Source organism: Geotrypetes seraphini, chromosome 1, assembly GCF_902459505.1.
Source record: "Geotrypetes seraphini chromosome 1, aGeoSer1.1, whole genome shotgun sequence".
Lineage (NCBI taxonomy): Eukaryota > Metazoa > Chordata > Amphibia > Gymnophiona > Dermophiidae > Geotrypetes > Geotrypetes seraphini.
The window spans coordinates 163,564,385-163,837,245 of NC_047084.1; the positions used below are offsets into that span (position 1 = coordinate 163,564,385).

Here is a 272,861-nt window from a genome sequence, read left to right on the forward strand (position 1 = left end):
AAATTCAAAACAAACAACCAAATTACCATACCAGTGCCAGTGTACAGTGTTTCTTCTATGAAACTCCCAAACATCTCCGAACAAATCCCCCCTTCCTTCCTAGAGGAAGAGAACTTCAGTTGGCAGGGTTTGGGTAGCCTACCAATTTATATTTTCAAGTTCAAGTTTCAAGTTTTATTAGGATTTTATATACCGCTTATCAAGGTTATCTAAGCGGTTTTTTACAATCAGGTACTCAAGCATTTTCCCTCTCTGTCCCGGTGGGCTCACAATCTATCTAACGTACCTGGGGCTATGGAGGATTAAGTGACTTGCCCAGGGTCACAAGAGCAGTGCATTTGCATTGCATTTTGGATTTGGGTAGGAGGCATGTGGGCATGGCGGGAACAAAATTTAGTGCCCGCCATTTTATTTGACTAATACAGGCATGGGCAACTCCAGTCCTCGAGGGCCAGAATCCATCAGGTTTTCCCCAATGAATACGCATTGAAAGCAGTGCATGCAAATAGATCTCATGCATATTCACTGGGGAAATCCTGAAAACCCAATTAGATTCCGGCCCTCAAGGACCAGAGTTGCCCTTGTCTGGACTAATACATTTCTCAATTAGTTTTCAGAGGTTAAAACCTCTTTCTTCAGGTCAGTAAACTATGCTGCTGTTACAGAATCCCTGTCCTGACCTGAGGAAGGAAGTTTTCGTCTCTGAATTAGTAAAAAATGTATTAAAATTAGTCCAATAAAAAGGATCACCTATTTCCATTTTCTATTTATAAACATTTATCAATACAGCTACAATAATATGTTATTCGTAAGCTAAAAAAATAAAAAAATTCTGCCTTTGTTGTCTGGTTTCTGCTTGCCTCTTCTTCTCATCATTCTCTTCCTTCCATCCACTATCTGCCTTCCTTCTGCCTCTTCCATATGGAATCTGTTCTCTTTCTATGCCTCTCCCCTCCCCATTGGTCTGACATCCATCTATTTCCTTCTGCTCCCCTCCCCCTCCCCTCCGTGGTTTAGCATCTGTCTTCTTCCTTCCATCTCTCCCTTCATCCCAGCAGATTTTAGCATCCTTTACTCTCCTCCTTTCCTCCCCCCAGATCTGGTATCTGTTCCTCCCCTTCTCCCCATGCTTTGACATCTCTCTCTCTCCTCTCCCTTCCTCCTTTTCTATCCTGGTCTTCCTTCTCAATTTATTTTCAGCCTCGGTCTAAATTCTTTCTTACTATTGTCACACCCGCGCTCTTGAGCTGCGTTGCAAGCCCCCGGGATCGTGACAAAGTTCTCAGGCCTGGCATGTCCCTTACCACCAAGGGACCCTTCAGGACTTTGCCTGGCTTCTTATCAGCCTAATAAGGGCATGCAAGGGAAGAGTCCAAGTCAGAATGCATTATATCTTAGCTTTATTATGGTTACTGGTTTTACCACGCAAAAAGATAAGCTTCAGCTCAGCAGTGTCAAAACAAACAATCATTCACCTTTGGCAAACATAAGCTTCTCACTCTGAGGCAAAGCCCTCAAATCCAGTGTCCAGGTTTTGTAAGTAAAGCCTTATCATTCAGTCCCCTGCCTTTGGACTTTCTCAGTATTCTGTTACACAGTCCTCTTCACCAGAGCAGGTAGTTTAAGAACATTTTATTAAGCTGCTTATACTCCAGCAGCTGTGCCAGTTCCTGGGCATGTAAAGCCCAGCAAAGAAAAAAAAAAACTCCAAACCAAAAGTAAGCAACAAAACAGGCAGCATGTCACATAGTTTATTTCCAGATCAATGTTTCCCCAAACAAACTATTGTTCTGTCAGCAGGCATAACACTCACATGCACAGGTTTTATAAGGAAAAACTTAGCACAACCAAGTCTGTAGAGAAGTTTTCTTTTGGATAGCCTTGGCTCTGGGAACGTGCAGAGCTCTCAGAAAGTTTCCCTGCTGAGACCTTACTGTGATCAATTATGCACAGCTGTAGTGGAGGAACGTACCCGGCTCAGCCTAGCAGCTAACAGGAAAATACCTCTCAACATTTGTTAGGCTCAAAATTAAAGCTCTCAGGCACAAACTTAATGTTCAATATAAAGGAGAGAAATACAAATCCCCTTCAAAAGCAAACACTGTCTTCTCTGGAGGCTCAGAGATTGTAGGCAAAGCCACAACACATATCTCTCACTGCATTTCAATATTCATGGGAAAAGCCTCAGGTCCTTCCAGATTTTCCTGCATGTCCATTGCTTCCCCTGGGTTTTCTTCCCAACTCTCAGAGGCAGGTGCAAGCTCCTCTGCATCCATCATCTGGTAGTCAGTTTCCCTAGCCTCCTTAGGCTGGCGAGAGAAATCTCCATTTCTCCCAGGGTCCTGCCAGCTTCAGTTTTCCACAACTCAGCCAGGTTCTCCCCTGCTTGTCTCCACTCTGCTTGCCCCCTAGTGTTCTGCACTGCCTCATTTAAGCTGTGGAGAGACACTCCCCCTCAGCCTAGGTGGGGGAAGGGCCTTCCACACACAGGCTTGTTCCATCTGGCTAAGTGCAGGTTCCTTTCCAGCCTTGACTCTTACATGGTAGGCTGCTGGAAAGGTAGTAATCTCCTGGCAGGCTTAGGGACAGGTTTAAACTTGTGTGCAGATTTCACGCTTAACTTTTTCCTGCCCTGCCTCTTCTGACTCCACTTCAATGTCTGAGCAGTAGTCAGCTAGCTCTGTAGTCTGTGATTCTACTTGGTCAGCTCTCCTTGCATGGGATATAGTGCATTTCTTCCTTATCCCTGTGGCATAATCCGGACCGGACTTGGGTTTGTCACAGGCAAAACCCAAAATGGACGTGGGTTTGTCACACTATTCAGTCCTCAATTTCCCTCTTTCATTGTGTCTACCTACAACTTGCCACCTCTTTCCCTCACCCCTTCCAGTATCTAACTCTATCCTCTTCCACCAATCCAGCATGTGCCCTTTTTTCTCTCTCTTCCCCATTTCCTTCCAGTGTTTGCTCCCTCTCACCCCCTCCATTCAGTATCTGTCCCCCTTTTACCCCCCACATTCCATTCAGCATCTATCCCCCTCTCTCACCCATCCCTACTTCCATTCAGCGCCTGTCCTCTCTCTCACCCATCGCTCACTTTGATTCAGCATCTGTCCCCCTTCACCCCCACTTCCATTCAGCATCTGTCCCCCTCTCTCATCCCCACTTCCATTCAGTGTCCATCCCCCTCTCAACCCCCCCACCTTCCAATTCATTATCATCCCCCTCTTTCTCCACACAATAAGCCTAAAGCATCACTCAACCCCTTCCCCTTATTGGGCCATCTCATTCCCTTCCCCTCACCTTCGTGGACACTTTCCAAAACCAAAGTTGTCTCTCAGACAGGCCATTCTCACTAGTTGCACACGGCTGCCCCAAAGTTTCTTCTCTGATGCAACTTCCGATTTCTGCCGATCACGTCAGAGGACAAGCTTTGGGGCAGCTGAATGCGTGCAACTAGTGAGAATGACTGCCGCATCAAGGCCCCTCTGAGAGAGAAAAACTGTTTTGAAAAAGTGCTGTGAAGGTGAGGGAAGGGAGGGAGATGGCCCGACAAGGGGAAGAAATGCCTGTACAACTGAGCCCAGGGCAGCTGCCCTGTTTGCCCACCCTTAATATACGACAATAAAGGGAAACACACAATCTATTTCAAATAACTAACAAAAGGAGCTCAAACCATTGAAGGTATGGAGATCACAAACGGGGACAAGCCCTCAATCGTAGTTTCAGATGATCTATCATTGCTCCTTTTTAGAGTTAGTTTAGAAGTTTGTTTCTTATAGTGTTGAAACAATGTATTAAACAAGTTCGAATGTCCATTGAAAGGTGTTGTAAAAACTTCAAGTGAATAAATAATTGAATAAATGTACTTATGTTTCAAAAAACTTGAATACGTGCAGTATTCAAAGTTGCTTCCCTGCGGTGGGTTCTGACACGTTTCGCCCAATAGGCTTCCTCAGAGAACCCACTCAAGCTGGATACAGAGCAGGAAAAGTAACTTCAACCCTGAAATCGCTCTCTTGATTCTCCGTCTCCGGTTTGAATGCGGAGAATCAAGAGAGCAGACAGTGTATAAGATGAAGGCTACTAATGTCACCCTTTTACAAACCAGGGACCTGACATGGTCCGTGTTTCGGAAAACACGCCATTCCTCAGGGCTCCATTGTTGATAAGGTTTAAAACGACCGGCATCCATTTTTGCATTGCACTATCGGCTCGTGATCATTGTGTATACACAGGCGTTCATTACCAATTTTAATTGCAGGTTGTTTTAAACCTTATCAACTATGGATCCCCGAGGAAGGCCTGTATCTTATACACTGTCTGCAGTTTTTTTTCTTGTTGGTTTTTTTTTCCATATATCAAATCCACACATTAAAACTCTGTTTTTAAATATTGGTCTTCAACTACTGTATGATAGAAAAGCACAATCAATTATAAATGTTTGAATGCAGAGAAGAATTTACAGCTACTGACTGGTTCATATTTGTTACTACCAACTCAAACATTGTTTCTGAAAACCATGAGGATCTTATAACAATGAATGCTGGGTTGGTATTTCATTTTTTTTTTCTTACTTGATTGAATGACACTACACACTGAAAAATGAGCAGAGCAGGTCGAGGGTTGAATGTCTATTATTGATCTTGCAAAAGTAAATTTGTCTCGGAAAAAGTATCTTCCAGCTTGCCACTTGCCAGTGTTTTTCATTTCAAAATAACAGTTATTTTAAAAAGTGAAAAATAAACATTGCCAAATACATAATATATAATTTACATCATCTGTTTGTATGTTGCTTCTAAATGCCAGTATCCACGGATCTTCTAAGTGGTTTAGCATGTTTCCTTGGCTGTTTCAACACATAAAATAAATGATGTTTTGAGTATACTCTTAACGACCTGGAATAATTGCATGCAATGGGAGTATTTCATTTTCTGTGCTTGAAATATGAAGTAATAAAACCACCCTAAAATAAACATTTGTCAATGCAAAACACAAGTGTCAGCTTCTATATTTACAAAGCAGCATTTTTTTGCACCGAATATGTCTTGATTCCAAGTCATATATGCCAGCAAAAAAAAAAAAAAAAGAAAAATCTCCATATTCAACAGCCCCTCCTACTGAAAGAAATCAAAATATCCAAGTTTCCAAGTTTATTATAAGATTTGATTAATCACCTATTCCAGATTCTAAGCGATGTACAGCTAAAAATTACAAAGTTAGAGGAAACATACATGACTAACAAAATTATTACTAAACATATTAAAATATCGTAAAATACATAACATAAAATAACATGACTAAACATAACTAACAAGACTGTTTTACATACATGATCAAATAAAGGGAAAGTTATAGGAAGAAATACAATTAAATATAAAAGAAACAATTAAGGGCATTCCAAGCTAAGGGAGCCGTAACTGAGAAAATAGAATGACGTCGTGTACTAATAACTTTTAAAGAAGGAACAACCAATAGAAGTTGTTCTGTTGACCGTAATACTCTCGAAGTGTTATAAGGAATTAGAACTTTATAAATAAATGCTGGGGTTTTGAATATTATGGATTTGAGAGTGAGCAAACATAATTTATACATTATTCGATAGGCAACCGGTAACCAATGAGCTTTCTCAAGTAAAGGCGTAACATGATCGAATTTCTTAGCGTTTTCGATAAGTTTGATCGAGGCATTTTGTATAATTTGTAAACTTTTAATTTCTTTTTGAGCTATTCCTTTAAATAAGGCATTACAGTAATCGATCTTGGAAATAACTAAAGAGTGTACCAATATATTCAAGGATTTTGGGCATAAAAATTTTGTCATTGAACGAATTTGACGGAGCCTGTAAAAAGTAGATTTCACGACATGACTAACATGATCATGGTAAGTTAGTTTTTCATCAAAAATAACTCCGAGAATCATGATCTTCTGAATTAGTTTCAAAGAAATGCCTTTAATGGTGATTGGACAGGAAAAAGTACAACTGTCTTTCCAAGGAAAGAGCATAACGTTTGTTTCAGAGAATATCTGAAAGCAATCATTGGTAGAGCAATATTCATGAAAAGCAGTGACTACATTTCAGAGGTACAAGTGTGTCCAGGTACAAGTTTGTATCTGGACACACAAAAGGCAAAATGCAGCACATTTTAGATTATTCACATAGGCCTAGATTCACTAAACTCACCGATCTTGTCCCAACCCATTTGCGATCATTCCCCAACCCGATTCACTAAACTGCCGCACGATCAATCTCCGACCCAATCCGATCTGCCCATGCAAATGTATAAGTAGGAAGCCATCGATTCACTAAGCAGAAGAAGAAACACCGATTGGGTTTGCCGATCCGAAATGAAGCGACTGCTGAGGCCCAGTTACTTACTGTCCTTGCTGACTCTCCTGTTCTCTGCCGCCCAGAAATCCCAGTATCGAGGTTACAATCCCAACCATCAAATAAAAAAATATAAAACTGCAAAATTGTAAAATATCTCTACATATGCATACGAACTCCCTTATTTTCTACAAAAAGCGCAGTGGTAGCCCGTGGTTTTAACCTGCGGGTTTAAAGCGTGTTCTGTTCCATAATCTGGCTGCACTAATCATTCCTTTTAAAATGTCCACTTGTAGGGCCAGCAAGTAAACTGCAGCCACCCCTCCCCCTTCATTTTGAACTCGCTTGTGCGAAGAGCAAGCGCATGCGCAAATGGCATCTACAACCAACAAGGATAATCTGCGTATGCATCTCAACCGCTCTACAGTGATCCGTGGGATCGCTAGAAGGTATGTGTCCAATCAGATCATTTGCATGCTGAATCTGTAGAAAATCGGTCGCTCGGCAAAACTCGACCACGAATCGCCTAACAACGATCCAGATCGATGAGTTTAGTGAATCTAGGCCTTAAAGACGATGTGCATTGGCAATGACGTCCTCCTTTTACACTTGGAGGGGGGGGGGGGGGTTAATTCTATGCATAATCAAGCAAATGTGTTTTCCACACATGGTCCTGCTAATCCAGCCTCACCTTTCAGCTTCTACTGACTTAGGGTTTATGTAAACGAGCTCCCCCACCCCCAATTAATCTTTGCCGAGGCACCCTGTGCTAACTGACAAATCGGCACATGCTAACCATGCACTTGTAGCCCTATTAAATAACCCCATTTTCTATGCACAGATAATGTAATCTGTCACCGACGGTGCTTCATCGCGATCGACCAGTAGCTCAGGAAGGCAACTCGAGTCGATCGCACTCGTGTTGCCGTCCTGATCTACGGGCCGATCAGCCTTCCTCTCCAGTGTTCTCCCTAGGGCCTTTTAGCTGGGCGGTCCGCCCAGCTGTCATCTGCCGCTGCTAAACATTAAAAAAAAACCCCAAAAAACCAGCTTGGAGATTTCAGCCCCTAGCGAACTTATGCTCTGGGCTCTAACGTGTGCGTGCAGACTTCTCTTCTCTTCCCTCCGAAACCGGAAGTTATGTCTGGGGAGGGGGGGGGAGAAGGGAAGCCTGCACGCACATGTTGAGAGCCCTGAAGCAAGCGTTCGCTACGGGCTAATGCGGGAGACAGGTTAGTGAAGCATTTGTTCTTGTTCCTGCCGGGTCCTGCCTACTTTCTGTTTCCGCGAAGGCAGGACCCGGCAGCATTTCCCCCAATAGGTTGATCACGATCTTGGGCTGATCAGCCTTCCTCTTCCCGACGGCAGAATTGACGTCGGGGAGAGGAATGCTGGTTGGCCGAAGCAGGAAGAGCTTGGGGCCTGTTATTGGTGGCGTTTGGGTCCTGGTCCCCAATGGTAATGGCAGTGGCAGTGGCTTGGGGGAGGGCAGGGAGAAAGAAAGAAAAAGGGCAGGCAGGGAGACAGAAGGAAAGAAGAGAAACAGAAAAAAATGAAAAGGAGGCAGAGAGAAAGAAAGGGCAGGGAAGAGGAAGGAAAAGTTGGGGGGAAGGAATGAGGTCTGGAGGAGAAGAAGCATACAGGCTAAAAGAAGGGAAGAAAGATTGTATGCATAGTCAGAAGAAGAAAGTGCAACCAGAGACTCATGAAATCACCAGACAAGGTAGGGAAAATGATTTTATTTTAAATTTAGTGATCAAAATGTGTCTGAATTTATATCTGCTGTCTATATTTTACACTAAGGTCCCCTTTTACTAAACCGCAATAGAGGTTTTTAGCGCAGGGAGCCTATGAGTGTCGAGAGCAGCGCTGGGCATTCAGCGCAGCTTCCTGCGCTTAAAAACTGCTATCGTGGTTTAGTAAAAAGGGAGGGGGTATATTTGTCTATTTTTGTATGGTTGTTACTGAGGTGATAGTGCTTAGAGTCATCTGCTTTGACCTCTTTGAAAAACCCTGGAATAGGAATGATGATTAACATTTTCTATGCATACAGTGTGCTTTGTGTTTTTTTTTAATTTTATTGTTGGTAGATCATTTTGACTTGGTCATTTAAAAAGTAGCTCGCAAGCCCAAAAAGTGTGGGCACCCCTGCAGTACACAAACAATAAGCAGCCCACCTTCATGCAAACAGGACAATTGAAGGATTAGGGAATTATTTATTGTGGTAATGATTAAAATAAACGTGGGTACTGAACAGGAGCAAGAAGCTAAAAGTGGTTTTAAAAAGGTGAGCTTTTAGATTAGAGTTGGACACAGCAAGATACAGAGCTTGATGTACCGACTCAGGAAGTCTATTCCAGGAATATGCTACAGCAAGATAGAAGGAATGGGGCCTGGAGTTGGTAGTGCAGGAGAAGGGCAGTGGCATAGTAAGAGGGGGAAGGTCCGCCACGGACGCAAGCACCCGTCCTCCTCTTTACTCCAACACTGTTAGCCTCTCTTTCCAAAACCTGCATTCCATGGAGGACTAGATCTTTTTTGTCACCGGAGCAAAGTTGTTGAGGGTGCACTCTTTTGAAATAGGGTGTACTATCCATACGTGCATGCATGCATACAATATTCATAAAAGTTGAGATATGATTTTTAAGTGCTCTGAATTGTAACAATTTGCTCTTTCAGTTTAGGAGAATTACTAGCAAGTGCCTGTACTACTGTTTGAGTAAGTTTTGCCACTGTAAGATCAGCAGAAGTGCTCATCCTGTTCGGCCATCTTGTCTTCAGAGGTATGTACTTTCTTCTTGTCTTTCTTCTCTGTTTTAGATGCCATTACATTTAGAGATTTAAATACAAATCTTTCCATGCATCTTACGATAAAGACTCATGCAAGTTGTAGAGTCAAGGAAACTAACCCCCCCCCCTTTTTTACAAAACTGCACAAGAGGTTTTTAGTGAATGCTCTGCGCTACTCCGACCGATGCTCATAAGAAGTCTATAAGCATCAGAGCAGTGCAGAGCATTCACTAAAAACCTCTTGTGCAGTTTTGTAAAAGGGGGAATGGATCAAAAAGCACCTTCATCTTGTATTAGGTTAGCCACATATTATTAAGAATATTCATCTTTTTTGTAACTAATAGACTTTCTTGTTATTCTTCAACTTTTGTTAACCGAGTCGAGCTCCTTTTAGTGATGACCCGGTATATAAACTCAAGTCTTAGATTAGATAAGTGTTTCTCAAATCGGTCCTGGAGTACCCCCTTGCCAGTTGGGTTTTCAGGATAACCACAATGAATATGCATGAAAGAAATTTGCATATAATGGAGGCAGTACATGCAAATCAAGTTTATGCATATTCAGTGTGGATATCCTGAAAACCTGACTGACAAGGGGGTACTCCAGGACTGACTTGAGAAACACTGAATTAGACCACATCATGAGGTCTGCTCGTTTTGACCAGGGCTTAAGACAAGAGGAGAGGGGTTATATTCTTTAATTCCCCATTTTTTCTTCTTATCTTCTAAACAAAAAAATAAAACTAGGGTGGTTTTTATGCTTAATTGGCTCCACTTTTATGTAAAATTTTCTGACAGGGTCACTTTTGCCATCAACAAATCAAAAATCACTACTTCCACAGTCTGTACCAGTAAATACATGTGTGTTCTCCAATGTTCTTACATGTACAGGTTCTGTAAAAATGGCTCAGCATCTGGCAATCTTTTGTAAAATATAGAGAATATGTGAACATTACAACCTATATGTCCCATTTCTCACATATGGCCTCTATACTAAATTGGTCTTCTTGTGTGATTAACTTACTACTTAGAATCCTTAGGAGCTGGTTGTAAATTATTTGCAGATGGTTGGAGATAGATGAAAAAAATATAGAGAGGTGTTTCTCATTCTAGTATGGTCCCCAGACTATCAAGCAATGTGCTGATGTGTGGATGCTTACTTTACTATATCATCTGACGTATGGCATCTGTGTGTCAAACTTTCTCTTAAAGCCAAGGAAATGTCAAATAGCCAGCACAAAGAAACAACACAGCCAACTGCACAAGTCGATCAAGTGTTTGGAGATTACCATGTTTTACCCTACACCGAGCATCATGTAACCCAGCTTGTCTTCCAGCACAATAAAATTCCTGTAGCATGTTCTGCTGATATTTCAATACTCACTTTATCATTAAGATAATAATATAATAAAATAAATTATTTTACTTTGAGTGCATTATTCAAGATAACTCATTGGCCCATATCCAAAACCACTGGAGCCAGATTTAATTTACTGCTTTTATGTATGGCGGATTTCAGGATGCCCAATGCACTCAATCCACAGTAACAATCATAAGAAATCATAAATATTTGTTGGCAGGAAGGTTTTATTAACTGTCTCTGAATCTGTAAAGTGCCTATTTTGCAAGCAGCATTTAAAATTATTTATGAATTTAAATGTTCTTTTATCCTGCACTATCTCCAAATTTAGGTAACATAAATGCTGCTAACAAAGTTTTCCTAAGGGTCTTTATGATTTTAGCTTCCCATTTTAGGGAATTTTTAAATATATGTACGAAGGCTGATTGAAAAGTAATGAGACTGCCTCTGTTTTTCTTTCCAAGAAGTAGATGTGGCAACGCTCTGCTGGTTCTTGTGAAGCTCAACGATAAAATACAGCTGAACAAAAATTTGGAGGGGTCAAAAACTAGTGTAATGCCAAAAAGACATGCTCCAATATCTCAAGAGATTTTTTACACTCTTCACCCTAGACACACCGTGCTCTGAACAAATAAATACATAAATTGTTGTTTTGCTCAGGTAGCTAGTCAGCCTGTGGGAATCTCCATTAATATTTAGGAGATCTACCTGGGGTTGTCCACAATATATGTGCACCCTGCAATGCACTGCCGGGTCTCCCCACAAACATCATTCAATGCTAACCCGAGTGTGATTTTTTAATCCAATTTTTTGTGTAAATATATAATTTAAATCTAAGTGTGAAGAGTGTAAATCTAAACTAAACCTTAAGTTTATATACCGCATCATCTCCATAAGCTTGGCACTGTTTACAAGAATTTAATAAAGGAAGGAGTAGCATAGAGGGGTTGGATGTTGAGTCCAGGGGGGGAGAGAACGTTACCATTTTGTGAAGAGCCCAGTTTTCAGGTGCTTACAGAATAATTGGAAGGAGTCCAGATTCTGTAGTGAGGCAATAAGATTATTCCAGAGCTCTGTGATTCTGAAAAAGAGAGATTTGCCCAATTTTCCCGCATTGAGGATACATTTTAGCGCGGGAAAGGATAGTTTAAGTTTTTGGGTGGGTCTGGTGGTGTCAGGGCTCGAGGAGTTCCAAGAAAGAGGGATTAGTGGAGGAAGGATGCTGTGTAGGATCTTAAAAGCTAGTCAGGTGCATTTGAAATGAATCCTGGAAATTATTGGTAGCCAGCGAAGTTTGGACAGAAGTGGGGAAACATGATCGAATTTGCATTTTCGAAGATCAGCTTGGCCGCAGTGTTATGAATTAGCTGAAGTCTTTGAAGAGATATATATCACAAATTCCTATGGAACCCTATCAATCACTGACACCCGTATTTAATAGTAAGCAAGAGATAAGTTCCCAACTGTGCATAATAATCAGTCAATTTAAAATGAAACTTATCTCAAAAAGTCCGCAAATTCCAGCATATCCTTCGAGGGGTGCTTTGCCAAGGTTCAGAAACACTGATGTATAAGCTTCTCAAAACTCAGCACAGGTCATTGCCACATCTATTTCTTGGAAAGAAAACCAGAGGCAGTCTCATTAGACTCTTCAATCAGTCCTCATATATCCCTAAACATTAAATCCCCAGTGTAAGAGTATTATTACTTAATACAATATCAAATGGCTCACATCCTTTATTATGAATAAGGAAGATAATAGCTTTTAGAAAACGACTAGTTAATTGTGTTGTTTTCTCCAGGAACAAAAGGTAGCATTCTACAAAGTAAGATAGATCATTTCAAATTAGAGAATTAGTAGATTTACTAACTAGAGTGAAAACGGTAAATAAGCCCACCTTGTTTGAGCTCACTCAAAAGTCATGAAAGGACAATGATCTAACTCTCTTGATGTCACTGAGAAATGTGAGCCACCTTATTGTTCATTTAATATCAGAAATGTGGGGTTTGAACCCACAATCTCAGGGTGCCGAGGCTGAAGCTCTAACCACTAGGCCATTCCTTCCTCCACACCTTATGGCTAGGTCTTCCCGTTATTCTCACCCGCTGCCCTAAGAATATTTATCTATTGTTAGCTGTGCACATTTTACCACCTGTAGGAACTTTGTGCCTTTTCCATATTGTCCATAGCTGGGAAATTATGTTGCCTAGGATTCTTGTCTCCTACTCCAATTATATTTGATGATGTCATTGTTTCATTTGTGTCAGGTCAAAAGCGCGCCAGGACAAAGGCGCGCCAGACAATTGAGCGCAGCGCGGAGGTGCGCGCTGCTCTAAATTTACTGTTTTTAGGGCTCCGACGGGGGGGGCGTGGGGGCGAACCCCCCACTTTACTTAATAGACAATCGCGCCGCGGTATGGGGGCGTTGTGGGGGGTGTGTGGGGTTGTAACCCCCCACATTTACTGAAAACTTAACTTTTTCCCTGTTTTAGGGAAAAGTTCAGTTTACAGTAAAATGTGGAGGGTTACAACCCCCCAAACCCCCATAACGCCGGCGCGATGTCTATTAAGTAAACTGGGGGGGGGGTTCCCCAACAAAACCCCCCGTCAGAGCCCCTAAAAACTGTAATTTTTGTGCGGCACGCGCCTCCGCGCTGCGCTCAATTGTCGGCGCACGCTTTTGTCTTTCGCATCGTTGTCTGTGAACCGTTTCATTTGGCTGACCTTGCCTTGAGAGCCTAATGCAGTTAAATCTGCCATTCTATGATGCTCTCTCTCTTTTTTTTTTTTCCTTCATTGCATTACCTTACCCATTTATCTATTTTGTCAACACTACAATTAGTTTGAGGTATATCACATAATAAAGAGCTAAATGCAGTTCTCTATAAACATAGAACATGACGGCAGAAAGGGCCACAGCTCATCAAGTCTTGCCCTCTCAATTGACCCTCCCCCTTACTGTCCTCTTGGAGATCCACTCTGATGACCCCTCCCCTTAACTCTACCCTCTAGGAATTACAAAATTCGTAATACTGCAGTTTGGTCTTAACGTAAAATAATCTACTCCAGATATTTAGTAAGTACATATTTCTTAAATAAATGGTCTTAACATCAGTGCAGAAAGCGCGTAATTGGCCATATGGAGTACACATAGAGAAAGTGCATTCCACAGCTTTGCTGCTTGATAAGAGAACTTTTGTCTCATTATTTGAATTTTAATTAATCAAAATATGTAAGGGGGGAGCAGTTCCTCTTTCCCTATTATTTTTCCTAAATTGTTTTGAACACTATCACCCTAATTCATTCCTTGGTTATTTCCAGCTGGATTACTGCAATACATTATACCATGGCATAACTCAGAAAGAAATAAGAAGGTTACAAATTGTACAAAATACTCCAATAAAAATTATTACTAACTCCAAAAAATACGATCAATGTCACTCCTCTTTACAAAAAGCACACTGGCTACCAATTTCACATAGAATAATTTATAAAATTGCACTATTAACCTTCAAAATTCAAAAAAACCAACACACCAATATTTTTACATCGTTATTTGATACCATATTCCCCAGCCAGGTCTTTAAGATTCATAGATCAGCATTTGCTGACCATCCCCGTCTCTGAAATAATAGGCACCAGAAGAGCTACAACTTTTTCAATCATAGCACCCCAGCTATGGAACAGTTAACAATTTATCTGCGTGGTGAAACTTCTTTAGAAAAATTTAAAAGCACATTAAAAAGAGTTAAAGATCCAAATATCCACACCCTGGAGGAAAAGAGAGAGTAGAGATATGATAGAAATATTTAAGTGCCTCTAGTCTAAGGTATAAATGCACAGAAAGTGGGTCTCTTAAAGAAAAGTAGGATCTGGAATGAAAGGTCATAAAATAAAGGTGAAAGGGAGTAGACTCAGGAGTAATTTAAGGAAATATTTCTCTACAGAAAGAGTAGTTGATGCTTGAAGTAGCCTCACAGTAGTAGGGAGGAAGACAATAACTGAATTCAAAACATGAGACAAGTACAGAGAAGCTCTGAAAGAGAAGAAGGAATTGTAGAATTGAGCACTTGGTATGGATGGGGCTTACTGAATAGCTACCGGTATATTATCTTTTTTTGTTTTGCCATTATGTTCTGTTGCTAGGTTTCTGATTTGTCATATTTCCTCTGAGCCTTCCGACCTCCCTCATTGTGCCATAATTCATTGTTCTTAAATTTCTTTTCTTATGAAAAATACTTCCTTCTAATTTGTTAAAGCCTTCTTGTAGGAATATGAATTCATGTTAAAACTAAAGGTAAAACAAAAGCATATGCAGTAGATGTGCCTTTAAATTAATTGAATGATTGGGAGCCAGAGTGAACCTTTCATTTTCGACATCATGGTCCATGGTGCCAAACATAGCGAAACCAGTTTGGGAGATAGAAGCAAAAGACACTTCACCAATCAAATTGAAATGTTTTGGCATAGAAACAGAGAATATGATGACAGAGAAGACCATATGGCCTATTGCTTTCTCTCCCTTAGAGCTTGTGGCCACCGGGCCCTGGACTAGGCGGATAGTGCCCCAAGTGGACCACAGGAAAACTGCGCTGATGTGCTGCTCGATAAAGAAACAGTCCCCATAGGCAAAATATCAAATAAAACAGTCAAAAGGAAACCAGGTAATTAGTCAAAATCCTATCCAGGGTTCTTTATTCTATAAAACAAAATCAGAATGGCAAACAAGAAACAAAAAGGAAAAACTCAAAGTGAAAATCCTGGTCAGCAAATCAAGATATACAAAGTCTTAGCAAGTTTGGCACAGCTTTCTGAAGCTAGGCCTCGCCTGGGCATAGTTCTGGCCCTAAAACTGGGCCCTTCTCAAAAGAGAGTTAAGTCCAGCTATCACAGCATCACTTCCACAAAACACCAAAGCAAAAAGTAAATGTTCAGGAGGCCCTCAGCTCTGCTCCTGAGCTGGGGCGGGAGAACTGCCAAGTTTGTCTTCAATAATGTTCAAATATTCCCACCCGAGGTGTTGACAAACTTCTCCCCATTAGTACAGTTCTCAGTTCCTGGGCTTTACTGCACTCAAACAAAAACCATGCAGTTCAAAATAAGACAAACATTTCCCCAGCAAAACAAACTGGGAAAGCACCAGTAACAATCCTTTAAACATTAGAGCTAAAGAGTCCTGCCCCCGCCTGGGGCCTGGTAATGGGCCACAGTAGTGCGGTGGGCCAAGGTAGCACAAAGGAGAAAGTAAAAAAAAAAAACAACAAAACTCTTTCTCCCTAAGTTGCAGGCTGCAACACAAGCCCTAGTAATTGTTCATACAAAACCCCCCGAACAAAACAGCATTCAAATAGTTCAGTTCTGAGCAATAGTGAGCTATAAAAACTTCTTACAAAACAAACACAGTTTTAGAGCTCAGTGGGCCTTACAGGAAACTCCTATTTCCATAGCTTCCTGGTCAACAATGTCCATTTCTTCTTCCTGAGGCATGGCCTCAGCTCTCTTGTCTGGAGCTAAATTATCCACTTCCATGGGTTCTAGGCTGTTCTGTTGCTCTGGACTGGCTGGCTGCTGAGCACCGGAGAGAGGACCCTTTCCCTTCCTTGTCCTCTCTAACTCTGAAGGGAAAGCAGCTAGCTTTTCAGAGGGAGAGCCAGGCCCTGCTCTCAGTGTACCTGCACTGCTCTGAGACTCTCTTGTGCTCCCCCTGTGGATGGTCAGATAAATGCAGGGTTTTCTCACAGGGGCATTTTGCCTAAACCTAATGTTCACAGGTTTGGGAGCAAACCTAGCAGAAATGGGCTGAGTTTCCATGTCCTCAGCTTCTGAATAGTCAGATAGGACCGCATCTTTAGCGGAGTTCTCCCTAATTTACTCAGGGAACCTAGGCTGCTAGGCTCTGCGGGGCTTGGGAACTGCTTTCCTAGCCCTGTCTCTGCCTCTCCTGGGGTTTCTAGCTGGGAACACGTCAGGCACAGAGTCTGACTGGTCACAAGCTCCAGTGTGCTTTTCCCACGCATCCTTATATTAGTTTTGAGTCTGTTCCCTTTCATTTTCATACCTTGCCCCCTCATTCCAGAGCGTCTTGTCAACTGAAAAAGCACCCCGTGTGCATTTAACTCCTGGCAAAATTCAGCACCAAAATTTGGAAAATTCTTCAGGCACTGTTCACATGGAGTGGTCTCATTTTTCAAATTGGAGTGTTTTCTCAGGCAGAATTTGAAAATAATCTGCAGTTACTGACGAAGAGGTGGTCCCGAAACCGAGCTCAGTAGAACCGGTTTGGAATGCTGAAAATTGAATGATCTTAGAGCTAAGTATGCACAACGATCTCTTCTCCTTAGGGAGAAAAATATAGAGCCTCCAGATGAAAAGCTAATAATGGTACTTCCATATACATCTTTAAGTACTGCTTTCTTTGCTATAATTAAAAACCATTGGGGAACGCTTCAACTCAGTCCTTTATTTCAAGAGTATCCTATTGCTTCTTATAAGCGAGGAAGGACAGTGGGAGAATTTCTATCTATGCATCGGTATGAAATAAAAAGAAGAGATGACATGACTTTATTTAATCATCAAGCTTGTTCACAGTGTCAATGGTGTGACTTAACACTGGAAGGCCCCACTTGGAAAGATCCGGGGACTAATATTATATATCGAGCTCGCTCAAATACATCCTGTCAGAGTTCTTCTGTCATCTATATGATTCAATGTCCATGCCAACTGTTGTATATTGGACGAACAAGTAGGAAAATTAACATCCGTCTAAATGAACATAAATCAAGAATAAATACAGGAAACTTAGAGGCCCCCCTAGTTCAGCATTGGAGGGAGAAAAAACATAAAATAATGGATATGAAATGGAGGGTCATAGATCAGGTGTTATGTAGGTGGGAGGGTGGAAATATTAAAGAGAAATTGAATTTCAAAGAACAGAAATGGATCTATGGATTAAACACTGTAATACCGTTGGGACTTAATGCCGAAATCGAATGGTTTTCTTTAATTTAATATGACTGAGATGGTGTTCCTTTAATAAGATATAGTGAGGAAATTAGACGGGAGGTGTGTCTGCCGCTGAAGCCACGTCATTACGCTAGAGTATAGCTATTTATAGCTACAAACGCCGCGGCCATGTTTTCCTGATACAAAACTCTATAGCGGGAAGCATGAGTCGCTTGACTTAAGGTACTGTAGAATATCTTGTTTATAATATAGTTTTATACTAAAATGAATGTAATGTTTAATGATTTCAATGAAATGTTATTATTGCAGGGGGATTCCTTGATAAAGCCCGTATGGGCGAAACATAGTCTATGTCGGAGTGCCCACCCCCACCCGCGTAGATGAAAGCAAAACTAACAGATGAGTACTTTCTAATACTTTAAATATATATAAACTATTTACTTAATATTATAATTGACCTATGACGATTATGGGTGCCAATTTGGGTCTATATGTTCTCTAAAGACTAACGAACATATCCCCAGGCATTGCTGAGGTCAGTGAGTCATGAGATACTAAAGCCTCTCTGATTACTCTACTATACTATTTGACTTTGAGAGAGGTTATAAATATAAGAGCCAGATAGAATAAATTTGTATTGAGAAAATTGAATGAGACACCACCATTAGAAAATGTTAAAAAATTTAACTCTGTGCCTATATTGACTATATATAAAGTAATTCTCTTGATAGGAATCAAATAAACACAAAGAAAGTATTTTATAATGCTGCCACCGCCAACAACACCGTTGGTGGCGGTGGCACTCAAGTGGCTAAAGAGCCGCAGTTTGCCGGCCTAGGGACAACACTGGAGGGTGGCCAGCTGTGCACCCCCTTGGGACGTAAACCCGGGGTGGGGCAGACCGCCCCCCCCCACCCTGGTATGCCACTATCTGTACCTCACTCCCTCCCTAATGACCAAAAATTCTCCTTTCTTCTATTCCCCGTGTACACAACCATCTCTTTCCCTCCCTTCCTCTCTCCAAAGTCCATGCCTTCTGTGTCCAAACACTCATTCCCTCCCCCACCTCAGCATCTCTTTCCCTCCCTTCCTCTCTCCAAAGTCCATGCCTTCTGTGTCCAAACACTCATTCCCTCCCCCACCTCAGCATCTCTTTCCCTCCCTTCCTCTCTCCCAAGTCCATTTCTTCTGTGTCCAAAAACGCATTCCCTCCCCCACCTCAGCATCTCTTTCCCTCCCTTCCTCTCTCCCAAGTCCATTTCTTCTGTGTCCAAAAACGCATTCCCTCCCCCACCTCAGCATCTCTTTCCCTCCCTTCCTCTCTCCCAAGTCCATTTCTTCTGTGTCCAAAAACGCATTCCCTCCCCCACCTCAGCATCTCTTTCCCTCCCTTCCTCTCTCCCAAGTCCATGCCTTCTGTGTCCAAAAACGCATTCCCTCCCCCACCTCAGCATCTCTTTCCCTCCCTTCCTCTCTCCCAAGTTCATGCCTTGTGTCCAAAACGCACTCCCTCCCCCCTTTTGTGTTCCGTGTTTGCCTCCCAGCCCATCTTTGCAACTTTCTCAGCAAAACGAAGCTCAAGCAGCGAGGCTTGTCTTCTGCTTCCTGCCTGCCCTGCCGCGCACTAATAGCCGAACGGAAGTATTCTCCGACGTCAGCGCTGACGTCGGAGGGCAGGCTTTGCTTAAGCCCTCCCTCCGACGTCAGCGCTGACATCGGGGAACGCTTGCGATCGGCTATATGTTAGCTGCAGGGCAGGCAGGAACAGAAGACGAGCCTCGCGGCTCGAGATGTGTTGAACTCCGCGGGTCCCCCGTCCAGCTCTCTTCTGTCCACGTGGGGCGGACCGCCCCTCTCCCTAGACTGGTGGCACTGCCCTGATGGCGGCCCTGACCGTACGGCACACCAGGCAAAACACTGACATAGGGTAAGATAAGGGTTAGAAATACAATTGATAAAGAAAAGTAAAACAAAGGAAAAATACATTAGGGGAATCAATTAACACATAGCATAACACAGTAAAATAACATCACCAAATTAAGAACTATTTAATTAAATATTAAAAGCATCTTTAAAAAGAAATGTTTTCAAATTGCTTTTAAATTTTCCTAAATCCTGCTCATTCCGCAGGTAAATGGGAAAATCGTTCCAAGTTTGAGGAGCAGTTACAGAAAAAATAAATTGACGTCTAGTGTTAATAATTTTAAGTGATGGAATGGTTAATAGGTTTTGCTCATTAGACCTCAAAGTTCTATTTGCATGATAAGGAATTAAATGTAAATGATAAGGAATTAGTGCAGTAAAGATAAGTTTTTTCAGCTTGAACTTCTATGCAGTGCAATTTTAAAGTGATTTGAGTGACTGGCTAATTACTTTGCTTTATACTTATTATTTATATAAATACTTTCACGTATTATCAAGTTTCAAGTTTATTGTATATTTGATTAATTGCTTACTCAAATTTCTAAGCGTTGAACATATTAAAATTACATACAATTAAGGGGGCAGCAAAACAAGCAAAAACTAAACATATGTAATTTGTGTAAAAGACTAATATTGCAAACATGTAAAAATGAGAGGAAAGGATGGGTAGATAAATACAAATTGCTGATAGAAAAGAAGACAATTATGGTAAAAAACAATAGGGAGGGAATAAACAATGAACCTTAACAAGGTTATGGAAATGAAATGAAACTCTTAGTCAAGCTTTTTAAGTATCAAAAGCATCCTTGAAAAGAAAGCATTTTAGTTTGCTCTTAAATTTATCTAAATTGTTTTCTCCTCTTAAGTAAATGGGAAGGGCGTTCCATGTTTGAGGAGCCGTAACAGAAAAAATAGAATACCGCCGTGTATTAATAATTTTACGTGAGGGAATAACTAATAAATGTTGCGCAGATTGCACATTTATTTTGAACACACTAGGATAGTCCGATGATGGTGTGAAGCATTGGGCGTATAAGCCGATGCCGAAGTTAAGTATTGAACGCTTTGCGCTTTTCTGACTTATGCTTTCACACTGAGGACTCTCCTTTCAAAAAAAAAAAAAATTATAATTGGTTCTACAGAGTGATAAATACATTGAGTATTGGCCAGTTCTCTCATTTCATTCTCTTCTTTTTTGGAGAACTTATAAGTTGGTTATGAACTGATTGTGGCATTGTAAGATGTAGTATACACAGCTTTCCAGATGTTGCCCTTTTTCCTCACTTCCATAGAGGTATTTAATGTTTTACTTACCTGAGGGCTTACTCACCCATCCTGTGGGTTGCCCTGAAGGTATGATTAGGTGGTAAATCATGTTTTTAATAACAGAGATAGAGGTTAAGTACCCACATTTTCCTGCAAATTTAAATAATGGTAAACAAATTGTTTGATAACATTGGCAAGATTGACATTATGATAGTGATCTATGTAAATGAGAGGACACGGAGCTGAGTTTAGCTTAATATTTTACAAGTAAGCTCTTTGGTGTAGGAACCTGATACAGAATAGGGATTGTGAACCATTCTTATGTGCTAGTAGAAAGTTTAATTGAGTGTTTTAGATAGTGGGTCTGCATTTTAAATTTTCCTGGGGCCATATTTGGTATTACAGGACTCTGTAAAAGGTTTATTCAACCTGTGTTTTGCTTTTCAACAATACAGATCAGGAGCTGTAATTCTCGGCTGCAGCCCTGCTAGTCCTCTCTGCAGGGGGGGGGGGTGAAACACCACCCCTTTTGTTCTCTTGTTAATGAGCATGTGCTTCCTTTGTAGTGCCCCATGCCTCCGTCTGAGGAAAAAGAATGGTGCCATTAAGAGCATATACTTGCACAGACTCATACTAATCCATAAGATAGGCAGTGCCCAAGGTAAACCCCACCCTGAGAGCCAGAAGACCATGAGCATCCTATGTGTGAATATCATGCTAGTAAACTTACGTGATATTTAAGAGGGGATTGTATAATGGCACTGGCAGTAGCCAGGTGGGCATGCTAAGATATGCTGCACTGGAATGGATAATGTGCAAGATATAAAATTGTTGAATATGTTGTAGATTTTTTTTCTACATATGACACCTGCCTTTTCATATGGTTCTGGGTAAATCTAGTTAGATGCATATGTGATAGTTAAGGCCACACCCAATAGAAACTTATGAAAGTTGGTACACAAATATAAATAAATTGAATATGGATTGCGGCAAAGGCCAGAAAAATAACATTAGAGAATAACAGAAAAACACTAGGGGTTACTTAAGGAGGGAAAAATTATATGTATTTTGCTGGATTAAGCCAGATCATAGGGGAAATCAGGTAGATATACATAACACATATAGAGGTATTAAGCTGACTCCATTTTTCATCTTTCTTTCTTTGCCTAAAATACTGAAGGTTTCCCACTTAGAAAAGGCCTGGGCTTCTAGTGTTCTTTGTCTGGATTGTCATACCCAGGGGGATAGGAGAAACCTCATAGCTTAAGTAGTAACAGATGGTCCTGGCATTCCAATGCTGGGTATAGAAGAAAATGAATATGTTCTAAAGTATTGAATATGAATGAAATATGTTGTGTGGTTTATGAATGTTTTGGGGCCCAAATGTATGTGAGAATGTGTTTGATTATGTGTGTGAATGCATGTTTAAACATGAGAATTGGTTTTGAAAATTGTATTTTAAACCTGAAGAAATCCTGAAAGACATCTGCAGTTTGACCTATCTGACTTTTCAGCTAGCCTACCATAGAAACTCTCTTAAGTCTGTAGCTGTAAAGGTAGGGCTCTTTTGGCCCACTTAGGAATGTGTTTCAGTGAAACTTGAAGCTGTTAGTTTTCCAAAGCATGGGTTCTCCAAACACAGAAGGGCTGGTTGATTTAAACTTTTTGAGAATTAAAAAGTGTTCATTGGGTATGTTAAAATGTGTTGCACATCCAGAAATTAATGTAAACAAAGATATGATTTGTAAAACTTTTCTTAAGCTTGGTAACTATGTTAAAAGGAATTTTCTTTGTTCATCCCTAAGAACGGCCTCTCTCTTGGTTGATTGGTTGACAGATGTGATGTCATACTAGGCACCGCAAAAGTATATAAGTGAACCTCGTGGGAGTGGTTCTTTGAGTTCATATTTGTCAGGAGAGATGCACTTTGACATGCCTAACTATATATGACTCCATGGCACAAATTGCCTTTTGAAAGTTGAGTTCTGTTAAAGCTAATAAAAAATGACCGATTGGAAAGATTTGTGCAATTATCATTATTCACGAATACTTAAGAGCGAGGTTGGCGTAGTGCGCTGCTCAATCCTTAAGCAGAAAGCAAGTCTACTCCTACTTCACTTTCCAAATCTCATAGCTAATGATGTCAGAAACTCAGCAGGAAACAAAAAGCAAACACCAGCAATCCAGAACAACTCAGAGAGAGAAGGTAACAGAAAACTAGTGCTTCCAAAGTTACTTTGCTAAAGCCAAAAATAGAGAGGTAAATTTTTATCTAACCATCTAAAGACAGTTTCTTAAGGATTGGCTTGACAACAGTTTTCTTCTAGGGATTAGGGATGTGATCAGTGAGCAAGCTCTGGAAGGCCATTTGTAAACACAGTGGCAAAAGATCACACGGCAAAACAAAACCATAAAGAAAGGAGTCCAGTGAACATGTAGTAGTAACATTCATAGAATAAAAAAGACCTGTCATTGTAGACAATACGATGAAACCCAATGATGCTAGGAATTATTTAAAAAGGGATGGTTAATAAGACTAAGAATGTTATAACGCCTCTGTATCGCTCCATGGTGCGACCTCACCTGGAGTATTGCGTTCAATTCTGGTCTCCTATCTCAAGAAAGATAAAGCGGCATTAGAAAAGGTTCAAAGAAAAGTGACCAAGATGATAAAGAGGATGGAACTCCTCTTGTATGAGGGAAGACTAAAAAGGTTAGGGCTCTTCAGCTTGGGAAAGAGACAGCTGAGGGGAGATATGATTGAAGTCTATAAAATCCTGAGTGCAGTAGAACAGGTACAAGTGGATCGATTTTTCACTCCGTCAAAAATTACAAAGACTAGGGGACACTCAATGAAGTTACAGGGAAATACTTTTAAAACCAATGGGAGGAAATATTTTTTCACTCAAGAGAATAGTAAAGCTCTGGAACACATTGCCAGAGATTGTGGTAAGAGCAGATAGTGTAGCTCGTTTTAAGAAGGGTTTGGACAGTTTCTTGTCTGTTATTGAGAAAGACATGGGTTAAGCCACTGCTTGCCCTGGATCGGTAGCATGTTGCTACTCTTTGGGTTTTGGCCAGGTACTAGTGACCTGGATTGGCCACCGTAAGAAAGGGCTACTGGGCTTGATGGACCTTTGACCTGACTCAGTAAAGCTATTCTTATGTTCAATTATTTAATGTTGAGAGAGAAATAATTCCTGGTAGATGAAGCAGCTATATGACAATAAATCAGGTACTATCTCTTTACTAGCAGGAGTGCTGGGCAGTGATTTTTGTAATAAGCTGACCCTTGTCAAAGAAATAGGATGCCAATAGAGGGGCAGGTAGAAATTTGTGATGTATGAAAGCATCTTTGTGAGATGACCTACTATAGAAAATAATTGATTATATGTAATATGTTCATTGTTTATGAACATGCTCAAAGATTTAAGAGCTACTGACAATAACTCGAGGTACATTGGAAAAAATTACCAGGGCAATTGATTCCTAAGAATATAGAAATGTGTTTCCTGGATTTGGATGATGGTAGAAGCAAATGAGCAAAGTTAATTTGCTCATTTGTTAATTAGAATATGAATGGATAAACTTTCACAGAGGAGATGGTTTAGGTATGCTGGAGTGAGCTTCAATGGCAGTTCCTAAAGTTGGATCCTAAGGACAGTACCAAGTGGACTTCTAAGATCTATTGCCCAGAAATAACAAAGAAAAAAAGACATTTTAATTTAATCATAAAATTCTAATGCACGTAATTACAGTGCAGACTGAATGGACCATTCAGGTTTTTATCTGTTATTATTTACTGTTACTATGAGGGTCTTTTACTAAGGCGCGCTAGCTGATTTAGTGCGCGCTAAATGTTAATGTGTCCATAGAATATAATGGGCATGTTAGCATTTAGCATGCACTAAATCAGCTAGCACGCCATAGTAAAAGACCCCTTATGTTATTTGTTTGGAAAGCCTGCTTGAAAATGAAAGCATGTATTTTAGTGCAATGGATATAATCAAATCCTCTCACATTGGCCTTAAGGCAAAATCAAATGCATATCTTATTATGTATGGAATGTTTGTGCTATGAGCTTGGAAGAGAGTGATAAATCAATGTCTATTTATTGTGGAAGCCTTTTCTCGCATCAATAATAACAACATTAGAACATAATAATTGCCATACTGGGACAGATCGAAGGTCCATAAAGTCCAGTATCCTGTTTCCAACAGTGGCCAACCCAGGTCCCAAGTACCTAGTTAGATCAAAATAAAACAGATTTTATGCGGATTATTCTAAGAATAAACTGTGGATTTCCCCAAGCCATCTCAATAATGGCCTATGGACTTCCTTTTTTATCCAAACCTTTTTTTAAAACCTGCTAAGCTGATTTCACCACATTCTCTAGCAACAAATTCAAGCATTTAATTACACGCTGTATGAAGAAATATTTTCTCTGGTTTGTTTTAAATCTACTACCTAGTAGCTTCATCGCATGCCCCCTTGTCCTAGTATTTTTGGAGAGTAAACAAGCAACTTACATCTACCCTTTCCACTCCACTGAATATGTTATAGATCTCTATCATATCACCCCTGAGCCGCCTCTTCTCCAAGCTGAAGAGCCCTAGCCACTTAAGCCTTTCCTCACAGAGAAGGCAACCCATCCCTTTTATTATTTTTGTCACTCTTCTCTGTACCTTTTCTAATTCCGCTATACAGGCAGTCCCCCAAGTTACAGCCTCTCGACTTAAGTACGACTCATACTTAAGAACACAGTTGCGGCTTAATTTGATTTCACTGAGCCATATTTCCACTGGCATAGATGCCTACACTTCTCCTGTAGCAGATTCAGGAATGATGCCATTCAGAGAGCAGTACAGGACCGGGTGGGCATTGGAAAAGCTCGCTTCTGTGTGCTGGCCGCTTGCCGCGGGAGGGGCTCAGTGTGGGGCAGGAGCGCAGAAAGCTCAATCCTACCAGGGATGTGAAAAAGGTATGCAGGGGAGGGAGGTAGAAAAATTATAGGACTCAGCCATGACGGGAGGGATCCCTCCTGTCCCGGCCCTACCAGGTCATAAAGCAGGCCAGCAGAGGCCTGCAGCAAGTCTGGCAGGGGGTCAGGTGGTCACTGGGTGATGACCCAAATATAGGACGAGACCTATATTGTCCCAAAAATCTCATCCTATATTTGCGTATATACGGTAATCATGATTCCTTCATGTCTTCTTGAAGCCCAGTAGAATCTTTCTAAGTTGCTTGACATCTTCAGTTTGACACAAAAGCCTGTTGAACCCTCAGTCCAGGTGCTGTGAGAGGACTTCCAGAGACAGAGAGATCTTCACTGGTAAGAATTTGCTGAAAAGTAGACTTAAATTTAAACAGGTAAGCTCAGGGACTTTAAGTACTCTGCTCACTTAGCAAGGGAATTTACAAGATAGTTTTTTCTTAGCATAGAAAGTCTCTGTTACAGCTCATAGGCTAACATTTAAAGGGGCTATTTTAAATTGCTATAGTATCAGTATAAAGTACAGCTACAAGACACTGGAAGCATCAGTTTAGACTTTAATTTCCTCTCTCCCACTCCGAATTCCACCCACCCCTAACCTGATCTCTGATTTAGAGGCCCTTGAACCAATTAGAAGGTTACAAAAGTAATTAAGAGTCTCTCTATTAGCAAATAATTAGCTCTTAGACATTACAGTCTACTAGATCCTTAGACAGGAACCTACTAACATTATAAAATAATAACAAAAACTAAATATTACCATAACCTAATATATCTAGCAATCTTAGGGGACCTTAGTATATATATTCCCACTTATTTAGCAATTTAACAAGGAAATCACCAATATTAAGATACAGGTAGCAGTCCAGCAGCGAGATGGGGGGCTATCCAGTCCTTTGCACTGTTACATGTTTGATTATCATTCAGTTGGCAAGAGATCATATGTGTGTACTCCATGCAAAGAGCTACTAGTACTCAGGGAAAGGGTCTAATCTCTTGAAGCTAGAGTAGCAAACTTGGAGGTGTTAAGGGAGACAGAGAAGTAAGTAGAGAAGACTTACAGAGATGTTGTATAGAAGTCCTACTTCTAGTTTGGTAGTCCCTGTGCCACCTTAGAGGCAAAGGGAATCCCACTATTGACCATTTAACCCTATTCTCTCTTTTCTATCTATTATTCAAAAGTTTATTCACCCCTTCAAAACTTCCAAGAAATATAGTAGATTGGTGAGGCAAGATTTCCCTTGACTAAATCCATGTTGGATGTGTTTCATTAATCTAGGCTTATGTGTATGCTTTGCAATTTTGTTCTTTATAATAATTTTTACCATTTTGCCCAGCACCAATGTCACTCTCACTGGTCTATAATTTCCTGGCTCAACTCTGGCCACCCTCCAGTCTTCCATAACCATACTGGATTTTAAAGATAAATTACAAATGATCTAGAAATGGGAATAACTAATGAGATAATTATGTTATATTATGTGGAACATTATATCCCACCAAATCCTCATTAGTAAGAGTTCTAGGTGAGTTACAGGCAGCATATTTCTACATAGAATTCTATATAAACATTAACCCCCCCCCCCTTTTACAAAATCATAACGCGGTTTTTAGTGTCAGCCACAGTGGTAACAACTCTGACGTTCACTATGAACATCGGAGCTGTTACTTCCGTGGCCAGTGCCAAAAACCGTGCTATCGTTTTGTAAAGGGGGGGGGGTAAATTTGCTGATGACACAAAGGGCTCCTTTTACTAAGGTGCATTAGGGCATTAACTCACAGAATAGCGTGCGCTGAATTGCCACATGCGTTAGTTCTAGCCACGTAGCGCTCGGTAATATCCTGCATGCATTAAAAACGCTAGCGTACCTTAGTAAAAGGAGCCCAAAGTTGTTCAAAATTGTTAAATCTTAATAGGATTGTGATAAATGGCAAGACTAGGAGACTGGGCAGCAAAATGGCAGATGATGTCTAATGTGAGCAAAATGATAGAGGTCTATAAAATACTGAGTAGAATGGAACAAGTAGATGTGAATTGCTAGTTTACTCTTTCCAAAAATACTAGGACTAGGGGGCATGCAATAAAATTACTATGTAGTAGATTTAAAACAAACTGGAGAAAATATTTCTTCACTCAATAGGTAATTAAACTCTGGAATTTGTTGCCGGAGAATGTAGTGAAAGCAGTTAGCTTAGCAGAGTTTAAAAAGATGTGGATAATTTCCTAAAAGAGAAGTCCATAAGCTATTATTAAGATGGCTTAGGGAAAGCCACTATTTATTTTTAGAATAAGCCGTATAAAATCTGCTTTTCTCCTTGGGATCTTGTCAGGTACTTGTGACCTGGGTTGGCCACTGTTGGAAACATGAATCTCCAAAGAGATTAGGAGGCATACCAACTGCTGACAATCTTTCAGAACTGAAGGGTCATTAGGTATTCCCAGAGCCAAGATTAAAATCAAGAATGAATAGATCAAGAATTAATTGAATTCTGATGAATCCTTCTGGTACATCAAGTGCATGGACTGGGAAGGTTCCCCTGTTCCTGGAGTTGGACTAAATGTATTTGGTTTCAAAATATGCATGCAGCTGGCTAGAAACTACTGAGTTTATTTCAAAATATTTGGCTATGAGAAAAAATATTCTCTAAACCAGATCACATATCAAGTTTTTATTATGAGAAACATATTAGCGGCCACATGTCTTCAAATATGAGAATTTATGTCTCAGGAATTTTGGTGAATCTAGCTCTCAGTTTATTCAAATACTAATGAGATACAGATCTTTCATAGGCCATTTAATTCTTAATTCTTGGTCAGATTTCCAGTCTTATACAAACTGGACTGTTTCATCTAACTGTTTTACTCTATCTAGATAATATTTGGTGAAAACATTTATAATACACTTTCATCATGATTAAACAGCAGTGTTCCTTTTAGAATAGCTACTGTGTATGGGCATATTTACATGTATAAATAATGGCATTTACATGTGTACCTGGTCTATGTATGCTTGTAGTGAAGGTATTAAATAGAACATGCAGCATTTAGCATACATTGATGTCCATTAGTGCAGAGTTTTTCAACCTTTTTACACCCGTGGACCGGCAGAAATAAAAGAATTATTTTGTGGACCGGCAAACTACTAGGACTAAAATTTAAAACCCCCGTTTCTGCCCCATCTCCGCGAGCTCGGTCACCTCAGTAACTATAGAAAAATAGACAAATATAGTGCAAAATATAGACAGCAGATATAAATTCTCAAAACTGACACATTTTGATCACTAAATTGAAAATAAAATCATTTTTCCTACCTTTGCTGTCTGGTGATTTCATGAGTCTCTGGTTGCGTTTCCTTCTGTCTGTGTATCATTTCTTTCTTTCTGCACTCAGGCCCAAGAATTGTCCCTTTCTATTCCCTCCCTCTTTCCTTCCTATGTCCTTAATGTCCCCGGTGCCTCCTTCCCATGTCTTTAGTGCCCCCAGTGCCTCCTTCCCATGTCCTTAGTGCCCCTTCCTGTCTTTAGTGCCCCCAGTGCCTCCTTCCTATGTCCCTCTCACTGCGTTCCACACTTTGTCCCACCCCCATCCCCGAAGCCAGCCTTCCTGCCTGTCTACCTCTCCCTCCCTGGCCAAAGCTAGCCTGCCTACCTCCTTCCCTCCCTGCCCCGCAAAAAAAAAAAAAGCCTCCCTCCTTCCTTTCCCCTGCTCTTACTGCCATGCCTGCTGCTAAAGCCGACAGGAAGTCTTTTCGACGTCAATTCTGACGTCAGAGAGGACGTTCCGGGCCAGCCAGGCAGAATTGACGTCAGAAAGAAGACTTCCTGTCGGCTTTAGCAGTGGCAGGGCGGTAAGAGAAGGGGACCTGGGGAAAGGAAGGAGGGAGGGACAGGAAATGATCGCCTGTCCCGTTGTCCCTGAGCACAGCTTCGGGACGCTGTCCGAAGCTGTGTGTGGGGACAACGGGACAGGAGGTCTGAAAACGGACCTATGGTCACTTTAATCTTGCCGGCCCTGTACGGACCAGCAGAAATTTCCTGCGGACTGACAAAAATTTCCGCAGACCGGTGGTTGAAGAACAGTGCATTAGTGCATGATAAGTTTAAGTAGAAGGGATCCTTAAATTGTACGCTCTCTTGAGGACAAGGAAATACCCAGTATACCTGAATGTAATTCAACTTGAGCTACTACTGAAAGAGTAAATCCAAATATATAAAGGGTAAAATGTACTGGGAATTGATATGCTGCCTTTCTGTGGTACAAAGTAGTTTACATTTATTATATGCAGATACTTTTTCTGTCTCTAGTAGGTTCATAATCTAAGTTTTTGTACCTTGGGCAATGGAAGGTTAAGTGGCTTGTCCAGTCATATAGAGCTGATTTTGTAGGAGGTATTCAGTGTGTTCCATGGTACTACTCAAAAGGGTCCAGAGAAGGGCGACTAAGATGGTTAAGGGGCTGGAGGAGTTGCCATATAGTGAAAGATTAGAGAAACTGGGCATTTTCTCCTTCGAACTGAGGAGATTGAGAGGGGACATGATCGAAACATTCAAGGTACTGAAGGGAATAGACTTAGTAGATAAGGACAGGCTGTTCAACTTCTCCAAGGTAGAGAGAACGAGAAGGCACTCTATAAAATTGAAAGGGGATAGATTCCGTACAAATGTAAGGAAGTTCTTCTTCACCCAGAAAGTGGTAGAAAACTGGAACGCTCTTCCGGAGTCTGTCATAGGGGAAAACACCCTCCAGGGATTCAAGACAAAGTTAGACAAGTTCCTGCTGAACCAGAACGTACGCAGGTAAGGCTAATCTCAGTTAGAGTGCTGGTCTTTGACCAGAGGGCCGCCGTGTGAGCGGACTGCTGGGCAAGATGGACAACTGGTCTGACCCAGCAGCGGCAGTTCTTATGTTAGAGGGAGCTACTTTTTATTCCAACCAGACAGGAAAAGCATATGCTCTGAAGGGAGAATCTTAACTTAAGCCTAAAGAAGTGGTGTATTTAATTCAGTGTCAATGTAAGTTGTGTTAAATTTGGCAGACATCAAGAGCATTGAAAACAAGACAGCTTGAGCACCGCTCCTGTTTGAAGGTCGGTAAAGTAGAACACCTGTTCGTGATGCACTGTCTTCAGCATTCCCATACATTTGAATCCCTTCGTTGTACTGTATTAGAACAAATTTGTTTGTCTAAATGTCGAGGTGATTTGAAGAAGATTCTAAGACAGTGGGAGCAGAAATGGGTATTTTTGCACTGTCAAGCCTCTCGGGTTGAATAGTCAAATTGAGTGGTCAGCATTTTTCTAGTGATGTGGTTGGTGGAAAGCACTAAGATAGTTGATTAGGAATAAAGAAGCACACTGACTGGTCACTGAAAAAGAGGCATGTGTTTTGGCTTGTTTACAATAAAGTTGATGTCTTTTTTACAGAGAAGGTGGTAGATACATAGAACAGTCTTCTGGAAGAGGTGGTGGAGACACAGATTGTCTGAATTCAAGAAAGCCTGGGATAGGCATGTGGGATCTCTTAGAGAGAGGAAGAGATAATGGTTACTGTGGATGGGCAGACTGGATGGGCCATTTGGCCTTTATCTGCCATCAAGTTTCTATGTTTTGCGTTCCATGCGCCATTTTCTCTAAAGTGGGGTTGCTGAGCAGGAGTCTTCCCCTGATGCAGCAGAAATGAAACAGGGATTCCCTGTTGGGATGTTAAAATAATTTTGGATGTCTGCAGATTGAAGAAAGAAGTTTATAAATGGTGATCTATTATTGTGAAACTCATTCAACTCTTTACTACCTGCCCCTCCCTCACCTCTCTTGCCACCTTCTTTTGGGTCTAAGAATCTATCTACACTGGTATTCAAAAGCTGTTCACCTATTTGAGTTCTTCATATATTACCATACCATAATTGTATTTACTTTGACCTTATGATCTTATGTTATTTGTACTTGTATCCTGACCTCTCATGTAGTCTACTTAATTTCTGTTAACCGCATCAAACTTCATGGTGTATTGCAGTATACAAATAACATTTTATGTTACAAATTGAGATGGATAACCTGGCCATACAGATGGATAAACTGGACATACTGGCCTCACTTGTGTATGCTGGATACTACAGACATTTTTAACATATATTTTCCCATAGCCTTGCCCAGCCTGTACCTTGCAGTCTGTGAACACATGTATCCTTTGAAATGCTAACCCAGCTGGCCTTTGTGCTGCAAAGTTCCTGTCTCCATTCCCTGCTGGGAGGATACTTCTCCAAGGTTTTGCTGAACTGTTATCAGTGCTGTATGACTTCACATATGCCAGGCACCCTGGAAAGCCATACAACATTTATAACAAGCAACATTCCCTGCAGGATGAAAGAGGAGTAAGAGACGTAGGAGCCTGATACCAAGACAGAACTCTTACCCAGGCTGGCCTGTCTCTGAAGCAAGTTATGGGAACCAAGCACAGCTGGGGTGCTGGAGGTCACCCTTGCCAACTTTCTGCATAAGACTATCTACAAGGACGCCATCCTGAAGATGCACAGAATTGTAAAACCACAAATTAGCATCTGCAAGGTGATAAGGATCTCAGAGCTGGAGGAAGAAAGTTCAAGAAGAATTCTCTGTTTCTGCTCGGGCCCCCCTCCTGGGGGGGGGGGGGAAGTGAGAGAGGCGTGGACTGGGGGGAGGAATATTTAGGTATACATTTTTGTACCAATAGGGAAGTACATGACCAGAGTTCGGGGATGTGCTTTTTGGAACAAAGGAAGAATTTCTCTATATAACAATCCATGCATCACAGGTAAAACCAGAGATAGATTCACTTGGGTATGCCATCAGGGACATGCTATCCCCCTGCTCGGCATATGGGTGTAAGTTCTACTCTCCATTGTATATTCTGAACTGACAATATATTTATTTCTGCTATGCCTTTGCTGCTGTAATTTTGTAAGCTTTTATACTAACAATAAACTAATATTGTCTGTTTTTGAAACATACAATGCCGTCTCGTAAAACAAAGCATTTACTTCAAAGTGTACAGCATTTTAATTAAATGTTCCCGTTTTATTGAGTATGGTACTTTTCCATGACTGGAAACTGTAGTCAAGTGGAGTTTTTTTCTGACTTATAATGGTGTTTTGGGTCCCTCTATGAATTGCTGAAGTGATAGGAGGATGCCGATACGTATGAGGTCTTTTTTCTCCACTTATTGAAGGATAAGTGGTTCCAGTCCCAGAAGCGCTATTGTTCTCAAATTAAAGTATATAGTGGTTTTGGGAATTATTGTGCTGATTTTGCAATACCATTGTTTATACTGTATATGTAGATACAATGGGATATTTAGATTATAAGGCAGCATGCTCTAGGCATGGGTTTGGCAGCCTAAAAAACTATGCATGTATTTCCTATTTTACAATGCAATACACTTTCGCCATTGGCATTTAAACCCAGTGGCGCACCTGGGGCCAATCATTTTTCATACTCTATATGATTTTTAGTAATCCACAAGTTGCACAACAAGAATGTACCTAGGAAAAGAATGTACATAGGAAAAGGCAGCATCTTACATACATCTTACACCCATAAAACTAAACAAGTCAGATTAGTACAGATCGATCCTGCACAGTCAATGCTAAGAAGAAAACCATGTCTTTCATAGACACAGAACACAGAAACACCCTCGTCCAAAATGGACTAAGTAATCACAAACTAAAAACAGAAATATGTAGACAAATATTAAACTGAACCACCAAGAAGCCAGACTCTGCATACAGTGCAACACCACAGAACAGTGATACTCCAGCTTCGGTCGCTATGTGATCAATCACATTTTGTAGTGCTGATACAGTATATAATATCTCAATTGGATTATTGCAATTTATTATATGCTGGTATTATAATTTCATTACAATGTAGACTGCAAATGGTTCAAAATACTACTTAGCTGATATTTAGGAAAAACAGCGGTGATCATGTTTCTCCATTATTTAGAGAGCTTCATTGGCTAAAGGTTCAGAATAGGATTTGCTTTAAAATTCCTTGTTTTGCCTTTAAAGTTCTTCATGCGTCTGCCCCAGTCATGCTAGTTTCTCATGTTAATTTATTTTTCCAATGTGCTACATCCCAATGACAGCAACTTACTTTAATGTTTCCTTCCTTTTGGTCTGTTTGCAATAAGCAAACTCTTCAACAATCTTTTTCTTTTTAAATAGTTCAAATTTAGAATGTCATCCCAGTGGAAATTTGTATTTTGACCTCATATAGTTTATTTTGCCAAACTCTCAAATCTATTTTAATAATCTTATGTCAGATATCTACAAATAATAACAAATTATTACTTATAATGACTGGGGTTGCCATTCAACAAATTACATATACAGTGGTACCTTGGGTTACGAGTGCACCAGTTTGCGAGTGTTTTGCAAGACGAGCAAAACATTGGCAAACTTGGTGCCTCGTAAACCGAGCTTGCCTCGCAGTACAAGTGCCCCCCCCCGCGATCCGGCATCCCCCCCCCCCCGCTCGCGTTGCCCCCCTCCACTGTGATCCTACTTCCCCCCCTCCCCCCCCGAGCAGTCAATGACACCCTTTACCTGACTTGGCACCAGTGCCGGTGGCCGAAGATCCTCCCTCTTCTGGCGCGGCCTGGGCTGGGCGGTGCATTGGAGATCCTCCTTCTTCTGGTCTGGGCTGGCTTTGAGCATGCACAAATGCTCAAAGCCAGTCCAGCCCAGCCCAGCCCAGAAGGAGGATCTCCGACGCACCGCCCAGCCGCGCCAGAAGAGGGAAAATCTTCGGGCACCGGCACTAGTGCCAAGTCGGGTAATGGGTGTCATTGACTGCTCGGGAGGGGGGAAAGTAGGATCGCGGTGGAGGGGGGGCAACGCGAGCGGGGGGAAGCCGGTTCGTGGGGGGAGAAGCTGGATCGCGGGGAGGGGTTTGGAACAGCTTCGGATTCCTCAAGGGGGGGGAGAATGGAGCAGCGCTGGTAGCCTCGTGGGGGGGGGGGGAGGAGGTGGAACCAATCAAAGCAATTTCCCTTACTTCCTATGGGGAAACTTGCTTTGATATATGAGCAATTTGGTTTACGAGCATGCTTCTGGAACTAATTATGCTCGTAAACCAAGGTTCCACTGTAATTGGAAAAATTGGAATAGATTAAATTATAATTTTTGGTGGAACTCCTTATGTCATATTTATAAAATGGAGAGACTTATTGCAATACAACAGGGTTGTTTCAGGAAATTTCAAGATATTTGGGAACCATTAACAAAGTATAGTAATGATTAGAAAATCTTGTTTCCTTTAAATTTACAAGTTCAATTTTGGGGTGGGAGGGTATTTTTATTGTTACATGTTGTATAAGTATTGATTATATGATAGATAAGGGTGGGGAGGGGGGAGATAAGAGAATATTATATGTATCATTGCTGATTATTAAGTGATATATTTATGGTTATTTGTATGGATATGTTATCACACTTATTATAAGTTTAAAAATGAATAAAGATAAAAAAAAAAATCTTATGTGCAGATTTTTGTCAATCTATTCATTGTTATTGTAAACCACTTTGAGACTCTTGCAAGGTTAGAGGTGGTATAGAAATCCATGGAATAAAATTGAAACAGTAAGAAGGGCTTGACAGCCCCAATCTATAAGCTCCCACTGAAAGATAACATGATGGAGACACTGAGCTGTTTCTCTGGGAGAGGAGATGGAGTCACTGAGCTCCTTTTGTTGCTCTCAGATGATATGTTGGGACTACTGTCTCTGGGGGGTGGGATCCTCCCAGCTTCAGAGAAATAGCAAGAGGAGATTGACAAGAGGAAAGCAGATACCAAGAGACTGGGACCAACATGATTAGAAAAATAACCAGTCAAAGATAGAAAAGTAATTTTATTTTCTCTGTTGTGATTAGAATATGCCAGTTTTTGGAATGTACATCTGCCAGAGCTGCTGTTAGACATAAGCATGAAAATATAACAAATCATGCTGTGTTAATTTTCCAATTTTCTAAGGATAGAATGCTACAAAAGGTAACAAGCCATCTTAAATGACTGTGGTTGCATTCCTCATATATTCTAAAGACAATTTACATAGTAACATAGTAGATGACGGCAGATAAAGACCCGAATGGTCCTTCCAGTCTGCCCAACCTGATTAAATTTAAATTTTTTTTTCTTCTTAGCTATTTCTGGGCAAGAATCCAAAGCTTTACCCAGTACTGTGCTTGGGTTCCAACTACCGAAATCTCTGTTAAGACTTACTCCAGCCCATCTACACCCTCCCAGCCATTGAAGCCCTCCCCTGCCCATCTACCACCAAACGGCCATACACAGACACAGACCGTGCAAGTCTGCCCAGTAACTGGCCTAGTTCAATATTTAATATTATTTTCTGATTCTAAATCTTCTGTGTTCATCCCATGCTTCTTTGAACTCAGTCACAGTTTTACTCTCCACCACCTCTCTCGGGAGTGCATTCCAGGCATCCACTACCCTCTCCGTAAAGTAGAATTTCCTAACATTGCCCCTGAATCTACCACCCCTCAACCTCAAATTATGTCCTCTGGTTTTACCATTTTCCTTTCTCTGGAAAATATTTTGTTCTACGTTAATACCCTTCAAGTATTTGAACGTCTGAATCATATCTCCCCTGTCTCTCCTTTCCTCTAGGGCACAGGTGTCGAAGTCGGTCCTCGAGGGCCACAATCCAGTCGGGTTTTCAGAATTTCCCCAATGAATATGCATTGAAAGCAGTGCATGCACATAGATCTCATGCATATTCATTGGGGAAATCTTGAAAACCCGACTGGATTGCGGCCCTCGAGGACCGACTTCGACACCCCTGCTCTAGGGTATACATATTCAGGGCTTCCAGTCTCTCCTCATACGTCTTCTGGCGCAAGCCTCCTATCATTTGTACTCCTCTGTGTCATTACTATGTATTATTTATTTTTAATTTGATATATGCATAGAAAGGTGCTTTGGTTCACTGAGGCCTATTTATTAAAAAAAAAAACAACCCAAAAAACCCCTAATTTTTTTATTTAAAAGTTCTTCACAAAAGTAGAGAAGCCACCCATAGTTTCATCTTTTATTGGCTGGGAAAATGAACCAATGAATCTGATTTGTGGAGAACTTTCTCTTCTCCTGTTTATATTTAACAGGCCCCATTTGTAAATTTCAGTGTTCATAAGTTCTTTCCTCCCCTCAATACCACATAAGATCAAAGATGAAAGAGAACCGCTTTTAAGAAGCGACCCCCTTTGTCTCCTCCTTCCCCGCTCTTCCCTCCCTTTAAAATATTTTTTTTACTTCAATGTATTTTTGACTTTCCTAACCCTAGTTCCTCCTGTATCAAGTCTGTCTGTGTGGGGGGAGGGCTATAGATTGATTTGTTTCTTGAAAGAATATTAAGTGATGTCTTAAATATAAAATGTATTTAATTTGTATTGCACTTATTGAAAATATTGAAAATTAATAAAGAATTTATTTTAAAAAAAAGCCTGTTTGTGCCTCATCTTCTACTCATGTCTTAATTAATAATGCCCCCATTCTTTTAGAACTGTCCCCTAATTTTAATATGTTATTTATAATATTGTAAACCGACCAGATACTTGTTGATGGTCAGTATATCAAATAATGAATAAACTTGGATCATACTATGTCTTGGTCGGTATGCCATTTCCAAATGACATAAATTTGTCATGTTTGTTGCCAAGTTAGTTAACTGTTTAATAACAAAATGTCCATTTCCAAATTTCTACTGATCACAGGTTGGGGTGCTTGGTTGAAATTTATTCAGTTTAAGGGGTACTTGGTTTGAAGAAATTGGGAAACACTAATCTAAGATTATGAGTAATAGGTGAGTAAGGATATTGTAGGAATGCTTGTTCTGAAGCGACAGCAGGCAGGCATGGGAGAACTGCTTTGATGCCTGTTTGTGCTACCGATGTTATTAAGGGAGGAGGAGGGAAAATGAATGCTGTTTTCTCCTTGGGTAAACTGTGCCTTAAATTTTCATCTTTCAATTTTGCAATCTCACCAAATACTGAGGACAGAGGATGAAATTTAGGCTCCCAGCTGAGTAGGTAATCCCAATTAAAGCTATCTCTCAAACCCTCATTAGAGGCTACTAGGTATATAATGGATCTATAATTTGTATCTTGACCATTAGGTGTAAAGATGCCTTCTATTACAGCTGTCTCTTTTATTTCTATCTTGTGAGATGCATACGGCATTGTATTGTCACAAATGAAGCTGATATTACAGTGTTCTCTTCTACCCTTATTGCTGAAGTTGTTTGTGGTGATTACTAAATCTCTTTCCTCAGACTGGCATGACAGTTGCTCTGAGTCCCTTGGAATACCTGAGTCTGGCATGCATGAGGCTCGGTTACTCAAAGATGAATATGAGTTTTTTCTGCAATAATGTTCATTAATCATTTTAATTTCCTCATCTTCAGCAGTTCCACTTTCTGCTGAACTATGACCACTTGAGTCTGAGTTCCTGCAGTGGTTATCCATTTCTTTCTTCTTTTGAACTCCTACCAGACTCAACCATGCATCATTCTGGAACTTCTGGCAGCTGGGGTCTTTGGAACTATTATCTTTCAGGTTTGCTTTAATGCTTGGGGAAATATGTGTTTCTTTATCTCCATAAGCATTGCGCAGATCTTTTCGTTTATATCTAAGAATAAGTCCAATAAGACTAATAGCTAGTAGTAAAAACAGAAGAAAGGAAACACTGAGACTAATAGAAAAACTGTCTGCTGACACGTCAACATAAGTATCATGAGAATTTGACATATTAATTATGACTAAACAGGTTGTAGACTTGGAGTCAAGTTTTGGACTGTGAGCTTTCACCCAAAACTGAATAGTGTCAACTTTTGTCTTCCCATTGCTTTTCTTTCTAGGAAGAATTCCAGTAAGATACACTTCTCCACTTGTTTCATTCACTGAAAAAAACTGAGAATGGTTTTCCATTCTGTAATGGACAACTCCATCAAGTCCACCATCATTATCTGAAGTAGCAAGTCTCCCAACTACCTGTCCTAGTTCATTCTTCTCAGGGAGTTCAAAGAGATACTGATTCTGTGTAAAGACAGGATCAAATTCATCTGCTCCTTCAACATCTACATAAACTCTAACAGTGGCTGATGTATTACTTTTATCATTTGCCTGAACTATGAAACAGTACTTTTTCTGTTTTTCATAATCAAGTATTTGCTTTGTTTTGATATCCCCACTCAATGGGTCTATGACAAACTTTTCATGGTCATGAGGAGTCCCATGATTGGTTATACATGATGAGTGGACAGAATAAGTGAGAAAACCATAAGAGCCTGCATCAAAGTCTAGTGCATTAATGGAACACACCAGTGAGAAGGCTGGTAGATTTTCACGTACAAGGCAACTGAAGCTAGGAAACAGGAACAATGGGGTATAGTCATTAGCATCCAAAACACTGATGAAAAGGAGAGAGAAGGCAGTATTTTTTTTAGTAGCCCCACCATCAATAGCTTGAATAGTCAAGGAGAACTTTATCATTTCTTCATAATCCAGACTTTTAATTAACTCTATTGTGCCAGTGTTCTCATCTAGTCTGAAATGTCCTCTATCATTTCCAGAAACAATACTATACGTGATATATGCATTATCTCCCTCATCACAGTCATTTGCTGAAATGACAGTGATAGGACTTCCTACTGGGGTGCTCTCCTTGATTTGGATATGATATTCTGTGCTACTGAATACTGGAGGGTTGTCATTGGTATCAAGTATCGTAATCATTACTGTTGCTGTGGAATTTAATGGTGGTGTTCCATGATCAATGGCGAGAATGAACAGTTTATAGGTTGATATGGTTTCCCTGTCAAGGGTACTGCACAGCACAAGATTGCCAACAAGATTATAAGCATATTCTAAATGAAGAATACTAGTAACTATCTGGAACTTGTTATCTGTATTGCCACTTTCAATGGCATAGACTATATATGTATTTTCATGAGTCCAGTCATGGTCAATAGCAGAGAAGGATATCGCAGTCACTCCAACTGACGCATCTTCATTCATGCTAAGGTTATAGAATTTCTTTGTGAACTGAGGGGAATAGTTGTTAATATCTTGTATCTGTATCTCCACATATGTAATGGCAGTCAAAGCAGGAATACCATGGTCTTTGGCTTCTATAAGAAGCTGAATTCTTGAACTATTCTCCTGGTATGTTACGAATCTATCAGAGAATATGGAACCTAAAAAATATAAATTAAATAGTGCACATTTTATTATTTGGTCAAAAAATCTATAAAGATGAAATGATTTTAAAAAACCAAAACAAGTTAAAGACAATTTAAGATTTTACACATTATCAAGAATATCTCAACAGATTACCAGCATGATCAACTAAAGATTTTCTAGTTTAATTAGAGGGGTGGACCAGATCAGGAAACCAATCATAATCAATGTAACCCTTGATGCAGCCCTTATTTGGGTGAAACATGGCCCACATCAGGTGATTTTTAACTGCTTGAAATAAAGATCATCTTCAATCAGATTTGGGATCTGTTCATCTTTTCTATCATATACTGTATTTAACCTCAGACACACTAGGCGATATGTCATCCATAGCACCAACATGGACCAGCTTTCTTAGGGACTGATGCAGAAACCTACCACGAGTAGCAATATTCGTTAATGAGAAGTTTACATGAACATTAGCAAGTGAATGATGCAGAAACAGGTTTGGCATGGGAGTCAGCAACGCACAGCATATTAAAATACATGATAAGTAGATTATTAGCTATTCTGCCCTGATGCAGATAAGTGAAAAAGGAAGCAGAAAACTAATGACCCACCCCCTCCCCCCAAATTCCTGATCCTTCCCCCTGAGACGACTACCTCTGATCACCAACCCCCTCAATGCCCCCAAAAACATCCCTAGTATCTAGTAGAACCCTCCTATTCATCTCCCAACATGACCCTCCCCTCTAACTTAAAAAAAATTCCTGATGTCTAGTGGCACTCTTCCCTTACCCCTCCCTCACCCTCCTCTACTTAAAAAATGATCTAGTTTCCAGCAATATGCCATTAACCCCTCAGATTCCCCTCTTTCCTAGGATGTACCTTAAAGAGGCAGAAGCAATGCCTACTTGCTCTTGCCTTCTAGCCATCATTTAAGAAAATGGTGGTGCCTGCCCCCATGCGGTGCATCTTGTGATGCACCGCATGGGTCAGTCTGCCAAATTATTTGGTACCCTTTGCCCAGACTAACAAAGAAGGAAAAGGAACCAAAAGAATGGACTGGAATTTTCATGCAGTCCCTACTCCACTAGAGTCCCCAGTCTATTTACTGAGCTTAGAAGTCAAACTCCCTGGGAAGGCAGGAAAATTTGAGGGTCTGATATATCCTATTATCTACAGAGAACTCACACTACAGGTAAGGTCTTCAACACTGACAAACATGATGAAATCAGTCATGCTAGTGGAAATTGCATGAGGCATGACTGGGTCTGGATTATATAGGTTAGCCCAAGTAAAATTATGGGGGATTTGATTGTCAATTGAATATGTTTTGTTGAACTGTTTGTCCTAATGTGTTGTCTACTCAGGACATGTTGCCTAAACAGTCTTAGGGTGTAAAGGTATGAATGTAAATTAAGTGCAACACAAAGAAAGGGATCCACAAATCCACAATAAAGCCAATAACACCCAAAATGAAGTGCACAAGTCAGCAGAACTGGGACCTAAAATTCTTTATTCAATGAAAAACCTGACACTGCCAGTGTTTTGGCCTTCAGCCTGCTTCAGGGGTCTTTATGATTATCTGTTGTTCGGTTTCTTTTTTTTATTATACATAATTGTCCCAATATCAAATAAAACCACTATTCGCTATCATCTTCAAAGTATGTTATCTGTATTCCTTCCAGGCTATAGCAGTGTCCACTATAAAGTTTGATAAGATTCTTTTGGCAAGTATAATTCCTAATCTGTTGGTATAACAGGATATGAAAAACATTGGTTTAGAAACATGGCTGCATTCTCTCTAAGGAAGAAGGCAGTGCTCTTTTGTAATCTAGAATGTGTAGGGCTTATTTGTCTTTCTAAGCATGAGGCTTCAGGAAAACTACTCGTATTACTAATCATTTCTATTGTGCTGCTAGATGAACCACAGCACTAAACACAAACACATAAGAGATAGTCATTGCTTGAAAGAGCTTACAATCTGTTCAGTACATACTAACAGGATAAATAAGAAAAAAGTAGGAAGCACAGTATATATGGGGGCACCTCAGGGGCCTGGGCTCCCTCCATTTGGATTCAGGTTCCTTCCAAAATTGAAGCATCAAATGCATGGCTGGTGGGGATGCTCAAACCCCATCAGTTGAAGAAATTCACCATTAAAGAGTCCTCTTTCATACTGTCTGAGCATGCACAGAAGAGCTGGCATCAGAGGCTGGAGCAGCCTGCTTGCTTCCTTGTTTCTCAGGCAGCATGGCCCCAAGCTCCAGCAGAAAATGTCTTTGGCTGGTGTGGCTTGAACATCCACATCAGCAAAGGTATGAAGGGTTGCAGCAGTGGGTGGGGTGGGATGGGAGGAAGACAGAGGAAATGCTTGACCCCAAAAATCAGCTGGCTGCGATGTTTTGTATCAATTGCAATCTTTGCAGTTGCCTTTAGTCAAGCTTAGGTAAATAGCGTTGCAGTAATCCAACCGTATAACAATGGCCAATCCAGGTCACAAGTACCTGGCAAAATTCCAAAAGAATAAATCAGATTTTATACTGCTTATTCCAGGATAAGCAGTGGATTTTCCCAAGTCAAACATAATGGATTATGGACTTTTCTTATAGGAACGTGTTCAAACCTTTTTTAAATGCTGCTAAGTTAACTGCTTTTTACCACACTCTCTGGTAAAGAATTAATTACACACAGAGTGAAGAAAAATTGTCTCTAATTTTTTTAAAAATTTACTACTTAGTAGCTTCGATTCGTGCCCCCTAATCCTTATATTTTTGGAAAGGGTAAACAAGTGATTTATATCTAACCATTTCACTTCACTCAGTATTTTATAGACATAAGAACATAAGAAGTGCCATCTCCGGATCAGACCTTCAGTCCATCCAGTCCGGCGATCCGCACATGCGGAGGCCCTGCCAGGTGTACACCTGGCATAATTTTTAGTCACCCATATCCTTCTATGCCTCTCGTAAGGAGATGTGCATCTAGTTTGCTTTTGAATCCCAGGATGGTCGATTCCGCAATAACCTCCTCTGGGAGAGCATTCCTGGTGTCAACCACTCTCTGCATGAAGCAGAACTTCCTGATACTTGTCCTGAACTTGTCCCCCCTTAGCTTCATTCCGTGTCCTCTTGTTCGTGTCAAATTGGACAATGTAAATAATTTTTTCTGCTCTATTTTGTCGATTCCTTTCAGTATTTTGAAGGTCTTGATCATATCCCCTCGCAGTCTCCTTTCCTCAAGGGAGAACAATCCCAGTCTCTTAAGTCAATCCTCGTATTCCAGTTTCTCCATACCTTTTACTAGTTTCATTGCTTGTCTCTGCACCCTCTATCATATTTCTCCTCAGCCTCAGCCCTTTGATGCTGATCCTCATAAATGACTGGGAAGGAAGCTTGACAGTTTAAAAGGAGGAACAAAAGTTATAAAACAAGAAGGAAGTTGGTTAACAAAGACTCAGCTAATGGTAGTCAAACGATGAACTCTGGTAAAGGGGTAAGTGGCCTGTATAAGAACATAAGAGGTACCATACTGGGACAAGCCGAAGGTCCATAAAGTCCAGTATCCTGTTTCCAGCAGTGGCCAACCCATGTCACAAGTACATGGAAAAATTCCAAGGAGAAAAACAGATTTCATGCTGCTTATCCTAGGAATAAGCAGTGTTTTTCCCCAAGTTTCTGGACTTTTGTTTTAGGAAATTATCCAAAACTTTTTAAAACCCTACTAAGCTAACTACTTTCACCATATTCTCCAGCAACGAATTCCAGAGTTTAATTATTTGTTGAGTGAAGAAACATTTTCTCCGGTTTGTTTTAAATCTACTACTAAGTAGCTTCAACACGTGCCCCCTAGTCTTAGTATGTTTGGAAATAATAAACAAGCGAATCACATCAATCTGTTCTACTCTACTCAGTATTTTATAGACCTCTTATCATATCTCCCCCAAGACGTCTCTTCTTCAGGCTGAAGAGCTCTAGCTGCTTTAGCCTTTCCTCATAGGGAAGTTGTTCCATCCCTTTTATCATTCTTGGCACCCTTCTCTGTGTCTTTTCTAATTCCCCTATATCTTTTTTCGGATGCGGCAACCAGAACTGTACACACTGTTTGAGGTGCGGCCACACCATGGAGCAATGGAAGGGTATTACAATATTCTTGTCTTTGTTTTCCATTCCTTTCCTGATACTAACTAACATTCCATTTAACTTCTTAGTTGCCACCACACACTGACCTGAGGTTTATTCAATATATCCTCAATAATGACACCTAGATCCTTTTCCTGGGTTGCGATTCCTAACATGAAACCCTGCATCACATAGCAATAGTTTGGGTTCCTCTTTCCCTCATGCATTACATTGCACTTGCTCACATTAAGTTTCAAATTTCAAGTTTTATTAGGATTTTATATACCGCCTATCAAGGTTATCTAAGCAATTTACAATCATTAAAACATCATCTGCCATTTTGATGCCCAATCTCCTAGTCTCGTAAGGTCCTCAAGGAGTGCAACACAGATCAATGCATGGCTCAGATCTCTTCAATGTCACTATAAGTGATACTGAGGAAAGATTAGAAGACAAAAAGTGTATCTTTGCAAATGATTTGAAAATTTGCAACAAAGGAAAATGCCTAAAAGGAGAAAACATGACTTTAAAATTAAAAAAAAAAAAAAAAAAAAAGCTAAATTTAAGGAAATAAAACTTTAAACCTAAAAATGGAAATCATGTATTTGAGTTACAGAAATCTAAAAGTTAAATATATTTTTGGAGATAAAGATTAGTGTTTACCATACATGAGGATGTCCTGAGGGAGCCATCATTTATAAAGTCCTGAACATAGCCAGTGTATGTAAAAGTTAACAGTATACAGTGGAACCTTGGTTTATGAGCATAATGCGTTCCAGAAGTATGCTCGTAAACCAAATTGCTCGTATATCAAAGGGAGTTTCCCCATAGGAAGTATGGGAAACTCGCTTTGATTCGTTCCACCTCCTCCCCCCCCCCGAGGTTACTGGCGCTGCTCCATTCCCCCCCCTTGAGGCCACAGGTGCTCGTCTTGCAAAACACTCGCAAACTGGTGCACTCGTAAACCGAGGTTTGACTGTATTTTGATACATAAAGAGACATATTAATAAAGAGATTTACATAAAACTCAGTCTCTACAGGCCATCATAATGAAGCATGTTCTGCACTATAAGTCATACATACAGAGGCTGAAGGTGCAACACATGTATTTATTTATTTATTCAGGACTTGCTATACTGCCTTTAACTGAACTGGACAGAACCAAGGTGATATACAATCTAAAACACTGGAAATAGGACAAAGAACTATAATGTTTTGGATAGGAAAGAAACATCCATTACAAGGTCATTTTCAAAACAATCCAGACGTAGTAACAAAAGGGGGAGGGGAGAGAGAGGAAAGGGGAGGGCTGGGACACAGACACCAACTGATATCACCAAGGACTACATGTTTACTCAGAAAATGCTTGTTCAAAGAGAGAAGCTTTAATGGCGATTTTGAAGTTTTTGAAGTTGGGTTCTTCATGAATGTTAAGAGGAAGAGAATTGCAGAGTGCTAGAGCAGTAAAGAAAAAAACAGGCTGTCTTGTGAATTTCGAATGAGCATATCAGGGGAAGGGGAGAACTAATCAATGGTCATTTAGTGAACAGAGGATAATACGGGAAGATGTGTATGGGATAGTCAGACAATGGAGGTAGTCCAGAGACTTAAAATGTAAGGCTTTAAAGACCAAAAAGAGAATTTTAAATTTAATTGCAGATTGAACCGAAAGCCAGTGGTATTTCTTAAGTAGCAGAGAGATAAGATGGTATCTATTTACCCAACAAAGAAAATTAATTGTGCAGTTTTGGAGGGTTTGAAGTTTGTATAAAAGTCTTTGAGTAACCCGGAGTAAATGATATTACAGAAATCCAGTTTTGTCATAAAAAGAGTGAGCATGAGTATAGAGAATGTTGTCTAAGAGTAAAAAAGCAGGATTTGCTTAGGGCTGAGATTTAGGGGCAAATGACAGCTGAGAATTAAAGAGTATACCATGATAGCAGAAATATTAATTGGAACAATTTTTGTACCTAGAAGGGAAAGTTGATCTGTAGGGTGAGGTAAGTGGCCAGAAAACCCACAGGCTACTGTTTTTTATTGGGATTGAAAACAAAGTGATCATTAGAGAGTCAGTTAGCTATTTTTGTACTCTTCAGTCAGAATGGGATGATTCAGCATGGCTGTTTCATTGCAGCCATGCTGAAACGGCCACACTGAATCATCCCATGGGACACTGTGGGAGAAAGATCTGTCACGGACTCCCTGGCCTAAAGATACGCAAAACATTATCAGGATTGAGAACTAAAGATCTGCAAAACATTGCCCCCCCTTCCCCCAAATAAGGCAACTGAGGCCCATCTGCAAAATAGAAGGACAGAGGCAATTAAAGACACATTGTTCCAAGTAGGGAGCTCCGTGTGGGAGTTGTGGGGTGGCATCATCCTCTCCAAACGAGGTGACAGAGGCCCTATCTGCAAAACGGGAGCACCGTGTGGGGGTATAGTTTGGTGGAGTGTGGGGGACGGTAAAGCCCCCAACCCCCACAGCTTTCCTTACCCGGTGCCCTTCAATTCTACATTTCATGGCTTATTTAGCACTGAAATGGCCACAATGATATGGCTACACTGAACTAGCAGTGCCGAAACAGCCGCAATGAATCATCCTAGATCCCCTGTTGCAGGTTTTCGGATCTCGCTGTGTCTTGTCAGGTAGAAAACACATGTTCACGTTTCAGCCACAATGCTATGGCTTTCTTCAGGGTATGCTGTGAGGTCTTTAAACCCACCAGAGACTTTTCCATTCTATGGAAAAAGAGACCAACTCGCTTTTACAACAAAATTCAAATTTCTGACCAACTGACTTCCCCGCCAAAATTCAAATTGGTGGACTGCCCTGTTCCCTATCAGGTCAATGAACCCACTATTTACAAAGACACACTGCAGACCTCACAGTATACCCTGAAGAAAGCCACAGCATGGTGGCTGAAACGTCGGTTTTCTACCTGACAAGATGAAGCAAGACCTGGAAACCTGCAACAAGCATAATGCCAGCTGGGGAAACCCTGAGAGAACATCCTAGACCCCTCTTCAGTAAAGAGCTGCACTGGAACAGGGATTGTGGGAATCCCGCTGGTATAGAAGAAGTTGCCATAGGATTCCCATGGAAGTGTAGTCAAATCTCTGGTGACTGCAGAATAAGGTTTGGCATGAACTGAGAGAGGCAACTGGAGAACAAGAATGAAGCTTAGAACGTTTGCAGAGAGACAGTCAAAACATCAGACTGAGGAACTGCTTGGCTGAATTGTGAAAAATATTCAAAAAACTACAACAGGCTATTGGGGATGAGAGGAAACAGAGGGCTGCAAGCAGTAAATAATAGTGGATATGGGTAAGATTCCATTGGAGATGGGCGAGGATGAGTTAAATTTTTGTCCCCGTGCAACTCTCTGCTCTCCAGACAAAAAAGAGATGAAAGGGGAGAAATGATATAAACATTCAAATATCTAGCAGGTTTCAATAAAGTACCAGAAGATAGCATTTTCCATTGAACAAAGCTCAAGTACAAGGGATCATTACCTGAAACAAAACAGAGAGAAGCATAAAGGAATATCAGAAAATAATTTTTCATTGAGAAGTTTGTAAATAATTGGAATGGACTACCAGCAGAAGTCACAGGAACCAAAACAGTGGCAGAATTCAAACTTGGATAAGATAGATATTAAGAAATTATAGTAGTAGAAGAAGGGAGAATAGCCCAGACCAAATAAGATTTGTGACAGCACAGAAAGCAGAAACAAATGGACAGAATGGGCAGGTCAAATAATTTGTTTATATTAACATCTTTCTATACTTCTGCAGCATCTTGGAATTGGGTGTGATAGTATGTGCGGGTGGCCAAATGGGTTGAAAAGGTGATGGCGAAAGCTTGAAGGATGCTAGAATGCATACGGAGAGGTATGGCCAGTAGGAAAATGGAGGTATTTATGCCCCTGTAAAAAAGACTCTGGTGAGACCTCATTTAGAATATCGTGCACAATTCTAGAGACCACACCTTCAAAAAGATATAAACAGCAGGATGGAGTCGGTCCAGAGGAAGACTACTAAAATGGTTGGTAGTCTTAATTATAATATGTATGGGGCCAGACTTAAAGATCTCAATATATATACTTTGGAGGGAAGGTGGGAGAGGGGAGATATGATAGAAACATTTAAATACCTACGTGGCATTAATGCGCACAAGGCAAATCTCTTTCATTTGAAAGGAAGTTCTGGAATACGAGGGCATAGGATGAAATTAAGAGATGATAGGCTCAGGAGTAATCTAAGGAAATACTTTTTTTTTTTTTTTACAGAAAGGGTGGTAGATGTGTGAAATAGTCTCCCAGTAGAGGTGGTGGAGACAAAGACTGTGTCTGAGTTCAAGAAAGTGTGAGACAGGCATATGCCCTCTGTCCTCTCCCCTCCCAGCAGTATACTGTATATGCACGATTAACCATGTACCTCTAAAATGTTATGATTGCATTGTTTCTATCTTACAATATAAAATGTACTACTACTTCTGTACCCCAAACACTGTGAATGTTCTGAGCTCCTGGGTAAAATGGGATATAAAACTGAAATAAAATAAAATCCAAGTTTCCAAGTTTATTACATATTTGATATATCGTCTATCAAAGGTTACCTAGATGGTTTACAATACTAAAGTTTAAAAGGGGGGAAAAAAAGGGTAGGCATTCATAGTTAAAATATCAACGACAGATCAGACAAAGACATAGGGTAACAAAGGAGTCCATAGGTAAGGATAAGTAAAGTACATTGAGATAAAATAAATTAAAAGGGAGGTAAAAAGGGGTGGAGATAATAATGGGGAGGGGATAGCGCTTCATAAAAGCGGTTTGTGGTTAATACTCTGGCCAGGAGTGTTGATAAGACATCCCTAAGGAAGAGGAGGAGATAGTGAATGCTGTGGATACATTCCTATCCATGGTGCCTGGAAGGGCCATTTAGCCTTTATCTGTCTTCATGTTTCTATGCTTAAATCTAGCTCTTAACCCTGAAAAGCTGAATGGAGAAAAATCATTTAAACTGCTGCCCAAGCTTAGCTTTGTATGTGAATACCATTTTATATTATAGATGGTGCATTAATGACTTAAAGATAACTTACCATTGTTTGGATCAATCCAAAATCCCTTTGATAAAGAAAGAATTTTGTAGGAAATGATTCCATTTAACTTTGAGTCTTGGTCTTTGGCTGACACTGTCAATATAAAGGTATTGGAAGGAGTCAGCTCAGGTACTGCAATCTGCAAATATAAATACATGATAATGAGTAATAACATAAAGCTACTCAAACATAATGCACAGATTAGTTCACAAAGCTGGAAGTCTAAACATTCTCTTTCAGTTCTAATATCCACTCTAATTTGTTTTATGCTGAGGTCTATCATCTGCCCCCTCAGGAAGAAACAAAATTTGGACACTATTTCAAACTTCTTTCTCAATTACTAGAGGTTACTAGAGGTAGTTCTAGTAGTGGAAAAATAAGGCCCAGTTCCAAAGGTTTCATGAGATCACTAAAACCTTTCATCCAAGGTAGGCTAGTTTTATACTAGTAAATAGCACTGAGGTTCTCCTGTTAACTATGAAAGCAGATATAACCTTGATGATGGAAGACTGGTTTATATTGTTTCCTTGGATATTAGTGCTGATTTTATGATCTAATTCTAATTGATCATTAGTCATTTATTTTTGAATAGCATGATTAAGAAATGGAGGCAGCATATTGGAATGGTTTACTTCCTATTTTACCAACACTGGAAGGTCATCTGTATGACAACTGAAAATGGTCAGTGTCATATAGGGCTCAATATTAGTGACTGTTTTGCTTAATCTACTTTTGGCACCCTTTACTGCAATTATTTGGAGCCTGGGATTTGGAGGGTTCTTTCATGCTGCTGATATCTAGGTTATTGCATATTTAAGATCCTCCAAAACTGAATTTTCTCTTTTTAATGTTTGGATATCATCTTCAAATTGCTATTGACATACTTTTTGTCTGACTCTTTCTAAGTGTAAGATTATGGGATTCAATAAACTAGATTGGAGGGTTTGGAAATTATTTGTATTGTTCTTACTTGGTTCTCTTCCTTCTTATCTGATGAGTCCAACAAGTGTTTTGGGGTAATGCTTTTTCATCTAGGTAACCTCCAAAAGCTGGTCTCCATTATCAGTAGTATTTTTCAATTTGTATTTGACCCCTATTGCTAATCTTTTAACACAACTACATGTCCATTATAGAATATATGTGATGACAATAAATCTTAATTTCCTATCATATCATCAGCTGATGATGCTTTTTTGCTAGTGAATAAATGTCTAGATGCTATCAATGACTGTATGAGATTGCCTAGGACTACGATTTGTTTATGGATTACGGATAGGTTGCTTATAATGGTTAGCAGTTCATCGAGCGCAGACATAGGAGAAGAGGGTGCTCTGTAGACTAGTATGATTGTAATTTTTTTGTCATGGCCTATTGAGAAAACGAGGCATTCTAGGTCTGGTAGTGTTATGGAGTGTATTTGGCGTGGGTTTAACTTGGATTTGACGATCGCTGCCACCCCTCCTCCTCTCTTGTTGGGACGGGAGCATGCCAGTGCTTGGTAGCCTTGAGGGCATTACGCACCCAAGGTGGCTCCATCGTTATCTTTGAGCCATGTTTCCGTCAGTAGTAGGAGGTCCCAGTTGTACTCTGTGATGGCATCTGTGAGAATGAGGTTTTTGTCGTTTACGGATCTGGCATTCACTAGGGCTGCTGCAATATTGTGTGCAATGGGGGCATATGTGTCAGTTTTGATCTTTATGAGGTTGTGGATATTGATTTTCTTGGGCTTTGCGTGGTAGCAGCTTCTTAGGTCTCCATATCGACCCTGGCCAGTGATGGTGGGTATGTGGTATGCCATCGCGGGGAGTATGAGTGTGATGGCTAGAAGGGGGCACGGTGTATTGGCTTGGTTGTGTGTTGAAGAAGTTGACTGCATGCTATAATAGGAGCCCCTAAGGGCGGAAGAGAAATGAGCTGTGAGCTCTGGGGAACAGGGGTGGGGCTTCCCACCAAGGAGGATCAGCAGAGAGATGGAGCCTAACTGTGCTGAAGTGAGAAGTTGAACTAATGGAGTCCCAGGCCCTTTAAAGGACTGAAATGAAGCAGGGTAGGCTCTGTGGAGGAAGGGGCGGAGCTTCCCGCCAAAGAGAGCTGGTCAGAGGTGGAGAATCGGTGCAGTGAGGGGGACGATTTGGTCTCCCTTCCCCTCACTGTGCTGAGATTCAAAAATGAGCCGTTGGAGCTCTGAGCCCTGTACAAGGCTGAATTGAAGCAGGGCAAGCTCTGGTGAAGAAGGGGGCAGGGCTTCCTGCCGAAGAGAGCTGGTCAGAGGTGGAGAATCGGTGCAGTGAGGGGGACGATTTGGTCTCCCTTCCCCTCACTGTGCTGAGATTGGAGCTCTGAGCCCTGTACAAGGCTGAATTGAAGCAGGGCAAGCTCTGGTGAAGAAGGGGGCAGGGCTTGGGATAAAAACCAAAAACATAAAAGAAAAAAAATAATACCTTTTTTATTGGACTAAATATAGTTTATGATTAGTTTTCGAAGGTAAACCCCTGTTGAGTCAGCCCTTAGACCCCCCTTAGGGGACACTACCTTCTTCCTCTTGAGCTCCATGATGTCTATGCCCTTTCATTTTGCCAAGCTGCACACCTAGGGTTCAGAGAAGGGTTCTCTCCCTGCAGCCAAGACCCCTGGTGGCTCTCCAGCCCTAGATACCTCAGGGGAACTAAGCCCAAGGCTCCCATACCCTTCATATGTTCTGTGAGACATGATGCATGGACGCTCCTACATGCCTATTTGGCATCTCCTACATGCAAATCTGCCCCGCTACGGAACCTAGGCTCATTCCAATTATTCTGAAAGCATCTGAAAACCTGGCTTTTCTCCAAAATGTAAAGCTATCTATTTAAAATGTAAAGCTAGCTATCCTCTTCATAACCTCTAATTTCTTATTATGTCCTTCCCTCATTTATTGAATTACCTGTAAACCGTGCCGAGCTCTATCTTTATGGAGATGATGCGTTTATACAAACTTAAGGTTTAGTTTAGTTTAGTAAAAGGATCTGAGGAGTCCATTACTATCGATTTTTGAGCTGAATCAATGATTTTGAAGCAGATGGATTTTGAAGCAGATGGAGAAAATTTGAAATAAAACTGTGAAATCTAAGATGGCCACCGCGGCAGCATTTTGGTGTCAAAAAATGGCCAAACTAAAACCCACATTTTACTGAAAGAGGGTTTATGCAGGATGAGAACCCTCTGGGCAGCCTTACAAACCTCAAAAAATTCGTTTTAGGTTCTCCCCACCCCCATGATTTTCCCATAGGTTGAAACAGTGTGTGGACTCACTATGCAATGCTGTGCTGTGTAAAGGTGCTGCAGCCTGCTTCAGCTAAGAAGGGGAGCTGGTTCCTGGAGAATAATACTGTTTTAACAGAATGTTCAGTTAAAAAAAACAAAACATCCCTTTCCTCAGAGCTATCTCCATTGACTACTACCCTCTGTCCACTTAACCAGTTCCTGACCCAGCCAGTCACTTTGGAGCCCATCCCAAGAGCATTCAGTTTATTTATTAGTCTTCTGTGTGATACACTGTCAAAGGCTTTGCTAAAATCTAAATATTCCACATCTAGGGCACTACCTTTGAAACCTCTATCCAATTCTCTGGTCACCTTGTCAAAGAAATTAATCAGATTTGTCTTACAAGACCTACCTCTAGTGAATCCATGTTGCCTCTGGTCCTGTAATCCACTGGCTCCAGAAACTTTACAATTCTCTGTTTTAAAAGCGTTTCCACTAATTTGCTTACCACAGAAGTCAGACTTACTGGCCTGTAATTTCCTACTTCTTCCTTACTTCCACTTTTGTGCAGAGGCCCCACTTCTGCCCTTCTCCAGTCCTCCTGTACCACTCCCGACTCTAAAGAAGCATTGAAATGATCAGCCAGCGGAGCCACCAGAACTTCCCTAAGTTCCTTCAGCACCCTCAGATGTACACCATCTGGCCCCATCACTTTGTCTACCTTTAATTTAGCTAGCTCCTCACGAACACAACCCTCTGAAAATCGATCAGGGTTTAGTACCTAGTCACATTTGTTTTTTGTGGTCCCACTTCCGGATCTTCAGCCATGAACACAGAACAGAAATATATGTTAAGCAATTCAGCCTTTTCTTTATCAGCTTCTACATATTCCTCCCCTTTTGAGTCTCACAATGCCATTTTCGTACTTCTTCCTATACATTTAAAAAATGTTTTGTCTCCCCGTTTTACCATGTCAGCTATTTTTTCTTCCATTTGTATCTTTGCTTTCCTGACTTGGTATCATTGTAGACAATATGATGAAACTTTCTACCCAATATGTGGTGGCGGCGACCAAAAAAGCAAACAAGATGCTAGGAATTATTTTAAAAGGGTTAGTTAACAAGACTAAGAATATTATAATGCCTCTGTATCGTTCTATGATGTGGCCTCACCTGGAGTAGCTGGTTGAGAAGGCAGTTAAAAAAAAAAAGGTGAATTCCTTGGGTTGCCAACCGGATTGAGACCAGGTTGGACCTCTACCCCTACCTAACCGCGCATGCAAAGGGGGGACGTGACACATAGCTGGCACCCTGAATGTCTTCCATAAGGATCACAACAGGTGCCAAATCAACCTGCACTCAAGCTCTTAAAAAAATCAGGGGATGAGCTAGCTTCGAGGGAAATGATCCCCGAGCTCCTAAAATGTTAAGCAGGCTAGCTAACAGGTACCACAGAGGGCTTGGCCTGCCAGTTGCAGACCCCAAGTCTGCTTCTTCTCCCAGGCAGAGTTACCCCAGAAATACTGGGAACTCTGGAGCACTGAAAGCCTCCAAAATTTGAAGAAAAAAAATGAAAAATAAAAAAAAGCTTTAAAAAGAGCAGATCAGATACACACCTTATACTACAAGCGTGCAGAAGGGGCCAACACACTCCACTGAAGAAGAAAGAGGAGTTGAAAACTGTGATTGATACCTTCTGTAAAGTATGTGGGTACTTGTCAGGCTGTGCACCCACTTGTGCAGAATGATACACCGATTGCACTAGAAAATACTGTTACGTCACACTTTTAACTACAATTAAAGGCACAGCAATCTGTCCAAAACGCTGTGGCCAGGATGGTTTGCAATACCCCATAATATGAACATATAACAACAACATTAATGTCCTTACACTGGCTGCCAATATAGCATCACATCTGATATAAAACCATGATTTTGGCAGCATTGACAGGCATGTTGTCTCCGGTACTGGCTTCAACACCACATAGCCATCAATCTACCTGACAACTATGGTCCGCAAAGTCTAACCTCAAAAAATCCACCTTGAAGAGCGAAGGAACTCTATCTTTTACATCAGAGGACCTCAATGGTGGAACCTTCTCCCAGAGCAAATTTGATTGATAACTGACCTCAAGGCATTCAAATCCTTACTAAAAACACATCTGTACAAAGATGCTTATCTCATATGTTAACCCATAAAAGAATCTCACTAAGCTGTAATGAATGAAGAATCTGAAGAACTAGAACCTGAACGTTAAAAATGAAGGTCACCTTACTATATGTATAAATGCACTGTGTCCTGTTTTCTAATAACCTACAACCCACCCTTTAACTGTAATCCCTGAAAGTTATGTTGAGTCACATTTTAAAATATGTATTTATATCTGTAATCTACCTAGAAACCGACTGATAGTGTGGAATATAAATATGTTAAACAAACATGCATGCACATATATAAGGATTAGGAATAATTTCTGGTTATTTCATTCTTGAATCAAAATATATTCTCTTTTAGAAAAGGTTCAAACCCCTAAACTGAAATAATCTTTCCAAAATTAAAATACTAAAAAGATGTTTGCAACAGCTCCAGGATTCAGACTGAACTTTGTGTTTTATTAACAAAAGCCATTTCAGATTTGAACACTACTCATTCCAGAGCAGTTCATCAAGTTAGATGATATTCAGTGTTTCCCAAAGTAACACAATACTAATAGAAGCAAGATTTTACAAAATATTCCTGCCAGCATTAGCTTTCCCCTGAGCTTCAGCTGACATTTCCAATTCTACAACATACAATGATGTTCCAGGGTCCTTGCTAACATATTTGACTCTGTATGTGTTTGCTTTGCTCTGACTGCTTGAAAGCTTCTTATAGACTCCAAAAATATTTATGCCATGCATTTCAATATTCAACTTAAACATCAATAGTTTTATAAAATATATATTTTATGATAGGTTATTTGATAACAGTTATTTTGGTACTCAAGTACTCAGTTTTGTAGCATCAGTGTTTATCTAGTACTGGCCCACCCACAACATACATTACATGCCGTTTACTTCCTCCACACTCTGAAGATAATTTTATAAAGATTTTTCCTTATGCAAAGCCTGAAAGATCTTTTACAAAACTGCAAGAATTTGTGTTCCCTTTACAAAACAGATACCTTTCTGGATTTCTTACATAGATCTCCTATTCTCTAAAAGCAAGCCCTATGGGGCCGATTCTATAAACGGAACCTAATTCGGCATGCGCCTAAAAGAATGGTGCCAACCGCATGTCAATCACACTTGGGCACCATTTACAGAATCGTGGCTAGCAGCGCCTATGTAAAAACTTAGGTGCCTGAAATGTAGGTGAGTTTTAAAGGCCTACATTTCAGGCCCCTAAGTTTTTTGGAGAATTGCGCTTAGTGGCGCCTAACTCACGCTCTCTGCCCACTTAGCCATTAAGCACCACTAAGAGTATTACAATAGGTGTCTATCTTGTATAGAATTGGATAGGCGCCTATTGCCCAATTAAAATTTTTTAAAACCAATTATTGAGGCTGTTGTGTTTTGCCTATTACATCTCTTGACGCCTAACTTTAGCTACCTTTTATAGAATCAGGCCCTATGTGCCTAAACTATCAAGATTTTCCCTCACTTCTCTCTCAAAAACAGCTGCAGAACATAGAAGCTAGCTGTCATGTCTCTCCGGCCAATAATGCTCAGAAACAATAGAAATAAAATGAAAATGACATTAAAAGTATGCAAAGTGCCCTAAATCCATACTAATGAAATAAATATTGCTATTGATCCTACAGAAATCAACAGTGAATGATTAAAAATTGTCAGATTCAATGTAAAGCAGACTTTGTAGATTCTATTTAACACAGGAATTGAGAATGTCTTTGGGTTACAGCTGGAAAGGGTGTTCTACAGGAAACAACCAGACTTTTATCTTCTTGCACAAAAATTATGCTGTTACACATTACAAATTATGCTGTGTTACACATTCTTTTGCAAATTATAAATTTTGCCTAATTGCTCAAAAGACCTCACTCACAGGCCTCTTTTCTCCTGCTCAACTGCCTCAATTTACCTGATATGAGTCCTGCATGAAAACTGGTGGGTTATCATTAACATCTAAAACCTGGATGGTTAGGTTTGTCTCTTCTTTATGTACTGAATCAGAAGCTCTGATCCACAGTTGATAGCTTGTTGTTTCTTCAAAATCCAGTGGCTTCACCAAGATAATGAGGCCACTATACCAGTCAATAGCAAATTTCATTCCTGGATTGCCATCTTCAGTAAAGCTGTATGAGAGCGTTGAGCTCAAGTCCACATCATTTGCTGATATACAAGTCACAATGTGACCAAGTGGAACATCTGAAATGGTGATATTAAAAGGAAGCAATACAGATTAGAATATTTCATGCATCCTGCTAATCCTTCAAATAATGTATCATAATATATAACCACTCACAAACGGCAAACTACTATAGTTCTGAATTAATGCTTCAGTAGCAAAACTGATAAAAATAGCAAAATATATGAGCACAGGCCGCTACAATACATATGAACTATATGGTTGCAATATACATATTGTGTGTGTGTGTTCCTTCAACATGCTATATGTATATCTATTAGTCTGAAACAATACATATCTCCATTCATTGAATTCTCTCCATACAGATCATTCTTTTCCTATTACCAATAGCATTAAATATAATGATATTCATAAAACATTTTTTTACTAAAATGCAACTGAATCATATTCTTACTTTCAGCTATATCTATTGCTTCCAGCAATGGAAAAATAGGTCCATTATCATTGACGTCCATGACTTGTATCTCTATTGTGCTTGTAGAAGAAAGCCTAGGATGCCCTCTGTCTGTTGCTTGGAGTACCAACCTGTTAATAAGAAGTCTCTTAACGTCATTTGCCAGAAGCCAGAGCAAGTGATTATCAAAAGAAGCATAATAACTGTTTTCCTTAGAGTACTGCTAGTTCTTTGGCTCTCTGGCTTTTTAAAGTTGAATTACAATTTTATTACACTTTTTGATACAGGATTGCATTAAAAACAGATTATCAAATTAATAGATAGGTTTTAAGGATAACATTTATAAGCGGATGACTAATATAGTCAAAATCAAAGTACATTAGATAGAATGTGAGCCCACCAGGACAGATAGGGAAAAATACTTGAGCACCTGAATGTAAACTACTTAGGCTATAAGTGGTATATAAATACATGAATATATAAATATTTTGTTTAATATGTGTACACTTTCTCCTTTTCCATCATATTTAAGTGCTCTAGGAGTAACCAGTACATTCTTGAAGTGTTTTACCAGATTCCTAAAAGTAAAAGGGAAATGGATTTGACATATCATCTTTCATACATGCATATACAGGTACTTTTAAAAAATGTCACTACAGATTAGCTGGCAAAGGAGATTTGGCCAATGGCCCAAGGGGTAACACATGGTCTTCCCTTTATCAATGAATTTAATTTATATCTAAGCTTTTTTTTTTTACAATTTGAAATATCTTTATTAATTTTAAACAGTACAGATGTCACCCAATAACATCCACACCTCCCTCCCAACAAAAGTACAATTGATGAATTAGGAGTTCAAGATTAAAAAGGAAAAAAAAAATAATCATACAGCATGTAATCTACAATAATCATCTAAAAGAGCCCAAACCCTCTTAAAATGTTCAACCCTACACCGTCTGACAGCAGTCACTTCCTCAAATCTATGTATTAGACAAATCCCAGCCCACCATGCAGGAAAAGAAAGAAAAGTGCTATCTTTCCATTCTGATAGAACCTGCTGAATTGCTAAACCCATAAGAGTATCAAACCATTTAGCCTTACACTTTAGAACCAAGTGAGGCAAAACAGCTGAATGCAAAATAACAATTTTATATGTCAGCTTTATATGAAATTCCCCAAACATCTTGTACTCATTGCCAAACTACATCTCAGAATGTCTTGACAACAGTACATCCAAACAACATATGGTAAAAGGTACCTACATCAGATTTACAACACAAACTAGAGCCATATGCAGACAATCTAGAAACCTTATAAAAGATCCAGTATGCCTGGTGCGCAACATAGAATAGTGACCGAGCTGATAATGCAGGCCTGCAAACTAGTGCTGCCCAATTCATGGTTCAAATCGATTCACCGATTCACTTCAGGTGAATCGATTCAAATCGATTAAAAAAAAAAAATAAATAAATCGGTCTCCCAATTCGGTGACTGACCTTCTCCCTCCTAAAGCAGGAGCGACAGAGCTACCTCTTGCTGGCTGGCCGCTGATGCTCCTGCTTTAGAGAGCGAGGGGGGAGGGTCAGTCGGGAAGTGCTGCGATGTCCAGCTTCCCCCCTGGCCTCCTATGCATCCATTTATCTAATTCCAGCAGCCAAAATGTACATTGTTATAGATGAACAAAGTAACGAGTTTCTTGAGAGGTCAGAATTCTTTGGCCTGTTCGGAATACACAGAAACTATTCCTCATACAGTCTCAAAACTTGCACAGGAGTCACACAGGTGACCAGAAGAGTAGCAAATGGCTACATGATGGAGGCACTGGATGGCAGCAACAAGTCAAATCTACCTACGCAAGTTAAATTCAAACAGATACCAAATGACAAGGATGAAATTCCCACACTGGATGCTATTTGGTATCACCCTCATCTGAAGCCCACTGCCAACCTACTCACCTCGCTTGATCCAGATGCCAAGATCCTACTTCTACTAGGAAGAGATATACCAGCCTTGTTCAGAATTCTTGAAGCAAGAGAAGGTCCAGCTGATGCTCCACATGCCTACCCACTTGCCCTGGGATTGGTGATAATAGGCGATGTCTGCCCCGACAGCACTAGAAAGCCAAGTGCCAATGCATTCGCCACCAGTGTCCTAGAAAGCAGACACACCACCATGGTTGAGCCATGCTCCAACCATGTAAGCTACCAAAGAGGCTCATAGTCAAAGGGAAGAAAGCTTTGACCCACCACTCTGCACAAGTTTCCTCAGCAGATGCAGGAGAAAGCCTGAGGAGCTCAGTGCTTCAGATCCCAAGACGAATGTAGCATCACCTGGGAACCTAGATATTAGACCCCCATGGAAGACAACAACATGCTTCTTCATTCAACCAGTCACCGAAGCGATGCTTCTCTTGCATCGTGAAGATTACAAGAAGGATGCTCACTCCAGAGACTTCTTTTTTCTTCTATGTATTGTTTTCTGTGTTGTCAGTCTCTAGTTCCAGCTCCTGTTACACTGCAAGAGAAAAGTTGTCTATACATCAGAGATGTCGAGAGAGAGCCAGAAACGAGACAGCATTTTATGACCTGCAAAAGGGGGGGGGGGGCATGATTATAAATGGCCTCAGATATGTCTCCTGAAGACTCTTCTCAAGTCAAGGTTTGGACAAGCAGATTCACTCCAATTGTGGACTCAACTCCGCGGACGCCTGCAGGGAACAGCAAAGAACCTCTATTGATTTATCACTGACATCGTGCTCCTCATACCACATAAAGAAGCATAATCACTATGGACCATACCCACCTTTGAGGATAAAAAGATTAAAAAACACTTTCTGTCTATGTTGTCTAGCTTTGTGTGCCAGCATGCGAACCTCCCGGCTCAAGGGACCGCTTCTTGTGCACCCTTCTTGATTTACGTATGCCACTACTGTGGCATTATCGGAGAATACTCGCATTGCTTTCCCTTCCAGAAGAGTCTGGAGAGTGAGAAGCGCCAGCCAAGTTGCCCAAAGCTCCAGACGACTGATCGACCAACATTTCAGATGGAGTCCACTGCCCCTGAATGGAGATATCCTCCCCGCAATGAGCACCACAACCCAACAAGCTGGCATCTGTCATAAGAGTCAACCACTCAGAAATTTGAAAAAGCCAACCCTGCCAAAGGGCCCTCCTCCCTGAAGCCACCAGCTCAAGCCGCTGCGAGCTGGCACTGTCCAGGGGAGTGGCATCCGAAGGGGATGACACTGCAGAGACCACCAAGAGAGGAGGGACTCCTATAAAGGGCACATGTGCACTCTGTCCCAGGGGACCGCCTCCAAGGCTGCCATTGACCCCAGAACCTGCAGATAATGCCAGGTCATGGGAGCTGGACAGTCCAGGAGATCTCTGATCTGTTGTTGAAGTTTCTGTCCGAGTGCCTTGGGAAGAAACACACAACCCTGCCTGGTGTTGGAAGAGAAGGCCCAGATACTCCAGGGACTAGGAGAGCGTCAAGTGGCACTTCCTGAAGTTAACAGCACCTGCAGCAGAGACCCCGTCTCTACCGCACTTTCCCACTCCTGATGAGACAGATCCCGAATCAACCAGTTGTCCAAGAAAGGATGGACCTGGACCCCCCTGCCAGTGGACAAAAGCCGCCACAACTACCATCACCTTAGTGAAAGTGCAGGGTGCCACCGCGACGCCAAAGGGCAAAGTTGTAAACTGGAAATGCTGTTGTAGAACATGGAAAACGCAGAAACCTGCGATGCTCCGGGTAGATCGGAATATGGAGGTAAACCTCTGTGAGATCCAAGGATGCCAGAAACTCTCCTGAAGAGAAAGCAGCTATCACTATGCGCTCTGTTTCCATGTGTAAATGAGGAATCCGCAAGAAGTGATTGACCGACTTTAGATCCAGAATGGGTCTCTAATCTTCTGAGCCTTTCTGTGGCATGATGTTGATTCGTATTTTGGAACAGATTCCATCACTCCGATGTCTAAGAAGCAGAGTATTGTGGACCCTGGACTCCTTTTCTGGCTGACCTGCCGAGTCCAGAAACAAATCTGAAGGCTGGCAAAAGAGGTCTAACTTGTTCCCCTCCTGAATGATAGCCAGCACCCACTGATCCGATGAAAGTCAAGTCTACTCCTGATAAAACTGAGAAGTCGGCCTCTGATATGAGGAAGCCCCACCTGACCCCTGGTGTCATCAGGGCTTTTTAGGTACAGCCACTGCAAGGGAACCTGAGGCCTGAGAACGCCTGGAATTGTAACTGTTGTAACAGGGGCGTAGCCCTGGGAATATCTCTGGGAGGAAGAACCTGCGGATCCCTGATGACACCTGCGGGAAGAACGAAAAAGTACTACAATCCCTTCCTGATGTCTGGCGAAACTTATTCACAGGGAGAGACATAGGGTGGCACTTAGCAACACCGGTGATGAGGTCATCTAGATCATTACCAAAAAGATGCTAGTCCTTGAAAGGAAGTTAGCTTAAAGTGATCTTTGAGGCAGAATCCCCAGCCCAAAGATGGATCCAAAGAGACTGGCGTGCAGACACTGCAAAAGCAGAGACTTTACTAAAAACTTGAATGAGATCATAAAGGGCATCCGTCACATAATCCACACCATCCATCACCAGCGGAGGATAGGCATGCATCTCCACAGAGGACGCACTGCACAGTCTGGCCTGACAGGCTCATGCCATAAAGCAGCCCTGCCGCTTTGATATCTAAAGACACCACCACAGAAAGCTTTTTTTTTTCTTTTCAACATAATATCCATCCTGTGATCCTGAGAGTCCTCATCACTCCCCCCAGCACTATTCCTTAATCGCCTTCTCATACCTTACACTTTATCGAGAACACTAACGGCCTCTTTTACAAAGCCGCACTAACGGCTGCTGCAAAGCAACAGCCCCGAAGCCCTTTAAATCTCTATGGACTTTGGGGCCATTAGTGCAGCACAGCCGCTAGCGTGGCTTTGTAAAAGAGGCCTTAAGATCAACAGAACAGAATCTGCTTACCATCCCCTCTCTGAAAATTATTGGTAGAAGGCATTCAACAATTTTTTCTGCGACAGGTCCCCAGCATTGGACTGCCCTACTGGGGTACCTACGTAATGAAACTGCATTGGATAGATTCAAAGGCTCTCTAAAAAGCTTTTTATATAGGGATACCTTTGAGACTTGACTTTGTTGAATATGAGTACTTTTCCGCTCATATCATTTTTCAGCCTTAATGATCAAGCCCCTCCCTTAGATGATGTTTTAACTTCTTTTGAATATTTTTTTTTCTTCTTTTCTCTTAAACTTCTCCTGTTGTGCTTCCTCTATTTGTTCATTCTTTCTTTACTATAACATTTGTAGTTCCTCTCCTCCTCCTTTTGTATCAGCTATGTTATTTATAAGTCTGTCCAAATGTCATACATGTATGTTATTACTCCCCTGTTTTTAGATTTATAATATGCTTTGAAATTATGACAATGCATGTATATCAAATTTTAAATAAAACTTGAAACTTGAACTTCTAGGGAGGGCTTTGTACTGGAAAACCTGTGCCACGGCGGAATCTACCTTAGATTATTAAAAAACCTGCTGAAAATCAGGAGCCAGGGGATAAAGCTGAGACATAGCATTAGAAGGTCGGAAAGAGCTGTCTGAGGTATGACATTGTTCTGTCGCTGATCCGATGCCAATCTGACACAATCAATGCATCGAGAAAAACAAGATAAAGAAGCAGAGCAAACTGCAAAAAACTTCTGCATGGATTTGCTTGCAGAAATTGTAACTGGATATGTTTTCTAGCTCTCAGGCTAAGGGGGTGGAGCGTATGCTCAGAAAAGTGTTGGCTTTCTGCAACTCCCAGATTGCAGGTTGGGATTGAACACCTAGCATATGGAATCCAGAAGGGACGTAATAGAATGTCCTTTATATTTACATCTTAAAAAGCTGTAAGGGGCTACAAGTAGAAAGCAAATGAGCATACCGGGCAGAACAACAACATAAGAACATAAGAATAGCCTTACTGGGTCAGATCAATGGACCATCAAGCCTAGTAGCCCGTTCTCACGGTGGCCAATCCAGGCCACTAGTACCTGGCAGAACTCAAGGAGTAGCAATATTCCATGCTACTGTTCCAGGGCAAACAGAGGCTTTCCCCCTTAATAACAGACTATGGACTTTTCCTTGTGCTGGATTTCTCCTGCCTGGGCAATTTTCAAAAGAAAAGGAGAAATTAGGTTCTTACCTGCTAATTTACTTTCTTTTAGCCTCTCTAGACCAGCATAGGGTTAATCTTGCAAGTGGGTATATATCTCATCATGATCAGCAGGTGGAGACTGAAACAAAACTTTGTAACTGTACATATCATATAACCCCTCCCTAATTACCTCAGTCTGCCGAATAGCCAAGCAAAACTAAGAACTATATACAGAAAAACAAACAAGACTCCGAACAGGAGTATCAGCAAATAAAAACAGAAATTCTGTTGGAAAATACAAAGGAACAAATGCAAATAGCAAAGGTCCCCACAGCTCGCCAGCCAAGCCACAGCCACTGTACTTAATCTCCCCGGCCCTAGAAAAATACTAGAAACCGACAAGAACACGACAATAGAAAGGGTGGGGTCCTATGCTGGTCTGGAGAGCTAAAAGAAAGTAAATTATCAGGTAAGAACCTAATTTCTCCTTCTTTAGCAACTCTCCAGACCAGCATAGGATTAATCTTACAAGCGGGACATACCAAAGCAGGCTCCATCATGGGTGGGACCCCCGAAGGGCCAACACCAGAATACGCGCAACGATACTCACGAAAGGCTGAAAAGGCCATAAGCTGAACCCGGAGAGAAGACCAAGCCAGGCCCCTGTCCATGCCATCCTGCAAGAACTCAAAGATGTTAGGCAGGGAAGTGTTTAAAACAACCACTCCTCGCGTCATACACTACTCCTCAAATATACGCCAAACTTGCACATAGGCCCGAGAAGTGGAAAGCCTGTGGAACCCCAAGAGAGTGGAGATCACTTTGTCTGAATACCCCTTCTTACCTAGGTGAGACCTTTCAAGAGCCAAGCCATAATACAAAAGGGACTCGGATCGAACATGGGAATATGGCTCTGAGTCAGAAGATCGCACGAAAGAGGCAGAGGAAGAGGATCCAACAGCAGATGCCTTTCCAGATCCACGTACCACGGTAGCCTGGGCCAATCCGGATCCACCAGAACCACCAGGCCCGGGTGACGAACAATGCGAAGTAGAACTCTGCCCACTAATGGCCACGGAGGGAAGACATACAACAGCCCCTCCGTTGGCCATGGTTGAACCAGAGCATCCAGACCCTCGGCCTGACAGTCTCTGCAACGACTGAAGAAGCAGGGAGCTTTGGCGTCGACTCCTGTGGCCATCAGGTCCATTAGGGGCTGACCCCAAAACTGCACTATCACCTGAAAGGCCATGTGGCTTAGACACCACTCTCCGAGATCTAATGTGTGACAACTGAGGAAATCCACTTGAACATTCTCCACTCCGGCTATGTGGGAGGCTGAGATGTCCTGAACATGCAACTCTGTCCAGAGCATGAGCAGAGTCACCTCCTGCGCCACCTGAGTGCTCTTGATGCCCCCCTGACAAGTGACATAGGCCACGCCGCGGCAATGTCTGACAGAACCTGACAAGAAGGAGTGGAAGGCTAACAGCATCAGAAGGATGACTCTGGTTTCCAGAACACTGATCGACCAGGACGCTTCCTCCGTGGACCAGGTGCCCTGAGCTGAGTGAGGTAGACCCTGAGCTCAAGTTTAGTTTACAATAAAATATACTTTGCATTTAAGATTTTTAAAGTTAGTGCTAAATGAAAAAACAGCAACTTATGGAACACAGCTTCCTACATGATTCAAAATTTTCAAAATGGCGCTGCCGACTAAGAACGTCAAACATTTAAATTAGCAATCAGATTAAGTTACGTCATGTTTCTTAATTAAAAAAAATGTGCGACCAATCAAAATGAATTAAAACATGCCTTTTGAGAGATAAATATATTATCATTATTATTTGTTTTCTGAAAAACTTTTGTTCAATAGAAAGCATACCAATTAATTCTGTCATTAAGTCCATTCGGGGCCAATGTTTGTAAATTAAAAATCCAATGTCATTCCCTGCGTCTCAAAGCTAAACAGCGATCACCTCCTCTTTCATTCTTTTTCACCACATCTATAACAAAGCCTTTGAGATTATTGAACATATGGGAAGCATCTAAACAGTGTTGAACTAGAGGCTCTTTGACAATGGCTCTTTTAATGTTGAATTTATGTTCAGCAAGACGCGTCTTGAATGGTCTTGTTGTCATGCCAACATAAATTTTCGGAAATGGGCAAATGATTATGTAAACCACATGGTCCATTTTGCAAGTGCTAAAATTCTTTAGCTTGTAGGTCTTTTTGGTGATAAAATTAGTAAATTCTTTAATCTGTAAAGAAAATTCACAAAAAGAACAATAACCACATTTGAAATGGACTGGTTGACATATTTCCAGTTGACTGTTGGCTTAGAAATTCCTTCAGATTTTTTCCCCTTGAAAAGGCAAATCTTAAGCTAATATGTTGAAAAGAGGGAAGAGATTGAATTACATCCCATCTATGTCTGATGATTCTAGTAATGTCAGCACTTAATGTAGAATGCTGAAGAACGCATGTAATGGTCTGATCAGGATTAATGGACGAGAAGACAAGCAAATGTGAGAAGCTCCATCCACTGTGGCTGATCCAGACTCGTCCCTTGAACAAGATGGGAGGTCTGGAGCCACCAACGAAGACTGGAGCAAGCCAAGCCCCTCAGAGGAACAGGGTGATCTAGACTGAGGTTCTGGGACGACCACCTCCGAAGCCGCCATTGACCCCAAGACTTGGAGGAAATCCTGCGCCCGAGGACACCGGGATGCCATAAGCAGGTGAATTTGAGAGTGTAATTTGTTTACCCGGGCCTCTGGGAGGAAGACCTTCCCCAAAGAGGAGTCGAACACCACCCCAAAATACTCCAGGTAATGCGAGGGGGCCAACTGGCTCTTGGCAAGGTTGACAAGCCGTGACCCGGGTGCTCTCATTGAAGGATTTTGCGAATGAACCAGTTGTTCAGGTAAGGATGCACCAGAATGCCCTCTGTCCACAAGGCCGCGGCAACGACCTCCATAAACTTGGTGAACATCCGGGGAGGTGTGGCCAGACCAAAAGGGAGTGCACAGAACTGAAAGTGCTGGCCCAAGATCGCAAAACGAAGGAAGCACTGATGGGAGGTCTGGATTGGAATGTGCAAGTAGGCCTCTATCAGGTCAAGAGAGGTTAGATACTCCCCCGGCTGAACCACAAGAATCACCGATTGCAGAATCTCCATGCGAAAAGATGGAACTCTGAGAGCCCTGATGACCCCCTTCAAATCTAAGATGGGCCAAAAAGTCCCCTGTTTCTGGGGCACCACAAAGTAAATCGAGTACCTGCCGGTGCCCAATTCCTGAGGGGGCACTGGAACCACAGCTCTGAGATCTAACAATCTTTTAAGGATCTGGTGAAAAACCTGCTTCTTCCACGGGGCATGACAAGGAGAAGCTAGAAAATTATCTGGCAGAGAATGGGCAAACTGCAGAGCAGAACTGTCCCGAATCACCTTCAGCCGAGCACCCACCGGAACCAGAGGGGGCACGGGCACAGAGTCATTGGGCAGGACGGACACAGGGGAACCGAAGGAGGGATTCTCAGCCTCCTGACAGGGCTGCATTCGCTGAAAGAAACGACCCCTGGCAAAGACAGAGGTTGGGTAGGGAGCAGTCCCATGCTTAGGGCAGTACCTGCAGAAATCTTGCAGACTCCCCTGAGCAGTGCCACCTTGAAGAGCCTGGCAAGCACTGTCTTCAGGCAGGCAGGGCACTTTAGAGTCCATCAGAGTTTGAACTAACTAGTCCAAAACCTCTGGCAAAAAACAAGGACCCTAGAAAAAGAAAATTTAGAGAGTTTAGAGATGGACACCGTGTCCGTCAACTAAGCCAGAAGGTCCAACGCACAGCTATGGATTTGGCAGACAACCACAAGAAGTCATAGAGGGCGTCTGAGAGGAAAGAGGCAGCCATCTGAATCTTCGCCACCTCCTAACCATCATACTCACTGTCAAAGACCGCCTTGGCCCACCAAAACAAAGCACGAGCCACCAGTCCTGCACAAATAGCTGCCTGGACCCCAAGGCAGACATCAAAATTCTGTTTAAGAATGGTCTCCAACTTACGCTCCTCAAGAGTCTGTTAAGACAGAACTGCCCTCGATGATCACAGTATGCTGCATAGCAATAGCTGAGACCACCGCGTCCATCACTGGCGACTTTAAGGTAGCCCTATCTCCCACTGGAACGGGATACAAACAAGCAAAGGAGCATGCAAACCAAAAAGACGCCTCCGGTGAAGTCCACTGCACCAGGATAAAATCCAGAAATAAAAACCGGATGAATTGGACAAGAGAGGGAAGCAGAGGAAATCTCCCAAATAAGAGGGTCCAGGTGGCACCTCCTCAAAGCGCAACACTGATGAGATCTGCTGAATCAGATCTGAGAGCTTGTCCCTCTGAAAAAGGCACACCTCAAACGCCTCCTTGCTGGTAGACGGAAAAAAAAACCAAGTCCCTAGTACCAGCAGCACCCCCTCGAGAGGATCCTGGAGGTGTCCCCAAGGGTCCAGGTCCTCATGCATTAGTTAAAACTTTCCTCAGACAACAAAACCTCGTCCGAAGTGGTATGCGGGTGCCTGGACGAGGGAGGAGGAGGGGGGATGTGAAAAGAATTAAGGGGTCAAAACATCAGGAAGCGCGGAGGGAAAAAAAACCCCTGAGACCTCCTGGACACAAATAGGACCCCCGGCCATCTATATGCTTTACACAAAGTAAAAAGAAAATAAGGGGGGGAAACTCCGGCGGCCCCATGGGACTCCCTGCCCCAGCAGGGGACCCTGTTGTAACCTGTCCCTGTTAAGTCAAAACAGGGAGAAGGTACCTGAGGTTAAATACAAGATGGAGGGGCTATCTGAGGAAAAACGGCAAAAAATGCGCCAAAAATAGTCCCTCCAGGGCCTGTAGCAGCTGAGAGAAAAAACAGCTGACAGGAAATCCTTCCGTGGGCGGCAGGAAAAGACCAGGCTTCCCTGCGAAGCTCTGCCAGCCACGAGACACTAGTGGCGGGGAGCCCTGGACACCAGCATCCGATGCTGATGAGACTTAAACAACCGCACCAGCCCGAACAGCTGTTTTCAGGCCGGCCGCAAGTGCCTCACATCTGGACCAAATTGTGCCCCTCTCCCCCTGAAAAGTGTTCAATTGCTCCATATATGACCTAGCTGAAAGAAAAGTGCCATTTAGTTGAAAAATACAGTAATTTACAGCAGATTTAAAGGGAAAGCAACCATTTATCCCGGCACTGCCTCAGGATTTTTTTCCCCCCACAGAACAGACTCCACTGGCTCTCTAAACAATATGCCTTACCACCAGGGGGTATAAGGCTTACTGTTGGGGCACCTGTACAAAAATTTGAGGAGGCGGAGGAAGGTAGGGGGGAGGGACTCCTCTCGAGACCCGTCGGACAGACCCCCAAACAGGGTCCACCCAAGCTAAATCCGGCAACAAAAAGGGCCAAAAATTCCTAAACAAATTCCAACAGCCCTATCAAGGGAGATGGGTACAGCTCACCACACCTGGTGGAGACTGAGAGAAGACTGAGGTAATTAAGGAGGGGTCAAATGATATGTACAGTTCTAAAATTTTGTCTCAGTCTCCACCTGCTGGTCATGATGAGATATATACTAGTAGGGAGATAATTAATGTTACTCTATGATTGTGATCTATAAACTTCCTAATTATCACAGCTCTTGATTATATTATATCTTACTGTGCAATAATAAACCATAAATAATTCTCCATGCATTGTTTTTTATAAAAATTTTTTGTTTTTATGTGAAATGCTCAGACCCTACACCCCGTGATTGGTGATAAACTCCAAACTGGGGTTCATAAGGGGACCATCATGGCAATCACCGTCCCCATACACCTACCGAACCATATAACATCAATTCAGAGTTAACTGCATGGCGTCAAACAAACATAATTATGAAGAATAAATCTTCAAGAACTTATCTGAATATGGAGGTGGTGTTGATTATTATGAGCCCCAGATCACTTTAAAACGATTACTTCATTCATTATCTTCTATAAAAATTGTGCTGATATCCCGTCCCCCCGACTCGAGTTTCACATCTTCATCAGGGAAGGACACTGCCAAATAAAACACAAGTGCCTAACTTGTTAACTGTGACTAATGTTAAAAACTTATTAAAACCTTAAATTGTAGGTGAAGGGTTCTGATATTGGAAATCATAAATGAACCTGCATGCCTACTGATATACACGGCCTGAAAAAGGCCACAATACTTAAAGAAACTACTTAAATAATCTATTTCATACCTGAATTAGCTCTCCTAAACGAATGAGCATCTGGAACAGGACAAGCTGAAGGATACCCGCTATTCAATTTATTAAGGCTCCCTCACCAGAACAAACAGAAGCCAAACCAGAAGAGAACACCCGACTAGAGGAACAGAACTATCTATACTAGTAACCATTCGATTTCATGATTCAGTCCCGAAGGACTCAAGGTGTCCCAATTATATATGAAACGCTGTTCATTGAGAGTTAAGATCTTAGAAAGATCCCCCTCGTAGTTTCTAATATGTGTTAATACTGTATATTTCAGGTCTTCGATGTCATGAGAATGTTCTATCCAATGAGCTGTCAGGGGGGCGGAAATTCTATTATTTCTTATACCACTAAGGTGTTCTGAAATTCTTATCTTGATTTTACGAGCGGTCTGACCTATATACATTTTTGACAGGGACATAAGATACAATAGACTACTCCTATCGAATTACAATCTGTATTCGTTCTTAATATATATTGTTTGCCTCCTGACTTAGGTATACAAATATGCGAGGTTTGCCATACATAGCGGCATAACCGACATCTATTGCATGGTTGGTGTGGCTGGCATACCTCCAGGTTCTTATTTTGTATTCTTCGTTTTAATTTCTCGCCCAGATTTGGAGCCCTGGAGAATGCAAACTTTGGTCTACTGCATAAAGCTGGATGCAGTTGGACTATTGGCCAATATTTTAATATGATTTGTTTGATGTCATTGCTTACGCTGGTATGAGGCATAACACAGACCATATCACTCTGATCCTTATTATTATGAGTTTTTAACACCCATGGACGATGGCAATTCTTTGCCCTTTTCCATGCTCTTTTGATAATTTTGCGGGGGTATATCCTCGATCCACAAAATTTTTGTACATTACCAATGCCTGGGTTTCAAAGTCTTCATCCCCGGAACAGATTCTGCGTAAACGTAAGAATTGTCCATAAGGAATACTGTTCCTTAAATTCCGGGGATGAAAACTTTGATACTGTAATAGGCTTCTGCTTGTTCCGGTGAGGGAGCCTTAATAAATTGAATAGCGGGTATCCTTCAGCTTGTCCTGTTCCAGATGCTCATTCGTTTAGGAGAGCTAATTCAGGTATGAAATAGATTATTTAAGTAGTTTCTTTAAGTATTGTGGCCTTTTTCAGGCCGTGTATATCAGTAGGCATGCAGGTTCATTTATGATTTCCAATATCAGAACCCTTCACCTACAATTTAAGGTTTTAATAAGTTTTTAACATTAGTCACAGTTAACAAGTTAGGCACTTGTGTTTTATTTGGCAGTGTCCTTCCCTGATGAAGATGTGAAACTCGAGTCGGGGGGACGGGATATCAGCACAATTTTTATAGAAGATAATGAATGAAGTAATCGTTTTAAAGTGATCTGGGGCTCATAATAATCAACACCACCTCCATATTCAGATAAGTTCTTGAAGATTTATTCTTCATAATTATGTTTGTTTGACGCCATGCAGTTAACTCTGAATTGATGTTATATGGTTCGGTAGGTGTATGGGGACGGTGATTGCCATGATGGTCCCCTTATGAACCCCAGTTTGGAGTTTATCACCAATCACGGGGTGTAGGGTCTGAGCATTTCACATAAAAACAAAAATTTTTTATAAAAAACAATGCATGGAGAATTATTTATGGTTTATTATTGCACAGTAAGATATAATATAATCAAGAGCTGTGATAATTAGGAAGTTCATGATGAGATATATACTCGCTTGTATGATTAACCCTATGCTGGTCTGGAGAGTTGCTTAAGAACATGCTTGGTAAACAGGTTAAGAATTCATAGATAAAAGTACCCAGAACTTTTCAACAAGCCCTTGGATTTCTAAAAATTGTCTCATTTGAGAATATATTGTTACAAAAATATCCTCAACACACTAACAAAAAAACTGTTAACAGACTAGCAATCTACAAAAAAAGAGAAAAACTGTGCAAGAACAAACCTGTATGAGGAGCAGATCTCACAATCTAAGATTGCATTTGTTGATAAAATGCCCTGTAATGGGTCAATAAAGAATGCTTCATTTTCATTCCCAGATATAATTGAATACTCAATTTGCCCATTAATCTCGCAATCAATATCGGTGACAAAAACCTAATTTCAAAACAAGGGGGACAAATTTAATTACAATTGAATACATGCTTCTAATTGCAAATAAATGCAGTTTTAGGTTTTGTGAAAGCTCAGCCTTGTCTAAATGTGATAATAAATTTCAGCTTTTCAAAATTATATTGGAAAAGACAATGCAGATTTATCATAAGTTTTGTCCTGGCACTTTTCTGCTGCTAAAAATATGGAGAAAGACAAACAGATAGTACTTGTCTCGTAAGAGAGGAACAAGATAAAGAGAAAGAAAGGCAAAGGAGATGATCTAATCACCCAATAAGTAACCTTTATTATGAGAATATCCCAAGGATCCAAGTTTCGGCATCTATGATGCCTTCATCGGGGGACACTAAAAACATTAAAATATATAATTAAAATAAAATAAAAGATAAAAAGTAAAGATGAAAAAATAGCATATATATGAATATCCAAAAAAGATTAACAACATACAATAACATAAAAGCATAACAATATCAGAACGATTCAAAAAAATTACAGGTAATTGTCAAAGCATAGCAAAAGATTCATATAAAAGGCATCAACATTAAGACCTGGTGTGGAAAAAACAAGTGAATATTTGAATGTGGTTAAGGAGGACAACCCATATGAAGAAAATTGATACTTGGCCACTAACAAAACTGAGAACTGCCTGTGCCACCATGGAATTTTAAATCCTCTAAAATAAAACCCTAAGCACGCATGCGCACTTAGGACGGCATGTTACCCAACAGCATGATGTGTCTCTCCGTGCCGAATTCCATTTTTGAACACGGAGGCAGGGAACAAGCCTGCGACTCCCCCCCTCACTCACTGTGAGGCCCCAAAATTTGCCACTGCTGCTCTTCTTCAAAGCAGCCTGCTGTAGCGAACCTCACAGGCCGCTCTCCACCTTGGTAGCACGTTCCCGCTTACGCGATCCCATATGTCAGAGGAGGGGCGGGATCGCGTCAGAGGAAAAATGCTACCGAGGTGGAGAGCGGCCTGCGAGGATCACTACAGCCGGCCGGTGATCCTCAGCAGGCTGCTTTGAAGAAGAGCAGCAGCAGCAGCGGCAGCGGTTCATGCCGGTGGGTTTGAAGAGAGCAGGAAGCCAGGTTTGGGAGCAATACAGGCAGGCAAGGGGCCAGGGCGAGAGGGAAAGGGGGCTGCTTTGGGGGAGGGGTGTGCTGGGGGGGGGCAGACAGCAATCATGCTTTGCTCTGGGAAGGGGAGAACAGAAAGGGGGCCTCGGAGCAGGCACACATGGCACAACAGGGGGCCAGGGGGAGAGGTAAAGGGGGCTGCTTTGGGGGAGGGGTGTGCTGGGGCAGACAGCAATCATGCTGTGCTCTGGGATGGGGGAACAGAAGGGGCCATGGAGCAGGCAGGCATAGCACAACAGGGGGCCAGGGGAAGAGGAAAAGGGGCCGCTTTGGGGAGAGGGGTGTGCTGGGGGGCAGACAGCAATCATACTTTGCTCTGGGAGAGGGGAACAGAAGGGGACCATGGAGCAGGCAAGCATGGCACAACAGGGGGCCAGGGGGAGAAGGCAAGGGGGCTTCTTTGGGGGGAGGGGTGTGCTAGGGGCAGACAGCAATCATGCTTTGCTCTGGGAGGGGGGAACAGAAGGGGGCCATGGAGCAGGCAGGCATGGTACAACAGAGGGCCAGGGGGAGAGGGCAAGTGGGCTGCTTTGGGGGGAGGTGTGCTGGGGGCAGACAGCAATCATGCTTTGCTCTGGGAGGGGGGGAACAGAAGGGGGCCCCAGAGCAGGTAGGCATGGCACAACAGGAGGCCAGGGGGAGAGGGAAAGGGGGGCTGCTTTGGGGGGGAGGGATGTGCTAGGGGCCAGACAGCAATCATGCTTTGCTCTGGGAGGGGGGGGGAACAGAAGGGGGCCACAGAGCAGGTAGGGAACAACAGGGGGCCAGAGGGAGAGGTAAAGGGGAATTACAGACAGACAGGGAGCTAAAAAAAGACAGACAGATAGCAGCCAAGGAGAGAGAGAGAGAAAGACAGACAGACACACACATCTATTCTAGCACCCGTTAATGTAACGGGCTTAAAGACTAGTAACATAATAAGAGACAAGAACAGTATGGGCATGGCACATGTGAATGCATATACAAACGTTGAAGGCAAAGTGACATAGTGGAGAACGGCACTGCTAAATGTAAGACTAAGACAAGCATGCTATATGTGCTCTATGGAGCGAAACAAAACAAAATGCGTGGAAAAAAGCCAAGGTATAACCAGACCGTGTAAAGAGAAGGCATGATGGAGAGTAAAGAACTAAAACCAAAACGCTGGAAACACGCTGAAAAAAGGTCTAAAAAGGAAAAGTAAAAATTGTAAATTGGCATACCTGAGACAAGGTCTCTTAGTGAACTCTAAATACAAACAATGAAGAGGTACAGATAACGTAAAAATCAGATGCGAATAAAATGTTTTTAGTGTCCACTGATGAAGGCATTGTAGATGCTGAAACTAGGATCCTTGTTGGGATATTCTCATATTAAAGGTTACTCATTGGTTGATTGGAGGAGTGTGTGGCACAGTGGTTGAAGCTACAGCCTCAGCACCCTGGGGTTGTGGGTTCAAACCCTGCGCTGCTCCTTGTGACCCTGAGCAAGTCACTTAATCCTCCATAGCCCCAGGTACGTTAGATAGATTGTGAGCCCACCGGGACAGATAGGGAAAATGCTTGAGTACCTGATTGTAAAACCGCTTAAAAACCTTGATAGGCGGTATATAAAATCCTAATAAACTTAAACCTCCCTTGCCTTTCTTTCAGCTAAAAATATGGCACATTTTTACTGATAAATCTAGAGCAAAACTGAAATTTGATAAGTATGTTCCAAAATCAGACCAATCCTAGGCACTCAAAAAATCTAAGCAACCTATCAAAATCTACGTCTTAATTTACTATATCATGCCACCAATCAGATACTTTATAAATCACAAATGGGGAGTCTCAGATTACCACCACCAGCCTGATACAGTGCCGCGTGGAATCACTCTTCACTGGCTCACCCACTATGTACTATTAAGATTATTAGTATAAGTTTTTTTCTTTTTTCTATTTTCTTTGATTTAGTTGTTTTTCTATGTGTCTTTTATAGCTCTTATAAATCTATCAATATTTAAATAAATAAAGTAAAAATTCTTTTCCTGCAAATTATTTCATTTTATAGTATCATTTCATTTCATAGTATTATTTCAAAGCTACTTAGTAGCTATGGCGATATAATTATGGATTGCTAACTAAAATGAAATAATACTATGAAAGTCAAGAAATCAGGAAAAATATGAAAGTAATGTGCAGGAAGGATATGGCGATACTCGAGAGGGTCCAGAGAAGAGCAACAAGGATGATAAAAGGGATGGAAAACCTTTCATATGCTGAAAGGATAGAGAAGCTGGGGCTCTTTTCCCTGGAAAAGCAGAGACTTAGAGGGGACAACAAAAACAAGAGGGCATTCAGAAAAATTGAAAGGAGACAGATTCAAAACAAATGCTAGGAAGTTCTTCTTCACTCAGAGGATGGTGGACACCTGGAATGCGCTTCCAGAGGAGGTGGTAGGACAGAGTACGATTTTGGGTTTCAAAATGGGATTGGATGATTTCCTGAAGGAAAAGCGGATTGAAGGGTATAGATAGAGGGTTACTATACAGGATATTAAATGATTAGGGAATAAAAAGTTTTAGGTAAAGGATTACTTACAGGTCATGGACCTGGGGGGGCCGCCGCGGGAGCGGACTGCTGGGCATGATAGACTCATGGTCTGACTCGGCAGAGACGATGCTTATGTTCTTATGTAGGAAAAAAGATTTTATTTTCAATTTAGTTATCAATATGTGTCTGTTTTGAGAATTTATATCTGCAGTCTGTATTTTGCACTATGGCCCCCTTTTACTAAACCGCAACAGCGGTTTTTAGCGCAGGGAGCTTATGAGCGTTGAGAACAGTGCGGGGCATTCAGCGCTGCTCCTTGCGCTAAAAACTGCTATCGCAGTTTAGTAAAAAGGGAGGGGGGTATATTTGTCTATTTTTGTATGCTTGTTACTGAGGTGACAGTACATAGAGTCATCTGCCTTGACCCGTCTGAAAAAACCCTGGAATATAAATGATAATTAACATTTTCTCTGCGTACACATCTGTGCTTTGTGGTTTTTTAAAAATTGTATTGTTGGTAGATCATTTTGACTTGGTCATTTTAAAAGTAGCTCGCAAGCCCATAAAGTGTGGGCACCCCTGCTTTAAAGGAGAGGGGAGATATGATAGAGACGTTTAAATACCTACATGGCGTAAATGCGCATGAGTTGAGTCTCTTTCAATTGAAAGAAAGCTCTGGAATGAGAGGGCATAGGATGAAGTTAAGAGGTGATATGCTCAGGAGTAATCAAAGGAAATACTTTTTTATAGAAAGGGTGGTAGATGCGTGGAACAGTCTTCCTCAACAAAACTAAATCAATGGTCTTTCCGATTAAGAAAGGTTGTCCTCTTCTCTCTCCTATCAAACTCAAATCTATACCAATACAGACAGTTCATATTATTAAGCTTTTAAGTTTGACTTTTGATGATAATCTCACTTTCCACAAACATATAAGCACAGTTGTACGAAAGTGCTTCTACCGTCTACGAATGATTCGCTCTTGAGCTAAACTTCTTGACAATTCGGCTTTAAATACTTTAATTCATTCATTGGTTATTTCCTGTCTGGACTATGGTAATACTTTATACCATGGAATTACCAAAAAAGAGTTAAGATGTCTACAGATAGTCCAGAACACTGCTGTAAAAGTTATTTATAAGGCCAAAATGTTTGACCATGTAACTCCTCTCTTGATAAAAGCCCATTGGCTCCCTATCCATTACCGAGTTACTTATAAAACACTATTACTGACTTTTAAAAGATAGATTGTGAGCTCACCGGGACAGACTTTTGATATCATATACATCATCACATTTTCTTCGATCCTCTGATCAAAATCTATTAGCAATCCCATCCCTGAACTAAGAAATGCTATCTTTTCTTTAGTTGCCCCAACCCTTTGGAACTCAGCACCGAATGCATTAAGAGATAACAAACCTCGAGAAATTCAAGTCATCTCTTAAGACATTTCTTTTTAAAGATTCTTTCCAAGTTTGAGTGTCCTTTTAAGTATTTTTAAACTTTTTTTTAGTCCATTTGCATTGGACCTACTTGTCATAACCCCACCCTCTTGTTCTTTTCCTTATATCTTTTCTTTAAACATTATTGTAGCTCTTCACTCTTTTCCATTTGTACCTGTTTGCCCAGTCATGCGTCTTGTTTTTTTGTCCATTTATGTTAATGGGTTTTTATGATGTATTATTTGTATTACCTTAATTTTTATTGTACAACCACCTTGAAATAAATGATAAGGTGGTATATCAAATTAATAATAAACTTGGAAACTTGGTGGAGACAGAGACTGTGTCTGAATTCAAGAAGACGTGGGATATCTCAGAGAGAGAAAAAGATAATGGTTACTGTGGATGGGCCATTTGGCCTTTATCTGCCATCATGTTCCTATGAAATTAGTTATGTTGGTCCAATAAACTCAATTTTACTGCAGGTGTGATGCCACTACTGGTATTATTTCTATTGCCATTTTAGCTAAATTTCATCATGGTGTTTAAATTAGTTTTGTTTGAACTACTGGTCTGAAAATTAATTACTGCTGACTGCTTGCTTGTAACAGAAACTAAAATCCAAAACTTCTCAGCTCAGGAACTGTTTCTGAACCTTTCATCTATTTAGATCCTGACTTTTTGAACCTTGTGAAAGTTTTTTTTTCTCCATGTACACACATTTTGAGATTTCTTTATTTGGAAAGGGACTTCAAAATACAAGTTCATGTAGGGACCACTACTCATTACCTGCATAATAAATGTATTGTAGATCTGACCTTCCAGTACTGAGACTCTGTGATAGCTTTGTTCAAATCTTGGTGCGTTATCGTTCACATCTTTGATCAAGACAGTCACTGTGCAGTACGCTGTCTGCCTACTGCTTTTAGCCAACACCACTAGTTGCATTTTACGTTTAACTTCAAAGTCCAGAAACTTTGGCTCTTTAACTGCAAGGTCACCTGGAAAAAGATAAGCAAGTATACATTTGAAAGAGGTCAAAATGTCACCAAAGAACAAGAAAATATTAGAATGGAACAAAAAAAAAAATCATATTTTCAAGAAAACAGAAATTGCAAAATAAAACTACTGAAATAAGGATCTAAGCAATACCGAATGATGGAAATTTCAGTAGTGTTATACAGTAGAGCTTCCCTATTTTTTAAAATCCAAGACATATGTATATTAGCAAAAATGTACAGCACATCAGTCTACATTGAAGAAGGAGAGGACTCACAAGTAGTGCTGCCCAATTCGAATTAATTCACTGATTCACTTCAGTAAATTGTTCACTGTCCAAGAAAATTGGACTCACCGATTCAGCAACTAACATGCCCCCTCCCCTCAGTGAGACCTGTGTAGCAGCAGCGGTGGCAGAGGATGGTCAGAAGAGGCATCACTTTGAATGGAAGGACTTCCCTCTGCTGCATCACTGATATCATTGATGACACGGCAGAAGGAAGCCCTAGCAGGACAGGCTGTGAGTAGCCCATTGAGAGTGATACCGCTGCTACTGTTCACTGCTGCTGTTGCTTTAGGAGGCCTTGGAGTATGTCTGGTCTCAAGAAGGGAGACTTAGTGGAGTGCTGCTGCACAAGGAATGGGAGGAATGGAAAGATGCTACACAGGGGAATGGGTGGGAGGGGAGGGAAGATGCTGCTCAGGGGGATGGGAGGAAAGATGCTGCACATGGCGGGGGGAGGAGAGGAAGAGAGAGAAGTCTCTGAATTTGAGGCTTTCTGCGGGGTCCTGGCAGGTAGAGGGAGGTGACTCACTGGTCCTGGAATAAAGTGTGGATTTACAAGCAAGAAGATTAGCAAAGGTAAGAACAGCTCACATATGGGTGACGTCATCGATGGAGCCCGGATGCGGACGCCTCACAAGCAGACTTGCTTGAAGAAACTCGAAGTTTTGAGTCGCCCGCACTGCGCATGTACGAGTGCCTTCCCGCCCAGCACAGGGCACATTTCCTCAGTTCAGATAGCTAGCAGAGAAGCCAATCAGGGGAGGTGGGTGGGTTGTGAGAATAGCTGCCTGCTGTCCCTGGATAACACCTGTTACAGTAAGTAACTGTGCTTTATCCCAGGACAAGCAGGCAGGTATTCTCACATATGGGTGACCTCCAAGCTAACTAGAATGGGATAGTGGGAGTGTTGGCAATTTAGGAGAATAAATTTTGTAATACTGTTTGGCCAAACTGTCCATCCCGTCTGGAGAAAGTATCCAGACAATAGTGAGAAGTGAAGGTATGAACCGAGGACCAAGTAGCAGCTCTACAAATTTCCTCAATAGGTGTAGATCTGAGGAAAGCTACTGAAGCTGGCATTGCTCTGACTTTATGGGCTGTGACTTTACTGTGAAGGGGTATTCCAGCCTGGGCATAGCAGAAAGAAATTCAAGCCGCCATCCAATTGGAGATGGTACGCTTAGAAATAGGATGGCCCAACTTGTTTGGATCGAAGGAAACAAAAAGTTGAGGAGCAGTTCTGTGTGGTTTGGTGCGTTCCAAGTAGAAGGCCAAAGCACGTTTACAGTCCAGAGTATGAAGAGCTGATTCTCCAGGGTGAGAATGAGGCTTTGGAAAAAACACTGGAAGTACGATGGATTAGTTGAAATTAAATTTTGAGACCACTTTAGGTAGGAATTTCGGATGAGTATGAAGAACCACTTTGTCATGATGGAACATTGTGAATGGTGGGTCAGTAACTAAAGCTTGCAGCTCATTAACATGTCCAGCAGAAGTGAGGGCAATGAGAAACAAAACTTTCCAAGTGAGATACGTCAGATGAGCCTTATCAATTGGTTCAAATGGAGGCTTCATGAGCTGAGTAAGGACAGCATTGAGGTCCCAAACCACAGGAGGTGGTTTGAGAGGAGGTTTGACATTGAAAAGTCCTTTCATGAATCTGGAAACCACCGGATGAGCAGAGAGGGGTTTCCCTTCAATAGGCTGAAGGAAAGCCGCAATTGCACTGAGATTGACTCATATAGATGTAGACTTGAGGCCAGAATTGGATAAGTGCAAAAGATAGTCCAAAACAGAAGATAAGGAGGAATGCTGAGGCTCCTTATGATGAGAAAAACACCATGTAGAAAATCTAGTCCATTTTTGGTCATAGCATTGTCTAGTTGTAAGCTTTCTAGAAGCTTCTAAAACGTCTCTTACAGATTGAGAAAACTGAAGAGGGGTTACATTGAAAGGTACCAGGCTGTCAGGTGTAGAGACTGAGGCTGGGATGAAGCAGAGATCCTTGACTCTGTGTAAGCAGAGAAGGAAAAACTGGTAGAAGGTATGGCTCCCTGTGCTGAGTTGAAGTAGAAGGGAGTACCAGGGTTGTCTGGGCCACCGAGGAGCGATTAGAATCATGGTGGTATGATCGTTCTTCAATTTGACCAGAGTCTTGAGAATAAGAGGGAATGGAGGAAATGCATAGAGGAAAAGATTCGTCCATTCCAGAAGAAAAGCATCTGCCTTGAGGCGGTGAGGAGAGTATATCCTGGAGCAGAACTGAGGCAATTTGAAGTTGTGGGGAGCTGCAAAGAAGTCTATCTGTGGTGTTCCCCACTGTGAAAAAATGTGGCGAAGAGACGAGGAATGGAGAGTCCATTCGTGAGGTTGGAGTAGACGACTCAAGTTGTCCACCAAGCAATTCTTTGCCCCTTGAATGTAGACAGCTTTGAGGAAGGTGTTGTGCAGATTGCTCAGTCTCAAACTTCCAGAGCTTCTTGACAAAGGCAGGCAGACCCTGTCCCTCCTTGTTTGTTGACATAATACATGGCGACTTGGCTGTCTGTCCGAACAAGGACTACTGTGTCGTGAAGCAGATGTTGAAAAGCATGGAGAGCTTTGAGGATCGCTCTGAGTTCCAAGTGATTGATAAGACACTGACGATCCGTACTGGTCCAGAGGCCTTGAGTACGGAGACCATCGAGATGCACGCCCCAAATGTAGGTCGAACAGTCTGTCGTGAGGACCTTCTGATGAGGGGCGTTTGAAAAAGCAAGCCTCTGGAAAGATTGGAAGAGAGCATCCACCAATGGAGAAACTTCTTCAAGGAAGGAGTGACTGAAATGTGTTGAGAAGGAGGGTCGCAAACTTGCATCCATTGAGATGCCAGGGTCCACTGAGGAATTCTGAGGTGAAGTCTGGCAAAAGGAGTCACGTGTACTGTGGAGGCCATGTGACCCAGAAGTACCATCATGTGTCTTGCTGAGATAGACGAGCGGGAAGACACTGTGTGACAGAGTTGAAGAAGAGCTTCCAGACATTGTTGTGGAAGGAATTCTCTGAGTTGGACAGTGTCCAGAACAGCTCCAATGAATTGTAGATTCTGAGAGGGCTGAAGTTGAGATTTGGGAAAGTTGATTTTGAATCCCAAACTTTGTAGGAACCAGGTAGTCCATTGGGACGCTACAATAACCCCTTGAGATGTGGAATCTTTGATGAGCCAGTTGTCGAGGTAGGGAAATACCTGAAGACCATGATTCCTTAGAGCTGCTGCTATCACTACTAGGCACTTGGTGAAAACTCTGGGAGACGAGGTCAGGCCGAAGGGTAGTACTCTGTATTGTTAGTGCAGATTCCCCACCCGAAATCTGAGGTATTGACGGGAGGCCGGATGAATGGGGATGAGTGTAGGCCTCCTTGAGATCCAGAGATCATAACCAGTCGTTCTGCTCGAGAAGGGGATAAAGGGATGCCAGGGACAACATTCAAAACTTTTCTTTGACTAGGAATTTGTTGAGAGCCCTGAGATCCAGAATGGGTCGGAGATCGCCCGTCTTCTTCGGTACAAGGAAGTAACGGGAGTAAAACCCCCTGTTCTGCTGTTCCAAGGGAACTGGTTCGATGGCATGGAGAGAAAGCAGAGCTTGAGCTTCCTGAAGAAGGGCGGTCTGGAATGGATTGGAAGGATACTCTCTTGGAGGAAGCTCTGGTGGAACCTGCGTGAAATGAAGAGATTATCCTTCTCTGATGATGGTAAGCACCCAGAGGTCGGATGTAATTATTGTCCATCGGTTGTAAAAAAGATGGAGATGACCTCCTATAGGGGGAAAAGGAGACAGAGACAGAACGGTGGTGGTTATGCTCTGTTGTAAACAGTCAAAAAGGCTGAGAAGCCTTAGGTGCAGCAGAAGGTTGGGGTTTCTGTTGCTTCTGAGGCTGTTGTTTTTTCAGAGGAGGGCGAGTATAAGGAGCCGGCTTTGGAGAAAAACGCCTTTGATAGATAACAGCAGGGAGTGCAGGCTTGGCAGGATCTGGCTTTGGTTTAGGTCTGACTATAGAAGCAAATGATTTTTCATGGTCAGATAATTTCTTGGTGGCTGCCTCGATGGATTCATCAAAGAGGTCGTTGCCCTCACAAGGAATGTTAGCTAAGCGGTCTTGAAGGTTAGAGTCCACGTCAATGGTACAAAGCCAGGCAAGACGATGCATAGCTACAGAGCAAGCAGCGCGCTCGGGCAGACAACTCGAAGGCATCATAAGATGATTGGAGGAGATGCAGACGTAATTGAGAGAAAGAAGCAATGACTTCTTGAAACTCAAAATGCATTTGGTTATCCAAATAAGCCAAAAACTTTGGTAGAAGAGAAAGAAGAAATTCAAAGTAAGTGATGAAATAAAAATTATATTTGAGGACTTTAGAGGACATCATAGCATTCTGGTAAATGCGACGGCCAAATTTGTCCATAGTTTTCCCCTCCCTTCCAGGAGGAACTGTGGCATAGACCTTGGAAGGTTGGGATCTCTTCAAGGAGGATTCAACAAGCAGGGATTGATGAGATAACTGTGAGTTGTCAAACCCTTTGCGATGCATAGTTTTATACCTAGAGTCCAATTTTCCTGGAACAGCTGGTATGGAAAAAGGTGTTTCCATGCATCGAGCAAAAGTCTGATTCAAAAGCTTATGAAGTGGAAGCTTAAGACACTCTGCCGTAGGTTGAGGAAGATGCATGACTTCTAGATATCCTTAGAATACTTGGAGCCAGTATCCAATTGAACATCCAAGTCTACAGCCATCTGTCACAGGAAAGACAAGAAAGATAGCTGCTCTGCCAATGCTTTACCTTGAGAAGGACTTGAGGACGTCGAGGCAGCTTGTGTTGAAGAAGCTTTGGCATGGAAAAAGGCATCAAAGGAACCTGGTGACTTGGTCGAAGCAATCGAGACCGGATCATCCTCGAGGTCTGGCATCGGAGACCTCGAACGTGGAGTCGGTGGTCTGGTCAAGGTTGGAGTAGATCGAGGCTTCGAGGAAGATAGTCTGTCCTGAGAAGAAGAACAATGCCTGGAAGGATGCCTCGATGAAGGCCTCGAATGTCGGTGAGAAATGTGTCTGGAACCAGATCTCGAGGATCAAGGAGATTTCGCCTCGGAGACATAGGCAGCCGATGCCGATGTATGAATAGGGCTAGAGGCTGTAGATCGAAACTCCAGAGGCTTGGTGGAGGAACATTGATGCACTCTCAAAGACTCTGCTCCTTGTTTAGTGTGAGGATTCTCATCGAGGCACTCGCAAAGAATCTGCTCCTTGCTTTTCGTGCTTGGATGCCAGACCAGACACTCGCAGTGACTCTGCTCCCTGCAAAGAGTGTGTAAGTTCAGACTGGGGCAAAGGAAGCGGCTCGACCTCGCGGGAGTCTGCTGAATGCCCAGGCTGGATAAGATGAAGAAGTTTAGGTCCCATGTTGGTACGGAACTAAATAAACTGCTTCTCTAACATGGTCTGGAAAGAAGCCGGCAAGGATGGATCCGCGTCTGAAACCGGACCACCTCCTTTGGCTGGAGGTTCCTTCGAGGTAGTGCGAGTGTGTTTCGACTTAGGAGTCTTGGACACTTTAATCACAATCGGTGGAACCGACTGCTGAGCTATCTGACCTGAGGAAACAGGGGAAGATACAGCAGATGACGTCGAAGCAAGAGCAGCTGCAAACGACGAAGGTCTGATGAGGCTCGAGGTGGAAGCAGTAGGTGCAGGAGCCTCGATGGAAGTCGAGGCTGAAGACGCTTTCGACGTCGAGGGATCAGTAGGAGACTCCATCTCAAAAAGCTTGTCCACCAGAATGCAACAACGCTTGAAAGCACGAGGCTGAAGTATTTGGCAAGGCAGTCACGACCAAGGATGATGTTTCGGCCAAAGGCACTTGAGGCAGCGTCCGTGAGGGTCCGTGAAAGAGATCGCGCGCTGACATTTGCTATACCTCTTAAATCCTGTAGCAGGCTGAGACATAGATGGAAAAATAGCCACCACAAAGTCGAAGCTCTCGGGCTGCGGCCGAGCGGCCTGTCCCGGAAAACAAACGGAAGAAGAAAAAAAAAATTTTATTTTATTTTTTAACTAAAATAAAAGAAATAAAATAAAACAGCGATTCGTGAAGAAAAACAAACAAACCGCGGTTGAGAGAAGGCACAAAGTGAACGAAGTTAAACGCAGAGAGTCAAAGACGGACTTCTCGGCTCCGCGGAAAACTGAGAACTGAGGAGACGCGCCCTGTGCTAGGCAGGAAGGCACTCGCGCATGCGCGGTGCGGGCGACTCGAAACTTCGAGTTTCTTCAAGCAAGTCTGCTTGTGAGGCATCCGCATCTGGGCTCCGTAGATGACGTCACCCATATGTGAGAATACCTGCCTGCTTGTCCTGGGATAACTAATTTTTCAATGTCTTACATTCATAATATGATTTCCTCAAGCCTTACTCATTACTCTTTAATTCATTGTACTCTTTAATTCATTGTACGTAAAGTTTCTCTTTATTGTATTTACATTTTCTTTTATTGTATTCACAGTTTCTTTTATTGTAAACCGCCTAGAAGTCGCAAGATAGCTGGCGGTATATAAAAATAAAGTTATTATTATTATTATTATTACTCTTTTGGGATCTTGCCTGGTACTAATGATCTGAATTGGCCACTATTGAAAACAGGATGCTGGAATTGATGGACCTTTGGCAATGCTGTATGTACTTAACAAATACCTAAAGATCTTCTTTAAACAGCACTCTTGCTCCAAAGTAGGTTCCATTTTCATTAGGAACATTTCTTCAGAGAAAGGGAAATGAATACATAAGAAGGTTCAATGCACATAAGGAAACTTTTCTTTAGCGAAAAGCTAATGAATTCACAGAACTGCTTTCTAGCAGGGATAGTGTGAGAAATATCTGGAATTCAAGAAAGCATGTGATAAACATGGATGGTCCTTTACAGTGGAAATCCAATAGAGAAAGTCAAAATAAATTATGGTCTCTATCAGGGCTTAATTTCTGCAGGAACAGTATGACTTCTTTTCAGACTACAGAGCAGCAAGGGTGCTCTGTTCTAGCCTCTCCCTTCGAGGCAATCTGCAGGGAAAAGGAGTGTATTAGCTTGGAGCAAATCAGAGAACATTCATTCTACTCCTTGATCCAACCCTTCTCTTAATGCTCCAGCCCCTCATACATTTGCCGTTTCTCTCTACTTCATGGTTTTCACTTTTCTTTCTTTTTTTTCTACAAATTAAGACGTAGTCTCTGTTATTACAGTAGTAGGGAAAATGGGTAGGTTGTGATTAGTTTCTGCTCTATGACTTGTCCAAGGTTTGTAGCAAAGCCAAATTATAATGCAAACTCTAAGGTCCAGGAATTTTTTAAACCTCATATTCAATTACAATAACCCTGGCATATTTTTCTAATCAATTACAAACATATGCCTATGTAAAAAGCATTTATTTGTGTCCGACAGAAGCTCTGATAATAATGTTCCATATGCAGACTGATGTTTTCTAATTATATCTCAGTTCAGTATTTAGCTCCCTAAATGCCAAACTCATATCTTGTGTTTTGAAAAAATCTTTTATAGTATCTAAAAATAAAACAGTTTTTTGATTTTAAGTATTATAGAGTGCTACTTTTCTGTAATTCTAGTAACTGTGTCCTAAGAAACATGATACAGATCAAAGCCTGTATTTGCAACATTCACTGTTTAATATTTAGACCAGTGTTTCTCAACCTTTTCAAGCCAAGTACCCCCCCCCCCTAAGCCTAACAAATACCAACCAAGTACCCCTGCCCACCCCAGACTCCACCCCATAATAATAGTATTAATTGTAATGCCATTTCTTCTATTTATTTTTATAAACAACCAATTTCAACTAAGGTCTTGATTTCTTATAAACTTCTTCTATTTATTTTTAATATACAAACAATACTGTATGACCTTATTGACAATGCATAATGGTAACCACAAAAACCTTATTAACAATACAGAATGGTAACCACAAAATTAAACTACATATCAAAAACAGTTATGTTTCACTCCCATAAAGTAAACTGTCTGGCCTCTTGTCAGCTGGTGTGTTCTTACTGATCATAGTGACTAGTCAGATTCCTTTTTTACATTTTCCAAGAGAAATAAAAGATAACTTGGTCGGTCACTATGGGCAAATTCTCTATGACTGTAGGTCCACGTTTGTTACAGTTTTAATGGGAGACCTGTTTGTTTGGATGAAATAAGCATTTCTTTTAGCACAAAATAATCCATTGAAACTCCTTATTTTATTTTATTTTTTTTTAAAGGGGGATGCTAATTAAACTTTTCATACAACATTAGATACATAAAAACTACTTGTATTGATTAGTCAGTATGGGCAAGTTCTCTCACACATCCCTTCCCCCTTCCAGTGGTCTGACATTTCCCCTCCCTTCCTCCTTTCTGGCCCCCCTCCAAGTCCAATATTTCTCCCTCTTTCATCCTCCAGATTATGTGAAGCATTTTTCACCAATGCCCATCGGACCCATGCCCATTCCTATCACCCCTTTCCAGCACCATTCCACATCTCTCCCTCCATCACTATGTCCAATATTCCCCCAACTTGCATCCCCTTCAATCTGTTCCTCTGTTCCCTCTCCGCCACCATATCCATCTCAATAAACAATTAATCTGTAGAATTTCTTGTCAAATTATCCACCTATGCCATGTTCCCTTACACAAAATGTTCTTAAACCACAGCAGAACCAGGTTTGATTTCCACTGTGGTTCTTTGTGACTTTGGGCAAGGTACTTAACCCTCCATTGCCCCAGATATAAAACTTAGATTGAAAATTCACTAACGACAGAGGAAGTACCTGTATGTAATATAAATATCCACCTTATAATATACTACTAGGGAGATTTATATGATAATCTGTGAGGATTAATAATAATAAATTTCAATGCTCAGAGCTCTAATTAAATTTAAAAAATATTCAATACTAGTGTTTAAGTCCGTTACATTAACGAGTGCTAGAGTAGATGTCTGTCTGTCTGGGTTTTTTTTTTTCTTTGTCTCTCTCTCCTTGGACGCTGTCTGTCTGTCATTCTTTCTGTCTGTGTCTCTCCCTGCTATTTTTCTTTCTGTCTCTGTCTCCCTGGCCCCCTGCCTGGATTTCTCTGTTGCACCATGCAGGCCTGTCTCTCCATGGCCCCTTCCTATGTCCATAATGTCCCATCCTATGTCCTTAGTGCCCCCAGTGTCGCCTTCCTATGTCCTTAGTGTCCTCAGTGCCTCCTATGTCCTTAGTGCCCTCAGTGCCTCCTTCCTATGTCCTTAGTGCCCCTTCCTATATTCTTAGTGCCCTCAGTGCCTTTTATATCCTTATTGTCCTTTCCTATGTCCTTAGTGCCCCAGTGCCTCCTTCCCATGTCCTTAGTGCCCCCAGTGCCTCCGTCCTGTGTCCATAGTACCCCCAGTGTCTCCTTCCCATGTCCTTAGTGCCCCCAGTGCATCTGTCCTGTGTCCTTAGTGCCCTCAGTGCCCCTTCCTATGTCCTTGGTGCCCCCAGTGCCTCCTTCCTATGTCCTCCTCACTGCTTTCCAGACTTTGACCCACCCCCACCCCCAAAGCCAGACTGTCTGCCTGCCTGCCTCCCATCTCCCCGTGCAGTAGAACCATTGAGCAGCATCTTTCAATTTCTACCTCCCCCCATTCCCCCTGTACAGTAGAAGCCGGCATTTTTCTTTCCCTCCCATCCACCCTGTGCAGTAGAACCGGTAAGCAGCACCCCCGCCACTACTGCCCCATGCAGCCGACCCCATTGACCCTCCCAACCACCCCTCCCATCGCGAGACGATCTACAAACCTCCCAGCACCAGCAGCGTCCCCAGCACTTTAAACACGCTGCTTTGCGGCCTTCTACTGCCGATTTCCTCTGCCGCGTCCCTGATGACATCATCAGAGACAGAGACACGGCAGAGGAAATCGGCAGTAGAAGGCCGCAAAGCAGCGTGTTTAAAGTGCTGAGGATGCTGCTGGTGCTGGGAGGTTTGTAGATCGTCTCGTGATGGGAGTGGCGGATGGGAGGGTCAGTGGGGTCGGCTGCATGGCGGCGGTAGTGGCGGGGGGAGATGGAAACATGTGGAGGCTTGTGGTCGTTTTGCAGTGGGAGGGGCGGATGGGAGGCTCAACGGGGGTTTGGGTGCGGTGCGGGGGGGTCGACGATGACGAACTGCCTTCCTTCCTTACAGTGAGTGAAAGGGGGGTGGGGTCAAAGCGCGCATGCGCACTCTTGCCGGCCACGGACATACGGATCACGGAACATGCAGGTAAGAGTGCGTATGCGCGCTTAGGGTTTTATTATAGTAGATATAATTGTAAAGTGCTCAGACCCATAATCAAATACACATTGTCCCCTCATGAGGAAGAGTTACCGAAACTCGAGTCGGGGAGTCATCAGCTTTAATATGGCTAACGTCTTCTACTAGCACTTTCCTGAGCACGGGCAATTTATTGGATCTATGGTTGTTTGCTAGAACTACCATCAACCGCTCGATATACCAGGTAAGTGATTACAGCGTTTCTCACTATTCAATATGTTTTAAATATAGAGAGTGGTTTGGAACTGTAAAGAGCAATGATGGTCCCACAACAACCATAGTCTGCCGTTATCACAGATGTATTTGGTTATGGGTCTAAGCACTTTACAATTATATATTGAATATTTTTGAAATTTAATTAGAGCTGTGAGCATTGAAGTTTATTATATGTCAAGATATGTTCTCTGTATCAGCGCCGCAACTTTGGAACTCTTTACCCTTACAGTTAAGAGAAGTAAATAATTTAAGCGACTTTAAAAATAATTTAAAATGTTTTTTTATTCAAGGATGCCTTTAATGTTTAATGTCTAACTTCTGAATTACTTATGAGCTCCTCTTACATGTAAATATCTTTTACATTACTTATAAACTTATTAGTCTACTATATATTTGTTAAGTAAATTTCTCAATTTTATTATTTTATAATTTTATAATATTTCATATGTTATTTCCTATTTAGTATCATGTTGTTTTTTATTTACTGTATAAATTGTTAATTTTATATTATTTCATGTTATTTACTATTTTAGTATCATGTTTACTCATACATTGTAATTCGCTTAGAAATAATTTTAATTAAGCGATTAATCAAATATAAATAAAACTTGAAACTTGAAATATGCAAACCACTTCAGCTGCAATGTAACACAAAGCTCTGTTTCTAGTAGTACTAAGTCAATTATTATCGAACCCCAAATGGTCACAAAACATCATGTCCCCCTTACTTGTCTGAACTGCACTCATTCTTCCTTCAGTCCTCAGCCCCCAGCAGCACTCCCGCAATGGATGGCGCAAGCAGCAACCCACACGCTGCACATGGCTGACCCAGAAGCCTTCTCTCTAACATCAACACTGACGTCGGAGAGGCTTCTGGGTCAGCCACTTACGTGCAGGGCTTGAATCAGTGTTGACATCAGAGAGAAGGCTTCTGGGTCAGCCACATATGAGCAGTGCCTGAATCGCTGCATGTGCTGCCCACCGCAAGGACTGCTGCCAAAGGCTGAAGGAGCGAGTGCGGCTCCAAGAAGGCTGTTGTAGGAGCAGTGGGGTGGGGAAGGGGCGGGCAGGAATGTGATACTCTAGGTGGCAGCAGCAACGGCGGATGGACAGGTGGAAATTGGTGGGAATTGGCGGCCAGGCCGTATACCCTCAACAGGCTGTCCCCACAAACCCCCTAGGGTATATGTACTGTGGGTTGAGAAACACTGATTTAAACTTCAATATACAGTATATATATTTTTTGTACCCCATTACCAACTCGGGAACTGGTAATCACTAAGGCTGTGTTTGCTTTGATTTGTTCGCATTGCATTTCTCAAAAAAAAACAAACAGATAATACTTTTATAGCCTGATGGAACAGAAGCAACAGCCATAATTTTTTAAAAAGCCATTGAAATGTACTCTAAATACCTTGTTCACACTGCTTGTATTTTATTTAAAACTCACATTTCCTACAAGTTTTATTAAATACTTACCTGTGACAGGATTTATGGAAAATGCCCTATCTTCATCTCCACTAAAGATTTCATATTCTATATTATCTGAATTTGGGTTAGTGTAATCAGCTTTTACTCTTATAACTGGGGTGCCTGCAAAGACAGGGAAAGAAAGTTATTGTGCTACATAAATTCTAAAAGAAATGAGATGAGCAACTGCAAATTTCTCTATAATGTGCTTACAGGAAAGAAAATCCAATTCAAATGTGGAGCCTATCTGAGCTGTCCAGAGGTTTAAAAAAAAAAAAAGAAATTGTAATAGCTACTTTGTTACACTTTTGCTTATTCATACCTGCACATTACAAATATGCCCTATAACAAAGCCTACTTAGTCTGTCTACTTAGTCTGTCCAGTTGATATCAATCTCCTGTCAATTCCATCCCTTCGGATTTATTCACAGGTTGAAATTCTGTCACTATTTTTATACCTTGAGCCTCTCTAAGAAGGGGCTAGTTTATAAAATATTTCTGCAAATAAAGCACTTACCATAACAAGTGTTATCCAGGGACAGCAGGCAGATATTCTTAACTGATGGGTGACGGCACCGACGGAGCCCCGGTACGGACAATTTTAGAGTGATTGCACTCTAAGAACTTAGAAAGTTCTAGTCAGTCCGCACCGCGCATGCGCGAGTGCCTTCCCTCCCGACGGAGGCATGCGGTCCCCAGTTAAGATAAGCCAGCTAAGAAGCCAATCCGGGGAGGTGGGAGGATCATAAGAATATCTGCCTGCTGTCCCTGGATAACACCTGATACGGTAAGTAACTGTGCTTTATCCCAGGACAAGCAAGCAGCATATTCTTAACTGATGGGTGACCTCCAAGCTAACAAGAGAGATGGAGGGAAGGTTAGCCATTAGGAAAATAAATTTTGTAAAACAGATTGGCCGAAATGTCCATCCTGTCTGGAGAATGCATCCAGACAGTAATGAGAAGTGAGGACCAAGTAGCAGCCTTGCAGATTTCCTCAATAGGCGTGGATCTGAGGAAAGCTACAGACGCTGCCAAAGCTCTAACCTTATGGGCCGTGACAGAACCTTCCAGTGCCAGTCCAGTCTGAGCGTAACAGAACGAAATGCAGGCAGCAAGCCAGTTGGAAAGCGTTCGTTTAGAAACAGGATGACCCAGCCTATTAGGATCAAAAGAGAGAAAAAGCTGGGGAGACGATTTGTGAGGTTTGGTGCGCTCCAAATAGTAAGCCAAAGCACGCTTACAGTCCAAAGTATGCAAAGCCTGTTCTCCGGGATGAGAATGAGGTTTAATAATAATAATAATAATTTTATTTCTTATATACCGCCAAAGCCATAGTAGTTCGAGGCGATTTACAATGAAGAAGGGCTGGACAATCAGCGAAAATGGTATAAAGGTACAATCAGAGAAAATGTGTACCAGGGAAGAAAATGGTACAAACAGAGAAAGTAGGAACAATCAGCGAACAGTGGTACAATCGGCGAAAAAAATGGTACAGTCAGCTACAAAAGGTACAATTAGGGCAAGATGGTACAAGGAAGAAGGTCAAGACAATCTGCGTATAGGGGTATTAGGGTGTGAATAGGGTGAATAGATTAGTTTTTAGTAGTTTCCTGAAGTCTAAGTAGGATGAAGTGCGAGAGATGATGTGGGCCAGCCAGTTGTTGAGCTGACCTGCTTGGAAGAACAAAGGCAAAACAATGGACTGGTTAAGATGAAAGTCAGAGACAACTTTAGGCAAGAACTTTGGATGAGTACGAAGAACCACCTTGTCGTGATGAAAAACAGTGAAAGGTGGGTCAGCCACTAGGGCATGTAACTCACTGACCCTCCTGGCAGAGGTGAGAGCAAGTGAGAAATTTGAGATGAGCTGTGGCCAGTGGTTCAAATGAGGCTTCATTAAAGAAGAAAGGACAACATTAAGATCCCAGATGACATGAGGAGGCTTAAGAGGTGGTTTCACATTGAAAAGACCCCGCATGAATCTGGAAACCAAAGGATGAGCAGTGAGAGGTTTTCCATGGACTGGCTCATGAAAAGCAGTAATTGCACTGAGGTGGACTCTGATAGAAGTAGACTTGAGACCGGAGTCAGACAAAGAGAGTAAATAGTCCAACACTTGTTCTATTGCCAGCGAAGTTGGATTATGATGATGAAGAAGACACCAGGAAGAGAACCGAGTCCACTTCTGTTGATAACATTGGAGAGTGGCCGGCTTCCTGGATGCATCCAGAATATGACGAACAGGCTGAGAGAGAGATGTTTGAGCGGAACTCAGCCCGAGAGAAACCAAACTGTCAGGTGTAGAGATGGCAGGTTGGGATGTAGAAGGGATTAATGCTGAGTAAGTAGAGTAGGAAACACTGGTAGAAGTATGAGCTCTCTGGAACTGAGCTGAAGAAGTAGGGAGAACCAATGTTGCCTGGGCCACCGTGGAGCAATGAGAATCATGGTGGCTTTCTCTCTCTTGAGTTTGAATAGAGTCCTCAACATGAGAGGTAGAAGAGGAAAGGCATAAAGAAACCGATTTGTCCAATTGAGGAGAAACGCATCTGCTGCCAGACGATGAGGGGAGTAGAGTCTGGAACAAAATTGGGGCAGCTGATGGTTGTGAGGAGCCGCAAAGAGGTCCACCTGAGGAGTGCCCCATTGAGCAAAGATGGACTGAAGAGTGACAGGATCGAGGGTCCATTTGTGAGGTTGAAGAATTCTGCTGAGGTTGTCTGCCAATGAATTCTGTTCGCCTTGAATATAGACAACCTTCAGGAACAGACTGCGAGCTGTCGCCCAAGACCAAATCTGTTGAGCCTCCTGAAATAACAGAAGAGAGCCCGTCCCACCTTGCTTGTTGATGTAGTACATGGCGACTTGGTTGTCTGTGCACAGAAGAAGAACCTGGGGACAGAGAAGATGCTGAAACGCCTTGAGAGCATAAAACATCGCCCTGAGTTCCAGGAAATTGATGTGATGTTGACGTTCTTGGACCATCCAAAGACTGAGTTTGGAGATGGTTCATGTGTGCTCCCCAGGCATACAGGGAAACATCCATGGTGATGATCATGTGATGAGGAGGCAGATGGAACAGAAAACCTCTGAAAAGATTGGATGAGTTCAACCACCATTGCAGAGACTGCCAAAGAGACGATGTCACAGATATGTGTCGTGAACAAGGATCTATCGCTTGGAACCATTGAGTGGCAAGGGTACGCAGGTGGAGACGTGCGAGGGGGGTTACATGAACTGTCGAGGCCATGTGGCCCAAGAGAACCATCATCTGTCTGGCAGAAATGGTGCATTGAAGGATCATAAGAACATAAGAACTGCCATCTCCGGATCAGACCCATGGTCCATCGAGTCCGGCGATCCGCACACGCGGAGGCCCAGTCAGGTATACACCTGATGTAGTTTTAGTCACCCATATCCCTCTATGCCTCTCATAAGGAGATGTGCATCTAATTTGCCTTTGAATCCCAGCACAGTGGATTCTTTAATAACCTCCTTTGGGAGAGCATTCCAGGCGTCTACCACTCGCTGCGTAAAACAGAACTTCCTGACATTTGTCCTGGACTTGTCCCCCCTTAGCTTCAAACCATGTCCTCTTGTCCGTGTCGCGTTGGACAATGTAAATAATTTATTTTCCTGCTCTATTTTATCGATGCCTTTCAGCATTTTGAACGTCTCGATCATGTCCCCTCGCAGCCTTCTCTTCTCAAGGGAGAACAGTCCCAGTTTCTTGAGTCGTTCCTCATATTCCAAGTTCTCCATACCTCTTATTAACTTCGTTGCTCGTCTCTGCACCCTCTCCAACAGTTTTATATCCTTCTTTAGGTTGGGAGACCAATTTTGGACACAGTATTCCAAGTGTGGTCTGACCATTGCTCTATAAAGCGGTATTATGACTTTCTCCGATCTACTCGTGATTCCTTTCTTTATCATGCCTAACATTCTGTTTGCTTTCTTTGCCGCTGCCGCGCATTGTGCCGACGGCTTCAGAGTCCTATCTATCAGTACACCCAGGTCCTTTTCTTGTTCGCTCTTACCCAGAGTTGCGCCTGACATTCTATACTCGTATTCCTTATTCTTACTACCTAAATGCATTACTTTGCATTTCTCCACGTTGAACTTCATCTGCCATTGATCTGCCCATTTCTCTAACTGATACAAGTTGCTCTGGAGTTCCTCGCTATCCTCCTGCGATCTGATTGCCCGGCATAGCTTTGTGTCGTCTGCAAACTTAATGATCTCACTGGATATTCCGTCTTCCAGGTCATTGATATAAATATTAAATAGGATCGGCCCAAGTACTGAGCCCTGGGGCACACCACTAGTCACTTTCTCCCAGTCTGAGAACTTTCCATTTATGCCCACTCTCTGCTTTCTGTTTTCCAACCATTTGCCTATCCACCTTTGTATATCTCCCTCTATTCCATGGCTTTGTAGTTTCCTGAGAAGCCTTTCATGTGGAACTTTGTCGAATGCTTTTTGGAAGTCCAAATATATTATGTCCACCGGCATTCCACTATCAATTTGCTTGTTCACGGTCTCGAAAAATTGAAGTAAATTCGTTAAACATGATTTCCCTTTCCTGAACCCATGTTGACTGGGTTTCATCAAGTTGTGTGTATCTAGGTGCCGGACTATGCTATCCTTGATCAGTGCTTCAACCATCTTTCCAGGGACAGACGTAAGACTCACAGGTCTGTAGTTGCCCGGTTCCCCTCTCGATCCTTTTTTGAAAATTGGCGTGACATTCGCTATCTTCCAGTCCTCTGGTATCTGTCCAGTTCTGATTGTCAGATTGGCAAGTTTCTGCAATAGCTCTCCGATTTCAACCTTCAATTCCTTTAAAACTCTCGGGTGAATTCCATCCGGTCCAGGGGATTTGTCACTTTTAAGTTTGTCAATCTGGTAGTATATCTGGTCCAACTCCACTTCAACTGTGGTGAGGCTGTCTTCTATTACTCCACTAAACACTTTCACTGCTTCTGGTATTTTAGCGGTATCCTCCTCCGTAAAGACGGATGCAAAGAAGGAATTTAGTTTGTCAGCAATTTGTTTATCTTCCTTGATGTACCCTTTTCTTCCCTGGTCGTCCAGGGGTCCCACCGCCTCTTTTGCGGGTTTTTTCCCTTTCACGTATCTAAAGAAGGGTTTGAAGTTTTTGGCTTCTTGCGCTATTTTTTCCTCATAGTCCTTTTTGGCATCCCTCACCGCCTTGTGACATTTCTTTTGATCATCTTTATGTATTTTCCATGCTTCGGTTGTTTTCATGTGTTTCCATTTTTTGAAAGAGTCCTTCTTTTCTTTTATGGCTACCCTCACCTGTCCGGTAAGCCATGCCGGTTCTCCCTTACCTTTTGTTCTCCCCTCTTTGGAGATCCTTGGAATGTGGAGATTTTGTGCTTCTGTGATAGTATTTTTCAGTAGGGACCATGCCTGGTCTACCGTTTCAAGTTTGTCCACCTTTTTCTTGAGTCGTTGTTTCACCATGGCTCTCATGCAATCGTATTTGCCCTTTCTAAAGTTAAAGGTTTTGGTTAAGGTTTTGGCACGTTTTCTATTCCCGATGTCAAGCTTAAAGTTGATCACATTGTGATCGCTCGTCCCCAGCGGTACCGTAACTTCTACTTCTTTTGTCGGTCCCGTGAGGCCATTTAGTACCAAGTCCAGGGTGGCGTTGTCTCTTGTCGGCTCCTTTACCAATTGTTCCAGGAAGCAATCCCCTAGCACCTCCAGGAACTTGGCCTCCTTGCCGCAGTTGGAGGTTCCTAGTTTCCAGTCTATCCTCGGGAAATTGAAGTCTCCCAATATTATTACATTGCCCGTTTTGCTTTCTTGTTTGATTTCCTCTATCATTTCTGAGTCAGTTTCCTCCGCCTGTCCTGGGGGACCGATAGTAAAGGCCAATTTTCGTGTCTGCGCTGTTTTGGCCAGGAATCTTGACCCAGAGGGACTCTAGCTTCTCTTTTGTTTCCGTCGTAGCCACTTCAACAGATTCTATTCCTTCCTGAACATATAGGGCAATACCTCCACCTTTCTGCCCTACTCGATCTCTTCTATATAGTTTGTATCCCTGCAGTACGGTGTCCCATTTGTTTTCTTCATTCCACCATGTTTCTGTTATGCCAATGATATCCATGTTCTCATGTCTTGCTATCGTCTCTAGTTCTCCCATTTTGTTTCCTAGACTTCTAGCATTTGTATACATGCATTTAAGTTCCCTTCGTGTTACCTTTTTGGACTTTTTACTCTTGGCTGCCCTTACAGTTTCATTTACGGTATCCTTGATGACAGAGCTGTAGAAGGGTCTGAAGACAGTTGGATGGAAGAAACGCTCTCATGAGATTGGTGTCCAGGATCGCTCCAATGAATTGAAGTTGTTGAGTGGGAATGAGATGCGACTTCGGGTAATTGATCTCGAAACCCAGAAGATGAAGAAAAGAGATGGTCTGGGTTGTGGCTTGAACCACTAGCTGAGATGAGGGAGCTTTGATCAACCAGTCGTCCAGGTAAGGAAAAACCTGGAGACTGTGAGATCTCAGAAAGGCAGCCACCACTAAGGGGCATTTGGTGAATACCCTGGGAGACGAGGCTAGGCCGAAGGGTAGTACCTTGTATTGATAATGACTGTGATGGATTAGAAATCTGAGGTACCGCCTGGAATTCAGATGGATAGGAATGCGAGTGTATGCCTCTTTGAGATCCAGAGAGCATAGCCAGTCGCCCTGATTGAGAAGAGGATAAACTGTGGCTAGGGAGAGCATTCTGAACTTCTCCTTGACCAAACACTTGTTGAGGTCCCTGAGATCCAAGATGGGTCTGAAATCTCCGGTCTTTTTGGGAACCAGAAAGTACCGGGAGTAAAAGCCCTGCCCCCTCTGATCTAGAGGAACTTCCTCTATAGCATTCAGAAGAAGGGATTGAACCTCCTGTAACAGTAGGGAGGATTGAGATGTGTTTAAAGCAGACTCTTTTGGAGGATTGTCTGGTGGAAGAGTCTGAAAACTGAGAGAGTAACCGTGGCGAATGATGGATAGAACCCACTGGTCTGAAGTGATGAGCTCCCAACGGTTGAGGAAAATCTGAAGACGTCCCCCTATGGGCTGAGGCAGAGGAGATGAAGGGGGGAAGACTGGCTATGTCCTGGAGAAGCATTAGGCGGAGCAGCTGGCTTCACAGGCTGCTGTTGTTGACGAACGTGCTGCTGTTGTCATTGACGTGGCCTCCGAGGTTGGTTATGAGGAGGTTGGAGAGGACGAGCACTATAACGTCTTTGATATGAAGACTGTTGTCGAAAAGGGCGAGTAAGTGGAGGTTTCTTTTTGTTCTTTAATAAAGTATCCCACCTGGTCTCATGAGCCGATAATTTTTCTAGAGATTCTCCAAATAATTCATCACCCAGGCAAGGTGCATTTGCTAGGCGGTCCTGGTGGTTGACATCCAGTTCTGAGATCCGAAGCAAAGCTAAACGCCGCATGGCGACAGCCATGGCAGTAGCCCTAGTAGTCAATTCGAAGGTGTCATAGATAGAGCGGACCAGAAACTTCCGTTGGAACAAATTGGAAGTATATTGCTGAAACAAAGGTATTTTACGTTCAGGTAGATACTTTTGAAGTGTAGAAACCTGCTGAATCAAATGCTTCAGGTAGAAAGAAAAGTGAAAGGCATAATTACCTGAACGATTGGCCAGCATAGCATTCTGATACAAACGCTTGCCAAATCAATCCATGGCCTTACCCTCTCTGCCAGGAGGGACAGAGGTGTACACATTAGCGCCTGCAGCTTTCTTCAGAGTAGACTCTACTAGCAGGGACTCATGAGGGAGCTGAGGCTTGTCAAACCCTGGTATAGGAATTATTTTATAAAGGGTGTCAAGCTTACGGGGAGCTCCAGGAATGGTCAAAGGAGTTTCAAGGTTCTTATAAAAAGTTTCCCTCAGAATGTCATGGAGGGGTAACTTTAGAAACTATTTAGAAGATTGTTCAAAGTCCAGGGCATCAAGGAAGGCCTTAGACTTTTTAGAGTCAGACTCCAAGGGGATAGACAGTGTCTCTGACATTTCTCGCAAAAATTTGGAAAAAGAAGTCTGATCAGGCTTACTTCCAGGCTCCTGGACAGAGGGATCCTCCTCATCAGAAAAAACCTCATCATAGGTACCCAGAGGTTCTTCAGAATCGTCCCAAAGGTCAGGGTCACGCACCGGTGGTAATCGACCTCGAGAAACCGGAATTGAGGCGTCACCATGAAGGGACTTGCGCACCGACATGGTACCTGGGGAAGTATGAGAAGCATAGTCAGCTCCAAAAGTGGGATTGGATCGGAGACCGACTGAACGGTACGGTGTGAGGCTCTCAGTTCCGCCAACAATATTGGCATGGACACCGAGGAGGACGAATGGACCGGTGCGGAGAGCGTCGAATCCTATAATATAGGCTGAGCAACAATCGGCGCCTAAGGCTCAGACCAAATAGGTACTGAAAGGTTCAGTGTCAAGAAAGCAGGAAGGAGTTGCTGTAACTGCTCCTTGAGTTGGACTTGCAATTGCAATATAGCTGCAATGCGATCGTTCAAAGAAGGCATCGGTACCGCTTTCTTTTTCTTTGGTACCTGAGGTGCTGCTCGACGCTCGGGAGATGAGGAGGCCGATGATGTGACACTCACCTCAATAGGAGCGGAGCATTTACGAGGACGCCTCAAGGTCGGCAGGACTTGGCTCACTGCGGACTTGACTGGAGGGCCCACCAGGGTAGGGTAAGGCTTCTTAGCCGGCTTACATGGAGGATGCGACATCGAAGAAACTTCTTGCGGTGTCGAAAGGGTCGGTGCCGATTTGGTTGAAGCAGCCAATGTCAGAGTGGAAGTCGAGGGACCAAAGAAGTTTTTGTTGAAGTTGTCGATTCTTTAAGGAGCGCTTCTGGAGAGAAGCACAGCGGGTGCAAGATGAAGCCCTATGGTCTGGACCCAAGCACTGGAGACACCAATTGTGCGGGTCGGTCAAAGAAATCGGGCGAGCACACCACTGACACTTCTTAAAACCCTGCTGCGGGGGCATGAAGGTAAAAACGGCCACCGCTAAATCGAAGGCGGAGGCTTCGATGGTGCCAACAGGCCCCGCCGGGGCCGGGCGAAAAAGAAAAAATAATTTTTTTTTTTTTAAACTAAGAAATAAAAGAAATAAAAAGAAAAGGAAGTAAAAACTTCCACAAAACGCGCGAGCGGGAAAGCGAAGAAAAAAAGTTTCAACAGCCGTTGAAAAAAATGCGTCTTCTTAGCTCCGTGGAAATTAAGAAACTGAGGACCGCGCGCCTCTGTCGGGCGGGAAGGCACTCACGCATGCGTGGTGAGGACTGACTAGAACTTTCTAAGTTCTTAGAGTGCAATCACTCTAAAATTGTCCATACCGGGGCTCCGTCGGTGCCATCACCCATCAGTTAAGAATATGGTGCCTGCTTGTCCTGAGATAAAACAGCTTTATGCTCTGAAATCACCTTTCATAAATTACTCAGGGTATTGGCATTTAAACATGAATATATACATCCTCTTTATAGTACACATAAATTTGTCTGACTGATATGGAGCTAGGTAAGGGTTGCATTTCTATTTATATGTGTATTTTATAAAATGAATGCATTTCAATTCAGTGAAAGTGGATAATAAATAATAATGCATGAACCAACTCCACTACTTTTAATTGAGAGCACTATCACCATGGAAGAAAAAGCCTCAGGTTCTATTATGGGCAGAGCAGAACGCTCAAACTCATTAGCACATCATTGCCCACATCATTGGCAAAAAACTTCCGTAGGTGATGTGTAGTGCCACAACCTGTGTCGGTGCAGGACTAAAACAACTACTCTAACTAACGTACTGAGTTTTAATGAAATATAGCCAACGTTTCACAGTAAAGACCGTTTCTTCAGGGCTTATGGATTTTCACTTGTCCAATAAGTTTTATCTAAAAGAATAAATAAATAAATGCAATTTGTGCCTAATTCAATCACCATAAGTTGCGTTAGAACTATTATTATAAATGTACTCACGAGTTGCTTGTGTTTGTACTCCCACTTCCTGGTGTTGCAGCCATTTTCTCATTCTTTATTTAAAGAGAGCTCAACCAATCGAAATTCACCACTACATGTATGGTGAACGTGGTTTCTCTTCTTTAATTGGCTGACTCAGCTCTGGTTCACGGGGATTGGTTATCTCTGAGGGAACAGCTTACTGCACAACCTAACACAAAATCTGTTGCTAACAAAGTTAACTAATAGAAATAATACCAATCAATGCTTTTGTTCAAACCTGTTGGAGTGATAGATCCAAGCTCATAGATCCATCGTTGTTCTTTTCGTTGTAAATTTAACTGTCTATTGCCACCATGAATATCTTGTGCTACTTGTTCAAGTCCATAACACAGGAGTTCAAAGAAAGGTACCCGAAGAAAATACAATATAACTTGACGAGAGAAGAACATAGAGCTTTAGAGGATTTGAGAAATGAGCCTGAAAATGCCTGGTTCTTTATATTCTTCCTAAAATACATAAGCGCCTTGACCAGCCACCAGGCAGTCAAGAAGAGGTTCATTATTAGAACCATTATCTAATTTTATTGATCATTTTTTGCAACCACATGTAAAGACGTCTTTTTCATACATTCAGGACTCTGTTGATTTTCTTAAAAAGATATCAGATGTGCGATTGGTAGAAACAGATGAAATTTGGTTGGTCACTCTCAATGTGCAATCAATATATACTGTAATCCCCCAACAGGAAGCGTTACAAGTTTTACATAAATATCTTGACCAGCGTTCTGATAAACATAAAGTTCCAACAGATTTCTTAATAGAAATCGCCAAAATCGCAATGTGTGAGAATTTTTTTATGTTTGATGAACAATATTACAAACAACAAATGGGAGTAGCCATGGGTGCTACAATGGCACCTTCAATTGCAAATTTGTTCATGTCTGATTTTGAAACAAGTTGTATCTTGGATAATCCTTACATTGCATTTTTTTCATACTGGTCGAGATATATAGACGATATATTTTTCATATGAAGAGGTGATTTAGCACATCTTGAGGAGTTCTTTGGTTGAATCAATGCCACCCAAACATCATATTTGCCATGCAGCAAGAAATGAAGACCATAACATTCTTGGATATTAAAATTGTAAATAGAGTGGACCACTAGATGATAATTGTATATCATTTAATTACGATGTTATATCATTAAACACGTGTTCATTACGTGATCCTTAAATGATCTTTAAATACGTTGCCACGTTTTGACGTCAGACGTCACACGCTGATTTAACTCTTCAGTTGGAATCTCCTGTCGGCGTGTTCTCTCCATTGTGTGGTCCGAAGGTATTTCATTTCTTAAGTTTTGTAAACATTTAAAAACTTTTTGAGCATTTTTTGATTTTTGAGAACTGTTATATTCTTATTTACAGTTATTTCCTCCTGATGACGCAAGATATAGTGAAACACGATCGGTGTTGAGGAAATGTTGGATTGCTTTCACTACAAGGAGTTTTAGCTTTATGCTGAAATGTACTATTTTTAACGGTGGATTGGAGACTCACTTTTTTCACATTTTCTACTAAACCAACGAGTTATATATAAAAAAGACTTCATTGTGCAACCTCCAGCATTAATGAGCAGAACTCAAGGACACATCTTATAGTGAAGATATATATGTGTTGTTTCATCAACTATATTCAGCTAAGTATTCATCTTCACTTTTTTACCATTATTATTCTGCTTGAATAATTTATAATTAATCAATCAGATAGGGCTGGTAGGTAGGTGAGTGCAATGATGGAATGTTATTACATCTTCATTCTATTAACCTGTTGGTTTTGAATAAGATTTCACACTGAGCACTCTACAAATTATTTTATAATGATTTAAGATATACTTTAAACTTTTTGATTCACATTCAATGTTATATTAAAATTGTACGACAGGATGGTGAATTATTTACCACAGTACACAGAAAGAAGACGGATAGAAACACATTTTTACAGTATGATAGTTTTCATCCACAACACCTAAAAAATAATTTACCTATTTCACAATTTTTAAGATATAGAAGACTGTGTAGCACGTCAGCAGAATTTAAAATATAGTCAAAAATATTTAATAAAAAATTACAGCAACGGGGTTACCCAGATCGAGTTATAAATCATGCATATAAAAGAGCGTTATATGCAAATAGAGATCTGATGTTTCAAAATAGGGGACCAGTAAAAGCGGAGAAGACAATGACATATCAATTGATCAGGATTTTACATAGACATTGGCCTCTGATTCAGATGCTCCCCCCTTTTGAAGAACATACTCTACGGGTGGCGTATAAAAGGGGTGTGAATTAAAAACAACAAGCACACACAGCCAAAACACACAGCGTGTGGTAAGTGCATGAATTGTGCCATTATGGTCACTTCTACAGAATTTATCCATCCGATTAATCACAGAAAATATGCATTTAAACATACAACAACCTGTGCTTCAAAGTATATGGTGTACTAGTGTGCTTCAAAGTATATGGTGTATTAGTTTGTCCTTGTTCCAAGATATATATTGGTCAAACGATAAGACAATTAAGAATTCGGTTAAATGAACATAGGAGTGCACTAAAGTGTAAGGATATACAAGCACCAATAGTACAGCATTGCTTAGAGCAGAATCACGATTTCTTTGAACTCCGGTGTTATGGACTTGAACAAGTAGCACAAGATATTCGTGGTGGCAATAGACAGTTAAATTTACAACGAAAAGAACAACGATGGATCTATGAGCTTGGATCTATCGCTCCAACAGGCTTGAACAAAAGCATTGATTGATATTATTTCTATTAGTTAACTTTGTCAGCGACAAATTTTGTGTTAGGTTGTGCAGTAAGCTGTTCCCTCAGAGATAACCAATACCAGTGAACCAGAGCTGAGTCAGCCAATTAAAGAAGAGAAATCACGTTCACCATGCATGTAGTAGTGAATTTCGATTGGTTGAGCTCTCTTTAAATAAAGAATGAGAAAATGGCTGCAACACCAGGAAGTGGGAGTACAAACGCAAGCAACTCATGAGTACATTTATAATAATAGTTCTAACACAACTTATGGTGATTGAATTAGGCACAAATTGCATTTATTTATTTATTCTTTTATTTAAAACGTATTGGACAAGTAAAAATCCATATACCCTGAAGAAACGGTCTTTACCGTGAAACGTTGGCTATATTTCATTAACACTCAGTACGTTAGTTAGAGTAGTTGTTTTAGTCCTGCACCGACACAGGTTGTGGCACTACACATCACCTATGGAAGTTTTTTGCCAATGATGTGGGAGGTGGAGGTTTGAGCGTTCTGCTCTGCCCGTAATAGAACCTGAGGCTTTTTCTTCCATGGTGATAGTGCTCTCAATTAAAAGTAGTGGAGTTGGTTCATGCATTATTATAAAATGAATACATTAAATAAACCAGCAAATTAGTGCACTCTCGTTGAGCTACTACCGAAATACCTGTCAGGAAATACATTTCCACAGAGAAGGTGGTGGATGCTTCAAGCACCCTTCCAAGAGAGGTGGTAGAGTCCAAAACTGTGAATGAATTCAAAAATACGTGGAATAGGCACAAGAGATGCTTGCGTTTGATAGCGCTATAGAAATAATAATAAGTAGTAGTTGAATAGAAAGAAGATGGAAATGCAACATGGCTGTTGAGGTGTTACCTTGAGCAAGAATAGTGGGAGCTGAGCCCGATACCAGACAGACTTGTACGGTCTGTATCCTACACTGATGCTTATTCATAAGCATTTTATAATTAATTTCTATTTTACAGTTCTTCAGAACTCACTAATCGGAATATATAGACCTAACCTTTTGTGTTTCATTCTTCCCCTCTTCTTTTTTATCACAAATTGCAGTTTTTTCTCTTGTTTATGTTATGTTTTTTAGATTTTTTTAAAATTTATATTTGCTTTTTTTTATACCCATTAGTATTGTAAGCCGCTTAAATATGATTTGATTTGCAGGATATCAAATAATAATAAACTTGAAATAGAAAATCAAGTACGAGGGTAGTAGAGCCCAATGCCGGACAGACTTATGTGATCTGTGTCCTGCATGTGGAGAGAGAAAAAGAAAATCCAGTATGGGGGAGCAGAGCCTGATGCCAGCCAGACTTGTACAGTCTGTGCCATGCACGAGTCAAGAAAAAAAAAAATCAAGCATGGGGGACAGACCAAGAAGAATGGCCAAATCCAATATGGGCGAGCAGAATCTGATGCCAGACAGACTTGTACAGCCTGTGTCCTGCACGTGGCAAGAGACAGGTGAAGGTTTGACAACTCCAGTGTGATGATCATTTTATTGTTTCAACAATAAAGAAATCCTACAGTATACCTACTGACCCTCAGCTGCACCACTATGCAACCTGTTTATGACGACGTGACTCCTAACTGTTAATGTTTCACACTCACAAGCCAAGTTGAAAAGCAGCAGGAGGCACTGCAGAACCAGCCCACCCCAGTCACACCCAAGAGCAGCCCGCACACTCCAGGAGGTGGAGGGGAACCCTCTAGCCTGGGGTAACGTGCACACAATGAGCAGGATGAAGACCCCTGGAGTAACATGCCCACCCTGTAGGGCAGTGTCCCGCAAACTTTCTCAAGCCATGGTACACTAAAAGTAGTGGCCGCAGATCGAGGCATCCAAAAATGCGCAAACATTTGTGTCCGTGCATGCGCGAAGACCTCTAGATGGGCCCTGAGATGCCAGTGGGGGGTGCCCAACAAGGAAGAGGGCAGAGAGGCGCTGGCACCGGCTGATTGCCTACAGGACGTGCCTCTCGCCACGAGAGGCACATCCTGTAGGCAATCAGCTAGCACTGGTGCCTCTCCTCCTCCACAGTGTGCAGTGGCACACCTGAAATCTCAGGAGGCAAACTAGTGTGCCACGGCACACAAGTTTGTGATACAATGCTGGAGGGCCATGAATGGGATCAGCTGCTGTGGCAGCCCCTCTTGCTAGGCCCAGCCACTCTGTACCCCTCCTGCACCAAGGCTCCCTCATGCACATAAACTCACTGAAGGAGCTCAGTGCACAATGCTAAATCATGGTACAAATGGTGGGCCTGCTACAGAGGCTACTTGAGCAGTACTGGCCCCACAGTGAAGATCAAGGACACAGGGACAAAAGAGCAGCCATACTGGGACAGCATGACCATCCTTCTAAGCATTTATCCTTTTCACAACAGTGTGCAATCCAGGTCACAAGTTCCTGCTCAAATCCCAAGGAAAAAAACAGATATCATATGTTCTATTCATGCCATAATTGGTGATTTCCCCAAATGCATCATAATCATTGCTCAGGGACATATCTTATGGGACATTACCCAAATATGTATTTTAATGCCTGCTATGCTAAGTGTTATCACCACATTCTCTGCAACCAAATGCCACAGTTGATGAACATGTTGAAATGCCAGTGACAATGGGGGTGTTAAGAGTAAATACGAGATATGTCTGTGTTTTGCATAACAAAATTGTGTCTCCACATTGTAACAAATGTTTGCACATGGGGTAAGACCAATAGATGGCCCCTGGCCCCTGCTCTGCAAGGGCAATGCTCCTTTCTCCAGCCCAGTCACTGCTCCCCAGCCTGCCTCCAAGGAAGGGTATAAGGTTGACCCTTGTTGAAAACAATAGCCACTGATTTTACTATACTGACCCAGGCCTGAGACTACAGAGCATTGTGGCAAAGGCTGGAAGGTACTCCAGACACCTATATGAAAAGTGCACTCTGCAGCCATTAGACTTCTGGAAGCCCGCACTCAGGCCAAGAGGCAATGCTCATGCAGGTTGCAGATTTTGAGGAAAATGTGAGGTTGCATGATGGACAGCAGCTATGCTGCAAAGCTGGCTGGTCCCCCAGGTCAACTCCATGGTGGAGCATGCAGCCATGGGCTAACCGAGGTAGCATGATGGCCTGCTATTCCCAGCTGGGGTCTCACATCTCTCACTGTGGTCCACATATCAGCCACTGGACAGGTTTCTCTGCCTGACCCTCACTGCTTGCATAAAGCAAGCGGGTCCAACCCTCCCATCAAACTACATAACCTGCAGCCCTAATCCCTGGTCACATATGCCGTAGAAAGATACAGTCAAGGAAAAGGTCCGCTGTCTCACATCAGCAACCTGCAACGTACAGAACCTGCAGATATTGCACGGCAGTGCATAGATTAGAGTTTGCTATCTTTTCTGTATGGTATCTCAGCCCCAACTTATATGGCTAGGGCCTTTGGGAGATGCACAAACAGCTATTACCAAGACACATGTTACGATGAAAGACACGTTACATGATGAACATGTGGAATAATATTAAGAACATAAGAAATGCCTGCACCGGATCAGACCTGGGGTCCATCCAGTCCGGTGGTCCGCACAAGCGGAGGCTCAGCCAGGCATACCTGAACAAATACCTTAATCATTTGTATCCCTCAATGTGTCCCACAAGAAGATGTGCGTCCAATTTTACCTTAAATCCAAAAATGGTGGAGGAACACCAGGCCAATTGGGTTTTCAGGCTAGCCCTAATGAATATGCATGAAGCAAATTTGCATGCCTATCACTTCCATCATATGCAAATCTCTCTCATGCATATTCATTAGGGCTAGCCTGAAAACCCGATTGGCCTGGTGTTCCTCCAGGACAGGGTTGGGAATCACTGTCCTATACCACATCCTCTGGGAGAGCGTTCCAGGCGTTCACCACCCGCTGTGCGAAGCAGAACTTTCTGACATTGGTCATGGCCATGACCCCTCTCAGCTTCAGTCCATGACCTCTTGTCCGAGTCACATTTGACAAAGTGAATAACGTTGTTTCTTGCTCTCCATCCTTTCCCCTTGTCGGTGAGTGAGCTTGCTCCATTTTGTCGATTCTTTTTAATATTTTAAAAGTCTCTATTAGATCCCCTCTCAGTCTTCTCTTCTCAAGGGTGAATAAGCCCAGATTTCTGAGGCGTTCTTTGTAGCTCAAGTTTTCCATATCTTTTACTAGCTTCGTCGCTCGCCTCTGCACCCTCTCCAGCAGTGTTATATCCTTCAGGTATGGAGACCAGTGTTGGACACAGTATTCCAAGTGTGGTCTGACCATTGCTCTATAAAGCGGCATTATGACCTCTTTCGATCTACTCGTGATTCCCTTCTTTATCATGCCCAACATTCTGTTAGCTTTCTTTGCCGCCGCCGCACACTGAGCCGACGGCTTCAGATTCCTGTCTAACAGTACCCCCAAGTCCTTTTCCTGTTCACTCTTCCCCAATGTTATACCTAGCAGTTTATACTCATGCTCCTTGTTTTTCCTGCCCAGGTGCATCACTTTGCATTTTTCTACATTAAAACTCATCTGCCAATTTTCTGCCCATCTCTCAAGTTGGTTCAAATGTCTCTGGAGTTCCTCGTTGTCTTTTTGTGATCTGATTGCCCGGCAAAGCTTTGTGTCATCTGCAAACTTTACGATGAGACTGGTCGTTTCTTCATCCAGGTCATTTACGAAGATAATGAATAAGATAGGCCCAAGAACCGAGCCCTGAGGCACGCCGCTAGTTACTTGCTTCCAGTCCGAGTACTCCCCATTTATGCCTACTCTTTGTTTTCTGTATTCCAGCCAATTTCCTATCCATCTTAGTATATCCCCTTCTATTCCATGACTTTGTAGTTTTCTGAGAAGTCTCTCGTGTGGTACTTTGTCGAACGCTTTCTGGAAGTCCAAGTATATTATGTCCACCGGTTCTCCACTATCGACATGTTTGTTCACCGTTTCAAAAAAATTGAAGTAGGTTCGTCAAGCATGACTTCCCTTTCCTGAATCCATGCTGGCTACCTCTCAACAGGTCATGGGTATCCAGATGCTGGACTATGCTATCTTTAATCAAAGTCTCGACCATTTTCCCAGGGACCGATGTGAGACTCACAGGTCTATAGTTTCCCGGTTCTCCTCTTGATCCTTTTTTGAAGATTGGTATGACGTACGCTATCTTCCAGTCTTCTGGTATTCGTCCGGTCCTAATTGACATGTTATCAAGGGATTGCAGTAGTTCTCCGATTTCTACCTTTAGCTCCTTTAATACTCTCGGGTGAATTCCATCTGGGCCAGGTCCTGGCGAGAGTTACAGGTGATAAAAAAATATACAACGGTTAAAACTGTAATATCAGGTTTAACAGATCTTACAATTTTAACCGTTGTATATTTTTTATCACCATGACCTTTTCAATATTATTCCACATGTTCATCATGTAACATGTCCTTCATCGTAACATGTCATAGTGAGAGATAAAGATAATAAATTATAAAAATGTTAAAACTATGAGGAAGTGGAGGCTAGGACAGCATGCATTCCCGTGGCCAGGAATACAAAGGAGGCAGTGACCTTGAGGTAGATGGGAATGGGATAATTCTTCCAGATATGGGCCAGGAGGAGGGGTTTGAGCTGCTCACACAGGTCGTATATGGCAGCCATGTCAAAACGGTATCTGTTGATGCATTCCTGGTTTGTAAAGTTCAAAATACAGGAGCGGGCCCTGAACACTCACATGGGGGTCTCTCCTGTGGGGGTCTCCTTCATCACTCTCTCCCACATGCTGTATAGCTGCCCCAGCCACCAGTACATTAAGTACATCTATCACCTACCACTATAGGTGCGCCCCACTATCCCCAAACACCCCTACAACAAATAGTGAGCCCCTCCCCAGACAGATGACACCAAGGCAATTACTTTCCTACCCCAGCACATGGTACTCAAATACACACACCAACAGAAGTACTCACTTAGTCTCCTCCACAGCCACACACTTTCCTGATACATACAGCTGCTAACAGCACTCACTCTCCAGCTCACAGAACACAGTGCAAACACACACATACAAGGCAGCAACACAGGACATGGTGACTGACTGGGAGTAGACAAACAGGTAGGAGGGGTGGGGGAAAGAGGTGGCTGGGGTCTGGAAAGTGTGGGTGTGGGGTGTGAGAGGTGGCAAGCATAGGAGCAGGACTGGTTAGGTTAGGGTTTAGACAAGGATACAGACAGATTAATACAGCACTCAGCAACTTTCTGGTATTCAGACAAATGCTTCTTATTCTCCAATGTCCAACACAATTAAAACGCTACTGGGTCAAAAGACAATTTGTGTGTTGTAGTTGTTACAGCTATAGTCTTGGCACTCTAAGATTATGGGTTCAAACCCCACGCTGCTCCCTGTGACCCTGGGCATTTCACTTAATCCTCCACTGCCCCAGGTACGATTGTGAGCCTTCCGGGACAAATAGGGAAAATGCTTGAAGTACATGTATACAAACCGTTTTGAGTGTAGTTGTAAAATTATAAAAAGGTAGAATATAAATCTCAATCCCTAAAGTTGGTCTGAATCCGTGCGTGTCACCAGGAGCGGGATCCCTAGGATAGTAGACTTGGGGGTGGGTCAGTAGAGTGGGCAGACCTGATGGGCTATGGCTCTTATCTGCCGTCATCTTCTATGTTTCTATGATGTCCAAACAAATCCTTTCGCTAGCCATTATAACACTGAGACATACATCCCCTGATACCGCACATGTTACACCTACATCACATCCATGGAATGCCCACTTTGGCCATGTCGATTTTGGTGATTAGCACTGTGAGTCACTTTTTGTGTGGGGTGGGGGTTGATTATACGCTTTGAATGTTTTGCAGCCATGTGTGTCGATCTCCCCGTTATGTCACTATTTAGAAGGTTTTTGGTTTTTTTTTTTAAATTGAGCCCCATAGTCTAATTAGGCCAAAATAGATTTGTAAGTGAAATGACAAAAATTCAAGGCCAGGTTTCTATATTTTGCAAGATCTGACTCCAAGATAGTGACTAGGAGGAGCTCTTTATTCAATAGGAGTCTGAAAGGGCTCAAGCCTGAGAATCTGAATCTGTTTGAGCACATTTTTTCTCCTTTTCAAAATTCAGAAGCAGCATTTCTTATGCTATGGTTCTTCCTTGTTTAAGCAAAAGATGAAACAGGAAGAATGGCTATAGGAGAAGGTAGATAAAAATGTAATAACATAAAAAAGACGCTCTTATAGTAACAGTACCTATTAATACTGCCTGATTTGCCGATTCAAATCATTCCACATTGGTGAATCAATTCAAATCGATTCGTTTCCTTGAAAAAACGGGCTTTCCGATTCACTGACCAGCTCTCTTCCCCACATAACTTTGGGCCTCCTAAAGCAGGAGCAGCAGTTATCAGGCAGTAAAAAGCTTGTCCTAAGTACTGCCTCTTGCTGGCCGTCCATTGCCGCTGCTGCTCCTGCTTTAGGAGGCCTGATGTCAGAGCTCACAATGGGGGGGGGGGTGTTGTCGGTCAGGAAGTGCTGCATAGGTGCCAGCGCTGTGGGTACCCTTGGCTCTACAGCTTTAGGGGATTCCCTGAAGGCCAGCATGTTTTCCCCTTCTCCCTACCACTTTCCGGCATCCCCCTAGCCTCCTTGTCTTACTTTCAAAACTAATTATGGCCTGCAGAGCATCCCCTGTGATGTAGTGATTCTAGCAGGCTGCCGTCAACCTCCGCTGCACATTCCTTCTGCCATGGGCCACCCCAGACCAAAACAGGAAGTGACATCAGAGGAGGGGGTGGGACCGCAGCAGAGAGATCATGCAGTGGAGGCCAACGGCAGCTTGCTAGAATTGTTACATCACCGGTGATCCTCTGCATGCCGTAATTAGTTTAGGAAAGTGAGACCTGGAGGCCAGGGGGAAGCCAGATGACGGTGGAGAGAAGGGGGAAACATGCCGGCCTTCGGGAGCCCCCTTGGTATAGCTATTAGAAGTATACAGAGGGAGGGGGTCCAAAGAGAGGAGAATATGCCTGACTGAGGGTGGGGGGAAGGGGAAGAAATAATGGGTCTTAAAACAGAGGAGAGAGAGAGAGATGGTGGACAATGGAATAGAGGGAGGAAAAAGAAAGGGAGAGAAGTTGACTCCAAGAGATAGTATGGAGGGAGGGGGGATAGAAATACTAGAATGGGGAAGTGGTCATTAGAGAAATGCTGGACTGCGGGGATGGAGACAAAAAAAAAAAGAGAGGTGACAGACCTCCAGGGGAAGGAAGGGAAACAGAAGGGGAGGACAGATATGGAAGATGGATGGTGAACATGTAGAAATTAGAAAAACAAGCGAGTTAACAGAAGACAAACAGAAACCAGAGCCTGGGACCAACATGATTTGAATAATAACCAGACAACAAAAGGTACAAAAAATAATTTTATTTTTCGATTACAATATGTCAGATTTGAAATGTGTTATCCTGCCAGAGCTGGTGTTAAGACAGCAAATGTGACCTAGGACCTAACAGAGAGAGGAAAAGTCTTTTTTGTTTATTTTGTTTATACCACAGCGCCAGCGTGAGTAGGAGAGGGCAAAGGGGTGGGGTGGGTGAAGAGGCTACAAAATAAACTCACCAGGACTTTTGTAAAAAACACCCAATTGGGCAGGAAAATCAAATTGAATTGAAAAATCGATTCAATAGGCTGAATCAAATCAAAAAATTTTTCCCTGAATCAGGCAACACTAGTGTCTGAAGCTCATGACTGATGGGAACTAGAGAGTTTATATGAGAACTAGCATTTAAATGCTCTAGTTTCCATCAATCAAGTATAGGGGTCAATATTCAGAGCAATTTAAATGGCTAGAAAGGTTAAACTGGGCATATTCAGTGGCACTTAACCATGCCCGGTTAGTGCCTAAGCCAAAACCAGCTATTTTGTGGGTAGTCTAGGGGATGGGTCAGCACACAGTCCTATCTTTATGCAGTTTACCTTATACTGTTAACTGCATCAGTTTTAACTGGTCATGTATGACCTAATATTCAATGCTGGTGCCTGGACATGGCCCAGCAGTAAATATTCAGGGACATAGCCAGCAGTAGTCAAAACAAATTGTTGATCACTAGCAGATGAATATCTGCCCCATAAAAAATGTATTCACTGCTAACTGCAAAAATTATTTCTCTTAGCAATTCACAATAAATATATAAAACAATCATATAAAAATATAAAAACTTATATAAAAATTCAATACAAAATTTATAAAACCAATAAAACAAAAACACAAGCAAGTCCAGTGTTTAAACAGAGCACAATATCATCTAAATTACAGTAGGACTAGAGAAGGAAGAAAATGTCATTACTACTCAAAACAAACTAAGACAAGACTTTCCCTTGATGTCAGACAGCATTAGTATTAATGACAGAGGTGAAGTTGAAATCCAAAGGTTCTGACTCTATGGTTCAAGCACCCATTCTCTCTTCTTTATATTATTTTGCAACTGCTCTGTTGGCATCTCATTTCACTGATTGTTTACTGATTCTAGCCCAAAGAGATTTAAAATAAGGTTTACTGAAATGAAACTTTAAAAACATTTATTTCCTATATTATGTACTACAGTATAATTCAAATATGCATTTATGAATCTCAAACCTACCTGCCACACTGTTTTCTAGTAGAGTTACTTCATAAAAGTTGTGAATGAATGAAATCTCCTTCTCTTGTTCTTGCATATAAATCACTACAAGACCAGTACTTGACCTAGCTGGAGTACCCTGGTCTATAGCCACCACTTGAAGCATCTTGACTTTGAAATGTTCCAAGGACGACAGTGACTTTTGAAGTTGAATTTCTCCTGTCTGTCTGTTAATTTGAAACATGGTCTCAGTCTTCATAAATCTATATACCACTGTTCCATTCAAGCCCAGATCTGTATCTTCAGCCTTCATACAGGCTACTGTCTGATTTACTGAAATTTCATCAGCTAAGTGAGCAACAACTGGATTCTCAAGGAAAACTGGACTATTGTCATTAACGTCATCAATATGCACCACTATTTTGACAGTTGTGCTCTTTGGGCTGTGGATACTGCAATCACTTGCTACAGCTCCAAATTCATAAAAACTTTTGGTTTCACGATCGAGTGCCTTTGTGGTTATAATAGTGCCTGTGGTGTTATTTATGGTAAACACCCCATATGTATTATCAATCAGCGAATATATTACTTTTCCATTCAAGTCTTGGTCTTTGTCTAAAGCAAGAAGATCAAAGACCATAGATCCAGTTGCTAAATCTTCTCTTACAGATGTGTGGTATTGACTTTCAGAAAATATAGGGAAATTGTCATTTTCATCTATGACTGAAATTTGTAGCTGGGAAGTGCTGCTTTTTCTTGGGTAACCCAGGTCATAACACTCAATAATTATAGTAAAGTTGCTGACATCTTCTCTGTCTAAACTGTGTGCGGTCCAAAGTTCCCCTGATGTAGCATTAATGCTGAAGAATTCACCAATATTTCCACCTTCAAAATGGAGCAAAGAAATACAGAAAAACCATGAATGTGAAAAGATAGCCAACTCAAAATCTCTGCCATGCTGTTTCATTCACTATATTATTTTAATGACAAACATTTGCTAATACAGCTGCTATACCCTAGTGCCTTGGCATATTTTCTACTTTCTTAAGAAGCCCAAAATTCATTTACCGTATATACTCGAACATAAGTTGATCTGAATATAAGCCAAGATCCATTTCCCCCCCCCAAAAGGAGGAAAAATGGTTGACTCGAATATGTCAGGCGGCTTAATATTCAATTGTCCTGCCAGGCTCTGCACCCAGCCCCCTCCCCTCCCTCTCGTTGGGCACTGCACCCAGCACCTTTCCCTCCCTCCCTCCCCTGTCAGGCTCTGCACCCAGCACCCCTCCCTCCCCCTGTCAGGCACTGCACCTAGCACCCTTCCTTCCCTCCCTCCCTCCCTTCCCCTGTCAGGCTCTGTACCCAGCACCCTTCATTCCTTCCCCTTTCAGACTCTGCACCCTCCCTCCCAGGCTCTGCCCTCTGTTCCCACTCCCTGCCCTATCCTCATACCTCTGCTGATCCCTGGTGGAGGTGCAGCGGGTAGGAGCAAGCTTTCTGAACTCCTGCCCACTGCCGCAGATCGAGTTTCTTCGGCTGCTGAGCAGCACCAGCAGGAGCGCGATTTAGCACTGCTGCTGGGTGCTGAGTGGCTTCCTTACTGGCTCCTGCAAATTCTCGTGAGAATTCACATGAACCAGTAAGGAAGCTGCTCAGCACCCATTCGTGGGAGCCAGTAAGGAAGCCACTCAGCACCCAGCAGCAGTGCCAAATCGTGCTCCTGCAGGTGTGCTCAGCGGCCAAAAAAACTCAATCTATGGCAGTGGGGCAGGAGTTAAGAAAGCCTGCTCCTGCCAGCTGCACCTCCACCAGGGATTGTCAGAGGTATGAGGATAGGGCAGGAAGGAGGGGGCACAGCCTAGTGGCGATGGCCTGAAAAATTCTGGGAGGGGGTGTTGGCACGAATATAAACCGGGACCCCCATTTTTGGGCCCCCCAAAAAATCCCAGTTTATATTTGAGTATATACGGTAAATCAGGGAGAGTGTGGTGCAGTGGTTAAAGCTACAGCCTCAGCACCCTGAGGTTATGGGTTCAAACTCATGCTGCTCCTTGCGACCCTGGGCAATTCACTTAATCCCTCCATTGCCCCAGGTACATTACATAAATTGCAGACCCATTGGGACAGACAGGGAAAAATGCTTGAGTATCTGAATAAATTAATGTAAACAATTTTGAGCTCTCCTGGGAGAACAATATAGAAAATGGAATAAATAGTGTGAAAAGTTTCAGCCTCTGATAACCAGAGTTCGTATTGTGACATCATAATGCCTCATTCCACTAATGCCTAACAGCCAACCTCATCAGTGATGTCACAATGGCTTCACTGTCTTATACTTGGCTCACTTTACTACATTTTGATTTCTAGAGTGGCGCAGCTGTTAAAGCTACAGCCTCAGCACCCTGAGGTTGTGGGTTCAAACTCATGCTGCTCCTTGAGACCCTGGGCTAGTCACTTAATCCCCCCATTGCCCCAGGTACATTAGTTAGATTGTGAGCCCGCTGGGACAGACAGGGAAAAATGCTTGACTACAATAAAACCTTGGATTGCAAGTAACTTGGTGTGTGTGTTTTGCAAGATGAGCAAAATGTTTTATTAAATTTTAACTTGATATACGAGTGTTGTCTTGCAATATGAATGCGTACAGTATACACGCATGACAACTGAGCCGATGGTTCTTCACTCTCTCTGATGCTGTGGACTGTTCTAAACAAGCATAGTCTTGCAATACGAGTACGTATATGCACGTCATGTCATCACAACCGAGCCGATGGTTCTTCTCTCTCTGACGCTGTGAGGTCTTGCAATAAAAGTACGCACTGTATACACGCGTCACAAGTAAAACACAGTATATGCACGTCACGTTATCACAACTGAGCCATTGTTTCTGCTCTCTCTGATGCTGCAAGAGTGTAGTGACTGCTCTATAGTATTTTGTATTAAAGTTTTTAGGTCGTGGAACAAATCATCTGCATTTCCATTATTTCTTATGGGGGAATTTGCTTTCATATACGAGTGCTTTGGATTACAAGAACTGGAATGACTTCTGCTCGCAAACCAAGGTTTTACTGTACCTGAATAAACTCATGTAAACCATTCTGAGCTCTCCTGGGAGAACGGTATAGTAAATTGAATGAATGAATAAATAAATAAATAACAAGTTTAGAAATGTCAAATCTATTACTGAAAAACTGCAGTAATTTATCAGATTTATGCCTTTTACTAACTCAACACAGTTTAAAAACCACTAACTACAAAATTATCTCTTCTGAAGAACAAGGAGAGAACGCAAGATTTTAAGATGTCAGTCATAAAATGACAGTTGCACAATGTCACAGTTAGAAGATCTCTGACACAGAAGTGACTGGATTAAACGTTACAGTGACAATTGTTGATATCAGCTTTTCATATGTATAAAAGAGGCGACATTCGTCAGTTGTGGGAAACAAAGGTGAACCTGAAAAATGCCTGAACTGAACCTCACAAACTTACAGCATTCTCAAAATCTCTTACCGCATTTCTGGGATAGCTACAGTTGACATCAGTTATAATCTAGTAGAAGAAGTATCAGGTTAGTGGGTGCATTACATGCGGTTGAGCTCTGGACCTCTGCACTGTGTTGTATACAGGTTACCACTCTCAGTTGTTTTTTTTTTGTTTGTATACAGCACTTATCTGAAGCATCATCTCAGGTTCTAATCAGGAACAACTCCTGGATGTTAATTTGCTCAGTTCATTGTGTGGATTTCACTTACATCTTTTATTAAGTTAAAGGACTACTTTTAGACTCATAAGAACATAATAATTGCTATACTGGGACAGACCGAAGGTCCATCAAGCTCAGTATACTGTTTCCAATAGTGGCCAACCCAGGTCCCAAGTACCTAGCTAGATCCCAAGCAGCAAAACAGATTCTATGCTGCTTCTCCTAGGAATAAGCAGTGGATTTTCCCATGTCCATCTTAATAAAACATAGTAACATAGTAAATGACGGCAGATAAAGACCCGAATGGTCCATCCAGTCTGCCCAATTTAATTCAATTTAAATTTTTTCCTTCTTAGCTATTTCTGGGCAAGAATCCAAATCTCTTCCTGGTACTGTGCTTGAGTTCCAACTGCCAAAATCTCCATCAAAACCGACTCCAACCCATCTACATCCTCCCCAGCCCATCCTCTCCCAAACGGCCATATACAGACAGACACAGACCATGCAAGATTGCCCAGTACTGGCCTAAGTTCACTGTTTAATATTATTTTCTGATTCTAGATCCTCTGTGTTCATCCCATGCTTCTTTGAACTCCGTCACCGTTTTCCTCTCCACCACCTCTCTCGGGAGTACATTCCAGGCATCCACCACCCTCTCCGTAAAGTAGAATTTCCTAACATTGCTCTTGAATCTACCACCCCTCAACCTCAAATTATATCCGCTGGTTTTACCATTTTCCTTTCTCTGGAAAAGATTTTGTTCTACGTTAATACCCTTCAAGTATTTGAACATCTGAATCATATCTCCCCTGTCCCTCCTTTCCTCTAGGGCGGGGTGTCAAAGTCCCTCCTCGAGGGCCGGAATCCAGTCGGGTTTTCTGGATTTCCCCAATGAATATGCATTGAAAGCAGTGCATGCAAATAGATCTCATGCAGATTCATTGGGGAAATCCTGAAAACCCGACTGGATTCTGGCCCTCGAGGACCGACTTTGACACCTGTGCTCTAGGATATACATATTCAGGGCTTCCAGTCTCTCCTCATACGTCTTCTGGCGCAAGCCACCTATCATTTTCATTGCCCTCCTCTGGACTGCTTCAAGTCTTCTTACGTCCTTCACCAGATACAGTCTCTAAAACTGAACACAATACTCCAAGTGGGGTCTTACCAACGACCTGTACAGGGGCATCAACACCTTCTTCCTTCTACTGGCTACTCCTCTCTTTATACTGTCCAGCATCCTTCTGGCAGCAGCCACCACCTTGTCACACTGTTTTTTCGCCTTTAGATCTTCAGACACTATCACCCCAAGGTCCCTCTCCCCATCCGTGCATATCAGCTTCTCAGCTCCCAGCATATATGGTTCCTTCCGATTATTAATCCCCAAATGCATTACTCTGCATTTCTTTGCATTGAATTTTAGTTGCCAGGCATTAGACTATTTCTCTAACTTTTGCAGATCCTTTTTCATATTTTCCACTCCCTCTTCGGTGTCTACTCTGTTACAAATCTTGGCATCATCTGCAAAAAGGCAAACTTTTCCTTCTAACCCTTCAGCAATGTCACTCATAAAATTATTGAACAGGATTGGTCCCAGCACAGAACCCTGAGGGACTCCGCTACTCACCTTTCCTTCCTCCAAGCAACTTCCATTAACCACCACCCTCTGGTGTCTGTCCGACAGCCAGCTTCTAACCCAGTTCACCTCTTTGGGTCCTAACTTCAGCTCTTCAAGTTTGTTCAAGAGCCTCCTATGAGGAACCATATCAAAGGCTTTGCTGAAATCTAAGTACATTACATCTAGCATATGTCCTCGGATCCAGCTCTCTGGTCACCCAATCAAAAAATTCAATCAGGTTTGTTTGGCATGATTTACCTTTTGTAAAGCCATGTTGCCTCGGATCCTATAACCCATTAGATTCAAGGAAGTACACTATCCTTTCTTTCAGCAACACTTCCATTCTTTTTCCAACAAACAAAGTGAGGCTCACCGGCCTGTACTTTCCCGCTTCATCCCTGTGACCACTTTTGTGAATAGGGACCACATCCGCTCTCCTCCAATCCCCAGGAACCATTCCTGTCTCCAGAGATTTGTTGAACAAGTCTTTATTAATAGGACCCGCCAGAACCTCTCTGAGTTCCCTCAGTATCCTGGGATTGATCCCATCCGGTCCCATCGCTTTGTCCACCTTCAGATTTTCAAGTTGCTCATAAACACTCTCCTCTGTGAACGGTGCAGAATCTACTCCACTTTCTCGTGTTACTTTATCAGACAATCCCGGTCCTTCTCCAGGATTTTCTTCCGTGAACACAGAACAGAAGTATTTGTTTAGCACATTTGCTTTTTCCTCATCACTCTCCACATATCGGTTCACAACATCTTTTAGTTTAGCAATTCCATTTTTCATCTTCCTCCTTTCACTAATATATCTGAAAAAATTTTTATCTCTCTTTTTTTACATTTTTAGCCATTTGTTCTTCCACCTGCGCTTTTGCCAGACGTATCTCTCTCTTGGCTTCTTTCAGTTTCACCCTGAAGTCCTTTCTGCACTCCTCTTCTTGGGTTTTTTATATTTCACGAATGCCAACTTTTTTGCCTTTATTTTCTCCGCCACTAGTTTGGAGAACCACATCAATTTCCTTTTTCTCTTGTTTTTATTTATTTTCTTCACATAAAGGTCCATAGCCATTTTTATTGCTCCAATGGGACTGGGAAGCCCATCTGGAGTCTGAGCAGCCTTCCTCAGAGTCCCCCAGGTATTTTTAGTTTGTAACACTTTGGTTACATTAGATTACCTATTTCCATGAGCTGAGGTAACAGCAGTTATCACACATATATGCAACACATGTGAACCATTTACTAACGAAAAGTTGTTTCTAATTAGAACCTGACATATTGATATAGAGAGGAAGAACCCTACAGATGCAAGAAGCCTAACTGGAAATCAAGTATGGAAAATGTATCACAATATAGTACAAAAAGCCTCACAACCACAGGATACTACTGCAGTGGGTGCCAACAATGATATGACTTCATTAATTTTCAGTTGGGTTGAGCCTTTGATTTGTAAAACTAGACCTATTACTTCTGGATATGTATATCACAGGTTCACTCTGCTTTACAACCTTGTGTTTCATCTGAAATAAGTCTACTTACATAAATATAATTTAAACATAATGTATAAAATGTATATTAATAGAAATTAAAGAATGAAATAGTGGTATATTGATAGATATCTGTCTTGCCATCTCACTATGAGAATAGGACCACCTAGAGTGGCTTACACTAATTCTATCCCTCCCTCCTCAAAATTCCAAATCAAAATGATTTCAGACAACCATAGATTTCCCTGGAATATGTTCCTTTAGTCTTAGATGACTTGGGCATGACATGGAGATCAGGAGAGCAGATCAATGAACAAATCTACTTACCGGTTATCTGGTACTGGATACTTCCATCATAACTGGCATCAATATCTACTGCCAGCAGTATGTGTACTATTTTTGGATCCTGATTCTCTGGTATCTGAATTGTTGCAACAGAAGAGACAAACTCAGGTGTATGGCAGTTTACAGAGATCACTCTGCAGATAATTGTGGCTGTACTGGATAATGAAGGGCTGCCCCCATCTGTCACCAGAACTAATGTAAAACAGAAGCATAAGAATGTCATGTTAATGTGAATTTGGAAAAATTATTGACCAAGGCATCTAGATAGCATTCTTTAGTGCATACAAATTAGTAAATGTTCTGTTTCTTAGAAAGCTGTGATGAGTTGATATGGTTAAAGAACTTGTTACTAAAGTGGAGAAAATAAAGAAGTCACGCCTATGCGATATAGGGTGTAATTCTATAAAGAGTCACAGAGTTTTATGCAGCAAATATGCAAGTAAATACCAGCATTCTGGTCATTTATGCTCCATGCATCCATCACCCTTCTGTTAAAGAAACATTATATAATGTTGATTCTGATTTATTCTCATGGGTCCATATTAGGCAATGAATCCAGGCCTAATTAATATTGCCTTCTGACAGTATTCTTTTATCCTTACATCACTGTATATACTTATACGTTGCACATCTTTCTCAATCATTTATTAAAAGCATTGAAATTAGACCAATTTAGCAACAAGGTAAAAAGACAACCTCCATGTTTCCTTCTAATCCTGAGCTGATTACCTTTCATAACAAAGGGCTGTTGCTCGTGCCAGTCAAAAGTGGTAGCTGTTATCACCTCTCCAGTGTCTGCATTTATCTTGAAAAGCTCAGATTCTGTGCCTGGTAGAATCTCAAATGAAAGCTGGGAATTTATGCCTGATAAAAGAACATCATCAGGAAATCTCATTAAATTCAAATGCTGATATGCATTCATACTCTAAGACACTCTATCTTCCAAGGGGAATACAACTAAATGTATTTTGGTTTTACTGTTTGATTACTTGCCTTTTCCAAATCTGAGTTCCAGACAAATTACAAGTATGGCTATTTTCCTATCGAAGAAGGCTTACAATCTTTTTTATCTGAGGCAATGGATCAAGGGTGACATGACTTGACCAAGATTTGAAGTATGGCTTCCTTGGTAATCAGCCTGCTGCTGTAACCAGTAGGATACTCCTCTACTTCATTAAGATGAAATATATTTCATTCAAAGATTATTGTGTTTGTGATGTATAAAATGACAGTTGTACAAAATATTGTTTTTCTTTTTATACTTTAATAAAATGATTTCAATATAAAATCATAATTATTTGAGGCTTGTGTGGTTGGGATCAGAGAGAGTTCCCGGGATAGGGACAAACTTTGTCCCTGTGTCATTCTCTAGGTGCCACTTTAGAATATATTTTATGATATTTATATCAGTTATTTTGTAATCAAAGAACTTGATATCAAAATATATTCTAAAAGTATATTGAAATCCTGAAAAAAGGGTTAATCAAATTATTATCTGTGAAAAAGGAAATGTAAGTATTATAATATTTGCATGAGATACAATTTAACTCTATTAGGAATTGGAGTTGGCATATTTTCACTGACTCCAGAAACCTAAAAATTGCTTCAAACTATGACTCCATAGTTCTTGAAAATGCAAGTGATTAAGAATTTTTAAAAACAATATGAGACCAGAAAAGGAGCACCATCTTAGGTGACATTTCCAAACTTGAAAGTATGAATATTGATTTCCAAATAAGAGGGTAGTTTTCAAGCTACATTAGGACACTAACCTGCATTATTTGTCCCTTAATTTAAGTTAAAAGGTTCTAACATTGCTTTTGGCTCCCTAACATAGCATTATTTAGATTACCTCTTAATACATAGTAATGAGATGCAAAACATGCAAACACATGTAAAGCATGTCATTACAATATAAATACTGTAACATGGCTTGGTTATTTTACTGCCTGGGAGCATCTTAAATTGACCAACAACAATTTAAAGAAGCAGGTCCCACAGCACCCCCCCAAGCATAAATACTTTCCTGTGCCCACACCCTCCCTAAATACCTCCAATAGTGACTCACATTGCCTTCACGATCGACCTTCTGGGCACCCCTGATTTAGAGTCGTTGGAAGTATCTGAGACAGAAAGTCCTTTCCACCTTTTCAGCTGCATTGAAAAAAGCTGTAGGCAGGCACCAGCAGAGAACTGTGAGTACAGCCCTATTCATTCCTATGGGAGAATTGGGGTGGGTCTGAAAATCCCAATTTTGAGAGTTTCTGTGGTTAGTGTTCAGGTCTCCCACCTCCAAAACCCCCCTTTTTTTCTGTCTGTTTGAACTTTTCAAAAAGTCTCCATGGGCCGTTTTTGTTGCAATTTTATTGGTGATGACCATCTTGGATTTTTTCAAAAGCCTCTATCTGCCTCAAAACCCTCACTTTTGTTCCTAGTCAACTGGGATGAGGATGGAAATTCATTTAAAATTTGTTCTGAGTTGGTAGCGGAAGAGCATCTGTACATACGAGGGAGAGGAGAGAACCTCGGGCTTAGCCTCATCCTCGTCTTCCAGGGCTGGTGAACCATTAGTCCATGACATGGGTAGAAAATACCACCTGGGACATTTTTCTTATGATGATGTGAAATGGACGTGCATGGCTTCTGGGGACCCTGCAAGATCCCAGCTGGAGGACTTGCAGGCTTCATTTACTTCCCCTGAACCAAACTTCTCTCCAGAATTTGTGAATCTCATATGGAAAGCCATTCTGACTCGACCAGGATAGGTGGCACAGCCATTGACCCAGGGAGCTTCTTTTCCACCGGTGTCTGCTGCTCAGTCAAGCAAACCGTCCCCTGGCTCCAGTGACTTTTCGGATCACGATGATCAGCTTCTTTGACTGGGTGATGAGGAAGCTGGATGCTGGTGAGTCCCTGGACATTGTCTACCTAGATTTCAGCAAGGCATTTGATAGCGTACCACACCGCAGGTTGCTAAGCAAGATGAGTTCTTTAGGTTTGGGCGACACATTGACAAATTGGGTTGGGAACTGGCTTGGAGGTAGGCTTCAGAGGGTGGTGGTGAATGGCACCCCCTCCGAAATGTCGGAGGTGATAAGTGGAGTGCCACAGGGCTCCGTCCTGGGCCCAATCTTGTTCAACATCTACATAAGAGACTTGACAGAAGGGCTCCGAGGAAGAATAACATTATTCGCCGATGATGCCAAGCTAAGCAATGTAGTGAACAAGAGCACAACAGACAATAATTCGATGGCAGATGATATGATGCATGACCTACTTCTACTGGAGCGCTGGTCTAGGTCCTGGCAACTCAGTTTCAATGCCAAAAAATGCAAAGTCATGCACATGGGAAGCCGAAATCCATGCAAGATTTACACCCTAAATGGCGAGATCTTGACAAAAACTGAAGCAGAAAGAGACTTAGGGGTGATTGTCAGGGATGACATGAAGTCTGCAAACCAAGTTGAGCAAGCTTCATCCAAAGCAAGGCAAATCATAGGTTGCATACGCAGGAGTTTCGTCAGCCGTAAACCTGAAGTCATTATGCCACTATATAGATCCATGGTGAGACCGCACCTGGAGTACTGTGTGCAATTTTGGAAGCCACATTACCGCAAGGATGTACTGAGACTGGAATCGGTCCAGAGAATGGCCACCAGGATGGTCTCGGGACTCAAGGAGCTCCCATACGAGGAGAGGTTAGGGAAGTTGCAGCTCTACTCACTCGAGGAACGTAGAGAGAGGGGAGATATGATCGAGACATTCAAGTACCTCACGGGTCGCATCGAAGTGGAAGAGGATATCTTCTTTTTCAAGGGTCCCGCGGCAACAAGGGGACATCAGTGGAAAATCAGGGGCGGGAAACTGCACGGTGACACTAGGAAGTTCTTCTTCACCGAAAGGGTGGTTGATCGCTGGAATAGTCTTCCACTTCAGGTTATTGAGGCCAGAAGCATGCCAGATTTTAAGGCCAAATGGGACAAACATGTGGGATCTATCCGCAAAGATAGATAGGGAGGGTCAATGGAGTGGGCAGACTTGATGGGCCGTGGCCCTTATCTGCCGTCTATTTCTATGTTTCTATGAGTAAGATAGAATGTCAGATTTCATGCCGCTTTTGTCCCAGGATTCTGACTTAGTCTTGTCTGACACTGGTTCCCTGATCGGACCCGGCGGCTGAAAAGCCTCCCTGGCTCCTGACCATGGGGAAGATCCTTGTATCTGCCGCTTTTCAAGTTGGCCTCTGTCAACCATTTTATTTATGATGTGGTTTCAGAATTGAAGCTGGAAGCACAGTTCTCCACTTCCCATTGCAAGGTCATGAGTGGTTTCGATGACTAGACCTCTTTCTTTCCGGCGCATCTGGACATTACTGCCCTGGTTATGGAACAGTGGGAAACCCTGGAGGGGTCTTTGTGGGTGGCTAAGGTCATGGCTAATCTTTATCCTATGGTACTTGAATTCCAGCAGCTCTTTGACCAGCCGAAGGTAGAATTGGCAGTCGCTCAGGTCACCAAGCATACTGCTCTCCCGAGCAAAAGTGGTATTCTGCTGAAGGATGCTTAGGACCGCAGGGTGGACATGATTCTTTAGAAACAATTTGATCCTCTTGCTCTGGGGATCAAGGTGGTGCTGCTGTTAGTTAATGTTTTATTGTGTTTGTTCTGTGAAACATGTATTAGTATTTTTAATATGTATGCATGTAATTTTGTAAACCGCATAGTTTTTATGCGGTTTATAAATTTTTAAATAAATAAGAAGAGCATCTTGAAGGGGCCAGCAAAAATTTAAAGAAGCAGGTGCCATAGCACTGCCTCCCAGCATAAACCCCCTCATACAACCACCCCCCTAATTCAGACCTTCCTCCATAGAAACCCCCAAACTATAGGGCCTATCTTTAATCCTTGGTGTCTAATGAGGTCCTTGTGGTACTATCACTGCAGGTCATGTTTCTGTATATGCTAATACCACTACTTATCATTTCTATATCTGCCCATATTCAGTAGCCTGACCCCTAGTGGTAGTACTGCTAGGGGTCGCCCAGTGCCATGTATGATCCTGGTGCTGGCATGAACAAGAGAAACGGGGTGGGGGATTGTGAAGGAGGGTTTGATAGGGAGGGTCTTCCAACGGGGAATTTTACTACTTATGAGGCCTCTTCAGGTTGGGGGATGTCACTATTGGAGGTATTTGGGGAGGGTGTGGGCACAGGAAAGTATTTATGCTTGGGGGTGCTGTGGGACCTACTTCTTTAAATTGTTGTTGGTCAATTTAAGATGCTCCCAGGCAGTAAAATAACCTGCAAGCCATGTTACAGTATTTACATTGTAATGATATGCTTTACATGTGTTTGCATGTTTTGCATCTCATTACTATGTATTAAGAGGTAATCTAAATAATGCTATATTAGGGAGCCAAAAGCAGTGTTAGAACCTTTTAACTCAAATTAAGGGACAAATAATGCAGGTTAATGTCCTAATATAGCTTGAAAACTACCCTCTTATTTGGAAATCAATAGTCATACTTTCAAGAAAGAAAGCAGGGAGACAGACAGAAAGGGTGCATGGAGATAGTGTTGGTCTGTACAGAGGTCTGTTCTGGTTTTTCGACGCAGCGTGAAGGAAGGTGTTGGTGAGGGCTTTTGGCTTAGAATGCCTAAGACCAAAGAGAACTTGAGCTCATCCAGATCCTGCAATGACTCAGATAATAGATGTGAGAGGAAGAAGAGAAATAAAGAGCCTCCTCCAGCTAAAACTAAGAGAGAGAAACAGACGGTTGCAAAGGAAATAAAGGCTTCCACTAAGAATCCACAGAAGATAATACTGAAAGGAACATGTTTCAGTGGAAAGAGCTGAAGGAGCAGATTCCAGATATTGATGCAGCAATCAAGAAGCTGTTACGAGTAGTGAATCTCAAAAAGGACAGAGGAAACCACACACAAGATTGTTTTGTTGTGTACATCCTTTTAAACTATTAAAATATTGTTTACCTCTGGAAAAAAATAAGAAAGGGAGCATGGAGAGCAAAGACAGGGGCATGGAGAGAGAAAGACAGAAAGGGGAGGGGACAGGGAGAGAGGAAAAAAAATTGGGGGAGGGAATGAGGTCTGGAGGAGAGGAAGCATACAGGAGACTGAAAGAAGGGAAGAAATATTGGATGCAGTCAGAAGAAGAAAGTGCAACCAGAGACTCATGAAATCACCAGACAACAAAGGTAGGAAAAATGATTTTATTTTCAATTTAGTGATCAAATGTGTCCATTTTGAGAATTTATATCTGCTGTCTATATTTTGCGCTATGGTCCCCTTTTACTAAACCTCAATAGCGGTTTTTAGCGCAGGGAGCCTATGAGCATTGAGAGCAGTGCAGGGCATTCAGTGCAGCTCCATGCGCTAAAAACCGTTATCGCGGGTATATTTTCCTATTTTTTTATAATTGTTACTGAGGTGACATTGCATAAAGTCATCTGCCTTGACCTCTTTGAAAACCCGCAGAATATAAATGATTATTAACATTTTCTCTGCGTACAGTGTGCTTTGTGTTTTTTTAAATTTTATTGTTGGTAGATCATTTTGACTTGGTCATTTTAAAAGTAGCTCGGAAACCCATAAAGTGTGGGCACCCCTGCTCTAAATCAAGGAACCTCAAAGCACGACAGGGTTGGGTAAAAATGCAGCTGGTGCCCTAATACCCTGAAGGTTCTTACTCATGGCCCCCACATCCTGCAGTTAAGTCACTGAGAAAGTGAGCCAGCTCCCAGGGGAACAGATCTAGAGCCCAGAAGAAACACAGCAGGCTGGCCCTCCAGGTCTACCCAAAGGCTTGTCCTGCAGAGCTGAAGTCCAGCTCAAAGGAACCTACGTCCTTTCCCAGGCAAAGGATCTCCAAGAATGGGGCCTCAGGGTACCGAAGCGTCAGAAAAATTAACTTTTAACGTAAGAAAGAACAAAAATCTAAGCAGAGCAGATCAGAAACACCTCTGTACAGTAGTTCACTTGAGAAGAAAAACTGGAGGGTGCACTTGTAGTCTCGAGACTACAACATGAACTCATGGCAGTCATTTTGATGACGGCTCTGCACAGGGCAGGAGCGTAGGAAGATCAATCCTGCCCTGCGTCATCACTAGACCACCAGGTAAGGTCTGGGGAAGGTCCGGGATGCAGTGTTTCTGTTGTTAAAAAACAAGGGGGAGGTCTGGGCAAAAATCGTGAATAACTGAATCCGCAGGTACTGAAACCACGGATACGGAGGGAGAAGTGTATTGTAAACTTGTACTTTAAAATTATGTCAAATCGTAACCTGTTAACTATATAATATGTATGTTTAACCTGTAACCTGATTTGGGACAATGGGGTAGAAAACGAATTAAATAAATAAATAAATAAAATTTCAACAAAGATTCAGTGTGGTTTACAATAAGATTCTTAAACCATTAAATATTGTTAACAATTGATAGGATTAAAGAGAGAAGAGGTATATCTAATATTTTCCTGAATTGGTGAGTCCTGTTGATGTAAACACAGTGACAGATTATTCCAACCAGCTCTATAACTGCTGGTCAGGTTGTTCCGATCCCAGTTTTAAGCTCCTGCATGCATGGCTTTATAGTTCTGCTTTACATCTTCAAATCTATAACACAATAGCATAAAACCAGGCCCTAGTCAACTTGAGCAACAAAAATGGAGCCAGCTGGCAACTACAAAGTTGAGTGTTCATTTTAAAGATTCTAGTAGCTTAAGTTGAAAAACCCTCATAAAAACACTTCTTAGTACCTCTGTACTTCAAACCTTGCCCCACTTAATGTTCAAGGGTCACATATTGAGGCCACTATGTCATACATAAAGTATATCCAAAATGGATATTACTAGTAAATTGAAATTTTAACATTTATCTTAATACCATCACAAACAGAAAGTCTGTGTTATGTGAATGAGCACTCTGGCATCGATTGGGAGTAATAGAAAAACTGACTGAACTTACCTGAATCTCTGTCTATAGCTTCAACCTTAACCACAAATTGTCCTGCAACTTGGTTGGCCAAGATAGTGGCTTCATACAACTGCTGTTTAAAGCTTGGTACTTCATCATTAACATCAAGGACTACAATTGTCAATGTTTGAACAGAAGAACATACAGAAGTACCATTATCAAATGCAACCACATTCAAATTATAATATTTTTGTGTCTCGTGGTCCAAAGGAGAAGACAGAGTAAGCAACCCTGTAGCATTTTGAAAAAGAGAGAAAAACAAACACAATTTCAAGACACTATTTTTATAGTTTATTAAAGATTTAGGGCATCATTCATAAAGGTCTTTTCCCCCATTATGCACCTATGGAAAAATAATTAATAAAGAACCTTAGAGGTGCCTTTTCAAAGCACATAGACTTATGAGCACCTTAATCTAGTAGTAGACATCTTTTTTTTAATTATTAGAAAGGCAATAATGAAAGCTGTTTTTTGCAGTTAAAAGTAAGTTTTGCCTATGGAAAACAGCTTTCTGAAGTCTCCACCTTATATGCAGGTAAGAATAAATACATTATTTCACAATGCATATACATGTACCCATTTAGAGGGTTGCCTCATAATCAGGCTGATAACCTGCGATATAATTTTTTTTTTTTTTTTTAAAGGAACATAAATTATGTCTCATTCCAAAGGGAACTTTTAGTCTAGTTTAGCTTTATTTAAAACATGATTGACCACCTTTTGATTCATAATACAAAGCAGTATACATGTACATATGAAAACTATGGGGTAATATTCAATTGGCAGCAGTCAGCATTTTTAAAATGCTGGCTGACACTGAATTATGCCTGAAAATTGTGCCTGCACCTATCTGGGTACAGACATTATCTGGGCATAGTAGGCAGCCTTCTGAAAGTTACACGAGTACAGTCCTAAGTTATCTAAATAGTTAGCTGGGTACCATCACTGAATATGGGCAGTGTCCAGGTAACTCCAGTTCTGCCTTGACCTTGCCCCAGCAAAATTCCTAGATTTTCTGCAACACTATCCGGTTAGGTTACATTGAAAATCCAGGGATCATCAAGTCAGCCAGCAGGAGATAACCACGTGTGTCCTCTCCTAGCAAGTTACCTCAGCCCATAAACAGTCTAAGCATATAGTTATAGACACGGTTCAATAAAGTTTCTTAGATTAGAATTTTTATTCATTTATGCACATTTCTAATTTTCAGATTCATAATGTGCTCAAGATGATGCATAGCAAAGCTGTTTACCACAGTAGTGAAGTAGCAGGGAAGGTGCAAATAGGAAGCAACTGCACTCCCTTTCACCCATGTACCTTTAGCCTATCATCTGGCAATGCAGAGAGGCTTTAGGTGTGGTTGGTGGAGCAATGGTAAAGAAGCCAAAGCTGCTTCTAAGGGTGGGTAGGACAGTGCACCCACTCACCTATCCCCAAAATCAGCAGTCTTAGCCTCTCTCACCTACCACCCCATACAGCTGCAGTTTTAACCTCCCTACTGCTAGTCCCATACATTCCTAGCAAACAGCCACTCTTCATCACCTACTCAGCCAACCCAGCAGCCTTGGCTCATCCTCATCCACAACAGTAGCCTCTGAATCTCACCTCTAATCCCACTAAAACAGTAGCTTCTCTCAATCCTCATGCCTCCCCCCCTCCCCAGATTCTTAAAAAATTAACCTACCAACAGTAGGCAATTCTTCTGCTGGAGAATTAGCTATTCAGCAACAATGCTCCTTAAGGGTTGCTTCTGCGGTTGCTAGTGCAACAAGTATCCTCCTGATCAAGGTGGCTCCATGTGGGCTGCCTCTCCAGGGAGGATACTCTCTTTGCCTTTCCCACCTCCAATTCACACACACATATGCTCATAGCTATCTCACTTCCCCCTCCCCCCAATGTGAGGACATACACACACACACATCCCCCCTAGCTCTCTGTGCCGTCCATCCAGCACACACGCACATACCCATAGCTCTGCCTCCCCCAGCATATACATATACACCCATAGCTCTGTCTCTATCCTTCCCCAGCAAACACACACACCCATTGATCCATCAATCACCACTCCATATATCCTCTTGTATCAAACACTTCCCCCACTGCCCCAGTAGCTGTTTTCCAATAACTCTCCACTACCAAATGAATTCTCAATATTGCTCTCCAGCTTTTTATTTTCACTTGCACATACCGCCCCCAGTACACTGACACCAGTTTTTGCTTCCCCTCATTCCAATAGTACAAACACCCAGTTCAAGCTCCCCTACCCCCACCAATACTAAAGAAACAGAAATGCAAGATATCATAGATGCACACTTTTTCTACCTTTGTAGTCTGATTATTTTATTTTTCCATTCAATTTGGTCTCTCTCCTGCTTTTCTCTGTATTTTCCTGTCTATTCAACATTTCTTCTTTTTCCATGTCTGCCATCCATCTTCTCTCTATGTCCCTGTCATCTCCAGCATCTCTCCTCATTGTTCCTTTTCAGCATCTGCTCTTTTAGTGTCCCTGTCCTTTTCTTATATTCAAGATTGTCCATCTGTGTCCCTATTCTCCCCTCTGTGATCAATAATTCCCTCTGCATTCCTAGTTCACCCATTTTCTAACGTTGCTTTAGTCTTTACTCTATGCCCAGCATCTATTGTTGATGTCCTATCCCCCCCCTTCTCTTCCCTTCCTCCCACATTCCAAATCCAGCACCTCTCCCTCTCTCTTCCCTGACCCTCTTGTGGTCTGGTATAATTTTCTCTCTCAATCTGTGGGTCCTGCATCTCTCCTCCTCTATTCCAAACTCTAATCCAATCTCTGTTTCTTCCCTAGATCAGTCTGATCTCTCTCTCCCCACTTGTGCTCCCTTTCCTAGCAGATCTCCATTGTCCCCCAACCCACCAATCCCAGGGTTCAGCAATCTCCATCTCTATGCAGGTCTCCCCCCCCATCTACCCCAGGGTCCAGCAATCTCCATCTCCCTTCAGGCCTCCCACCCAAGGGTCAAGCACATCTCATTCGTCTTTCTCCCTCCCCCCTCAATCTAGCATCTCTCTCTCTCTCTCTGTCACTCTTCCTCCCCTCTCTGGGAAACTTGCCTCTGATCCTCAAGGTCAGCGACAGCCTTCAAGACATGCTGCTTTGGCTGGTGTTGAGACCTTCCCTCCCTCAGGTCCTACATTCTTTGAGGTAACTTTCTGCTTCCGTAAAGGGGGAAGCTGGCAAGAAATGTCCCGATGCCGACCAGAGCAGCATGTCTTAAAGATCACACCAACAACTCAGAGGCAAGAGAATTGGACAGAGGATATGCGCTAGATGTGGTGTATTTAGATTTTAGCAAAGTCTTTGACAGAGTTCCACACAGACGTCTAATAAATAAACTGTGCCCTTGTGATGGGTCCAAAAGTGACAGGCTAGGTCAATAACTGGTTGAGTGGAAGGCGACAGAGGGTAGTGATCAATGGAGATCGCTCTGAGGAAAGGGATGCTACCAGTGATGTGCCTCAAGGTTCTGTTCTTTTTAACATTTTTATAAACGATATTGCTGAAGGGTTGTCGGGTAATATTTGCCTCTTTGCGGATGATACCAAATACTGCAACAGAGTAGACATGCCGGATGGTGCGAATAACATGAAGAAAGACCTGGCGAAGCTTGAAGAATGGTCTGAAATTTGGCAGCTAAAATTTAATGCTAAGAAATAAAAGGTCATGCATTTGGGCTGCAAAAACCCAAGGGAACAGTACAGTTTAGGGGGTGAAGATCTTAATGAATACAACAGAAGAGCGGGACTTGGGTGTGATTGTATGTGATGATCTTAAGGTGGCCAAACAGGTTGAAAAGGTGACGGCGAAAGCTAAAAGGATGCTAGATTGCATAGAGAGAAGTATGGGCAGTAGGAAAAAGGAGGTACTGATGCCCCTGTATAAGATTCTGGTAAGACCTCATTTAGAATATTGTGTACAATTCTGGAAAAAAGATATAAAAAGGATGGAGTCGGTCCAGAGGAATGCTACTAAATGGTATGTGGTCTTCATCATAAGGCATATGGGGACAAACTTAAAAATCTCAATCTGTATGCTTTGGAGGAAAGGTGGGAGAGGGGAGACATAATAGAGACGTTTAAATACTTACTTAAAATAAATGCGCACGAGTCGAGTCTCTTTCATTTGAAAGGAAACTCTGCAATGAGAGGGCATAGGATGAAGTTAAGAGGTGATAGGCTTCGGAGTAATCTATGGAAATACTTTTCTACAGAAAGGGTGGTAGATGCATAGAACAGTCTCCCAGAAGAGGTGGTGGAGACAGAGACTGTGTATGAATTCAAAAGGGCCTGTGATAGGCACATGGGATCTCTCAGAGTGAGAAAGAGATAATGGTTACTGCGGATGGGCAGACTAGATGGGCCATTTGGCCTTTATCTGCCATCATGTTTCTATGATTCATCGCAGCCATTGTGGAGCGGATGATTCTTCATGGCCATTTCATCATAACCATGTTGAAACGTCCCACTATGAAATGGTCACAATGAATTGTCCTATTCTGTGCTGTGCCTGCATCAGCTGTCACTGTAGCTGGATAAAGGAAAAGTTTTTCTGCCTCAGACAAGCAGGATATCCAGGGGCTTGTCTCTTCGAGCTGCTTTTTACACAGGCTGAACCAGCCTGAAACCCTCCACCTCACCAGTCTCCACACAATTCTTTGGGGGGGAGGGACACAGTCAGCACCTATAAGATCTCCTGACCAGCATCGAGCCCAAATACAACCTAAGCTCACACTCTTCAATTAAAACTAAGTGAGCAAACTCCCAGGGCTGAACCCTGAGCCAATCCAAATGTTTCGGCAAGCTGGCCCTGCATTCAAGGGTGGCCCACCCAGCTATAGAACTCAGAACACTGAATCTGAAGCTTCTCCCAGGCAGAGCTGTCCCAGGACTACTGAGAACCTCTAAAGTACCTGAAGCCTCGAAAAAATGCTGGATAAAACTGAAAACAAGAAATTTAAACAGAAAAGATGAAAAAGATGCCTTCTCAACTCACTTGTAAAAGGAAAAAACTGAAGAGAAAGGGCAGTACCTAGTACAGAGAGAAAGCAGTGCCTGGTGATGCAGGGAGGCAGAGTTGAAAATGTAGATGATGCCTTCAGCAATCCTTATGGGTAAAGATGCACTACTCACAGGTTCAGGGCTCATGTTTGTTTGTTTTTTTGCACTGGAATGCCCCTTAGTGCTAAGAATGGTTAAAACCCCTGAGAATACTTTCCACAATCACTACCAACACTAATCCCTCCTTTTACTAAGTCGCAGTAGAAGTTTCTACTGCAGATTGGAACCCATAAATGCTCTGAAGCTGCTCCAATGCTCATAGAATTCTTATGAGCATTGGAGTATTTAGCATCCTGGGCCGCAGTAGACACCTCTACCACGGCTTAGTAAAAGTAGGCATAAGCTTTCCTAAATGGTGTCAGCAACATATACTTTATGCCACTCCCCCACCCTCTCCTTCCAGGAGCATGTAATAGCATTTTAAAAAATCATATGGGTCTCCTACCAACTCCCCTATTCCCCTCTGGTAAATATTTGTCCCCCCTCCCCCCCAAAAAAAAGCATCATATTTTTATCTTATTATTGCTGTTGCTCTGGTTGGAGTTCTGAAAGTCTTCACTAATTAATAAAATTGGTCGTCTTCTCTCTCCTTCTTGAAGAATCCAACCTCTTCTCCCTCCTGTGCAGCCTGAACTGAAAGGGGGATGAGGGTTGATTAATGGACTCCCAGCAGAAAGGAGCATAATTTGAGTTCTTGGAAATAAGGACTCTCGAGGGAAAGAATGCAGGCCTAGTACCTAACCCTTGGTAAGCCCACTACCTTCTCTGAGCATCTGAGCTCCAGTGAGCTAGGACACTCGGTCTATACCCCGGTAAGTGGTGGAAGGACACTCAGCCTATATCCTTGGTAGATGGTTAATGGACACTCGGCCCATATCCCTGGTAGGCAGTGAATGGACATTCTGCCTATACCCCAGTAGGCGGTGAATGGACACTTTGCCTATACCCCAGTAGGCAGTGAATGGACACTCGGCTCACAGCCTCGAGTGGGCGGTGGAAGCACACTTGGCCTACACCTTCGGGTAGGTGGGGCCAGCAGCCTGACACAGTACTACATAAATAAAATGAGAATGCATAGTCTTTAATGTTTCCAACAATAATTAGAGACAAGACCTGTTACATTACCTGTCAAGTTATGTAGCAGGAACACATTGTTTTCATTGCCTGAAAAGATGTGATATGCAATTTGTCCATTGCTGCCTTCATCTGGATCCTTAGCAATTATGTGATGAACTAGGGAGCCCACCTCTGTGTCTTCCATTACATAAGAAACAGGCAATGACACAAAGCTGGGACTGTTGTCATTCATATCTAATATGACCACCTTTATTGTCATGGAATCCATTTGGCGTTCAGTTATATTTACTTCCTGATCTGAAGCAGTCACTATAATGGTAACAGACTGTGTGATCTCTCTGTCAAATTGGATCCCTGTGGTCAAGATTCCATTATAAGGATTAATATGGAAAAGGTTTTCATTGGAGTCACTAATGTGGACAGAATAATGCAACTTGCTGTTCACTAAACTGCCATCTGCGTCCTTTGCATCACAAATGTATAATAATGTACCAAGAGGTAGGTTTTCCTCAATGGTGACAACTATAAAGTCATCTAGGAAAGAAGGAGAATGATCATTTCGGTCTTCAATGTCAATACCAAAGAAAACTGTGTAATTCAGTACAGGTGTTTTGCTGAAGTCCACTGCATCCACTCTAAGAAGATAGTGAGAATTTGTTTCATAGTCCAGTTCCTTAGAAAGGAAAATGTCCCCAGTGGTGCCATCAATGCCAAAATGGATATCATCACTTTCACTGGTGATCCTGAAATGCATGTTTTGATTAGCTTGTAGTTGATCAGGAGCTGGTTTCATTGACAGTATCACTTGCCCAGGCTTAAAGGTTTCTGGTATAACCAAGTGTCTGATATTTTGAAAAACTGAAGTTTCCTTGTTGGACACTGGAATGATCTGAAACAGTGCCAGAAAGATATTAAGTGCCTAACAAATGCACAGTTCCAATCACCTTGATATAACTGTTCATTTTCAAATAATATTGTGAGTTCTGAAAAAGCATACCTATTTCATTACTAATTTGATATGATGGGAATATCAATTAAATGACCTTTCAAATTCAACAGCTCTGCACATATTTACTATAATATTAGCAAGTCCATATTTTTTTGTCTTATTATTTCTACTAGATCTTCGTCTTGTTTTCATTCTTTTTTTTTTCTTTAGCTATGCTCTCTTTAAATTTTGAGTAACGAATATGGGCATCATTTCATAAATCTAAGTACTTTTTGTTGTGATGTTATATTTGAATAGATTTATTTTAACTATAAAACCACAGTAAGTGTTAAACAAGACATCAATGAGGAGGTGAAAATAAGGTCCAAAGATGGACATTATTACCCACTAAACGTTTGAACTACACAATCAGTGTGGAATTGAGTGGGTGTTGGAGACCCTCTAGACCTCTTTCCCAACCAGAATTGGCCCAGTTGCCTTAGGCCCCTCCTGTGGGCGGGGCCTTAGGCACATAGGACCAATCCAGCCCATGTGCCTAAGGCCCCACCCACGTGAGGGGCCTAAGGCAACTTGGCCAATTCCAGTTGGCTAAAGTGCCTAAGGCCCCTCCTATGGGTGGGGCCTTAGGCGCCTAGCCCAATCAGGCCCTAAGCCCGCCATTCGGAGGATGGCGGGCCTGATGGGCAGACAGGCTCGGGACCCGTCCATCTATCTGTCCAATTTACTGTAAGTTTGGGGGGGGTCGTGGGGGATCAGGGGTTCGAGGGGGGCGGTGGTGGGGGGAAGGGGTGCATCATGGGCAGGAGGGCCTGGGATCCCTCCTGCCCATATTTTAGGGAGAGTGAGGGGGGGTCACCGTGGGCAAGAGGGCCTGGGATCCCTCCTGCCCATATTTTAGGGAGAGTGAGGGGGGTCACCGTGGGCAGGAGGGCATGGGATCCCCCCTGCCCATATTTTATGGGGGGTGGGGGGGTCGCGATCACAGCAGGAGAGATTGGCCATCTCTCCTGCCACGATCGCGATCCCCCCACCCCCCCCGAACTGCTGTCGGCATCTCTCCTGCCACGGTTTGCGGCAGTTCGGGGGGATCACGATCGTGACTTCAGAGGGTGGTGGTCAATGGCACCCTCTCTGAGACATCGGAGGTGACCAGCGGAGTGCCACAGGGCTCAGTCCTGGGTCCACTCCTTTTTAACATATTTATAAGGGACTTGACCCGAGGGCTTCAGGGTAAAGTAACATTATTCGCCGATGATGCCAAACTATGCAATACAGTAACTATGCAATACAGTAAGTGAAAGCAAATTGCAGGATAGTATGACGCAGGACCTTCTTACGTTGGAAAGCTGGTCCTCGACATGGCAGCTGGGCTTCAACACTAAGAAATGTAAGGTCATGCACCTCGGTAGCGGAAATCCATGAAGAACTTATAGCTTAAACGGAGAAACATTAGCTAGGACTTCAGTACAACAAGATTTGGGAGTAATCATCAGTGCAGACATGAAGGCTGCCAAACAAGTAGAGAAGGCCTCATCCAAGGCAAGGCAAATGATGGGATGTATCAATAGAAGTTTCGTCAGCCGGAAACCTAAAGTCATAATGCCACTGTACAGAACCATGGTGAGACCTCATCTGGAATACTGTGTGCAATTCTGGAGGCCACATTACCGTAAAGATGTGCTTAGAGTCGAGTCGGTTCAGCGGATGGCCACTAGGATGATCTCGGGGCTCAAGGGTCTCTCGTACGAAGAGAGACTGAACAAATTGCAGCTCTACACTCTAGAAGAACGCAGGGAGAGGGGAGACATGATTGAGACATTTAAATACATCACAGGACGTGTCGAGGTGGAAGATGACATCTTCTTTCTCAAAGGACCCTCGGCCACAAGAGGGCATCCGCTCAAACTCAAAGGGGGGAAATTTAATACACCAGGAAGTATTTCTTCAAGGAAAGAGTGGTAGATCACTGGAACAAGCTTCCAGTGCAGGTGGTCAAGGCCACCAGCGTGCTTGACTTTAAGAATAAATGGGACATCTACGTGGGATCCCTACGAAGGTCGAGTTAAGGAACTGGGTCATTAGCATTCAGACTTATTGGGGTGGGTCAGTAGAGTGGGCAGACTTGATGGGCTATAGCCCTTTTCTGCCGTCATCTTTCTATGTTTCCATGTGACAGAGGAGATGAGCCATCTCTCCTGCTGCAATCGTTGTGGTGGGAAGTTTGCCGGGTCTGCTGAACTGATCGCAGCAGCCGGAATCAGCTCAGCGGCCCCTATTTGGAACTTATACCTGTTTTGACTTGGTCTAAGTCAAAACATATAAGTTCCGAATGGACAACCTGTCAAACTTTTTGGTTATACTTGCTGTACAACTAAGTCTATGTCGGCCTACCTCTCGCCCTTTCACCTCCTCTAAAAACGCCTCTTTTCACTCTAGGCATTTATAGGCAGGTTAAAGGCCTAAGCTGGTTTTAGATACATCTAAAACCAGCTTTGATTAACGGTACTTGGACGATCTGGCTTTTTTATCGTTTTTTTTTATTTTTTATTATGAGCTCCATAGCATATAAATATAAGTGGGGGAGCACAGGTGGGGCTCCCAGTTCTGCAAATAACTAGAAGAAGTTATGCACATCATTGCTGTAATTACTTGCCCGCAGTTATGCCAAATTTATGGTTAGAGTAACAGCAGATGTTTATGAGGGGCATCAATACTAGGTTATTCTAGTAGTCTATAGTGGAACATAGGAGCCTATTCTATACCCATCCCTCCTGCCATCCCAACTGATTGCCCACCCCACCCCACAGCAAAACGGCAGGAGGGATGCTCACTCCCTCCTGCCACCAGAGGTCCCCCTCCAGGCCCCCGTGCCCCGTATCTTAAAAGTTGGGAGCAGGAGGTACTGAAAACACCTCCTGCTCCTCCTCTCTCGCTGATGACATTGGGCCTTAGGCCCTTCCCCGGTGTATCATGTGATGTACGGGGAGGGGCCTAAGACCCTGATTGGCTCAGACACCTCGGGCTCCTCCCTTGGGAGGGGCCTAAGGCCTCTGAACCAATCAGGAACTTCCTTAGGCTAACAAGCTCACAATCTAACCTACCTGGGACAATGGAGGATTAAGTGACTTCCCCAAGGTCACAAGGAGCAGTGATGGATTTAAACCTACAACCTCAGGATGCTGAGGCTGTAGCTCTAACCACTGAATCACACACTCTCCATTATACTGCTGTGGTAAAAATGGCCTTAGCACGCAAGAAAGCTCATATAAGGGGTACAGTATGGCTACTTTTAACCATAGCATAGTAAGAGCACGCATTAGGTTCTAAAAAAATATATAGTAAAATTGTTTACCTGAAACAGGGGTTCTCCATAGACAGCAGGGGAATATAGCCACACTTGCTGGTGGAAGTCCTCTGACTGAGCCTGTGTGCCGGTGCTCTCCTCTAGGTATAGTAAGGTTTTGGGTTGTTTTTTTTTAAACTTACTGAGCCTTGCCTCCTGAGCTCCACCCCCTGGTTAGTTAGTTTTTTCTTCAATCGGGCTCCTGACAGGTCACAGCTCTCCCCTCTACTTGCCTTCTTCACAAAAAAAAAAGAAGAGAAAGCGATAACAACTAATAATAATTAACATAATTACATTTTCTAAAAAAAAAAAAAACAACCCAAAAAACAAAACCTTCACCAGCAATCTGTTTTTCTCTTCAGGACTAGACTAAAAAGAAAATAATAATAAAACACTACAAGCAAAAGGAATCCGCCTCACATTTTCTTATTTTCTTATCAACAAACACCGGACCATTTACACAACAGTTGCTTGGACCATGAAGAATCCTTCCAATTATTATTTTACATGGAGGTTGTCTCTCTCTCTCACAGTGGTGCTTCACGCCACTGGCTCTCGGAAATCTCTGAGGCCAGTGCCGCTTGCTCCTCCCCCTCAGGGTCCAGGTTAGGTACCGCCAGGGGATGAAAGTGTATCGCTGCAGATACGTTAAAAAAAAAAAAAAAACAGAACATCACCTGCGGCAAGCGCAGAACCTTGCAAAACTAATCCACGCAGCTTGTCCCCGTCCCCCCCGGGCCCTGGTTCAGCACTGCCAGAGGAGAAATGCATACTGCTTTCAATGTTGACAACAGCTGTCATTCCAGCAGACTCAGCAGCAATCGGCAGAAAGAAATGCAACTCCTTCTCAACCGGCTTCGGTTATTTTCCATACTTTGAAAAATACACCTGATTTTCAGCTGTCCTGTTTCAAACCTATTTGATATAATCCTTTGTTCCCTCTTGGGATGCTGAATCTAGAGAAGGCATGGCTTGATTAGATGGGGTCAGTAACACAAAGAGGACACTTTGGTACCTTATCAAATACTGACATGGGATCTCATCAATATATTGTTGCTGCTGATTCAGGGATATGTAGACAAGGTGTACGCATATGCTCAGTAAGGTTCAAAACACAAACAAACTTACTATACCCTAGGGGAGAGCGCCAGCACACAGGCTCAGTCAGAGGTCTTTCACTAGCAAGTGTGCCTGTATTTCTTATGCTTGTCTCCGGAGAAAAATATATTTCCAAGTTTAGATACTTGGAGTTTAGTTTTCTTTTTCATTTCCAAAGGAAACATTTTTATTTAACACATCTCCTCCCTACAATAATTGCAACACAGAAGTTTTATTACTTCTTCAATGGAAAATTGTGACCCTCTATACAAAATTCATAAGAGATACACAGATATCCATTCCTAAACAGAGACTATAAACAGATTCAAAATTATATCTGTTTCAGCAGAAATAGCAGTTACTCATCTGTAGCAGGTGTTCTCCGAGTATAGCAGGCATATATTCTCACATGTAGGGGTGACATCATCCACAAAACCTAGCATGGACAGTCAAAAATTGTACTGCTACTTTAAAACTTTAAGACCACCCATACTGTGCACGTGCTGGTTCCTTTCTGCCCAATGTCGTGGGACCATCAGTTCAGTAATAAACCTAAGAAGCCAACTAAAGGAGATGGGAGGGTTGGAGAACACCTGCTCCGAGGACAAGCAGGCATTATATTCTCACATGTGTGACTCCCAAGCTGCCAGGGTCATGCCGATGAGAAGAGTGTTATTGACAACTATCATGAACCTGGTGAAACCAAAAGGGTTGGAGGGAAGTTGTCATTTAAGTAGAAAATTTATTTTGTAGAACTGCTTGGTCAAACAGACTATTCCATCTAGAATGACTCTCCAACCACTAATGGGATGTGAAGGTGTGAATTGAGGAATGGGTTGCTGCTTTACAGATGTCCTCAATAGGAATGGAACGTAGATGGGCTACTGAAGTCACCATTGCTTGAATTTTATGTGCAGTGACATGGCCTTTTAATGTCAGTCCAGCCTGAGCATAAGCAAAGGAGATATAGTCTATCAGCCATTTGGAGATGGTTCTCTTGGTGACAGGAGCTCCAAGTCTGTTAGGATCGAATGACAGAAACAGTTAGTGGAAGCTCTGTGAGGTTTGGTCTGATCGAAATAATAAGCAAGAATGCTGCTTCACCAGGGTGAGAATGAGGTCTTGGAAAGAAGACAGGTAGAACTATGGACTGGTTTAGATGAAACTCTGAGACAACTTTCGGAAGGAACTCTGGACATGTGCAAAAAACCCACATTATCATAGTACATAAATTGTATAGAGCAGATCTGATACGAGCGCTTGAAGTTCACTAACCCGGCATGCCAATGTAATAGCAAAAAAGAAGACCAAGTGAGATACTTGAGATATGAAGTCCAGAGTGGTTGAGCGGCCACTTACGAGATTAAAAGAGTCTGCTCAACTTGTCTGCTAAAATGTTTTGTTTTCCTTCCAGATAAACTGCCTTGAGAAATATGTTGCTAGGAACTGGCCAAGATCAGATTTATATGGTTTCTTGGCAAAGTGGACAAGACCCTGTGCCTCCTTGTTTATTCACGTAGAACATGGCAACCTGCTTGACTGAGGAGGCGATCTTAGAATGTGTGGACAGCATTGCAGATTGCTCAAAATTCCAGGAAACTGATATGGAGAGGTTTTTTTTCATGAGGCGTCCAGCTGCCTTGGGTATGAAGGCTGTGGAGATGGGTTCCCAAACCGAGCATGGAAGCATCTGTAGTGAGTGTTTTCTAATGTGGCAGAGTGTGGAAAAGAAGGACCATGGAAGATTGGCCAGTAGCATTCACTACTGGAGAGACTGATGAAAGTCTGAAGTCACTTGTATCTGTTGCGAAAGTGCCCTGGTGGCTCGAGACCATTGGATCAAGAGGGTCCACTGAAATTCTCCAAGATGTAGCTGGGCAAACGGAGTCACATGAATATGCCATGTGGCCCTTCCCTTGTTTAAAAGCAGACTGAAAACCCACCTTTTTTGCTGTAGCTTACAATCCTTAACCCTACTCTTCTGCCCTCCAACCCAGCCTGCTGATTAACCATTCCACTTAACTATATCCATGACATCCTGTTTGTCTGTTTAGAGTGTAAGCTCTTTTGAGCAGAACTGTTTTCTTATTCTTTGTGACTCTGTACAGCGCAGCGTGCGTCTGGTAGCGCTTTAGAAAAAATTAATAGTAGCAGTAGTAGTAGAGACGAAACATCTGCCGTGCAATGATGCGTTGAAGAGAGGAGACCTTTTGACATTCCATATGAGAATCAGGGTGTCAAGTCTCTGTTGCAGTAGAAAGGCTCAAGCTTGAGATATGTCTAGGAGAGCTCCTAAGAATTCTAAGGTCTGAGTTGGTTGAAGATGAAATTTTTGGTAGTTGATTGCAAATCCCAGAAGTTCCAAAAGAAGAACTGTGGAATTGGTGGCCTGGTGAGCTTGTTGCGAAGAAGAGGCCTTGATCGACATGTCGTCTACTGTAGGTAAGGAAACACATGAAAGCCGCGTAAGCACAGGGTTGCAGCTACTATCAGCAAATATTTTGTGAACATTTTCAGTGCTGATGCCAGTCCAAATGGTAGTACTTTCTACTGGAAATGGCACGTCCCTACTTGAAAGCAAAGACATTTCCTGTGAGCGGGTAAGATGGAAATATGGATGTACGCTTCCCTGAAATCCAGAGAGCAGAGCTAGTCTTTTTGTTCTAACAGTGGTAAAAGGATTCTCAGAGAGACCATGCAAAATTTCTCCTTTACCAAATATTTGTTGAGAGCACGGAGATACAGAATTGGATGGAGACCTCCGGTCTCTTTTGGTATGAGGAAATACTTGGGAGTAGAATCCTCAGCCCCTCTCCTGCAGGGAACTTGCTCTACAGCACTGAGCTGAAGGAGGGTTTTCTGAAGGGAGTTGAAAAGAGACTCTGTTGGAGGATGATTTGGATGTTTTTGCTGTAAATGGAGGGCATAGCCCTGACTCACCACTTGAAGGACCCAGTGATCTGTTATTATGAGGGTCCACTGATAGTAAAAGTGGTGGAGACAACTTCTTTAGGAAAGAGTCCGAGGAAGAGAGAGATACGCTGCCAAATGCTCTTTTTAAGGGAGTCAAAAAGACTGCTGTTCCTTGGATTGAGGCTAAGACCGAGTATTCTGCTGCCTTTGTTGACTGGGATGCTTCTGTTTTGTCATTCGGTAGGATGTAGAAGGTTGATTATACCTCCACTTAGAGTAATAAGAGGAGTGTTTGGAAGTATTAGGATATTTCCTCAAGGTATGAGACTGCGTAGATTTGGAAGTTGATAAAGTTGTCATGCAGTCGTTATGTGTTTTGATCTTTTGTGTTGCTTCTTCTATACAATCTCCAAAGAGATCATTTCCTATACGTTAGAGTCAGTCCTGAACATTGGTGCCTAAAGTCAGAAATTCACAGCCATGCCTGCCTCCACATTGCAATGGACACTACTAAGATGCAAGAGGTGATTGTCAAAGGTATCAAATGTAGACAGTACCATGTATTTTCTGGTTTCTAGATCACTGATCAAATTTTGGTAAGATTTAAGATGTTCCAATGAATATTGTTCAAAAGATTACTTTTTTGTACAAGTGATTTCATATAGAATGTCATGTAAAAATTGTAATTCACGAGTCTATTAACGAGCATGAAACCTTGGAATACTCTCCTTCTAAATTTATCCAAGGTTCTGACTTCTCTGCCCAGTGGAGTACTGGTGTAATTCTAGTACTGTTTGCTCACTTTAAGGCAGACTCTACAACCAAAGATTTGTGTTGTAGTTGTGGTCTGTCAAACCCTGGGCAAGACTGTATTCTGTAGATACTGTCCAGCTTGCATGGAGCCAATGGGATAGAGAGTGGAGATCCCCAGTTTTTAAATATGCATCCTTCATAAGATTGTGAAGTGAAACTTTTATGCAGTCCTTAAGCCACTTCTTGCAGTCTAAAGTCTTCAAGAGCTCTGCTCGAGGCTCTGCCTCAGAATCCATGTTGATAGGAAGCACTTTTCCCATCTGTCTGATAAAAGTTTGTAAATGACTTTCAGGAGGTGACCTTCAACAAGGAGGTGGAGGAGATGGATCAGAAGGAATTCTATAAGACTTATCAGCAGATAAATCTGGATAGTCACTGGAAGAGCATGGTGACAAGTCTGAGTCATACATCGAGATGAGCATTGAGGTGAATGTCAACTTGCTGAAAGCAGCAATGATTCAATGTTGAGTTTTGCAGGGTATAAGAAGTTGTATTGTATTGTAATGAGAGCATTAAGAATTAGATGACAAACGCTGAGTCGAGGTTGGTGTGTTGTGCTCTCTGGATGAGGATGCACGTGACCTGCATCTCCTCAATTTAGATGCTTGAAGATGTGGAATCTGAGAACGATGTCTCAATAGACTTTGTAGGCAATGCTCAGACTAGGACAAGACTAGGCATGATGAGGCAGTAGGCTGCTCAGGGTACAACTGTGGCATCCCAGCCATTTTATTCTACAACAGCGCTCAAAGTTGTTCTTGCAGAGATGGTGCCAGTACCAATATAGGCAAGGGGATATTAAGCGCTTGCTGTGTTGGGTGTCGAAGCGTTGGGGACCTCGATGTTGAGGCATGCCTCAGAGGAGACACCAACTGTAGCAATGGCGATCGGGCATCGGTGCGTCAATGGAGATGATACCTGAGACAATGTATGCTTCAAGGGGGAGAGACATGTTTATGCTTCTTAGCTTATATATGAAGTTCCCCTTACAATGATGGGGAACTTCCCCTGATGATGATGGGGAATGTATAGTTGATGCAGTTGGTGCTGGTGTCGATGCTGGAATAGTACACAGCTGTGCATCGGCGGCGTCTCCAGCCATTCTCAATGGAAGTTCTACTGAAAAGTTTCTCAAACTGCAACTTCCTGGCTTTAAGCACTCTCTTCTGCATATGAGAGCAATGCATGCATGAAATGTCTCAATGATCGGGACATAGGCACCAAGTGCACTGCTTGAATCCGCTAGGAGCCTTTGACATTGATGGAAAAGCTGCCAATGAGAAGTGAAAGGGCTCTATGGCCTGAGAAGATCGAGTAGGTGGAATATGGAAAAAACATTGATGTTCCCAGCCTTAAAAAAAGGCTAAAAAGAGCCTGAAGGCCTGAAATGCAAACCTGGTAAAAAAATAAAAATTTTTCAACCAGATGGCAAGGAAAATAAATAAAAATAAAACTATGGCTAAAATAAAAAGAAAAAATAATGGGAAGGCACAAAAAAGAAAAAATGTTTAATGCGCTTAGAGACTCCAAATCACAGTTTCTCAGCTCTGCGGAAAACTGATGGTCCCGCAAGTCGATATTGGACAGGAAAACACCAGCACAGAATCTTAAAGTGACAGTATACTTTTTGACTGTCTGTGCTGGGTTCCATGGATGATGTCACCCCCACCTGTGAGAGTATAATGCCTGCTTGCATTTGAGAAAAGACAAAAACTATGAAAGCAGTAAAGATAGCGTTACCTGAATGTTAATGACTGCATGACCTTTAAGGAGAGGTGTTCCTTGGTCATATGCAGTTATAGTTATTTTGTACCGAGGTCTTTGCCTGTATGATAGAGCCATAGTTGTTCTTAACTCCCCACTTTTCGCATCAATCTTAAAGTGACCCAGTGTTTCTTCTGCAATAGATTATGAACAAACAAGGTAAAGATTAAGATGAGTGAGCTAGAGAAGACAGTATTTTAAGCTTTTCATGTGTGGACTTGGCCGATAGTCCAAGTTTATTTTTTTTTAAGATATTTTATTTAACCACATCAGCTAACATGGATGTTTAAGCGAATACATATGCTATAATGTTATTGTTTTGGTTAAATAAAACAATTTAAATTGTTATTATGGCAATGATTATATTTCTTTCAATAAAGCACAGCAGAAAAGATGTCCAAATATGAATGATTAATTGGAGATAAATAATTACTGTGAGGTGAACTATATATTTCTAATAGTAGAATCAAATCAGTGGTTTTTTTTACATAACAGTAAAACTAATCTGAAAAGTTATTTTTCAAAAATTGAAACCTTCATCTGTATGTAAATATTTATTTTATTTATATACTGCCTATCAATGGAGGTTGTCTAAGTGGTTTAAATTCGGGTACTCAATCATTTTCCCTATCCGTCCTGACGCGCTCATAATCTGATGTATCTGGGACAATGGAGGATTAAGTGACTTGCACAGGATCACAAGGAACAGCGTGGGGTTGAACCTACAACCTCAGGGTGCTGAGGTTGTAGCTCTAACCACTAGACCACTCCTTCCTCCTATTAAACTTATACCAGCAAGAATGAATCTTTCTGTAGAAAACCATAATTTAAATCAAGTCTTTCTGACTAGTGATTTAAGGGGGGAATTCATGAATATGTGCTACTGTTAAAATGGGTTATTTTACCATAATTGGACCCTGTTCTAAAATAGAATGATATTTGGTAAAATAACCTGTTTTAACAGTAGCACACATCGATAAATACCCTCCTAAATTGTGATTTAAATCAAATCCAACCCGACTATAATTAAAAATCAAAAGCCCAATTTATTATACATTTAAGGAGGATAGTGATAGGACAGACCTGGAAACCCCTTAACCAGAAAATAGGGGCATCACCCAGAGGGAGTTGGAGAATTCTTTGAACAGGAAAGAAGGGTATCCCTGAAACCAGCCAGTGAGTGAAACATTGAGATTAGAACAATGATTTCCAACTGTGAAATGGAAATAGCAAAAGTGCAAACAGAAGTATTTGATCAAATTACTCAGTTAAATAAACCATCCAGTCTGCCCAACCATACACGCTCTATAAATTAATCATTTACTTTTTTAAATTATTTTTAAAATTTCTATACCGTCTAATTCCTAGGCAGTTTAATTTAAATGTCTATAATGCTAGATTGGCTTTTAGCAGGAGAAAAGAAAAGTGAGAGGATTTAGAGGCATTTGAAGGGACCAAAAAGAAGCCCAGCCATGCACAGTATTATAGTAAGAATAAATTTTGTAACCTGGCAACAAACAGTAACCAGTATCCCTGGGTATCTCAAAACAGTCCAATTCAAAGTCTCCACTAACACTGGTAGAGAATTCAAAGACCAGTCCTCATAGTATTATAAGAAAGTGTTTATTGTATCAGCGCTAAGAGACAAGGAGGATTCAGCAATCAGACTCCCCTTCTGAACTATAAAGCTCTGTGCAGTACCCTATATATAGGGTTACCATATGGCTCCAGAAACAGGAGGGCGGACTGAAACATCTATGTTTTACTTCCCTTGAAAGCAACGGAAGTACAGAGGACAGACAGAGACATCTGGGCTTTACTTCCATTTTTCTGGAGCCATGGAGGGGCACAATCAAAAGAAACGTCTAAGTCCGATTTGCATGCAGTGTGCTAGTCGCCCAAAGTCAGCAGCGCCACAATGTCCATTCTAGAAAAGTATGTCTAAAAATTATTTTTTTTGAAAATTATCTATATGTCCAGGCATTTGATCATCCAGACCGCCACTACGTCTATCTTTATATCACATTCTCAACCAAAAATTTATACAAGACCATTTGGATGTAGTTGGGGGCCAGCATTGTGATGGACTGGACTTTCACAAAAAGGGTGCCACATAAACATCTCAGCAGAACTCCCTTATAGATTATGGTGAGCCCCCCCCCACACACCCTCAAAACCCCACTATACCCACCTGTCTTCAACCCCAATGGTTGCAGGTGGCACCATATGGCAATAGAGTAGGGTTTGGGGGAGGGGGGTTTGGTAGGTTCACATTTTCCACCATGAATGTAGTGGTTAGAGTGGCTTATGGGCCTGGGTCCTCCTCTCTATGTTTTAGTAGCCCACTCCTTGGACAACTTAAGCCACCTCTGTGCAGCTATACTAGGCTTTCCTATAACAGGTGCTGATGTTCCGGAGGCAGATATGTACATTTTTATTCTGAACTTTGTAGGGGTTCAACGGGGCCAGTGAACACAAGGGGGGTGTCTTTACTTTGTCCCTGCAGTGGTTATCTAGTCACTTTGGATACCTTTTGGGCACTTATACCTGTCTTTACATTGTCTAACTACAACATATAAGTTCAGGCAGTCTCGTCAAACGTTCGATTATCCCTGCAGGACGACTAAGTCTAGGTCGGCCCACATTCTGCGCTAACCAATCCTCCAAAAATGCCCCTTTCAGCTCTGGGTGCACAGCAGGATTCAGAGGCCTAAAAAGTCCCTGGATACATCTAAAAAGCCATTTTGATTATCGGCACTTGGACGACCTGTCTTTTAGATCGTCCCAAGTTACCAACTTGGGCGGGTTTTTAGATGTATTTAAGTTTCAATTATGAGCCCCATATCAAAACCCTACCTATATACCGTATTTTCGCGGATATAACGCGCACCATTGTAAAACGCGCACAGGGGTATAGCGCGCAGAAATCACGATGATATGTACAAAAACTTTTCTATACCGCGCTCAGGCATATAACGCGCATGCTGCCCGACTCTCCTCTGGCCACCCCGACTCTCCTTTCGCTCTCCCCGACTCTCCTCTGGCCACCCCGACTCTCCTTTCGCCCTCCCCGACTCTCATCTGGTTGCCCCGACTCACCCTGACTTTCGGTGCACTGCCCCGACTCTCCTCTGGTTGCCCCGACTCACCCTGACTTTCGGTGCACTGCCCCGACTCTCCTCTGGTTGCCCCGAATCACCGTTCACCCGCCCTGACTTTCGGTGCACTGCCCCGCCTCTCCGTGCCTGTCCCCCTTGAAGTCCTGTCCCCCCTTGAAGGTCTGCCTGTCCCCCCTTGAAGGTCTGCCTGTCCCCCCTTGAAGTCCTGTCCCCCTTGAAGGTCTGCCTGTCCCCCTTGAAGATCTGCCTGTCCCCCCTTGAAGTCCTGTCCCCATCCTGAAAGCCTGATGCCCCCCCTCGACGTCCGATTCTTCTCCCCCCTCGGCAGGACCACTCGCACCCCCACCCCGAAGGACCGCCGCCTCCCCGACAATATTGGGCCAGGAGGGAGCCCAAATCCTCCTGGCCACGGCGACCCCCTAACCCCACCCCGCACTACATTACGGGCAGGAGGGATCCCAGGCCCTCCTGCCCTCGACGCAAACCCCCCTCCCCCCCAGCCGACCCGCGACCCCCCTGGCCGACCCCCACGACCCCCCCACCCCCCTTCCCCGTACCTTTGGAAGTTGGCCGGACAGACGGGAGCCAAACCCGCCTGTCCGGCAGGCAGCCAACGAAGGAATGAGGCCGGATTGGCCCATCCGTCCTAAAGCTCCGCCTACTGGTGGGGCCTAAGGCGCGTGGGCCAATCAGAATAGGCCCTGGAGCCTTAGGTCCCACCTGGGGGCGCGGCCTGAGACACATGGTCGGGTTTGGCCCATGTGCCTCAGGCCGCGCCCCCAGGTGGGACCTAAGGCTCCAGGGCCTATTCTGATTGGCCCACGCGCCTTAGGCCCCACCAGTAGGCGGAGCTTTAGGACGGATGGGCCAATCCGGCCTCATTCCTTCGTTGGCTGCCTGCCGGACAGGCGGGTTTGGCTCCCGTCTGTCCGGCCAACTTCCAAAGGTACGGGGAAGGGGGGTGGGGGGGTCGTGGGGGTCGGCCAGGGGGGTCGCGGGTCGGCTGGGGGGGAGGGGGGTTTGCGTCGAGGGCAGGAGGGCCTGGGATCCCTCCTGCCCGTAATGTAGTGCGGGGTGGGGTTAGGGGGTCGCCGTGGCCAGGAGGGTTTGGGCTCCCTTCTGGCCCAACTACACAAAGTACGGGGAAGGCGGGTGGGGGTGTCGTGGGGGTCGGCCAGGGGGGTCGCGGGTCGGCTGGGGGACGGGCGGAGGTTCTTGGGGGGGGCGGTCTTTGGGGGAGGGGGTTTGCGTCGAGGGCAGGAGGGCCTGGGATCCCTCCTGCCCGTAATGTAGTGCGGGGTGGGGTTAGGGGGTCGCCGTGGCCAGGAGGGTTTGGGCTCCCTCCTGGCCCGATATTGTTGGGGAGTCGGCGGTCCTTCGGGGTGAGGGTGCGAGTGGTCCTGCCGGGGGGGGAATGTATCGGACGTCGGGGAGTCGGCCGGGCAAGAGGGCTTGGGCTCCCTCTTGCTCCGATCGCGGGTGCGGGTGGGAGCGCGTGCGAGCGGTCGTTCGGGGTGGGGGTGCGAGCGGTCCTGCTGGGGGGGTGAATCGGGCGTCGGGCGGGGTGGGAACTATGTTTAAAAACTTTTGTATACCGCGCTCAGGCATATAACGCGCGAGGGGTATGCGCGGTACGTAAAATCACGTATAACGCGCGCGTTATATCCGCGAAAATACGGTAGTATTACAAAACTGTGATTTCCATAAGTGCACCCAGACTTGTTAGTGCATACACATAATACTGATTAATAAAATAACACTTGCTAATCTTGCTAACTGCCCCTCACTAATGAGCAATACCCTCTAACAGAAGGTACATACAATGATAGAAGCCAGACATGCGAAGTTTACAAAAGTCGTTCAAGAGTTTAACTTGAGGAAGTCGATGCCTGACCCTTCACATCTTCACAAACTTTTGAGGAAATCAAATTCTGCAAAAAACCAGTTTGAACTTGTAAGACAAGTTATACTATGTGTCAGGCATTTTACCTACATAAAACACATCCCAATTATTTAAATAACTTCTATGTGACCATCTCATTTCATTTCTGTGTAGGCCTCCTGTATCCTAGCAAACGCTTTCAGTGAGAATTACTGAATAAATTACATTAGGGATTTCTATTCCGCCATTACCTTGAGGTTCAAGGCGGATTACAAATGGATTGTCTGGAGATTAGAAGCATTTAGGGAGTAGATTGTACATTTCTTTGAGTTGTTAAGGATTACAACTGAGTTGTCATGATATTGGAAGTTCATATGTAGCAATTGTAGGTGATGCAGGTGATGCTTGGGACATTTCTGATTGTGTTAGTTCGGTTTTATGTGTTTTATGAATAGAAGAGTTTTTATTTCTTTTTTGAAGGTTTTGTAGATTGTGGTCGTGGTCAATAGGTTGTAGAGTTGTGGGTCAAGTTTTGCAGCTCCACTAGCTAGGAGATTGTCATACAGTTTTTAAATTTTGACGTTTTTGGTTGGAGGGTGTGTGAATGGTGCGTGGGTTCTCCTATGTCTGGTTGAGGTGGACTGAACTAGTCGATTGTTCCAATAGGCTGGGCTGTCTCCGTTTATTGCTTTAAATAGAAGGCAGTAAAATTTGAAGTGTATTCTCGCTTGTATTGGGAGCCAATATGAGTCGTGGAATGCCTCTGTGATGTGGTCGAATTTCTTCAGTGAGTAGACCAGTCTTAGGGCTGTGTTTTGTATTGTTTGTAGTTGTTTTATCATGGTTGTTGTGCATGGGAGATATAGTTTGTTGCAGTAGTCTATCAGGCCTAGGATTAGGGATTGTATCAAGAGTTGGAATTGTTTTCTGTCGAAAAATTTTTTGACTTGCCTTAGGTTTCTCATGACTGCGAATGAATTTTTTTATTGTTTTGTTGATTTGTGGCTGCATTGTATAGCCTCTGTCTATTAGCACTCCCAGAAGTTTTAACGTGGGTTGGATGTGGTATGTTGTAGAGTTTATGACAAGGTTTATTATGGTTGGGGTTTTGTTATTTTTGAGTAGGATGAAGTTTGTTTTATCCGGATTTAGTTTTAGTTTGTGGTCTTTCATCCATGTTGCTATTGTTTCAAGTGTTCTGTGTATTGTATCTGCCATGGATGGTGCTGGTTGATCGAACGGAAGGAGAATGGTGATGTCATCTGGTCTGCACAGCTGTAGGAGGTTAGACTTTGTTTGTCTAGGTAGGAGCCGAGGGAGGCAATGTATAGGTTGAAGAGTGTGGGAGAAAGAGGTGATCCTTGGGGTACTCTGCAGGGGTTAGACCATGGCTCGGATCACTGAATACTGGCTACTGCATTCTCCTACATTCCTTCTATTTATTTATTTAAAAATTTATATACCGTCTATATCCTAAGCGGTTTCCATAATATAAACATGCATAAATTACAAATCAAAACTTAAAAATTTACAAACTGCCATTCACTCCAAGATCGAGTAACAAACTTCACTCACTCCCTACAAACAATTCACTGCATATCAAACCCTGCTAACAGGCTAGCTATGACATAGATGGTCATAACTATCTGCTTTCAGACTTCAAAACCAACACTGAAACTACTTATATTAAATCCTAAACTGTTTTGGCTTTACACATGGGCATCCACGAATAGCTTGGTTTTTAACAATTTTTTAAAACTGAAACAGTCAGTGCATAATCTTACATGTCCCGACAACTTATTCCAGAGAGACACTCCAGCAATTAAAACATTTTTGATTTTGCGGCCACGTATACTGTCTTCTGTTTTCGTTAATAATCTCATTCCACCTTCTGACATCAAAGATCTGTTTGGTCTATAGACTTCCCAGAGAAATTTAAACCAGTAGGGGGCTGATTGATACAAAATCTATGAAAAACTGACTGTGACTGTACAATTCATATTACCAGAAAACATAGATCTATGATTTTTTTCAACAGCAAATGAGGTCAACGCAATTTGAGCACCTACAAATTCTTGCGAAACAGTACCTGGTGATAATGAATACATGACTGTGCCATTTTCTACAGCATCAGGGTCCTTTGCAAATAATGCAACTACCAACATATCTTCTTGCTGGGCTTCCAAAACCTGTAGCAAAAATATAATTATTTGAAGATTATAGATTGCACAAAACATCTAAAGTCCTTGTATTATCAAAGGTCACCAAGAGACCAATGGGCCATATTTTGCCTAATCCTGGGCTGCATCAGGGTAAACAATCAGAGAGAATAAAAATACAAGTTCACTTGTAGATTTTATTTTTAATTTATGGAAGAACTTTACTAAAAGTGTCAAATATATACAATAAAAAGTGTGCAAGATAACCTCCACATCATCACCAAGAACAGCAAAGCCCCAATCACTTCCATAGAAACAGATTTTATCTCCTTTACAACTCCCTTTCCTGTAAACTTTGTACAAAAGGTATGCAAATGAAAGTTCAAAGTGCCCAAGTGCAAATCAGAAAGAATTTTGGCAATGAATGTACTTTATCCAATCAAGCAGGCATTCATACAGAGATCAGAGGCTTCCAAATAATCTCCCATTTCAAGAGTGCCCCTTTTCTTTGCCAATAATTTCTCCATGTCATATATAGGGTTGTCAGATTTTACCATAGTAAAATCTGTACCTCCTAGACCCACCCCCCAGGCCTGCCCAGTTCCACAAATCCTCGCGCTATTATGCTCCAGTCCCGCCCTAGCCCCGCCCTCGCTGTCTGCTCTAATTGGGCAGGAGGAAATTTGCACATGCACGAATTTCCTCCTGCCCAACGAGATTTAGAGGAAGCTTTTCAAAACCCAGACAAAGTGCCGGGTTTTGAAAAGCTATCTGGACCCCCGGACATGTCCTCAAAAAGGAGGACATGTCCGGGGAAATCCAGACGTTTGATAACCCTAGTCATATATATATACCACAACTTTCCAATCCACTTTTGATGAGAAGGTACTGCTCTATACTTCTAGGCCCCAGTCATAACCAATTTAGCTGCATTAAAACAATGTTCAAGAAGAGCATATTTTCCCAGGGACAATTCAATACTTTCCTATTAAAGAGAAAAATACTCACACTGCAGCTTATAATGACTAGCTTTGATCTTAGGACAGGTCCACCAAATATGCCCCATAGTTCCTTTTTCCCCCACTTCTTTTGGCACTTAGGACAGGTTCATCAAATATGCCCCATAGTTCCTTTTTCCCCCACTTCTTCTGGCACTTAGGACAGGTTCACCAAATATGCCCCATAGTTCCTTTTTCCCCCACTTCTTTTGGCACTTAGGACAGGTTCATTAAATATGCCCCATAGTTCCTTTTTCTCCCATTTCTAACGGCAAAGCATAGAAACCACAAGGAGAAGATGGTTAAGGAGAACAAGTGTCAAGTAGCACCTGTAAAGCACCTTAGCGTTATTCTCCCAAAAGAAAAAAGGACTTTAGATTTTTTAAAAATCTCTATGCAATCTTAATTTTTCTCTTCTGATACTGTGCCTCTAATACAGTCAGGCCCTTAAAATTCATTAACAAATCGAATTTGCAGTAAATTTAACTCAAAAATTAAAACAGCAATCAAATGTCTGTCACCGGCCTTTGGTTTTGCCTGGAAGAGAAGGTAGCACTTGCTGTGTATACCATATACTATATTGTAATGAAGCAAGTAAATAGTAATACCGCTAATCAAAGTGTTAACTTCTACAAAGTAGGCTCTGAGTTGAATAAAGCAAGCCCTAATTTAGAAGAGGCACGCTAGGTTTTAGAAATAATATTAGGGTCAAGAACAGAAGGTATACAAAATATTACTATTAAAGCATGCTTCTAAAAATGAACATCTACAACACACTTTGCAGATACCATAACTACTACATTTACATTTTAGATAAACACTATTTATTTTTGGCTTTTACTCATATATACTGTAAGTAACTCTTGAAGGAGCCTAGACATTTGCTAACAGCTAGGAACAATGGGCATCACTGCTGGTTTCTTGATGGTAATGCAAATAACCACCCAAAATATTCAACTCATTAAGGCTTAACACAGCCCACTTTGGCTGTATAGTTAATTATATCTTAGGAGGTATAGAGAACATAAAAATAGCCTTACTCAGTCAGACCAATGGTCCATCAAGCCCAGTAGCCCGTTCTCAATATGATGTCCAAATCTGATTTTGAATGTTTTACAAAAATAAAAATACAATGTCAAACATGGTCACTTTCAAACCAGAAAAACCTCTTAACCTTTTGGTTCAAAATTCACCTTACTTTAGACATTTTTTTGTGCTCAATGAATCTTTCTTTAATTGCCATTTTTAAACAAAACATGTCCGATCTTCCTGTAGGGGTATGCAGCAGTGAGGACATAGTTCTAGCTGCTCCCGATGCCCCCTGCAAAATCTGCAATTGATCGCTGTGGAAGAAGGGGTACCCCCTTACCACCAGCAGAGCCTTTCTGGCCACTTGAGACCTAGATGGTAGTGAAATCATCGAAAACAGGACAGACTGAGCCCTCGTTGAGGGAACACAAGATGGCGGAGGCCTCTCTGGCTTCTCCTTTGCTGAGTTCAGAGTGGGCGGTAGAGATTATAGCGGAGGTGAAGTCTGCTGTGGAACTTACCTTAGGCAGACAATTGTAACAAATTTTGGATAAGCTTGAAGTAATGGACCAACATTTTCTTGCACTTACAACGGATATCAGAGCAGTACAGGAGAGAGTCGGTGTGATGGAAGACACACTGCAGCCATTGTCGGAAGACTGCAAGCGCACCAACAAGAGACTGGATTTGGTTGAGGTGAAATTGGATGACTTGGAAAATCGTTCACATTGAAATAATCTTTAATATGCTTACCTGGAAATCATTACTGACAAAGAACTTAAATCTTTCCTGGAAAATGGTTGACAGCTTCCCTTGGACTTTCTGGAGTGGCTGGGCCTTTGTACATCGAGTGGGCTCATAGGACTGGCCCACAGAGGGATAAGAGCGAGCGACCCTGAACTGTGATTTTGAAGTTGCTCAATTATCGCCACAAAGTGGAGATTCTGCAGGCTCTAAATGCAGGCAAATCGCTGGAGCATCAAAATGCGAAAATCCACTGCTTTCAGGACTACTCAACGGTTCGCCATGCTTTTAGACCCATATGCACACAACTGATCAAGCGCAATGTGCGTTTTAGCCTACTTTACCTAGCCAAGCTGCAAATTATATGGAATTGCATCCCAAAACTTTTTGAATCTGCTGCAAAGGAGTATATTGTTACATTATCAGCAAGCCCAGAAGGTGGTATACATTGCTTTTACCCATTAAAAGAAGCTTTTCTTTCTTCCTTCTTTTCCTTTTATTTTTAATAGTCTAGAGTTATAACGGCCTGCCAGTACCCTCTCCTAGATCTCAGGGGAGAGAGCAAAGACCTGGCACCTCCGGAACAGAATGGCCTGGTTTGGCTCGGACTAGTTTTTGGAGGGATAGAGTGATCTCTCTCTCAATAATACACTGGACTAACTTTGACTTTTTTTGTGCACCTTGGGGCCTTGTTTCCCTGGTTTGACAATGGTGAATTTGGATGTTTTACTGAATCAAGCTGTCCTTTTCTCTTGTTTTACTTCCCCTTTGGAATGTAGGGAACAGATGACAATATTATATAGCTCTGGGGGGGGGTCTTCTTTTGTCCTGTCCAGTATGTGGAAGGAGTGCTCCTTACTGGATCATTGTGTGTTTTACTTTTTGCTTTGTTTACTGTTCATGGCAAAGTAATCGTTGGAGCCCTGGGAGGAAGGGCAGAGTGCTTTGGCTGTGGATCTGGGGAGTGGGGAAGTGGGACAGGTGGGAGGTGGTTGGGGAGGGTTTGGGGGTTTGTGGAAGGGATAGATTGGGGGGGGGCAGTAGTAGGGGTTTGCTTGAGAAGTGTGTATGGATGGTTGGTCTGTAGGATGTGGCTGGCAGAGAGGGGTTGTGAATTTTTTTTTTTTTTTGCTTTTTCTGGCTGGGAGGGGGGGGTGTGTGAATTGTGGCTGGGACAGCCCCTTTCCCTTTTTTCCTGAGTACAGTTTTTTGTCTTTTCTCATTTCTACAGGGATTATCTAATGGATAAACTTCTCATTTGGAATGTAGGGGGTATCTCATCCCCAATTAAACGATCTAAAATTTTACAACCTCTGCAATGTCAAAAAAATCGATACTGCCATGCTTCAAGAAACCCACTTGGGAGCTAGTGAACATGTTAAACTACAAAAGTGGTGTGTGGGTAATTGTGTAGCTTCCTCGGCACAAGGCAAAAAGGACGGAGTAATTATTCTCTTTCGTAAGGGGCTTATCCCCCAAGTAGATCAGGTCTGGGCAGATTTGGAAGGGCACATAGGTCATATGCAAAGTTACAAACCATTACAAATCAATGACACTTTGCAATGTACAATATATGTGCCTAACAAATATGACAAGCAATTTCTGCGACATAACTGTGGCCCTTCTCTGCTTAGACATGTCTAATCTAATTTTAGGGGGTGACTTTAGTTCGGTGTGGGACCCTCAAATGGATAGATTTAAGGGGTCAGGGGTGGCGAACAGGTCTCAGGGAATTTTCTCCCTAGGAGGTGCCTATGCAGATCAGACTTTTTGGGAATTTCTTCTGAATAGGTGAAAGGAATACAAGGTGAATACCGTATTTTCGCGGATATAACACGCGCGTTATACGTGATTTTACGTACCGCGCATACCCCTCGCGCGTTATATGCCTGAGCGCGGTATACAAAAGTTTTTAAACATAGTTCCCACCCCGCCCGACGCCCGATTCACCCCCCCAGCAGGACCGCTCGCACCCCCACCCCGAACGACCGCTCGCACGCGCTCCCACCCGCACCCGCATCCACGATCGGAGCAAGAGGGAGCCCAAGCCCTCTTGCCCGGCCGACTCCCCGACGTCCGATACATCCCCCCCCCCCGGCAGGACCACTCGCACCCTCACCCCGAAGGACCGCCGACTCCCCAACAATATCGGGCCAGGAGGGAGCCCAAACCCTCCTGGCCATGGCGACCCCCTAACCCCACCCCGCACTACATTACGGGCAGGAGGGATCCCAGGCCCTCCTGCCCTCGACGCAAACCCCCCTCCCTCCAACGACCGCCCCCCCCCCAAGAACCTCCGCCCGTCCCCCAGCCGACCCGCGACCCCCCTGGCCGACCCCCACGACACCCCCACCCGCCTTCCCCGTACCTTTGTGTAGTTGGGCCAGAAGGGAGCCCAAACCCTCCTGGCCACGGCGACCCCCTAACCCCACCCCGCACTACATTACGGGCAGGAGGGATCCCAGGCCCTCCTGCCCTCGACGCAAACCCCCCTCCCCCCCAGCCGACCCGCGACCCCCCTGGCCGACCCCCACGACCCCCCCACCCCCCTTCCCCGTACCTTTGGAAGTTGGCCGGACAGACGGGAGCCAAACCCGCCTGTCCGGCAGGCAGCCAACGAAGGAATGAGGCCGGATTGGCCCATCCGTCCTAAAGCTCCGCCTACTGGTGGGGCCTAAGGCGCGTGGGCCAATCAGAATAGGCCCTGGAGCCTTAGGTCCCACCTGGGGGCGCGGCCTGAGGCACATGGGCCAAACCCGACCATGTGTCTCAGGCCGCGCCCCCAGGTGGGACCTAAGGCTCCAGGGCCTATTCTGATTGGCCCACGCGCCTTAGGCCCCACCAGTAGGCGGAGCTTTAGGACGGATGGGCCAATCCGGCCTCATTCCTTCGTTGGCTGCCTGCCGGACAGGCGGGTTTGGCTCCCGTCTGTCCGGCCAACTTCTAAAGGTACGGGGAAGGGGGGGGGGGGGGTCGTGGGGGTCGGCCAGGGGGGTCGCGGGTCGGCTGGGGGGGAGGGGGGTTTGCGTCGAGGGCAGGAGGGCCTGGGATCCCTCCTGCCCGTAATGTAGTGCGGGGTGGGGTTAGGGGGTCGCCGTGGCCAGGAGGGTTTGGGCTCCCTTCTGGCCCAACTACACAAAGGTACGGGGAAGGCGGGTGGGGGTGTCGTGGGGGTCGGCCAGGGGGGTCGCGGGTCGGCTGGGGGACGGGCGGAGGTTCTTGGGGGGGGGGCGGTCGTTGGGGGGAGGGGGTTTGCGTCGAGGGCAGGAGGGCCTGGGATCCCTCCTGCCCGTAATGTAGTGCGGGGTGGGGTTAGGGGGTCGCCGTGGCCAGGAGGGTTTGGGCTCCCTCCTGGCCCGATATTGTTGGGGAGTCGGCGGTCCTTCGGGGTGAGGGTGCGAGTGGTCCTGCCGGGGGAGGGGGATGTATCGGACGTCGGGGGGGGCATCAGGCTTTCAGGATGGGGACAGACCTTCAAGGGGGGACAGGACTTCAAGGGAGGACAGTGCACGGAAGTCAGGGGGGGTGAACGGAGAGTCGGGACAGCGCACGGAAAGTCAGGGCGGGCGAAAGGAGAGTCGGGCAGCATGCGCGTTATATGCCTGAGCGCGGTATAGAAAAGTTTTTGTACATATCATCGTGATTTCTGCGCGCTATACCCCTGTGCGCGTTTTACAATGGTGCGCGTTATATCCGCGAAAATACGGTAATGCCCCTCAGAGTGAGGACTCGGTCCTTTTTTGGGATGCGGCCAAGGCTGTTCTGAGAGGCCATATTATTAGCTTTGCCAGCCATAAAAAGAGGGCTAAAATTTATTGGTGACCTCTAGATTGCAAAGAAGCACTCTTCTCACATCTAACTTGAGCAAAATGCGGTCCTGTTTTCTAGAACCTATAGGTTGGAACACAGGTAAACAGACCTCCTGATTAAAATGAAATGCCGACACCACCTTCGGCAGAAAGGAGGGAACCAGTGAACAGGGAGATTCCAGTCTCCGAAATTCTGAGGAAAGGCTCTCGACAAGAAACAACCTGAAGCTCCTAAACTCACCAGGCTGATATCACTGCTACAAGAAAAATCCAAGAGGGATACTTCTTCTAAAGGCTCAAATAGAGCCTTGGCGAGGTCTTTGGGAACCATGTTAAGGTCCCACGAAAGGAACAGTGGTTTGATTGGTGGTTTAACATGGAGAGCACCCTTCAGAAATCTGGCAACGTCTGGGTGAGACACAATCATAGGTCTATGGTCCCGGGCTGTGAAACAAGAGCCCAACAACTTGGACCTGAAGCAAAGCCACGGTGAGGCCCTTTTCAAGGCCCGCTTGAAGAAAAGCCAACACCACCAATACTGGAGCAAAAAACGGCTCCACACGTTCTTGAGCGCACCAATGCTGGAAAGTCCTCCATGCCTTAGCGTAGGCAGAAACTGTAGCCTATTTCTTAGACTTGAGAAGAGTGGCAATGACCATTTCTGAATATCCTTTACGCTCTAACGCATCGCGCTCAATAACCATGCAGTAAGAGCAAAGCAATCTGGATCCTCCAAGCATACTAGACCCTGTGAAAGAAGGAATGGATGCACCTGCAACCTGAGGCCCTGGCCTGTTCAAAGACGCATCAGATCTGCATACTATGGCTCAAATCTTCAACTGAAGAATCAGTCTGCTCCCTTGTTCTTCACCATTGCCATAAGGTTGAAGTGGGGACGACACCGGTGCTGAACAATGGCCTGAAATGCTGCCGGAGACAGCATCCATTCGCCCAGATCCAAGGTCTGTCTGCTAAGAAAGTCTGTTTGAGCACTGTCCATTCCTGCTTTATGTGCCACCGAGAGTGCCTGGAGATGACGCTCCACCAAATGAAAGAGCAGTGTCAATTGCCAGGGAGGCCTCTTGGTGCCTCCCTGGCAATTGACATATGCCACCATTGTGGTATTGTTGGAGAAGACTGACCGAATGGCCTTCCAGAGTCTTCTGCAACTGCACCAGATTCAAATGAATGGCTGGCTGTTCTAGCCTGTTGATCGACCATTTCCTCTGCGAGGGCATCTAAAGCCTCTGAATTGGATGGTAGTTGCAATGGGCTCCCCATCCCTGGAGACTGGCATCTGTTGTTAGAACCACTCAGGAAGCAATCCACAGAGGCATGCCCTTGGAAAGATACTGAGGAAGAAGCTACCACTCCATGCTGTCCAGGGTTGACATTTCTGCAACGCATTCATCTGTGGAGACCAGCATGAGAGTAATGCATGCTGGAGAGGATGCATGTGGGCTCTTGCCCAAGGCACCACATCTACTGTGGCAGCCATGGATCCCAGGACCTGAAGATAGTCCCATGCTGATGGAGCTGACTTGCCATTAGACAAGAAATCTGAAAACACAACTTCTATCTGCGTACCTCTGGTAGATAGACGCAGCCAGTTGCCATGTAAAACAATACCCCCAGATACTCCAATGAGTCGGCGTCAAATTGCTATTGCAATTATTCACAATCCAACCCAGGTCTTCCAGGGCCCAAATCACCTGTGTGCTTCCCCTTGAAGAACGAGGAGGCTCTAATCAGCCAGTCGTCCAAGCAGGGGTGCACCTGCAGACCCATCTTGTGTAGGTAAGCTGCTACTACAACCTGTCGCCAGGCCAAAGGGTAGAGCTGAAAACTGATAATGATTTTCCAGGGCATGAAACCTGAGAAAAACTTCCTGTGAACTGGGAAAATGGGCCTCTATCAGATCTAGAGAGGCCAAGAACTCTCCCAGGGCTACTGTCACTATGACAGATTGAACCGTCTCCATGCGAAAGCGCAGAAGTCTGAGCGCTGCATTCATGTGAGTAAGGTGCAGGATGGGTCTCCAATAGTGGAGCCTTTCTTTGGCACAATAAAGTATATGGAGTATCTGCCTGAGCATTCAGTGGCACTGGCTCTATGGCCTGAATATCGAGCAACCTTCTCACAGTGGCCAGAACCCTGGCTGCCTTTTACGGGTGCCCTATGGGAGAGTCCACAAACCAATCCATCAGAGGCCAAGGTAAATTTCAGCTTGTATCCGGACTGAATGATGTCCAGAACTCACTGGTCAGACAAAATCTGAACCCAGGCCTGCAGGAACACTAAAAACCTGCCCCCTATATGCAAAGGGGCATACCCCCTCAACCCAGCCTGGCATCATTGTGAAAGATCAACCCGGGAAGCAGAGGTCTGGGTATGTCTGGGTCCAGAGAGCCTCTGCCTGTAGCCCTGGGAGAATCTCTGCAAGATGGAACTGGACTGGAATACTGTCGAGAGTGACTGGAGCCACGAAATTAGAATGCCCTAAGCCTATAGAGGTTCTGGGTCTACTATCAGGTAGGGTCTTAGGGCAATGGTCCACCACAGACCATCAGAATTCATGAGATCATCCAGGCCTTTGCAAAATAATAACTGCCCTTTAAAAGGGAATCTGGCTTTAGAGGTGGAATCGCCAGCCTAATGTCTGATCTAGAGCATTCTACAAGCAGAAATGGAATAAGCCGACGCTTTACCCAGGTCACAAAAAATATCATACAGAACATCAGCTACATAATCCACACCAGATAAAAGAAGCCGAGGAGGAAGCTCAACACCTTCACTCTCCAAAGTGCGCAGCCTGGAAAGACAAGCATGTGTGGCAAAGGACAACACCAAGGCAGCTTTAACTCCCAAAGCTACTGCCTCAAAAGTCTCCTGGAAACAACATCCACTTGGCGGTCCTGCATGTCCTTCAGCACCATGCCGCCTTCGTTCGGAAGGGAGGTGCGCTTCGTAACCTAAGCAATCAAGGAATCCACTTTGGGCTAACTAAAACGCTGCTGACACTGCTGTACCATAGGATACAGACAGGACATGTCTCTTGTTACTTTGAAAGACCCTCTGGAGAATCCCACTGCTCCAAGATCAGGATACTAATATCAGGATGCCACGGAAATGGCGAAGACTGAGCTCTCACTCCACACAGAAGAGAGGAGGAAGTAGAAGGAGCTGGCTGAGTGACTAAATTCAACTCAAGCAGAGACTCTGAAATAAGATCCAGTAAGGCAGCAGACTTAAATAAATGCAGAACTGTGAAATCATGCCCTGGTTCTAAAACCAAAGCAGGATCTACAGAGGCAGCATACTTTCCCAGGTCCCCACAAGAAGAGCATCCCCTGAAAATAAGAAATCTGCAAAATGGTCATCATCATCAGTATCTCCTGGAGAGAGGTCTCCCAAGTTCTGAACAGCAGCATGCTGTGAAGAGGTGCCTTGCGAGGCAATGCCGTGAGGAGACACATCTGAGGTGCAGCGGGACTGCATAGGAGAAGCACGGCTCTCACGAAAGGTTTTCAACAAAAATTTCATAAAGGCTAAGAAATCCTCTGGACCTTGGAGCATGTAGTTACCCTTCTCCAATTTTCCTAGCTTCAGCTTGTATGGGTATGAAGAATCTGATCTGGGAATCATCATTTAACCTTGAAATGATGGTGCAAATCACTGCCACTCAACTACCTGGATGATCCTGGAGACCTGATTTTGACTTCAGAAACAAGGGGAGTAATGTTTACGCTGGGACACTCAACACAGAGACACCTGAATTTGCTAACATGTCTCATTAATATGGCAATGGTAACACTATCAAATAAGAGATACTGAGGGGGGGGGGGTTATTTCATAAAGGATTTCTGTATATAACACAATGCCTATATGCATAAATTTCATAAAATTGCAGGGCACACTCCAACCTGGTCAGAGCTAATCCTGCTACTAGGGCTTGATCTTTATAAAATACATGCATAAGAATGTAGATGTTGTGGGTACTCAGCAGGATAATTTTTTAAAAAAGGGAAAGTATGGGCATACTTTCCCTTTTAAACTCTACACAATATAGGGGCATTCCTGTCACACAAATTAGAAAATGTGGTATAAAATTTCCTTCGTGGCATTTGACCAAGGTCACAGTAACTTTGAATGACAGAATCTGGTACCAGTCCATCAGTATTTAAGCCATCTTTCCTCTCATATGTGAATTCCTATTCAACATCCCCAATTACATCACTTGGAACACAGCTTCTAAACAAAACTGGGGCAATCATGCAGTTTCTCACAATCTCACTTCTTGTTTCACATAACCTCATTTCTTGGTTTTCACCACAAGATGGTGCTCAAATGAAACACTATTGAACAGATCTAAAGCCTAGTTCAAAGTAAGGCAATAAAATTCATGCAGGACAGTTTGCTTGCAGAGTTTTGACATAGCATTTCTTTTTTCGTGCCTCTTCTGAAAGGGTAGAATCTACTACACAGGAAATTTTGCAGAGTGTTGAGGAACTATCAGGAAAAAGTCCCACAATACTTCCACAAGTTTTAGTTTGACCCTTAAATTCATGTATAGTTAGGTCACTGCAAAACTAGACTCCACAAACCTTTATGTTCAGTTCCTTTCCAAATGGAACTTGAGGGAAACAAGGTGGATTATCATTCAGGTCTGAAACCAAGATGTACACACTGGTTGTGGAACTGTGTCGTGGAGTACCGTTATCCGTCACTAGCACAGTCAGCTGGTGGTGAGTTTGTTTCTCACGATCCAATGCTACCCAGTCGATAATCTCACCTGACAAAAAATACAAGACAAAGGCAGACCACTGCGCTATTATAATGCATTGGAGCATATGTAATACAACATAGCTTGATTACTACACTGCAAACCCCCCCCCCCAACCAATAGCACACCTATGGAAATATTCTGTGGAAGATGATACTCTGCTGAGTTTTGAGGTTCCCAATGGATCTAACTCAAGAATGAATGCTCTAATTTTACTCTCCTTCAGCTGCACTGGATGTGCACCAAACTAAGAAGCAGAGGAGTAGCCTAGTGGTTAGAGATATAGGATGAGAACTGGGGAAGTCAGGACTCAAATTCCGGTGTGCCTCTTTTTGATGTTGGGCAAATCACTTCACCCTCCATTGCCTCAGGTACACAGTAAGATGGTAGGCCCTCTGAGGACAGGTAAAAACCCACTATATTTGAATCTAACTTGCCTCAAGCTACCACTGATATTCTGATAAGGCATAAGCTAAAAAAAAGTTTGGGTGTTGCTGTCTGATCTTGAATGTGCAAGTTTTTGTGAATATACAAGAAATTGCCAAAATAAAATTAATGAAAACCCTCAAAATAATCTACCCAGCACTACTAAAAATGGACACAACAGAATAGCAGAAACCAAACAATTAAAGGATCATATCTATTGTAGGCATGCAGCTGTAAGGAAATTTTGGTCTTCAATAGCTGAAAATTAGTATGTTTTCATGAGATAGGTTTGTACAAGGTTGAGCTCATTCGCATAGAAAATAGGAATATTCTGAAAAACAGGGAGATTGGGCCTTTGAGGATTGGAGATTACCCAGGGTAGGTGTTAAATATGCTTAGACCCAGGGCAGAAATGTTATAGGTTGTATCTTGTTCAACTGCAGTTCAATAACCCCAGCTTGTACTGCAACAAGCAGTATCATATGGGAAAGCAGGACGTAAAGGCAAGGACAAGAATACCAAGATAGCTACCTCTAACAAGTGTTTCTATGTAGATAGTAGAATAAAAGTGCTCACAAAATGGGTGATGTCATCCACTGGAGCTCATGCAGGAAAAAACCTATCCAGATTAGAAATATGCAGGATGCTTTTGAAATGCCCTAGCACACATGTACAACACTTCTTACATTGTGCAGTAAATTTGTTGTACAATTTTTGCAGGAACGAATGAACGAGATTGTTCCAGAAGTTGTAAAACAGATGGAGAAGAGTCATTTGTGCCATCTGAGGCTGCATAAATGACACAAATGACTACTGAACAGGGAATGAGTGCATCAGGTAACAAAGAGAACATCTGCTCTGGACTTCCTTTGAGACTAGATGCTCATTATCTGTGCTGGTCCAAAAAGCACAGTTTCTTACAGTAACAGGTGTTATCTAGGGACAGAAGGCAGATATTCTCACATGTGGGTGATATCATCTAAAGGGCCCAGTATGGACAGTGGTAAAAGTGTACTTGCACTTTAAGTTTTTTGAAACTTCATGACTGCCTGCACCGCGCATGCGCGAGTGTCTTTCTGCCCGACACCAGCTTGTGGTACCTCAGTTCCGTAAACAAGCTAAGAAGTCAACCAGGAGAAGTGGAAGGGGATGTGAGAATATCTGCCTGCTGTCCCCAGATAACATCTGTTATGATAAGTAAGGAGAAATTAGGTTCTTACCTGCTAATTTACTTTCTTTTAGCTTCCCCAGACAGATAAGAGGTTAATCTTACAAGCAGGTATATATCTCATGTCCAGCAGGTGGAGACTGAAACAAAACTGTGGAATAATACATAAGAGGGTTCCCCTATTCCTATCAGTCTGCCGAATAGCCAAGCAGAACTAAGAACTTGAAACAGAAATAAATAATACTCCAAACAGGAATAATAACTAATATACCCAAATGCTGTTGGAAAATGCAGAGGAGTGATCCCAGGAAGAAAATGTCCCCACAGCTTGTCAGCTAAGTCAGCCGAGCCACAGCTGCTGTTATTCAATTCTACCCAGCCCTAGAACCTGCAGCAAAAAACAAAAACTGCCCGCGCAACAGCTACAACAACACGACAATAGACAGGGTAGGGACCTCTACCGGTCTGGAGAAGCTAAAAGAAAGTAAATTAGCAGGTAAGAACCTAATTTCTCCTTCTTTAGCACTCTCCAGATCGGTAGAGGTTAATCGTACAAGCAGTCCCCATCATGGGTGGGACCCCCGATGGCCGACACCAGAACACGCTCACTGAACACCGCATCCCGACATGCCTGAACATCTACCTGGTAGTGACTGACAAATGAATGCCTTACAAATGTCCACTGGAGACCCTAACAAAGACTCAGCCCAAGAAGATGCCTGATCCCTAGTGGAATGAGCTTGGAGAAATTCTGGAACAAGCTTCTTCTTCAGAAGATAAGCGGAAGCAATAGTCTCCTTGATCCAGCGCACAATAGTAGCTTTAGAAGCGCCATCCCCCTGACGAGTACCTGCTAGAAGGACAAAGAGATGATCCGAGTTCCGGATCTCCTGGGTCCTCTGCACTTAAGAGCGAAGAACCCGACCGACATCTAACTTGCACAACTGCTTCTGCTCAGAAGATCCCTCCCGACTACCCAACACCGGGAGGACCACTGCCTGATTGACATGAAATGGAGAAACTACCTTTGGCAGAAAAGAAGAAATAGGCCTCAAGACAACCCGCTCCATAGAAAACTGCAAGAAAGGAGTCATACAAGAGAAAGCCTGCAGCTCAGAAACACGTTTAGCTGAAGTAATGGTCACCAAGAAGACCACTTTAAGAGGAAGGTCCTTTAAAGAGCAGTCGCCCAGCCGTTCAAAAGGAGGGCGCACTAGCACTGACAGAATCAGATTCAGATCCCATGATGGAACAGAGGGTCATACGGGAGGCTTAAGCAATTTGGCCACCCGAAAGAAGCGAATCATATCAGGAATGGCAGTCAAACACTGACCTTTCAACAACCCCCGAAAGGCTGAAAAAGCCACAAGTTGAACCCAGAGAGAAGACCAAGCCAGTCCCCTATCCATGCCATCCTGCAAGAACTCTAAGATGTTAGGCAGGGAAGCGCGAAAAGAGACTACTCCACGCGCATCACACCACTCTTCAAATAGACGCCAAACCCTCACATAAGCCCAAGAGGTGGAAAGCCTCCGGGACCCCAAGAGAGTTGAGATCACTTTATCTGAATACCCCTTCTTACCTAGGCGACTCCTTTCAAGAGCCAAGCCGTAAGACAGAAGGGACCCGGATCGAACATGGGAAAGGGACCCTGCTTCAGAAGAGGCAGAGGAAGAGGATCCGCCACCAGATGCCTCACCAGATCCGCGTACCACAGACGTCGAGGCCAATCCGAAGCCACCAGAACCACGAGACCCGGATGACGAATGATTCGGAGAAGAACCCTGCCCACTAATAGTCACAGAGGGAACACATACAACAGCCTCTCCGTTGGCCATGGTTGAACCACAGCATCCAGACCCTCGGCCTGACTGTCTCTGCGATGACTGAAGAAGCAGGGCAGTTTGGTGTTGACACTTGTGGCCATCAGGTCCATCAGGTGCTGACCCTAAGACTGCACTATCAACTGAAAGGCTACAGGACTTAGACACCACTCTCCGGGATCCAGCACGTGATGACTGAGGAAGCCCGCCTGAACATTCTCTACTATGTGGGAGGCCGAGATGTCCTGAAGGTGGGACTCTGCCCGGACCATGAGCAGAGCCACCTCATGCGCTACCTGAATGCTCTTGGTGCCTCCCTGACGACTGAAGTAAGCCACCGCCATGGCATTGTCCGACAGAACTCGGACTGACTTGCCCAACAAGAAGGAGTGGTAGGCTAACAGCGCCAGACGGACGGCTCTGGTCTCCAACACATTGATCGACCAGGACGCCTCCTCTGTGGACCAGGTGCCCTGAGCTGAGTGACCGAGACACTGAGCTTCCCAACTGAGGAGACTGGCATCTGTGAGAAGCACAATGCACTGTGGTTGATCCAGACTCGTCCTCTGAACAAGATGAGAGGTCTGGAGCCGCCAGCGAGGACTGCAGTGTGCCAAGCCTCGCAGAGGAACAGAGAGATTCAAACTATGCTTCTGGGGCGACCACCTCCGGAGCAGAGCAAACTGAAGAAGACACATGAGGGCCCGTGCCCACTTCACTACGTCTAGAGAAGCCGCCATTGACCCCAACATGTGGAGGAAATCCTACGCCCAAGGACACCGGGACGCCATAAGGAGGCGAATCTGAGATCGCAATTTGCTTACCCAGGAGGAAGGAAGATCTTCCCCAAGGAGGTGTCAAACAGAACCCCAAGGTACTCAAAACACTGAGATGGGACCAACTCTTGGAAAGGATGACCACCCATCTCAGCGACTGGAGAAACTCCCCCACCTGAGCCGTAACCTGGGTGCTCTCCTGCAACGACTTTGCCTGAATCAACCAGTCGCCCAGGTAGGGATGCACCAGAATGCCCTCTGACCGCAAGGCAGCCGCGACGACCACCATCACCTTGGTGAACGTCCAGGGAGCCGTGGCCAAAGGGAAGCGCATAGAACTGATAGAGCTGACCCAAGATCGCAAAGCGAAGGAAGCACTGATGGGAGGCCCGAATGAAAACATGCAAGATCGAGAGAAGTCAGGAATTCCCCCGACTGAACCGCCAGAATGACAGACCACAGTGTTTCCATGCGAAAAAAGGGAATTCTGAGAGCCCGGTTGACCCCTGTTAAATCTAGAATGGGCCAAAAGATCCCCTCCATCTTGGGCACAACAAAGTAAATCGAGTATCTGCCAATGCCACACTCCTGAGGGGGCACTGGAACAACTGCTTTGAGATCTAGCAAGCGTTGAAGGGTCTGGTGAAAGAACTGCGTCTTCCATGCCACCTGACATGGAGAGGCTAGAAAATGATCTGGCAGAGTGGTCAAACACCAGAGCATAACCATCCCGCACCACCTCCAGGACCCACTGATCGTACGTGATCTCGGCCCACTTGGGAAAACATTTGCGCAGCCGGGTACCCACCGGAACCAAAGGGGGCGCCAGCAAAGAATCATTGTGCAGGACAGGCAGCGAGGGAACCAGCTTAGGGATTCCCAGCCCCCCCGAAAGGACTGCATGCACTGATAAAACCGACCCCGGGAAAACCCTGAATCCTGGCAAGTAGCAGCCCCACACCCAGGGTGATACATGCAGAACTCCTGCAGATGCTTGCTGGAAGTGCCACCCCGAGACACCAGGCAGGCACAGTCCTCAGGCAGGCGGGGCATCTTAGAGTCCAGAACCAACTTATCCAAGTACTCTCCAAACAAAAAAGATCCCCGAAAGGGAAATTTGGTAAGCTTAGTTTTGGACGCGGCACCCGCCAACCAAGCTCAAAGCCACATGGTAAGCTGCGTGGCCACTCCAAAAGCCATAGACTTGGCCGACGTCCGCACCAAGTCATAGAGAGCAACTGAGAGGAACGAGGCAGCCATCTCAATCTTGGGCACCTCCTGATCCACCAAGGACCAGTCATCAGACTCATGATCCAGGACATGCTCAGCCCAACGAAACACGACACAAGCCACCAGCCCCCCACAAATAGCCACCTGGACCCCCAAAGCAGAGACATCAAAATTCTGCTTAAGAATGGTCACCAACTTATGCTCCTCCAAGTCCCGTAAGGCAGAACCGCCCTCAACAGGCACGATATGCCGCTTAGCAATCGCTGAGACCACCGCATCTCAAAGTAGCCCGATCACCCTCTGGAATGGGATACAAACGAGCCATGGCAAACGCCAACCGAAACTGTGCCTCCGGCGTATTCCACTGTGCAAGTACAAAATCCCAAATATCCTGATGCATAGGAAGAGCGGGAAACAGCACGGATCCCCCTAAGAGGGTCCTCTACATGCTGGGTCTCCGGTGGCGCTCCTTCAAAACGCAGCACCAATGATACCTGCTGAATCAGGTCTGGTAGCTCATCCCTCTGAAAAAGGCGCACCACGGCCGCCTCGTCACCGGAAGGCGAGAAACCCAACGCCCCGCCGCCAGCTGCTGTCCCCTTGGGAGGATCCTGGAATTCCTAAAAAGGGTCCAGGTCCTCATCCAGGCCAACATGCTCCTCTGACCACCTATCCGCAACCCAAGCCACCCGCGGGCGCTTGGACGAGGGAGGAGGAAGAGGGAACGCCAAAGGAGAAGAGGGAGGCAAAGCCACAGGGGGTGCAGAGGGACCTCCCACGAAACACCCCGGGCACACATGGGACCCCCAGCCGCCTGAAAATAGGCTCTGCACAAAGAAAAAATCATGGGAAAAAATCATGGGAAAAACCCCCCAGGGGTCCCATGGGACTCCCTGTCACAGCAGGGGACCCAGCTGAAACATAGTAACATAGTAGATGACAACAGATAATGACCCAAATGGTCCATCCAGCCTGCCCAACCTGATTCAATTAAAATTTTTTTTTTTCTTCTTAGCTATTTCTGGGCAAGAATCCAAAGCTCTGCCCGGTACTGTACTTAAGTTCCAACTACTGAAGTCTCCGTCAAAGATCACTCCAGCCCATCTACACCATCCCAGCCATTGAAGCCCTCCCCAGCCCATCCTCAACCCCAAACGGACATATACAGACACAGACCATGCAAGTCTGCCTAGTACTGGCCTTAGCTCTTTGATATTTACTATTATTTTCTGATTCTAGATTCTCTGTGTTCATCCCACACTTTTTGAACTCAACCTGTTTTTCCAATAGAGGGGGAAGGTCACCTGAGGTTGCAGACAAAATGGAGGGGCCTGTCTGTTAAAATGGCGAAGTTCCCGCCAAAAATAACCCCTCCAGGACCTGTAGCGACTGGGAAGCCTGAACTGACCCAGCCGCTAAAGCAGGCAAGCAGACATCAGCTGTTAACAAAAATCAGCTGAGAGGGAATCCTACCGGGGGCGGTGGGGGAAGAACGGGCTTCCCCACCGTTCCCTGCCGACTTGCGACACACTAAGGCAAGGGAGCCCTGGACGCCTGCAGCCTCTGCCAACGGAGCTCCACGACCACACCAACCTGAATAGCTGTTTTCAGGCCGGCCGCAAGTGCCTCGCATCTGGACCAAATTGTACACCACTTCCCCTGAGAAGTGCTCAACTGGTCCATACGTGACCTAGCTAGAAGAAAAGTACCAGTTAGTCAAAAAATACAGTAATTTACAGCATAGTTAAAGGGAAAGCAACCCTTCAGACCGGCACTACCTCAGGATTTTTTTTTTTTTTACAGACTCCACAGGCTCTCAAAGCAATATGCCTTGCTTGAATTAGGGGGCAAGACTTACTGCTGAGGCTCCTCTAAAAATGTGGGGAGGTGGAGGAAATGGGGGGAGGGACCCAGCATGAGACCAGCCGAGTTTGACACCCCTGAGGTCAGACAGACCCCCAAACATGGCCCATCCAAGCTCAATTCGGCCAAAAACGGGGACTAGAAACCCTAAACAAATTCCAACAGTCCTATCAAGGGAGATGGGTACAGCTCACTCACACCTGCTGGAGAATGAAAGAAGACTGATAGGAATAGGGGAAGGTATCTCTTATGTACTATTCCAGTTTTGTTTCAGCCTGCTGGTCATGATGAGATATATATCCACTTGTAAGATTAACCTCTACCGGTCTGGAGAGTGCTAAAGAACTATGCTTTATCCTAGGACATTTGGGATTCCCTAGTTTACTGTAATGGAATGGAGAGAGAGTTGGCCATAGAGAATGACACTGGGACAAATCTGTCCCCATCCCCGCAGGAACTCAATTTCCCTGTCCCATCCCCATGAGTTTTGGCGCTGATCCTGTCCCATTCCTGTAAGCTCTGCCTTAACCACACAAGCCTCGAACACTTATGATTTTAAAGTGTTTCAGGCTTGTGCAGATGAAGACGGAGCTTGCATGAATGGGGCACTGACAGAAAAATAATTTGCGGGGATGGGAAAATGAGTTCCAGTGGGGACGGGTAAAAATTTGTTTGTTCAGCATAACTGATGAGACTAAAGAGACCACTGCACTTTGAAAGGTCCATGTATGCTCAAAACTTTACACTGAGTTTTGGGATAGTTGTTCCATCCTAGCATGGGATGTCACCCACTTCTCTGCCTAACTTAATCCCACGTGTGGATGGAAATGATTAAATACCCATTACAATGCTGAAAATATCAGTATTAGACAGAAAAATAAACAATAAACAGAGAAAGAAAAAAACCAAACAACAAGAAATAACCAAGAAATTTAAGCTTTCTGTACATTACCTGTTTGGGAATTAATATTAAAATACTTTCCATCAGACAGGAGAAAATAGGACAGCTGTCCATTTCTTCCAGAATCACTGTCAAAAGCAGTTACAGTACCAACTACACCTTGAGGAGCAAAGCTTTCCTCGACACGGAAAAAATATAGCTCATATGTGAATGTAGGGGAGTTGTCATTTTCATCTAAGACGTTCACAGTGACAGAGGTGATCCCATTCTGCCTTGTGCTACTTGCTCGCACTTGAACACTGTACACATTTTTGGTTTCATAGTCCAAAGGCCTCCGAAGGAATATCCAGCCAGTACTAGAATGGATTCCAAACATCAAGGAATCAATGCTAGGTTCCATCGAATAGACTATATTGGAAGTTATGTTCTGTGCCCCTATTAAGTGGGCCTGCACTTGAAGAATTCTAGTAAACAACGAAAAAGATTCGCTGATTTCTATCTGATTAATTAAATGATCAAAAATCAAAACACTTTCAGCCTTTGACTGCTCAACTGCAATAGTCAATTTAAAAACAGAACTCAGGGGTGGATTTCCACTATCCTCAGCTGTTATGTGCAAGATATACTCATCCTGTGTAGCTGAAGACAGACTCCCATTCAGACTTACCACTCCAAAGATTGAATCAATGACAAATATCTTCTGCATCTCATTTGCGATGGAATACGTAACCATGCCATTCAAGCCACTGTCTTTGTCTTTTGCATTAGCAATGTATATAGAGGTGCCTGGCAAGGTACTTTGTGATAAGCTTATCTTCTCAGATTCTGCCAAAAAAACAGGTGTGTTGTCATTGACATCAGATACAGTTATGTTGATTTGGGTCCTGCTGAATACAGGGGAGTGGCCCAACTGGGCCTGAACTGTGAGTATGACAAAAGGCTGAGTTTCATGATCCAACCACCTTTTGGTCCTGATGATGCCAAAGAGAGAATCTATGGTAAAACTTCCATATGAATCACCAGAAGAAATTCTATACGACACGGATTCTAGAGAATCTGGGGAAAAAGATGAAACAAACTGATTTTTAAAAAGCACAAAAATGTGGAACATGTGCTGCCTATAACATTTATTTTTAAACTTCCTCTTTTAGGTCTATTTTTATAAAAGCAACATATGTATGTGCCTTCATAAGGCTTCTACATTACAGTAATAGCCGGTAGTGTACAAATGTTCCCACACAAACCAGTACCTATTAAATGGCAGGTGTGACTTTCTGTGTACTGTATACTCTGTGCAGATACATAAGAGCATAAGAATTACCACTGCTGGGTCAGACTACTGCAGCAGTCTGCTCACACGGCAGCCCTTAGGTAAAAGACCAATGCCCTGAGACTAGCCTTATTTCCGTACGTTCTGGTTCAGCAGGAACTTGCCTAACTTTGTCCTGAATCCCTGGAGGGTGTTTTCCCCTATAACAGCCTCCGGAAGAGTGTTCCAGTTTTCTACCACTCTCTGGGTGAAGAAGAACTTCCTTACATTTGTACGGAATCTATCCCCTTTTAACTTTAGAGAGTGCCCTCTCGTTCTGTCTACCTTGGAGAGGGTGAACAACCTGTTTTTATCTACTAAGTCTGTTCCCTTCATTATCTTGAATGTTTCGATCATGTTCCCTCTCAGTCTCTTTTCAAGAGAGAAGAGGCCCAGTTTCTCTAATCTCTCACTGTACGGAACTCCTCCAGCCCCTTAACCATTTTAGTCACTCTTCTCTAGACCCTTTCGAGTAGTACTATGTCCTTCTTCATGTACGATGACCAGTGCTGGACACAGTATTCCAGGTGAGGGCGTACATGAATACTTTATAAGCTATCTCAGTCTCTAAACCTCTATAAACAAATCTAAATCGGTAAAAAAAAAATCTCAATAGACTAGCTGAGAATTTATAGAAGAAAAATGCCTCATAATTTATTCACACAACATAGTTATTTTGATGTCTTCTTATTCAATCAGCAGCAGAAAAAACTCCTTCAGAATCTCCATTCAGTATTGTATTTACATTATGTTCTCTTCTCATTTACATTAATTAGAATGCTAAACAATTTTATTATAAAGTATAAAACTAATTATAGTTCCTCATGCAAACAACAGTCCTCATCATTGACCCCTATTCCTGGTTAATTTATTAATTCCCAATTTGTAATTAATAAAATGCAAGTTATTAACAATCATAGCAAAATCAGACTGGATTTCTATTTTGAGCTTAAAGCTGGCTATCACTGAAAGATGAACCCAGATTGACTGACCTTTCTCCAACAGGTTATAATATTACTCACCTGTTTCGCCCTGTCAGGGTGGTATTACAGTTCTTTATGAGAGGATTTATTAAGGTTAATATATTGAGTCCTTAAGTACTCCCTTTTTGGAAAACTTTTCTTGTGAGATACTACTATACGTGATGATTCTTTGCTGAATTCTCTATTTCTCATTAGGGAAATGGTCTTCAGCTAGGGACAGTTTTTAATGCTTTTACTGCAAAAATGTTTTAAACGCTGATCATCTCTTAATTGGGGATATTAATTTACATCTAGATGATATATTAGATTGTAATATTAAGGATTTGTTTAAAATATTGGAGTCTCTTAACTTTGTTTTACCTTAGGAGAATATTTATTTACCTTTACCTCTAAGTGGCTTCCATAGTAAAAACATACATAAAGTTACAAAAACTAATTATTAACCACACAGATCCCCCCAGCCCCCCCCCCCCCCACACACATACACACATTAAGGCCCTGATTCTATAAATGGTGCCTAAAACATAGGCGCCAAGGAACGCAGTATACAGCGCATGTCATGAGTAATGCACTCTTTATAGAAACATGCCTAGAGGCTGGACTTAAGCACTGGTAGGTGCTCCCTATTTATACCAGGGTTTTCTTGGCCTAAATACCAGCTCTAAGTCTAATTTAGATGCCTACACATAAAATATGCCCATGATCTGCCATTAACACTCACATTTTCTGGTAGGCGCTTTGTACTAGCTGATCTTAAGGTGGCCAAATGGGTTGAAAAAGTGACGGCGAAAGCTAGAAGGATGCTAGGGTGCATATGGAGAGGTATGGCCAGTAGGAAAAAGGAGGTACTGATGCCTCTATATAAGACTCTAGTGAGGCCTCATTTAGAATACTGTGTGTAATTCTGGAAGCCACACCTTCAAAAACATATAAAAAGGATGGAGTCGGTCCAAAGGAAAGCTATTAAAATGGTCAGTGGTCATCGTCATAAGGCGTAAGGGGACAGACTTAAAGATCTCAATATGTATACTTTGGAGCAAAGGTGGGAGAGGGGAGATATGATATAGATGTTTAAATACCTATGTGGTATAAATGCAAATGAGTCGAATCTCTTTCATTTTATTTTTTTTATATAATTCTTTATTCATTTTTTCATCTTTCAACAAGTGTACAATACACACATCAACAATTAACAAATCACTTGAAAATCTTATCAGCAATGTCTTTATATAAATAATAATCCCTCTTCCCCCCTTCCCTCCCTCCCTCAAATTGAATAAATCTGTAATCTCCAAATAACTCTCCAATACCCTCCCACCCCCTTTCTACTATAAAATGGTGTATGTGGATGGAAAATTGTTAGAATCTCTTTCATTTGAAAGGAAGCTCTAGAATGAGAGGGCATAGGATGAAGTTAAGAGGTGATAGGCTCAGGAGTAATCTAAGGAAATACTTTTTTTTACAGAAAGGGTGGTAGATGCGTGGAACAGGAGAGGAGACAGAGACTGTGTCTGATTTCAAGAAAGCCTGGGATAGTAACGTGGGTCCTCTTAGACACCACTTACTTGTATGCCCAATTCAACCCTGCTTGTCAATAGATAACACTATTTAGATGCAAGGCAATAAATATTTCAAAAAGGAATTAAGACTGTACTATTTGATAAATTCATTTCTTAACTGAAGTTTGAATTTATACTGTCTATACTTTAGATAATATGTTTTACTTTTATTCTCAATACTTTGTACTTTGCTGATTGTCCAATTTCTCTTCTGTGTAAACCGCCTAGAAGTCATTTGATTGTTGGCAGTATAGAAGAATAAAGTTATGTTATGTTAGTTTCCAATTACATACTATTCAATCTAAATACACTAAACATTACACCTTTTATTTTGACGATTTCTTCCTTTGGAATTCTCTTCCTCTCCACATACGGAGTGAACTATTGTTTAAAACTCTTAAATCCATGTTAAAAACTTTCAACAAAGCATACAATTTAAACCCTAATACGACATAAGCTGTCTGGCTTAATCACTGCTGTCCCCTTCTTTTCTTTTCCCTTCCCCTTCTTTATTTTTCTTAACTGTTACTAGGAGAGATTGCATTCTATCCTATCACTGTAGTTCCTTTTCAAACTTTTAATTTTTTTTAATTGTAAACCACCGAGATCTATTGCATATAGCCCAGGCGATATAGCAAGTTTTTTAAATAAACTATAAACCTATGTGGTTGCAATACAGCATCTACATTTCATCAAGCTTGACAAAATCTCTCTAATTAATGCATGAGATGAAAAGTGAAGGAAAGCCAAGCTTCAAATGTGCTACTGTACTAAATAACAATCAAGGAAAAAATAACATCAGGAAATACTACTTACTTAGAGGTCCTCTTGCCTTTACTGTGCCCACAGGACTGTATTCAGGAGTATCCTCCGCAACAAAAAAAGAATAATGGGACCTCTCAAATACAGCAGGTGCCATGACTGTCTGGAGAATGTTTATCGTGACCATTGCACTAATGATTGATACAAGGCCACCTCTATCCTGAGCACAAATGGACAAGCTGATACTAGAAGATTCCAAGTGGCTGAGAGAAGAAATCAAATAAATAATACCTAGAAGATAAAAAACCAAAACGAAAAGGGTAAAAATGAGAGATCTCTAGTTCAGTGATCTTTATCCTGTAAAAAGCTGTCTTGCTTTTAATTTGTTAAATTTCAGATCAATAATTAGAGTAATGAAGATATTTTCCTATGAACAAAGGTGTCTTGCATTTTAATTGGTAAAGACATACGAACAGAGGCCCAAATTCTATAAACAGTGCCATTGTCAGCAGTCACCTTATAAGCAGCTAACGATCACATGGTAATCGTGCGAAGGCACTATTTATAGAATCGCGCTTTCAGGAAAGGTAGGCGCCGGAAATGTAGGTCAGAGTTTTCAAGGCCTACATTTCCAGCACCTACCTTTGATATGAATCGTGCCTACAGAGGTGCTTTATGATGCCTAACGCAACTTCTAGTGTTAGCTAAACTAAACTAAACCTTAGGTTTGTATACCACACCATCTCCATAAGCGTAGAGCTTGGCACGGTTTACAGGGTTAGGTTGAAAAGGAGCTACAATGAAGGGTTTTAGAAAAGGAGCTAGGAAGATAAAGAAGGTCAGGGTACCAAAGAGCGAAAGGTGTTAGATTTTTGAAAAGAGCCAAGTTTTCAGGTGTTTGCGGAAGGATTGGAGGGAGCTTGAAATTCTGAGCAGGGATGTGAGGTTGTTCCAGAGTTCTGTGGTTCTAAAGGGGAGGGATGTTCCTAGTTTTCCTACGCGGGATATACCTTTTGCAGAGGGGAATGATAGTTTCAGTTTTTGGGAGGATCTAGTAGAATTAGGGTTAGAGGAGTTCCAGAAGAGTGGGATAACGGGAGGGAGGATGCCATGTAGGATCTTGAAAGCTAAACAGGCACATTTAAAGAGGACTCTGGAGTGAACTGGGAGCCAGTGAAGTTTGGACAGGAGTGGGGAAACGTGGTCGAACTTGCCTTTAGCGAAAATAAGCTTGGCCGCGGCGTTCTGGATTAGCTGAAGTCTATGGAGTTTTTTTTTTTTAGTTAGGCTTAAATAGATGGAGTTGCAATAATCCAGTCTAGAGAGGATGGTGGATTGAACAAGGACGACGAAGTGAGAATGATGAAAGTACGATCTCACTTTCCTCAGCATATGAAGACTAAAGAAGCATTTTTTTACCAAGAAGTTGAGGTGGTCATTGAAGGAGAGAGAGGAGTCTATGATGGCAAGGACTTTGCTTGAAAACTCAAGCTGAAGAGTGGAGCCGGAAGATAATGGGATGGAGGTGGGTAAATGACCTAATATTGGGCCGAGCCAAAGTAGTTTTGTTTTGGACTCGTTCAATTTCATTTGTACAGAATGTGCCCAGGATTGAAGGTTCATTATACATGCGGAAATGTTCTCAGCGAGGTTAGTGAGGTTCGAGTCAGTCTCAAGGAGGATGAGGATATCGTCAGCATAGATGTAGAGAGTTTCCAGGGGGTATAGATGAAGGAGTTTCAAAGAGGACATGTAAATATTGAAGAGGATAGGAGAGAGGGGTGAGCCTTGCGGGACTCCACATATCGACTTCCAGGGAGGGGATGAGGTACTGTTTATGTTAACGGTGTAGGAGCGTAAACGTAAGAATTTCGAGAACCAGTCTAGGACTGTGGAACTTATGCCTAATTTCAGAGAGTTGGAAGATTAGGATATCATGATGGACGACGTCGAAAGCTGCGGAGAGGTCGAATTGTAGAAGTACAGCGAATTTGTTGCGAGAATGAAGTTGTTGTACCTTAGAGATTAGTGAGGCTAATAGGGATTCGGTGCTGAAGTTGGGTCTGAAGCCGAATTGGTGGGGTAGGAGAATAGAGAATCTTTCTAGGTAGGATGAGAGTTGAGTGGATATGATGGATTCTAACATCTTGGTTAGGAGAGGGATATTTGCTATTGGATGGTAATTGGAGGGAATAGAGGGGTCAAGGTCGGTCTTTTTCAGTAGAGGGGTTAGTGCAATAAGTCCCATTTCGGAGGAGAAAAGGCCCGATGTTAGAGCATCGTTTATAAGTTTGGTGAGGGAAGTGATGGCCTGTGTAGAGATATTCTCGAATAGGTAGGAGAGGAAAGGATCCAAGGTACATTTGCAAGTTTTTAGTTTGAGGCAGAGTTTGGAGACTTGCAATTCGGAAACAAGCTCAAAAACGGTCCAGGATCTGTCGGCTGGAATGGGATTGGGGACAGGAAGGGAAGGGTTGAGGTCAGTAAAGATTAGGGAGTTGTAGGAGACTGTAGGCGGGAAGGAGCATCTTAGGATGGTAACCTTTTCATTGAAGAATATTGCAAGGGCATCTGCTGATAGAGATGAGGGGAGTAAGGATGGGTCCTTTTTTGTAGTTAAGGAGCGCCAAATGTTAAACAATGCACTGATCTGGTTGTTGGATCTGGAGATTTTATCTCCGAAGAAATTCTTCCTGGCTTTTTTTAGTAATGAATTGTAAAGTTTAATATTGACCCTCCAGGTCTGTCTATCTGAGGGGGATTTAGATTTTTTTCCATTTGCGCTCCAAAGTGCGACATTTCTGTTTCAGCTCTCTATGGAGCGGTAGATACCAAGGGGCCTTTCGGGGGTAGGAGATGGTTTTTGTGGATATTGGAGTGAGGGAGTGATAGATGGATTCGGAGAGGGAGATCCAATTGCACCAGCAGGATTCAGAGTCTGTAGGCTTAGGATTGGAGGAGAGTTGGTGGAGAAATTTGGACCAGAAAAGATTACTCGAAATTTTCTTGCGGAAGGTTATTGAATGGGAGGAATGGGATGGGGATTCAAGGTGTGACATGAAAATGGGGAGGCAAGTAGCCCCTAAGAAGTGGTCAGACCAAGGGACTTGTTCCCAACGGGTGTCATCGGTTGAAGTTTTGAAGGCAGTAAGGTCGAGGAAAGTGGTAAAGTCTAGTGTATGTCCTTTTTCGTGGGTTGGAGAAGAGGTAGTTGAGGGAAAACCTAGAGAGGTAAGGAAGTTGTTAAATTTGATCGTGTCCTTGCTGTTGGTGTTATCAAGGTGGAGATTAATATCACCAACAATCAGTAATCTTTGAAATTTAAGAAAGGCGTTTGTTATAGCCTCAAAGACGAGATTGGAGGAGTTGTTCCAAGGGGTGGGTTGGCAGTATAGTAATAAGATGCCCAATGGGTGAGTGCGGAGTTTATCATTGACAGAGACAAACATATATTCTACCAGAACGCAGTATGATTTAGAGTATTTGTTATATAGTTTGATATAATTATTCCATTCTAAATCTTGAAAGGAACTCCAGATCATGTCTGTTGGTATTTCATTTCCTTGTATGTTATATATATATTCTACCGTGGCATTAGGTGTTATAAAACGCCTCCATCGGTGCAATTCCGGTGCCTTTTTTTAGACACCTTTAAATATGTTTTCAAAGTGCTTTTAAACGGCATTTTGCACTTAACTTAGGTGACGGCAAGGCACCTATAGCACCTAAGTTAAAGCACCATTTATAGATTATGAGTCAATGTGTCTAAGACAGATAGAAAGAAAATCATTAGTACAAAGGTAGCACAAATCAAAGTGTATGTCCAATTTTTGACCTGAAAAAGTGTGACACTCAAATTGGGAATACTCTGTTATAAAACCTTATATGGTCAAGCACCTGAGTACCTGTTAGAACTATTTACTTTATTCACAACGAACCGTCCACTGCGTAATACTGCTTTATTTGTTTTCTCCCCGGTTCGAGGTTGTGTGTATAAGAAGTTCCAGCAACGTCTAATTGCTTCTCAGGCAGCCAGCTGGGATAATAATAATAATAACAGTTTATATACCGCAGGACCGTGAAGTTCTATGCGGTTTACAAAGATTAAAAGATGGTACAAATTGATTGAACTTAACAGAGGTGAAAGATAGTGATTAACAGCTTGTCTCTAAGCCTCTCTTTCTAAGCCCTTCTACTTTTCATTGTAGTTTCCTTCTATACCAATTACTGTAAACCATGCCGAGCTCTACTTCTGTGGAGATGATGCGGTATACAAACTTAAGGTTTAGTTTAGTTTAGTTAAGTTTAGGAACAGTTATTGAAGAAAAAGAGTTGTACGGGTCAGCTGCCTAGATACTTCAGGAACAGATATGTTTTTAGGCGTTTCCTGAATTCCCCATAAGTAGTAGGCATAGATCTTTACCTCATAATGCTGCCTGATGTGAGAAAAGGTGATGGTGTCTTTTGAGTTTACATCCTCTACCGGAAGGGAAACGAAGTTCAAATGTGAGCTTCTCTTATTGCTGTTGGCTGAGAAGGAGAAAAGGTCAGTTATGTATTTAGGGGCTAGACTGTATAGTACTTTAAAGCAGAAACAGGCGAACCTAAACTTTACGCGTGCCTCCATCGGTAGCCAATGCAGCTGTCGGTAGTAAGGTGTCACATGATCAAACTTCTTCAGCCCGAAAATCAGTCTGACCGCTGCATTTTGCATTAATTGTAATCGTCGCATATTCTTTTGGGAAATTGCTAAATAGGCGATGTTACAGTAATCAAGTTGACTCAGTACGAGGGATTGTACTAAGATTCTAAATGCTGACATATCAAAATATGCTCTAATGGATCGAAGTTTCCAGAGAGTGAAAAAAACCTTTCTAATTAAGGAGTCTACCTGGTCCTTCATGGTTAAGCACTGATCTAGTGTTACACCCAATACCTTCATAGTAGTCTGAATAGGATAACTAAGTTTATTGATGCATAGTGGTGTTTTAGTGTCAAGCGGGGTGGCAAAGCTACAAAACAAATTTGTTTTTTTCTGAATTAAGTTTCAGTTTGAATTTAGTCATCTATTGCTCCATCAAATTTAGTGCTTCTGATGCCTTGGGAGTAACTTCCGAGAGAGAGTTAGCAAACGGGAAGATGATCGTAAAGTCATCTGCGTAACTAAATAATTTTATCCCCAGCTGGGTCAATTGCGCACCTAGTGAGGACATGTAGACTTTGAAAAGCAATGGGGATAGTGGTGACCCTTGCGGTACGCCAGATGGATTGCTCCAGGTATCGGAGAGATCGTAATTGAAACGTACTTGTTAGGTACGGGACATAAGGAAACCTCAAAACCAGTCCAACACCTCTTCCCTAATACCAACTGCATCTAGGCATTGTAGCATTTTCCTATGGTCCACTAGGTCAAAGGCAGAGCTCATATCAAATTGCATGATCAGGGCATTAAGGCCCTTGCTGAACAAGAGACGCAGATTATCTAAGATAGCCGCAATTACTGTTTCAGTACTGAACAAAGGTCTAAAACCTGATTGAGTTTCATGCAAGAGAGAGAACTGATCAAGATATTCCATCAATTGGGTATGTACCAGTCCTTCCATGATTTTTACAATAAATGGAATAGATGCTACTTGTCTATAGTTGGTTACCCGTGCTGATGATTCTTTACTATTTTTTGGAATTGGGGTTATTATTATGTGACCATTAGTGAGGAACTTTCCATTTTTTAGGTTATGGGCTAAGTAATGCAGCAAAGATAGTTTAAATTCTAATGGAGCCGTTTTCATAATTTCCGGGGGACATGAGTCCAGAACGCAGTATGATTTAGAGTACCGTATTTTCACTCATATACTGCGCAGCCATGTAAAACGCGCACACGGGTATAGCGCGCAGGGAACTGTAATTTATGTAAATAAATTTTTATATACCGCGCACACCTGTATACCGCGCATGCTGCCCCGACTCTCCCGTCGCTGCCCGGCTCTCCTTTCGCCCGCCCCGACTCTCCTCTGGCCAGCCCGACTCTCCTTTAGCCCGCCCCGACTCTCCTCTGGCCAGCCCGACTCTCCTTTAGCCCGCCCCTACTCTCCTCTGGCCAGCCCGACTCTCCTTTAGCCTGCCCCGACTCTCCTCTGGCCAGCCCACTCTCCTTTAGCCCCCCCAACTCTCCTCTCCCCCTTGAAGTCCTGTCCCCACCCTGAAAGCCTGATGCCCCCCCCCCCGACGTCCGATTCACCCCCCCCCCCCCGCAGGACCGCTCGCACCCCCACCCTGAAGGACCGCTCGCACTCGAACACGCACCCGCACCCCCACCCCGAAGGACCGCTCGCACCCCCACAGCCTCCCCACCCCCCCCATCATGTAGAAGTTTCCTACCGTCGTTCTGCTGCTTCCTCTGCCGGCGGTCCTGCCCCTTCTCTTAGCCCTGCGTCTACGCTGCTTCTTCTTCTGGCGGTCCCGCCTATTCTCTGACGTCAGAGAAAGGTGCGAGCGGTCCTGCGGGGGGGGGGGGGGGGGTGAATCAGATGTCGGGGGGGAACTATGTAAAAAAAAAGGGGATAACGCGCTCACGAATATAACGCGCATGGTTATATACGGTTTGTAAATCGTGTATAACGCGTGCGTTATATGCGTGAAAATACGGTATTTCTAAATCTTGAAAGGAACTCCAGATCATGTCTGTTGGAATTTCATTTCCTTGTATGTTAGCTATTTGATGATCATTAGTGTCATTTGTCGAACAGTTGTTTCTTAGGTTTTTAATTTTTGAATCGAAATGCTGTGCTAAATCATTTGCTGAAGGTAGTTTAATATTGTGCACGAGTTGAATTTGACATGTGGTGTCAAATAAATTCGTAACCAAGTTGAACAGCTCTTTTGTATTGATTCCTTTTGAACTTGTGCTAGATAAGTTGATTTTAGAAGAGTAGAATGCTTTACGTTTGTTTTTTATCAGTTGTTTGTAGATTTTTATGTTAGATCTCCAGTTGTTACGGTCTGACAATTCTCCTGTTTTTTTTCCAAATTCTTTCCAGTCGTCTTACTAGTTGTTTCATTTTTAGAAGTTCGGTGTCAAACCATTTGTTATATTTTGGAATTTCGTTTAGGAGCAATTTTATCTAAAATGGATGTGCTAGTTTTCATCCAGTGATCCCAGAAATCGACTCCTTCTCCTATCTCCGCTTGTAGTTCATATTGTGAACAATATTCTTCTGGATTAATATAACCTCTTGTGTGATGTTCTCTTTTTGTCCTTGGATGTGTTTTAGATTTTAAATGAGTCCAGATTAACTTGAAATAATAAGTAAAATTGTCAGACCAGATATCGTGACACCAGGTGCCATCAGGTAGAGAAATGGCAGGGTCTAAAATTTTCTTTATGGACATAGCTACCACATCTAAGTGATGACATTTTTCATGTGTTTGTGTGGGTAAAGGGAGATTGTAATTGAGTAGGGATAGAAACTTTTTAAAGTCTTTTGTATAGGGAGTTACGTATTTTATTTGGCAGATCCTGTTCTTATATACATTACAGAAAGATACTGAAATCAGTCTTGTTTGAAAATTTTTTAGAGAATTGAATTGATTGATGTCTACTCTGTAGTTCACTGGGAATGACCAGTTTTCTATTTTTGTGAACCGCATCGATCCGCAAAGTTTTGCGGTCTAGAAATAGCGCAGTTACTTACCATAACAGGTGTTATCCAGGGACAGCAGGCAGATATTCTCAACAAATGGATGACGTCAACCACGGAGCCCCGATGTGGACAGCTTCACATGCAGACTTGCTTGAAAAACTTTTAGAAAGTTCATGATTGCTGCACAGCGCATGCACGAGTGCCTTCACGCCCAACGTAAGGCGCGCGTCTCCTCAGCATCTCCTCAGTTCAGATAGCTAGCTAAGAAGCCAACCAGGGGAGGTGGGTGGGTTGTGAGAATATCTGCCTGCTGTCCCTGGATAACACCTGTTAAGGTAAGTAACTGTGCTCTTTCTAGACCGCAAAACTTTGCGGATCGATGCGGTTCACAAAAATAGAAAACTGGTCATTCCCGGTGAACTACAGAGTAGACATCAATCAATTCAATTCTCTAAAAAATTTTCAAACAAGACTGCTGAACTGGAACATACACAGGTAGGGCTGGTCTCGGATGGAGCGCTGGTCTTTGACCTAGGTGCCACCGCATGAGCGGACTGCTGGGCACAATGGACCATTGGTCTGACCCAGCAGCAGCAATTCTTATGTTCTTATGAGGCTGGATGAATGCGAATGTGAATGTAAGCCTCTTTAAGATCCAGAGAGCATAACCAATCGTTGTGATCCAGAAGGGGATACAAGGATGCTAGAGACAGCATCCAAAATTTTTCTGACAAGAAATTTGTTGAGAGCTCCGAGATCCAATATAGTGCACAGATCCCCCGACTTCTTCGGGACAAGGAAATAACGGGAGTAAAACCCCGTGCTCTGCTGTTCCAGAGGAACTTCCTCGATGGCACAGAGACAAAGCAGATCTTGAGCTTCCTGAAGAAGAAAAGTAGTCTGTGACGGATTGGAAGGATACTCTCTTGGGGGGAGATCTGGTGGAACCTGAAGGAAGTGAAGAGAGTAGCCTTCCCTGATTATTGTGAGGATCCAGAGGTCGGATGTAATTAGTTCCCATTGATGATAAAAATGATGGAGACGACTTCCTTTGGGAAGAGGAGAGGACAGAGGCAGAATGATTGAAGTTATGCTCTGTGTTAGAAGGTCAAAAAGGCTGAGTAGACTTGGGCGCAGCAGGAGTTTGAGGCTTACGCTGCCTTTGTTGTTGCTGCTGTTGTTTCTTAGGAGGCGGCCTTGAATAAAGGTGCTGCCTTCTGAGGATAATGCCTCTTATAAGATGGAGGAGATCTGTTAACTCTTAGAAGTTGAAGGCTTTGGCCAAACTATAAAGGCAAATGATTTATCATGCTCAGACAAGCATTTTTGTAGCTGCCTCAATCGAGTCATCAAACAGTTCATTCCCCTGACATGGGATGTTGGCCAGTCAATCCTGCAGATTTGGATCCATATCTACAATACGTAACTAGGCTAGGCGACGCATGGCCACCGAGAACACAGTGACCCTGGAGGACATCTCAAAAGCATCATATGCAGCCTGAACCATATGCATGCGAAGTTGACCTAGAGTTGAATGCATATGCTGAAATTCTGGTAGGCGATGTTTTGAAAGATATTTGAAGAAAGTAGGCATAGCACTGACCCAATGCTTGAGATATGATGTAAAGACAAAATGGTAGTTTAAAATTCTATTTGTCATCATAGAATTTTGATACAGCCGACGGCCAAACTTGTCCATAGTCCTGCCCTCTCGGCCAGGAGGAACGATGGCATAAACTTTGGCAGGATTGAATCTTTTTAAAGAAAACTCCACGAGAAGAGATTGATGGGATAGTTGAGACTTCTCAAATCCCTTACAATATACAATCTTATAATGAGATTCCAGCTTTGCTGGCACAGCAGAAATGGAGTATGGTGTATCTAGATTCCTCTTGAAAGTTTGAGAAAGAATGCCATTCATGGGTAATTTGAGAGAATCCCAAGGAGGATTAGGCATACCTAGTTCTTCCAAATACTCCTTAGAGTATTTGGAATCAGGCTCCAAGGCAATGTTGAGATCTTTACTCATTTGACATAAGAACTTAGTAAAGGACACTGGATCAGAAGAGGAGTGACCTTGTTGAGGTGAAGGTGAACGAGAACCTCTCGAAGTACCCTTTAGAGCAGAGAAAGAAGGCAAAGCTTCTCTGGAATATTGGTATCGCAGATCTGAATCCATAGGCAGAGATGAAGATCAAAAAACACTTCTAGAAGAAGCAGAACGTTTTCAATTCGAAGAATCAGCTGGTGAAGAAAATCTCATAGGAGAACTCGACTGGCGAGAATACTGAGACTGTACAATAGATTTCCTTGAGAAAGTAGTTGGTGGCCTCGAATGTTTCGATAAACGGGGTCTGTCTCGAGAAGAAGACCTGGGCCTCGATGAATGCCTCGACAAATGATGTGAAGAAGAACTATGTCTCGAATCATGGGCCCGTGATCAAGTCAAATCCAGCCTCGATGAGGAATGTCGAGGAGTCCTTGCCCTGTGCCTCAAAGGAGGCAATGCCTTATGTGTAGTGGTAGGATTGGAGGTTGGAGAATGAAGTCGAGACACTGATAAGGACTCAGCTCATTATATAGATGTGTCCCAAGGCACTCTCAAGGACTCAACTCCTTGTATAGAGTGTGTAGATTGATGCCGAGGAACTCTCAAGGACTCAACTCCTTGTATAGAGTGTTCTCGAGGCATTTTCAAGGACTTGACTACTTGAATAGAGTGGTCAGGTTGAACTCGAGGCACTCTCAAGGACTCAACTCCTTGTATTATTGCTGAGTGCTCAGGCTGGACTGCAGGAAGCAGGGTCAAGGCAGGAGTCAATTTGGCAAGCATATTACCAAACTCCTGATGCAGAATAGTTTCCAACATATTCTGCAAAGCCAGCATCGAGATCACTGGAGCTGGTACAATTGGTGTGGCTATTGACTCTGAGGAAGACGACCTCGAGGAAGAGTGTTGTCTCCATACTGAGACACACATCCTGGGAAGTCTCTAAGCAACCAGGTCCACCAGGGCCGCTGTTGAAATGGCCTGTAACTCCTGATGGGTTGGCTTGGATAGCTGACCAGATGGAGACACTGAAGATAACGAGTCCTCCGGAGAGGATTTAGTTGACTTCCTCGAGGATGAGGACTTCCCCATCGAGGAAGGTTTTAGCGAGGTCGAGGATAAAGCTTTGGGCCCCACAGAAGACTTCAACGGAGTCAAGGTCAAGACCGCAATCGGGGTTGAGGCTTTAGTTGAAGAAAGATCCATTCCCCTGAAGATATTTTTAATCTGAACTTGACGATGTTTAAGGGCTCAATTTTGAAGTGTAGCACAGCGGGCACATGACTCCGGACAATGATCAGGTCCTAAATACTGCACACACCACTTATGTGGGTCAGTGATGGAGAACGCGCATTGACAACGGCTACACTTCTTAAATCCTATGACCAGCTGGGACATGGAATGAAAAATGGTCACGGCTAAATTGAAGCCTGAAGGCTGAGACCATGGAACAGGCCCCTCTGTGACACGACCGAAAAAATTAAAGACTTTTTAAAAAAAACACGCGTAACACAGCGACTCAGTAAATAAAAAGAAAATATACGAGCCACATTGAGAGAAGGCACGAGTAAAACTAACTCTCGTGCAGAAACTTGAAATGAGGGCTTCTCAGCTCCACGGAAAACTTAAAACTGAGGAGACGTGCGCCCTATGTCGGGCGGGAAGGCACTCACGCATGCGCGATGCGGCAGTCGCAAACTTTCTAAAAGTTCTTCAAGCAAGTCTGCTTGTGAAGCTGTCCGTATTGGAGCTCTGTGGTTGACGTAATCCATATGTTGAGATTATGCTGCCTTCTTGTCCTCGGATAAGTAATGTAATTTGGTGTTTCATATATAGTTTTATCTGAGATTTAAGAGGTTTTATTGTTGAGCTGTACAAGCCCATTCTGATGTCTATACGTCTCTCTCTCTCTCTCTGTTCTATCACTATTGTAATCTTGTAATTATATAAATTATATGACGTTTTATTTTTTTGGGCTTTTGTTTAATTGGGATATTGTACTCCAGCATGTTAGCTCCTTAGATTTTGTGTTCTCCTAAATGAAAAGAAAAAGTATTACGCTTATGAAAACAAAATTGCTCCCTTAGTAAACAGATTCACGCTAAAATATTCTTTGAGATCTATGAGAGGAATAATCTGGTCAGTCAATCATTGCAAGTGTTTCTCCAGATATCTATAGACTTGGACATATCATTGTCAGCTGCGGCTTTGGATTAAAATATCATCATCTACATACACCAGAGTACTGTAGAAAGATATTGAACTCTGTATGCAAATCATTTTTATGCGTATTTACTGTGGATATCCTGAAAACCTGACTGGCAAGACAATACTGCAACGCCAAGTTGAGAAAGCACAGTTACTTACCGTAACAGGTGTTATCCAGGGACAGCAGGCAGCTATTCTCACATGTGGATGACATCATCCATAGAGCCTGGATGCGGGCAGTCTCGCAAGCAGACTTGCTTGTAAAACTCAGAAGTTTCGAGTCTGCCGCACCGCGCATGTGTGAGTGCCTTCCCGCCCAGTATAAGGCGCGTCTCCTCAGTTCAGATAGCTAGCAGAGAAGCCAACCAGGGGAGGTGGGTGGGTTGTGAGAATAGCTGCCTGCTGTCCCTGGATAACACCTGTTACGGTAAGTAACTGTGCTTTATCCCAGGACAAGCAGGCAGCCTATTCTCACATGTGGGTGACCTTCAAGCTAACTAGGATGGGATGGTATAAGTGTTGGCAATTTAGGAGAATAAATTTTGTAATACTCTCTGGCCAAAATGGCCATCCCATCTGGAGAAAACATCCAGACAATAATGAGAGGTGAAAGTATGAACCGAGGACCCGGTGGCAGCTTTGCCCTTGCCAGTTCTATCTAAAATTATGGAGAAGATAGTATATTTGCAATTGGAAAGGTATATGGAAGAAAGTGAAATTCTTGATATCCATCAATATGCCTTCTGCAAATATCACAGTACGAAGACTCTTTTGGTGTCACTTTGGGATGAATTAAGATATGGATTTGATAGTGGGGAAGTGTATCTAACAGTCTTTCTTGACATATCATCCACTTTTGATATCCTGGACCATGTGATATTACTAAATAGACTTCATGAATGTGGATTTGGAAGAGTTGTTTTCAAAAGGTTTAATTCATTTTTGCAGGGTAGAAAGCAAGAAGTGACTGTGAATGGGCAGTTGTCTGGTCAGAGAGTAGTTAAAACCAGAGTGCCCCAGGGATCAGCCCTCTCTGCTGTTTTAACATACACGCTTCCACTGTGCAGGCTGCTACATCATTTGGGAGCTTCTTATAGACTGTATGCGGATTATATCTAATTGTTATTTTCAGTTGGGGAATCGCTGATACAGTCTATTGGGAAATTGGAAACAGTGATCTTTGAGATTAAAAAAGTGGATGGATAACAAGTTAATGTTAACCGTTTCAAAGACAAAGGTAATGTTTTTGTCAAGGAATGTAGTAACAAACATTCCAGATTCGGTTCAAGTTTTGGGAACTATCCATGTCTCATCTGAAGTCTGATATTTAGGAGTGAAATAGGATTCACGCCTATACTTTCAGTCACACATACATGCAATGGTAAAGATCTATTTTAAACTGAGATTATTGAGTAATCTCAGATCATATTTATCCAGAGCCAATTTTAAATATGTTCTCCAAACAATTGTCTTGTCTAGTTTGAATTACTGCAACCTAATATTGTTGGGAGTTTCCGTGACCACGACCCATGCTTTACAAATAACTCAAAACTTGATAATTTGAGCTTTGTTTGGAACTGGGAAATACGATCATGTATCTGAATTCTATGTTAAGCTATATAGGTTAAAAAAAGAATTCAGGATACGGTACAAACTGTTAACAACGTATTTATGCATATGTGGGATGGCAATAAAATACATGATTGATCGCATTTTCTTATATATACCATCTCGAAGTTTATGTTCAGTCAATTCTGGAGATTTGAATGTCCCTACTTTAAAGCCAAAGACCACGGGGTGGAGGGGGAGGTCCACAGATGGATCCAAAATTGGCTGGCGGATAGGAAGCAGAGGGTAGTAGTAAAAGGACACTACTCTGACTGGAAAGAGGTCACGAGTGGTGTCCCGCAGGGGTCAGTGCTGGGACCGCTGCTGTTCAATATATTCATTAACGATCTGGAAACGGGCACGAAGTGCGAAGTTATCAAGTTCGCGGACGATACAAAACTCTCCAACAGGGTCAAAACTGTTGAGGAATGCAAAGAACTGCAGAGCGACCTGAACAAACTGTGCGAGTGGGCAAAAAGATGGCAGATGAGCTTCAATGTGGAGAAATGTAAGGTCTTGCACATCGGGAAAGGAAACCCCATGTACAGCTATACGATGGGAGGAAGGGAGATGGGGAAAGACACCCTAGAAAGAGACCTGGGGGTATTGGTGGATACAACAATGAAGCCAGTGGCGCAATGTGCAGCGGCCTCAAAGAAAGCAAACAGAATGCTGGGCATTATCAAAAAAGGTATCACTACCAGAACGAAGGAGGTCATCCTGCCATTGTATCGTGCAATGGTGCGACCACATCTGGAAAGCACAGTTACTTACCGTAACAGGTGTTATCCAGGGACAGCAGGCAGATATTCTTGACTGATGGGTGACGGCACCGACGGAGCCCCGGTACGGACAATTTTAGAGTGATTGCACTCTAAGAACTTTAGAAAGTTCTAGCTAGGCCGCACCGCGCGTGCGCGAGTGCCTTCCCGCCCGACAGAGGCGCGCGGTCCCCAGTTAGGATAAGCCAGCTAAGAAGCCAACCTGGGGAGGTGGGAGGGATGCAAGAATATCTGCCTGCTGTCCCTGGATAACACCTGTTACGGTAAGTAACTGTGCTTTATCCCAGGACAAGCAGGCAGCATATTCTTGACTGATGGGTGACCTCCAAGCTAACAAAAAGAGGGATGGAGGGAAGGTTGGCCATTAGGAAAACAAATTTTGTAAAACAGATTGGCCGAAGTGTCCATCCCGTCTGGCAAAAGCATCCAGACAATAATGAGATGTAAAAGTATGAACTGAGGACCAAGTAGCAGCCTTGCAGATTTCCTCAATAGGAGTGGAACGGAGGAAAGCTACAGACGCTGCCATAGCTCTAATCTTGTGGCCCGTGACAGAACCTTCCAGAGTCAGGCCCGACTGAGCATAACAGAAAGAAACGCAAGCAGCAAGCCAATTGGATAGAGTGCGTTTAGATATAGGATGACCCAACTTGTTAGGATCAAAGGACAAAAACAGTTGAGGAGATGATCTGTGAGGTTTGGTGCGATCAAGATAGTAAGCCAGAGCACGTTTACAATCCAAGGTATGCAAAGCCTGTTCACCTGGATTAGAATGAGGCTTTGGGAAAAAAACAGGTAGAACGATGGATTGGTTAAGATGAAAGTCAGACACAACCTTAGGAAGGAACTTTGGATGTGTACGGAGAACAACCTTATCATGGTGAAAAACAGTGAAAGGTGGATCCACCACCAGTGCATGGAGCTCACTGACCCTCCTGGCAGAAGTGAGAGCTATTAGAAAGACCACTTTCCAAGTTAGAAATTTAAAATGCGTTGTGGCCAATGGCTCGAAAGGAGGCTTCATTAACGCAGAAAGAACCACATTAAGATCCCAAACAACAGGAGGGGCCTTAAGAGATGGTTTCACATTGAAAAGGCCCTTCATGAACCGTGAAACTAAGGGATGAGCTGAGAGGGGTTTTCCATGAATCGGCTCATGAAAGGCCGCAATGGCACTAAGGTGGACCCTTATCGAAGAGGATTTAAGACCAGAGTCAGATAAGGACAACAGATAGTCCAACACCAGTCCCACTGCTGTAGACATGGGATTATGGTGATGTAACAGGCACCAGGACGAAAACCGAGACCACTTTTGTTGGTAACATTGAAGAGTAGCCGGTTTCCTGGAGGCCTCAATAATAGAACGGACAGGCTGAGAAAGGAGAGGATGAGCTGAAGTCAGCCCGAGAGATACCAAGCTGTCAGGTGCAGAGACTGTAAGTTGGGATGAAGAAGCGTTTGCTGATGCTGTGTAAGTAGCGAAGGAAACAGAGGAAGAGGTATGGGTTCCCTGGAACTGAGTTGAAGTAGAAGGGAAAACCAATGCTGTCTGGGCCACCGTGGAGCGATGAGAATCATGGTGGCTTATTCCCTCTTGAGCTTGAATAACGTGCGCAGTATGAGCAGAAGAGGAGGGAATGCATAAAGGAAGAGATCGGTCCAATCCAGGAGAAATGCATCGGGTTCCAGACGGTGAGGGGAGTAAAGTCTGGAGCAAAACAGGGGCAGTTGATGGTTGTGGGGAGCTGCAAAAAGATCCACTTGAGGTGTGCCCCATTGAGAGAAAACGGACTGGAGAGTCGAGGAGTCGAGAGTCCATTCGTGAGGTTGAAGAATTCTGCTGAGATTGTCTGCTAAGCAATTCTGTTCCCCCTGTATGTAGACTGCTTTCAGGAATAGGTGACGAGCAGTCGCCCAGGTCCAAATCCTTTGAGCTTCCTGACATAAGGGACGGGATCCCGTTCCTCCTTGTTTGTTGATGTAGTACATTGCAACTTGATTGTCTGTGCAAATTAGAAGAACCTGAGGAAAGAGAAGATGTTGAAACGCCTTGAGGGCGTAAAACATCGCTCTGAGTTCCAGGAAATTGATGTGGTGTTTCTTTTCCTGGGCGGTCCAAAATCCCTGAGTTTGGAACTCGTTCAAGTGAGCTCCCCATGCATAGGGGGAGGAATCCGTGGTTATGACTAGTTGATGAGGAGGTAGATGGAACAGCAGACCTCTGGATAGATTTGAGGATGTCAACCACCAAAGAAGCGACTGTCGAAGAGACGAGGTCACAGATATGTGTTGTGAGCAAGGATCTGTCGCTTGGGACCACTGGGTCGCTAAGGTCCATTGAGGAGTACGCAGGTGGAGACGTGCGAAAGGTGTGACATGTACCGTGGAGGCCATGTGTCCCAAAAGCACCATCATGTGGTTTGCAGAGATGGAAGTTCGCTGAAACACCTGCCGACAGAGATGAAGGATGGTGTGAAGGCGGTTTGGAGGAAGAAACGCCCTCATCTGAATAGTATCCAGAATGGCTCCAATGAATTGAAGTCGCTGAGTTGGAATGAGGTGCGACTTGGGTAGATTGATTTCGAACCCCAACAGTCGAAGGAAGTAAATGGTCTGATCGGTGGCTTTGTGAACGGACTGAGGAGAAGGAGCCTTGATGAGCCAGTCGTCCAGATAAGGGAAGACTTGAAAGTTGTGGGAGCGGAGATAAGCTGCGACCACAATCAGACATTTGGTGAATACCCTGGGCGAGGAGGCTAGGCCGAAGGGTAGCACCTTGTATTGGTAATGATGTTGATTGACAAGAAAACGAAGATATTGTCTGGACATCAGATGAATTGGAATGTGAGTATACGCCTCCTTGAGATCGAGGGAACATAGCCAGTCTTCCTGAGAAAGAAGAGGGTATAGGGTGGCAAGAGATAACATCTTGAACTTCTCCTTGACCAGACATTTGTTGAGATCCCTGAGATCTAATATTGGTCTGAGATCTCCGGTCTTTTTGGGGACAAGAAAGTACCGGGAATAAAATCCCAGGCCTTGCTGGTCCAGAGGAACTGGTTCGATGGCATTGAGAAGAAGGAGGGATTGAACCTCCTGAGCGAGGAGGAGGGACTGAGCCTTGTTGGAAGCAGACTCTTTTGGCAGACTTACAGGTGGAGGAGTCTGAAAGTTTAGGGAGTAGCCGTGAGTGATGATAGCAAGTACCCACTGGTCGGAGGTGATTGCTTCCCAGCGAGATAGAAAAACTGTTAGTCGACCTCCTATGGGCTGAGGTAGAGGACATGAGGGAGGAAGACTGGCAATGTCCTGGAGAAAGGAGTCAAAAGGGCTGTGTCGGCTTAGTCTGAGGGGCCGGCTTAACAGAAGGCTGTTGTTGCTGACGGGCCTGTTGCTGCTGCTGACGCTGTCTGCGAGGTTGAGGGGGATGAGGTTGAGCCGGTCGAGCAGAAAACCTCCTTTGATATGAGGATTGTTGCCTGAATGGACGAGGAGGCGGAGGTTTCTTCTTGTTTTTCAACAAGGTGTCCCATCTAGTCTCATGGGCGGAGAGCTTTTGTGTGGTGGTATCCATGGACTCCCCAAACAGCTCATCCCCTAGGCAAGGCGCATTGGCAAGTCGGTCCTGATGGTTTACATCCAGGTCAGAGACCCGTAGCCATGCCAACCTTCTCATTGCTACGGACATAGCAGTAGCTTGTGATGTCAGTTCAAAAGTATCATAGATTGAACGGACCATAAACTTCCTGAGTTGCAAAAGACTAGAGGTACATTGTTGAAAAGCAGGAAGTTTACGGTCCGGAATATACTTTTGAAAAGAGGTCACCTGTTGGATGAGATGCTTCAGGTAAAACGAGAAATGAAATGCGTAATTACCTGAACGGTTGGCCAGCATCGCATTTTGGTAAAGGCGTTTCCCAAATTTGTCCATGGCCTTTCCTTCTCTGCCAGGAGGGACAGAGGCATATACACTGGCTCCTGCAGATTTCTTCAGGGTTGACTCTACCAATAAAGATTCATGGGGAAGTTGTTGTTTGTCAAACCCTGGAATAGGAATAACTTTATACAAAGATTCCAGTTTTCTGGGAGCTCCTGGAATTGTTAAAGGAGTTTCCAGATTCTTATAAAAAGTTTCCCTCAAGATGTCATGGAGGGGTAACTTTAAAAACTCTTTAGGAGGTTGGTCAAAATCCAAAGCATCCAGAAATGCCTTGGATTTTTTAGAGTCAGATTCCAGTGTAATAGAAAGGGTGTCTGACATTTCCTTTAAAACCTTTGTAAAGGAGGAGTGCTCTGGCTTAGCAGCAGTATCCTGCACCGATGGTTCATCCTCATCAGATGTGTAATCTTCCTCGGTACCGAGGGGATCATCTGAGTCGTCCCACAAGTCAGGGTCCCGTACCGATTGTAAATGGCCCTGGGAAAGTGGAGTAGATGTCTCGGTGTGCTTAGTCTTGCGTACCGATTTACCTGAACGGGTGGAAACGGTACCTGGAGAATGTAGTACGGTACGGGGTTCAGAGAACGGTACCGGGTCCGAGACTATAGGTGTAGTACGCCGCTTCGGTTCCGCTGACAGAACAGGCATTGATAAGGATTTGTGCGGTGCCGAAACAGTCGATGTCAATAACAGAGGCTGATCGACAGACGGCACCGAAGGCTCAGTCGGTACCGATACTGGAAGGTTCGGAGTCAATAGAGCCGGGAGCAACTGTTGGAGTTGCTGCTTAAGCTGGACCTGGAGGATAGAGGCAATGCGCTCATCCAACGTTGGTCCCGATGGCACCGGTACCGGTTTTTTCTTGCTCGGTACCTGTGGTGCCGCTCGACGCTCCGGTGAAGTCGATGCCGATGACGAAGCAGTGACTTCAATGGGAGCGGAGCGTTTACGAGGCCGGCGCTCAGTCTGCAGGACTTGGCTCACTGCATGCTCGACTGGCGGGCATAGGACAGTAGGGGAAGGCTTCTTAGCCGGCTTACCTACCGGAGTCGACACCGGCGATGCATCTTGCGGTGCCGAGGCAGTCGGAGTCGATTTGGAGGAAGTCGTCGACGTCGATACCGGTGCAACTTCCATAGCGGTACCGAAAAGGATCCGCTGCTGAATTTCACGATTTTTTAAAGTTCTTTTTTGTAAAGAACTACAGCGGGTGCAGGTGTCAGCCCTATGGTCCGGACCCAGACACTGGAGGCACCACTTGTGCGGGTCGGAGAGGGAAATAGGGCGGGCACACCGCTGACACTTTTTGAAACCCGGTGACGGGGGCATGAAGGGAAAAACTGCTGTAGCAAAATCGAAGCCCGAGGCTTCGATGGTGCCAACAGGCCCCGCCGGGGCAGATTGATAAAAAAATGAAAAATAAAACGATTTTTTTTTTTTTTTTTTACACAAACGGTAAAAGAAGAGAAAAGAAATAAATTATGAAAAAAAAAATACGCGCGAGCGGGAAGGCAAGTGAACAGTAGAAAAAACTTCCAACAGCCGTTGGAAACACGCGTCTTCTTAGCTCCGCGGAATTAAGAAAACTGGGGACCGCGCGCCTCTGTCGGGCGGGAAGGCACTCGCGCACGCGCGGTGCGGCCTAGCTAGAACTTTCTAAAGTTCTTAGAGTGCAATCACTCTAAAATTGTCCGTACCGGGGCTCCGTCGGTGCCGTCACCCATCAGTCAAGAATATGCTGCCTGCTTGTCCTGGGATAATACTGTGTCCAATACTGGTCACCGTACCTTAGGAAAGACATGGCGATACTTGAGAGGGTCCAGAGGAGAGCAACTAGGATGATAAAGGGAATGGAGAACCTTTCATATGCCGAAAGGTTGGACAAACTGGGGCTCTTTACCCTGGAAAAGTGGAGACTGAGAGGAGACATGATACAGACATATAAAATCATGAGAGGCTTAGAGAGGGTGGAGAGGGACAGATTCTTCAGACTAGCGGAGACAACAAAAACAAGAGGTCACTCAGAAAAACTGAGAGGGGACAGATTCAAAACGAATGCAAGGAAGTTTTTCTTCACTCAGAGGGTGGTGGACACCTGGAACACGCTTCCAAAGGAGGTAATAGGACAGAGTACAATACTGGGTTTCAAAAAGGGACTGGATGACTTCCTGAAAGCGAAGGGGATTGCAGGGTATAGATAGAAGGTTACTCTACAGGACCAAAGCGAAAAGCATATGTGAGTTTTAGGGTAGGAGCACTATCAGGTCCTGGACCTGAGGGGCCGCCGCGTGAGCGGACTGCCGGGCACGATGGACCTCCGGTCTGACCCGACAGAGGCAAGTCTTATTACACATGACTAGAGTCGGTTTGTTTTCTTGTGTCTGCCCTGATACTTGGAACAATAGACAACAGGGAGATTTGAATATTTTTAAGAAACTATTAAAACAATACCTTTTTTTGTAAAATGAAATAGGAGTGTTGAGCACTTATATTTTTATCTTGGAGTTGAATGATGTACTACTAAGGAGGCTCTTGTAATTGTTTGTTATCCATAGATGTTTGCAATGATTAATGTGTGTACTTTTGTGACCCACCTTGTTAAAGGTTGGCTACCCAGGGACATAGACTATCCAGTTCAGGTGATTTACCACTCTATAACTTGTCGATTTGGCTCAGTACGCTTTCCAGATTCACCAAGATTTCTTTCAGGTCCTCTGCATCATCACCCTTGAAAACTATTTCCGGTTCAGGTAGCTTTCTTACATCATCTTCCATAGAGACCCACAGCTTCCGCTCAAGCCTCCGATGAAATCAGCAGGCAAACTGCTCTCAGGGGATGGACCCAGAGCTCTTGAAGGGGCACAAAGCAAGCTAGTTCCACAGTTATTCGATGAGATTGGCCTGGGAGCAGCAGTCCAGCCATGTGAGACTGCATCTTTCCTCAGTGGAGTAAGCCCAAGAAGGGGATGTCTGAGCACCAAAGTCACAAAGAAATTCAAATTCCGATGGAAAAACAACAAAAAGCAGAGCAGAGCCCATCTTTCTCGCTTGCAAAAGGAAAAACTGAACATGGAGCTGTTCTCCACTGCAGAAGGAGAGGAGTTCAAGATCTTAAAGCGATACCCTTCTTCAGTTTTGCAGGAAGTGGTAATCAACAACTAAAGTATGGATTTCAGTGTAAACATAACAGAATGGGACTTGTATACCACCTTTTTATGGTTACACACTCAAAGCGGTTTACATACATACAGGTACTTATTTTGTACCCAGGGCAATGGAGGATTAAGTGACTTGCCCAGGGTCCCAAGGAGCAGTGCTGGGATTCGATCCCACAATAGCACTCACAATAACACATTCATCAATACCCTTTAGAAAATGCAAGTTGTGAGCCATTATTCTAATCGTGAGTTTCAATGTGATATATTTTGCAAATCAGAAAATCATGATTCTAGATAATATGAACTATTAGTATTAGGTATTATACCTTTAAAAAAGTGCTTCTTAGCCTGCTCCTGGGAGCACACCTAGCCAACTAGGTTTCCAGAATTTCCACAATAAATATAGGTGAGATAGATTTGCATGCAATGGACCTTCAATATTTACAACTACCGTATTTTCTCGCATATAACGCGCGCGTTATACGTGGTTTTTACGTACCGCGCATACCCTCGCACGTTATACGCGTGAGCACGTTGTACAAAATTTTTTTTACATAGTTCCCCCCCCCCGATGTCCGATTCACCCCCCCCCCGCAGGACCGCTTGCACCCCCACCCCGAAGGACCGCTCGCACGCACCCGCACCCCCACCCCGAAGGACCGCTCGCACGCACTCCCACCCGCACCCGCACCCCCACAGCCTCCCGACCCCCCCCATCATGTAGAAGCTCCTACCGGTGTCCTGCTGCTTCCTCTTGGCGGTCCCGACACCCGACACGATCGGGGCAAGAGGGAGCTCAAGCCCTCTTGCCCCAGCCAACCGTGGCACCCCCGAGTCTTGGGTCCCACCTGGGGGCGGGGCCTGAGGCACATGGGCCCAACCCGACCATGTGCCCAAGGCCCCGCCCCCAGGAGGGACCTAAGGCTCCCGTGCCTATTCTGATTGGCCCAGGCGCCTTAGGCCCCACCAGTAGGCGGAGCTTTGGGACGGATGGGCCAATCCGGCCTCATTCCGTCGTTGGCTGCCTGCCGGACAGGCGGGTTTGGCTCCCGTCTGTCCGGCCAACTACACAAAGGTACGGGGAATGGGGGTGGGGGTGTCGTGGGGGTCGGCCAGGGGGGTTGCGGGTCGGATGGGGGGGCGGTCGGAGGTTCTTGGGGGGGCGGTCGTTGGGAGGGGGTTTGCGTCGAGGGCAGGAGGGCCTGGGATCCCTCCTGCCCATAATGTAGTGTGGGGTGGGGGTAGGGGGTCACGTGGCCAGAAGGGTTTGGGCTCCCTCATGGCCCGAACAACTAGAGGGGGGGGGTCGCCAGGGCCAGGAGGACTTGGGCTCCCTCCTGGCCCGATATTGTCGGGGAGTTGGGGAGTCGGCGGGGCAAGAGGGCTTGGGCTCCCTTTTGCCCCGATCATGTCGGGGAGTCAGGGGGGCAAGAGGGCTTGAGCTCCCTCTTGCCCCGATCGTGTCGGGGGTGCCGCGGTTGCCTGGGGCAAGAGGGCTTGAGCTCCCTCTTGCCCCGATCGTGTCGGGTGTGCCGCGGTTGGCTGGGGCAAGAGGGCTTGAGCTCCCTCTTGCCCCGATCGTGTCGGGGAGTCGGGGGGGCAAGAGGGCTTGAGCTCCCCCTTGCCCCGATCGTGTCGGGGGTGCTGCGGTTGGCTGGGGCAAGAGGGCTTGAGCTCCCTCTTGCCCCGATCGTGTCGGGTGTGCTGCGGTTGGCTGGGGCAAGAGGGCTTGAGCTCCCTCTTGCCCCAATCGTGTTGGGGGTGCCGCAGTTGGCTGGGGCAAGAGGGCTTGAGCTCCCTCTTACCCCGATTGTGTCGGGGGTGCCGCGGTTGGCTGGGGCAAGAGGGCTTGAGCTCCCTCTTGCCCCGATCGTGTCGGGGAGTCGGGGGTGCAAGAGGGCTTGAGCTCCCCCTTGCCCCGATCGTGTCGGGGGTGCCGCGGTTGGCTGGGGCAAGAGGGCTTGAGCTCCCTCTTGCCCCGATCGTGTCGGGGAGTCGGGACCGCCAAGAGGAAGCAGCAGGACACCGGTAGGAGCTTCTACATGATGGGGGGGGTCGGGGGCCTGTGGGGGTGCGAGCGGTCCTTCAGGGTGGGTGTGCGGGTGCGGGTGGGAGTGCGTGCGAGCGGTCCTTCGGGGTGCGGGTGCGTGCGAGTGGTCCTTCGCGGTGGGGGTGCGAGCGGTCCTGCGGTGGGGGGGTGAATCGGACGTCGGGGGGGGGCATCAGGCTTTCAGGGTGGGGAGAGGACTTCAAGGGGGAGAGGAGAGTCGGGGCGGGCGAAAGGAGAGTCGGGGTGGCCAGAGGAGAGTCGGGGCGGGCGAAAGGAGAGTCGGGCGGCACGGGAGAGTCGGGTAGCATGCGCGGTATACGGGTGTGTGCGGTATATAAAAATTTCTGTACATAGATTTGTGTTTTTCGCGCGCTATACCCGTGTGCACGTTTTACACAGGTGCGCGTTATCTACGTGAAAATATGGTATATCTTGTGTGTTTTCATTGTGGTAAGTACTCAAACCTGACTGACTAGATATGCCTCCAGGAGACAGTTGAGAAGTACTACCATAAAGAGACCGTTTCATTTTGAACCTTCTACAAAAAAGTATTACATGTAAAACTGCATGATCGCATTTATACATCTCATACTCATACCCTACCTGTGGATGAGTCAATGGTAAACAGAGAAGAGTGTTCTCCCGGCAAGAGTTCATAGGTCACATCACCATAGATACCAGAGTCTTGATCTGAAGCAATGACACTCAGAATTTCTGTTCCTGGCTGTGTGTGGCTACTAATGCTCATCATATACATTAAGGGGTCAAAAATGGGATGGTTATCATTAATGTCTTCTATCTCGATGCGAACAAAAGCCTGTGCAGTGAGTCCTCCCTGTTGGAAAATGTAATAAGAAAATAATGCTCAAATTATAAAATAAATGTACAGTATTGGCATGTAGGGGAAGAGTGCGGCACAGTGGCTAAAGCTACAGCCTCAGCACCTTGAGGCTGTGAGTTCAACCCACGCTGCTCCTTGAGACCCTGAGCAAGTCACTTAATAATAATAATAATAATAATAACTTTATTCTTGTATACCGCAATACCATGGAAGTTCAATGCGGTTAACAATAGAAGAGACTGTGCATTTACAGCGATGATACATATTACAGTGTTGTTACATTTACAGAGATGTTACATAAATAGCAGTAATAAAAAGGCATATACTAAAGAAGAGACTGTACGTATACAGCGATGTTACATGTTAAAGCGGTGGTACATTTACAGTGATGTTAAATGTGAGGCAATGAAAAGGCAGGGCAATTAGATAAAACAGAGCTTGAGAAAGAGAGGCCATAGTGGCTTGGGAGGGGGGCGTAGTCAGAGGGAATGGAGGCATGTCGAGGTCAGGAGGGTGCAGGGAAGGGGGGAAGGCAGCGTTAGCGGAATTTGTCGAAAAGGTAGGTTTTTAGTGACTTCCTGAACAGGTGGTAGGGCGGGGAGTTGGAGATGAGGGCGGTAAGGCAATTGTTCCATTTGCCCGCTTGGAATGCTAGGGTTCTATCAGTGAATCTCTTGTAGAGGCAGCCTTTTAGGGAGGGAAAGGTGAATAGGTGGGCGTTTCGTGTGCGAGAGGGGCCTGCTATTTCAAGGTGCTCAGACAAGTAGATTGGGGAAGATCCTGTTAGAGTTTTGAAACAGAGGCAGGCGAACTTAAAGATGATCCTTGCCTCTACTGGGAGCCAATGGAGTTTGGTGTAATAGGGGCTAACATGGTCGTATTTTTTGAGATCATAGATGAGGCGGACGGCAGCATTTTGGACTGTTCTAAGACGTTTGATGGTATTTTTATAGGATCCCAGGTAAATAATGTTGCAGTAGTCTAATATGCTTAATACCAGAGATTGGACGATTAGACGGAAGGCTTGGTGGTCGAAGTAGCGTTTGATGGTGCGCAGTTTCCAGAGGGTACAGAAACATTTTTTCACCTGGGCACTGGTATGGTCATCGAAGGTTAGGGTGCGGTCCAGGATGACTCCAAGGATTTTTATGGTGGGTAAGATAGGGTAATCTAGCCCATTCAATCTGAGGGAAGTGTTTGTTAATTTGTGGTTGGGACTCGCTAGGAAGATTTTGGTTTTTTCAGAGTTCAATTTTAATTTGAGATTTGAGGTCCACAGTTCTAACTTGGTGAGGATAGATGCGATGAGTTTTTCCGTTTCTAGAGTGAGTGAGGTAATGGGAACAATGATGGTGATGTCATCTGCATATATGAACGATTTTAGGTTAGAGTTTGCTAGGCTTCGTGCCAGAGGGGTCAAGTAAATATTGAATAGGGAGGGGGATAGGGGAGAGCCTTGTGGGACTCCACAAGGGTTACGCCAGTGGTGGGAGAAGGCTCCATTACTGTGGACCTGGTAGGTACGGTTGGTTAGGAAGCCTGTGAACCAATCTATTACCTGACCGGAGATGCCGATGGAGTCAAGGCAGTTGAGCATAATGTCGTGGTCGACCAGGTCGAAGGCACTACTCAGATCGAATTGAAGTATCAGGGCACTTTTACCCAGTGAGAACAGGTGGAGGAGGTAATTTGTCAGGGCAGCTAGGACGGTTTCGGTGCTATGATTTGGGCGGAAACCGGACTGGGAGTCATGAAGAATATTGAACTTGTCGAGATAATTCGTAAGGTTGTTGTTGACAAGACCTTCCATGAGTTTTTGGAAGAGTGGTATGTTGGCGATGGGTCTGTAGTTGGTGATGGAAGAGATTGGCTCCTTGGGTTGTTTAGGGATAGGGGAAATGAGGATGTGGCCAAGTTCGGACGGGAAGTGTCCAGTGGACAGGCATAGAGATACCCAATTGAAGAGTTCTGCTTTGAATGATGGGGGGGCGCATTTCATGATGGTGGGAGGACAAGTGTCTAATAGGCAGTTGGAATTGGCGTATTTAGAATAAAGTTCGAGGAATAGATTCCAGTCAGGATTTACAAAGGAGGTCCAGGACATGTCGGCTATTGAACCTTCTGTGTCTGCTGCGCGTAGGTTGAGTGGGGGATCGGGGCTGTGAGCTGAAAGAGACAGTTTTAGAGTGTGGATTTTGTTCGCGAAGTGGTCAGCTAGAGTGATTGCGGAGGGAGGGAGGTCGGAGGTGGGGCGTTTGTGAGAGTCTATGTCGAATAGGGAGTTAACTAGTCTAAAAAGTGCTTTGCTGTTTAGAGAAGGGGAGTTTATTAGTTGGGAGCAGTGTTCCCGCTAAGCTGCGTTGGCCTGCGCTCGCGCACAAAATATTACATCGCAGCGCAAAGTTTCTCTTCACAGCGCACACACGCGTCGGTAAGGTAAGGGGACGCATTGGGGGGATTGCACTTCCCCACAATTGCCATGCTTCGGTTCCTCTTCTTCCTTCCTTCCTCCCCCCCCCCCCCGCGGGACCCTGCGGCACCATCAACTCTTACTCCCTCTAATGTCGGCCCTGCAGCTCCAGACTTCCTCGCACCTTCTCCCCTCCCCCTTTGGATCGCTATTATTTTAAATGTTATAGCCGCGGAGCTGTATCCATCAGTGGAGATGTCTAACCTCGGCCTGCCCCGGAACTCTTACTGCAACAGTGACTTCCTGTTCCTGCCTAGACGGGCGGCTGCTGCAGTAAGAGTTCCGGGGAAGGCCGAGGTTAGACATCTCCACTGATGGATACAGCTCCGCGGCTATAACATTTAAAATAATAGCGATCCAAAGGGGGAGGGGAGAAGGTGCGAGGAAGTCTGGAGCTGCAGGGCCGACATTAGAGGGAGTAAGAGTTGATGGTGCCGCAGGGTCCCGCGGGGGGGGGGGGAGGAAGGAAGGAAGAAGAGGAACCGAAGCATGGCAATTGTGGGGAAGTGCAGAGCTGCAGGGAAGAGTGTTGCGGTACCCAGCTGGAGGGAGAAGGAAGATGAGGGAGGGAATTAAAGGAGATGCCAGGGCTTGGAGCGTAGGAGGAAGGTATGCCAGTCTAAGGGAAAAGGAAGGGGGAGATGTGAGAGCATGGAGGGGGAGCGAAAGATGGAAGAAAAGGAAAGGAGAGAGATGCCAGAGAATCAGGGAAGGGGAGATACCAGACTATGAGGAGAGGTGTGGGAGAGGGAAGGCGAGGAGAGAGATGCCAGACCAATGGGGTGAAAGGAGAGATGGAAGGGGGAGGCATACAGTTTCTGGAAGGGGCATAGAAGGAGAGAAGATGCCATATAGGGGAAGAGAGACGGCAGACAGTGGATGGAAGGAAGAGAGTTACAAGAAGATGAGGAAAGGAGAAACCACAGAAGACAAAGGTAGAAAAAAATTTCTATTTATTTATTGCTTTAGGAGACATGTGTCACTGTTTCTGTGAAGCATTGTATGCAGAGTCCAGCTTCTTGCTGGTTCAATTTAACCTTTGTCTATGTATTTTTATTTTATCCCCCCTTTTACAAAACTGTGAAGCGTTTTTAGCACCAGCCTTGGTGGTAGCAGCTCTGATGCTCAGAATTTTATGAGCATCAGAGCTGTTACCTCCGTAGCTAAAATCCACACTACAGTTTTGTAAAAGAGGGAGGGGTTAGTTTGTGATTACATATTCCTTACTAGGCGAAGGTGTTTTCTGTGTTCTGTGTGTTCGAAAGACATGGTTTTCTGTTAGGATTGACGGTGTAGGATTGATCTGTGCTGGTCTGGCTTGTTTAGTTTTACAATGGGTGTATTGATGTACTGCTCACTGCAATATGTAAGATGCTGCCTTTTCCTAGGTACTCATGTGTGACGTGTGGTTTGTTACTAAAAATCATGTTTTTCTTACAGATGGGGGGGGGGTGCCAAAAAATGATGGGCCCCGGATGTTACATATGCTAGGTACGCCACTGTATGTAAAGATACCAGAAAGCTGGCGTAGCAAAAACTTCTAAGTTTTGAGTATTTAACCCTCCCACAATCTCACGGGCACTCGTTTCAAGTTTATTGAGATTTTGATTTAAACGCAATATCAAATATTTTCAATGCGTATAACAAAAATAAATTTGGGGAAATAAATAAAACCATTTGAACCAGTGTTCCCGCTAAGTTGCGCTGGCGTGCGCTGGCGCACAAAATATTACATCGCAGCGCACACGTTTCTCGTCACAGCGCACGATCGGAAGAGGCGTACGGCAGATGGCAGGGCGGCGAGAGGAGAATCGGGCGAGTTGGCTCATAACTTGCTGGCGCCCGATATTTTTGGCTCACGGTGAAAAAAGTTTGCTCACAACACCCGCCCGCTTAGAGGGAACACTGGTTGGGAGTAGTGTTTACTGCGCTTATCGATGATCTGTTTTTTGTATTCTTTGACTTTCAGTCGCCAGGTAAATCTGTCTAAATCAGTCCCTGATTTACGCCAGATTCTTTCATGTTTCCGGACATTAGATAGATTGTGAGCCCACCTGGACAGACAGGAAAAAAAGCTTGAGTAAGTAAGGTTATATTTACATTTATGTGATATATTCAATTTTCGATTTAGATATACTAAGATTGTTATAATAATTAATTAATTAAATTTAACATTATATGAGGTTTTAACCAAAAAGTTAAAGTTTATTGTTAACGTTTTTTGTTTTTTCATTTCTTTTAGTGCCCCCTTCCTGACGACGCAGTTGCGAAACTCGAATCAAAGGAAGGCCAGCTTTTATTTGAACATGGGGGTTCTTTAGAGCGTTTACATCACTCTGAATTGAATGAAATCGCAAAAGTTTTCAATGATACATTACAAAATATAGCATATTTATTGTTTTTTGGATGGCAGCAAGAGGGACTCTGTAGTGTAATGATGGTCCCTCATTACAACCAGCGCTGGTACGTTTAATGGTACTACTGCACTTTTTGGTTGGTGACTGAGCACTTTATGATATTTTCATAGCACCTTGAAAGCACTCTGTGCACTTTATTAGGATATTTGTAGGTTTATCTATTTAATTATTTATTTAACTTATGATATAGAAGCAAACTTGTGGAGATGTTTTTTGATAGACTCATAAAGAACCTGACTGAGGCCATGTAAAACCACGTTAAGGTTCCAGTAACCCCTTTAGAAATCTTGCTATGTCTGGCTAATATTTTTTTCAAGTAGATAAAAACATAAGAATAGCCTTACTGGGTCAGACCAATGGTCCATCAAGCCCTGTAACCCGTTCTCACGGTGGCCAATCCAGGTCACCAGTACCTAGCCAAAACCCAAGGTTTAGCAATATTCCATGCTACCAATAAACGGCAAGCAGTGGCTTCCCCCTTGTCTTTCTCAATAACAGACCATGGACTTTTCCTCCAGGAACTTGTCCAAACCTTTCTTAAAACCAGCCAAGCTATCCGCTCTTACCTCTGGCAACGCGTTCCAGAGCCCAACTATTCTCTAAGTGAAAAAAAATTTCCTCCTATTGATTTTGAAAGTATTTCCGTGTAATTTCATCAAGTGTCCCCAAGTCTTTGTAATTTTTGACAGAGCGAAAAATAAATCCACTTGTTCTACACCACTCAGGATTTTGTAAACTTCAATCATATCTCCCCTCAGCTGTCTCTTTTCCAAGCTGAAGAGCCTTAACAGTTTTAGTCTTTCCTCATACAAGAGGAGTTCCATCACCTTTACCATCTTGGTTGCTCTTCTTTGAACCTTTTCCAGCGCTACTATCGGCCTCTTTTACAAAGCCACGCTAACGGCCCCGAAGCCCATAGAGCATTAAAGGGCTTCGGGGCTGTTTCTGCGCGGCAGCCGCTAGCGTGGCTTTGTAAAAGAAGCCATATATCTGTCTTGAGATAATGAGACCAGAATTGAACGCAATACTCCAAATGAGGTCGCACCACGGAGTGATACAGGGGCATTACGACATTTTTAGTCTTGTTAACCATCCCTTTTTTAATAATTCCCACCATCCTGTTTGCTTTTTAGTCCGCCGCCACACATTGGGCAGAAGGTTTCATTTTATTGTCTACAATGATACCCAGATCCTTTTCTTGGGTGCTAACCCCCAAGGTGGACCCTAGTATCTGGTAACTGTGATTCAGGTTATTCTTCCCAATGCGCATCACTTTGCATTTGTCCACATTAAATTTCATCTGCCACTTTGATGCCCAGTCTTTCAATTTCCTAAGGTCCGCCTGCAATTTTTCACAATCCGCATGTGTTTTAACAACTTTGAACAGTTTAGTGTCATCTGCAAATTTAATCACCTCACTCGTCGTCCCAATTTCCAGATCATTTATAAATAAGTTAAATAGCACTGGTCCCAGTACAGACCTCTGCGGCACTCCACTGTTTACTCCATTATTATAGTGTTGCCCATTTCTCCAGCTTTCCTAACCTCTGAAAACATTTCTTCATCTGTCTGCTCATTTTGTCCCGGGGGACGGTAGTATAGCCCAGCCTTTATATTCCTTCTCTTCACACATGGAATTTCTATCCATAAGGATTCCACACTGCTATCTATGTTATGCAGAATGTTTATTTTATTTGATTCATTTCTCTTTTTAACATATAGCGCAAACCCCCCCCCCTCCAATTTGATCCACTCTATTCTTGCGATATAATTTGTACCCAGGTAACACAGTGTCCCATTGATTGTCCTCCTTCCACCAGGTCTCCGAGATGCCTATTATATCTATCTCATCATTCAGTGCTATATAGTACTCCCCCAATATTTGGGGGGGTTCCGTTCCAGGAACCCCCGCGAATATCGAAAAACTGTGAATACAGTTTTTCGCCTGGGGAGGTAGGAGAGGGCAGCTGGAGCAGCAGGATAGAGCAGCTGGAGCACCGGCGAGTGAAGGAAATTACTCGCGGTATGCTCCGACCACCTCTTCCGCACTAAAGCTAGGATTCACCAATCAGGAGCTGCTTTGACACGCAGCTCCTGATTGGTGAAGCTCGACTTAAGCACAGGAAGTCCCGGTGGGAGAATACCGCGAATGACTGGGACCGCGAACCGCAAATGACCGGGGAGGACACTGTATACTCTAACTCTCCTATTTTATTTTTTAGGCTTCTAGCATTTGCATACAGACACTTTAAATTGTGCTTTTTCCTTGCAACTACAGGCTGCTGAGAAGACAGGAAAATTTGAGTCTTTTACTCTGCCTTCCTCTTAAACCCTCCTGGCTTTCTTTCACCATTGTTGGAACCTTTCTACCGGAATTCCCTAAATATCCTGTTTCAATAGTATCCTCTAAGGATACCTCACACTGAACAATCCGCTTCCGGGTGACTGTCAGCTTTTCCCCACATCTCAGTTTAAAAGCTGCTCTATCTCCTTTTTAAACGTTAGCGCCAGCAGCCTGGTTCCATCCCGATTAAAGTGGAATCCCATCCTTTCAGAACAAGCTCTCCCTTTCTCAGAAGGTTGATCAGTTCCTAACAAATTTAAAACCCTCATCCCTGCACCATCATCTCAACCACGCATTGAGACTTTAGAGCTTTACCTACTTCTTGGGTCCAAAGCGTGGAACTGGGAGGATCTGGAATTCATCTTTCTACCTAAGAGCCTAAATTTGGCTTCCAGAACCTCCCTCCCATATTTTCCTATGTCATTGGTACCTACATGTACTAGGACAGCTATCTCCTCCCCAGCACTATCTAAAATCCTATCTATGTGAAGCGTGAGGTCCACCACCTTCACACCAGGCAGGCAAGTACCAGGCGATCCTCATGCCCACCAGCCACCAAGCTATCTATATGCCTAATAATTGAATCACCAACTACAACCACTGTCCTAACTTTTCCCTCCTGGGCAGAAGCCCCTGGAGACACATCCTCGGTGCGAGAGGATACTGCATTTCCTGGTGGGCGGGTCTGAGCTACAAGATTATTTCCTACTTCACCAGGGGGATGCTCTCCTTTTAGGAGACCTCTCTCCTCCAAGGCAGCACAGGGGCTACCAGACTGGATGTGGGACTTCTCTACAACATCCCTGTAGGTCTCCTCTATGTACTTCTCTGTCTCCCTCAGCTCCTCCATGTCTGCTACTCTAGCCTCAAAGGAACGTACTCATTCTCTGAGAGCTAGGAGCTCTTTGCAGCAAGCCAACCGGGAGAAAGTCATACATGTGACACTCAATGCAAAAGGCTGGATAGCAACCCTCTTACTGCTGGACTACTTTCTGCATCTTAATGAGCTAATTAACCTTTTTAAGCTACTAGGAATATCTTAGAAGGGAACCTACAATTGAGTTTTTCTTCCCAAAGCTCTTTAGAAGGGAATCTACAATTGAGCTTTTCTTCCCAAATCTAATAAAACTCAGAGCAAAATAATGTGTACTTACCCAAAGATATGTATTCTGTTTTTCTCCTCTCAGGAGAATGTCCTCTTCCCTCCTTCTTTAACAGACTCTAAAGCAGGGGTGCCCACACTTTTTGGGCTTGCGAGCTACTTTTAAAATGACCAAGTCAAAATGATCTACCAACAATAAAATTTTAAAAAAACACAACGCACACTGTACGCTTAGAATTGTTAATTATCATTCCTATTCCAGGGTTTTTTCAAAGAGGTCAAAGCAGATGACTCTATGCATTGTCACCTCAGTAACAACCATACAAAAATAGACAAATACCCACCCCCCTCCCTTTTTACTAAACCACGATAGCAGTTTTTAGCACAGGGAGCTGCGCTGAATGCCCAGCGCTGCTCTCAACGCTCATAGGCTCCCTGCGCTAAAAACCTCTATTGCGGTTTAGTAAAAGGGGACCATATTGTAAAATATAGACAGCAGATATAAATTCAGACACATTTTGATCACTAAATTTAAAATAAAATCATTTTTCCTACCTTGTCTGGTGATTTCATGAGTCTCTGGTTGCACTTTCTTCTTCTGACTGTGCATCCAATCTTTCTTCCCTTCTTTTAGCCTGTATGCTTCCTCTCCTCCTGACCTCATTCCACCCCCCCCCAACGTTTTCTTCTTCTCTCCCTGCCCTCTCTTTCTTTCTCTCTTCATGCCTCCTTTCTTTTTTTCTGTTTCTCTTCTTTCCTTCTGTGTCCCTGCCTGCCCTCTTTCTCCCTCCCTGCCCTCCCCCAAGCCACTGCCACTGCCGCTGCCATTGAATAACAGGCCCCCAAAGCCGCCCGCCGCCGGCCAAGCTCTCCTTGCTTCGGGCCCACCAGCATTCCTCTCCCCGACATCAATTTTGCCGTTGGAGAGGAAGTTCCTCTGGCCAGAACTTCCTCTCCGACGGCAGAATTGATGTCGGGGAGAGGAAGGCTGATCGGCCCAAGATCGACCTATTGGGAGAAATGCTGCCGGGTCCTGCCTTTGAGGAAACAGAAAATAGGCAGGACCTGGTAGCAAGAAGAGCAAATCGCAAGCTTCACTGACCTGTCTCCTGCTTTAGCCCGCGAATGGGGCTCTAACATGTGCGTGCCGGCTTCCCTTCTCTCCCCCCAACCCCCGGACATAACTTCCGGTTTCAGAGGGAAGAGAAGGGAAGCCGGTACAAGCACACGTTAGCCCCCGGAGCATAGGTTCTCCAAGCCGGGTTTTTTTTTTTTTTTAAATGTTGAGCAGCGGAGGCAGCAGCAGAATTCAGGAGCAGGCCAGTCAGGAGGGGAAAAAAGAGAAGGGAAAAAGGGAACCAGCTCTGCGATCGACTGGGGTCGCCTGAGAAAGCGACCTGTCGAACGCGATCGACGTGTTGTGCACCCCTGCTCTAAAGGCTACACTACTGCCTGAATGATTTTGCCGTGCTAAAAAGAGAACTACAAAAATATAACCCACCAAAACCCAAGTTTACCATTCCCAAGTTTGAATAGCACCAGAAAAAATGTTCCAATGGATTTATTTTTTTATTTTCTCAGCAGAGCAGATCCTCTCAGAACCTCTTCAGGTGTGGGGAAAAGGGTGAGTTTCCAGATCTGGTGAGAGGGCTTTGGGTTAGGTGTTTCAGGTTGTGCAGATTGTCCTTGTTAAGATCAGCTGGAGAAATGTGAAGGGTAATTTAAAAGTAGTATAAGAGTAATTTGAGTCTGAGGGGGGTGGGCAGATAGTAGCTCACAGGTTGCTGTGAAAACTATCTTTAATGCAGATCCTCTACAACCTCCCTCCTAGAACCAGGTTTACTGAGAGCTAGGCACTGGGCCAGCATTCCTCCCCTCAAGGGTCACCTGTGGAATCTGATCTCTTAAGAAAGTCCTCAGAGTTCAGTTTCCAGGTATGTCATTCTAGGTAGTAGGGTATTCTCACCATGCTTGCGAGCCATGCAAAAGGAATCCATTCCAGGTTTTCAACTCCTTCTCCAGAGGGTTTTGCTGCTACCTTCAGGTTGTACCAAAGCAGGTGACAGCCCTATATAGAAACACATAAGAAGGAGGAGTTTGGGTAGACTCCCCGAGCTACAGATCTGATCTGCTCTGAAAGTATAACAAACATGTTAAACATTTTAATTGAACAATCGAAACATCAAAATAACCAATCAGAAACATTTATGGAGCTCAAACATTCTCCAAGTGTGTTATAGTAATAGGTCATTCTTCATACCCTAGAGGTCTTGTTGACATCAAAATCTGTTTTGACTCAAATTTCCTAACTGGAACAATAGGCAGGTGGAGTAAATAACTGACAGGGTGGGAATCCAGAATGACACACCTATCTACTAGAAAACACAGTTACTTACCGTAACAGGTATTATCCAGGGACAGCAGGCAGCTATTCTCACATATGGATGACGTCATCGACGGAGCCCAGATGTGGAAGCCTCGCAAGCAGACTTGCTTGTAGAAACTAGAAGTTTTGAGTCGACCACACCACGCATGCGCGAGTGCTTTCCCGCCCAGCGTAGGGCGCGTCTCCTAAGTTCAGATAGCTAGCAGAGAAGCCAACCAGGGGAGGTGGGTGGGTTGTGAGAATAGCTGCCTGCTGTCCCTGGATAACACCTGTTACAGTAAGTAACTGTGCTTTATCCCAGGACAAGCAGGCAGCCTATTCTCACATATGGGTGACCTCCAAGCTAACCAGAATGGGATGGTGGGAGTGTTGGCAATTTAGGAAAATAAATTTTGTAATACTGTTTGGCTAAACTGTCCATCCCGTCTGGAGAAAGTATCCAGAAAATAGTGAGAAGTGAAGGTATGAACCGAGGACCAAGTAGCAGCTCTACAAATTTCCTCAATAGGTCTAGATCTGAGGAAAGCTACTGAAGCTGCCATTGCTCTGACTTTATGGGCTGTGACTCTACTGGGTAGGGGTAATCCAGCCTGGGCATAGCAGAATGAGATACAAGCAGCCATCCAATTGGAGATGGTACGCTTAGAGATCGGATGTCCCAACTTGTTTGGATCGAAGGAGACAAAACGTTGAGGAGCAGTTCTGTGTGGTTTGGTGCGTTCCAAATAGAAGGCCAAAGCACATTTACAATCCAGAGTATGAAGAGCTGATTCTCCAGGATGAGAATGAGGCTTTGGAAAGAACAATGGATTGGTTGAGATGAAATTCCGAAACCACTTTAGGGAGGAATTTCGGATGAGTATGGAGAACCACCTTGTCATGATGAAAGACAGTGAAAGGTGGATCAGCAACTAAAGCTTGCAGCTCACTAACTCTTCGAGCAGAAGTGAGGGCAATGAGAAACACCACTTTCCAAGTGAGATACTTCAGATGAGCCGTAGACATTGGTTCAAATGGAGGCTTCATCAATTGAGCAAGAACAACATTGAGGTCTCAAACCACAGGAGGAGGTTTGACATTGAAAAGTCCTTTCATGAATCTGGAAACCACCAGATGAGCAGAGAGGGGTTTCCCTTCAATAGGCTGATGGAAAGCCGCAATTGCACTGAGATGGACTCGAAAAGATGTAGATGAGGCCAGAAGTAGATAAGTGCAAAAGGTAATCCAAAACAGAAGATAAGGAGGAATGTTGAGACTCCTTATCATGAGAAAAACACCACGTAGAAAATCTAGTCCATTTTTGGTGGTAGCATTGTCTAATGTTAGGTTTCCTAGAAGCCTCTAAAACGTCTCTGACAGGTTGAGAAAACTGAAGAGGAGTTATTTTGAGAGGTACCGAGCTGTCAGGTGTAGAGACTGCAGGTTGGGATGAAGCAGAGATCCCTGACTCTGTGTAAGCAGAGAAGGAAAAACTGGTAGAAGGTATGGCTCCCTGCTGCTAAGTTGAAGTAGAAGGGAGTAACAAGGTTGTCTTGGCCACCGAGGAGCAATCAGAATCATGGTGGCATGATCGTTCTTCAACTTGACCAGAGTCTTGAGAATGAGAGGGAATGGAGGGAATGCATACAGGAAGAGATTCGTCCATTCCAGAAGAAAAGCATCTGCCTTGAGGCAATGAGGAGAGTAAATCCTGGAGCAGAACTGAGGCAGTTTGTAGTTGTGGGGAGCTGCAAAGAGGTCTATCAGAGGTGTTCCCCACTGTGAAAAAATGTGATGAAGAGGCGAGGAATGGAGTGTCCATTCGTGAGGTTGGAGAAGACTCAAGTTGTCCGCCAAGCAATTCTTCACCCCTTGGATGTAGACAGCTTTGAGGAAGGTGTTGTGGCGGATTGCCCAATCCCAAACCTTCAGAGCTTTTTGCTGACATAATACATGGCGACTTGGTTGTCCATCCGAATGAGGACTACCTGGTTGTGAAGAAGATGTTGAAAAGTGCTGAGAGCCTTTAAGATCGCTCTGAGTTCCAACAGATTGATGTGACATTGACGATCCGTACTGATCCAGTGGCCTTGATGAGCGCCCCAAGCATAGGTCGAAGAATCTGTCGTGAGGACCTTCTGATGGGGGGGGCATTTGAAAAAGCAAGCCTCTGGAGAGATTGGAAGAGAGCATCCACCAACGGAGAGACTGCTTCAATGATGGAATGCCTGTTATGTGTCGAGAAAGTGGGTCGCAAACCTGCGTCCATTGAGATGCCAGGATCCACTGAGGAATTCTGAGGTGAAGTTTGGCAAAAGGAGTCACATGTACTGTGGAGGCCATGTGACCTAGGAGTACCATCATGTGTCTCGCTGAGATGGAAGAGCGGGAAGACACTGTATGACAGAGTTGAAGAAGAGCTTCCAGACGTTGTTGTGGAAGGAATGCTCCGAGTTGGACAGTGTCCATAACAGCTCCTATGAATTGTAGATTCTGTGAGGGCTGAAGTTTGGATTTGGGAAAGTTGATTTCGAATCCCAAATTTTGTAGAAACAAGGTAGTCCGTTGGGTCGCTACAATAACCCCCTGAGAAGTTGAATCTTTGATGTGCCAGTCGTCGAGGTAGGGAAATACCTGAAGACCATGATTCCGTAGAGCTGCTGCTACAACTACCAGGCACTTAGTGAACACTCTGGGAGATGAAGCCAGGCTGAAGGGCAGCACTTTCTATTGATAATGCAGATTCCCCACCCGAAATCTGAGATATTTATGGGAGGCCGGATGAATGGGAATATGAGTGTAGGCCTCCATGAGATCCAGAGAGCATAACCAGTTGTTCTGCTTGAGAAGGGGATAAAGGGATGCCAGGCACAACATTCAAAATTTTTCTTTGAGCAAAAATTTGTTGAGAGCCCTGAGATCCAGAATGGGCCGCAGATTGCCCGTCTTCTTCGGAACAAGGAAGTAAAGGGAGTAACCCCCCCCCCCTGTTCTGCTGTTCCAAAGGAACTGGTTCGATGGCATGGAGATGAATCAGAGCTTGAGCTTCCTGAAGAAGAAGGGCAGTCTGGGATGGATTGGAAGGATACTCTTTTGGAGGAAGCTCTGGTGGAACCTGAGTGAAAAGAAGAGAGTATCCTTCCCTGATGATGGTGAGCACCCAGAGGTCAGATGCGATTGTCATCCATCGGTGGTAAAAATGATGGAGACGACCTCCTATAGGGGGAAGAGACAGAACGATGGAGATTATGCTCTGTTGTAAACAGTCAAAAAGGCTGTGAAGCCTTAGGTGCAGCAGAAGGTTGAGATTTTTGTTGCTTCTGAGGCTGCTGTTTCTTAGGAGGAGGGCGAGCGTAAGGAGCCTCCCTCGGAGCAAAACGCCTCTGGTAAATGGGAGGAGGACCTGTAGGCTTGGCAGGAGTTGGCTTTGGCTTAGGTCTGACAATAGAAGCGAAAGATTTTTCATGTTCAGACAACTTCTTGGTGGCTGCCTCGATAGATTCATCTAAGAGGTCATTGCCTGCACAAGTAATATTAGCCAAGCGGTCCTGAAGATTAGGGTCCATGTCAATGGTACGAAGCTAGGCAAGGCGACGCATTGCTACAGAGCAAGCAGCCGCCCGGGCAGACAACTCGAAGGCATCATAAGACGACTGGAGGAGATGTAATCTGAGTTGTGAGAGAGAAGCTATGACTTCTTGAAATTCAAAGTGTTTTTGAGTATCCAAATAACTCAAAAATTTAAGCAAAAGAGTAATGAGGAACTCAAAATAAGTAATAAAATGAAAATTATAATTAAAGGACATCATAGAATTTTGATAGATGCGACGTCCGAATGTGTCCATAGTTTTCCCTTCCCTTCCAGGAGGAACGGTGGCATAAACCTTGGAAGGATGGGACCTCTTTAAGGATTACTCCACAAGCAGGGATTGGTGAGATAACTGAGTTGTCAAATCCTTTGAGATGGAGTGTTTTATATCTAGAGTTCAATTTGCCTGGAACAGCTGGAATGGTATAAGGGGTCTCGCACTGTTCCCTCTAAGCTGAGCAGGAGTCCTCCACCCACAGTCTCACCAATAGAGGGTGCTGTTTTACTGTCACATTTTTCAATTGTGAGGGACAGGCAAGTTCTGCAGGACTCCAGGGAACATACCTGTCCTTAGCGACTGAAAATATTCCACCCCCTAGTGGTAGCAATGCAGCTGGAGGACACCTGCTCAGCTTACGCGGCGGGGCCCACTCTCCAGGCATCTGGCAAAAGTCTGAGACAAGAGCTTGTGAAGAGAAAGCTTAAGTGACTCTGTCGGAGGTTGAGGAAGATGCATGACTTCGAGAGGTATTTGGAACCAGCATCTAATTGAAGATCCAAGTCAACAGCCATCTGACGAAGAAAAGATGAAAAAGATAGCTGATCCGCCAATGCTTTGCCTCGAGAAGGACTCCATATTAGTAAGGAACTGAATGAATTGCTTCTCCAACATGGTCTGGAAAGAAGCCGGCAAGGATGGATCTGCGTCTGAAACCGGACCATCTGCTTTGGCTGGAGGTTCCACAGAGGCAGTGGAAATGTGCTTCGACTTGGAAGTCTTAGGCACCTTAAGCACCACCGCTGGAACTTTTTGCTGAGCTATCTGACCTGAGGATACAGGGGAAGATACAGCAGAAGTCGTCAAAGAGAGAGCCGCTGCAAACGAAGAAGGTCTGATGAGGCTCGAGGTCGAAGCAGAAGGAATCTCGGTCGAAGGTGAGGTTGAGGCCGGCTTCGAATTCGAGGGATCAGAGGAAGAATCCATCCCGAAAAGCTTCTGGACCAAAATTTGACGACGTTTAAGGGCTCGAGGTTGAAGAGTAGCACAGCGCTCACACGACTTTGGTTGATGGTCTGGCCCAAGACACTTGAGGCACCAATGGTGTGGGTCCATGAGGGAAATCGCACACTGGCACTGGCTACACTTCTTGAAGCCCGTTGCTGGCCGGGACATAGGATAAAAAATAGCCGCCGCAAAATCGAAGCCCCTGGGCTGCGGCCAAGTGGCCTGCCCCGGCAGCCGAACAGAAGAAACAAAAAAATTTATTTTTTATTTTAAATAAATAAAAGAAATAAAGTAAAAAACAGCGATTCGTTAAGAAAAAAAACACAAACCGCGGTGTAGAGAAGGCACGATGTGAAAAAGTTAAACACACAAAGTCAAAGATGGACTTCTCGGCTCTGCGGAAAACTAAGAACTGAGGAGACGCGCCCTACGCTGGACGGGAAGGCACTCGCACATGCACGGTGCGGTCGACTCGAAACTTCTAGTTTCTTCAAGCAAGTCTGCTTGTGAGCTTCCGCATTCGGGCTCCGCTAATGGCGTCACCCATATGTGAGAATAGGCTGCCTGCTTGTCCTGGGATAAATACTGACAAGATGGCCATCCGAATCCATCTTGAGATGATAGCCGTAGATGCCAGCAACCACACCATCCGAATAGTCCCTGCACACTAAAGCTTGTGCGCTCGAGAGCCATGCCGGAAGACCAAAGTGGTCCGGATCCTGCAGGGCTACTGGGCCCTGCGTGAGGAACCATGAGAGACAGAGATGATTGAGACCCGAACTACCTCCTGAGGACCATATCCACTCTGCAGTCCTGCAGATACTTTAAAATTACGCCTCCCTCACTTAGCAGGGAAGTGTGCTTAGCAACCTGGGCTACCAGGGAATCCACCTTTAGCATCTTTGCTGGAATTCCTGATCCATGGGCTACAGCTTAGTCATGGTTTTAGTCATCTTCTGGGAGCCTTCAGGGATCTCCCAGGGCTCCGAGACGAGGAGACTCATGTCCAGTGCCACAGAAAAGACGTGGATTGAGCACAGACCCTGCTCAGAAGAGAACACTGAGAAGACTGGGTTTGCGGAGGGTCTATCTTTAGTTTTTAAAGGGACTCTGTAATGATCTCCAGCAATGCAGAAGACTTAAAGAGTTGGCAAACTGAGGAATCCTCTCCATGGTCTATGGCCAATATTGACTCCTAGTCTTCCATATGAGAGGCTGCTTCTCCCACCAAGGGAGCCTCACTTTGGGACAATAAAAAGATTAAATCTGAACCCCCCCCCCTCGAGTCCCTGTCCGATGGCCCAGTCCAGAATAGCCTCCGCTCTCAAGGAAAAAAAGCACCAAGTATCCAGAGGGTCCTGTGCACTGGGCCGCTCACCAAAAGACCTGACAGGCAGAGTCTGGTCTTGTGCATAAGCCTTCCAGAGGAGATTAATAAACTCTGGGGTAAAGGCTTGATTGAGCGGACTCTCCTTTCCCCTTAGTAGGAATTAATCGCCTTTTCTTGGGCTGCAAAGCTTCTAGGCCTTACAGTTAGCAGGACCGCTGATCTGGGGCTCCAGGATGTATTTATTCCCCCCCCCCCCCCGCCATTGGGACTGTTTGCTGTCTGCCAGCCCTAAAAGCCTAAGGAGGAACTAAGCCTGAAGCTCCCACCCCTCTAATCTGCACCTCGCAGAACGTGGCACAAGGGCGCTCTTCACCTGTCCATCCAGTGCAAATAAGAAATAATACAGGGGTATTAGAATCTGAGGACTCCATCCCTGTTAGGTTTGAAGCAAAATGAGGTTTTTGGAGAAGTTGGCGAACTTAGAAAAAATTGGGAAAACCAAGAACACATCTTCTAAATGCTTCAGGGCTGCCCAAAAATTTTTTTGAAAAAAAAAAAAAAAAGGATTTTAGGGGAGGGGGACCAAAGACCTAACTGCAAAAACAGTTTTTTAAAAATCCACTTTTCAAGACTCTTCTCCCCCCCCCCCCCCCCCCCCGATTTTCCCCGGCACAGCTTCTAAATGCTTCAGGGTTGCCCCCTTTAAAAATGGGATTTTAGGGGAGGGGGACCAAAGACCTAACTGCAAAAACAGGTTTTTTTTTAAATCCACTTTTCAAGGCCCCTCTCTCCCCTGGATTTTCCCCATAGGCTTTCACAGCCTGTTCTCACAGACCATGTGCTGGGGAAATGGTGTTGCAGCCTGCTTCAGCTCCTTTAAAGTGTAGCTGGATTTGGAGGGGTTCCTCTCCCTCAAGCTACTGGTCAGCTGCCGTGCTGAGATCTTCAAGCTGATCCTCTACACTAGTGCTGCCCAATTCAGCCTATTGAATCAATTTTTCGATTCGATTTTCCTGCCCAATTGGGTGTTGTTTTTTTTCAATCATCCTGGTGGGTTTATTTTATACTGAATCAGAATCCAAGGACTGGCCTCAATGATGAGACGAGAACACAAAACAAGCAGTCATGAGGACAAAATGTCAGGAATTCAGCCAAGGGTATATAGTTCAAAAAGTCACTTTATTGGTGAATTTGTCACAATAGCTCAAAGACTCGACACTGGCAGTGTTTCGGTGCACATGCCTTTATCAAGACTCTAAAGGACCATGTTAAAACAAAATAAAATATAATTAAAGACATAATTTAAAAACCAATCATCAAAACATGTATATAAATGTAAAAGATATGGATAAGAACAACATTATAAACTGAAAATAAAGAAACAGCATAATTAAAAACATAATTAAAAAATAATTAAAAACATGTATAGGAATCACATTATAAGCTGAACATGAGCAAGCAGCAAGAGTATATAACATAATCGAAGCCATGCAATGAAAGAAAAATGTAATTTAGCTCTTAATCCCAAAACATGAATAAACACATGTAAATCAATAAAATCTACCCAGGTGGTTTAGGAATGGATAAAAAAGTATATGTATATTCAATATGCAGCAATTAAGAACAAATAAACATAGAGGGGCATAATCAAAAGGAAAGTCTAAGTCCGTTTTTGTCTAACTCGCAAGTTGTCCAAAGTAAAAAAACAGCCTAGGACACATTTTCAAAAAATACGTCCAAAATTTTTTTTCTTTCGAAAATTGTCTAATTATACGTCCTGCAGATCTGATCGTCCAAGTCACTAAATCGTCCATCTTTATACCACATTTTCGTCCAAGTAAAAAACGTGGGAGGGGTCTGCAAAGTGATGGACTTAACACCTAGACATGGCACCTAAATAGCGGGGCACCTTACAGGGCACTGCTGTAAACTTCACAAAAAGGGTGCCATGTCTTCTCCTCACTACAGCTCCCTTATAGGTCATGGTGAGCCCCCCAAACCACCTCCAGAATCCCCTAGACCCACTTATCTACCACCCTAATAGCCCTTATGGCTGCAGGAGCTACTTATATGCCAGTACAAAAGTGTTTTGGAAGTGTATAGGGGAGTGCACATGTTTAAGTATCAATGCAGTGATTACAGGTGCTTATGGGCATGGGTCTTACTCTCTATGAGTCCCTAACCCACTCCCAAGCCGCCTCTGTGCTGGATGACTAGGCTTTCCTATGCCAAGCTGCCAGGTGATGATGGTCTGGAGGCTGAATTTTAAAGGTGTGATTACAATTTTTATGGGGTTGGGGGGTCGGTGATCACTGGGGTAGTGTGTGGGGGGGGCTGTTTTATGTTTTTGCAGTGCTTATCTGGTGACTTTAGGTGGGTTTTTGTGACTTAGACCACGTTTTACATGGTCTAAGTCACAACGGGCTGTATAACTTTCGGTTATACATGCTGTACGACTAAGTCTAAGCCGGCCCACATCCTGCCCAACTCCCGCCCTCGACACTCCTCCTGAAACGCCCCATTTAGCTTTGGTCTTTCGGCGGCACTATGAAGGCCTAGGTCATTTAGAAATACATCCAAAACCCGATTTTATTATCGGCACTTGGACGTATTTGGACAATGTTCGTCCAAGTGCCGACTTAGGCCATTTTTTTGACGTTTTTCTCTTTCGATTATGAGCCCCAGAGTGTACCAAAAAGCCATACAAAGCACTTAAAGAGCAATAGAAAAGCAATTACATTATGGCAGGGCAATAAGCAAATAATGTGGAGCAATTGAAAAGCAAAGTCAATATATAAGCAATTGAGACATAACAGAGCAATAAAAAACAATTTTGCACAACACAGTTTAGAAAAATAAATAAAGCAAGTATGGAGAAAAGGCCATACAAAGCAATTAAATGCCATCATAAAACAATTAAGCAAAACATATTGAGGGGTAATAGAAATCATGTTAGTAAAACATAAAGTGAAATGTTCAACGAGGCATAAAACTAAGAGGAAAATGAGATAACATCTAAAAGGAATTAAACCATCGTGTAAAATAATCTAATGCATTGTTAAAGCGAGGCATCAAAGCAGTAACAGAATAAAATAAAAGATAGTAGTAACCTGCCATGTATACAGTAGGGTGAATGGCAACCTACTATAATCACAGTTGAACGCTTGGCAAGGACAAACAATACGTATAATTAACACAATTCAAGAGAGATATTGTAGTAGTAATGCTCATCCAGAAAAAATGCTAACAGCCATAATAAACATAAGCAGAAGCAGAAAATTCTGAAAATGAACAGTGTGGAAGGGCAAACGAGATGTGTAAAATACATCAGATGAAAAAGAAAATATGGTCAGTGAAAGGAATGTGGTCAAAAAGCACAGTTACTTACCGTAACAGGTGTTATCCAGGGACAGCAGGCATATATTCTCACATGTGGGTGACGTCATCTACGGAGCCCCAGCGCGGACAGCTTTTCAAGCAAACTTGCTAGAAGTTTCAAGTTTGCACACTGCACCACGCATGTGCCTGCTTCCTCGCCCACTAGAGGGCGCGTTCCACCTCGTGGTCCTCAGTTCCATCACTAGCAAAGAAGCCATCCCCGGGGAGGCGTGTGGGTTGTGAGAATATATGCCTGCTGTCCCTGGATAACACCTGTTACGGTAAGTAACTGTGCTTTATCCCAGGACAAGCAGGCATGATATTCTCACATGTGGGTGACCTCCAAGCCAACCAAAAAAGGGCAGGTGGGAGGATGGCAATTTATGAAAACAGATTACGTAACACCGACTGGCCAAACCGGCCATCGCTTCTGGACAAAGTGTCCAGGCAATAGTGGGAGGTGAACGTATGAACCGAAGACCAAGTGGCAGCTTTACAAATGTCCTCCATAGGAGTAGATCGGAGGAAAGCAACCGAAGCTGCCATCGCTCGGACCTTATGCCCCGTGACACGCCCCGAGAGCGGGAGACCAGCCTGAGCGTAGCAAAAAGAAATGCAAGCAGCCAACCAGTTGGACAAGGTGCGCTTGGAAACCGGATGTCCTAGACGATTAGGATCAAAGGACAAAAACAATTGAGGAACCTTCCGATGAGACTTGGTACGTTGGAGATAAAATGCCAACGCCCTCTTACAGTCAAGAGAATGGAGCGCCGTCTCGCCAGGATGGGAGTGGGGCTTAGGAAAAAACACAGGAAGGACAATGGACTGATTCAAGTGGAAATCCGATACAATCTTTGGCAAAAATTTCGGATGTGTGCGCAAAACCACCTTGTCATGATGGAACACCGTGAAAGGTGGATCCGCAACCAAAGCTTGCAACTCACTAACTCTTCGAGCCGATGTGAGAGCAATCAGAAAAACCACCTTCCAAGTAAGGAATTTGAGAAGAGATACGTCCATAGGCTCAAAGGGAGGTTTCATCAGTTGAGCCAGGACAACATTCAAATCCCAAACAATAGGAGGAGGCTTCAGAGGGGGACAAACATTGATCAGCCCCTTCATGAACCGTTGCACCAAAGGGTGAAGCGAAAGAGCACGACCATCCAAGTGCCGGTGATAAGCTGAAATGGCACTGAGATGTACCCGGACAGATGTCGTCTTCAGGCCTGAATTAGACAAATGCAACAAGTAGTCTAAAACCGAAGACACCTGGACTGAATCAGGATTCAGATGACGCGAGGAACACCAAGACGAAAATCTGGTCCACTTTTGGGAATAACAAAGCCTGGTCGAGACCTTGCGCGAGGCTTCTAAAACGTCCCTCACTGACTGAGAAACCTGGATCGAAGTGAAGGGGAAAGGAACCAAGCAGTCAGGTGCAAGGACTGAAGATTGGGATGCAACAGCGAACCCCGACTCTGAGATAGCAGAGAGGGAAACACAGGCAGAAGCAGAGGTTCCCTGACACTGAGTTGAAGAAACAGGGAGAACCAATGCTGACGAGGCCATCGAGGCGCAATGAGAATCATCGTGGCCGTGGATGACTTGAGACGCACCAACGTCCTCATGATCAAGGGAAAAGGAGGAAACGCATAGAGGAACCTCCCCCCCCAATCCAGAAGGAAGGCATCCGCCTCCAGACGGTCCGGGGAGTACATCCGTGAACAATATAGGGGTAGTTTGCGAGTCTCCGCGGAGGCAAACAGATCCACTTGCGGAGTCCCCCAGCGGTCGAAGACCTCGCGCAGGACTCTGGAGTGGAGAGACCACTCGTGCGGCTGAAGAAGCCGACTGAGCTTGTCTGCCAAGCAGTTTTGGTCTCCCTGGATATAGACCGCCTGTAGGAAGATGTTTCGGGAGATTGCCCACTCCCAAAGGCGAAGTGCCTCCCTGCAGAGGGGCCAAGAGCCCGTCCCACCTTGCTTGTTGACATAATACATCGCTACCTGGTTGTCTGTGCGAACCAGGACTACCTGATCGCGAAGGAGGTGGTCGAACGCCCGAACCGCCATATAAATGGCTCGAAGTTCCAGCACATTGATGTGACAGCGACGGTCCTCCGACGACCACAGACCCTGGGTCCGTAGTCCGTCCAGATGGGCCCCCCACGCATACTCCGAAGAGTCCGTGGTCAGGACCTTGCGAAAGGGAGGGGCCAGAAACAGCAACCCCCCGGACAAATTGGAAGAGTCGGTCCACCAACGGAGCGATCTTTTCAAAGAAGGAGTGACCGTAATGAGACGAGACACCGGATCGCAATCCTGACGCCGCTGGGAGGCCAGGGTCCACTGAGAGATTCTCAGGTGCAGTCTGGCAAACGGGGTGACGTGGACCGTCGATGCCATGTGGCCCAGAAGCATCATCATGCGCTGAGCCGATACCACCTGAAGCTGCGAAACCAACCGCCCCAGCCGAACCAAGGCCGCCAAACGAGGCTGCGGGAGGTACGCACGTCGGCGCACAGTGTCCAGCACTGCGCCTATAAATTGAAGGGACTGGGCCGGCTGTAACTGCGACTTGGGAAAATTCACCTCGAATCCCAGTCGTTGAAGGAAGGCTATAGACTGTCGGGTCGCTGAGATAACCCCCTCCCTGGTCGTGCTTTTGATCAGCCAATCGTCCAGGTAGGGGAAAACCTGAAGCCCACGAGTTCTCAGGGCCGCCGCGACCACGACCATGCACTTCGTGAAGACTCGAGGGGACGAGGCCAGGCCGAAGGGCAGGACCCTGTACTGAAGGTGCAAGTCTCCCACCTGGAACCTCAAAAACTTCCTGAAGGCAGGATGCACCGGAACGTGAGTATATGCCTCCTTCAGGTCGAGGGAGCACATCCAGTCCCCCTTCTCCAAGAGAGGGTATAGAACCGGGAGAGACAACATTCGAAACTTCTCCCGGACCAGGAATTTGTTGAGCTTCCTGAGGTCCAGAATAGGGCGTAGGTCCCCGGTCTTTTTCGGGACCAGAAAGTAGCGGGAGTAAAACCCGGTCCCCCGCTGATCTGCGGGAACCGGTTCGACCGCTCGAAGCTTCAACAGGGCCCGGGCCTCGGCCAACAGGATGGGAAGCTGGCCCCGATTGCAAGTGGAAGGTCCCGGAGGCATATCCGGTGGCGCAGACAACAAGTTGAGAGAGTAGCCCTCGGAGACGGTCCGGAGCACCCAGGCGTCTGATGTTATTTCGGTCCAGGCTGGATAAAAGGACCGAAGGCGCCCCCCTATAGGAAGGGATTCCTGAGCAGTCGCGGAGGGGAACCTGCCCCATCCGCTCAGGCCGTCAAAAAGAAGGCGCGGGCTTGGAAGGGCCCTGCACCGGGGCTTGCGTTTGTCCCCCTCTGCCCCTCTGAGCCTGTCGTCTAGGCGGCGGTCTAGCAAAAGCCGGGGTAGACTTTTGGGGGTACCGCCTTGGGGGAGGACGGAAGGGTTTCTGCGGCGGAGGTCTAGGCTTGGGCCGGACCAAGGAAGCCAACGAGCGCTCCTGCTCAGACAACCTCTTGGTCGCCGCCTCTAATGACTCGTCGAACAATTCGGACCCCACACAAGGCAAATCTGCAAGTCGGTCCTGCAGGTTTGGGTCCATGTCGAGGGTGCGAAGCCAGGCCAGACGGCGCATGGCCACCGCGAAGGCCGACACCCTCGAAACCAGCTCAAATGCGTCGTACAAGGCATGAAACAGGTACAACCGCAGTTGAGACAGGTTGGACATGAATTTATCAAAACCAGCCTTCTGGGAGTCCGGAAGGGAGTCACGAAACTGAGGGAGGTCCTTCACCATACCCCGTAGATAGGAGGAAAAAGTGAAGGCATAATTTAGCACCCTGGTGGCCATCAGGGAGTTGGAATAAAGGCGACGGCCAAACTTGTCGAGGGTCCGCCCCTCCCTACCAGGTGGAACCGCCGCAGAAACCCGGGAGGGCTGTGACTTCTTAAGGGCAGACTCCACCAGCAAAGACTGGTGAGAGAGCTGCGCCTTGTCGAACCCCTTAGCCGGCACCGTCCTGTATTTGCCTTCCATCTTGGACGGGACTGACGTGACTGTAAGAGGGTTTGACAAATTTTTTAACCAAGTCTGCAGGAGGACCCTATTGTATGGGAGCCGAGGAGCCTCCCTAGGCGGAGTTGGAAGGTCCTGCTCCTCAAGGAACTCCTTGGAATATTGGGATCCCACCGAGAGATCCAACCCGAGAGCCTTGGCCATGTCCAGCACAAATACCGAAAATGAGGACGGCCTAGCGGGCGGAGAAGGAGATCTCGACTTTCTCGCCGAGGACACAGGGGAGGCCTCGTGTGAATAATACAAGGGATCTCTCCCTGACCCCGATCCCCACGAAGTCCTCTCCACAGGCCTCGAGGGGGTAGGAGAATGAGTCCGCCTCGACGAGGCCCGGGGCGAGGACCCCGGGGTCCGGGGGACGAGAGCCCCCTCCCGCTTCCTCGGCGAGGAAGAACGGGACACCCCTCGTGCCGGGGAGCGGAGAAGCTTCGGATTGTCCATGCGCAACTCCGACACCCGCAACGCCTCGCCCCCGATCGGGGAAGACCGACCGCGCCCCCGAGGAGAACCCCGTGAGCGCTTCGGCTTCCTCGGCCGGCGCCTCGACCGAGTCCGAGTCGAGGGCGAAGACCCCCGGGAGGACCTCGAGGAAGACGACGAGGAAAGGCGGCGCACCCGACGCATCCTGTCCCGGGGCCGCACGCTACGCTCCGGCGGGTCCCCCGAGGTCGATGGTAAGACCGAGGTCGAGGCGGGCGGAGCCTCGACAGCCGAGACCGAGGTCGAAGGGGCCCCGGTCTCCGAGGTCGAGGGAGCCCCGGTACCCGAGGCCGAGGTCGCCGAGGCCGAGGCCACCGAGGCAACAGCTGCCGGGGTCGAAGCCCGTTGCAGCTGTTCCAGGGCCCCCGACAGCTCCGATGAAATGAGCGCTCTTAGGAGGTCCTGGAAGGCCGGGATGCCGACGAAAGTCGGGAGGTCCGAATCCGGGGCATGCTCCCTGGAGGGCGACCTCGGTCTCGAGTGTTCCCTCGGGGCGTGCGCGGGTGGAGCCCGAGGCGGGGCCGAGGACGACCCACCCGCCTTGGTCGAGGCAGAGGACGGCTTCTTTACAGACCCTGTAGGGGATGGAAAGGAGGACTTACCCGAGGTAGTCTTCGTTCCCGAGGTCGACTTGGAAGTCGAAGGGCGAGGAGAAGCCGAGGGCCCCGAGGTTGTCGAGGCCGAGGTCGAGGCCGGGGCCGAAGCCGAGGCCGACGTCGAGGCCTTTACCACGGGGTCCGCCACAAATAACTCAGCCATTCTAGCCCTCCTGCGACTGAGAGCCCTGGGCTGAAAGGTGGAACAGCGATCGCACGAGGTCGTAGGGTGTTCCGGGCCTAGACAAATGATGCACCACCGGTGGGGGTCTGTAATGGAGAGCAGTCTCTCACACCGGCTGCATTTTTTGAAGCCCGTCACAGGACGGGACATCAACGTAGACACAGGCCGGGAACGATCGACGTCCCGCGGCCACGGCTTCCGGGAGCCCCCGGAGCCCAAGGAAAAGAAAAATATTTTTTTTTTTTTTTTTTTTTAAAACGAAGAAAGGAATAACAAGACACGAAAAACGAAAAGCACAGCGACCGAAAGAACAGACGCGGTGTCAGGAAGCAGGCGACAAAAAGTTTTGTTGGAGCTCACAATCCACAGGCTTACTGGCTCCGCGGAAAAAAATGAACTGAGGACCACGAGGTGGAACGCGCCCTCTAGTGGGCGAGGAAGCAGGCACATGCGTGGTGCAGTGTGCAAACTTGAAACTTCTAGCAAGTTTGCTTGAAAAGCTGTCCGCGCTGGGGCTCCGTAGATGACGTCACCCACATGTGAGAATATCATGCCTGCTTGTCCTGGGATAACATACAATTACAGCCAAAGTTAAGCTAATGAGTGGACAATTTAAAAATAATGGGCATGTAAATTTGCAACACGCAATGAGGGTCATAACTGAAGACATAAAGCGGAACTCATATGTGAACAAAGTATAATTTGAAAATCAAAATCAAAACTGAAAGCAAGGAGCAGCAAAGCAAAAAGCCGAGTACAGCTGGGAGTCTACATGAAACAGCAGAAACAAAAAAAACACTGGCAGAGGGAAGGAAAATGTGTTGAATAAAATAAAACATGGAATCTATGGTACCTGTCTTGAATGTAGGCACCGGAAAATAACCAGACTCAAAACATTTCATTCTTTATCTTCAAACTCCATACCCCCCTTTTTCAGTACGTATCCCTTTATTCCAGTCCTTGCTTTGCTCCCTGTGTCTTTCAAATAAAGTTTGTTGCTTCTTTCCTCACTTGACATCATCTCTTTGCCTTTTTAAATGCCCCCTTTTTTTGCCACGTATTTCACCAGGGTTCTTCAGTTTTTCTGCAGTTCTTGCCTTCCTTTTACGTAAGTCCTTATATATTTAATTTTTATCCCAATTTTCAAACGTTTTTAACTGCCTTTTGTCCGTCTCTCTGTTTTTAACCTTGGCTTTTTAGACTAGTTTTGCTTTCACCCTGAAGGAGGAGGGTTGTTCACTGAATCAGCCAGGCCGATTATTTTTTTTAAACTAATTGATCTGAATCGATTCACCCAAAGTGAATCAGTAAATCAATTTGAATCGGAAATCGGGCAGCACTACTCTACACCCCCCGCAGGTCCACTATTGATGTCTTACAGCATGCGCTCAATCTACTGACCAAGTCAAGGAAGCAAGCTGAGGGCCTGGAACCATGCTGAGGGCCTGGAACCATGATCTCCACAAATCTGCAGAAGGCTGGATGCACAGGACCCCAAGCCAGCTGCAGACTTAAATGTCAGCTTCTCTCCAAGTAGGCAGAGCAGTCCCTTGAAACCAGGGCCTCTGACACTGCAACAAAAATCCATGAGGCCAAAAAAATTTGAAAAATAATAAACAGAGCAGATCAGAAATACAGAAGGAAGAACTGAAGGGGGCAGCAGAGACCGTGGAGAAGGAGGAGGAGTTGAAAAGCTGTGATTGACATTTTCTGCAATACGTTCACAAGCACAGATGGATAATGTGGTTCAGCAAACCATCACTACTGCATTGGAAACAATTATTTTATAGAAGTATATTATACATTTCACTTACCCCATCTTTTGCTTTCACCAAGAGATCAAAACTTGATGGGTCTTTTTCCTTATCAATATCCTGAGACACACAGATGTGACCAGTATTGGGGTCAATGTGAAACAAGTAAGAACTCTCATAGTTATGAAACCCATCATAGAGAAAATACTGGATATGACCAAATTGTCCCGAGTCTGCATCTGTGGCTTTCACCTGGAGAAACAACAATAAACAACCCAAAATCAGGAGAACAAATGGTCGATTAATGCTGATTGAATAGTAGGTATCTACACAAAGATCACCAGAACCTCAATACTGTAGATGGAAGGCCAAATACATTGTATGTAAAACTTCACAAAGCTTACATAATTTGTAGTTTTTCCAAGAACATTGGTAATTTTAGAAAACATAGAAACATGATGGCAGATAAAGGCCAAATAGCCTATCCAGTCTGCCCATCCACAGAATCCACTATTTCCTCCTCTTTCTAAGTGATCCCACGTGCTTATCCCATGCTTTCTTGAATTCAGACAGTCTTTTGTTTCTTCCACTTCTACTAGGAGACTATTCCATGCATTTACTACCCTTTCTGTAAAAATGTTTTTCCTTAGATTACTCTTGAGCCTATCACCTCTTATGTTCATCCTATGCCCTCATTCTGGAGCTTCCTTTCAAATGAAAAGGACTTGCCTCATGTGCATTTATGTGTCTATCATATCTCCCCCTCTCCTGCCGTTCCTCCAAAGTATACATATTGAAATCTTTAGGTCTGTCCACATACGCCTTATGACAAAGACCACCAACCATTTTAGTAGCTTTAGCAGGCTCAGGTGTAAAGGGTTGGTAGATGCTTGGAACAGGCTCCCGGAAGGTGTTGGAGACAAAGACTGTCTGAATTCAAGGTATGGGATAGGGATCTCTTAGAGAGGAAGAGATAATGGTTACTGCAGATGAACAGACTAGATGGGCCATTTTGCATTTATCTGCCATCATGTTTTTATGTTTTAAGTTTGTATTAAAGAAGTTCATTTAAGGATTACATTTTTGTGGATATCTTTTTGTTTTATGAGTAATCAAGGAAAATTTTTGTTGTTTACCTGAAATTACATCACTTTTTCCAGAGATAAATAAAAGATTTGAAATTGATATGTGAACATTTCTTAAGAAAGAACTGACTATTTCATGGGGTGCTGTATATTAGAGAATGACACGAGGACCGTTTACCGCAGTAAACCATGGTCACCGCAGTAATGGGGACATTTTCAACTGGTTTACCGCAGGAATGGGGTCAAGACCTTTCACCGCCCTGCGGGAATGGGGACAAGACCTTTCACTGCCCCGTGGAAGCAGTGAAAATTCTTGCTCCTGTGGTAAAAAAATTGTGCCCATGTCAGACTCGTCATCTCCTCCCCAGCTCCTCTTGGGCCTATTTTACCTTCAGGAGCTAGCTATGCCACAATGAAGACAGAAGGAACCCAAAACCAAAGCCTGAGACCAATGTGATTTGAAGAATAAAATTATCAGAATATTTCAGATTTGAAATGTGTATCCTGCTAGAGCTGGTATTAGACATAACTGGGAACCTCAAAGCCCAGGCTGTGCTTCTTTAGTTTCCAGCTAGCTTAGGGCTCTCTCTAACCAGGGGGCAGTTGCCCTAGTTGCTCTCCTCTGCCATGTGTGACTAAAGTATTCTGTTAGCTTGATTTTGGACAGACTAGATGGGCCGTGGCCCTTATCTGCCGTCTATTTCTATGTTTCTATGTTTAGTATTCTGTAGTAATTTGGTTTGTTCAGTTTTCACAATAGTGGAGGGGATATTTGTGACAGGGAAGGGAGACCGGGGTTTTGTTGATCCTTGCTCTGTATTATTTCTGTTTATAAAATGTCAATTGTACAGAATAATCTCTTTTTATACTTCAATAAAATAAGTTAAGTATAAAATCATAACTATTTGAGGCTGGGATCTGACAGTTTGCAGGGCGGAGACGGGACTGTGCTCACGGGGACAGGGCAGGTACGGGGACTGAGCTCGCGGGGATGGGACATGGACGGGGACAAGCTCGTGGGGATGGGGCAGGGACAGTGATAAATTTTTTCCCCGTGTCATTCTCTACTGTATATCGGCACTGACTTGTTGAGAATACCTTGTTGTCGGCCTGTGCTTGTAGTTCCTGGGACTGGAGGAGTAATAATATCCTTTGGATTTAGCAGAGAGCTGCTGACTGCAAGCTCTGACAATCTCCAGTAGCTCACTGGCTCTCAGTCACACAACTAAACTTTCGGTTCCGGTTTTGACAGAAACCAGGTGATAGGTTTCAGTTTCAGATGCATTCTCATCTTGGCCAAAAATCTTCAGATAGTTTTGGTTTCAGTCAAAATTGAAAAAAAGCAGTTTTGGCCAGCCTCTAAAACAATATTCGGAACAAAGATGACCCCCTAGTAAGCTGAAAAACCTTAAATCTACTGGACTTACTTAACACCTGAAACATTCTCCCCTTTAAAAATGATGAAAACCAATCCAGTACTATAGCTCCACAGTGTCCAACCTTTGAAAGGAAACCATGTGAAGAAGTTAACCAAGGTCCACTAAATCAAAAGTGAACGACAAATCCAATGCAGTGTTCTCCCTAGAAATTTTTCCAGCCAGGTGGCACGAAAAACTAGCTGGGTGGGGTGGGAAAATATGGTGGTAGAGAAAATTAAATGTGCACTATTTTTATTAATTATTTTCCAATGCTCAATATGACTTCCTTTTTAAAGGTTTGACACTTAGGCAGTGTTCCAGTAGCATTCAAGCCACCCTTGAAAAAAAGTAATGCAGATCCTCTTATTCCGAAAAACTACTGGCCAGTATCAAACCTTCCATTTCTTTCAAAATTACCATACTTGAAAGACTGGTATTCAACCAACTTCAAACTCATGTTGAATCAGTTAATGCTTTGCATCCTGCGACAGCAATTCTGCCACCCTGAAGCCCATAGGATTTGAATGGAATTTGGTGCATTTGCCAAGGGGCCCTTACTGAGTGAACTCATAGTCACCTAGACCAGTGGTAGGCAAACTCATTAGTCAAATGAGCCAAAGATCAGTAGTACAATGATTAAGATTTCTTTTGAGAGCCATACCGCGCGCCCACTTGCGCTACGACAGCTACGTCAAACCCGACTGGCACCCCACTCGCCTGCACATAGTCGAAATCAATTTGTGGCAGAGCCTAGAGAATGACACTGGGGAAAAATTTGTCTCCGTCCCCGCCCCGTCCCCGCTAGTTCGGTCCCCATCCTCGCAAACCATCTGATCCCATCCACACAAGCCTCGAAAGCACAGTTACTTACCGTAACAGGTGTTATCCAGGGACAGCAGGCAGATATTCTTAACGCATGGGTGACGTCACCGACGGAGTTCATCACCCAGACAAGGTGCGTTAGCCAGGCGGTCCTGGTGGTTAATGTCCAGGTCAGAGACTCTCAGCCATGCCAAACGTCGCATGGCCACCGCCATGGCAGATGCGCGAGAGGTCAGCTCAAATGAGTCGTAGATGGAGTGAACCATGAATTTCCTGAGTTGGAGGAGGCTGGAAATATGTTGCTGGAAAAGAGGGACCTTACGTTCAGGATGTATTTCTGTAAGGAGGAGAGCTGTTGCACCAGATGCTTCATGTAGAAGGAGAAGTGGAAGGTGTAGTTGTTGGCTCTATTGGCTAACATGGCATTTTGGAAAAGGCGCTTACCAAATTTATCCATGGTTTTTCCCTCTCTGCCAGGAGGGGTGGAGGCATATACACTGGAACCCTGAGATTTTTTCAAAGTAGATTCCACCAGGAGGGACTCGTGGGGCAATTGAGGCTTATCAAATCCTGGGATTGGAATAACCCGGTACAAGCTATCCAATTTACGAGGGGCTCCAGGAACCGTGAGGGGAGCTTCCCAGTTTTTATAGAAAGTTTCCCGTAAGATGTCATGGACGGGCAACTTCAGAAATTCTTTGGGAGGTTGCTCAAAGTCTAGGGCATCGAGGAAAGCCTGAGACTTTTTAGAGTCGGACTCTAAGGGAATGGAAAGAGCTGCTGACATCTCCCTAAGGAATTTGGAGAAAGAGGATTGCTCTGGTTTGGAGACGGTGTCGGTCATGGAGGGTTCTTCGTCGGTTGACGAAGCGTCCTCCTCGGTACCGTGAGGGGAGTCTTCCCACAAATCTGGGTCCCTAACGTCGGGGTGCGTACGTTTGGACATCGGTGTGGAGGGCTCGGCATGGCGGGTCTTTGAAAGAGATTTGCCTGAGCGCACCGAGGCGGTACCGGGTGAGGAAGACCGATGTCGTTCCTGGGACCGGACAGGGTCGGCAGCATCACGGGTATGTACTGCAGGTGTTTCTGCCAAGAGCACCGGCATGGAAGTATTAATCGGTACCGAGGGGGTCGACACCGATGGGACAGTGTGAGGCTCGGACCGGTCCCGTACCGGAAGGTGCGGAGCCAGCAACGCCGGCAACAGTTGTTGGAGCTGTTGTTGCAGCTGCTCCTGTAACTGTGTTTGGAGTATGGCCGCGATGCGGTCGTCCAGGGGAGGCACCGGTACCGCTGTTTTCTTCTTCGGTACCATAGGTGCCGCTCTACACTCCGGCGATGAGGAGGCCGATGATGAGGCACTCACCGAGATCGGAGCGGAGCGTTTGCGGGGCCGGTGCGGTGCTGGGAGGGCCGGTGTCGCAACCGTGGCAGGAGGGCGCTCAAGGGAAGTGGGAGGCTTCTTAGCCGGCTTACCTGGGCCCAACGACCCCGAGGAAGGGTCCGGTGGTGTCGATGTCGTCGGTGCCGACTTTTGTGGTGCCGTCGACGTCGCAGCCGGTTCCATGGCAGATCCGGTACCAAACAAAATATTTTGCTGGATCTGCCGATTTTTCAAAGTACGCTTTTTAAGCGTAGCACAGCGGGTGCAGGTGTCAGCACGATGCTCTGGACCCAAGCACTGGAGGCACCAATTGTGTGGGTCGGTGAGGGAGATCGGGCGTGCACACCGCTGGCACTTCTTAAAACCCGGTTGAGGGGGCATGAATGGAAACACGGCCTCCGCAAAATCGAACCCGGAGGCCTGTATGGTGGCAACAGGCCCCGCCGGGGCCGGCCTGAAAAAATAAAGAAAACTCGATGAGTTTTTTTTTTTGTTTTTTTTTTAAACAAAAATAAAGGGAATCCAATAAGAAAAAAGGAAAAAAAGTGAAAAAATACGTGAGCGGGAAGGCAAAAATTAGTTTTTCAATGGCCGTTGAAAACACATGCGTCTTCTTCGCTCCGCGGAAACGAAGAAACTGGGGACCACGCTCTCCTCCGTCGGGCGGGAAAGCACTCGCGCATGCGCGGTGCAGCCAACTAGAACTTTCTAGTTAAAAAGGTCCGTACTGGGGCTCCGTCGGTGACGTCACCCATGTGTTAAGAATATGCTGTCTGCTTGTCCTGGGATAATAGTTTTATACTAAACTTATTATAATAAAGAATAAAAAGAAACAATATTCTGTACAATTGTCAATTTATACATCAGCGTCTTCTCTCCACTCTCTCTTCCCCATTTTCCTTCAGTGTCCTCAGCCCACTCTCTCTCCACTTCCCTTCAGCGCACGCACGCACATAAAAACAAGTAAGCAATTTTATATCATTTTCATTCTATTTATTCATAGAAATTAAAGTCTAAATAATGCCAGTCACAAAACAAACATGATTTTACAAAAATAATTTCCTGCAGTCAAGCCTGTAAGGATTACTAGATGTCTTTCAGCAGCTTCCCTCCCTCTCCCTTACCTTCGTGGCCAAGTCAAAATGATCTACCAACAATAAAATTTTAAAAAACACAAAGCACACTGTACGCAGAGAAAATGTTAATTATCATTTATATTCCACGGGTTTTTAAAGAGGTCAAGGCAGATAACAACTATACTTTTTACTAAACCACGATAGAGGTTTTTAGCGCAGGGAGCTGTGCTGAATGCCCTGCGCTGATCTCGATGCTCATAGGCTCCCTGCGTTTAAAACCGCTATTGCGGTTTAATAAAAGAGGGACGTAGTGCAAAATATAGACAGCAGATATAAATTCTCAAAACGGACACATTTTGATCACTAAATTGAAAATAAAATCATTTTTCCTACCTTTGCTGTCTGGTGATTTTATGAGTCTCTGGTTGCGTTTCTTTCTGATTGTGAAAACTTTCTTTCATTTCTTTCTTTCTTTCTGCACTCAGGCCCAACAATTGTCCCTTTCTATTCCCTCCCTCCCTCCTTCCTATTTTCTTAGTGCCTCCGTCCCATGTCCATAGTGCCTCCTTCCCATGTCCATAGTGCCTCCTTCCTATGTCTTTAATGCCAGGGCATAAATACAGCAGCCGCACTGAAGTGCACGAAGGTCCCGCGATGACAACTACTGCTGCCGCAGCTTCGGAAGAGATAAATGACATCAGAGGGGGTGGACCGGCAGCCGCAGTCATTGCAACTCCCTGCATCTGCCGGCCCAGCCCCCCTCTGACGTCACTTACCTCTTCCGGAGCAGAGGCAGCAGTAGTCTTCAACGCGGGACCTTGCTGATTTCGATGGAGAAAGAAGCATAGTAGTGTGGTTGAAAGAGATAAAGGGGGTCAGGGTGGTATGGAAGCATGGTGAAGGGTGAGAAAAGGGATCAGGGTGGTATGGAAGCATGAAGGGGTGGTATGGAAGCGTGGTGAAGGGTGAGAAAGGGGGTCAGGGTGGTATGGAAGGGTGGTGAAGGGTGAGAAAGGGGTCAGAGTGGTATGGAAGGGTGGTGAAGGCAAGAGAAAGGGGGTCAGGGTGGTATGGAAGGGTGTGGAGGGTGAGAAAGGGGGTCAGGGTGGTAAGGAAGGGTGTGGAGGGTGAGAGGGGGTCAGGGTGGTATGGAAGTGTGGTGAAGGGTGAGAAAGGGGGTCAGGGTGGTATGGAAAGGTGTGGAGGGTGAGAAAGGGGGGTCAGGGTGGTATGGAAGTGTGAAGGGTGAGAAAGGGGGCAGATGCAGATGGAAGTGTGGGGAAGGGAGAGGAGAGAGTGAAATGGCAGACCATGGGGTGTGGGAGAGATGGAAGGGGGAGGCATAAAGTTTCTGGAAGGTGAATAGAAGGAGAGAAGATGCCATATAGAAGAGGCAGAGAGAGGGTAGACAGTGGATGAAAGGAAGAGAGTGACAAGAAGATGAGGAAAGCAGAAACCAGAGAAGACAAGGTAGAAAAAAATTATATTTATTATTATTATTTTTTTTTTTTTTTGCTTTAGGGGAGATGCATTGCTGTTTCTGTGGTGTTGCATTGTATGCAAAGTCCAGCTTCTTGGTGCTTCAGTTTAATCTTTGTCTACATATTTTTATTCTATCTCCCCATTTACAAAACTGTAGAGCGTTTTTTAGCGTTGGCATCTGAGCTGTTACCACCAGGGCTAAAAACCACACTACAGTTTTGTAAAAGGGGGAGGGGTTAGTTTTTTTTTTAGTCAATGTTTATTTATTGAATTTTTACAAAATTACAAAGTATGGAATAAAACAATCCATAATAGTGGAAAACAAAAGATATGCCAATGAATGGAATCAACAAATACAGAAAATGAAATGCAGAACATGAACATGGATTCGTACATTCCTCAAGAAATTTTCTTCATAGCATATCTAATACAACAAACTGTATCCTAACTATCTAAACAAGCACGTTCCAGGTAAAATAAAGGTAGAGAGAGAAATGTGTGAGAAAGAAAGAAAGAAAGAGAAAGAGAAAAAAAGAAAATAAATACATAAATAAGTGAGTAAATAAATAAACAAATAAGTGAGTAAGTAGATAGACGAATAAGTAGATGAGTAAAAGAAAAGGGAGGAAGGGAGAAGAAAGACTAGAGAAGGGTCCACTCAAGGGAGAGAAGAGTGCAGGTAGAGTTTCAGTAGATTCCATCTGAGCTGGAAACGAGGAAACCTGTTGGAGGACTTAGCCAAATACACTTCAGTTCTGTATGTGAGACAAACGAGGTTCCACCAATGAGAGTGTGAAGCTTTGGATAAATCCTTCCAATAAGTGAGAATAGTCTTTAAGGCCAAGGTGAGTAAAATATCAAAGAGAAGATGATCAGAGTCTGAGAGATCATCAGATATTGCGGAAGATTTTAGTAAGAGCATTTGGTAAGTCAGTGGAATATTGATCTGGAAGACTGAGCAAACTGTAGCCCAAACTGAGGACCAGAAGGAGCTGATTGCTGGGCAAGAGAAAAGAAGGTGCTTAAGAGTACCAACTTCAGTTTGACAGGTCCAACATTTATTGGAGTAAGTGGGGTTGATTTTATGAGATTTGACTGGGGTCCACGGAGTTCTGTGAAGCAAGAAAAACATATGTTGAAGAATGGATGCAGAGCGGGACGTTCGAAAAGTGGATTTATAAACCATATTCCAGACTTCATCGGATATTTGAATCCCCAAGTCCACTTCCCATGAGGAGTGTAATGGGGTTAGCGAGGAAGGAAGGAGAGATTTGAGAAGTTTATAAAAGTGTGATGCTGTATGACCTAATGCTAAAAATTGATGGGAAAGGGAATATAAAGAGGGAGTGGAGTTTACTGGAATAGGTAATAGGCCTGATTTATTGAGGGAAGATTTCAGCTGTAACCATTTATAGAAATGAGATTCGTTGATTGAGAAGGAGTCCATGACCTCACTGAAGGTAAGAAAAGACCCATCTGGTCCCAAATTTGTTGTTGAAACCAGGTGAAGGTGTTTTCTGTGTTCTGTGGTCGAAAAGACATGGTTTTCTGTTAGGATTGATCTGTACTAGTCTGGCTTATTTAGTTTTACAATGGGTTTATTGACATACTGCTCATTGCAGTATGTAAGATGCTGCCTTTTCCTAGGTACACTCTTGTGTGACATGTGGATTGTTACTAAAAATCATGTTTTTCAACAGATGGGGGGTGTCAAAAAATGATGGGCCCCGGGTGCCACATATGCTAGGTACGCCACTGCCGCTACTGTTAGTGTTTGTGTGCCCCAGAAAAAAATTTTCATCCAATGTGGCCCAGGAAAGACAAAAGGTTTGACACCCCTGATTTATAATGTGGTCAAGGGCTACAGGAAGTTTTTGTTGGGGGGGGGTTCTTGTTATATTATATATTACACTTTACTATAGACCAAACAGTGGACTCAGTTATAGGGCTCCTTTTACAAAGGTGTGCTAGGGCCTTAACGCATGTAATAGTGAGCGTTAAATTCCTGAGCGCACTAGCCACTACTGCCTCCTTTTTAGGAGGTGGTAGATTTTTGGCTACCACACACTATAGTGCACGGTAATTTTGTGCATGCGCTAAAAACCCTTTGTAAAAGGAGCCCATAGTGTGTCTAAATACAGTGGTACCTCGGTTTACGAGTGCACCGGTTTGCGAGTGTTTTGCAAGACGAGCAAAACATTCGCAAAATCGAGCACGCCTCGATTTGCGAGCGCCCCCGTTCGACGTGAACTCTCAGGCCTTGAGCATGCGCATATGCTCAAGGCCCAGCACAGGAGGCAGATCTTCAGGCACCGGCACCAACGCACAGGATATGCTGGTGCCGGTGCGGAGGCTACATCAAAGTAAGAAGAGGTCGGGTGGGTTGGGGGGACCTCAGGTAGCGGCGGGGGGGTACCCAATGGCAGCCAGGGGGGGGGTGCCGGTTCTCGTGGGGGGGAGCAGCGTTGCTGGCCTCAGGAGGGGGGGTGGAGGGTGGGAACCTATCAAAGCGAGTTTCCATTATTTCATATGGGGAAACTTGCTTTGATAAACGACCATTTCGGATTACGAGCATGCTCCTGGAACGGATTATGCTCGTAATCCAAGGTACTACTGTTTCTTGAATGCTATGTACATGTTTATGTTTATTTAAGATTTGATATACCGCTCTTGTATTTTACGACCTAAGCGGTTTACAATGTATCAAACTAAAATGAAATTAGGTATTGAGAAAAACTACCCTATCTGTCCCGAAGGCTCACAATCTAGCTAAAGTACCCAATAAACAAAAAATATGTAATAACAACATACAATACATTTCCAAGATCAAAAATCAAAGAAATAGAAAATAGGAATAATGAAAGAAGATTAAAAAATTAAAAATAAAACAAATTTAAGAGATAGAAAAGTCTCTGAAGCGGCCTGATAGCAAACAGTCATATTTTAGTGCAGGTCTTAATACAACTCCCAGGCACAGCACACTTCACAGGTCCGTCAATGGCAGAGCTTGATAGCATCAAAGAAATTAACATTTCTAAAACATATCCACTAAACTGTTAAATGAAATAAATAAATCCAAATCAACACGAATCAGTGCAAATTAAGGCAGATTGCAGTCCCCATTCCATTATTAAGAACATAAGAAGTTGCCTCCACTGGGTCAGACCAGAGGTCCATCGCGCCCAGCGGTCCGCTCCCGTGGCAGCCCATCAGGTCCACGACCTGTGAAGTGGTTTCTGACTATTCAATTCGGGAGAGCCATTTGAAAAAAAAAAAAAACGTGCTTTTAAATGTCTCTTAAAATTATGATATGATTCTTCCTTCCTTAACTCTACTGGTAAATTGTTCCACAATATTGGAACCAAGTAGAAATATGCACCATTTCTGGTTGAGGCAAGGTGAGACTTTGGGCTCCTTTAACTAAACTGCGTTAGGGCTTTAACGCGTGGAATAGCGCGCACTAAATGCTGGCGTTAGTTCTAGCCGCGTAGCGTGGGGCTAGCGCACCTTAGTAAAAGGAGCCCTTTGAGATATGGGGAACAGCTACTCTATTGTCATCTAAAGATCTCTCTGAGTGACTAGGTGTGCAAAATAACACTAGATTAGAGCAATATAATAGTTGTAACTCAAATAATGCCCTATGTGCCAACATCAGGATTTTAAATTGAATTCTAAATTAGGGTCTACAATGTTATTAATCAGCTTTACTGCATTATATGCATGGTTGCTAAACTGTACACTGATTTACAGTATATGTTAATTACACAGATGGAAATATTGTACCATGTTTGCACGTCTCAACCATGCATAATTGCAAATTAAGACGCTATTGTTCCACTATACTATGCATTACTCACATCTACTATATTGGTTATTTAGAACCTGGAGCTTAGCTATATTAAAATATATTTTGGAGGAATGATAAAATGTGTATGCAAATGTTTTATTATGAATTTAATTGTAATGAATATCTTTTTGTGTCATATTATTGTATATTTATTTGATCCCTTCAATAAAATGTTATAACATAGAACCTGAAGAAAGCAGTGGCCGAGAGGGGCGTGCTCCGGCAGAGAGACGTTGAACACCAGCTGCAGGAAGACAGGTTCGTTGTCGTTCACATCCTCCACCGCCACGGTCACTGTGCACGTAGAGGCTAAGGGCGGCTCCCCCAGGTCCGTCGCCACGGCCAGCAGCTGCAGCGTCTCCTCCGTCTCGCGATCCAGGGCCCGGGCCGTGCTGATCACGCCGCTCAGCGGGTCCACGCGGAAGGCGGTGGCGGCGGAGCCCCCCAAGGAGAAACGCACCTCGGAGGCGGGCCCAGGCGAGTCTCCGTCGGCCGCGACGAGCCGCAGCACTGCCGTGCCGGTGGAAGCGGCCTCGGACACGGCGGCGCGGTATTCGCGGCGCGCGAAGACCGGAGCCTGGTCGTTGACGTCGGCCACGTGCAGCAGTAGGGTGCGCCGGCTCGTGAGGGGCGGCGAGCCGGCGTCGGTGGCGACCAGTCGTAGCTCGTAGAGCTCCCGCGCTTCACGGTCCAGGGGCCCCGCCACGCAGAGGAAGTAGAGACCGGGCTCGACCGATAGCAGAGCGAAGGCACCGGCGCCGCCTCGCAGCTCCACAGACGGGGGCCCTTCCCGCTCTTCGTCAGCGTCCGACGCGGAGACCCGCGCCACGTACTCGCCGAGCGGCGCCCCCTCGGACACCCGCGGCGCGCCGCCTTCGGTCAGCCAGAAGACGCGCAGCTCGGGTCTGTTGTCATTCTCGTCCAGCACGCGGACGGTGAGCCGGACGCTGCTGCTCTCGGGCGGGGCGCCGGCGTCGCGCGCCCGCACCAGTAGCTCGTGCCGGGCGCGCGTCTCGCGGTCCAGAGGCCGGCGCACGCGCACCAGCCCGCTCCGTTCCTCCACCGAGAAGTAGTCGAGACCGCTACGGCCGCCCAGCAGGCTGTAGAGCACGTCCCCGTTGCTGCCCAAGTCCGGGTCGGTGGCGTACACTTGGCAGACGACGTTCCCCGGCGCGGCGGACTCAGGCACCGCCGCCAGGTACTCGCTCTGGTTGAAGCTGGGCGCGTTATCGTTCTCGTCCACCACGCGCACCTGCACCTCCAGCCGGCCTGTGCGCGGAGGGCTGCCGCCGTCCAGCGCCTCGATCAGCAGCCGGTGCCGCTCCGCCGATTCGCGGTCCAGCCGGCGTGCTAGCACTAAATCCAAGGTCGGCGCCGCAGCCGGTTCCTCGCCGTCTCCCGCGCCGGTCTCGTAGCGCAGCTGGAAAAAGAAAGCGCCACCTGCGGGCTCGGCTTCCCGCAAAGTGTATCCTTGCAGCCCGAAGGACCCCGCGTCGGGGTCCCGCGCCCCTTCCAGGCGGAAGGAGGCGCCGGCCGGGCTGACCTCCGAGATATCCAGCCTCACCACGTCTCGCGGGAAGGCCGGCGCGTGGTCGTTCACGTCTCGGACGCCGACGGTCACCTGCACCAGTTCCCCCAGCAGCGTGGCGGCCACGAAGCGGTAGCGCGGCCGCCTCTCGCGGTCCAGCACGCGGGCCGTGCGGATGACGCCCGTGGCCGCGTCCACGTGCAGGTCGGCCAGCACCGGCGAGTCGCCCCTCTCTTCCGATATGAAGAAGCCGTCGCCGCCGTAGCCGGGGGTGTGGGCGGCGGGCAAGCCGGCTCGGATGTCCCCGACCAGGGTGCCCGGCGGGAGCCCCTCGTCCACCGTTAGGTGGAGATGGTGCACCTGCGCCCGGGAGCAGAAGCAGAGGTGCAGGAGGAGCCCGAGCACGGGCTGCTGCCGGGGCCACCTTCCTCTGCCGAAGCCCTGCATGACTCGTTGCGCCGTCACCGGGACTTCAGGCATTTACTCCTAGGGAGTTCGCAAGTCGGAAAAGCCGTGCCTCCTTCATAAATAAGACCAGGTTTTCGGTATCGATAGAAGGTCCCGCTAAGTTGGGCAGCCGCTGTGTCGGCTTATGCCGGCGACAGCCCAGCATCAGCACCACGTGACCGAGCCAAGGGCAAACTGCAGCCAGACGCTGGAAGCCCAGCCCTGGGTAACCGGGAGTCACCTACACACCGCCTTCAGGACAAAACGTAGGATTGCTGCTGCGGGAAGAATGGCCGCCTCCCAAACTGAGCGACTACCCAACCAACAGTGCAAACCTGTCAGAAGTCTGAATTCAAGCGTGCAGCCAAACATCCCATTATAGTTAGATTGTTGTTTGCTATGTAAAACGAAATAATATCATTTGAACAGACTGGAGCTGTGGGCTGAGAGTTTGCACTAGGAACGTGAGGCTCCTGAGAAAATTCGTGGGATAACAAGAAATGTTCAGTTGTGGGTTAGGAACTGGTTATTGGACAGAAAACAGAGGTTAGGGTTATTAGAATAACATTTTATTGAAGGAATCAAATAAATATACAATAATATGATACAAAAAGATATTCATTACAATTAAATCCATAAATTCATAATAAAACATTTGCATACATATTTTATCATTCTTCCAAAATATATTTTTATATACAGTGGTACCTCGGTTTACGAGTGCACCGGTTTGCGAGTGTTTTGCAAGACGAGCAAAACATTTGCAAAATCGGCGCCTCGGAAACCGAGCATGGCTCGATTTACGAGCGCCCCCCCCCCCCCCCTGCGATCTGTCACCCTCCCCTGCGATCTGCCCCCCCCCTGACGCGATCCGGCACCCCCCTCTCCCCCCGATGCGATTGGGCACCCCCCCGCCGCTTCTTACTTGATGCCGGTGCCCGAAGATCGTCCTCCTCTGCTGGGCCTTGAGCATGCGCAGATGCTCAAGGCCCAGCAGAAGAGGAGGCCGATCTTCGGGCACCAAGCACAGGACATGCCGGTGCCCAGATGACGGTATGCGGCGGCGGGGGGGTGCCGGATCGCAGGGGAGCCTTCGGGGGGAGCAATGCCAGTTCTCGTGGGGGGGGGGAAATGTATCAAAGCAAGTTTCCATTATTTCCTATGGGGAAACTCACTTTGATAAACGAGTATTTTGGATTACGAGCATGCTGGAACGGATTATGCTCGTAATCCAAGGTACCACTGTATATCTAATCTATTTTTTTCCTATATCCCCCCTTATTACTTTAGATTGTTTTTTTTTAATATTAGAATAAATTAATTAAACAGAAATACATTTCAAGTAATTTAACATATATTAAAATCATCATTCCTATTTCCCTCCCTACCCTAGAATGAAAAGTGACATGAAATACCAAATAAATAAAAAATATTAAAAATATTTACTTAATATTTTAATATAAAGTATTAAGAATCATACTTCTTGCTTTCGAGGATAATTTTTGTATATAAAGGTCCCAGATTTTTAAAAATAAACGTGTTCTTTTAGGAAATTTACGAACCTCAAAAACCTCAAATAAAATTAAACAATGGAATTGATTCCTCCAACGCCAATAACTTGGAGGATCTTTTGTAACCAATATTGCAATATGCATTTATGACCAATCATACATGCCTTTTGAAAAAGAATACATCTGTCCTGGCCAAAACCCCCACAAGCTACTGCTTTACCGAATAACACTCCTTTTGGAGATTCAACCAATTGACAATTCCATAATGACCCTAAAAATAGAGGTTAGGGTTAAATGGCAATTTTTTTCAATGGAAGGGGGCACATAGTGGAGTACTACAGGGATCTTGTTCTGGGAAATTGGAAGGAAGAGTGAGCTGATTAAATGTGCAGATAACACTGTTCAAAGTTGTTAAAAAGCATGCAGACTGAAAAATTGCAGGCAGACCTTAGGAAATAGGAAGGCTGGGTATCCAAATGGCAGATGAAAAATACCACCCCCCTTTTTACAAAACTGCAGAACAGGTTTTTATCGCCCACCGGCATGCTGAATGCTCTGCGCTTCTCCAACGGTCATAGAGTTCCTATGAATGTCAGAGCAGTGAAGAGCATTCAGCGCACCGGCCGACGCTAAAAAACTCTTGCGCGATTTTGTAAAAATAAATAAATAAATAGGGGGGGGGGGAGTAATGTGGACAAATGCAAAGTGATGCACATTGGGAAGAGCAACCCAAATCATAGTTACCAGATGCTAGGGTCCACCAAGAAAAAGATCTGGATGTCATTGTAGACAATACAATGAAACCTTCTGCCCAATCAGCGGTGGTGGCCAGAAAAGCAAACAACGTACTAGGAATTATTAGAAAAGGGATGGTAAACAAGACAAAGAATGTTATAATGCTTCTGTATTACAATGCTCCCCCGGTCATTCGGGGTCCGTCATTTGCGGTATTTTCCAACTGCGAATGACCGAGCATGAGAGGGCAGTCGGAGCGCCGGCGAGTGAAGGAAATCACTCGTGGTATGCTCCGACCGCTTCTTCCTGCACTAAAGTCGCGCGTCACCAATCAGGAGCCTTCCAGGCTATTATTGTCAACTCAAAATAGTAGCATTTGGACTTTGGATGCTGCCGACTTTGTGTGACTAGCACCCTAAGCTCAGAACGGACTTAGACTTTCGATTGTTTTGATTATGCCCCTCCACGAGTTTATCATATTGGGAAAATTGGTATACAGGTCATCTGCCATCATCTATTATGTTAACTATGCCAGTAGCAAACACGTCTTAATTTGAAATGCCACTTTTAATTTGTAAGATAACATCCTGGTTTGCTTGTTTAATTTTAGATAAGGTTGCAACATTCTAGTTAGCATAAGCAGTATGGAGAAAATTATAGTTAAAATTCCCAGCTCTGTCACTGCACTGTAATTAGTTATTAATATGTATGGCAATGCAAATCTTTTTTCACAGATGGCAGTAGCAAATTGCATATTGTACAGTTTTGCATAATTGGGTAATGCTTTAGCGATCTGTAAGCAAACCTTTGAGCTGTCTGAGACCTCATTTGCAAAACTGATTTTCATGGGAGTGAAAATGAATAAATATATTTATTCTGTAGACTGAATCTTTTTTTTTTTTTCCATTTGGTTTTTGGAGGTGAAGAATTTGAAGGTCTGTCAAATGCCTTAGCATCCTGCAAGAGGATACCTTCTCATCTAATGTCTTGGATCATGTTGGAAAAGCCTAAGACATATCTGATCTTAACCAACCCGCTGTTTACTACTTATTGCCACTACTCTTGAATTCTTCTTGTAAACTACATTGAATCCTTGTCGAAACGTGCAGTGTATAAGAAAGTATGTAGTATAGAGATAAATGTTTGTGTGTTCTTTAGAAACTGAAACATCTAAATTAAAGAATGTGGCAGTATAGAAAAGTCCATCTTATAAAATGGCAAATGCAGACATGTATGTAGAGTAGAGGGGTGGCCTAATGGTTAGAGCAATGGGTTGAGAAACAAGGGACCCAGATTCAAATCCCACTTCAATGCCCCTGTATCGCTCCATGATGCGACCTCATTTGGAGTATTACATAGTAACATAGTAGATGACGGCAGATAAAGACCCGAATGGTCCATCCAGTCTGCCCAACCTGATTCAATTTAAATTTTTTTTTTTTTTTTTTTTTCTTCTTAGCTATTTCTGGGCGAGAATCCAAAGCTTTACCCGGTACTGTGCTTGGGTTCCAACTGCCAAAATCTCTGTTAAGACTTACTCCAGCCCATCTACACCCTCCCAGCCATTGAAGCCCTCCCCTGCCCATCCTCCACCAAACGGCCATACACAGACACAGACCGTGCAAGTCTGCCCAGTAACTGGCCTTAGTTCAATATTTAATATTATTTTCTGATTCTAAATCTTCTGTGTTCATCCCATGCTTCTTTTAACTCAGTCACAGTTTTACTCTCCACCACCTCTCTCGGGAGCGCATTCCAGGCATCCACTACCCTCTCCGTAAAGTAGAATTTCCTAACATTGCCCCTGAATCTACCACCCCTCAACCTCAAATTATGTCCTCTGGTTTTACCATTTTCCTTTCTCTGGAAAAGATTTTGTTCTACGTTAATACCCTTTAAGTATTTGAACGTCTGAATCATATCTCCCCTGTCTCTCCTTTCCTCTAGGGTATACATATTCAGGGCTTCCAGTCTCTCCTCATACGTCTTCTGGCGCAAGCCTCCTATCATTTTCGTCGCCCTCCTCTGGACCGCCTCAAGTCTTCTTACGTCTTTCGCCAGATACGGTCTCCAAAACTGAACACAATACTCCAAGTGGGGCCTCACCAATGACCTGTACAGGGGCATCAACACCTTCTTCCTTCTACTGACTACGCCTCTCTTTATACAGCCCAGAATCCTTCTGGCAGCAGCCACTGCCTTGTCACACTGTTTTTTCGCCTTTAGATCTTCGGACACTATCACCCCAAGGTCCCTCTCCCCGTCCGTGCATATCAGCTTCTCTCCTCCCAGCATATACGGTTCCTTCCTATTATTAATCCCCAAATGCATTACTCTGCATTTCTTTGCATTGAATTTTAGTTGCCAGGCATTAGACCATTCCTCTAACTTTTGCAGATCCTTTTTCATATTTTCCACTCCCTCTTCGGTGTCTACTCTGTTACAAATCTTGGTTTCATCTGCAAAAAGGCACACTTTTCCTTCTAACCCTTCAGCAATGTCACTTACATACATATTGAACAGGATTGGCCCCAGCACCGAACCCTGAGGGACTCCACTAGTCACCTTTCCTTCCTTCGAGCGACTTCCATTAACCACCACCCTCTGGCGTCTGTCCGACAGCCAGTTTCTGACCCAGTTCACCACTTTGGGTCCTAACTTCAGCCCTTCAAGTTTGTTCAACAGCCTCCTATGAGGAACTGTATCAAAGGCTTTGCTGAAATCCAAGTAAATTACATCTAGCATATGTCCTCGATCCAGCTCTCTGGTCACCCAATCAAAAAATTCAATCAGATTCGTTTGGCACGGTTTACCCTTTGTAAAGCCATGTTGCCTCGGATTTTGTAACCCATTAGATTCAAGGAAATACACTATCCTTTCTTTCAGCAACACTTCCATTATTTTTCCAACAACTGAAGTGAGGCTCACCGGCCTGTAGTTTCCTGCTTCATCCCTGTGACCACTTTTATGAATAAGGACCACATCCGTTCTCCTCCAATCCCCAGGAATCACTCCCGTCTCCAGAGATTTGTTGAACAAGTCTTTAATAGGACTCGCCAGAACCTCTCTGAGCTCCCTTAGTATCCTGGGATGGATCCCGTCTGGTCCCATCGCTTTGTCCACCTTCAGTTTTTCAAGTTGCTCATAAACACCCTCCTCCGTGAACGGCGCAGAATCTACTCCATTTTCTCGTGTAACTTTGCCAGACAATCTCGGTCCTTCTCCAGGATTTTCTTCTGTGAACACAGAACAGAAGTATTTGTTTAGCACATTTGCTTTCTCCTCATCACTCTCCACATATTTGTTCCCAGCATCTTTTAGCCTAGCAATTCCATTTTTTATCTTCCTCCTTTCACTAATATATCTGAAAAAATTTTTATCTCCCTTTTTTACATTTTTAGCCATTTGTTCTTTCGCCTGTGCCTTCGCCAAACGTATCTCTCTCTTGGCTTCTTTCAGTTTCACCCTGTAGTCCTTTCTGCTCTCCTCTTCTTGGGTTTTTTTATATTTCATGAACGCCAACTCTTTCGCCTTTATTTTCTCAGCCACTAGGTTGGAGAACCATATCGGCTTCCTTTTTCTCTTGTTTTTATTGATTTTCTTCACATAAAGGTCCGTAGCCATTTTTATCGCTCCTTTCAGCTTAGACCACTGTCTTTCCACTTCTCTTATGTCCTCCCATCCTAACAGCTCTTTCTTCAGGTACTTTCCCATTGCATTAAAGTCCGTACGTTTGAAATCTAGGACTTTAAGTATCGTGCGGCCGCTCTCCACTTTAGCCGTTATATCAAACCAAACCGTTTGATGATCGCTACTACCCAGGTGAGCACCCACTCGAACATTAGAGATACTCTCTCCATTTGTGAAGACCAGATCCAATATCGCTTTTTCCCTTGTGGGTTCCGTCACCATTTGTCTGAGCAGAGCCTCTTGAAAGGCATCCACAATCTCCCTACTTCTTTCTGATTCCGCAGACGGAACATTCCAGTCCGCATCCGGCAGGTTGAAATCTCCCAACAGCAGAACCTCCTCTTTCCTTCCAAACTTTTGGATATCCACAATCAGATCCTTATCAATTTGCTGCGATTGAGTCGGAGGTCTGTAGACTACACCCACGTAGATAGAAGTTCCATCTTCTCTTTTCAGAGCAATCCATATCGCTTCTTCCTCTCCCCAGGTCCCTTGCATTTCGGTCGCTTGGATATTGATCTTTACATAGAGAGCTACTCCTCCACCTTTATGACCATCTCTGTCCTTCCTAAAAAGATTATATCCCGGTATGTTGCATCCCATCCATGTGATTCACTGAACCATGTCTCTGTGATAGCAACAATATCTAGATCTGCCTCTAATATCAGGGCTTGCAGATCATGATCTTTGTTGCTTAGACTGCGAGCATTTGTGGTCATCGCTTTCCAGCTATTTTTCAGCGATAATCTCCTTTTTCGTATGAATTTTTGTGTCGTTTCACTTTCCGTTGCAATACTAAGAAATGAGTTGCTGATATTGCTTATGTTGCAGCCTTTACTACTATCACATCTTTTCTTTTGCCGGGGGTGGTCCCTATAATTGTCCTTCGTACATACACCACCCCCACCTTCTAGTTTAAATGCCTAGAAAAATATTGTCTAAATTTCTCTGCAAGGTTTCTTTTTCCTGCTGTAGTAATATGTAGCCCATCAGTGCAATATAGCTTCTTGTCCTTCCATGTATTTCCCCATCTTCCTATGTACCTGAAGCCTTCTTGATGACACCAGGCTCTGAGCCATCTATTAAAGTCCTCTGTGTTTTTCACTCTTTGCTCTCCTTTTCCATATGCAGGCAGTATTTCAGAAAAAGCTAAAGTCTTTACAAAAGGTTTCACGCCCTCACCGAAAAAGCTCCCGAAAAGCTTTCTGTGCTGCAAGTGTATTGCGTTCAATTCTGGTCTCCTTATCTCAGGAAAGATATAGTGGCGCTAGAAAAGGTTCAAAGAAGAGCGACCAAGATGGTAAAGGGGATGGAACTCCTCTCGTATGAGGAAAGACTAAAACAGTTAGCTCCTTTTGTAATCCGCCTTGAACCGCAAGGTAATGGCGGAATAAAAATCACTAATGTAAAGTAAAGTAAAGTTAGGGCTCTTCAGCTTGGAAAAGAGACAGCTGAGGGGAGATATGATTGAAGTCTACAAAATCCTGAGTAGAGTAGAATGGGTACGAGTGGATCAATCTTTTACTCCGTCAAAAATTACAAAGACTAGGGAACACTCGATGAAGTTACAGGGAAATACTTTTAAAACAATAGGAGGAAAAAAATTTTCACTCAGAGAATAGTTAAGCTCTGGAACACGTTGCCAGAGGATGTGGTAAGAGTGGATAGCATAGCTGGTTTTAAGAAAGTTTTGGATAAGTTCCTGGAGGAAAAGTCCATAGTCTGTTATTGAGAAAGACATGGGGGAAGCCACTGCTTGCCCTGTATTGGTAGCATGGAATATTGCTACACCTTGGGTTTTGGCCAAGTACTAGTGACCTGGATTGGAAACCATGAGAACGAGCTACTGGGCTTGATGGACCATTGGTCTGACCCAGTAAGGCTGTTCTTATGATTGATTGATTTATATACATTTTGTGCCCTTCAGGAACAGAAAAATATCTTTATATAGAGGCATCAATAATTCCTTTTCCCTAAATATTCTGTCTGATCACTTCCTCCGGTAGCGCATTCCAAGTGTCCACTACCCTTTGGGTGAAAAAAAACTTCCTTGCATTTGTTTTGAACCTATCTCCCTTCAGTTTCTCAGAATGTCCCCTCGTATTTGCTGTCCCCTTCAGTCTAAAGAATCTGTCCCTATCCACCTTCTCTATGCCCCTCATGATCTTGAAAGTCTCTATCATATCTCCCCTGAGCCTCCTTTTCTCCAGAGAGAAGAGCCCCAGCTTATCCAGCCTCTCGGCATATGAGCAGTGTTCCAGCCCTCTTACCAATTTCGTTGCTCTCCTTTGGACTCTCTCAAGTACCGCCATGTCCTTCTTGAGGTGCGGCGACCAATATTGAACGCAGTACTCCAGATCGAGCGATGGTACGTCCAGGGACCTGGACAAGCTGGAAGACTGGGCAAACAAATGGCAAATGCGCTTCAACGTGGACAAATGCAAGGTCATGCATATAGGGAAAAAGAACCCGTTGTTCAGCTACAAATTAGGGGGGGTATTGTTGGGAGACAGCAGACTCGAGAGAGACTTGGGTGTGCTGGTGGATGCATCACTGAAGCCATCTGCACAGTGCGCAGCAGCCTCGAAAAAAGCCAACAGGATGCTGGGCATCATAAAGAAGGGCATAGCAACCAGAACACGGGAAGTCATCATGCCTTTGTATTGAGCGATGGTACGTCCACATCTGGAGTACTGCGTTCAGTATTGGTCGCCGCACCTCAAGAAGGACATGGCGGTACTTGAGAGAGTCCAAAGGAGAGCAACGAAATTGGTAAGAGGGCTGGAACACTGCTCATATGCCGAGAGGCTGGATAGGCTGGGGCTCTTCTCTCTGGAGAAAAGGAGGCTCAGGGGAGATATGATAGAGACTTTCAAGATCATGAGGGGCATAGAGAAGGTGGATAGGGACAGATTCTTTAGACTGAAGGGGACAGCAAATACGAGGGGACATTCTGAGAAACTGAAGGGAAATAGATTCAAAACAAATGCAAGGAAGTTTTTTTTCACCCAAAGGGTAGTGGACACTTGGAATGCGCTACCGGAGGAAGTGATCAGACAGAATACGGTACAAGGATTCAAACAGGGATTGGATGGATTCCTGAGGGATAAAGGGATCGTGGGCTACTGAGGGAGGAGCTGGGAGGTAACACAAGTATAGGAAGTAAATCAGGTAATGAGTATAAACTAACCTGGTCGTGCATGTGCAAGACCGGAGGGCTAGGACTTCGATAGGAAGGCAGGACTTAAATGGGAAACCAAGGTGGCAAGGGAGCCCCTTCTGATGATTCAGACAGGTCTTGACCTGTTTTGGGCCGCCGCGGGAGCGGACTGCTGGGCGGGATGGACCTGTGGTCTGACCCGGCGGAGGCACTGCTTATGTTCTTAATAGCCTTACCTCTTCCTATGCACCCTAGCATCCTAGCTTTCTATAGCAAGAAAAGACAGCCAGAAATCCCTCACTGGACAGAAGAATCTTTTGGCGAGATTCAATTTCTGAAGCTTTTAACTTATAGAAGTACCTCGGTTTGCGAGTGTTTTGCAAGATGAGCAAAACACTCAGCAAACTTTTGACACGCAAACCGAGCACTGCCCCGATCAACAAGCACTTACAGGGGATTCCTCTTCCATCTTCCGGCCAGTCTTCTACATCGGGTGCCTTCTGCAGGTTGGAGGACCTCTGTCTGGGCCTGCACGGCCGGGTGCTGTCCCGCCTGCGCATTACGTGTGACGCACACAGCGTTAATCATCGGCGTTGTGCATATCATGCGCGGTGTGCGAGTGAGGCGGTGCTCAGCTGCATGGGCTCGGGTGGGGGCTCTCCAGCATGCGAGGGGCATCCAACGTGGAGGGCTGGCCGACGGATGGAGGAGGCATCCCTCTGAAGGCACTGCGAGGTTCTCCGGCGGCTGGCATCCCCCCCCCATCCCCCGAAGCGACACTGTGAGGGTTCTCCGGTGGCTGGAGCATTTTGGATTACGATCATGCTCCTGGAACAAATTATGCTCGTAATCCAAGGTACCATTGTATTTTATACCAAGGATCTAATAAGTTTATGTTGTTGTGTGTTCTAGCTACATCCCAAGCCCAAATAATACTCTCCACTGATTCAGTAGTCAGGGTAATATTTTGCAAGCAGCCCAGTTCTTAAACTGCTTTTGAAAAGTTTTAAAAGAATCGCCAAATGATTAGTGCTAGTGGACTTAGAACCTGGGGACTTGGTTTCAATTTCCCCTATGACCCTGGGTAAGTCACTTAACCCTCCATTGACCCAAGTACAAAAAGTTAGTTTGTGAGCCCACTAAGAACCAGGGAAAGTGCCTGCATATAATAAATGTAAACCACTTTGGTTGTACCACAGAGGCGGTATATCAAATGTATTACCATTAATCATCAACCTTAGTTCTGAAGGTAAGATAGTCAACCTTGAGCTTATTAATGGTAATACATTTGATATACCGCCTCTGTGGTACAACCAAAGTGGTTTACATTTATTATATGCATCCTTTTGCTTTCTAGGTAGACGGGTCAGGACTCTTTAAGACGTGTGTTGTACTGCAGAAATGGCGCCAAATTTCAATTGCTGCTTTTAAGCATGCAGTAATTCTGCTAATTGGTAACAACAAGGCTCAGATCAAACATTTACTACAGATAAAAGGTTTCAGGTTTATTTAAAAATTTGATATACCGCCTTATCAAAATTCAAAGCAGTTTTACATAATATAAAAACAAAGTATAAAAAGAGCTACGTTAAAAACAAATTACAAATAATGCTACAATCAAACGCACTGACAAACATTGACTTACCGATACAGGATGGAAAAGGGCAGAAATACAATTTGTAAAAAGAGAAAGCGGGGGAGAAGGAGCAGAACAAAAGGAAGGGAAACAATAAAATAAATAGTCTAGTATTTTGTAGAATAGGCTAAAATGATTAAAAAATGGCATGGAACAGGTTTCCATTACCGTCCTTAGGACTATTATACACCGAAAGCATCTTTAAAGAGAAAGGCCTTCAAGTTACTTTTAAAACTAATGGCCTCTTTTGTTCAAGTTTAATGGAGATTTGATTAATCGCTTAATCATAATTCTAAGCGATGTACATAATAATAAAATTACAAAATGTGGGGAACAATACAATAACAAAAATCAGGTCTGACAAGACTATTAACAAACGTAGAGTAGAGGTAGGTTATAAGGATAGGATTAGAGGTAAATTACAAAATTAGTCTGGGACCACTGTTCAGGCGATAGGCCTGATGGGCCGCCGCGTGAGCGGACCTCTGGGCAAGATGGACCTCTGGTCTGTCCCAGCGGAGGCACCTTCTTATGTAACAGAAAGAACATAAGGGAAGAGAGGGATAAGAACTACAAATTATACAAGTTATACTGCGCTAGCAGTTTCTAGCGTGGGGAGCCGTGCTGAATGGTCCACGCTGCTCCCGACGCTCATTGAGTTGCTATGAGCGTTGGGAGCAGCGCAGGCCATTCAGCGAAGTCTCTGCGCTAGAAACAGTGCAGTTTCGTAGAAGAAAGGGTAATTTCAGTGATGTGAAGAAGTGTTTACCTTCTGATTTTCCCTATGGTTTATGATCATTAATCAAAGTGTAATATCAGACAGAAAGAACCCAAGTAATCACATAACATACTTTTTAAATTATTCCTCTGCCCACTCTGAGAATACTGCATTTTCCAATACTGGCATAAATCTCAATTTCTCTTAAGAGGCAACAGATTGCTACACCTCGGGTTTTGTTCCCACAATCTAGAACAGGGGTGTCAAAGACCCTCCTCGAGGGCCGCAATCCAGTCAGGTTTTTAGGATTTCCCCAATGAATATGCATGAGATCTATTAGCATACAATGAAAGCAGTGCATGCAAATAGAACTCATGCATATTCATTGGGGAAATCCGACTGGATTGCAGCCCTCGAGGAGGGACTTTTACACCCCTGATCTAGAACCAGACATGGGCAACTCCGGTCTTCAAGGGCCGGAATCCAATCGGGTTTTCAGGATTTCCCCAATGGATATGCATGAGATCTTTGTGCATGCACTGCTTTCAATGCATATTCATTGGGGAAAACCTGATTGGATTCCGGACCTCAAGGACCAGAGTTGCCCATGTCTGATCTAGACAATAATCTCCAGGTCTGTCGGAGTGACCTGAGCAAACCACAACACATCAGGTGTGAATACACTCTATCATTGGGAACATGCAAGAGATTATTTAATTTTGAGACATACCTTGCTTAAAAATCAAAGCAACTTACAAAGTAAAACATACACAATAAACTAATCAAAAGTAACATAAAAAAACAAAATACATATTACAATAATTGCCCAAAATAATAATCCACCTTAGAATATCTTTATTAACCCTTTATTAAAGGCTTGAAAAATCAAATATATATTTTAAACCTTGCATTGCAAAAGAGATGTGCAAAAATGTAAATGGCCAGGAAATGACTATTCCACATCAGAAGGCCAGCAATGGAAAAGGCACTTGTAGTTGTAAAATAATGCATCAGATCAAATCTGAAGCCAAAACTGGCTTCTCGTTTACCAGGGGTACAAAAACTCTCTTTCCATGTGCAATGGGAGTTAAATCCTACCCTTTAATATTTGGTGTAAAATCAGAATTGTTGTTTTTTCACTTTCTGTTCTTTATGTGACATGCCCGTTTTTGCATTTATTGTTGTTGATCACCAGTAAAAAACTGTTCTACCAGTAAATTATCACTTACTAGCTGATGCCCCGGGGTTGCACGGGTATTTAATTATAGCAATAACACTGTAAATGGATTCAAATAAAGATACTTTATAGTGGTGAATGAAATTATTGTTTTACAGCTTAATAAAAAGTACAATATTCAAATTATAATGTGAAATATTTGACAAAATGAATACAATACAACTAACGCAAAACGTGATTATAAATAACATTTTTAGTTTCACCTCCAGGAGCAAGAACATATAAATTGTTGGGTGAACCCACCCTTGAGCAAGCAACATAGAGGTGTGGGCCGAGAGACCCCCAGAACATATCACCCCAGGTAGTGAGGGATCTGCCTACCAAGTTTCGTTCAAATCGGTCAAGCAGTTTTTGAATTACTGTGAGAATGGCAGCTTTTTACATTTTTTCCATTGACATGAATGGGTGATATCTGATTTTCTGTTTGTAGCTCCGCCCACGTGTGCAGGTGGGCCGCGAGAACCCCAGAACATATCAGCCCAGGTAGTGAGGGACCTGCATACAAAGTTTCATTCAAATCGGTCAAGCCGTTTTTGAATTACAGTGAGAATGGCAGCTTTTTACATTTTTTCCATTGACATAAATGGGTGAAATCTGATTTTCTGTTTGTAGCTCCGCCCACGTGTGCAGTTGGGCTGCGAGACCCCCAGAACATATCACCCCAGGTAGCGAGGGATCTGCATACCAAGTTTCGTTCAAATCGGTCAAGCCGTTTTTGAATTACTGTGAGAATGGCAGCTTTTTACTTTTTTTCCATTGACATGAATGGGTGAAATCTGATGTTCTGTTTATAGCTCCGCCCACGTGTGCAGGTGGGCCGCAAGACCCCCTGAACATATCACCCCAGGTAGTTGGAATTACTGTGAGAATGGCAGCTTTTTACATTTTTTCAATTGACATGAATGGGTGAAATCTGATTTTCTGTTTGTAGCTATGCCCACATGTGCAGGTGGGCCGCGAGACCCCCAGAACATATCACCACAGGTAGTGAGGGATCTGCATACCAAGGTTCGTTCAAATCGGTCAAGCCGTTTTAGAATTACTGTGAGAATGGCAGCTTTTTACATTTTTTCCATTGACATGAATGGGTGAAATCTGATGTTCTGTTTGTAGCTCCGCCCACGTGTGCAGGTGGGCCGCGAGACCCCCAGAACATATCACCCCAGGTAGTGAGAGATCTGCATACCAAGTTTCGTTCAAATCGGTCAAGCCGGTTTTGATTTACTGTGAGAATGGCAGCTGTTTACATTTTTTCCATTGACATGAATGGGTGAAATCAGATGTTATGTTTGTAGCTCCGCCCACGTGTGCAGGTGGACCGCGAGATCCCCAGAACATATCACCCCAGGTAGTTGGAATAACTGTGAGAATGGCAGCTTTTTACATTTTTTCCATTGACATGAATGGGTGAAATATGATTTTCTGTTTGTAGCTCCGCCCACATGTGCAGGTGGGCCGCGAGACCCCCAGAACATATCACCCCAGGTAGTGAGGGATCTGCATACCAAGTTTCGTTCAAATCGGTCAAGCAGTTTTTTAAATACTGTGAGAATGGCAGCTTTTTACATTTTTTCCATTGACATGAATGGGTGAAATCAGATGTTATGTTTGTAGCTCCGCCCACGTGTGCAGGTGGGCCGCGAGACCCCCAGAACATATCACCCCAGGTAGTTGGAATAACTGTGAGAATGGCAGCTTTTTACATTTTTTCCATTGACATGAATGGGTGAAATCTGATTTTCTGTTTGTAGCTCCGCCCACGTGTGCAGGTGGGCCGCGTGACCCCCAGAACATATCACCCCAGGTAGTGAGGGATCTGCATACCAAGTTTCGTTCAAATCTGTCAAGTCGTTTTTGATTTACTGTGAGAATGGCAGCTTTTTACATTTTTTCCATTGACATGAATGGGTGAAATCTGATTTTCTGTTTGTAGCTCCGCCCACGTGTGCAGGTGGGCCGCGAGACCCCCAGAACATATCACCCCAGGTAGTGAGGGATCTGCGTACCAAGTTTCGTTCAAATCGGTCAAGCCGTTTTTGCGTGATCGCGGCACATACACACATACATACCTCCGATTTTATATATATATATAGATTTCTTATTTGTTGTAAACTGCTCAGAACCATTCTTTTAAATTGTACTTTTCTAAAATCATATTGTTCACTTTAGGATTAGTTCTTATTTATTGTACATTGTTTAGAATTGTACTTTCCTTTTAAATTGTACTCTTCACTGTATGACTAGTGCGTATTTGTTGTAAACCATCTAGAACCATTTTCATTTTTGGTTAGGTGGTATATAAAAAATAATTTTTTTCTTAAATTTTTTTTTTTTAATTTTGGTCCTTTATGGACTATTTTGACCTCATTTTGTGTGCTATCATCTTTCCAATATGTACATATTTTCTGAGAGGCTGGATTTTTGATTGTATAATCTGGAAGGACTTTATATATTTATTTGGCTTGTCATATTCCCTGCAGCAGGATATCACAGAAATGTTTCTTGAGGCATTCATAGCCTAAGGTTCTACATTATCTTTCTTCTCTTCAACAGGTTCTATTTGGAATGCACACTGTGTTCCTTTATTATTATTTTGTGTGTGTGTACAACCTTTTTTATTGAATAGTAGTTCAATAGTTTCTGCATGTAACAGGCTGTGCAGGCCACAGGATTCATCTGGCAAAATATAAATAAGAATTGGAAAAAGCGACTCCTCTTGTTTATCTCTTTCACGTCCAGCTGCAGCAGCCGAGACAACACTGTTTTGTTAATTTTCTCTTTGCCAATCATGCAAGCGAGAGACAGGAGAACAGTTGCAGACATCGCCTGCTGCTCTGCCGATATTCCATCATCCTCCAAAATAGATACGTAGATTTTTCTTTTTTTTTTTTTACATTCTGAGTTGTCCTTAAGTCCTGTGTAAGGGTTTAAAGTACCCTAGGTACCTCTTCAGCAACAATCATTATCATTTTGTCCCCATCTCATATCTGCACTTGATCCCTTGGCTAAATGATAAGCTGTATTATAGAAAAGCATTAGCATCATGTCTGTGACACCCCCTCCCCCCTTTTCACAAAGCCTTGCAGTTGAGTGCCGTGCGGCAAATGCTTCGATGCCTCTTCAATTCCTATGGGCGTCTGAGCATTTACCACACCCTAGCACAAACGAAAGGACATTTAGGGTATGTATTTAATTACTTTAATATGGCTCTCCTTTCTTCATTATTTCCCTTATTCTTCTCATCTTGGCCACTCTTAGGCATATTTTATTCATCACAGCATCTGTCATGCACTTCACAGGATAAGGATCTTTTGGCATCTAACCATGGCATTTCACACTTTTCAAATGCAACTTTCACCTTTTCTGTACACGATGTTCACAGCATTTATTCGGACACCTCCAGATATATTTTTAATTTTTTTTTTGTTCAATATTTTTATTTTATATTATAAAACAATAAGAAAAGTTATGACAAGTTATACAGATATAATAAGTACACAGGTATAATATCGATACATGAGCATTTGGTAATATGATTAACACTTTATGCACTATAAGTACGATAGTGTGGCAATATAAACTGGCATCGCCAGGAAGAATTAGGAATGTCACAGTGGTATATTATAGAGAAAAACTAGCAATGGCGACATCGATCTATCATTGGGCAGTTTCATGGCATTAATCCAAAGCAAAGGTACAAACTATACCATTATGAGCGAGTCTGATCAGAGGGAAATAATTGAGCTAAGGGAGAAGTCAGATGTGACTAATGATTGGGTCCCATATAAGCATAAATTTGTGCAATCTATGCATCCTTTTGGCAGTTATGCCCTCCTGCCCACAGGAGGGCCTAAGGCTCCCGAGCCTATTTTGATTGGCCCAGGCACCTTAGGCCCCACCTGTAGGTGGGGCTTTGAGAGGGCTGGGCCAATCCGGCCCCATTCTGCTGTGGGCTGACGGACGGATGGGTTTGGCACCCGTCTGTCTGGCCAACGTTAAAAAGGTATGGGGAAAGGGGGTGGGGGTGTCGCGGGGTCAGCCGGGGGGAGCCGATCGGGGTTTCTGGGGGGGTGAACATTGGGGGGAGGGGGGTTCATCGAGGGCAGGAGGGCCTGGGATCCCTCCTGCCCATAATGTAGTGGGGGGTGGGGGTAGGGGGTCGCCGGGGCCAGGAGGGCTTGGGCTCCCTCCTGGCCCAAGCCAATCACGGGGTGGGGGGGGGGTCACTGGGGCCAGGAGAGCTTGGGCTCTCTCCTGGCCCAATGTTAATCAGCGGGGCAAGACGGCTTGGGCTCCCTCTTGCCCCGAGGTTGTCGGGGGGTCGTGGCTGCCGCGGGGCAAGAGGGCTTGGGCTCCCTCTTGCCCCGATGTTGTGTGTGGGGGGGTGATGTATCGCGGCAGGAGAGATGCCTCATCTCCCTTACCGTGATGCCATCACTCCTCTACTGGAACTGCCGCGGGTCACAGCAGTTCAGGTAGAGGAGTGATGGCATCGCGGTAGGGGAGATGAGGCATCTCTCCTGCCGCGATGGTTAGGTTTCCAGGCCGCTGAACTGATGGCACCAGCGACCATCAGCTCAGCGGCCCCTTTTTCGGCACTTAGACCTGGTTTTATTTTGTCTAAGTCAAAAAGATCTAAGTGCCGACTAGGCAACCTTTAACTGTTTTGGTTATACCTGTTGTATGCCTAGGTGTAGGTTGGCCCATCTCCCGCCCACTGCCCGCCCTTTCCCCTCCTCTAAACACACCTCTTTTATCCCAGGACAAGCAGGCAGCATATTCTTTACGCATGGGTGATGTCACCGACGGAGCCCACGGTACGGACCTTTTTACTAGAAAGTTCTAGTTGGCCGCACCGCGCGTGCGCGAGTGCCTTCCCGCCCGACGGAGGAGAGCGTGGTCCCCAGTTTCTTCGTTTCCGCAGAGCGAAGAAGACGTGCGTTTTTCAACTCCGATTGAAATCCTCTTTTTGCCTTCCCGCTCGCGTTCTTTTTTTCGTTTTATTTACCTTCGGGTTCTTTTTTCTTTCATTTCCAAAAAAAAAAAAAAAAATATTTCTTTTTGTTTCGTTTTTTGTCCTTGCCCCGGCGGGGCCTGTTGTCACGATCCAGGCCTCGGGGTTTGATTTTGCGGAGGCCGTGTTTCCATTCATGCCCCCGCAGCCCGGTTTTAAGAAGTGCCAGCGGTGTGCACGCCCGATCTCCCTCACTGACCCACACAATTGGTGTTTACAGTGCTTGGGACCGGAGCATCGGGCGGACTCGTGCACCCGCTGTGCCACTCTTAAAAAACGCACTTTGAAGAATCGCCAAATCCAGCAAAGTCTGCTGTTCGGCACCGGCCCGACTATGGACTCGACTTCTTCAACTGCGGCACCATCGAAGTCGGCACCGACCACCTCGACACCGCCTGACATTACATCGGCGCCACCGGCGCCAGGTAAGCCGGCTAAGAAGCCTTCCACCCTTGAGCGCCCTCCCACCTCGGTGGCGACACCGGCTCTTTCGGCTCCACGCCGAACTAAAAAGCGCTCCGCTCCGATATCGGTGAGTGCCTCATCATCGGCCTCCTCATCGCCGGAGCGTAGAGCGGCACCCATGGAACCAAAGCAGAAAAAAGTGGTTCCGGTGCCACCCCTGGATGACCGCATTGCGGCCATCCTCCAGGATAAGTTGCAGGAACAACTCCAACAGCAACTTAAACAGCTCTTGCCCTCTATCCTGGCACCGCTGCTTTCGGTACCAGACCGGCCCGAGCCCCACACCGTCCAACCGGTATCCACGCCATCGGTACCTATGGACCCCTCCATGCCCATTCTCTCGTCACCGCATATCCATGCCCATGCCGAGGCCGTCGCTCTGACGACATCCGATCCTCCTCGGGACCGAGCGGAACACCGGTCTTCCCGCGAACCTGACCGGCACCGTTCTTCCCGGGACCGAGACAGACACAGGTCTTCATCCCCCGGTACCGTCTCGGTACGCTCAGGCAAGTCTCGGTCTAAAGCTCATCATACCGAGCCTTCCACTCCAGTCTCTCGGCACGCACACACCGATGTCAGAGACCCGGACCTCTGGGAAGAATCTCCCCTCGGTACCGAGGAGGATGCATCGTCGTCGGACGAAGAGCCCTCGGCCCCCGATACCACATCTAAACCTGAGCAATCTTCTTTTTCAAAATTCCTCAGGGAATTATCGGGGGCCTTATCTTTGCCTCTGGAATCTGACTCCAAGAAGTCACAAGCTTTCCTGGAGGCATTAGATTTCGATCAACCTCCTAAGGAGTTCCTGAAGTTACCCGTGCATGACATCCTACGGGAAACTTTTTATAAAAATTGGGAAAATCCATTAACTGTCCCTGGGGCACCCCGTAAACTGGATAGCCTTTACAGGGTTATTCCAATCCCGGGATTTGATAAACCCCAGCTGCCCCATGAATCTCTCCTGGTTGAGTCCACTTTAAAAAAGACTCAAGGCTCCAGTGTATATGCCTCTACCCCTCCTGGCAGGGAGGGCAAAACTATGGACAAGTTTGGCAAGCGGCTCTACCAGAATGCCATGCTTGCCAACAGAGCAAACAATTACTCTTTCCACTTTTCATTCTACCTGAAACATCTGGTAATGCAACTCTCCGCCATGCAAAAGTACATGCCGGAGCACAAGGTTCCACTATTCCAGCAGCACATCTCCAGCCTGCTTCAACTTAGAAAATTTATGGTGCGCTCCATCTATGACTCCTTTGAGCTCACCTCTCGTGCATCTGCCATCGCTGTGGCCATGCGCCGACTGGCCTGGCTCAGGGTCTCTGATCTGGATGTCAACCATCAGGACCGACTAGCCAACGCCCCATGTATGGGAGACGAATTGTTCGGAGAGTCTCTGGATACCACCACACAAAAACTCTCCGCCCATGAGACCAGATGGGATACTCTCATTAAACCAAAGAAGAAGGCCCCTCCTGCTCGGCCTTACAAACCACAGTCTTCATACCAGCGCAGGTTCTCCGCTAGGCCGCTTAACCCACCTTCACAGCAACCTAGGCGGGCTCGCCAACACCAACACAACCAGGCTCGTGCACAGTCTAATCAGCCTGCCAAGCCTCTTCCTCCTGCCAAACCTTCTCAGCCCTTTTGACTCCTCTCTCCAGGGCTTAGCCAGTCTTCCACCCTCATTGCCTCTCCCTCAACCAATCGGAGGCAGGCTCCACATTTTTCTCAGCCGTTGGGAGGTCATCACATCAGACCAGTGGGTCCTCAACATCATCCGCCACGGCTACTCTCTCAACTTCCAGACTCTTCCACCAGACAATCCTCCCGTAGAGTCTGCTTCTCTTTCAACTCAAACCCCCCTCCTCCTGAGGGAGGTCCAATCCCTCCTTCTCCTCAATGCCATCGAAGAAGTACCTCTGGAACAAAGGGGCCGGGGATTCTACTCCCGTTACTTTCTGGTTCCAAAAAAGACAGGAGACCTACGTCCCATTCTCGATCTCAGGGACCTCAACAAATGTCTTGTCAAGGAGAAGTTCAGAATGCTCTCCCTTGCCACGCTTTACCCTCATCTCTCTCAGAACGACTGGCTATGTTCCCTGGACCTCAAAGAGGCCTACACTCACATACCAATCAATCCAGCTTCACGTCGCTACCTAAGATTCCAGGTGCACCATCGCCATTATCAGTACAAAGTGCTACCTTTTGGCCTCGCTTCATCACCCAGGGTGTTCACCAAATGCCTCATTGTGGCGGCGGCCTTCCTCAGGTCTCACAACCTCCAGGTATTTCCCTACTTGGACGATTGGTTGGTGAAAGCACCTACGTCTCCACTTGTGCTACAAGCCACTCATCATACCATCTCTCTCCTCCACCTCCTGGGGTTCGAGATCAACTACCCCAAGTCGCATCTGCTTCCCACACAGCGCCTTCAGTTCATTGGAGCAGTTCTCGACACCACACTAATGAGGGCGTTTCTCCCCTCCGACCGTCAGCGGAACCTGCTCCGCCTGTGTCGTCAGGTGCTCCTTCATCACTCCATTTCTGCCAGACAGATGATGGTCCTCCTGGGCCACATGGCCTCGACGGTGCATGTGCTTCCCCTGGCACGACTCCACCTCAGGACACCTCAATGGACTCTGGCCAACCAATGGTCGCAGACCTCGAATCTTCTTTCTCATCCCATCTCTGTGACATCGTCTCTTCAGCAATCTCTACAATGGTGGTTGAACTCCTCAAATCTTTCCAGGGGCCTTCTTTTTCATCTGCCCCCGCATTCCATGACCATCACCACGGATGCCTCCCCTTATGCATGGGGAGCTCACCTGGGAGACATACGCACCCAAGGTCTTTGGACCCCGCAGGAGCGTCTTCATCACATCAATTTCCTGGAACTACGAGCCATGTTCTATGCTCTCAAGGCCTTCCAGCACCTTCTTTGCCCTCAGGTTCTGCTCCTGTGCACGGACAACCAAGTTGCCATGTACTACATCAACAAACAGGGCGGCACCGGATCTCGCCTCCTTTGTCAGGCGGCTCTTCGCATTTGGACCTGGGCCACGGCCCGCAGTCTCTTCCTCAAGGCTGTCTACATCCAGGGCGAACAGAACTCCCTGGCCGACAATCTCAGCCGCATCCTTCAACCTCACGAGTGGACTTTGGATCCTCCCACGCTCCACTCCATCTTTGCTCGCTGGGGCACTCCGCAGGTGGACCTATTCGCAGCTCCTCACAACCATCAGCTGCCCCAGTACTGCTCCAGACTCTTCTCTCCTCATCGTCTGGCCCCGGATGCATTCCTTCTCGACTGGACGGATCGGTTCCTCTATGCCTTTCCTCCTCTACCTCTGATGTTGCGGACTTTATCCAAACTCCGCAGGGACGGAGCCACCATGATCCTCATAGCTCCCCGGTGGCCTCGTCAACACTGGTTCTCCCTCCTGCTTCAACTCAGCTCCAGGGATCCCATTCCTCTACCTGTGTTTCCTACTCTACTTACACAGCAACATCAGTCTCTACTACATCCCAATCTGTCTTCGCTCCACCTGACAGCTTGGTTTCTCTCGGGCTGACCTCTTCAGGAAATCTGTCCCAGCCTGTCCGTCTCATTTTGGACGCCTCCAGGAAACCGGCCACCCTCCAATGTTACCATCAGAAGTGGACCAGGTTCTCCTCTTGGTGCCTCCGTCATCATCACAATCCCACCTCTTTAGCGGTGGAAACTGTTCTGGACTACTTGCTCTCCCTGTCCAACGCAGGCCTCAAGTCTACCTCTATCAGAGTCCATCTCAGTGCCATCACGGCGTTTCATGAGCCTGTCTTAGGAAAACCTCTCACGGCTCACCCTCTGGTTTCCCGATTCATGAGGGGCCTCTTCAACATCAAACCACCTCTGAAGCCTCCTCCGGTTGTCTGGGACCTGAATGTGGTTTTATCTGCCCTCATGAAACCTCCCTTTGAGCCACTTGCCACAACTTCGCTCAAATTTTTGACATGGAAGGTTCTTTTCCTCATTGCCATCACCTCTGCCAGGAGGGTTAGTGAGCTTCATGCACTGGTTGCCGATCCACCGTTCACTATTTTTCACCATGACAAGGTGGTTCTGCGCACCCATCCAAAATTCCTTCCAAAGGTGGTCTCAGCTTTTCACCTCAACCAGTCCATTGTGTTGCCTGTTTTCTTCCCGAAACCTCATTCACATCCCGGAGAACAGGCATTGCACAGTCTTGACTGCAAGCGTGCCCTGGCTTACTATCTTGATCGTACAAGGGCTCACCGCTTGTCCCCTCAGCTCTTCCTGACCTTCGACCCGAATCGTTTGGGTCGACCGGTCTCTAAACGGACGCTATCCAACTGGCTTGCAGCTTGCATCGCGTTCTGTTACGCTCGGGCCGGTCTGTCACTAGACGGTGCTGTCACGGCCCACAGGGTAAGAGCTATGGCCGCTTCTGTTGCTTTCCTCCGTTCCACACCCATTGAGGAAATCTGCAAGGCGGCCACCTGGTCCTCAGTTCACACATTCACTACTCACTACTGTCTGGATGCTTTCTCCAGACGGGATGGGCACTTCGGCCAATCTGTACTTCAGAATTTATTTTCCTAATGGCCAACCATCCCTCCTCCCTCTTTGTTAGCTTGGAGGTCACCCATGCGTAAAGAATATGCTGCCTGCTTGTCCTGGGATAAAGCACAGTTACTTACCGTAACAGGTGTTATCCAGGGACAGCAGGCAGATATTCTTACGTCCCACCCTCCTCCCCGGGTTGGCTTCTTAGCTGGCTTATACTAACTGGGGACCACGCTCTCCTCCGTCGGGCGGGAAGGCACTCGCGCACGCGCGGTGCGGCCAACTAGAACTTTCTAGTAAAAAGGTCCGTACCGTGGGCTCCGTCGGTGACGTCACCCATGCGTAAAGAATATCTGCCTGCTGTCCCTGGATAACACCTGTTACGGTAAGTAACTGTGCTTTCTCTCTGTGCATTTAGTGGCAGGGGAAAGGCCTAAGCTGTTTTTAGATACGTCTAAAAACCAGCTTTGGTTATGGGTACTTGGACGATTAGGCTTTTTGATCGTCCAAGTAGCCACTTAGGACACTTTTTAGACGGGGTTTTTTTTTTTTTTAAATTATTACCCCCATAGTTTCCTTAATTGGTAAAATTTGGGAAATGAAGAACTTTAAATATTTTTTTAATACTTGCACATCTACAGTTACTCACAGGTTTTCTTAAAAAACACATTTCTGACACCAGTCACCATTCACATGTTATTTAAAATCCACATTCTCACATATTTAATTAATAATAATAATAACTTTATTTTTGTATACCGTAAATACCACATGCAGTTCAGAGCGGTTTACAGAGGAAGAGACTGTACATAGACAGCGATGTTACAGAGAATATTTTCAAATTACATTGGTATCAGGGATACAAGAAGTATTTCAGAGGTACAACAAGGCAGGAAGGAGTCAGAGAAATTTATCAAAGAGATAGGTTTTAATTGATTTCCTAAAGGATTGGTAGGAGGGTATATTTGAAATGAGGGTGGTTAGGCATTTATTCCATTTGCCTGCTTGGAATGACAGTGTTCTATCAAAGAATCTCTTGTAGATACAGCCCTTCAGGGAGGGGAAGGCAAACAGATTGGCATTGCGTGTGCAAGTGGTATGACATGTAAATTGGAGATAAACCTGTTATGGTTTTGAAGCAAAGGCAGGCAAACTTGAAGATGACCCTTGCCTCCATCGGCAACCAGTGAAGTTTTCTGTAGAACGGGCTTACATGATCTGACTTTTTGAGACCATAGATGAGACGGACAGCAATATTCTGGATGATTCTCAGGCGCTTGATGGTCTTCTTAAAGAATCCCAGGGATATGATATTGCAGTAATCTAAGGTGCTTAAGATTAGAGACTTAACTAGCAAGCAAAATTACACGATTTTTGCAATTAAATCACTTTAGGAGACATTCCATTTATTATCATTCATAGGACTCCTGAGGAAGACAGCTTTGTCGAAACATGGGCTGTGTTGGGTCCATAGTCCCCAATCACTTGGGTCCTAGCTATCTTTCCATGTGGATTATTGGACTGTACTTTCAAATAAGGCCTGCATCTTGAATATCACCTTATCCACAGTATTTTTGTTCTTGTCATTTACCACACCCTACTAGCTTTTGCAAAAGAGGGAGCATGTTATTTGAATGTTCTACTTTGTGCTTATTGGATACTTCATAAGCATCTCTCTTATTTGTTGTTGAATCTGTTTCCTTGTAGTCCTATTATTACGTTTTAAATTTGCAGATTTTGACTTTACCTCATTCATTGTACAGTATTTATGTTTATATTTGGCCTTTTTTGCTGTTAACAAAATTGTACACTTTATTTGCCATTGTACTTGCTGTACACCAACTTGGGTAAATCCAGTGGCGTAGCAAGGGTGAGAGGCATCCCTCCCCCGCCCCCTCCTGCCATACACGTGCACCCCTTCCCTTCCCCCACACCTTGTTAATGTTACCAACGTGAGCAGCAACCCCAACCTACAGCTTGCGCTGGTGTTGGCTCTTCCCCTGACGTCAGTTTCCAGGTGCAGGTTCAAGAAGGGATTCTCAGAAGAGGAGTTGGCTCTGGCGCTAAAGAGATATGGGGGAAGGGGCTTGCGGTAGGGGGGTGGAGAGAAAGATGGGTGCTGGCACCATCAAGATGGTGCCTAGGGAGGACTGCCCCCCCCACCTCCCCCTTACTAAGCCACTGGGTGAATCTCGTCATAAAGGTGGTTAATAAATCTCAATAAATACATAAATAATCACACTAGTACACAGGGTTTATGTTTATTTAAGATTTGATATACCGCTCCTGCATTTTACTGACTTAAGCGATTTACAATGTATCAAACTAAAATGAAATTAGGTACTTGAGAAAAACGACCCTCTCTGTCCCGAAGACTCACAATCTAGCTAAAGTAATACATTTCCAAGATCAAAAATCAAAAAAATAGAAATAATGAAAATAGATAAATAAAAAAAATTAATTTAAGAGATAGAAAAGTCTCTGAAGAGTCCTGATAGCAAAAAGTGCTTTGGGACACGTCAGTCAGGTTTTCAGGATGCCCACAATGAATATAGAACATAGAAACATGATGGCAGATAAAGGCCAAATGGCCCATCTAGTTTGCCCATCCACAGTAACCATTATCTCTTTCTCTCTCTGAGAAATCCCATGTGCCTATCCCAGTCCCTTTTGAATTTAGACAGAGTCTCTGTCTCCACCACCTTTTCTGGGAGACTATTCTATTCATCTACCACCCTTTGTGTAAAAAAGTATTTCCTTAGATTACTCCGGTGCCTATCACCTCTTAACTTGATCCTATGCCCTCTCATTCCACAGCTTCCTTTCAAATGAAAGAGACTCGACTCATGCACATTTACATTACGTAGGTATTTGAACGTCTCTATCCTATCTCCCCTCTCCCTACAATACAGGTAGAGTATAAATCTCTCTCATGCATATTTCACCTCAGCTTAGTTTCTAATGCTTCATCTCTTTTTCTAGTGCTATGACAAACTGTAAAAGATAGGGCAGTGACAAGCACAGGAATAAAATATTGTGAAAATCCAGGTTTCAGTATATTTGTAAAAGGATCTATGGATCCTTTCCTAATGCCTATGTTTCACACAACAGAAGATACATTGGAATTGTCAAAAGTGTAAGTGATTTGGTTTAAGAATGGGTTTCTGTTATGATGCCTTGCTGAGCTTTCTAATAAAATAAAAAAATGAACAGTTTGGCTATCCTCTTGTTGCAAGTCCATTACCCTGTCCCGCTTTTTCATTTCTGTGGCTGCTTTCATGATGGTATCCAGCCACTATTTTTATCTGTGCTTTGGTTTAAGAATGCAACCACAGTTCACTTACAAAACGGTACCGTGAAGGAGCTAACCTAACTCGTTTTTCAGTCTACCAAATCCCTTTTTTCATCCAGTTGTATACCGTATGGTTCCCTAGAATATGGTTTTAATACCCTTAGGACCCCTGAGGAAGGAGTGTTTTTTGAAACATGGACCGTGTCGGGTCCTGGTTTATTACCCAATTGGACCATATATTTTGAATACTAATTTTATTGATCAAGGTACTGTTTTTTTTTTAATTAAAGTTTTCTTTTTTGTTTGCTGTTGAACGGAGTAGTAGATCTACACATTAGGTTAAATGAGCACAAATCCAGACTAATCAATGAGGTTCAAGCTGCATTGGTACAACATTGGATCACTTTATCTCATTCTGTGGAGGTTCTATGCTGGAGAGTGATCGATTAAGTTAATGAATGGTGGTCAGGTGGACATTATGAAAGATGACTGAATTTCAAGGAGCATAAATGGATATTCACTTTGAATACTATGACACTTTACGATTTCCCTGTTCAATTGGGTGTTTTTTTTTCAAACATCCTGGTGGGTTTATTTTATAGCCTCTTCACCCCCTTTGCCTTCTAACCATACTGGTGCTGTGGTATAAACAAACAAAAAAGACTTTTCCTCTCTCTGTTAAATCCTAGCTCACGTTTGCAATCTAACACCTCTGGCAGGATACACATTTCAAATCTGACATTGTAATCAGAAAACAGAAAATAAAATTATTTTTTCTACCTTTTGTTGTCTGGTCATTGTTCAAATCTTGTTGGTCCCAGGCTCTGGTTGTCTTCTGATAACTTGCTTGCCAGGGTCTCCTTCTTTCTTCGTGCTAACCATCCATCTTCCATCTCTGTCCTCCCCTTCTGTTTCCCTTCTCTCCCCCAGAGGTCTGGCATCTTTCCTTTTTTTCATCTTCATCCACAGATCCATCTTTTCTAAACTACCCTTTCATGCAGCATCTCTCCCTCCTTCCCCACCACCCCAGGGTCCACCATCTCTCCCTTTCTTTTCCCAACTATCCTCCTATCCAGTATCTCTATTCCCTCCTCCACACCATCGCTTGTGTCCAACTTCTCTCCCTTTCTGTTCCTTCCCTCTCTAAATCCCATTGTCCACCATGTCTCTTCCTCTCCTGTTTTAGACCCATTATTTCTTCCCCCCAGTCTGGCATATGCACATCTCTTTGAACCTCCCTTCCCTTCCTCCCTCCCTCCCTCCCTCCATGTACCTCTACACCAAGGCCCCCCTCCCCTGAAGGTCTTTCCCCGTTGAAGGCCTGCACCCCCTTGAAGGCCTGTCCCCCCTGAAGGCCTGCCTGCCCCATGAAGGCCTGTCCCCCCCTCCCCCCAGCCCATTGGCAGTCATCTTCAGCTTTTCATCAGTCATTGGGAACTCATCACATCAGACCTCTGGGTCCTCAACATCATTCATCAAGGTTATTCTACATTTTCAGACTCCCACCAGACAATCCTCCACGAGAGTCTGCTTTGGACCCTGCTGTCCTCCCTTCTTCTGCAAGAGGTGCAATCCCTTCTGCTGAATGCCATCGAGGAAGTTCCCCTCAATCAGCAGGCCCAGGGATTCTACTCCCGTTACTTAGTCCCCAAGAAGACCAGAGGACTGAGACCCAATTCTAGTTCTCAGAGCTTTCAACAAATTTCTAGTCAAGGAGAAATTCAGGATGCTATCCCTTGCCCTGCTTTATCCTCTCCTCAATCAGAACGGCTAGGTATGCTCCCTGGACCTCAAGGAAGCCTACATATCCTGATTCATCCAGCTTCCAAGAAGTATCTCTGTTTTCAAATCAATCACTGTCATTACCAATACAAGGTACTTCCCTTTGGCCTGGCATCTTCTCCCAGAGTCTTCATGAAGTGCCTAATTGTGGTGGCCGCCTCTCTTCGATCACACAGCCTTCAAGTGTTTCCTTACCTGGACGACTGGTTGATCAAGACTCTCTCCTCTCAAGAAGTGGTCCAAGCAACATCTCAGATCATCTCCTTTCTCCAGGTTCTAGGATTCAAAGTCAACTTCCCCAAATCACATCTCATTCTGACTCAACGTCTGCAATTCATTGCAGCAATCCTAGACACCACTCTCATGAGAGCGTTTCTTCCTCCAGATCGCCTTCAGGCTCTTATCCGTCTGTCAGCAATTGCTTCCTCTTCAAACCGTCTCTGCCAAACATATGATGGTTCTTCTAGGCTACATGGCTTCAACTGTGCATGTTACACCACTGGCAAGACTACATCTTGCCTCTCAGCAGTCTTAAGCGATGAATTGTCTCTCACAACATATAACTGACATCATCTTTCTGCAGTTGCTTCAATGGTGGATGACCTCCTCCAATCTATCCAGAGGTCTCCTTTTTCATTTACCCCCTCATCACAAGATCATTATGACAGACTCTCATGCCTGGGGAGCTCATATGAACAACCTGCAGACTCACCGCCCGAAGCTTCAACAGGGCCTTGGCTTCGGCCAGAAGGATGGGAAGTTGGGCCCGATTGTAAGGGGAAGCCCCCGGAGGTTGATCCGGCGGCGCTGATAACAAATTGAGAGAGTAGCCCTCGGAGACGGTCCGGAGCACCCAAGCGTCTGATGTTATTTCTGTCCAAGCCGCATAGAAGGACCGGAGACGCCCCCCTATGGGAAGGGGTTCCTGTGAGATCACGGAGGGGAACCTGCCCCATCCGCTCAGCCCGTCAAAAGGAGGGTGCGGGTTTGGAAGGACCCTGCGCCGGGGCTTGCGTCTGTCCCCCTCTGCCTCGCTGAGATGGGCGTCTAGGCGGCGGCCTAGAAAAAGCCGGGGTTGACTTTTGTGGATACCGCCTCGGAGGACGGAAGGGTTTCTGCGGCGGGGGTCTAGGCTTAGGACGGACCAAGGAGGCCAACGAGCGCTCCTGTTCCGACAACCGTTTGGTCGCCGCCTCTAAAGACTCATCAAACAACTCGGACCCCACACAAGGCAAGTCTGCAAGACGGTCCTGCAGGTTTGGGTCCATATCGAGGGTGCGAAGCCAGGCCAGACGGCGCATGGCCACCGCGAAGGCCGACACCCTCGAAACCAGCTCAAATGTGTCGTACAAAGCATGGAAAAGGTACAACCGCAATTGAGACAGGTTGGACATAAATTTGTCAAATCCCGCCTTTTGGGAGTCCGGTAAGGAGTCACGATATTGAGGGAGGTCCTTCACCATGCCACGCAGATATGAGGAGAAGGTGAAGGCATAATTTAGTACCCTGGTGGCCATCAGGGAATTAGAGTAGAGGCGACGGCCAAACTTGTCCAGGGTCCGACCCTCCCTGCCGGGTGGAACCGCCGCAGAAACCCGGTAGGGTTGTGACTTTTTCAGGGCAGACTCCACCAGTAAAGACTGGTGGGAGAGTTGCGCCTTCTCAAACCCCTTGGCCGGCACCATCCTGTATTTAGCCTCCATCTTGGACAGGACAGACGTGACTGTAAGAGGGTTAGCCAGATTTTTCAGCCAGGTCTGTAGGAGGACCTTATTGAAGGGAAGCTGAGGAGCCTCCCTAGGTGGAGTGGGAAGGTCCTGCTCCTCAAGGAACTCCTTCGAATATTGGGAACCCGCCGTGAGGTCCAACCCCAGGGCTCGGGCCATGTCCTGCACAAAGGTAGAAAAAGAGGACGGCCTTGCAGGCGGTGAAGGGGTTCTCGACCTCCCCGCCGAAGTAATGGGAGAAGCCTCGTGAGAATAGTAATGCGGATCCCTGCCGGACCCCGAGCCCCACGAAGTCAGCTCCAAAGGTCTCGAGGGGGTAGGAGAACGTCCCCGCCTCGAAGAACCTCTAGGCGAGGTAGCCGGAGTCCGGGGAATGGGGACACTCTCCCTTTTCCTCGGCGAGGAAGAACGGGAAACCCTTTTAGCAGGGGACCGGAGGAGCCTCGGGTTATCGAGGCGCAACTCCGACACCTGTAACGCCTCGCCCCCGATCGGCGAAGAACGATCACGCCGCCGAGGAGAGCCCCGCGAGCGCTTCGGCTTCCTCGGCCGGCGCCTCGTCCGAGGTCGAGTCGAGGGCGAGGAGCCCCGGGAGGACCTCGAGGAAGAGGAGGAGGAAATGCATCGCACCCGCCGCACCTTGTCCCGAGGTCGCACGCTACGCTCAGGTGGTGCCCCTGAGTCCGAGGTCGAGGGTAAGACCGAGGCCGAGGTCGTTGGGGCCCCGATACCCGAGGCCGAGGTCGCCGAGGCCGGGGCCTCCGAGGTCGAAGCAGCCGGGGTCGAAGCCCGCTGCAGCTGTTCCAGGGCCCCCGACAGCTCCGATGAAATTAGAGCTCGTAGGAGGTCCTGAAAGGCCGGAATCCCGACGAAGGTCGGGAGATCCGAGTCCGGGGCATGCTCCCTGAAGGGCGACCTCGGTCTCGAGTATTCCCTCGGGGCGTGCGAGGTCGGAGCCTTAGGCGGGGCCGAGGACGACCCACCCGCCTTGGCCGGAGCAGACAATGGCTTCTTAGTAGACCCTGTAGGGGATGGAAAGGAGGACTTACCCGAGGCAGGTTTTGCCCCCGACGTCGACTTCGAGGTCGAGGGACGAGGCGAAGCCGAGGCCCCCGAGGCCGAGGTCAAGGCCGGGGCCGTAGCCGACGTCGAGGCCTTCACAGGCGCGGGGTCAACCACAAACAACTCCGCCATTCTCACCCTTCGGCGGCAGAGAGCCCTGGGCTGGAAGGTGGAACAGCGGTCACAGGAGGCCGTAGGATGATCTGGGCCCAGGCAAATTATGCACCACCGGTGGGGGTCAGTTATGGAGAGCAACCGCTCACACCGGCTGCATTTTTTAAAGCCCGTCACAGGACGGGACATGAACGATGAAACAGGCCGGGAACGAGCGACGTCCCGCGGACACGGCTGCCGGGAGCCCCCGGAGCCCAACGAAAAGAAAAATATATATATATATTTTTTTTTTTGAAAAAACGAATCGAAACGACACGAACAATGAAAAAAAGAAAGCACAGCGACCGAAAAGTATTCAGACGCGGTGGCAGAAAGGCAGGCAAAGGGAGCTCAAAATCCACAGGGCTTTCTGGCTCCGCGGAAAAAATTGAACTGAGGACCACGAGGTGGGATGCGCCCTCTAGTGGGCGAGAAGGCATGCACATGTGTGGTGCAGTTTGCAAACTTGAAACTTCAATCAAGTTTGCTTGAAAAGCTGTCCGCGCTGGGGCTCCGTAGATGACGTCACCCACATGTGAGAATATCATGCCTGCTTGTCCTGGGATAATAAAGAATATTTAAATACAAAATAAATATATAGGATTGGAAGCGGGTGATGAAAACCACGTAATTCTTCCCACTGTCAAAACTAGCTTTAGCGGTGGACTGGTGGGGCTGAGGCTTTCCTAATAACCCAAGTAAGGGTGTAATGTAGAGCTCTATATTTGGGACTCAAATATTGAAGCATATTAATCCTAAGGCAGTTTTAGTATATAGGCCCCAATGTATCTGGGTTACATCCAGAGACAGGTAGCAGAAACAGAGCAATCCTATAACTGACACTCTATGATGGCAGAGGATATACCAGGCTGCCAACCATATAGGAAAAGAAGAAACCTCATCTGGAGGCCATTTTAGGCTTAATGGGAGAATCATGAGCAGATCAGTGGGGTAAGGTTGCCATGAAAAGCTTATTACAAAAAATAATTTTTGTAAAATCATGTTATATCTAACTATCCCTTCCTTTTACTAAGCCGTGGTAGAGGTTTCTACCATGGCTTAGAGTGTTAAATGCTCTGAAGTTGCTCCAACGCTCATATAATGCCTTTGAATGTCAGAGCAGCATTGGAGCATTTAGCACCCTGGGACACGGTGGAAACCTCTACCACAGCTTAGTTATAAAAAAAGGGTGTGGTATATAAATTACATTAACAGAATCTAACTAATGAAATCAAATATGCCAATAAAAAAATAAGAAATTTAATTCCCTTGCTTTCCCCACACTTATAAAATAG

General features: G+C 44.3%; 1 protein-coding gene across 5 annotated transcripts; it reads right to left on the reverse strand.

Moving 5' to 3' along the window:
- Positions 1–37,335: 37,335 nt before the first annotated feature.
- On the reverse strand, positions 37,336–241,136 carry DCHS2 (dachsous cadherin-related 2). 5 transcript variants are annotated; one of them, XM_033941022.1, is made up of 20 exons: positions 239,024–241,136; positions 227,783–227,974; positions 200,141–200,372; positions 176,156–176,392; positions 171,540–172,544; positions 163,123–163,310; positions 151,869–151,968; positions 144,755–144,912; positions 133,947–134,787; positions 127,725–127,964; positions 120,475–120,609; positions 119,728–119,937; positions 112,611–113,474; positions 90,116–90,229; positions 77,565–77,776; positions 71,517–71,668; positions 57,083–57,213; positions 56,401–56,687; positions 49,081–49,219; positions 37,336–39,870 (listed from the first exon to the last, which is right to left on the reverse strand). In XM_033941022.1, the coding sequence occupies exons 1-20, from the start codon at positions 240,842–240,844 to the stop codon at positions 37,421–37,423; spliced, it is 9,708 nt and encodes a 3,235-aa protein (XP_033796913.1). In that variant the 5' UTR covers positions 240,845–241,136; the 3' UTR covers positions 37,336–37,420. The 5 variants fall into 5 exon arrangements, 4 of the variants coding, with proteins under 4 accessions (XP_033796913.1, XP_033796923.1, XP_033796945.1 ...); XM_033941032.1 differs by lacking the exon at positions 37,336–39,870 and adding an exon at positions 42,280–42,363; XR_004539141.1 differs by lacking the exons at positions 37,336–39,870; positions 49,081–49,219; positions 71,517–71,668 and having other exon boundaries at positions 56,554–56,687.
- Between the last annotated feature and the right edge of the window lie 31,725 nt (positions 241,137–272,861).

What these genes read in the sequence shown, in the direction of transcription:
- DCHS2 (XM_033941022.1), bottom strand. Translation starts at nt 240,844, where the DNA reads ATGCCTGAAGTCCCGGTGACGGCGCAACGAGTCATGCAGGGCTTCGGC. An exon ending in TTCCATAAATCCTGTCACAG is followed by an intron (nt 77,777 to 90,115) that starts GTAAGTATTTAA and finishes ATCTTTTTCCAG; the next exon opens with GTGACCTTGCAGTTAAAGAG. An exon ending in ACAATACATTTATTATGCAG is followed by an intron (nt 71,669 to 77,564) that starts GTAATGAGTAGT and finishes TTTTGAAATTAG; the next exon opens with GTTTTTGTCACCGATATTGA.